Consider the following 288,358-nt stretch of genomic DNA (forward strand, 5'->3'; position numbering starts at 1 on the left):
CTATCAAACTGCCAAGTGATCTCCTGCGTCAAAGTTTCTTGTATAACTTTATTGTTCTTGCATCGGTGATTATGGGAAGCAATGGAGAATGTTGACCTTTCCACACCAGAGGGACGGTGTTGGAGACTGCTCATGGAAGAGATGCAGAACCACTTCGTAATTTATTTACCAAAGCCGGTATGGATTTGTGGTTGAATAAATCAAAGGGAGATTGTGTTTAATAAATTCAATGAAAAAAAATTTCACAAGCTGGTTAAACACTTGGAATATGTCCTTCAACCCTGACAAATCTTTCTCTCTCACCCCCCCCCCCCCCTCTCTCTCTCTCTGAAAGTACCATCTGGCAGCCTCTTCCCCCTCACATTTTGAATTCTGGGACTCGGCGATTATTCTTGCTCTTTCATGTGAAAATACGGTCATTGAATTTCCAAAGAAACTTCACTTTCCTCCGGTGTTCAAACTATCTCATGTGTTACGTGTTCCTCCCCGACCTCCTGGTCTCGGTATACCTCCGAACCCCGGGAGGAATCACGGCAGAAAAATATATATTTCCGTGTCGAAATCAATAAGGAAACAACACCAATGATTACGAACAAATCAATAATATATTATAAATCACACAGGAATAACATTAACACAAATGACAATTAAGAGTGCACTCTCTATTCCATCAGCTAGCATGCATAAAGTAGCTCACAGTGTACCAAGTGAGTGGAAAGAACCTTCCCCAATGTCTCTATATTCCCATCTCCGAGCTAAGAGTTGGTCCCCTCCAGTGATCAACGGAATGATGTCGACTCTAAACCAGAATCTCGTTCTGAGGGCAGGCACAGACACGCCGCCCAAAACGGCACCAAGGCGCACGCGACCCAAAGTGGAGAAAAGGGTCACGTGGTTAAAGTGGCACAAAGGTGCACTGACGGCGACTGGGAAATCCAAAGGCCCCCTCCAGGTATGGACTTTCACTGTTCATGGTCGGCGAGCCGCAAAGTAATCGTCAGAAGCCTCGGTGCACACACACACCACAGATACGTCTGAACGCGGTGGAAACGGTTGACGAAGCAAGGAAGGTTTGCTCGACGCACGAAGCGCATGAGTCAAAATGGCGGACGGCTCATACTTGAGACATAATCACATGACGATGGTTCCTCCGAATCCAACGCCAACCTGACATGCAGGTTTGATCAGTCACAGCGATAACAACTCTATCGCGGAATCCCTTTCCAGGAAACCCCTAAAGTTCACTCGTGTCTCTTGCTCGACAACGGTCGATCCAGAACGCAAAGCAACCAGCTTCTTCTCCGACTTTTCTCACAGCCTCCTCCTCTTCACCTTATTGGCTTCTCCTTCGGTTTCCTGTTTCACTTACAGTTATCCTTTTTCACTTTTGATAACCGTTCGTGAATAATAAACCTTTGGAAAATAATAATAATACATCATATCAGAAACATGTCCAGTGGGGGAAAACCACAATAACGGAAGTTACGAATCCGTAACACATGATACAAATGGTTTTCCTTTAAATCTTTAATACAGGTGACTGAGTGCTACTTGCCAGTGTGATGAACTGAATTCCCACCAACAAGTTCCAGAGAAATGTTGTTGTTCAATCCGATTTCTTAAAACTGGTTTCTTATTTATTACCAGAAAGTTATTGATTTGGGGAAACTGTCTGCATATCAGCATATCTGTGGCATGGATTACATCTGAGCACAAATACTGCTTCATACACATCACCTGTGCTTGTTTGTATGGCCTTCTCACCATTGAGAAGAAGTTCAGCAATTTTAGGTCTTCATCCTAAAATTGCTGAACAGGCCCAGATTTTACATAAATTTCGAAACTTTTGAATGTATTACATGTGGCCAGATCAACATTCACATCAACATGTAATACAATTACAGTATTGCCTTCAGACATGCAATTTTGTTTTTTGGGAGGACACAGTGTGTGCGTTAGTGTGTGGTGAAAGTTTGAAGTACTGCAACTGATTTAAACAGAAGATAATGCCTCAAGTACAGAGGTACTTCATGCATTGGCACTTTGTGAGATCAAGGTACTCAGAGTGGAGCAAACATCATAGTGGGGCAACTTAGCATAACAAACTTGCAAAGCAACTTAGCATAAGTGGGGCAACTTGCAAAAATGAAATCTTTGAATCTGATATGGCCCAATATCCAGATCTTTTCATAATATGATCGTCTACTAGGGTGCCAAATTTGGTGCTTTCCTCACAAAATGCACAATTGTTATACTATATTTAGCTTAGCTGCCGGACTATCAGGAAGAGTGGGATGTTTTTTGCCTCTCAAGGTTCACGAACCATGTATGCTCAAGATCGCTGTGAGAAGGATTCCTGTGATGTGCAGCCGGAATCGGAACAGCTGACTGTGCTCGTGTGTGGAATGAAGGTTGAGGAGCCGGAAGGATTTCCCGAGATTCTGCAGATAAAAATAGAGGATGTGAACTCTTTTGATCTGGCGGAGGAGCAAAGCGACAGGCCGAATGGTGAGTTGTGTGATTGACATCACTTCTGATGATATCTGCGTTTGTTCAGTGCGCTTCTTTTGGATGCTGAATAGAGGCTCCTGTAAGATCGAGAGCAGAATGGAAGGGAATAAAATAGAAAGAGGAAACAACATTAGAAGAGTATAAGTGAGATGAAGGGGAGGGGACATGCACACTTTGTTTTTTTGCATACAAGATCGAGGCTCATGTAAGAGGGAACATTAATCACGAAAACACAAACTGACACATAAAACATGTGATAAAGGGAGCGGGAGACAAGATGGGGAGAGAGAGGAAGCAAACAAGTACAACAGTAGAGAACAGGGAATCAGGAGAAAACAGGGACATCGGGAGATCTGTGTGAGGGAGAGGGCTTGGGGGGAGGAGGCATGAAAGGGGCATGGGGGGTGGAAGAGGAACAAAACACATGGACACTGCGAGGACTTCCAGGAAGGAAGTCGGCATTTCAAAAAAGTGGATCTTGGGTGAATTAAGGGGTGTAGAAAAGATCAATATTTTGGATGGGGAAAGATACATGGTGATGAGCAGCTGTTTTAAAGACCTGGAGGGACGAGTGGGATTGAAGAGAGTGAGGGAGTTTGTTCTCGATGCGGGAGAAAAGAGGAATTAAAGAGGGAAGGTGAGCAGAGAGTGTTGATTTTCGCAGTTTCACCAGAAGAGGGTTGCTGGCAGATCTCGTGGGACCTGTCGGAATATTTGGGTGACAGAGCACAGACAGAGCTGGGGGAGCTAGGCCAGAGAGGAGTCGGTGGAAGACAAATACCAACAACCTACCTGCGGTGAATGAGTGAAAGGCTCTCAGAGTTAGCGTCATCACGGGAGATACCAATGATCCTGAAAACTTTGGTTTCAACAGCGTGAAGACGAGCTAGGTGTGAGGCAGGAGCACCAGCCCAGAGGGGAGAGCAGTATTCCATTGAGCTGCGGATGAAAGCCTTGTATGTGGTGAGGAGCTCAGGTGTGCCGAGGAAGGACTTCGCACGACGGAGGATGCCCAGTCGGCGACTGGGTTTGGAGGCCAGCTTGGAAATGTGGTTTTCCCAGGAAAGATCATGGCAGATAGTGAGACCCATAAGCTTGAGTGACAGAACTTCTTGGAGAGGATTGTTGAGAAAGTATATGGGAGGGTTGTCCAGTCGGTCATTTTGGAGAGACATGGTGAGTGTGTGAAATTTGTCATGATTGAAAGACATGTTGCACTTTTTTGACCAGTCTGTGATTTTGTCCTGGTCTGTCGAGAGTGAGGAGGCAATGGGTGTTCATGTTCAATTATTGATGGGGGTGAACAAGCTGCACAGAAGTTGAAGAAAAGAAAAGGAAGAAGAGGAAGAAAGTATGGATGACGAAACAAATCAACAAACAAACGAACGAGGTGAGGTGTGACAGAGTGAGGTGAAATGATGTGAAAAAGGAAGAGAAAAGATGTGAAAGAGAAAGAGGAAGAGAAAAGATGTGAGAGAGGAAGAGGTGAGGTGAGATGGGGGGGGGGGGGGGGAAAAATCACAATGACCTGGAAAAAAGGAATGCTTTGGAATGGGGTCACTTGGGGTGGAAAAGACCATAGATGGATGGAGGATGATCTGAGATTGTGATGAACATCTGTCTTGAAGACTTGGGGGGAAGAATGACATTTAAGAGATTGTGGAAGTTGTTTCCACAGGTGGTTAAAAAAGGAGAATGAAAGAGTGAGAGTGAATAGTTTTCCTGTATTTTGGGAGTTACACCAGAAGGGGGTTGCTGGTGGACGTGCACCCTGCAGAACTGCAGAAACCTCGGGGCCACAGGCAGAAGTGGGGGCGGTGAGGGGAGGGTGTGGGAGGGGGGGGGGTGAAGCATCGCATGGAAAGAGTAGACCAAAAAGGAGACGGGATAAGAAAGAGACACCAACAACCTGGTTGAGGATGTGGTTGATATTGAGTTTTTACAACAAAAATGGCTGCCGGTCTACCAGTCCGCCATATTTGATTCCAACTATCTTGAGGCCTTGGTTCCACAGCATCCAGCTGAGCAATGTGTGAGGCAGGGGTGCCAGCCCATATGGGCTTCTGTGTATATGAACGAGTTGCTGTGTATTTTCAGCTGTGATTCTATCCTCCAATGTGAGAGCTCGTGGGTCCAATTCCCTCGTGAGGCCAACTTTGCACACTGAAACGGCTGTGTGGTGAAACTAGTAAAACAATAGCATTGTGATGGATTATTCATGCATTATTCGCATTCGTCTCTGCTCGGCGTCTTGGAGAGAATTATTCTCCAACAGTATTGTTGCCCGTTTGGGAGTCCGGCTGCGTCCAGCACCATTCACGTTTTAAAAGCCAATTCATATTTTCACCTGTCACTGCAGGAAACAACGAATCGGATCCAACCTCATCAATCATCCCCAGTTGTGACTATCACTGGATAGTCAATGCGAGGCCTTTCTCATCAAAGAAGGCTGTATAAAGCAACCAAGAAAAGCTATGCAACAAAAGGCCTTTGCCGTTTCAAGCTCCACCTGAATTCTTGCATTGCGGCTGGCAATTCCAAATTGCACAAGTATGAAAACCTCAACACGACAAGCTCACATCTGCCACTGTTCATCATCTGTTGGCGAATCGTCAACGATAGCTAAGAGCTCAGAGGATAGTTCTGTGGAGTAACTCAGGCCATTCAATGCTCATTTAGTGTGCAACACTTGGACCATGGTGGTGCTGCATTGTTAACATTCATCAGTGGGATGGTGCACACATTGATGAAATCAATGCATGCGATAAACCAGGATGGCAGTTTATACGTGTGTCGATATTTGAACTCAGACAATGCAGCTCAAAGACGTGTATGCACAACTCCAAGGTATTGTGGAAGTGTAAATCTATCGAGTAATTTTTATAAGCTAGCGCGGCATTGCTGGGGCGCCTCCGGTGCCCGGCAATACCGCAGTGCAGCTCATTGAGGCTGCATTGGAAGGGAGAGGTGTACGCTCATTGATTGATTAATTGTATAATTAAAATCAATAAAATATTATCACAAAATATTTTCATAATCAATTGGCTTATAGCATAACTAAACCACTAGTGCTTCATCCGAAGATGTATCTTTTAGAAATTTAATTAAATAAGTCATTAATAAAAAATTAAATAATTAATTGATGAATAAATAAAAAATTAATCGATTAATCAATAAATAATTAATCGATTAAATGATTAATCAATAAATCAAAAATATCCTTGATAGCCACATCACTTGGTCACTCATGTCCAAATATTAGCTTCCCAGCTCAAAAGGTGCCTGAGATATTGGCCAAATGAGAAAGAAAATAAATAAATGATTAATAATGAAAATAAATAAATAAGAATCATAAAAAATTAAATTATTAATCGATTTGGTCAGAGAACACATAAACTACCACTATTTCATCAGAATCTGTAACTTAAAAAAAAAAAATTTTTTTGTCATTAATCAAATAATTAAATAATTAATCGATTAATTGATAAATTATAAATCAAAAATATCCTTTGCAGCCAAATCACCTGGTCATTGGCATGTCCAAATATCAGCTTCCTAACTCAAAAGGTGCCTGAGTTAATGGTCAGAAGAGAAAGGAAATTTGATTAATTAAATAAGTACTTAATTAATCGCTAATAATTAAATAACTCCTCAATTTATTGATTAATCAAAAAAAAAAATATCGTTTTTGACAAAGGACTTGCTCACTATTGTGCCGAAATTTCAGCTTCCTAGCTCAAAGGATGGCTGAGATATCGCCCGGACAAACAAGAAAGAAAACAAACAAGAAAGAAAACAAGAAAGAAAACAAACAAGAAAGAAAGAAACCAGAGTGAAAACTGAGTACTCTCTTTCAGCGTGCGTCACTGCCGAGCCCCCTTTGTTGCCCGGCAATGACGATTTGCAATGCCTGGAGATGGCATATGAAAGGAGCGGTGTACAATAGCCACATCACTTGGTCACTGTCATGACCAAATATTAGCTTCCCAGCTCAAAAGGTGCCTGAGATATTGGCCAAATGAGAAAGAAGATAAATAAATGATTAATAATGAAAATAAATAAATAATAATCATAAACAAATTAAATTATTAATCAATTCCGTCAGAGAACACATAAACCATCTCCATTTCATCAGAATCTGTAACTTTAAAAAAAAAAAAAAAATTGTCGTTAATCAAAGAATTAATTAATTAATCGACTCATTGATTCATTGATTAATTAATAAATCAAAAATAACGTTAGCAGCCAAATCACCTGGTCATTGGCATGTCCAAATATCAGCTTCCTAACTCAAAAGGTGCCTGAGTTAATGGTCAGAAGAGAAAGGAAATTTGATTAAATAAATCAGTGCTTAATGAATCGCTAATAATTAAATAACTCCTCAATTAATTGATTAATTAAAAAATAAAAAATAAAAAATATATACAAAAAAAAAAAATATATATATATATATATGTATGTATGTTTATATATTGTACACCGCTCCTTTCCTATGCCATCTCCAGTCATTGCAAATCGTCATTGCCGGGCACCAAAGGGGGCTCGGCAGTGACGCACGCTGAAAGAGAGTACTCAGTTTTCACTCTGGTTTCTTTCTTTCTTGTTTGTTGTACACCGCTCCTTTCCTATGCCATCTCCAGGCATTGCAAATCGTCATTGCCGGGCACCAAAGGGGGCTCGGCAGTGACGCACGCTGAAAGAGAGTACTCAGTTTTCACTCTGGTTTCTTTCTTGTTTGTTTTCTTGTTTTCTTTCTTGTTTGTTTGTTTGGTTGTCCGGGCGATATCTCAGCCATCCTTTGAGCTCGGAAGCTGAAATTTCGGCACAATAGTGAGCAAGTCCTTTGTCAAAAACGGTAATTTTTTTTTGATTAATCAATCAATTGAGGAGTTATTTAATTATTAGCGATTAATTAAGTACTTCTTTAATTAATCAAATTTCCTTTCTCTTCTGACCATTAACTCAGGCACCTTTTGAGTTAGGTAGCTGATATTTGGACATGCCAATGACCAGGTGATTTGGCTGCAAATGATATTTTTGATTTATTAATTAATCAATTAATCGATTAATTATTTAATTATTCGATTAATGACAAAAAAAATTTATTTTTTTTAAGTTACAGATTCTGATGAAATAGTGGTACTTTATGTGTTCTCTGACCAAATTGATTAATAATTTAATTTTTTTATGATTATTATTTATTTATTTTCATTATTAATCATTTATTTATTTTCTTTCTCATTTGGCCAATATCTCAGGCACCTTTTGAGCTGGGAAGCTAATATTTGGACATGAGTGACCAAGTGATGTGGCTATCAAGGATATTTTTGATTTATTGATTAATCATTTCATCTATTAATTATTTATTGATTAATCGATTAATTAATTAATCGATTAATATCTCTGATACTCGCGAGATACTCGCAAAATACTCGCGAGATCTCGGAGACGGTGGGAGGGATTTTCGAAGCTCCACACGGTCTCCACGTTTTTCGAAGTTAAGTCTGTTCACAATTGTATTTTGTCGAAACTGTATTTATCTTTCGGTGTGTGAAGTTATTGTGTGCAACTTTGGTTGTTTCTCGGTGTTTATCTTTCATAAATTGATCGTCTGTTTGCCGTGTCGTGTCTTGAGGCCTTGTACAGTGTGCACTGTACAACCTTGAGGCTTTGTTTTTCTCTCAGCGGTCCGTCGTTTGTGATCTAATAACTTTCGTTCTCTGTATTCCCAGGCTTTTCACCCATAGCCTACTTCCTTGTGTAAATCTCAACTCAAAAAAAAAAAAAAAAAAAAAAAAAAAACATTTCCTTCTCTGTTCTCATTCGTTTATTCATTCTTATTCGTTCATTCGTTCTTCGACCACGTGTTTCTCCCCCATTTCCCCAGATAGTTTTCACTCATTAACCTTCAATGTTTACACTTTCCCCTCAAGTTATGTATTCCGTCATATTTTATAACACCTTTTTCTTCTTCTTCTTTAAAAGGCTGCTTTCGACTTGCTCACCAAATCAATTCATCCCAAAAAAAATATCCATCTCCTATAGTGCCTTTTTTCTACATTCCCTAAACTCTCCTGCACTCCATCCTCCATCCAGCGTCCTTAAACGTATTTTTAACTCGAAGGTCACAAGAAACTCATTTTGCAATAAATGTTCGTTTCCCATAAATCGTACACTTTCAAAAATCCAATCTCACCCCTCCCCTCCAAATCTTCCCCATAACCCCTCCCCTCCAAATCTTCCCCATCACCCCTCCCCTCCAAATCTTCCCCATCACCCATCCCTTTCAAATCTCCCCCCTTGCCCCCTCCCTCCTAAACTACCCCCTCACCCCTCCCTGCCAAGACGCCCCGTCGCCCCTCCCCTCCTAGACTCCTGCCTCACCCCTCCCCTCCAAATCTCCCCCATATCCCATCCCTTTCAAATCCCTCCCCTTGTCCCTTCCCTCCCAAACTCCCCCCTCACCCCTCCCCTTCAAATCTCCTCACCCTCATTGCTTCTCAATTTACACCCTCTAACTCCCCCTCCTCAAAGCATCCTCCCCGCTTCTTCCCCCTTCAAACTCTCACCTCCATCTCCCCCAACCTTCTGCCTCGCTCTTCCCCCTCCTCAAATAACACCTCATTGTGGCTCACCCAATCACCATCAAACCTTTTGTCCGCCCCATCCTTCCCTTTCTCCGAGCTATTCTGAAATCTCTGACACACCTTCAACAGCTCTCCCTATCTCTTCCACCTCTTCCACATCTTACCCTACCCCTCCTCCCCCCTGTCCTGTATCTGATGCTCCACCTCCCTCTTCATTAACGGTATGGACCTCAAACATCCGGGGCCTTCGTTCAAACTTAACTGATCTCTCCATACAGGTTGCTTCTGTCAAACCAGACGTGATCTGCTTAACAGAAACTTTCCTCCTTTATGATGTCTCTGATTCCATAGTATCTCTCCCGGGCTACTCCCTCCTCCGGTATGATAGACCTGAGCCTCGTCCTGGAGGCGGGGTTGCTATCTTTATCAAAAACTCTCTTCCTCACTCGCCCTGCACTGCACTCTCTCCACCTCACCCCCAGGAATACCTCTGGCTACGGCTTCCCCTTCGCTCCCACCTCTTGTTCATATGTGTGTTGTACCGTCCACCAAACAGTGATGACTCCATCTACATCTCGCTGTCTGATGATATGGACCAACTTCTATCTACTCATCCCAACTCTCTCTTCCTCATATGTGGTGATTTCAATTGTCACCATGCCAGTTGGCTGGGTGTGGGTACCTCTCTCACCAGCCATGGCTCTTCAGCAAAGGACTTCTGCGACTCACTGGGACTGACACAATCTGTCAATTTCCCGACCCGGATCTCAGTCAACGGAACATCGTCTCTTCTGGACTTGGTTATGACTAACTTCCCTGAAAATGTCTGCTGCTCTTCTTCTGCTCCGATCGGATCATCTGATCATGTCCTTGTTAAAGCGGACATCTCTCTGACCATCCTCAGGGAGCCTGCTCAGCATCGACGAGTCTGGCATTTCACTCAGGCCAACTGGCACGGTCTTCAAGCAGCCATCAGTCATCTGGACTGGTCTCCCATCTCTACCACCTCTGACATCAACTCATCCTGGGAATTCTTCCAAAGTAAATTGCTCTCTCTCATGCACAGATTTATCCCATCTCGTCTTCAGTTGTCATACCCTTCCTCCCGTCCATGGTACACGGAATCTTGTGGTGAGGCTGTTGCCCAGAAACAACTTGCCTTCGTCTCCTGGAAAGCAAATCCAACGGAAGGAAATCTCATTTCCTTTCACAAAGCCCGAAACAAGTGTGTGTCCACCCTCAGGAGAGCCAGGAAACAATATCTCTCCGTTCTCAAGACCGAACTCTCTTATCTGTCTCCCTCTTCCAAATCCTGGTGGCGTCTGGTCAAATCCGTTTCTGGTGTTTGTTCCCCCTCCATCCCCTCCCTTACCTCAAACGGCTACACAGCTGACTCCGCACGTGAAAAAGCTGAATGCCTCAACTCTGTGTTTGCCTCTAAATCTTGTGTCCCAAACCCATCCCTCTCTGTACCCACCATACCCAGTTGTACCCTGCTGCTCCTGGACTCCGTGTCCTTTCCTCCTGACAAGGTGGAAAAGTTTCTGTCAACCCTCGACTCTGATTCTGCAACTGGACCCGACGGCATCAGCCCACGGGTCCTAAAATCCTGCTCTGCCGCTCTATCTCACCCTCTCTCTGTTCTCTTCACCCTCTCTTTTGCTCAAGGTCAACTGCCATCTGCTTGAAAATCAGCCAACATCACCGCTTTGCACAAAAAAGGTGCAAAAACAGATCCTAGCAACTACAGACCAATCAGCCTTCTCCCAATTATGAGCAAAGTCATGGAATCCATCATTGCTTCGGATATGAAATCTTTCCTCTTCTCCAATGGCTTGATCTCTGATCATCAATTTGGTTTCAGACCAGGTCACTCTACTCTGGACATGCTGCTTCTGCTGTCTCAACAATGGATGGAGGTCCTCAATGCCAAACAGGAAATTAGAGCTGTCTCCCTCGACATATCACGTGCCTTCGACACGGTCTGGCACCCCGCTCTGCTCACCAAACTCTCCTCCTTTGGTATCCATGGAAATCTCCACGCATGGCTGGCGGACTTCCTCTCTAGTCGTCGTCAACGTGTGGCCCTGAATGGGTTTCTCTCATCTCCTCTTCCTGTTCAGGCTGGAGTTCCCCAAGGCAGTGTTCTGGGCCCCGTGCTTTTTCTGGTCTTCATCAATGATCTCTCTGACTCTCTCGAAAATCCTCTCTATCTCTTTGCTGATGACTCCACTCTCTGCCGCTCCATTCCTCTTCCCTCATATCGGCAGTCTGCTGCCTCCTCACTCTCTGAAGACCTGGACAAAATCACAGACTGGTCAAACAAGTGGAACATGTATTTCAATCCTGACAAATCTCACACTCTTACTATGTCTCTCCGAAAAGATCGACTGGACAACCCTCCCATCTACTTTCTCAACAATCCTCTCCAAGAAGTTCTGTCGCTCAAGATTTTGGGTCTCACTATCTGCCATGATCTTTCTTGGGAAAACCACATTTCCAAGCTGGCCTCCAAAGCCAGTCGCCGACTCGGCATCCTCCGTCGTGCGAAGTCCTTCCTCGGCACACCTGAGCTCCTCACCACATACAAGGCTTTCATCCGCAGCTCAATGGAATACTGTTCTCCCCTATGGGCCGGTGCTCCTGCCTCACACCTAGCTCGGCTTCACGCTGTTGAAACCAAAGCTTTCAGAATTATTGGAATCTCCCGCGATGAAGCTATCTCTGAGAGCCTTTCACTCACTCACCGCAGGCAGGTAGGTGGTCTTTCTGTCTTCTACCGACTCCTCTCCGGCCTTGCACCCCCAGCTCTCTCTGTGCTCTGTCCCCCAAATATTCCTACAGGTCGCACAAGATCTGCCAGCAACCCTCTGATGGTTAAAGTGCCGAAATCTCGGCTCTCTGCTCACCTTCACTCTTTCATTCCTCTTTTCTCCCGCCTCTGGAACAAACTCCCTCACTCCCTTCAATCCCACTCCTCCCTCCAGGTCTTTAAAACAGCTGTTCACCACCATCTCTTATCTTCCCCCATCCAAAACCTTGATCTTTTCTACCCCCGCTAATTCACCCCAGATCCACCTTGTTTGAAATTCCAACTTCTTTCCTGGAAGTCCTGGCAGTGTCCATATGTTTTATACCTCTCCCACCGCCCCCTTCCCATGCCCCTCCCCCAAAGCCCTCGCCCTCTCTCAGATCTCTCGATGTCTCCATGTCTCTCGGTCCCTGCTCTCAAATGTTGTGTTTGTGTCCTTCCCCCTCTCTCCCCATCTTGTCTACCGCTCCCGATGTTATATGTTTTATGTGTCGGTTTGTCTTTCTGTGTGATTAATGTTCGCTCTTTCACGAGCCTCGATCTTGTATACAAAAAAAAAAAAAAAAAAAAAAAAAAAATTTATTTATTGAGTAATCAATTAATTATTTAATTTTTTATAAATGACTTATTTATTTAAATTTCTAAAAGATACATCTTCGGATGAAGCACTAGTGGTTTAGTTATGCGATTAGCCAATTGATTATGAAAATATTTTGTGATAATCTTTTATTGATTTTAATTATACAATTAATCAATCAATTAGTGTACACCTCTCCCTCCCAATGCAGCCTCAATGAGCTGCAATGCGGTATTGCCGGGCGCCGGAGGTGCCCCGGCAATGCCTTGCTGCAGCATATTTAATTATTTGGCATGGGGCGGTGTACTTTGAATGTATGTGTACTTGTTTATTTTCTTTCTTGGTTGTCCAGGCGATATGTCAGCCATCCTTTGAGCTAGGAAGCTGAAATTTCGGCACAGTAGTGAGCAAGTCCTTTCTCAAAAACGTTATTTTTTGTTTTTTGAATAATCAATAAATTGAGGAGTTATTTAATTATTAGCGATTAATTAAGTACTTATATAATTAATCAAATTTCCTTTCTCTTCTGACAATTAACTCAGGCACCTTTTGAGTTAGGAAGCTGATATTTGGACATGCCAATGAGCAGGTGATTTGGCTGCAAAGGATATTTTTGATTTATTAATTAATCAATTAATCGAAAAATTATTTAATTATTCGATTAATGACAAAAAAAATTTTTTTTTTAAAGTTACAGATTCTGATGAAATAGTGGTAGTTTATGTGTTCTCTGACCAAATTGATTAATAATTTAATTTTTTTATGATTATTATTTATTTATTTTCATTATTAATCATTTATTTATTTTCTTTCTCATTTGGCCAATATCTCAGGCACCTTTTGAGCTGGGAAGCTAATATTTGGACATGAGTGACCAAGTGATGTGGCTATCAAGGATATTTTTGATTTATTGATTAATTATATCATCTATTAATTATTTATTGATTAATCGATTAATTATTTATTGAGTAATCAATTAATTATTTAATTTTTTATAAATGACCTATTTAATTACATTTCTAAAAGATACATCTTCGGATGAAGCACTAGTGGTTTAGTTATGCGATTAGCCAATTGATTATGAAAATATTTTGTGATAATCTTTTATTTATTTTAATTATACAATTAATCAATCAATTAGTGTACACCTCTCCCTCCCAATGCAGCCTCAATGAGCTGCACTGCGGTATTGCCGGGCGCCGGAGGCACCCCGGCAATGCCGCACTGCAGCATATTTAATTATTTGGCATGGGGCGGTGTACTTTGAATGTATTTGTACTTGTATATATATATGTTTACTTTTCTTACACTGCAAAGTATATACAGTATATATATATATGTATAAGTTTACTTTTCTTACACTGCAAAATACATATTGTACACCGCTCCTTTCCTATGCCATCTCCAGGCATTGCAAATCGTCATTGCTGGGCACCGAAGGGGGCTCGCCAGTGACGCACGCTGAAAGAGAGTACTCAGTTTTCACTCTGGTTGTTGTACACCGCTCCTTTCCTATGCCATCTCCAGGCATTGCAAATCGTCATTGCCGGGCACCAAAGGGGGCTCGGCAGTGACGCACGCTGAAAGAGAGTACTCAGTTTTCACTCTGGTTTCTTTCTTTCTTTATTGTTTGTTTTCTTTCTTGCTTGTTTTCTTTCTTAGTTGTCCGGACGATATCTCAGCCATCCTTTGAGCTAGGAAGCTGAAATTTCGGCACAATAGTGAGCAAGTCCTTTGTCAAAAATGCTATTTTTTTTTTTGATTAATCAATAAATTGAGGAGTTATTTAATTATTAGCGATTAATTAAGTACTTATTTAATTAATCAAATTTCCTTTCTCTTCTAACCATTAACTCAGGCACCTTTTGAGTTAGGAAGCTGATATTTGGACATGCCAATGACCAGGTGATTTGGCTGCAAAGGATATTTTTGATTTATTAATTAATCAATTAATCGATTAGTTATTTAATTATTCCATTAATGACAAAAAAAATTTTTTTTTTTAAGTTACAGATTCTGATGAAATAGTGGTAGTTTATGTGTTTTCTGACCAAATTGATTAATAATTTAATTTTTTTATGATTATTATTTATTTATTTTCATTATTAATCATTTATTTATTTTCTTTCTCATTTGGCCAATATCTCAGGCACCTTTTGAGCTGGGAAGCTAATATTTGGACATGAGTGACCAAGTGATGTGGCTATCAAGGATATTTTTGATTTATTGATTAATCATTTCATCTATTAATTATTTATTGATTAATCGATTAATTATTTATTGAGTAATCAATTAATTATTTAATTTTTTATAAATGACTTATTTATTTAAATTTCTAAAAGATACATCTTCGGATGAAGCACTAGTGGTTTAGTTATGCGATTAGCCAATTGATTATGAAAATATTTTGTGATAATCTTTTATTGATTTTATTTATACAATTAATCAATCAATTAGTGTACACCTCTCCCTCCCAATGCAGCCTCAATGAGCTGCACTGCGGTATTGCCGGGCGCCAGAGGCACCCCGGCAATGCCACGCTGCAGCATATTTAATAATTATTTGGCATGGGGGCGGTGTACTTTGAATGTAAGTGTACTTGTTTGTTGTTTGTTTGTTTCCTTGTTTTCTTAATTGTTTGTTTGTCCGGACGATATCTCAGCCATCCTTTGAGCTAGGAAGCTGAAATTTCGGCACCATAGTGAGCAAGTCCTTTGTCAAAAACGGTATTTTTTTTTTTGATTAATCAATCAATTGAGGAGTTATTTAATTATTAGCGATTAATTAAGTACTTCTTTAATTAATCAAATTTCCTTTCTCTTCTGACCATTAACTCAGGCACCTTTTGAGTTAGGAAGCTGATATTTGGACATGCCAATGACCAGGTGATTTGGCTGCAAAGGATATTTTTGATTTATTAATTAATCAATTAATCGATTAATTATTTAATTATTCCACTAATGACAAAAAAATTTTTTTTTTTAAAGTTACAGATTCTGATGAAATAGTGGTAGTTTATGTGTTCTCTGACCAAATTGATTAATAATTTAATTTTTTTATGATTATTATTTATTTATTTTCATTATTAATCATTTATTTATTTTCTTTCTCATTTGGCCAATATCTCAGGCACCTTTTGAGCTGGGAAGCTAATATTTGGACATGAGAGACCAAGTGATGTGGCTATCAAGGATATTTTTGATTTATTGATTAATCATTTCATCTATTAATTATTTATTGATTAATCGATTAATTATTTATTGAGTAATCAATTCATTATTTAATTTTTTATAAATGACTTATTTATTTAAATTTCTAAAAGATACATCTTCGGATGAAGCACTATTGGTTTAGTTATGCGATTAGCCAATTGATTATGAAAATATTTTGTGATAATCTTTTATTGATTTTATTTATACAATTAATCAATCAATTAGTGTACACCTCTCCCTCCCAATGCAGCCTCAATGAGCTGCAATGCGGTATTGCCGGGCGCCGGAGGTGCCCCGGCAATGCCTTGCTGCAGCATATTTAATTATTTGGCATGGGGCGGTGTACTTTGAATGTATGTGTACTTGTTTATTTTCTTTCTTGGTTGTCCAGGCGATATGTCAGCCATCCTTTGAGCTAGGAAGCTGAAATTTCGGCACAGTAGTGAGCAAGTCCTTTCTCAAAAACGTTATTTTTTGTTTTTTGAATAATCAATAAATTGAGGAGTTATTTAATTATTAGCGATTAATTAAGTACTTATATAATTAATCAAATTTCCTTTCTCTTCTGACAATTAACTCAGGCACCTTTTGAGTTAGGAAGCTGATATTTGGACATGCCAATGAGCAGGTGATTTGGCTGCAAAGGATATTTTTGATTTATTAATTAATCAATTAATCGAAAAATTATTTAATTATTCGATTAATGACAAAAAAAATTTTTTTTTTAAAGTTACAGATTCTGATGAAATAGTGGTAGTTTATGTGTTCTCTGACCAAATTGATTAATAATTTAATTTTTTTATGATTATTATTTATTTATTTTCATTATTAATCATTTATTTATTTTCTTTCTCATTTGGCCAATATCTCAGGCACCTTTTGAGCTGGGAAGCTAATATTTGGACATGAGTGACCAAGTGATGTGGCTATCAAGGATATTTTTGATTTATTGATTAATTATATCATCTATTAATTATTTATTGATTAATCGATTAATTATTTATTGAGTAATCAATTAATTATTTATTTTTTTATAAATGACCTATTTAATTACATTTCTAAAAGATACATCTTCGGATGAAGCACTAGTGGTTTAGTTATGCGATTAGCCAATTGATTATGAAAATATTTTGTGATAATCTTTTATTTATTTTAATTATACAATTAATCAATCAATTAGTGTACACCTCTCCCTCCCAATGCAGCCTCAATGAGCTGCACTGCGGTATTGCCGGGCGCCGGAGGCACCCCGGCAATGCCGCACTGCAGCATATTTAATTATTTGGCATGGGGCGGTGTACTTTGAATGTATTTGTACTTGTATATATATATGTTTACTTTTCTTACACTGCAAAGTATATACAGTATATATATATATGTATAAGTTTACTTTTCTTACACTGCAAAATACATATTGTACACCGCTCCTTTCCTATGCCATCTCCAGGCATTGCAAATCGTCATTGCTGGGCACCGAAGGGGGCTCGCCAGTGACGCACGCTGAAAGAGAGTACTCAGTTTTCACTCTGGTTGTTGTACACCGCTCCTTTCCTATGCCATCTCCAGGCATTGCAAATCGTCATTGCCGGGCACCAAAGGGGGCTCGGCAGTGACGCACGCTGAAAGAGAGTACTCAGTTTTCACTCTGGTTTCTTTCTTTCTTTCTTGTTTGTTTTCTTTCTTGCTTGTTTTCTTTCTTAGTTGTCCGGACGATATCTCAGCCATCCTTTGAGCTAGGAAGCTGAAATTTCGGCACAATAGTGAGCAAGTCCTTTGTCAAAAATGTTATTTTTTTTTTTGATTAATCAATAAATTGAGGAGTTATTTAATTATTAGCGATTAATTAAGTACTTATTTAATTAATCAAATTTCCTTTCTCTTCTAACCATTAACTCAGGCACCTTTTGAGTTAGGAAGCTGATATTTGGACATGCCAATGACCAGGTGATTTGGCTGCAAAGGATATTTTTGATTTATTAATTAATCAATTAATCGATTAGTTATTTAATTATTCCATTAATGACAAAAATTTTTTTTTTTTTTAAGTTACAGATTCTGATGAAATAGTGGTAGTTTATGTGTTTTCTGACCAAATTGATTAATAATTTAATTTTTTTATGATTATTATTTATTTATTTTCATTATTAATCATTTATTTATTTTCTTTCTCATTTGGCCAATATCTCAGGCACCTTTTGAGCTGGGAAGCTAATATTTGGACATGAGTGACCAAGTGATGTGGCTATCAAGGATATTTTTGATTTATTGATTAATCATTTCATCTATTAATTATTTATTGATTAATCGATTAATTATTTATTGAGTAATCAATTAATTATTTAATTTTTTATAAATGACTTATTTATTTAAATTTCTAAAAGATACATCTTCGGATGAAGCACTAGTGGTTTAGTTATGCGATTAGCCAATTGATTATGAAAATATTTTGTGATAATCTTTTATTGATTTTATTTATACAATTAATCAATCAATTAGTGTACACCTCTCCCTCCCAATGCAGCCTCAATGAGCTGCACTGCGGTATTGCCGGGCGCCAGAGGCACCCCGGCAATGCCACGCTGCAGCATATTTAATAATTATTTGGCATGGGGGCGGTGTACTTTGAATGTAAGTGTACTTGTTTGTTGTTTGTTTGTTTCCTTGTTTTCTTAATTGTTTGTTTGTCCGGACGATATCTCAGCCATCCTTTGAGCTAGGAAGCTGAAATTTCGGCACCATAGTGAGCAAGTCCTTTGTCAAAAACGGTATTTTTTTTTTTGATTAATCAATCAATTGAGGAGTTATTTAATTATTAGCGATTAATTAAGTACTTCTTTAATTAATCAAATTTCCTTTCTCTTCTGACCATTAACTCAGGCACCTTTTGAGTTAGGAAGCTGATATTTGGACATGCCAATGACCAGGTGATTTGGCTGCAAAGGATATTTTTGATTTATTAATTAATCAATTAATCGATTAATTATTTAATTATTCCACTAATGACAAAAAAATTTTTTTTTTTAAAGTTACAGATTCTGATGAAATAGTGGTAGTTTATGTGTTCTCTGACCAAATTGATTAATAATTTAATTTTTTTATGATTATTATTTATTTATTTTCATTATTAATCATTTATTTATTTTCTTTCTCATTTGGCCAATATCTCAGGCACCTTTTGAGCTGGGAAGCTAATATTTGGACATGAGAGACCAAGTGATGTGGCTATCAAGGATATTTTTGATTTATTGATTAATCATTTCATCTATTAATTATTTATTGATTAATCGATTAATTATTTATTGAGTAATCAATTCATTATTTAATTTTTTATAAATGACTTATTTATTTAAATTTCTAAAAGATACATCTTCGGATGAAGCACTATTGGTTTAGTTATGCGATTAGCCAATTGATTATGAAAATATTTTGTGATAATCTTTTATTGATTTTATTTATACAATTAATCAATCAATTAGTGTACACCTCTCCCTCCCAATGCAGCCTCAATGAGCTGCACTGCAGTATTGCCGGGCGCCGGAGGCACCCCGGCAATGCCTTGCTGCAGCATATTTAATTATTTGGCATGGGGCGGTGTACTTTGAATGTATGTGTACTTGTTTATTTTCTTTCTTGGTTGTCCAGGCGATATCTCAGCCATCCTTTGAGCTAGGAAGCTGAAATTTCGGCACAGTAGTGAGCAAGTCCTTTCTCAAAAACGTTATTTTTTGTTTTTTGAATAATCAATAAATTGAGGAGTTATTTAATTATTGGCGATTAATTAAGTACTTATTTAATTAATCAAATTTCCTTTCTCTGCTGACCATTAACTCAGGCACCTTTTGAGTTAGGAAGCTGATATTTGGACATGCCAATGACCAGGTGATTTGGCTGCAAAGGATATTTTTGATTTATTAATTAATCTATTAATCGATTAATTATTTAATTATTCGATTAATGACAAAAAAATTTTTTTTTTTAAAGTTACAGATTCTGATGAAATAGTGGTAGTTTATGTGTTCTCTAACCAAATTGATTAATAATTTAATTTTTTTATGATTATTATTTATTTATTTTCATTATTAATCATTTATTTATTTTCTTTCTCATTTGGCCAATATCTCAGGCACCTTTTGAGCTGGGAAGCTAATATTTGGACATGAGTGACCAAGTGATGTGGCTATCAAGGATATTTTTGATTTATTGATTAATCATTTCATCTATTAATTATTTATTGATTAATCGATTAATTATTTATTGAGTAATCAATTAATTATTTCATTTTTTATAAATGACTTATTTATTTAAATTTCTAAAAGATACATCTTCGGATGAAGCACTAGTGGTTTAGTTATGCGATTAGCCAATTGATTTTGAAAATATTTTGTGATAATCTTTTATTGATTTTAATTATACAATTAATCAATCAATTAGTGTACACCTCTGCCTCCCTATGCAGCCTCAATGAGCTCCACTGCGGTATTGCCGGGCGCCAGAGGCGCCCCGGCAATGCCGCGCTGCAGCATATTTAATTATTTGGCATGGGGCGGTGTACTTTGAATGTATGTGTACTTGTTTGTTTTCTTTCTTGTTTTCTTGTTTTCTTTCTTGTTTTCTTGTTTCTTGGTTGTCCGGACGATATCTCAGCCATCCTTTGAGCTAGGAAGCTGAAATTTCGGCACAATAGTGAGCAAGTCCTTTGGCAAAAACGGCATTTTTTGTTTTTTGATTAATCAATAAATTGAGGAGTTATTTAATTATTAGCGATTAATTAAGTACTTATTTAATTAATCAAATTTCCTTTCTCTTCTGACCATTAACTCAGGCACCTTTTGAGTTAGGAAGCTGATATTTGGACATGCCAATGACCAGGTGATTTGGCTGCAAAGGATATTTTTGGTTTATTAATTAATCTATTAATCGATTAATTATTTAATTATTCGATTAATGACAAAAAAATTTTTTTTTTTTAAGTTACAGATTCTGATGAAATAGTGGTAGTTTATGTGTTCTCTAACCAAATTGATTAATAATTTAATTTTTTTATGATTATTATTTATTTATTTTCATTATTAATCATTTATTTATTTTCTTTCTCATTTGGCCAATATCTCAGGCACCTTTTGAGCTGGGAAGCTAATATTTGGACATGAGTGACCAAGTGATGTGGCTATCAAGGATATTTTTGATTTATTGATTAATCATTTCATCTATTAATTATTTATTGATTAATCGATTAATTATTTATTGAGTAATCAATTAATTATTTCATTTTTTATAAATGACTTATTTATTTAAATTTCTAAAAGATACATCTTCGGATGAAGCACTAGTGGTTTAGTTATGCGATTAGCCAATTGATTTTGAAAATATTTTGTGATAATCTTTTATTGATTTTAATTATACAATTAATCAATCAATTAGTGTACACCTCTGCCTCCCTATGCAGCCTCAATGAGCTCCACTGCGGTATTGCCGGGCGCCAGAGGCGCCCCGGCAATGCCGCGCTGCAGCATATTTAATTATTTGGCATGGGGCGGTGTACTTTGAATGTATGTGTACTTGTTTGTTTTCTTTCTTGTTTTCTTGTTTTCTTTCTTGTTTTCTTGTTTCTTGGTTGTCCGGACGATATCTCAGCCATCCTTTGAGCTAGGAAGCTGAAATTTCGGCACAATAGTGAGCAAGTCCTTTGGCAAAAACGGCATTTTTTGTTTTTTGAATAATCAATAAATTGAGGAGTTATTTAATTATTAGCGATTAATTAAGTACTTATATAATTAATCAAATTTCCTTTCTCTTCTGACAATTAACTCAGGCACCTTTTGAGTTAGGAAGCTGATATTTGGACATGCCAATGAGCAGGTGATTTGGCTGCAAAGGATATTTTTGATTTATTAATTAATCAATTAATCGAAAAATTATTTAATTATTCGATTAATGACAAAAAAATTTTTTTTTTTAAAGTTACAGATTCTGATGAAATAGTGGTAGTTTATGTGTTCTCTGACCAAATTGATTAATAATTTAATTTTTTTATGATTATTATTTATTTATTTTCATTATTAATCATTTATTTATTTTCTTTCTCATTTGGCCAATATCTCAGGCACCTTTTGAGCTGGGAAGCTAATATTTGGACATGAGTGACCAAGTGATGTGGCTATCAAGGATATTTTTGATTTATTGATTAATTATATCATCTATTAATTATTTATTGATTAATCGATTAATTATTTATTGAGTAATCAATTAATTATTTATTTTTTTATAAATGACCTATTTAATTACATTTCTAAAAGATACATCTTCGGATGAAGCACTAGTGGTTTAGTTATGCGATTAGCCAATTGATTATGAAAATATTTTGTGATAATCTTTTATTTATTTTAATTATACAATTAATCAATCAATTAGTGTACACCTCTCCCTCCCAATGCAGCCTCAATGAGCTGCACTGCGGTATTGCCGGGCGCCGGAGGCACCCCGGCAATGCCGCACTGCAGCATATTTAATTATTTGGCATGGGGCGGTGTACTTTGAATGTATTTGTACTTGTATATATATATGTTTACTTTTCTTACACTGCAAAGTATATACAGTATATATATATATGTATAAGTTTACTTTTCTTACACTGCAAAATACATATTGTACACCGCTCCTTTCCTATGCCATCTCCAGGCATTGCAAATCGTCATTGCTGGGCACCGAAGGGGGCTCGCCAGTGACGCACGCTGAAAGAGAGTACTCAGTTTTCACTCTGGTTGTTGTACACCGCACCTTTCCTATGCCATCTCCAGGCATTGCAAATCGTCATTGCCGGGCACCAAAGGGGGCTCGGCAGTGACGCACGCTGAAAGAGAGTACTCAGTTTTCACTCTGGTTTCTTTCTTTCTTTCTTGTTTGTTTTCTTTCTTGCTTGTTTTCTTTCTTAGTTGTCCGGACGATATCTCAGCCATCCTTTGAGCTAGGAAGCTGAAATTTCGGCACAATAGTGAGCAAGTCCTTTGTCAAAAATGTTATTTTTTTTTTTGATTAATCAATAAATTGAGGAGTTATTTAATTATTAGCGATTAATTAAGTACTTATTTAATTAATCAAATTTCCTTTCTCTTCTAACCATTAACTCAGGCACCTTTTGAGTTAGGAAGCTGATATTTGGACATGCCAATGACCAGGTGATTTGGCTGCAAAGGATATTTTTGATTTATTAATTAATCAATTAATCGATTAGTTATTTAATTATTCCATTAATGACAAAAATTTTTTTTTTTTTTAAGTTACAGATTCTGATGAAATAGTGGTAGTTTATGTGTTTTCTGACCAAATTGATTAATAATTTAATTTTTTTATGATTATTATTTATTTATTTTCATTATTAATCATTTATTTATTTTCTTTCTCATTTGGCCAATATCTCAGGCACCTTTTGAGCTGGGAAGCTAATATTTGGACATGAGTGACCAAGTGATGTGGCTATCAAGGATATTTTTGATTTATTGATTAATCATTTCATCTATTAATTATTTATTGATTAATCGATTAATTATTTATTGAGTAATCAATTAATTATTTAATTTTTTATAAATGACTTATTTATTTAAATTTCTAAAAGATACATCTTCGGATGAAGCACTAGTGGTTTAGTTATGCGATTAGCCAATTGATTATGAAAATATTTTGTGATAATCTTTTATTGATTTTATTTATACAATTAATCAATCAATTAGTGTACACCTCTCCCTCCCAATGCAGCCTCAATGAGCTGCACTGCGGTATTGCCGGGCGCCAGAGGCACCCCGGCAATGCCACGCTGCAGCATATTTAATAATTATTTGGCATGGGGGCGGTGTACTTTGAATGTAAGTGTACTTGTTTGTTGTTTGTTTGTTTCCTTGTTTTCTTAATTGTTTGTTTGTCCGGACGATATCTCAGCCATCCTTTGAGCTAGGAAGCTGAAATTTCGGCACCATAGTGAGCAAGTCCTTTGTCAAAAACGGTATTTTTTTTTTTGATTAATCAATCAATTGAGGAGTTATTTAATTATTAGCGATTAATTAAGTACTTCTTTAATTAATCAAATTTCCTTTCTCTTCTGACCATTAACTCAGGCACCTTTTGAGTTAGGAAGCTGATATTTGGACATGCCAATGACCAGGTGATTTGGCTGCAAAGGATATTTTTGATTTATTAATTAATCAATTAATCGATTAATTATTTAATTATTCCACTAATGACAAAAAAATTTTTTTTTTTAAAGTTACAGATTCTGATGAAATAGTGGTAGTTTATGTGTTCTCTGACCAAATTGATTAATAATTTAATTTTTTTATGATTATTATTTATTTATTTTCATTATTAATCATTTATTTATTTTCTTTCTCATTTGGCCAATATCTCAGGCACCTTTTGAGCTGGGAAGCTAATATTTGGACATGAGAGACCAAGTGATGTGGCTATCAAGGATATTTTTGATTTATTGATTAATCATTTCATCTATTAATTATTTATTGATTAATCGATTAATTATTTATTGAGTAATCAATTCATTATTTAATTTTTTATAAATGACTTATTTATTTAAATTTCTAAAAGATACATCTTCGGATGAAGCACTATTGGTTTAGTTATGCGATTAGCCAATTGATTATGAAAATATTTTGTGATAATCTTTTATTGATTTTATTTATACAATTAATCAATCAATTAGTGTACACCTCTCCCTCCCAATGCAGCCTCAATGAGCTGCACTGCAGTATTGCCGGGCGCCGGAGGCACCCCGGCAATGCCTTGCTGCAGCATATTTAATTATTTGGCATGGGGCGGTGTACTTTGAATGTATGTGTACTTGTTTATTTTCTTTCTTGGTTGTCCAGGCGATATCTCAGCCATCCTTTGAGCTAGGAAGCTGAAATTTCGGCACAGTAGTGAGCAAGTCCTTTCTCAAAAACGTTATTTTTTGTTTTTTGAATAATCAATAAATTGAGGAGTTATTTAATTATTGGCGATTAATTAAGTACTTATTTAATTAATCAAATTTCCTTTCTCTGCTGACCATTAACTCAGGCACCTTTTGAGTTAGGAAGCTGATATTTGGACATGCCAATGACCAGGTGATTTGGCTGCAAAGGATATTTTTGATTTATTAATTAATCTATTAATCGATTAATTATTTAATTATTCGATTAATGACAAAAAAATTTTTTTTTTTAAAGTTACAGATTCTGATGAAATAGTGGTAGTTTATGTGTTCTCTAACCAAATTGATTAATAATTTAATTTTTTTATGATTATTATTTATTTATTTTCATTATTAATCATTTATTTATTTTCTTTCTCATTTGGCCAATATCTCAGGCACCTTTTGAGCTGGGAAGCTAATATTTGGACATGAGTGACCAAGTGATGTGGCTATCAAGGATATTTTTGATTTATTGATTAATCATTTCATCTATTAATTATTTATTGATTAATCGATTAATTATTTATTGAGTAATCAATTAATTATTTCATTTTTTATAAATGACTTATTTATTTAAATTTCTAAAAGATACATCTTCGGATGAAGCACTAGTGGTTTAGTTATGCGATTAGCCAATTGATTTTGAAAATATTTTGTGATAATCTTTTATTGATTTTAATTATACAATTAATCAATCAATTAGTGTACACCTCTGCCTCCCTATGCAGCCTCAATGAGCTCCACTGCGGTATTGCCGGGCGCCAGAGGCGCCCCGGCAATGCCGCGCTGCAGCATATTTAATTATTTGGCATGGGGCGGTGTACTTTGAATGTATGTGTACTTGTTTGTTTTCTTTCTTGTTTTCTTGTTTTCTTTCTTGTTTTCTTGTTTCTTGGTTGTCCGGACGATATCTCAGCCATCCTTTGAGCTAGGAAGCTGAAATTTCGGCACAATAGTGAGCAAGTCCTTTGGCAAAAACGGCATTTTTTGTTTTTTGATTAATCAATAAATTGAGGAGTTATTTAATTATTAGCGATTAATTAAGTACTTATTTAATTAATCAAATTTCCTTTCTCTTCTGACCATTAACTCAGGCACCTTTTGAGTTAGGAAGCTGATATTTGGACATGCCAATGACCAGGTGATTTGGCTGCAAAGGATATTTTTGATTTATTAATTAATCTATTAATCGATTAATTATTTAATTATTCGATTAATGACAAAAAATTTTTTTTTTTTTAAGTTACAGATTCTGATGAAATAGTGGTAGTTTATGTGTTCTCTAACCAAATTGATTAATAATTTAATTTTTTTATGATTATTATTTATTTATTTTCATTATTAATCATTTATTTATTTTCTTTCTCATTTGGCCAATATCTCAGGCACCTTTTGAGCTGGGAAGCTAATATTTGGACATGAGTGACCAAGTGATGTGGCTATCAAGGATATTTTTGATTTATTGATTAATCATTTCATCTATTAATTATTTATTGATTAATCGATTAATTATTTATTGAGTAATCAATTAATTATTTCATTTTTTATAAATGACTTATTTATTTAAATTTCTAAAAGATACATCTTCGGATGAAGCACTAGTGGTTTAGTTATGCGATTAGCCAATTGATTTTGAAAATATTTTGTGATAATCTTTTATTGATTTTAATTATACAATTAATCAATCAATTAGTGTACACCTCTGCCTCCCTATGCAGCCTCAATGAGCTCCACTGCGGTATTGCCGGGCGCCAGAGGCGCCCCGGCAATGCCGCGCTGCAGCATATTTAATTATTTGGCATGGGGCGGTGTACTTTGAATGTATGTGTACTTGTTTGTTTTCTTTCTTGTTTTCTTGTTTTCTTTCTTGTTTTCTTGTTTCTTGGTTGTCCGGACGATATCTCAGCCATCCTTTGAGCTAGGAAGCTGAAATTTCGGCACAATAGTGAGCAAGTCCTTGGGCAAAAACGGCATTTTTTGTTTTTTGATTAATCAATAAATTGAGGAGTTATTTAATTATTAGCGATTAATTAAGTACTTATTTAATTAATCAAATTTCCTTTCTCTTCTGACCATTAACTCAGGCACCTTTTGAGTTAGGAAGCTGATATTTGGACATGCCAATGACCAGGTGATTTGGCTGCAAAGGATATTTTTGATTTATTAATTAATCTATTAATCGATTAATTATTTAATTATTCGATTAATGACAAAAAATTTTTTTTTTTTAAAGTTACAGATTCTGATGAAATAGTGGTAGTTTATGTGTTCTCTAACCAAATTGATTAATAATTTAATTTTTTTATGATTATTATTTATTTATTTTCATTATTAATCATTTATTTATTTTCTTTCTCATTTGGCCAATATCTCAGGCACCTTTTGAGCTGGGAAGCTAATATTTGGACATGAGTGACCAAGTGATGTGGCTATCAAGGATATTTTTGATTTATTGATTAATCATTTCATCGATTAATTATTTATTGATTAATCGATTAATTATTTATTGAGGAATCAATTAATTATTTAATTTTTTATAAATGACTTATTTATTTAAATTTCTAAAAGATACATCTTCGGATGAAGCACTAGTGGTTTAGTTATGCGATTAGCCAATTGATTTTGAAAATATTTTGTGATAACCTTTAATTGATTTTAATTATACAATTAATCAATCAATTAGTGTACACCTCTGCCTCCCTATGCAGCCTCAATGAGCTCCACTGCGGTATTGCCAGGCGCCAGAGGCGCCCCGGCAATGCCGCGCTGCAGCATATTTAATTATTTGGCATGGGGCGGTGTACTTTGAATGTATGTGTACTTGTATAAGTTTACTCTTCTTACACTGCAAAATATATATAGGTTTTGTAATGTAATGTTATATGATATTCGACTTAATAATGTTAAACTGAGTTTTGTGGTTGACAAAGATGAATTAGATATGCTTGTTTCTAAGATAATATTTAAAGTTTAATTTGTAAATATATGTAAAGATTTTTTGTTGTTACATTCACTTGAACGACTTTACATGCCCTTGAAAATCTCCAAGCAGAATTGGGAGAATCTTTGCGCCGTGGATGCATTCCTCATTCTTTCCTCACTCAGCAGGATATCCCTCTCACTCGAACATTTCACTCGACCAATCACATTGTATCGCTCGATCCTTGCTCCCTCCCACTCCAATATTTCATTCGAACAATCCCCAATGCCCTCATCCCTCCCACCTACACTTTGCCTAACCAATCCCACTGCACTCCTCCCCTTTCTTTGCTCCTCCCTCTCCACTTTCTCCTCCCACTTTCAACTTGTATAAAGGTCAGGACTGATGTCCAAATAGTAGGATTTTCACTGGGTTTGTAAAATGTTGGTTTGTTGTACTTAGGATTCTCACTTGGTTTGTAAAATGTTGGTTTGTTGTGCTATGGATTTTCACTGGGTTTGTAAATGTTGTAAATGTTGTACTTATGATTTTACTTGGTTTGTCTACACTGTATGTTGACTGTATACTGTGCATGCTGCTGTTATTTGGTGTATCCTCATGATGTTTCCTTTGTTGTACATCTCTACTGTACCAGGATTTTTCACTTGGGACTTTTTGTGAATCTTGCAATGTGCTTTCGTGAATTGTAGTATGCTCTTCTTGGTTTGACAAAGGTTATTGTTCCTTGCTGTGTATTCCCTTGTAAACAAAAGTGTTGTCCTCCTCGGGAATTAAAATTTGTGATTCGACTTCTGACAAAAGTTTATGGACATTGAATTTCTTGATTCATCTATGACATACTGTAGAAAAATATATTCATCAGTATCTTGCCAGTCCATTCCTTCAATACCATTAATTAACACATGATTACCTCACCTGGAACGTGGTTCCGGGGATCTTATGCGATGGCGCGTTGTCAGTCCGGCAACACTTGCAACTTCTTCTCCGAAACTGCTTTTGGAATTGTGACGAAACTTGGCACAATGATATTTGGTACGTTGTGAGTCAGATTTGTTCGCGGCATTAAAAAATATCGTGGTTTTAGGGGGTCTACTGGGGGTCAAATTGGATCCAGGTTTGACCCTCAAAATAGGTATTTGCTTTCTTCCCTGAAGCTACACACACGATTTTGATGAAATTTGATCACAACCTTAATCACCCGTGATGTGCGAGTGTTTGTTCAAGCCATTATAAAAACTGTGGTCTGAGGAGGTATACAGGGTGGGGAGGGGGAGGGGTTGCCCCAAAAATAGGTATTTTTTGTTTGTTTAAAGTCTTATGATTATGTTAGTGTGAATCTACATGCTACCCTGTCTTATAGACCTTATAGCGACGCTTCGACGCTTATAGCATCCGTTGAAATTGGTTTAAAATACCCTTAGTCAGTGCAGTATACTGCTTTATTCGAACAGGTGAGCGCCCAGGGGTATTGCCCCTATTTTTCCAAACCACGACTGAGCTTTTCTCCTCTTTCTGACTCTTTTGATCCTTTCCACTCCCCTTATCAAATGTTCACATGTCATGAATGAATGAATGAATGAATGATCGTTTTAAGGCCATTTTTCCCTGCTAGAGCAGGGGTTAGCCTTGCGGGCCCCATGACTTTTCATGGTTCCCTGTTCGAGGCAATGTTTTTATGGCCGGATGCCCTTCCTGATGCCAACCCTTGGTCACGGTCTTACGATGTGCAGGGATACAGTGTGCCCATTCTAAATCGGGGTACACACCGTGGTCATTCATCCCAGCAAGCTGGTACTCAAATTTGCCGACCTCGGAAGGATGACAGGCTGAGTCAACCCCCCTGACGATAATTCAGCGATCGACCAGGACTCGAACCCAGGATCCTAGGATCCCAAGCCGGCACCCAAACCGCGAAGCCAACACCAGGCTGTTTTCATGGTCATGGCTTTTGCCAATTCCACGAGCGTGACTCGGTGCGCTCCGTGCGCCTCACCACCCATAGTTTCAGAGGGATAGGCATCTTTGACCATTTCATTGTCTTTTCAGTCTTCATCGTGTTTTTGTGTCTTCAGGGCCATTTGGGTCTTCAGGGTCTTTTGGATACTTTGGGCCTTTTGGGTATTTGGGGTGTTTTGTGTCTTCGGGGTCTTTTGGGTCTTCGGTGTATTTTGGGTATTTGGGGTCTTTTGGGCTTTGAGGGTCTTCAGTGTGTTTTGGGTGTTCGGGGTGTTTTGGGTCTTCGGGTTTTTTATGTGCTTTACATGTCTTTTGGGGCTTTGGCGTGTTTTGGGTCTTCGAGGTGTTCGGGACTTTAATGTCGTGTTTATTTTAGGTGTGGAGTGCTCTAGGTGTGGTGGGTGTGCTTTAGTTGTGGCGGGTGTGGTGTGTGTCATAAGTGCACATCGGATTTTTATGTGAAAAATAAATAAATATTTTTTCACATAAAACGGGTTTTTTGCACACAAAAAAATTATTTTGCTATTTTCGGAGAAAAAAACAATTTCGCCCTTTTCGGGAAAAATAAAATAAAATGCCCTTTTTGGTCGAAAATGTCTGGCAATGCTAAAAAAAATTAGGGAATTTTTCGAAATTTTAAACTGCGATCGAAATTTTTAACTGTGATCGATCTCAAAAACAAAATGTTGCGTCCACTTGCGTGCGTTGCGTCCCCAGCGTGTACAGCAGTGAGGCGGTGTACTACAGTGAGAGAGTGTACACAAAGTGTGAACAAGTCTCCTATCAAGATGAGCGCTGCTCTTCGTGACAAGTGGCTGAAGGAATTCAACGCTGGCGGCGATGGGGCCACCTTCAAGTACGTGTCGAGTGACACGGCTTTCTGTCGAGCTTGTGAAAAGACTTTCCGGGCGAAGCAGAAGTCTGAGCTGGCCCAACATGTCCGAGGAGACCGCCACAAGAGCAACTTGGCCTTGAAGAAGAAGAGGACGGTCACGCAAGCCACCATGGAGGACTTTGGTGGCAGAAAGAGGCACAAGTGCGACGTCGTGGCTCAGGAGCTGTGCCAGGCCATGCTGGCCGCTAGCATCCCATGGTCGAAATTGGAAAACCCTGCCCTCCGGTCATTCCTGGAGAAGCACTTCACTCTCCAGATCCCCGATGAAAGCTGGATTCGAAAGCACCACCTCGACAAGTGCTACGACGAGGCCTTGGCAGGCATCCATGCCGACCTTGGACAGCAGCCCATCTGGCTGTCCGTCGACGAGATGACCGATTCGGCAGGTCGATATGTGGCCAACATCATTGTGGGACGCTTGTCCAAGGAGGGGTACTTTCGTCCCCACCTCGTCCAGTGCATGTTTCTGGAGAAGACCAACTCCGGGGAGATCGGGCACGCAGTCAATGACACGCTGCGCTACCTTTGGCCTGATTTCAAGCCTGAGTTCCTCAAGGTCCTCGTCAGCGACGCCGCGGCCTATATGATCAAGGCCGGCCATGCCCTGAAGGAACTCTTCCCGGATTTGCTGCATGTGACTTGCGTTGCCCACGCGCTCCACCGTGTCTGCGAGACAGTCCGAGAAATGTTCAAGGACGTCAACGACCTGATTGCCACGACGAAGAAGGTGTTCGTCAAAGCCCCGTCGCGTGTTGTCCTTTGGAAGGAGCAGCAGCCCAATCTTTCTCTCCCCCCGGAGCCCATTCTGACTCGGTGGGGGACGTGGATCGACGCCGCGGTGTTTTACGCCGAGCACTTCGAGGCCGTCAAGGACATTGTGGACCAGCTGAACGATGACGACGCGATGGCAATCCGGAGTGCCAAGGACCTGTTCGGAAAGGCGGACATCAAGCTCAGTTTGGTCTTCTTAAATGCCCACGTGTCGTTCATCCCGAAGATCCTTAAGCAGCTGGAGGAGGCCGGCATGGAGCTGGCCAAGGCCTTCCAGCTCCTTGATCAGGCCAAGGAGGAGCTCGAAAAGATCCGAGGCTGCCGTAAGGAGATCCTGCTCACCAAGTTCAAGGCGGTGCTGCAGCGCAATCCCGACATTGGTGTGCTGAGGACAGTGGCTTTGATCCTGGATGGAGATCAGCACGGATCTGAGGTTGGTGTGCCGGCTGGAGTCAAGCTTGCCGACATCCCCCTCTTGAGGTACTGCCCCATCGTCAGCGTCGACGTGGAAAGGTCCTTCTCCGTCTACAGAAACGTCCTCACCGATCGCCGACACCGCCTCACCAAGGAGAACATTACCAAGATAATGATTTCAAACACCTACTTTAACCGTTCCTAAAAGGGTCTTATCAATTTCTTCTAGTCCTCTACTTATCAAACAATGCGGTTGCAATAAAGGTACCTGAACATCACTTTTTACCTGTTTACTAGCCCAGAGTGCTTAATGTTGTGCAGGAAAAAGCTTACCATTTTTTGTTCTTTTTTTGACTGATTTCTGAAAAACTTGGTAATAATAAAAAATGAATAAAACGGGGGAAAAAAATATTTCGGGATTTTTTCACATAAAAAAAAAAATTCCGCTTTTCAAAACATAAAAGACCTATTTTCTTAACATAAAAATCCGTAGTCTAGTCATAAGGAATAGAGGAAAAAGGTCACAGAGGCAATTTACATTCAGGGGATTTACCATTAACCCTTACCTAATTAGCATAACCCCACCCCTCGTCATGGGACAATTATACACCTTACACGACATCCGGTCGAACAGATCCCCACTTAAGTACATGGAGGCTCTTCTTCATCGCGACACACGGAGCACACTATCCGACACAATACTTCCTGGCCCTAAGGTTTTCCATTGCCTACCCCCCTATAAACGTAACAATATTATGGAGAAACAATCAAATCCCCCCCCCCCCCCTCTATATCCTCATCAATCCTCTCCCCATTCACTCTCACACACCTCCTCCCTCCTCCCTCCTCTCTCCTCTCCTGATCCCCCCACTCCTGTGCTTCCCTTCCCCTCCCTCCTTCTTTCCCTCATTTCCACTCTCCCCCTCCCACCACCCCTCCCCCCTCCCGGAGTGTACAGGATAGCTACATATGGTGAGGCTTCACTCTCTTGCCCCCATCTTTTCTCCCAATCCTCTCTCTCCCGCCTCCCCTCCATCAATGCCTCTGCGCTCCCTCCTCCTGTCATTCGCCTCCCCTGCTTTCCCTCCTCACCTCCCCCCCAAACCCCTCCTCTCTTCATATTCCTGTGAGGAAGCGTTTTTGTGTTACACTGGGTACCTTTGCTCGTTAATAAATAATTCAAAGGACTGTCATGGAGATGGAAAAGTGTGTATAAATAAATAAGAATAATAAAGTTGTTGATCGTGTATATAAACAAATAAATAAATAATGCAAGTTGTTGGTGGTGATGTGAACAAATAAAAACAATTGTTCTAATAAGGTCTTATGATAAATGTGATTCCCAATTTTTTTTTGAACAGATTAATGTGTTTGTCTTTTTATCGTTTTGTCTAACAATGTCCGCGACCTCGTGTCATGTCCGCAGGTGGACAGACACCGAGTCTGGACCCAAACTCTGCACATCGATGGATCATGATCTCCCAGGATCTCAGGACAGCGACTCTAGCCACGACCTACAATCCGTACCCGGAACATCGTCATGGGTTTTGATTGTTATCCACAAGTTGTTTCCTCCTGAGAGTTTCTCCTCGGGTTGTCATTATTGGGTTTGTTTGTTTCAAGTTGATGTATTTCTGGGACTCGTGGGTCTTGCACGTGTTAGGGGGAACTTCATGTACCCGTTAAACCCACTATTGCGGTTTTTGATGATGGTTCCGTCCGGTTTTCCTCATTTTGATGATTTCAATCTGCATTTTGTATATTTTGTGTTTTCATAATGAACTGAAGGTTATTTTTGGTTCAAATCAATAAAATCATTCACTTGTTCATGACGATGTGATTACTGATTAATGTTTATATACTTTAATAAGTTCATTGTTTGTCTCATTTGATGTGAAATGAACTTTAACCCAAACTCTTCACTCTACTCACCATACAATATGGATTCTTCCTCTGCACACCTGCGTTTCATTCAAATACAGCAACAACAACAACAACAGGCATTTAAGGCCATTTTCCCTGCGAGAGCGGGGGTTAGCCTTGCGGTCCCCATGACAATCTACTCCATTTTGCCCTATCTTCTACATCTCTCCTTGTTAACCCCCATGCCCACATTTCTTATTCCACCACCTTTAGCCAGGTCTTTCTTGGTCTTCCCCGTCCTCTACTTCCTTCCACATTTATTTCCATCATTCTTCTCAACCAGTCACTTTCATCCTTCCTCAACACATGACCAAACCATCTCAACCTGTTTTTCTTCACAGCATCCATCACAGGCTCTATTCCCATCATCTTTCGCAATTCATCATTTGTCTTCCTCCCTCTCAACGATACTCCGCACATCCATCAAACCATTCACATTTCCACCCTTTTCAGCCTTCGATGCTGCGCTATGTTCATTACCCATGTCTCTCCCCCATAAATCATAACATTTCTCACACATGCAGCATACACCTTTCCCTTGAGCTTCAACGACACTCCCCTCCTAGTCAGCACGCCACTCAGTTCCCGAAACTTCTTCCATGCACATCTCACTCTAGCAACTGTTGACGAGTCTGATGCACCTTCTCCATTCAGCATGTCTTCGAGGCAGCAAAATGTTTTCACACCTTCCAGCTTCACGCCATCTCCAAGATCCAATGCAACATTTCCTCCATCTGCAGCTCCTTCTGTGCACACCTTCCACTTGAATGTAGCTGCCACACTGGTTAATGACCCTCTCAAACCACTACATTTTTGATGAACCCACTCAGCGCACATTGTACATTGAATGAAGTTCACTCCGACACCCTTCCTGCACACAGCACACGACCAATTTCCAGTTCTTTCCACCTCACCACATGCTTTACCACTTGCCATCACCTTCGTCTTTCCGATATTCACCTTCAGACCTTTTGCCTCCACACATTCCTTCCACTTGCTCATCTTCTCCTTCAGTCCATCCATACTTTCCGCAATCAACACCAGATCATCTGCACACAATAACTCCCACAGTAAACCCTCCTTTACATGGTAAACTCTGACGTAAATTCCTCCTTTACTCCCACGGTAAACCCTTTTTATGGGGCCAGCACCTCCATCACAGCTACAAACAGTAGTGGACTTATTACCGACCCCTGATGCACTCCCACCTTCACATCAAACTCAACACTGTTCCCGTCCTTCGTCCTTACAGCTGTGCATGCTCTCTCGTACATTGCCATCACTACTCTGATCAACCATTCCTCCACTCCTAACTTCCTCAATGCCCATGTCACTACTTTGTGTGGAGTATTTTTCAAATATAACGTTTTCGGAGGAGCTGCGTTTCATTCAAATATAACGTTTTAATTCGTGTTTTGAAGTAGAAATACTCATAGTAGTGGTCGTTTAATTTTTTATTTTGAGAACATCTATGCCGCTCACAGGTGGAAGATTAAAAAAGAATTTTTTTTGCAATGATGCCCTTCTCCCCTTCCAGGGGTCTTCTCCTCGGGTTGTCATTATTGGGTCCTTCTCGCTTCCCCCTCCCCCCCCCCCCAATATTCCTCCCCCTCACCTCCCGTCCAATGATGGTAGACCCGACTACCCTAGGACATGACATTCATGACTACCTCGTGAAGTACATGATATTCCCATTGCTCTCCCTTCCATCAATCTTTTTTTCTTTCCTGTGCAGGTGCTTCCAGGTGTTCAAATCGAACGGTTGTTCTTTATAAACGAGTGAATACCATATCGAGGTTCACGTAAATTGTAATAAGGTAAATATTGCTCCTGTCACACAACTTTGTTTATGACCTCTTTAGACACTCATTGAACACATGGAAACTCGCTCAGTTTAAATATAGTTTATTAAACTCTTGCAACGAAATAGTTACACGAAGATAGAATTATACTTTACAAATAAAACACATCACCACATGACGAGACGTTCAGCTCTCTCTCCTGCTGTTTCCTCCGAATGATCCCCAGTCCAGTTCTTCTTTGTTTCTCGATCAGTTCTTGGTTAAATAGAACCCTGTCCTCCTATCTCACTCCAGTGGAATGCAAAGGTCACCCCAACGCCAGCCTTCCCGGCGCCATTTCGGACATCTGGAACAATGATCTCTGAGCCAAGTCAACATTCCACCTCCTCCCGCATTGTCCAAGGTCACAAGGCCATTCCCCAGATGGCCGATCGCTTGCTCCAAGCTCCTGGCACCCCCTCTTTGCATGACTTTAAGGTCCTTTACATTGCAGTACAATCCAACCACCCTAACAATTATGACTTATATATTTATCTATTCTTCCTCAATCCCTCATTTTTTTATTTTTGTTTATATTAACCATTAATCTAAACATCAACTTATTAAATATTCAAACCACAAACTTGGTAATCCAATTTCCTAAGGCATACATCGTCATCCTGGAAGAATCTAGTCACAAAACATTTCTTTATTCATTGACTCTTTCCATATTGATAATGCAATAATGCCTTTACCACAACGATTTCAGTTCACCATTTAAAAATAAGAAAGCATCTGCAACATTTGGCAATATGTTTTGCTTCAAAACAAATATTGACTTTTTTGTTTGAAAAGAAGAGAAGAGGCTGATCACTCATGTTTGAAATTCAAGTATGAAACATTTTCTTCTGATGTCTTCATAGCACCTACACTATTTCGCATAGGATTTCCCGCTGTTGTGATAGCAGGGCGGAGTCATTAACTGACCCTGCTCTGCATCCTTGCCACTCTTGCTGTGAACCATAGCATATTTGAACAAAGCCTTCATCCAGTTGCTGTCGACTTGCCTCCTCACTCATCATGAGTACGGAGCAAGTGTTGATGTGATGTTGATTGGCCAGCAAGATGTGGAACAGGGATGCCGGATGCATCCACAATGATGTTGGGACCATGGTACTCAAGTTGTCCATGGTCCATACCAGGAGCAACCAGCAGAATCGTGCACAGCTGTTATTTATTATTTTTATTATTTTTATTTTTTTTCTTTGTATACTGAATCGAGGCTCGTGAAAGAGCGAACATTTATTCACAAACAAATCAACCAGACAAACAAAATATATAAAAAGAGGGAGCGGAAAACAAGATGGGGAGAGAAGGGGAAGCACACAAACACAACATTTGAGAGCAGGGAGATGTGTGGAAGGGAGAGGGCTTGGGGGGAGGAGGCATGGGAAGGGGGGGGGGGGGAGGGGTGGAGGGAGAAGTATAAAACACAAGGACACCAAGGACTTCCAGGACAGAAGCTGGTATTTCAAAAAAGTGGAATTGGGGTGAAATTAGCGGGGGTAGAAAAGATCAAGGTTTTGGATGGGGGAAGATAAAAGATGGTGGTGAACAGCTGTTTTAAAGACCTGGAGGGTGGAGTGGGATTGAAGAGAGTGAGGGAGTTTGTTCCAGAGGCAGGAGAAAAGAGGAATGAAGGAGTGAAGGTGAGCAGAGCGTCTTGATTTTGGCAGTTTGACCATAAGAGGGTTGCAGGCAGATCTTGTGCGACCTGAAGGAATATTGGGGGGACAGAGCACAGAGAGAGCTGGGGGGGCAAGGTCAGAGAGGAGTTGGTAGAAGATGGAAAGACCACCAACCTGCCTGCGGTGAGTGAGTGAGAGGCCCTTGGAGTTAGCTTCATCGCGGGAGATTCCAATGATTCTGAATGCTTTGGTTTCAACAGCATGAAGACGAGCTAGGTGTGAGGCAGGAGCACCAGCCCAGAGGGGAGAGCAGTATTCCATTGAGCTGCGGATGAAAGCCTTGTATGTGGTGAGGAGCTCGGGTGTGCCAAGGAAGGACTTCGCACGACGGAGGATGCCCAGTCGGCGACTGGCTTTGGAGGCCAGATTTGAAATGTGGTTTTCCCAGGAAAGATCATGGCAGATAGTGAGACCCAAAAGCTTGAGTGACAGAACTTCTTGGAGAGGATTATTCAGAAAGTGGATGGGAGGGTTGTCCAGTCGGTCTTTTCGGAGAGACATCGTAAGAGTGTGAGATTTTTCAGGATTGAAAGACATGTTCCACTTGTTTGCCCAGTCTGTGATTTTGTCCAGGTCTGCAGAGAGTGAGGAGGCAGCAGACTGCCGATCTGAGGGATGAAGAATGGAGCGACAGAGAGTAGAGTCATCAGCAAAGAGATACAGAGGATTTTCAAGAGAGTCAGAGAGATCATTGATGAAGACCAGAAAAAGCACAGGGCCCAGAACACTGCCTTGTGGAACTCCAGCCTGAACAGGAAGAGGAGATGAGAGAAACCCATTCAGGGCCACACGTTGGCTACGACTAGAGAGGAAGTCCGCCAGCCATGCGTGGAGATTTCCATGGATACCAAAAGAGGAGAGTTTGGTGAGCAGAGCGGGGTGCCAGACCATATCGAAGGCACGTGATATGTCAAGGGAGACTGCTCTAATTTCCTGTTTGGCATTGAGGACCTCCATCCATTGTTGAGAAAGCAGAAGCAGCATGTCCAGAGTAGAGTGTCCAGGTCTGAAACCAAATTGATGATCAGAGATCAAGCCATTGGAGAAGAGGAAAGATTTCATATCTGAAGCAATGATGGATTCCATGACTTTGCTGATAAATGGGAGAAGGCTGATTGGTCTGTAGTTGCTGGGATCTGTTTTTGCACCTTTTTTGTGCAAAGCAGTGATGTTGGCAGATTTCCAAGCAGATGGAAGATGACCTTGAGCAAAAGAGAAGGTGAAGAGAACAGAGAGAGGGCGTGAAAGAGTGGAAGAACAGGATTTTAGGACCCGTGGGCTGATGCCGTCAGGTCCAGTTGCAGAATCCGAGTCGAGGGTTGACAGAAACTTTTACACCTTGTCAGGAGGAAAGGACACAGAGTCCAGGAGCAGCTGGGTACGACTGGGTACAGTGGGTACAGAGAGGGATGGGTTTGGGACACAAGATTTAGAGGCAAACACAGAGTTGAGGCATTCAGCTTTTTCACGTGCGGAGTCAGCCGTGTGGCCATTTGAGGTGAGGGAGGGGATGGATGGGGAACAAACACCAGAAACAGATTTGACCAGACGCCACCAGGATTTGGAAGAGGGAGACAGATAAGAGAGTTCGGTCCTGAGAACGGAGAGATATTTTTTCCTGGCTCTCCTGAGGGTGGACACACACTTGTTTTGGGCTTTGTGAAAGGAAATGAGATTTCCTTCCGTTGGATTTGCTTTCCCGGAGACGAAAGCAAGTTGTTTCTGGGCAATAGCCTCACCACAAGATTCCATGTACCATGGACGGGAGGAAGGGTATGACAACAGAAGACGAGATCGGATAAATCTGTGCATGAGAGAGAGCAGTTTGCTTTGGAAGAATTCCCAGGAAGAATTTATGTCAGAGGCAGTGGAGATGGGAGACCAGTCCAGATGATTGATGGCTGCTTGAAGACCGTGCCAGTTGGCCTGAGTGAAATGCCAGACTCGTCGATGTTGAGGCGGCTCTCTGAGAATGGTCAGAGAGATGTCCACTTTAACAAGCACATGATCAGCAGAGCCGATTGGAGCAGAAGAAGAGCAGCAGACATTTTCAGAGAAGTTAGTCATAACCAAGTCCAGAAGAGAAGATGCTCCATTGACTGAAACCCGGGTCGGGAAATTGACAGATTGTGTCAGTCCCAGTGAGTCACAGAAGTCCTTTGCTGAAGAGCCATGGCTGGTGAGAGAGGTACCCACACCCAGCCAACTGGCATGGTGACAGTTGAAATCACCACATATTAGGAAGAGAGAGTTGGGATGGGTAGATAGAAGTTGATCCATATTCTCAGACAGCGAGATGGAGATGGAGTCATCACTGTTTGGTGGGCGGTACAACACACATATGAACAAAAGGTGGGAGCGAAGGGGAAGCCATAGCCAAAGGTATTCCTGGGGATGAGGTGGAGAGAGGGCAGTGCAGGGCGAGTGAGGAAGAGAGTTTTTTTTATAAAGATAGCAACCCCACTTCCAGGACGAGGCTCAGGTCTATTATACCGGAGGAGGGAGTAACCTGGGAGAGATACCAAGGAATCAGAGACTTCATGAAGGAGGAAAGTTTCTGTTGAGCAGATCACGTCTGGTTTGTCAGAAGCAACCTGTATGGAGAGATCAGACAAGTTTGAGCAAAGGCCCAGGATGTTTGAGGTCCATACTGTTAAGGAAGAGGAAGGGGGAGCATCGGATACAGAACAGGTGTGGGGAGCGGTAGGGTAAGATGTGGAAGAGGAGGAAGAGGTAGGGAGAGCTGTTGAAGGTGTGTCAGAGATTACAGAATAGCTTGGAGAAAGGGAAGAATGGGGCAGACAAAAGGTTTGATGGTGATTGGGAGAGGAACAGTGAGGTGTTATTTGACGAGGGGGAAGAGCGAGGCAGAAGGTTGAGGGAGATGAAGGTGAAAGTTGGAAGGGGGAAGAAGCGGGGAGGACGCTTTGAGGGGGAGGGGTGAGAGGGGAGTCTAGGAGGGGGGGAGCGAGGGAGAGTCTCGGAGGGGAGGGGTGTGGGGGGAGATTTGAAAGGAATGGGTGATTGGGAAGATTTGGAGGGGAGGGGCAAGGGGGAAGATTTGAAAGAGATGGGTGATGGGGATGATTTGGAGGGGAGGGGTGATGGGAAATGGGATTTTGGGGTGATGGGATTTTGAAAAATGTACGATTAATGGGAAACGAACATTTATTGCAAAATGAGTTTCTTGAGACATTCGAGTCAAAAATACGTTTGAGGACGTTTGAGGATGTTTCAGAACGCTGGAGGGAGGATGGAGTGCTGGAGAGTTTAGGGAATGAATGAAAGATGCACTATAAGAGATGGAATTTTTTTTTGGAATGAATGGATTTGGTGAGCAAGTCGAAAGCATCCTTTTATAGAAGAAGAAGAAAAAGGTGTCATAGAATATGACAGAAAACAGGTCTTCAGGGTTCAGATGAGACATTTTTTAACAACGTGATCACAAACAACATGGTCGAAGAACGAACGAACAAATAAGAATGAATAAACGAATAAGAACAGAAGGAAATGTTTTTTTTTTGTTTGTTTTTTTTGAGATTTTAAAACAAGGAATTATGGGATGAAAAGACCGTGAAAAACAGAGACCGGAAAATAATTGCAGCGCGATCGGAGAACCGCTGAGACAAAAACAAAGCCTCAAGCCAAGGTCGGACACGGTAGCCTAGTACTACACTTAGGCCTCAGAATACGCGATAAGAAAGACCGACGATTCTGTACACAGGTATGAAAAACCAACGCCAAGAATACTATTAAAGACACCCCAATAGGTACATTCAAGACCAGTTTCGACAAAAACACAATTGTGAAAAGTTACTTTACTTCGAAAGCGAGCGCGCATGGACAGCTTTGAAGAGACGAGACCTCCAAGCTTGCGCATGCGCATTCCCAAAAGGCACAGCAAAAGGCACAGCACAGCAAAAGGCACAGCACAAATGGAGGAAAAGGCACAGCCGTTCGCTTGCAGCTCCATGCTGGCTCCCCGGAAGTTGGTGAAGGAATGACACACGTCACCGCCTCCTGTAGAAGTTGCAGGTAAAATGTCATCGTCCTGCAATTGCTGACGTGATGAATGTTCGAGGCATTCAAACAAAAGTAAGTGATCGCCTTTTCTTCCATATGTTGCAGTGTGATCCAGACAAATGGTCACAAAAATTTCCCTTGGTGAAGGTAAGCATCCATCTCCAAGTTACAAAGGAGAATGTCTTCATCATTCTTTGAGAAGGAGGGTGTATGCCACGATTAACTTCATTTTAGCCACAAATTTTCTTTCTCGAACTTCTTCCCAATTCCGTTAGCACCCCCTTCAAATATGATCTCGGGTGACACCTAAACTAAGAATACTAAACTAAGAATTTAATTTCAAAAGCGCGTTTTGAAAACGGAAATTTAACACGGTGTTTTCCTATGTAACTCCTAGAGGCGAAGTCTTAGAGAATTTCGCAATAAGAAATAGAGTCCTTCGGCGACGGAAATTTAACACGGTGTTTTCCTATGTAACTTTACCCTGAGGTAATTTTACCAAAAATCCCCGAAATTTGACGGGTCCAGCCCTATTGAGTGCATGCGGCCTCTCAAGTCCCTTCACAGAGTCGGGCTAGAGTCAAGCTCAAAAGGGTTTTCTTTCCCCACTGATTCCGCCAAGCCCGTTCCCTTGGCTGTGGGTTCGCTGGATAGTAGATAGGGACAGTGAGGATCTCGTTCATCCATTCATGCACATCACTGTTTAGATGACGAAATGAATGAGTTCATTCATTTTCGCTGCATGATTTTTCGGGTGACACCGTCACAATTTCGGTCTTCGAGGCCGGCCGATAGGCACAGTGTGACCGGAAGGGACGAGGTTCTCCTGACCACGTGGCCCTTGACTTGGTTTGTCCACACAATGTGGGCGGTTTCAGGATGAACTTTAGCCGGGGAGCGTTTGGGCGCCCCAGTCTCATACTGCCGCCCACGCGCAGAACAACTTGTGAGTGCACGTGGGTCCCGGCGGTCCCACTGGCCTAGCGCTACCATGTTTAGACAGCGAACTCCGTCCCCGGGCACCGGCACCTACTCCTGGAAGTTTGAGAGATCAGCAGTGCCGGGCACGGTAGGACACCCGCGGAGCCCTGGCGGACCGGGGACGCGCGAGCCTACGCGTTAGCGTGCTACGGCGGAATCAACGGCTTCGGCCACGGCCGAGCCGATACTCGGCCCGGTCGCCCGGAAATGAACTGGTTCGACGCCCGCGCTAGAGAGGTCGTGGGCGACTGAGATGCATTAACAAATAATTAATTAATTTGAGACGTCCGATTTCTAGTGTTTGGAAATTTGGAAGAGCTTGACCCGAGCCTTTCCCTTGCGAGGGCAAGGAGGAACTTAACACTTGACACTTAAGCTTAGTTTGAAGTACACCCTGCCAGCGCTCCCGGTGGGACGGCAGGGCAACCAGAAGGGACGAGGCTCTCCTGACCACGTGGCCCTCGATCTGGGAAGCGAGAGGCGTTCCATTAGTGGACGCGCCCCTCACGCCCGACTTTTGGGCGGCCCCGGCAGGCCGTTTGTTTTGACGTTCCGTGGCAGGCCCCGTACCCCCACCTCCGGGCCGACCGGGCGACCGGAATGAATCCCGGTGTCCTGATCCGAACCTTCAGAGCGGGCTGGCTGGGGAGTGCCAAGCACCCCTTACCTGCACTTTCCGTCACTGCGGTCCCAAATACCGGAACCACCCGAATACCACTTTATTCGACAAAATGAGGTGCGGCCTACAGCCTTAGAAAACTAACCCTATATAAGTCAATACCTCCAATGACACAGGCGCGCATTCGTGCCGCGTGACGTGGTGACGTCCTCGCGCTTTCACCTTAAAATATTTTTTTGATATAAATTGATATTTTGATATAAGCCTTCGAAAACCAACCCTAAAGAAGTCAAATGGTCCAACAAAGGGTGATGGGAGGGTGATGGCAGGGTGATGGCAGGGTGATGGGAGGGTGATGGCAGGGTGATGGGAGGGTGATGGCAGGGTGATGGGAGGGTGATGGCAGGGTGATGGGAGGGTGATGGCAGGGTGATGGCATTTTATTTTCACCACTTCAAATCGACCGAATTTCACCAAATAAGATACCACACTCGCTGCACTGATGTCATTTTTACGGCAAAAGTGAAAACAGATTTTAATTTGGAAATAAAACGAAAGCGTGCACAATGGAATCATTAGTGCCGCGTGACACGGTGACGTCATCGCGTTTCCACCTTAAAAGACTTATTTGATATAAGTTAATCTTTTGATATAAGCCTTAGAAAACCAACCCTATAGAAGTCAATACCTCCAACGATACAGGTGCGCATTCATGCCGCGTGACGTGGTGATGTCATCGCGCTTTCACCTCAAAAGACCCATTTGATATAAGTTAATATTCTGATATAAGCCTTAGAAAACCAACCCTATATAAGTCAATACCTCCAACGATACAGGTGCGCATTCATGCCGCGTGACGTGGTGATGTCATCGCGCTTTCACCTCAAAAGATTTATTTGATATAAGTTAATATTTTGAATAACTCGGTCAATATCAGTCCAAATTTCGCCAAATAAAGGTTCCCATTATCCACAGATACCCCTGTATCCTCCTAGAGGCGAAGTCAGGATGAATTTCGCAAAAATTAAAGTCCTTCGGCAACGAAAATTTAGCATGGGGTTTTCCTATGTAAATTTACCCTGAAGTAATTTTACCGAAAATCCTGGAGATTTCGCGGGGCTAGTTTCTGTCGAGTGTTAAGACGTACTAGCGACTGCGAAATCCGGAATCAGAATTTAAATCCGAGCCTTCGTTAGCTCTAAGGGCCCCCCAAAACAAATCGCATATATTCCTAAAGAAAAAACTTCGAAGCTCCTAAATCCCGAATCTCAGACCATCCGATGTCAATCCATATATCCACACCTCGCTACGAACGTTATTCATCTAATGATAAGCATGAGAACCATCAAAAAATATTTTAAAACCACTTTATTGGACAAAATGAGGTGCGGCATAGCATCTAGTCGAGACCAAGTCACCCAGACCGACCACCCATTCCGACCACAAATTCCTCATCGACGATAACTAAACAATATATTATATGAATCGCACCGTACATACCTCCTTCTAGATCTTGTTCTTGTCTTGATATACTCACTCAGGCTCACCCTATCATGACTGAGTCCTCTCAGCTCTTCCAAATGGCATCCGCTCCGCCTCGTGTCCAGTCCAACTCCGAGCTCTTCTTCTTCGAAAGACCTTCGACACTCATGGCAGGGGCGTGATGACGTCACTGCGCTTCAGTCTTAGAAAACTAAGGGCGTGATGACGTCACTGCGCTTCAGTCTTAGAAAACTAATTTTTATATAAGTTAATATTTTCAATAACTCCTAGAGGCGAAGTCTTAGAGAATTTCACAATAAGAAATAGAGTCCTTCGGCGACGGAAATTTAACACGGTGTTTTCCTATGTAACTTTACCCTGAGGTAATTTTACCAAAAATCCCCAAAATTTCACGGGTCCAGCCCTATTGAGTGCCTGCGGCCTCTCAAGTCCCTTCACAGAGTCGGGCTAGAGTCAAGCTCAAAAGGGTTTTCTTTCCCCACTGATTCCGCCAAGCCCGCTCCCTTGGCTGTGGGTTCGCTGGATAGTAGATAGGGACAGTGAGGATCTCGTTCATCCATTCATGCGCGTCACTGTTTAGATGACGAAATGAATGAGTTCATTCATTTTCGCTGCATGATTTTTTGGGTGACACCATCACAATTTCGGTCTTCAAAGCCGGCCGATAGGCACAGTGTGACCGGAAGGGACGAGGTTCTCCTGACCACGTGGCCCTTGACTTGGTTTGTCTGCACAATGTGGGCGCTTTCAGTATGAACTTTAGCCGGGGAGCGTTTGGGCGCCCCAGTCTGATACTGCCGCCCACACGCAGAACAACTTGTGAGTGCACGTGGGTCCCGGCGGTCCCACTGGCCTAGCGCTACCATTTTTAGACAGCGAACTCCGTCCCCGGGCACCGGCACCTACTCCCGGAAGTTTGAGAGATCAGCAGTGCCGGGCACGGTAGGACACCCGCGGAGCCCCGGCGGACCGGGGACGCGTGAGCCTACGCGTTAGCGTGCTACGGTGGAATCAACGGCTTCGGCCACGGCCTAGCCGATACTCAGCCCGGTCGCCCGGAAATGAACTGGTTCGACGCCCGCGCTAGAGAGGTCGCGGGCGACTGAGATGCATTAACAAATAATTAATTAATTTGAGACGTCCGATTTCTAGTGTTTGGAAATTTGGAAGAGCTTGACCCTAGCCTTTCCCTTGCGAGGGCAAGGAGGAACTTAACAATTGACACTTAAGCTTAGTTTGAAGTACACCCTGCCAGCGCTCCCGGTGGGATGGCAGGGCAACCAGAAGGGACGAGGCTCTCCTGACCACGTGGCCGTCGATCTGGGAAGCGAGAGGCGTTCCATTAGTGGACGCGCCCCTCACGCCCGACTTCTGGGCGGCCCCAGCAGGCCGTTTGTTTTGACGTTCCGTGACAGGCCCCGCACCCCAACCTCCGGGCCGACCGGGCGACTGGAATGAATCCCGGTGTCCCGATCCGAACCTTCAGAGCGGGCCGGCTGGGGAGTGCCAAGCACCCTGTACCTGCACTTTCCGTCCCTGCGGTCCCAAAAACCGGAACCACCCGAATACCACTTTATTCGACAAAATGAGGTGCGGCCTTCAGCCTTAGAAAACTAACCCTATATAAGTCAATACCTCCAATGACACAGGCGCGCATTCGTGCCGCGTGATGTGGTGACGTCATCACGCTTTCACCTTAAAAGATTTATTTGATATAAATTGATATTTTGATATAAGCCTTAGAAAACCAACCCTATAGAAGTCAAATGGTCCAATAAAGGGTGATGGGAGGGTGATGGCAGGGTGATGGCAGGGTGATGGGAGGGAGATGGCAGGGTGATGGGAGGGTGATGGCAGGGTGATGGGAGGGTGATGGCAGGGTGATGGGAGGGTGATGGCAGGGTGATGGCATTTTATTTTCACCACTTCAAATCGACCGAATTTCACCAAATAAGATACCACACTCGCTGCAATGATGTCATTTTTATGGCAAAAGTGAAAACAGATTTTAATTTGGAAATAAAACGAAAGCGTGCACAATGGAATCATTCATGCCGCGTGACACGGTGACGTCATCGCGTTTCCCCCTTAAAAGACTTATTTGATATAAGTTAATCTTTTGATATAAGCCTTAGAAAACCAACCCTAAAGAAGTCAAATGGTCCAATAAAGGGTGATGGGAGGGTGATGGGAGGGTGATGGGAGGGTGATGGCAGGGTGATGGGAGGGTGATGGCAGGGTGATGGGGGAGGGTGATGGGGGAGGGTGATGGGGCCTCCCTATAGAAGTCAGTACCTCCAACGACACAGGCGCGCATTCGTGCCGCGTGACGTGGTGACGTCATCACACTTTCACCTCAAAAGACCCATTTGATATAAGTTAATATTCTGATATAAGCTTTAGAAAACCAACCCTATATAAGTCAATACCTCCAACGATACCGGTGCGCATTCGTGCCGCGTGACGTGGTGACGTCATCGCGCTTTCACCTCAAAAGATTTATTTGATATAAGTTAATATTTTGAATAACTCGGTCAATATCAGTCCGAATTTCGCCAAATAAAGGTTCCCATTATCCACAGATACCCCTGTATCCTCCCAGAGGCGAAGTCAGGATGAATTTCGCAAAAAATAACGTCCTTCGGCAACGAAAATTTAACATGGGGCTTTCCTATGTAACTTTACCCCGAGGTAATTCCACCAAAAATCCCCGTAATTTCGCGGGTCCCGTCCTATTGAGTGTTAAGCTAATCTAGCGACTGCAAAATCTGAAAACAGAATTAAAATCCGAGCCTTTGTTAGCTCTAAGGGCCCCCCAAAACAAATCGCATATATTCCTAATGAAAAAACCCCGGAGTTCCTAAATCCCGAATCTCAGACCATCCGATGTCAATCCATATATCCACACCTCGCTACGAACGTTATGCATCTAAGGATAAGCATGAGAACCATCAAAAAATGTTTTAAAACCACTTTATTGGACAAAATGAGGTGCGGCCTAGCATCTAGTCGAGACCAAGTCACCCAGGCTGACCACCCATTCCGACCCCAAATTCCTCATCGACGATAACTAAACAATATATTATATGAATCGCACTGTACATACCTCCTTCTAGATCTTGTTCTTGTCTTGATATACTCACTCAAGCTCACACTATCATGACTGAGTCCTCTCAGCTCTTCCAAATGGCATCCGCTCCGCCTCGTGTCCAGTCCAACTCCGAGCTCTTCTTCTTCGAAAGACTTTCGACACTCATGGCAGGGGCGTGATGACGTCACTGCGCTTCAGTCTTAGAAAACTAAGGGCGTGATGACGTCACTGCGCTTCAGTCTTAGAAAACTAATTTTTATATAAGTTAATATTTTCAATAACTCCTAGAGGCGAAGTCTTAGAGAATTTCGCAATAAGAAATAGAGTCCTTCGGCGACGGAAATTTAACACGGTGTTTTCCTATGTAACTTTACCCTGAGGTAATTTTACCAAAAATCCCCAAAATTTCACGGGTCCAGCCCTATTGAGTGCCTGCGGCCTCTCAAGTCCTTTCACAGAGTCGGGCTAGAGTCAAGCTCAAAAGGGTTTTCTTTCCCCACTGATTCCGCCAAGCCCGTTCCCTTGGCTGTGGGTTCGCTGGATAGTAGATAGGGACAGTGAGGATCTCGTTCATCCATTCATGCGCGTCACTGTTTAGATGACGAAATGAATGAGTTCATTCATTTTCGCTGCATGATTTTTCGGGTGACACCATCACAATTTCGGTCTTCAAGGCCGGCCGATAGGCACAGTGTGACCGGAAGGGACGAGGTTCTCCTGACCACGTGGCCCTTGACTTGGTTTGTCCGCACAATGTGGGCGCTTTCAGGATGAACTTTAGCCGGGGAGCGTTTGGGTGCCCCAGTCTGATACTGCCGCCCACGCGCAGAACAATTTGTGAGTGCACGTGGGTCCCGGTGGTCCCACTGGCCTAGCGCTACATGTTTAGACAGCGAACTCCGTCCCCGGGCACCGGCACCTACTCCCGGAAGTTTGAGAGATCAGCAGTGCCGGGCACGGTAGGACACCCACGGAGCCCCGGCGGACCGGGGACGCGCGAGCCTACGCGTTAGCGTGCTACGGTGGAATCAACGGCTTCGGCCACAGCCGAGCCGATACTCGGCCCGGTCGCCCGGAAATGAACTGGTTCGATGCCCGCGCTAGAGAGGTCGCGGGCGACTGAGATGCAGTAACAAATAATTAATTAATTTGAGACTTCAGATTTCTAGTGTTTGGAAATTTGGAAGAGGCTTCCCCTTCGCTTCCCCTTCGCTCCCACCTCTTGTTCATATGTGTGTTGTACCGCCCACCAAACAGTGATGACTCCATCTCCATCTCGCTGTCTGAGAATATGGATCAACTTCTATATACTCATCCCAACTCTCTCTTCCTCATATGTGGTGATTTCAATTGTCACCATGCCAGTTGGCTGGGTGTGGGTACCTCTCTCACCAGCCATGGCTCTTCAGCAAAGGACTTCTGCGACTCACTGGGACTGACACAATCTGTCAATTTCCCGACCCGGATCTCAGTCAACGGAACATCTTCTCTTCTGGACTTGGTTATGACTAACTTCCCTGAAAATGTCTGCTGCTCTTCTTCTGCTCCGATCGGATCATCTGATCATGTCCTTGTTAAAGTGGACATCTCTCTGACCATCCTCAGGGAGCCTGCTCAGCGTCGACGAGTCTGGCATTTCACTCAGGCCAACTGGCACGGTCTTCAAGCAGCCATCAATCATCTGGACTGGTCTCCCATCTCTACCACCTCTGACATCAACTCATCCTGGGAATTCTTCCAAAGTAAATTGCTCTCTCTCATGCACAGATTTATCCCATCTCGTCTTCAGTTGTCATACCCTTCCTCCCGTCCATGGTACACGGAATCTTGTGGTGAGGCTGTTGCCCAGAAACAACTTGCCTTCGTCTCCTGGAAAGCAAATCCAACGGAAGGAAATCTCATTTCCTTTCACAAAGCCCGAAACAAGTGTGTGTCCACCCTCAGGAGAGCCAGGAAACAATATCTCTCCATTCTCAAGACCGAACTCTCTTATCTGTCTCCCTCTTCCAAATCCTGGTGGCGTCTGGTCAAATCCGTTTCTGGTGTTTGTTCCCCCTCCATCCCCTCCCTTACCTCAAACGGCTACACAGCTGACTCCGCACGTGAAAAAGCTGAATGCCTCAACTCTGTGTTTGCCTCTAAATCTTGTGTCCCAAACCCATCCCTCTCTGTACCCACCATACCCAGTCGTACCCTGCTGCTCCTGGACTCCGTGTCCTTTCCTCCTGACAAGGTGGAAAAGTTTCTGTCAACCCTCGACTCTGATTCTGCAACTGGACCCGACGGCATCAGCCCACGGGTCCTAAAATCCTGCTCTGCTCCTCTATCTCACCCTCTCTCTGTTCTCTTCACCCTCTCTTTTGCTCAAGGTCAACTGCCATCTGCTTGGAAATCAGCCAACATCACCGCTTTGCACAAAAAAGGTGCAAAAACAGATCCTAGCAACTACAGACCAATCAGCCTTCTCCCAATTATCAGCAAAGTCATGGAATCCATCATTGCTTCGGATATGAAATCTTTCCTCTTCTCCAATGGCTTGATCTCTGATCATCAATTTGGTTTCAGACCAGGTCACTCTACTCTGGACATGCTGCTTCTGCTGTCTCAACAATGGATGGAGGTCCTCAATGCCAAACAGGAAATTAGAGCTGTCTCCCTCGACATATCACGTGCCTTCGACACGGTCTGGCACCCCGCTCTGCTCACCAAACTCTCCTCCTTTGGTATCCATGGAAATCTCCACGCATGGCTGGCGGACTTCCTCTCTAGTCGTCGTCAACGTGTGGCCCTGAATGGGTTTCTCTCATCTCCTCTTCTTGTTCAGGCTGGAGTTCCCCAAGGCAGTGTTCTGGGCCCCGTGCTTTTTCTGGTCTTCATCAATGATCTCTCTGACTCTCTCGAAAATCCTCTCTATCTCTTTGCTGATGACTCCACTCTCTGCCGCTCCATTCCTCTTCCCTCAGATCGGCAGTCTGCTGCCTCCTCACTCTCTGAAGACCTGGACAAAATCACAGACTGGTCAAAGAAGTGGAACATGTCTTTCAATTCTGACAAATCTCACACTCTTACTATGTCTCTCCGAAAAGATGGACTGGACAACCCTCCCATCTACTTTCTCAACAATCCTCTCCAAGAAGTTCTGTCGCTCAAGATTTTGGGTCTCACTATCTGCCATGATCTTTCTTGGGAAAACCACATTTCCAAGCTGGCCTCCAAAGCCAGTCGCCGACTGAGCATCCTCCGTCGTGCGAAGTCCTTCCTCGGCACACCTGAGCTCCTCACCACATACAAGGCTTTCATCCGCAGCTAAATGGAATACTGTTCTCCCCTATGGGCCGGTGCTCCTGCCTCACACCTAGCTCGGCTTCATGCTGTTGAAACCAAAGCTTTCAGAATTATTGGAATCTCCCGCGATGAAGCTATCTCTGAGGGCCTTTCACTCACTCACCGCAGGCAGGTAGGTGGTCTTTCTGTCTTTTACCGACTCCTCTCCGGCCTTGCACCCCCAGCTCTCTCTGTGCTCTGTCCCCCAAATATTCCTACAGGTCGCACAAGATCTGCCAGCAACCCTCTGATGGTTAAAGTGCCGAAATCTCGGCTCTCTGCTCACCTTCACTCTTTCATTCCTCTTTTCTCCCGCCTCTGGAACAAACTCCCTCACTCCCTTCAATCCCACTCCTCCCTCCAGGTCTTTAAAACAGCTGTTCACCACCATCTCTTATCTTCCCCCATCCAAAACCTTGATCTTTTCTACCCCCGCTAATTCACCCCAGATCCACCTTGTTTGAAATTCCAACTTCTTTCCTGGAAGTCCTGGCAGTGTCCATATGTTTTATACCTCTCCCACCGCCCCCTTCCCATGCCCCCCCCCAAAGCCCTCGCCCTCTCTCAGATCTCTCGATGTCTCCATGTCTCTCGGTCCCTGCTCTCAAATGTTGTGTTTGTGTCCTTCCCCCTCTCTCCCCATCTTGTCTACCGCTCCCGATGTTATATGTTTTATGTGTCGGTTTGTCTTTCTGTGTGATTAATGTTCGCTCTTTCACGAGCCTCGATCTTGTATACAAAAAAAAAAAAAAAAAAAAAAAAAAAAAAGAGCTTGACCCTAGCCTTTCCCTTGCGAGGGCAAGGAGGAACTCAACACTTGACACTTAAGCTTAGTTTGAAGTACACCCTGCCAGCGCTCCCGGTGGGACGGCAGGGCAACCAGAAGGGACGAGGTTCTCCTGACCACGTGGCCCTCGATCTGGGAAGCGAGAGGCGTTCCATTAGTGGACGCGCCCCTCACGCCCGACTTTTGGGCGGCCCCGGCAGGCCGTTTGTTTGGACGTTCCGTGACAGGCCCAGCACCCCCACCTCCGGGCCGACCGGGCGACCGGAATGAATCCCGGTGTCCCGATCCGAACCTTCAGAGCGGGCCGGCTGGGGAGTGCCAAGCACCCCATACCTGCACTTTCCGTCCCTGCGGTCCCAAATACCGGAACCACCCGAATACCACTTTATTCGACAAAATGAGGTGCGGCCTACAGCCTTAGAAAACTAACCCTATATAAGTCAATACCTCCAACGACACAGGCGCGCATTCGTGCCGCGTGATGTGGTGACGTCCTCGCACTTTCACCTTAAAAGATTTATTTGATATAAATTGATATTTTGATATAAGCCTTAGAAAACCAACCCTATATAAGTCAAATGGTCCAATAAAGGGTGATGGGAGGGTGATGGCAGGGTGATGGCAGGGTGATGGGAGGGTGATGGCAGGGTGATGGGAGGGTGATGGCAGGGTGATGGGAGGGTGATGGCAGGGTGATGGGAGGGTGATGGCAGGGTGATGGCATTTTATTTTCACCACTTCAAATCGACCGAATTTCACCAAATAAGATACCACACTCGCTGCACTGATGTCATTTTTATGGCAAAAGTGAAAACTGATTTTAATTTGGAAATAAAATGAAAGCGTGCACAATGGAATCATTTGTGCCGCGTGACACGGTGACGTCATCAACGTTTCCCCCTTAAAAGACTTATTTGATATAAGTTAATCTTTTGATATAAGCCTTAGAAAACCAACCCTATAGAAGTCAGTACCTCCAACGACACAGGCGCGCATTCGTGCCGGGTGACGTGGTGACGTCATCACACTTTCACCTCAAAAGACCCATTTGATATAAGTTAATATTCTGATATAAGCCTTAGAAAACCAACCCTATATAAGTCAATACCTCCAACGATACAGGTGCGCATTCGTGCCGCGTGGCGTGGTGACGTCATCGTGCTTTCACCTCAAAAGATTTATTTGATATAAGTTAATATTTTGAATAACTCGGTCAATATCAGTCCGAATTTCGCCAAATAAAGGTTCCCGTTATCCACAGATACCCCTGTATCCTCCTAGAGGCGAAGTCAGGATGAATTTCGCAAAAATTAAAGTCCTTCGGCAACGAAAATTTAGTATGGGGTTTTCCTATGTAAATTTACCCTGAAGTAATTTTACCGAAAATCCTGGAGATTTCGCGGGGCCAGTTTCTGTCGAGTGTTAAGACGTACTAGCGACTGCGAAATCCGGAATCAGAATTAAAATCCGAGCCTCCGTTAGCTCTAAGGGCCCCCCAAAACAAATCGCATATATTCCTAATGAAAAAACTTCGAAGCTCCTAAATCCCGAATCTCAGACCATCCGATGTCAATCCATATATCCACACCTCGCTACGAACGTTATGCATCTAATGATAAGCATGAGAACCATCAAAAAATATTTTAAAACCACTTTATTGGACAAAATGAAGTGCGGCATAGCATCTAGTCGAGACCAAGTCACCCAGGCCGACCACCCATTCCGACCACAAATTCCTCATCGACGATAACTAAACAATATATTATATGAATCGCCCCGTACATACCTCCTTCTAGATCTTGTTCTTGTCTTGATATACTCACTCAGGCTCACCCTATCACGCCTGAGTCCTCTCAGCTCTTCCAAATGGCATCCGCTCCGTTTCGTGTCCAGTCCAACTCCGAGCTCTTCTTCTTCGAAAGACCTTCGACACTCATGGCAGGGGCATGATGACGTCACTGCGCTTCAGTCTTAGAAAACTAAGGGCGTGATGACGTCACTGCGCTTCAGTCTTAGAAAACTAATTTTTATATAAGTTAATATTTTCAATAACTCCTAGAGGCGAAGTCTTAGAGAATTTCGCAATAAGAAATAGAGTCCTTCAGCGACGGAAATTTAACACGGTGTTTTCCTATGTAACTTTACCCTGAGGTAATTTTACCAAAAATCCCCAAAATTTCACTAGTTCATATTTTGAATAACTCGGTCAATCTTTGCCCATTCTTCTCCAAATAAAGGTTCCCGTTATCCACAGATACCCCTGTATCCTCCTAGACGCGACGTCAGGATGAATTTCGCAAAAAATAAAGTCCTTCGGCGACGAAAATTTTACATGGGGGTTTCCTATGTAAATTTACCCTGAAGTAATTTTACCAAAAATCATCGACATTTCGTGGGGCCAGTTCTATCGAGTGTTAAGCTAATCTAGCGACTGCGAAATCTGGAAACAGAATTAAAATCCGACCTATCGTTGGCCCTGGAAGGATTCAAAAAGAACTAGGATTGTTTTTCCTCTGCAAAAATGTACGGAGCTCTTAAATCTCCATCCCTTGACATCCATCGACAATCCATCATGTTCCCCATAGCTATTGACGTCATGCATCTAATGATGAGCATAAAAACCATCAAAAAATATTTTAAGACCACTTTATTAGCCAAAATGAGGTGCGGCCTAACGTCTAGTCAAGACCACGGCCCGAATACGATAACTACAAGAGGAGAACTCGCACACCCGGTGCAATAATCGAAAAACCGATTCCAAAATGGCCCTTCGCTACGATTTGCCACGATCACATTTTATTTTCACGTACTTCAAATCGACGGATTTGTTACCAAATAAAATATCCCCTTCGATGCACTAATTTCATTTTTGCGGCAAAAGTGGAAACAGATTCTAATTTGGAAATAAAACAAAGGCGTGCACAATGAAACAAAATCTCCTCGGAACCGAAATTCGTGCCGCGGAACGTGGTGACGTCATCGCGCTTTACACTTAAACGACCTATTTTATATAAGTTCATATTTTGAATAACTCGGTCAATCTTTGTCCATTCTTCTCCAAATAAAGGTTCCCGTTATCCACAGATACCCCTGTATCCTCCTAGAGGCGAAGTCAGGATGAATTTCGCAAAAAATAAAGTCCTTCGGCGACGAAAATTTTACATGGGGTTTTCCTATGTAAATTTACCCTGAAGTAATTTTACCAAAAATCATCGACATTTCGCGGGGCCAGTTCTATCGAGTGTTAAGCTGATCTAGCGACTGCGAAATCTGGAAACAGAATTAAAATCCGATCTATCGTTGGCCCTGGAAGGATTCAAAAAGAACTAGGAATGTTTTTCCTCTGCAAAAATGTACGGAGCTCTTAAATCTCCATCCCTTGACATCCATCGACAATCCATAATGTTCCCCATAGCTATTGACGTCATGCATCTAATGTTGAGCATAAAAACCATCAAAAAATATTTTAAGACCACTTTATTGGACAAAATGAGGTGCGGGCTAACGTCTAGTCAGGACCATGGCCCGAACACGATAACTACGAGAGAAGAACTCGCACACCCGGTGCAATAATCGAAAAACCGATTCCAAAATGGCCCCTCGCTACGATTTGCCACGATCACATTTTATTTTCACGTACTTCAAATCAACGGATTTTTACCAAATAAAATATCCCCTTCGATGCACTAATGTCATTTTTGCGGCAAAAGTGGAAACAGATTCTAATTTGGAAATAAAACGAAGGCGTGCACAATGAAACAAAATCTCCTCGGAACCGAAAATTCGTGCCGTGGAACGTGGTGACGTCATCGCGCTTTACACTTAAACGACCTATTTTATATAAGTTCATATTTTGAATAACTCGGTCAATCTTTGCCCATTCTTCTCCAAATAAAGGTTCCCGTTATCCACAGATACCCCTGTATCCTCCTAGAGGCGAAGTCAGGATGAATTTCGCAAAAAAAAAGTGCTTCGGCAACGAAAATTTTACATGGGGCTTTCCTATGTAACTTTACCCCGAGGTAATTCCACCAAAAATCCCCGAAATTTCGCGGGTCCTGTTCTATTGAGTGTTAAGCTAATCCAGCGACTGCAAAATCTGAAAACAGAATTAAGATCCGAGTCCCCGTTCACTCTCGAGGGCCTCCAAGAGCAAATCGCATATATTCCTAATGAAAAAACCCCGGAGTTCCTAAATCCCAAATCCCATGCCATCCGATGTCAATCCATATATCTATACCTCACTACGAAAGTTATGCATCTAATGATAAGCATTAAAACCATCAAAAAATATTTTGTGACCACTTTATTTAACAAAATGAGGTGCGGCCTAGCATCGAGTCGAGACCAAGTCACCCAGTCCGACCACCCATTCCGACCCCAAATTCCTCATCGACGATAACTAAACAATATATTATATGAATCGCACCGTACATACCTCCTTCTAGATCTTGTTCTTGTCTTGATATACTCACTCAGGCTCACCCTATCACGCCTGAGTCCTCTCAGCTCTTCCAAATGGCGTCCGCTCCGCCTCATGTCCAGTCCAACTCCGAGCTCTTCTTCTTCGAAAGACCTTCAACACTCATGGTGGGGGCGTGATGACGTCACTGCGCTTCAGTCTTAGAAAACTAAGGGCGTGATGACTTCACTGCGCTTCAGTCTTAGAAAACTAATTTTTATGTAAGTTAATATTTTCAATAACTCCTTGAGGCGAAGTCCTAGGGGATTTCACAATAAGAAATAGAGTCCTTCGGCGACGGAAATTTAACACGGTGTTTTCCTATGTAACTTTACCCTGAGGTAATTTTACCAAAAATCCCCGAAATTTCACGGGTCCAGCCCTATTGAGTGCCTGCGGCCTCTCAAGTCCCTTCACAGAGTCGGGCTAGAGTCAAGCTCAAAAGGGTTTTCTTTCCCCACTGATTCCGCCAAGCCCGTTCCCTTGGCTGTGGGTTCGCTTGATAGTAGATAGGGACAGTAGGGATCTCGTTCATCCATTCATGCGCGTCACTGTTTAGATGACGAAATGAATGAGTTCATTCATTTTCGCTGCATGATTTTTCGGGTGACACCGTCACAATTTCGGTCTTCGAGGCCGGCCAATAGGCACAGTGTGACCGGAAGGGACAATGGTTCTCCTGACCACGTGGCCCTTGACTTGGTTTGTCCGCACAATGTGGGCGCTTTCAGGATGAACTTTAGCCGGGGAGCGTTTGGGCGCCCCAGTCTGATACTGCCGCCCACGCGCAGAACAACTTGTGAGTGCACGTGGGTCCCGACGGCCCCACTGGCCTAGCGCTACCATGTTTAGACAGCGAACTCCGTCCCCGGGCACCGGCACCTACTCCCGGAAGTTTGAGAGATCAGCAGTGCCGGGCACGGTAGGACACCCGCGGAGCCCCGGCGGACCGGGGATGCGCGAGCCTACGCGTTAGTGTGCTACGGCGGAATCAACGGCTTCGGCCACGGCCGAGCCGATACTCGGCCCGGTCGCCCGGAAATGAACTGGTTCGACACCCGCGCTAGAGAGGTCGCGGGCGACTGAGATGTATTAACAAATAATTAATTAATTTGACACGTCCGATTTCTAGTGTTTGGAAATTTGGAAGAGCTTGACCCTAGCCTTTCCCTTGCGAGGGCAAGGAGGAACTTAACACTTGACACTTAAGCTTAGTTTGAAGTACACCCTGCCAGTGCTCCCGGTGGGACGGCAGGGCAGCCAGAAGGGACGAGGCTCTCCTGACCACGTGGCCCTCGATCTGGGAAGCGAGAGGCGTTCCATTAGTGGACGCGCCCCTCACGCCCGACCTTTGGGCGGCCCCGGCAGGCTGTTTGTTTTGACGTTCCGTGACAGGCCCCACACCCCCACCTCCGGGCCGACCGGGCGACCGGAATGAATCCCGGTGTCCCGATCCGAACCTTCAGAGCGGGCCGGCTGGGGAGTGCCAAGCACCCCGTACCTGCACTTTCCGTCCCTGCGGTCCCAAATACCGGAACCACCCGAATACCACTTTATTCGACAAAATGAGGTGCGGCCTACAGCCTTAGAAAACTAACCCTATATAAGTCAATACCTCCAATGACACAGGCGCGCATTCATGCCGCATGACATGGTGATGTCATCGCGCTTTCACCTTAAAAGATTTATTTGATATAAATTGATAATTTGATATAAGCCTTAGAAAACCAACCCTATAGAAGTCAAATGGTCCAATAAAGGGTGATGGGAGGGTGATGGGAGGGTGATGGCAGGGTGATGGGAGGGTGATGGCAGGGTGATGGGAGGGTGATGGCAGGGTGATGGCAGGGTGATGGGAGGGTGATGGCAGGGTGATGGGAGGGTGATGGCAGGGTGATGGGAGGGTGATGGCAGGGTGATGGGGGACGGTGATGGGGGAGGGTGATGGGGCCTCCCTATAGAAGTCAGTACCTCCAACGACACAAGCGCGCATTCGTGCCGCGTGACGTGGTGACGTCATCACACTTTCACCTCAAAAGACCCATTTGATATTAGTTAATATTCTGATATAAGCCTTAGAAAACCAACCCTATATAAGTCAACACCTCCAACGATACAGGTGTGCATTCGTGCCACGTGACGTGGTGACGTCATCACACTTTCACCTCAAAAGACCCATTTGATATAAGTTAATATTCTGATATAAGCTTTTGAAAACCAACCCTATATAAGTCAATACCTCCAACGATACCGGTGCGCATTCGTGCCGCGTGACGTGGTGACGTCATCGCGCTTTCACCTCAAAAGATTTATTTGATATAAGTTAATATTTTGAATAACTCGGTCAATATCAGTCCGAATTTCGCCAAATAAAGGTTCCCATTATCCACAGATACCCCTGTATCCTCCCAGAGGCGAAGTCAGGATGAATTTCGCAAAAAATAACGTCCTTCGGCAACGAAAATTTAACATGGGGCTTTCCTATGTAACTTTACCCCGAGGTAATTCCACCAAAAATCCCCGTAATTTCGCGGGTCCCGTCCTATTGAGTGTTAAGCTAATCTAGCGACTGCAAAATCTGAAAACAGAATTAAAATCCGAGCCTTTGTTAGCTCTAAGGGCCCCCCAAAACAAATCGCATATATTCCTAATGAAAAAACCCCGGAGTTCCTAAATCCCGAATCTCAGACCATCCGATGTCAATCCATATATCCACACCTCGCTACGAACGTTATGCATCTAAGGATAAGCATGAGAACCATCAAAAAATGTTTTAAAACCACTTTATTGGACAAAATGAGGTGCGGCCTAGCATCTAGTCGAGACCAAGTCACCCAGGCTGACCACCCATTCCGACCCCAAATTCCTCATCGACGATAACTAAACAATATATTATATGAATCGCACTGTACATACCTCCTTCTAGATCTTGTTCTTGTCTTGATATACTCACTCAAGCTCACACTATCATGACTGAGTCCTCTCAGCTCTTCCAAATGGCATCCGCTCCGCCTCGTGTCCAGTCCAACTCCGAGCTCTTCTTCTTCGAAAGACTTTCGACACTCATGGCAGGGGCGTGATGACGTCACTGCGCTTCAGTCTTAGAAAACTAAGGGCGTGATGACGTCACTGCGCTTCAGTCTTAGAAAACTAATTTTTATATAAGTTAATATTTTCAATAACTCCTAGAGGCGAAGTCTTAGAGAATTTCGCAATAAGAAATAGAGTCCTTCGGCGACGGAAATTTAACACGGTGTTTTCCTATGTAACTTTACCCTGAGGTAATTTTACCAAAAATCCCCAAAATTTCACGGGTCCAGCCCTATTGAGTGCCTGCGGCCTCTCAAGTCCTTTCACAGAGTCGGGCTAGAGTCAAGCTCAAAAGGGTTTTCTTTCCCCACTGATTCCGCCAAGCCCGTTCCCTTGGCTGTGGGTTCGCTGGATAGTAGATAGGGACAGTGAGGATCTCGTTCATCCATTCATGCGCGTCACTGTTTAGATGACGAAATGAATGAGTTCATTCATTTTCGCTGCATGATTTTTCGGGTGACACCATCACAATTTCGGTCTTCAAGGCCGGCCGATAGGCACAGTGTGACCGGAAGGGACGAGGTTCTCCTGACCACGTGGCCCTTGACTTGGTTTGTCCGCACAATGTGGGCGCTTTCAGGATGAACTTTAGCCGGGGAGCGTTTGGGTGCCCCAGTCTGATACTGCCGCCCACGCGCAGAACAATTTGTGAGTGCACGTGGGTCCCGGTGGTCCCACTGGCCTAGCGCTACATGTTTAGACAGCGAACTCCGTCCCCGGGCACCGGCACCTACTCCCGGAAGTTTGAGAGATCAGCAGTGCCGGGCACGGTAGGACACCCACGGAGCCCCGGCGGACCGGGGACGCGCGAGCCTACGCGTTAGCGTGCTACGGTGGAATCAACGGCTTCGGCCACAGCCGAGCCGATACTCGGCCCGGTCGCCCGGAAATGAACTGGTTCGATGCCCGCGCTAGAGAGGTCGCGGGCGACTGAGATGCATTAACAAATAATTAATTAATTTGAGACTTCAGATTTCTAGTGTTTGGAAATTTGGAAGAGGCTTCCCCTTCGCTTCCCCTTCGCTCCCACCTCTTGTTCATATGTGTGTTGTACCGCCCACCAAACAGTGATGACTCCATCTCCATCTCGCTGTCTGAGAATATGGATCAACTTCTATATACTCATCCCAACTCTCTCTTCCTCATATGTGGTGATTTCAATTGTCACCATGCCAGTTGGCTGGGTGTGGGTACCTCTCTCACCAGCCATGGCTCTTCAGCAAAGGACTTCTGCGACTCACTGGGACTGACACAATCTGTCAATTTCCCGACCCGGATCTCAGTCAACGGAACATCTTCTCTTCTGGACTTGGTTATGACTAACTTCCCTGAAAATGTCTGCTGCTCTTCTTCTGCTCCGATCGGATCATCTGATCATGTCCTTGTTAAAGTGGACATCTCTCTGACCATCCTCAGGGAGCCTGCTCAGCGTCGACGAGTCTGGCATTTCACTCAGGCCAACTGGCACGGTCTTCAAGCAGCCATCAATCATCTGGACTGGTCTCCCATCTCTACCACCTCTGACATCAACTCATCCTGGGAATTCTTCCAAAGTAAATTGCTCTCTCTCATGCACAGATTTATCCCATCTCGTCTTCAGTTGTCATACCCTTCCTCCCGTCCATGGTACACGGAATCTTGTGGTGAGGCTGTTGCCCAGAAACAACTTGCCTTCGTCTCCTGGAAAGCAAATCCAACGGAAGGAAATCTCATTTCCTTTCACAAAGCCCGAAACAAGTGTGTGTCCACCCTCAGGAGAGCCAGGAAACAATATCTCTCCATTCTCAAGACCGAACTCTCTTATCTGTCTCCCTCTTCCAAATCCTGGTGGCGTCTGGTCAAATCCGTTTCTGGTGTTTGTTCCCCCTCCATCCCCTCCCTTACCTCAAACGGCTACACAGCTGACTCCGCACGTGAAAAAGCTGAATGCCTCAACTCTGTGTTTGCCTCTAAATCTTGTGTCCCAAACCCATCCCTCTCTGTACCCACCATACCCAGTCGTACCCTGCTGCTCCTGGACTCCGTGTCCTTTCCTCCTGACAAGGTGGAAAAGTTTCTGTCAACCCTCGACTCTGATTCTGCAACTGGACCCGACGGCATCAGCCCACGGGTCCTAAAATCCTGCTCTGCTCCTCTATCTCACCCTCTCTCTGTTCTCTTCACCCTCTCTTTTGCTCAAGGTCAACTGCCATCTGCTTGGAAATCAGCCAACATCACCGCTTTGCACAAAAAAGGTGCAAAAACAGATCCTAGCAACTACAGACCAATCAGCCTTCTCCCAATTATCAGCAAAGTCATGGAATCCATCATTGCTTCGGATATGAAATCTTTCCTCTTCTCCAATGGCTTGATCTCTGATCATCAATTTGGTTTCAGACCAGGTCACTCTACTCTGGACATGCTGCTTCTGCTGTCTCAACAATGGATGGAGGTCCTCAATGCCAAACAGGAAATTAGAGCTGTCTCCCTCGACATATCACGTGCCTTCGACACGGTCTGGCACCCCGCTCTGCTCACCAAACTCTCCTCCTTTGGTATCCATGGAAATCTCCACGCATGGCTGGCGGACTTCCTCTCTAGTCGTCGTCAACGTGTGGCCCTGAATGGGTTTCTCTCATCTCCTCTTCTTGTTCAGGCTGGAGTTCCCCAAGGCAGTGTTCTGGGCCCCGTGCTTTTTCTGGTCTTCATCAATGATCTCTCTGACTCTCTCGAAAATCCTCTCTATCTCTTTGCTGATGACTCCACTCTCTGCCGCTCCATTCCTCTTCCCTCAGATCGGCAGTCTGCTGCCTCCTCACTCTCTGAAGACCTGGACAAAATCACAGACTGGTCAAAGAAGTGGAACATGTCTTTCAATTCTGACAAATCTCACACTCTTACTATGTCTCTCCGAAAAGATGGACTGGACAACCCTCCCATCTACTTTCTCAACAATCCTCTCCAAGAAGTTCTGTCGCTCAAGATTTTGGGTCTCACTATCTGCCATGATCTTTCTTGGGAAAACCACATTTCCAAGCTGGCCTCCAAAGCCAGTCGCCGACTGGGCATCCTCCGTCGTGCGAAGTCCTTCCTCGGCACACCTGAGCTCCTCACCACATACAAGGCTTTCATCCGCAGCTCAATGGAATACTGTTCTCCCCTATGGGCCGGTGCTCCTGCCTCACACCTAGCTCGGCTTCATGCTGTTGAAACCAAAGCTTTCAGAATTATTGGAATCTCCCGCGATGAAGCTATCTCTGAGGGCCTTTCACTCACTCACCGCAGGCAGGTAGGTGGTCTTTCTGTCTTTTACCGACTCCTCTCCGGCCTTGCACCCCCAGCTCTCTCTGTGCTCTGTCCCCCAAATATTCCTACAGGTCGCACAAGATCTGCCAGCAACCCTCTGATGGTTAAAGTGCCGAAATCTCGGCTCTCTGCTCACCTTCACTCTTTCATTCCTCTTTTCTCCCGCCTCTGGAACAAACTCCCTCACTCCCTTCAATCCCACTCCTCCCTCCAGGTCTTTAAAACAGCTGTTCACCACCATCTCTTATCTTCCCCCATCCAAAACCTTGATCTTTTCTACCCCCGCTAATTCACCCCAGATCCACCTTGTTTGAAATTCCAACTTCTTTCCTGGAAGTCCTGGCAATGTCCATATGTTTTATACCTCTCCCACCGCCCCCTTCCCATGCCCCCCCCCCAAAGCCCTCGCCCTCTCTCAGATCTCTCGATGTCTCCATGTCTCTCGGTCCCTGCTCTCAAATGTTGTGTTTGTGTCCTTCCCCCTCTCTCCCCATCTTGTCTACCGCTCCCGATGTTATATGTTTTATGTGTCGGTTTGTCTTTCTGTGTGATTAATGTTCGCTCTTTCACGAGCCTCGATCTTGTATACAAAAAAAAAAAAAAAAAAAAACAAAAAAAAAGAGCTTGACCCTAGCCTTTCCCTTGCGAGGGCAAGGAGGAACTCAACACTTGACACTTAAGCTTAGTTTGAAGTACACCCTGCCAGCGCTCCCGGTGGGACGGCAGGGCAACCAGAAGGGACGAGGTTCTCCTGACCACGTGGCCCTCGATCTGGGAAGCGAGAGGCGTTCCATTAGTGGACGCGCCCCTCACGCCCGACTTTTGGGCGGCCCCGGCAGGCCGTTTGTTTTGACGTTCCGTGACAGGCCCAGCACCCCCACCTCCGGGCCGACCGGGCGACCGGAATGAATCCCGGTGTCCCGATCCGAACCTTCAGAGCGGGCCGGCTGGGGAGTGCCAAGCACCCCATACCTGCACTTTCCGTCCCTGCGGTCCCAAATACCGGAACCACCCGAATACCACTTTATTCGACAAAATGAGGTGCGGCCTACAGCCTTAGAAAACTAACCCTATATAAGTCAATACCTCCAACGACACAGGCGCGCATTCGTGCCGCGTGATGTGGTGACGTCCTCGCACTTTCACCTTAAAAGATTTATTTGATATAAATTGATATTTTGATATAAGCCTTAGAAAACCAACCCTATATAAGTCAAATGGTCCAATAAAGGGTGATGGGAGGGTGATGGCAGGGTGATGGCAGGGTGATGGGAGGGTGATGGCAGGGTGATGGGAGGGTGATGGCAGGGTGATGGGAGGGTGATGGCAGGGTGATGGGAGGGTGATGGCAGGGTGATGGCATTTTATTTTCACCACTTCAAATCGACCGAATTTCACCAAATAAGATACCACACTCGCTGCACTGATGTCATTTTTATGGCAAAAGTGAAAACTGATTTTAATTTGGAAATAAAATGAAAGCGTGCACAATGGAATCATTTGTGCCGCGTGACACGGTGACGTCATCAACGTTTCCCCCTTAAAAGACTTATTTGATATAAGTTAATCTTTTGATATAAGCCTTAGAAAACCAACCCTATAGAAGTCAGTACCTCCAACGACACAGGCGCGCATTCGTGCCGGGTGACGTGGTGACGTCATCACACTTTCACCTCAAAAGACCCATTTGATATAAGTTAATATTCTGATATAAGCCTTAGAAAACCAACCCTATATAAGTCAATACCTCCAACGATACAGGTGCGCATTCGTGCCGCGTGGCGTGGTGACGTCATCGTGCTTTCACCTCAAAAGATTTATTTGATATAAGTTAATATTTTGAATAACTCGGTCAATATCAGTCCGAATTTCGCCAAATAAAGGTTCCCGTTATCCACAGATACCCCTGTATCCTCCTAGAGGCGAAGTCAGGATGAATTTCGCAAAAATTAAAGTCCTTCGGCAACGAAAATTTAGCATGGGGTTTTCCTATGTTAATTTACCCTGAAGTAATTTTACCGAAAATCCTGGAGATTTCGCGGGGCCAGTTTCTGTCGAGTGTTAAGACGTACTAGCGACTGCGAAATCCGGAATCAGAATTAAAATCCGAGCCTCCGTTAGCTCTAAGGGCCCCCCAAAACAAATCGCATATATTCCTAATGAAAAAACTTCGAAGCTCCTAAATCCCGAATCTCAGACCATCCGATGTCAATCCATATATCCACACCTCGCTACGAACGTTATGCATCTAATGATAAGCATGAGAACCATCAAAAAATATTTTAAAACCACTTTATTGGACAAAATGAAGTGCGGCATAGCATCTAGTCGAGACCAAGTCACCCAGGCCGACCACCCATTCCGACCACAAATTCCTCATCGACGATAACTAAACAATATATTATATGAATCGCCCCGTACATACCTCCTTCTAGATCTTGTTCTTGTCTTGTATACTCACTCAGGCTCACCCTATCACGCCTGAGTCCTCTCAGCTCTTCCAAATGGCATCCGCTCCGTTTCGTGTCCAGTCCAACTCCGAGCTCTTCTTCTTCGAAAGACCTTCGACACTCATGGCAGGGGCATGATGACGTCACTGCGCTTCAGTCTTAGAAAACTAAGGGCGTGATGACGTCACTGCGCTTCAGTCTTAGAAAACTAATTTTTATATAAGTTAATATTTTCAATAACTCCTAGAGGCGAAGTCTTAGAGAATTTCGCAATAAGAAATAGAGTCCTTCAGCGACGGAAATTTAACACGGTGTTTTCCTATGTAACTTTACCCTGAGGTAATTTTACCAAAAATCCCCAAAATTTCACTAGTTCATATTTTGAATAACTCGGTCAATCTTTGCCCATTCTTCTCCAAATAAAGGTTCCCGTTATCCACAGATACCCCTGTATCCTCCTAGACGCGACGTCAGGATGAATTTCGCAAAAAATAAAGTCCTTCGGCGACGAAAATTTTACATGGGGGTTTCCTATGTAAATTTACCCTGAAGTAATTTTACCAAAAATCATCGACATTTCGTGGGGCCAGTTCTATCGAGTGTTAAGCTAATCTAGCGACTGCGAAATCTGGAAACAGAATTAAAATCCGACCTATCGTTGGCCCTGGAAGGATTCAAAAAGAACTAGGATTGTTTTTCCTCTGCAAAAATGTACGGAGCTCTTAAATCTCCATCCCTTGACATCCATCGACAATCCATCATGTTCCCCATAGCTATTGACGTCATGCATCTAATGATGAGCATAAAAACCATCAAAAAATATTTTAAGACCACTTTATTAGCCAAAATGAGGTGCGGCCTAACGTCTAGTCAAGACCACGGCCCGAATACGATAACTACAAGAGGAGAACTCGCACACCCGGTGCAATAATCGAAAAACCGATTCCAAAATGGCCCTTCGCTACGATTTGCCACGATCACATTTTATTTTCACGTACTTCAAATCGACGGATTTGTTACCAAATAAAATATCCCCTTCGATGCACTAATTTCATTTTTGCGGCAAAAGTGGAAACAGATTCTAATTTGGAAATAAAACAAAGGCGTGCACAATGAAACAAAATCTCCTCGGAACCGAAATTCGTGCCGCGGAACGTGGTGACGTCATCGCGCTTTACACTTAAACGACCTATTTTATATAAGTTCATATTTTGAATAACTCGGTCAATCTTTGTCCATTCTTCTCCAAATAAAGGTTCCCGTTATCCACAGATACCCCTGTATCCTCCTAGAGGCGAAGTCAGGATGAATTTCGCAAAAAATAAAGTCCTTCGGCGACGAAAATTTTACATGGGGTTTTCCTATGTAAATTTACCCTGAAGTAATTTTACCAAAAATCATCGACATTTCGCGGGGCCAGTTCTATCGAGTGTTAAGCTGATCTAGCGACTGCGAAATCTGGAAACAGAATTAAAATCCGATCTATCGTTGGCCCTGGAAGGATTCAAAAAGAACTAGGAATGTTTTTCCTCTGCAAAAATGTACGGAGCTCTTAAATCTCCATCCCTTGACATCCATCGACAATCCATAATGTTCCCCATAGCTATTGACGTCATGCATCTAATGTTGAGCATAAAAACCATCAAAAAATATTTTAAGACCACTTTATTGGACAAAATGAGGTGCGGGCTAACGTCTAGTCAGGACCATGGCCCGAACACGATAACTACGAGAGAAGAACTCGCACACCCGGTGCAATAATCGAAAAACCGATTCCAAAATGGCCCCTCGCTACGATTTGCCACGATCACATTTTATTTTCACGTACTTCAAATCAACGGATTTTTACCAAATAAAATATCCCCTTCGATGCACTAATGTCATTTTTGCGGCAAAAGTGGAAACAGATTCTAATTTGGAAATAAAACGAAGGCGTGCACAATGAAACAAAATCTCCTCGGAACCGAAAATTCGTGCCGTGGAACGTGGTGACGTCATCGCGCTTTACACTTAAACGACCTATTTTATATAAGTTCATATTTTGAATAACTCGGTCAATCTTTGCCCATTCTTCTCCAAATAAAGGTTCCCGTTATCCACAGATACCCCTGTATCCTCCTAGAGGCGAAGTCAGGATGAATTTCGCAAAAAAAAAGTGCTTCGGCAACGAAAATTTTACATGGGGCTTTCCTATGTAACTTTACCCCGAGGTAATTCCACCAAAAATCCCCGAAATTTCGCGGGTCCCGTTCTATTGAGTGTTAAGCTAATCCAGCGACTGCAAAATCTGAAAACAGAATTAAGATCCGAGTCCCCGTTCACTCTCGAGGGCCTCCAAGAGCAAATCGCATATATTCCTAATGAAAAAACCCCGGAGTTCCTAAATCCCAAATCCCATGCCATCCGATGTCAATCCATATATCTATACCTCACTACGAAAGTTATGCATCTAATGATAAGCATTAAAACCATCAAAAAATATTTTGTGACCACTTTATTTAACAAAATGAGGTGCGGCCTAGCATCGAGTCGAGACCAAGTCACCCAGTCCGACCACCCATTCCGACCCCAAATTCCTCATCGACGATAACTAAACAATATATTATATGAATCGCACCGTACATACCTCCTTCTAGATCTTGTTCTTGTCTTGATATACTCACTCAGGCTCACCCTATCACGCCTGAGTCCTCTCAGCTCTTCCAAATGGCGTCCGCTCCGCCTCATGTCCAGTCCAACTCCGAGCTCTTCTTCTTCGAAAGACCTTCAACACTCATGGTGGGGGCGTGATGACGTCACTGCACTTCAGTCTTAGAAAACTAAGGGCGTGATGACTTCACTGCGCTTCAGTCTTAGAAAACTAATTTTTATGTAAGTTAATATTTTCAATAACTCCTTGAGGCGAAGTCCTAGGGGATTTCACAATAAGAAATAGAGTCCTTCGGCGACGGAAATTTAACACGGTGTTTTCCTATGTAACTTTACCCTGAGGTAATTTTACCAAAAATCCCCGAAATTTCACGGGTCCAGCCCTATTGAGTGCCTGCGGCCTCTCAAGTCCCTTCACAGAGTCGGGCTAGAGTCAAGCTCAAAAGGGTTTTCTTTCCCCACTGATTCCGCCAAGCCCGTTCCCTTGGCTGTGGGTTCGCTTGATAGTAGATAGGGACAGTAGGGATCTCGTTCATCCATTCATGCGCGTCACTGTTTAGATGACGAAATGAATGAGTTCATTCATTTTCGCTGCATGATTTTTCGGGTGACACCGTCACAATTTCGGTCTTCGAGGCCGGCCAATAGGCACAGTGTGACCGGAAGGGACAATGGTTCTCCTGACCACGTGGCCCTTGACTTGGTTTGTCCGCACAATGTGGGCGCTTTCAGGATGAACTTTAGCCGGGGAGCGTTTGGGCGCCCCAGTCTGATACTGCCGCCCACGCGCAGAACAACTTGTGAGTGCACGTGGGTCCCGACGGCCCCACTGGCCTAGCGCTACCATGTTTAGACAGCGAACTCCGTCCCCGGGCACCGGCACCTACTCCCGGAAGTTTGAGAGATCAGCAGTGCCGGGCACGGTAGGACACCCGCGGAGCCCCGGCGGACCGGGGATGCGCAAGCCTACGCGTTAGTGTGCTACGGCGGAATCAACGGCTTCGGCCACGGCCGAGCCGATACTCGGCCCGGTCGCCCGGAAATGAACTGGTTCGACACCCGCGCTAGAGAGGTCGCGGGCGACTGAGATGTATTAACAAATAATTAATTAATTTGACACGTCCGATTTCTAGTGTTTGGAAATTTGGAAGAGCTTGACCCTAGCCTTTCCCTTGCGAGGGCAAGGAGGAACTTAACACTTGACACTTAAGCTTAGTTTGAAGTACACCCTGCCAGTGCTCCCGGTGGGACGGCAGGGCAGCCAGAAGGGACGAGGCTCTCCTGACCACGTGGCCCTCGATCTGGGAAGCGAGAGGCGTTCCATTAGTGGACGCGCCCCTCACGCCCGACCTTTGGGCGGCCCCGGCAGGCTGTTTGTTTTGACGTTCCGTGACAGGCCCCACACCCCCACCTCCGGGCCGACCGGGCGACCGGAATGAATCCCGGTGTCCCGATCCGAACCTTCAGAGCGGGCCGGCTGGGGAGTGCCAAGCACCCCGTACCTGCACTTTCCGTCCCTGCGGTCCCAAATACCGGAACCACCCGAATACCACTTTATTCGACAAAATGAGGTGCGGCCTACAGCCTTAGAAAACTAACCCTATATAAGTCAATACCTCCAATGACACAGGCGCGCATTCATGCCGCATGACATGGTGATGTCATCGCGCTTTCACCTTAAAAGATTTATTTGATATAAATTGATAAATTTGATATAAGCCTTAGAAAACCAACCCTATAGAAGTCAAATGGTCCAATAAAGGGTGATGGGAGGGTGATGGCAGGGTATGGCAGGGTGATGGGAGGGTGATGGCAGGGTGATGGGAGGGTGATGGCAGGGTGATGGGAGGGTGATGGCAGGGTGATGGGAGGGTGATGGCAGGGTGATGGCATTTTATTTTCACCACTTCAAATCGACCGAATTTCACCAAATAAGATACCACACTCGCTGCACTGATGTCATTTTTACGGCAAAAGTGAAAACAGATTTTAATTTGGAAATAAAACGAAAGCGTGCACAATGGAATCATTCGTGCCGCGTGACACGGTGACGTCATCGCGTTTCCCCCTTAAAAGACTTATTTGATATAAGTTAATCTTTTGATATAAGCCTTAGAAAACCAACCCTATAGAAGTCAAATGGTCCAATAAAGGGTGATGGGAGGGTGATGGGAGGGTGATGGCAGGGTGATGGGAGGGTGATGGCAGGGTGATGGGGGACGGTGATGGGGGAGGGTGATGGGGCCTCCCTATAGAAGTCAGTACCTCCAACGACACAAGCGCGCATTCGTGCCGCGTGACGTGGTGACGTCATCACACTTTCACCTCAAAAGACCCATTTGATATTAGTTAATATTCTGATATAAGCCTTAGAAAACCAACCCTATATAAGTCAACACCTCCAACGATACAGGTGTGCATTCGTGCCACGTGACGTGCTGACGTCATCGCGCTTTCACCTTAAAAGATTTATTTGATATAAATTGATATTTTGATATAAGCCTTAGAAAACCAACCCTATATAAGTCAAATGGTCCAATAAAGGGTGATGGGAGGGTGATGGGAGGGTGATGGGAGGGTGATGGGAGGTTGATGGCAAGGTGATAGGAGGGTGATGGCAGGGTGATGGCATTTTATTTTCACCACTTCAAATCGACCGAATTTCACCAAATAAGATACCACACTCGCTGCACTGATGTCATTTTTACGGCAAAAGTGAAAACAGATTTTAATTTGGAAATAAAACGAAAGCGTGCACAATGGAATCATTCGTGCCGCGTGACACGGTGACGTCATCACGTTTCCACCTTAAAAGACTTATTTGATATAAGTTAATCTTTTGATATAAGCCTTAGAAAACCAACCCTATAGAAGTCAAATGGTCCAATAAAGGGTGATGGGAGGGTGATGGGAGGGTGATGGGAGGGTGATGGCAGGGTGATGGGAGGGTGATGGCAGGGTGATGGGGGAGGGTGATGGGGGAGGGTGATGGGGCCTCCCTATAGAAGTCAGTACCTCCAACGACACAGGCGCGCATTCGTGCCGCGTGACGTGGTGACGTCATCACACTTTCACCTCAAAAGACCCATTTGATATAAGTTAATATTCTGATATAAGCCTTAGAAAACCAACCCTATATAAGCAATACCTCCAACGATATAGGTGCGCATTCGTGCCGCGTGACGTGGTGACGTCATCGCACTTTCACCTCAAAAGATTTATTTGATATAAGTTAATATTTTGAATAACTCGGTCAATATCAGTCCAAATTTCGCCAAATAAAGGTTCCCGTTATCCACAGATACCGCTGTATCCTCCTAGAGGTGAAGTCAGGATGAATTTCGCAAAAAATAAAGTCCTTTGGCAACGAAAATTTAACATGTGGCTTTCCTATGTAACTTTACCCCGAGGTAATTCCACCAAAAATCCCCGAAATTTCGCGGGTCCCGTTCTATTGAGTGTTAAGCTAATCTAGCGACTGCAAAATCTGAAAACAGAATTAAGATCCGAGTCTCCGTTCAGTCTCGAGGGCCTCCAAGAGCAAATCGCATATATTCCTAATGAAAAAACCCCGGAGTTCCTAAATCCCAAATCCCATGCCATCCGATGTCAATCCATATATCTATACCTCACTACGAACGTTATGCATCTAATGATAAGCATTAAAACCATCAAAAAATATTTTGTGACCACTTTATTTAACAAAATGAGGTGCGACATAGCATCTAGTCGAGACCAAGTCACCCAGGCCTACCACCCATTCCGACCCCAAATTCCTCATCGACGATAACTAAACAATATATTATATGAATCGCACCGTACATACCTCCTTCTAGATCTTGTTCTTGTCTTGATATACTCACTCAGGCCCACCCTATCAAGACTGAGTCCTCTCAGCTCTTCCAAATGGCGTCCGCTCCGCCTCATGTCCAGTCCAACTCCGAGCTCTTCTTCTTCGAAAGACCTTCGACACTCATGGCGGGGGCGTGTTGACATCACTGCGCTTCAGTCTTAGAAAACTAAGGGCGTGATGACGTCACTGCGCTTCAGTCTTAGAAAACTAATTTTTTATATAAGTTAATATTTTCAATAACTCCTAGAGGCGAAGTCTTAAAGAATTTCGCAATAAGAAATAGAGTCCTTCGGCGACGGAAATTTAACACGGTGTTTTCCTATGTAACTTTACCCTGAGGTAATTTTACCAAAAATCCCCGAAATTTCACGGGTCCAGCCCTATTGAGTGCCTGCGGCCTCTCAAGTCCCTTCACAGAGTCGGGCTAGAGTCAAGCTCAAAAGGGTTTTCTTTCCCCACTGATTCCGCCAAGCCCGTTCCCTTGGCTGTGGGTTCGCTTGATAGTAGATAGGGACAGTAGGGATCTCGTTCATCCATTCATGTGCGTCACTGTTTAGATGACGAAATGAATGAGTTCATTCATTTTCGCTGCATGATTTTTCGGGTGACACCGTCACAATTTCGGTCTTCGAGGCCAGCCAATAGGCACAGTGTGACCGGAAGGGACAATGGTTCTCCTGACCACGTGGCCCTTGACTTGGTTTGTCCGCACAATGTGGGCGCTTTCAGGATGAACTTTAGCCGGGGAGCGTTTGGGCGCCCCAGTCTGATACTGCCGCCCACGTGCAGAACAACTTGTGAGTGCACGTGGGTCCCGGCGGTCCCACTGGCCTAGCGCTACCATGTTTAGACAGCGAACTCCGTCCCCGGGCACCGGCACCTACTCCCGGAAGTTTGAGAGATCAGCAGTGCCGGGCACGGTAGGACATCCGCGGAGCCCCGGCGGACCGGGGATGCGCGAGCCTACGCGTTAGCGTGCTACGGCGGAATCAACGGCTTCGGCCACGGCCGAGCCAATACTCGGCCCGGTCGCCCGGAAATGAACTGGTTCGACGCCCGCGCTAGAGAGGTCGCGGGCGACTGAGATGTATTAACAAATAATTAATTAATTTGACACGTCCGATTTCTAGTGTTTGGAAATTTGGAAGAGCTTGACCCTAGCCTTTCCCGTGCGAGGGCAAGGAGAAACTTAACACTTGACACTTAAGCTTAGTTTGAAGTACACCCTGCCAGCGCTCCCGGTGGGATGGCAGGGCAGCCAGAAGGGACGAGGCTCTCCTGACCACGTGGCCCTCGATCTGGGAAGCGAGAGGTGTTCCATTAGTGGACGCGCCCCTCACGCCCGACCTTTGGGCGGCCCCGGCAGGCCGTTTGTTTTGACGTTCCGTGGCAGGCCCCACACCCCCACCTCCAGGCCGACCGGGCGACCGGAATGAATCCCGGTGTCCCGATCCGAACCTTCAGAGCGGGCCGGCTGGGGAGTGCCAAGCACCCCGTACCTGCACTTTCCGTCCCTGCGGTCCCAAATACCGGAACCACCCGAATACCACTTTATTCGACAAAATGAGGTGCGGCCTACAGCCTTAGAAAACTAACCCTATATAAGTCAATACCTCCAATGACACAGGCGCGCATTCATGCCGCATGACATGGTGACGTCATCGCGCTTTCACCTTAAAAGATTTATTTGATATAAATTGATAATTTGATATAAGCCTTAGAAAACCAACCCTATAGAAGTCAAATGGTCCAATAAAGGGTGATGGGAGGGTGATGGCAATGTATGGCAGGGTGATGGGAGGGTGATGGCAGGGTGATGGGAGGGTGATGGCAGGGTGATGGGAGGGTGATGGCAGGGTGATGGGAGGGTGATGGCAGGGTGATGGCATTTTATTTTCACCACTTCAAATCGACCGAATTTCACCAAATAAGATACCACACTCGCTGCACTGATGTCATTTTTAGGCAAAAGTGAAAACAGATTTGAATTTGGAAATAAAACGAAAGCGTGCACAATGGAATCATTCGTGCCGCGTGACACGGTGACGTCATCGCGTTTCCCCCTTAAAAGACTTATTTGATATAAGTTAATCTTTTGATATAAGCCTTAGAAAACCAACCCTATAGAAGTCAAATGGTCCAATAAAGGGTGATGGGAGGGTGATGGGAGAGTGATGGCAGGGTGATGGGAGGGTGATGGCAGGGTGATGGGGGACGGTGATGGGGGAGGGTGATGGGGCCTCCCTATAGAAGTCAGTACCTCCAACGACACAAGCGCGCATTCGTGCCGCGTGACGTGGTGACGTCATCACACTTTCACCTCAAAAGACCCATTTGATATTAGTTAATATTCTGATATAAGCCTTAGAAAACCAACCCTATATAAGTCAACACCTCCAACGATACAGGTGTGCATTCGTGCCACGTGACGTGCTGACGTCATCGCGCTTTCACCTTAAAAGATTTATTTGATATAAATTGATATTTTGATATAAGCCTTAGAAAACCAACCCTATAGAAGTCAAATGGTCCAATAAAGGGTGATGGGAGGGTGATGGGAGGGTGATGGCAGGGTGATGGGAGGGTGATGGCAAGGTGATGGGAGGGTGATGGCAGGGTGATGGCATTTTATTTTCAACACTTCAAATCGACCGAATTTCACCAAATAAGATACCACACTCGCTGCACTGATGTCATTTTTACGGCAAAAGTGAAAACAGATTTTAATTTGGAAATAAAACGAAAGCGTGCACAATGGAATCATTCATGCCGCGTGACACGGTGACGTCATCACGTTTCCACCTTAAAAGACTTATTTGATATAAGTTAATCTTTTGATATAGGCCTTAGAAAACCAACCCTATAGAAGTCAAATGGTCCAATAAAGGGTGATGGGAGGGTGATGGGAGGGTGATGGGAGGGTGATGGCAGGGTGATGGGAGGGTGATGGCAGGGTGATGGGGGAGGGTGATGGGGGAGGGTGATGGGGCCTCCCTATAGAAGTCAGTACCTCCAACGACACAGGCGCGCATTCGTGCCGTGTGACGTGGTGACGTCATCACACTTTCACCTCAAAAGACCCATTTGATATAAGTTAATATTCTGATATAAGCCTTAGAAAACCAACCCTATATAAGCAATACCTCCAACGATATAGGTGCGCATTCGTGCCGCGTGACGTGGTGACGTCATCGCACTTTCACCTCAAAAGATTTATTTTATATAAGTTAATATTTTGAATAACTCGGTCAATATCAGTCCGAATTTCGCCAAATAAAGGTTCCCGTTATCCACAGATACCACTGTATCCTCCTAGAGGCGAAGTCAGGATGAATTTCGCAAAAAATAAAGTCCTTTGGCAACGAAAATTTAACATGGGGCTTTCCTATGTAACTTTACCCCGAGGTAATTCCACCAAAAATCCCCGAAATTTCGCGGGTCCCGTTCTATTGAGTGTTAAGCTAATCTAGCGACTGCAAAATCTGAAAACAGAATTAAGATCCGAGTCTCCGTTCAGTCTCGAGGGCCTCCAAGAGCAAATCGCATATATTCCTAATGAAAAAACCCCGGAGTTCCTAAATCCCAAATCCCATGCCATCCGATGTCAATCCATATATCTATACCTCACTACGAACGTTATGCATCTAATGATAAGCATTAAAACCATCAAAAAATATTTTGTGACCACTTTATTTAACAAAATGAGGTGCGACCTAGCATCTAGTCGAGACCAAGTCACCCAGGCCTACCACCCATTCCGACCCCAAATTCCTCATCGACGATAACTAAACAATATATTATATGAATCGCACCATACATACCTCCTTCTAGATCTTGTTCTTGTCTTGATATACTCACGCTGGCTCACCCTATCATGCCTGAGTCCTCTCAGCTCTTCCAAATGGCGTCCGCTCCGCCTCATGTCCAGTCCAACTCCGAGCTCTTCTTCTTCGAAAGACCTTCGACACTCATGGCGGGGGCGTGATGACATCACTGCGCTTCAGTCTTAGAAAACTAAGGGCGTGATGACGTCACTGCGCTTCAGTCTTAGAAAACGAATTTTTTATATAAGTTAATATTTTCAATAACTCCTAGAGGCGAAGTCTTAGAGAATTTCGCAATAAGAAATAGAGTCCTTCGGCGACGGAAATTTAACACGGTGTTTTCCTATGTAACTTTACCCTGAGGTAATTTTACCAAAAATCCCCGAAATTTCACGGGTCCAGCCCTATTGAGTGCCTGCGGCCTCTCAAGTCCCTTCACAGAGTCGGGCTAGAGTCAAGCTCAAAAGGGTTTTCTTTCCCCACTGATTCCGCCAAGCCCGTTCCCTTGGCTGTGGGTTCGCTTGATAGTAGATAGGGACAGTAGGGATCTCGTTCATCCATTCATGCGCGTCACTGTTTAGATGACGAAATGAATGAGTTCATTCATTTTCGCTGCATGATTTTTCGGGTGACACCGTCACAATTTCGGTCTTTGAGGCCAGCCAATAGGCACAGTGTGACCGGAAGGGACAATGGTTCTCCTGACCACGTGGCCCTTGACTTGGTTTGTCCGCACAATGTGGGCGCTTTCAGGATGAACTTTAGCCGGGGAGCGTTTGGGCGCCCCAGTCTGATACTGCCGCCCACGCGCAGAACAACTTGTGAGTGCACGTGGGTCCCGGGGGTCCCACTGGCCTAGCGCTACCATGTTTAGACAGCGAACTCCGTCCCCGGGCACCGGCACCTACTCCCGGAAGTTTGAGAGATCAGCAGTGCCGGGCACGGTAGGACACCCGCGGAGCCCCGGCGGACCGGGGATGCGCGAGCCTACGCGTTAGCGTGCTACGGTGGAATCAACGGCTTCGGCCACGGCCGAGCCGATACTCGGCCCGGTCGCCCGGAAATGAACTGGTTCGACGCCCGCGCTAGAGAGGTCGCGGGCGACTGAGATGTATTAACAAATAATTAATTAATTTGACACGTCCGATTTCTAGTGTTTGGAAATTTGGAAGAGCTTGACCCTAGCCTTTCCCTTGCGAGGGCAAGGAGGAACTTAACACTTGACACTTAAGCTTAGTTTGAAGTACACCCTGCCAGCGCTCCCGGTGGGACGGCAGGGCAACCAGAAGGGACGAGGCTCTCCTGACCACGTGGCCCTCGATCTGGGAAGCGAGAGGCGTTCCATTAGTGGACGCGCCCCTCACGCCCGACCTCTGCGCGGCCCCGGCAGGCCGTTTGTTTTGACGTTCCGTGACAGGCCCCACACCCCCACCTCCGGGCCGACCGGGCGACCGGAATGAATCCCGGTGTCCCGATCCAAACCTTCAGAGCGGGCCGGCTGGGGAGTGCCAAGCACCCCGTACCTGCACTTTCCGTCCCTGCGGTCCCAAATACCGGAACCACCCGAATACCACTTTATTCGACAAAATGAGGTGCGGCCTACAGCCTTAGAAAACTAACCCTATATAAGTCAATACCTCCAATGACACAGGCACGCATTCATGCCGCATGACATGGTGACGTCATCGCGCTTTCACCTTAAAAGATTTATTTGATATAAATTGATAATTTGATATAAGCCTTAGAAAACCAACCCTATAGAAGTCAAATGGTCCAATAAAGGGTGATGGGAGGGTGATGGCAGGGTATGGCAGGGTGATGGGAGTGTGATGGCAGGGTGATGGGAGGGTGATGGCAGGGTGATGGGAGGGTGATGGCAGGGTGATGGGAGGGTGATGGCAGGGTGATGGCATTTTATTTTCACCACTTCAAATCGACCGAATTTCACCAAATAAGATACCACACTCGCTGCACAGATGTCATTTTTACGGCAAAAGTGAAAACAGATTTTAATTTGGAAATAAAACGAAAGCGTGCACAATGGAATCATTCGTGCCGCGTGACACAGTGACGTCATCGCGTTTCCCCCTTAAAAGACTTATTTGATATAAGTTAATCTTTTGATATAAGCCTTAGAAAACCAACCCTATAGAAGTCAAATGGTCCAATAAAGGGTGATGGGAGGGTGATGGGAGGGTGATGGCAGGGTGATGGGAGGGTGATGGCCGGGTGATGGGGGAGGGTGATGGGGGAGGGTGATGGGGCCTCCCTATAGAAGTCAGTACCTCCAACGACACAAGCGCGCATTCGTGCCGCGTGACGTGGTGACTTCATCACACTTTCACCTCAAAAGACCCATTTGATATAAGTTAATATTCTGATATAAGCCTTAGAAAACCAACCCTATATAAGTCAACACCTCCAATGATACAGGTGTGCATTCGTGCCGCGTGACGTGGTGACGTCATCGCGCTTTCACCTTAAAAGATTTATTTGATATAAATTGATATTTTGATATAAGCCTTAGAAAACCAACCCTATAGAAGTCAAATGGTCCAATAAAGGGTGATGGGAGGGTGATGGGAGGGTGATGGCAGGGTGATGGGAGGGTAATGGCAAGGTGATGGGAGAGTGATGGCAGGGTGATGGCATTTTATTTTCACCACTTCAAATCGACCGAATTTCACCAAATAAGATACCACACTCGCTGCACTGATGTCATTTTTACGGCAAAAGTGAAAACAGATTTTAATTTGGAAATAAAACGAAAGCGTGCACAATGGAATCATTCATGCCGCGTGACACGGTGACGTCATCGCGTTTCCACCTTAGAAGACTTATTTGATATAAGTTAATCTTTTGATATAAGCCTTAGAAAACCAACCCTATAGAAGTCAAATGGTCCAATAAAGGGTGATGGGAGGGTGATGGGAGGGTGATGGGAGGGTGATGGCAGGGTGATGGGAGGGTGATGGCAGGGTGATGGGGGAGGGTGATGGGGGAGGGTGATGGGGCCTCCCTATAGAAGTCAGTACCTCCAACGACACAGGCACGCATTCGTGCCGCGTGACGTGGTGACGTCATCACACTTTCACCTCAAAAGACCCATTTGATATAAGTTAATATTCTGATATAAGCCTTAGAAAACCAACCCTATATAAGCAATACCTCCAACGATATAGGTGCGCATTCGTGCCGCGTGACGTGGTGACGTCATCGCACTTTCACCTCAAAAGATTTATTTGATATAAGTTAATATTTTGAATAACTCGGTCAATATCAGTCCGAATTTCGCCAAATAAAGGTTCCCGTTATCCACAGATACCACTGTATCCTCCTAGAGGCGAAGTCAGGATGAATTTCGCAAAAAATAAAGTCCTTCGGCAACGAAAATTTAACATGGGGCTTTCCTATGTAACTTTACCCCGAGGTAATTCCACCAAAAATCCCCGAAATTTCGCGGGTCCCGTTCTATTGAGTGTTAAGCTAATCTAGCGACTGCAAAATCTGAAAACAGAATTAAGATCCGAGTCTCCGTTCAGTCTCGAGGGCCTCCAAGAGCAAATCGCATATATTCCTAATGAAAAATCCCCGGAGTTCCTAAATCCCAAATCCCATGCCATCCGATGTCAATCCATATATCTATACCTCATTACGAACGTTATGCATCTAATGATAAGCATTAAAACCATCAAAAAATATTTTGTGACCACTTTATTTAACAAAATGAGGTGCAACCTATCATCTAGTCGAGACAAAGTCACCCAGGCCTACCACCCATTCCGACCCCAAATTCCTCATCGACGATAACTAAACAATATATTATATGAATCGCACCGTACATACCTCCTTCTAGATCTTGTTCTTGTCTTGATATACTCACTCAGCCTCACCCTATCACGACTGAGTCCTCTCAGCTCTTCCAAATGGCGTCCGCTCCGCCTCATGTCCAGTCCAACTCTGAGCTCTTCTTCTTCGAAAGACCTTCGACACTCATGGCGGGGGCGTGATGACATCACTGCGCTTCAGTCTTAGAAAACTAAGGGCGTGATGACGTCACTGCGCTTCAGTCTTAGAAAACTAATTTTTTATATAAGTTAATATTTTCAATAACTCCTAGAGGTGAAGTCTTAGAGAATTTCGCAATAAGAAATAGAGTCCTTCGGCGACGGAAATTTAACACGGTGTTTTCCTATGTAACTTTACCCTGAGGTAATTTTACCAAAAATCCCCGAAATTTCACGGGTCCAGCCCTATTGAGTGCCTGCGGCCTCTCAAGTCCCTTCACAGAGTCGGGCTAGAGTCAAGCTCAAAAGGGTTTTCTTTCCCCACTGATTCCGCCAAGCCCATTCCCTTGGCTGTGGGTTCGCTTGATAGTAGATAGGGACAGTAGGGATCTCGTTCATCCATTCATGCGCGTCACTGTTTAGATGACGAAATGAATGAGTTCATTCATTTTCGCTGCATGATTTTTCGGGTGACACCGTCACAATTTCGGTCTTCGAGGCCAGCCAATAGGCACAGTGTGACCGGAAGGGACAATGGTTCTCCTGACCACGTGGCCCTTGACTTGGTTTGTCCGCACAATGTGGGCGCTTTCAGGATGAACTTTAGCCGGGGAGCGTTTGGGCGCCCCAGTCTGATACTGCCGCCCACGCGCAGAACAACTTGTGAGTGCACGTGGGTCCCGGCGGTCCCACTGGCCTAGCGCTACCATGTTTAGACAGCGAACTCCGTCCCCGGGCACCGGCACCTACTCCCGGAAGTTTGAGAGATCAGCAGTGCCGGGCACGGTAGGACACCCGCGGAGCCCCGGCGGACCGGGGATGCGCGAGCCTACGCGTTAGCGTGCTACGGCGGAATCAACGGCTTCGGCCACGGCCGAGCTGATACTCGGCCCGGTCGCCCGGAAATGAACTGGTTCGACGCCCGCGCTAGAGAGGTCGCGGGCGACTGAGATGTATTAACAAATAATTAATTAATTTGACACGTCCGATTTCTAGTGTTTGGAAATTTGGAAGAGCTTGACCCTAGCCTTTCCCTTGCGAGGGCAAGGAGGAACTTAACACTTGACACTTAAGCTTAGTTTGAAGTACACCCTGCCAGCGCTCCCGGTGGGACGGCAGGGCAACCAGAAGGGACGAGGCTCTCCTGACCACGTGGCCCTCGATCTGGGAAGCGAGAGGCGTTCCATTAGTGGACGCGCCCCTCATGCCCGACCTCTGGGCGGCCCCGGCAGGCCGTTTGTTTTGACGTTCCGTGACAGGCCCCACACCCCCACCTCCGGGCCGACCGGGCGACCGGAATGAATCCCGGTGTCCCGATCCAAACCTTCAGAGCGGGCCGGCTGGGGAGTGCCAAGCACCCCGTACCTGCACTTTCCGTCCCTGCGGTCCCAAATACCGGAACCACCCGAATACCACTTTATTCGACAAAATGAGGTGCGGCCTACAGCCTTAGAAAACTAACCCTATATAAGTCAATACCTCCAATGACACAGGCGCGCATTCATGCCGCATGACATGGTGACGTCATCGCGCTTTCACCTTAAAAGATTTATTTGATATAAATTGATAATTTGATATAAGCCTTAGAAAACCAACCCTATAGAAGTCAAATGGTCCAATAAAGGGTGATGGGAGGGTGATGGCAGGGTATGGCAGGGTGATGGGAGGGTGATGGCAGGGTGATGGGAGGGTGATGGCAGGGTGATGGGAGGGTGATGGCAGGGTGATGGGAGGGTGATGGCAGGGTGATGGCATTTTATTTTCACCACTTGAAATCGACCGAATTTCACCAAATAAGATACCACACTCGCTGCACTGATGTCATTTTTACGGCAAAAGTGAAAACAGATTTTAATTTGGAAATAAAACGAAAGCGTGCACAATGGAATCATTCATGCCGCATGACACGGTGACGTCATCGCGTTTCCCCCTTAAAAGACTTATTTGATATAAGTTAATCTTTTGATATAAGCCTTAGAAAACCAACCCTATAGAAGTCAAATGGTCCAATAAAGGGTGATGGGAGGGTGATGGGAGGGTGATGGCAGGGTGATGGGAGGGTGATGGCAGGGTGATGGGGGAGGGTGATGGGGGAGGGTGATGGGGCCTCCCTATAGAAGTCAGTACCTCCAACGACACAAGCGCGCATTCGTGCCGCGTGACGTGGTGACGTCATCACACTTTCACCTCAAAAGACCCATTTGATATAAGTTAATATTCTGATATAAGCCTTAGAAAACCAACCCTATATAAGTCAACACCTCCAACGATACAGGTGTGCATTCGTGCCGCGTGACGTGGTGACGTCATCACGCTTTCACCTTAAAAGATTTATTTGATATAAATTGATATTTTGATATAAGCCTTAGAAAACCAACCCTATAGAAGTCAAATGGTCCAATAAAGGGTGATGGGAGGGTGATGGGAGGGTGATGGCAGGGTGATGGGAGGGTGATGGCAAGGTGATGGGAGGGTGATGGCAGGGTGATGGCATTTTATTTTCACCACTTCAAATCGACCGAATTTCACCAAATAAGATACCACACTCGCTGCACTGATGTCATTTTTACGGCAAAAGTGAAAACAGATTTTAATTTGGTAATAAAACGAAAGCGTGCACAATGGAATCATTCATGCCGCGTGACACGGTGACGTCATCGCGTTTCCCCCTTAAAAGACTTATTTGATATAAGTTAATCTTTTGATATAAGCCTTAGAAAACCAACCCTATAGAAGTCAAATGGTCCAATAAAGGGTGATGGGAGGGTGATGGGAGGGTGATGGGAGGGTGATGGGAGGGTGATGGCAGGGTGATGGGAGGGTGATGGCAGGGTGATGGGGGAGGGTGATGGGGGAGGGTGATGGGGCCTCCCTATAGAAGTCAGTACCTCCAACGACACAAGCGCGCATTCGTGCCGCGTGACGTGGTGACGTCATCACACTTTCACCTCAAAAGACCCATTTGATATAAGTTAATATTCTGATATAAGCCTTAGAAAACCAACCCTATATAAGTCAACACCTCCAATGATACAGGTGTGCATTCGTGCCGCGTGACGTGGTGACGTCATCGCGCTTTCACCTTAAAAGATTTATTTGATATAAATTGATATTTTGATATAAGCCTTAGAAAACCAACCCTATAGAAGTCAAATGGTCCAATAAAGGGTGATGGGAGGGTGATGGGAGGGTGATGGCAGGGTGATGGGAGGGTGATGGCAAGGTGATGGGAGGGTGATGGCAGGGTGATGGCATTTTATTTTCACCACTTCAAATCGACCGAATTTCACCAAATAAGATACCACACTCGCTGCACTGATGTCATTTTTACGGCAAAAGTGAAAACAGATTTTAATTTGGAAATAAAACGAAAGCGTGCACAATGGAATCATTCATGCCGCGTGACACGGTGACGTCATCGCGTTTCCACCTTAAAAGACTTATTTGATATAAGTTAATATTTTGATATAAGCCTTAGAAAACCAACCCTATAGAAGTCAAATGGTCCAATAAAGGGTGATGGGAGGGTGATGGGAGGGTGATGGGAGGGTGATGGCAGGGTGATGGGAGGGTGATGGCAGGGTGATGGGGGAGGGTGATGGGGGAGGGTGATGGGGGAGGGTGATGGGGCCTCCCTATAGAAGTCAGTACCTCCAACGACACAGGCATGCATTCGTGCCGCGTGACGTGGTGACGTCATCACACTTTCACCTCAAAAGACCCATTTGATATAAGTTAATATTCTGATATAAGCCTTAGAAAACCAACCCTATATAAGCAATACCTCCAATGATATAGGTGCGCATTCGTGCCGCGTGATGTGGTGACGTCATCGCACTTTCACCTCAAAAGATTTATTTGATATAAGTTAATATTTTGAATAACTCGGTCAATATCAGTCCGAATTTCGCCAAATAAAGGTTCCCGTTATCCACAGATACCGCTGTATCCTCCTAGAGGCGAAGTCAGGATGAATTTCGCAAAAAATAAAGTCCTTCGGCAACGAAAATTTAACATGGGGCTTTCCTATGTAACTTTACCCCGAGGTAATTCCACCAAAAATCCCCGAAATTTCGCGGGTCCCGTTCTATTGAGTGTTAAGCTAATCTAGCGACTGCAAAATCTGAAAACAGAATTAAGATCCGAGTCTCCGTTCAGTCTCGAGGGCCTCCAAGAGCAAATCGCATATATTCCTAATGAAAAAACCCCGGAGTTCCTAAATCCCAAATCCCATGCCATCCGATGTCAATCCATATATCTATACCTCACTACGAACGTTATGCATCTAATGATAAGCATTAAAACCATCAAAAAATATTTTGTGACCACTTTATTTAACAAAATGAGGTGCGACCTAGCATCTAGTCGAGACCAAGTCACCCAGGCCTACCACCCATTCCGACCCCAAATTCCTCATCGACGATAACTAAACAATATATTATATGAATCGCACCGTACATACCTCCTTCTAGATCTTGTTCTTGTCTTGATATACTCACTCAGGCTCACCCTATCACGCCTGAGTCCTCTCAGCTCTTCCAAATGGCGTCCGCTCCGCCTCATGTCCAGTCCAACTCCGAGCTCTTCTTCTTCGAAAGACCTTCGACACTCATGGCGGGGGCGTGATGACATCACTGCGCTTCAGTCTTAGAAAACTAAGGGCGTGATGACGTCACTGCGCTTCAGTCTTAGAAAACTAATTTTTTATATAAGTTAATATTTTCAATAACTCCTAGAGGTGAAGTCTTAGAGAATTTCGCAATAAGAAATAGAGTCCTTCGGCGACGGAAATTTAACACGGTGTTTTCCTATGTAACTTTACCCTGAGGTAATTTTACCAAAAATCCCCGAAATTTCACGGGTCCAGCCCTATTGAGTGCCTGCGGCCTCTCAAGTCCCTTCACAGAGTCGGGCTAGAGTCAAGCTCAAAAGGGTTTTCTTTCCCCACTGATTCCGCCGAGCCCGTTCCCTTGGCTGTGGGTTCGCTTGATAGTAGATAGGGACAGTAGGGATCTCGTTCATCCATTCATGCGCGTCACTGTTTAGATGACGAAATGAATGAGTTCATTCATTTTCGCTGCATGATTTTTCGGGTGACACCGTCACAATTTCGGTCTTCGAGGCCAGCCAATAGGCACAGTGTGACCGGAAGGGACAATGGTTCTCCTGACCACGTGGCCCTTGACTTGGTTTGTCCGCACAATGTGGGCGCTTTCAGGATGAACTTTAGCCGGGGAGCGTTTGGGCGCCCCAGTCTGATACTGCCGCCCACGCGCAGAACAACTTGTGAGTGCACGTGGGTCCCGGCGGTCCCACTGGCCTAGCGCTACCATGTTTAGACAGCGAACTCCGTCCCCGGGCACCGGCACCTACTCCCGGAAGTTTGAGAGATCAGCAGTGCCGGGCACGGTAGGACACCCGCGGAGCCCCGGCGGACCGGGGATGCGCGAGCCTACGCGTTAGCGTGCTACGGCGGAATCAACGGCTTCGGCCACGGCCGAGCTGATACTCGGCCCGGTCGCCCGGAAATGAACTGGTTCGACGCCCGCGCTAGAGAGGTCGCGGGCGACTGAGATGTATTAACAAATAATTAATTAATTTGACACGTCCGATTTCTAGTGTTTGGAAATTTGGAAGAGCTTGACCCTAGCCTTTCCCTTGCGAGGGCAAGGAGGAACTTAACACTTGACACTTAAGCTTAGTTTGAAGTACACCCTGCCAGCGCTCCCGGTGGGACGGCAGGGCAACCAGAAGGGACGAGGCTCTCCTGACCACGTGGCCCTCGATCTGGGAAGCGAGAGGCGTTCCATTAGTGGACGCGCCCCTCATGCCCGACCTCTGGGCGGCCCCGGCAGGCCGTTTGTTTTGACGTTCCGTGACAGGCCCCACACCCCCACCTCCGGGCCGACCGGGCGACCGGAATGAATCCCGGTGTCCCGATCCAAACCTTCAGAGCGGGCCGGCTGGGGAGTGCCAAGCACCCCGTACCTGCACTTTCCGTCCCTGCGGTCCCAAATACCGGAACCACCCGAATACCACTTTATTCGACAAAATGAGGTGCGGCCTACAGCCTTAGAAAACTAACCCTATATAAGTCAATACCTCCAATGACACAGGCGCGCATTCATGCCGCATGACATGGTGACGTCATCGCGCTTTCACCTTAAAAGATTTATTTGATATAAATTGATAATTTGATATAAGCCTTAGGAAACCAACCCTATAGAAGTCAAATGGTCCAATAAAGGGTGATGGGAGGGTGATGGCAGGGTATGGCAGGGTGATGGGAGGGTGATGGCAGGGTGATGGGAGGGTGATGGCAGGGTGATGGGAGGGTGATGGCAGGGTGATGGGAGGGTGATGGCAGGGTGATGGCATTTTATTTTCACCACTTGAAATCGACCGAATTTCACCAAATAAGATACCACACTCGCTGCACTGATGTCATTTTTACGGCAAAAGTGAAAACAGATTTTAATTTGGAAATAAAACGAAAGCGTGCACAATGGAATCATTCATGCCGCATGACACGGTGACGTCATCGCGTTTCCCCCTTAAAAGACTTATTTGATATAAGTTAATCTTTTGATATAAGCCTTAGAAAACCAACCCTATAGAAGTCAAATGGTCCAATAAAGGGTGATGGGAGGGTGATGGGAGGGTGATGGCAGGGTGATGGGAGGGTGATGGCAGGGTGATGGGGGAGGGTGATGGGGGAGGGTGATGGGGCCTCCCTATAGAAGTCAGTACCTCCAACGACACAAGCGCGCATTCGTGCCGCGTGACGTGGTGACGTCATCACACTTTCACCTCAAAAGACCCATTTGATATAAGTTAATATTCTGATATAAGCCTTAGAAAACCAACCCTATATAAGTCAACACCTCCAACGATACAGGTGTGCATTCGTGCCGCGTGACGTGGTGACGTCATCGCGCTTTCACCTTAAAAGATTTATTTGATATAAATTGATATTTTGATATAAGCCTTAGAAAACCAACCCTATAGAAGTCAAATGGTCCAATAAAGGGTGATGGGAGGGTGATGGGAGGGTGATGGCAGGGTGATGGGAGGGTGATGGCAAGGTGATGGGAGGGTGATGGCAGGGTGATGGCATTTTATTTTCACCACTTCAAATCGACCGAATTTCACCAAATAAGATACCACACTCGCTGCACTGATGTCATTTTTACGGCAAAAGTGAAAACAGATTTTAATTTGGAAATAAAACCAAAGCGTGCACAATGGAATCATTCGTGCCGCGTGACACGGTGACGTCATCGCGTTTCCACCTTAAAAGACTTATTTGATATAAGTTAATCTTTTGATATAAGCCTTAGAAAACCAACCCTATAGAAGTCAAATGGTCCAATAAAGGGTGATGGGAGGGTGATGGGAGGGTGATGGGAGGGTGATGGCAGGGTGATGGGAGGGTGATGGCAGGGTGATGGGGGAGGGTGATGGGGGAGGGTGATGGGGCCTCCCTATAGAAGTCAGTACCTCCAACGACACAGGCGCGCATTCGTGCCGCGTGACGTGGTGACGTCATCACACTTTCACCTCAAAAGACCCATTTGATATGAGTTAATATTCTGATATAAGCCTTAGAAAACCAACCCTATATAAGCAATACCTCCAACGATATAGGTGCGCATTCGTGCCGCGTGACGTGGTGACGTCATTGCACTTTCACCTCAAAAGATTTATTTGATATAAGTTAATATTTTGAATAACTCGGTCAATATCAGTCCGAATTTCGCCAAATAAAGGTTCCCGTTATCCACAGATACCACTGTATCCTCCTAGAGGCGAAGTCAGGATGAATTTCGCAAAAAATAAAGTCCTTCGGCAACGAAAATTTAACATGGGGCTTTCCTATGTAACTTTACCCCGAGGTAATTCCACCAAAAATCCCCGAAATTTCGCGGATCCCGTTCTATTGAGTGTTAAGCTAATCTAGCGACTGCAAAATCTGAAAACAGAATTAAGATCCGAGTCTCCGTTCAGTCTCGAGGGCCTCCAAGAGCAAATCGCATATATTCCTAATGAAAAATCCCCGGAGTTCCTAAATCCCAAATCCCATGCCATCCAATGTCAATCCCTATATCTATACCTCATTACGAACGTTATGCATCTAATGATAAGCATTAAAACCATCAAAAAATATTTTGTGACCACTTTATTTAACAAAATGAGGTGCGACCTAGCATCTAGTCGAGACCAAGTCACCCAGGCCTACCACCCATTCCGACCCCAAATTCCTCATCGTCGATAACTAAACAATATATTATATGAATCGCACCGTACATACCTCCTTCTAGATCTTGTTCTTGTCTTGATATACTCACTCAGCCTCACCCTATCACGACTGAGTCCTCTCAGCTCTTCCAAATGGCGTCCGCTCCGCCTCATGTCCAGTCCAACTCCGAGCTCTTCTTCTTCGAAAGACCTTCGACACTCATGGCGGGGGCATGATGACATCACTGCGCTTCAGTCTTAGAAAACTAAGGGCGTGATGACGTCACTGCGCTTCAGTCTTAGAAAACTAATTTTTTATATAAGTTAATATTTTCAATAACTCCTAGAGGTGAAGTCTTAGAGAATTTCGCAATAAGAAATAGAGTCCTTCGGCGACGGAAATTTAACACGGTGTTTTCCTATGTAACTTTACCCTGAGGTAATTTTACCAAAAATCCCCGAAATTTCACGGGTCCAGCCCTATTGAGTGCCTGCGGCCTCTCAAGTCCCTTCACAGAGTCGGGCTAGAGTCAAGCTCAAAAGGGTTTTCTTTCCCCACTGATTCCGCCAAGCCCGTTCCCTTGGCTGTGGGTTCGCTTGATAGTAGATAGGGACAGTAGGGATCTCGTTCATCCATTCATGCGCGTCACTGTTTAGATGACGAAATGAATGAGTTCATTCATTTTCGCTGCATGATTTTTCGGGTGACACCGTCACAATTTCGGTCTTCGAGGCCAGCCAATAGGCACAGTGTGACCGGAAGGGACAATGGTTCTCCTGACCACGTGGCCCTTGACTTGGTTTGTCCGCACAATGTGGGCGCTTTCAGATGAACTTTAGCCGGGGAGCGTTTGGGCGCCCCAGTCTGATACTGCCGCCCACGCGCAGAACAACTTGTGAGTGCACGTGGGTCCCGGCGGTCCCACTGGCCTAGCGCTACCATGTTTAGACAGCGAACTCCGTCCCCGGGCACCGGCACCTACTCCCGGAAGTTTGAGAGATCAGCAGTGCCGGGCACGGTAGGACACCCGCGGAGCCCCGGCGGACCGGGGATGCGCGAGCCTACGCGTTAGCGTGCTACGGCGGAATCAACGGCTTCGGCCACGGCCGAGCTGATACTCGGCCCGGTCGCCCGGAAATGAACTGGTTCGACGCCCACGCTAGAGAGGTCGCGGGCGACTGAGATGTATTAACAAATAATTAATTAATTTGACACGTCCGATTTCTAGTGTTTGGAAATTTGGAAGAGCTTGACCCTAGCCTTTCCCTTGCGAGGGCAAGGAGGAACTTAACACTTGACACTTAAGCTTAGTTTGAAGTACACCCTGCCAGCGCTCCCGGTGGGACGGCAGGGCAACCAGAAGGGACGAGGCTCTCCTGACCACGTGGCCCTCGATCTGGGAAGCGAGAGGCGTTCCATTAGTGGACGCGCCCCTCATGCCCGACCTCTGGGCGGCCCCGGCAGGCCGTTTGTTTTGACGTTCCGTGACAGGCCCCACACCCCCACCTCCGGGCCGACCGGGCGACCGGAATGAATCCCGGTGTCCCGATCCAAACCTTCAGAGCGGGCCGGCTGGGGAGTGCCAAGCACCCCGTACCTGCACTTTCCGTCCCTGCGGTCCCAAATACCGGAACCACCCGAATACCACTTTATTCGACAAAATGAGGTGCGGCCTACAGCCTTAGAAAACTAACCCTATATAAGTCAATACCTCCAATGACACAGGTGCGCATTCATGCCGCATGACATGGTGACGTCATCGCGCTTTCACCTTAAAAGATTTATTTGATATAAATTGATAATTTGATATAAGCCTTAGAAAACCAACCCTATAGAAGCCAAATGGTCCAATAAAGGGTGATGGGAGGGTGATGGCAGGGTGATGGCAGGGTGATGGGAGGGTGATGGCAGGGTGATGGGAGGGTGATGGCAGGGTGATGGGAGGGTGATGGCAGGGTGATGGGAGGGTGATGGCAGGGTGATGGCATTTTATTTTCACCACTTGCAATCGACCGAATTTCACCAAATAAGATACCACACTCGCTGCACTGATGTCATTTTTACGGCAAAAGTGAAAACAGATTTTAATTTGGAAATAAAACGAAAGCGTGCACAATGGAATCATTCGTGCCGCATGACACAGTGACGTCATCGCGTTTCCCCCTTAAAATACTTATTTGATATAAGTTAATCTTTTGATATAAGCCTTAGAAAACCAACCCTATAGAAGTCAAATGGTCCAATAAAGGGTGATGGGAGGGTGATGGGAGGGTGATGGCAGGGTGATGGGAGGGTGATGGCAGGGTGATGGGGGAGGGTGATGGGGGAGGGTGATGGGGCCTCCCTATAGAAGTCAGTACCTCCAACGACACAAGCGCGCATTCATGCCGCGTGACGTGGTGACGTCATCACACTTTCACCTCAAAAGACCCATTTGATATAAGTTAATATTCTGATATAAGCCTTAGAAAACCAACCCTATATAAGTCAACACCTCCAACGATACAGGTGTGCATTCGTGCCGCGTAACGTGGTGACGTCATCGCGCTTTCACCTTAAAAGATTTATTTGATATAAATTGATATTTTGATATAAGCCTTAGAAAACCAACCCTATAGAAGTCAAATGGTCCAATAAAGGGTGATGGGAGGGTGATGGGAGGGTGATGGCAGGGTGATGGGAGGGTGATGGCAAGGTGATGGGAGGGTGATGGCAGGGTGATGGCATTTTATTTTCACCACTTCAAATCGACCGAATTTCACCAAATAAGATACCACACTCGCTGCACTGATGTCATTTTTACGGCAAAAGTGAAAACAGATTTTAATTTGGAAATAAAACCAAAGCGTGCACAATGGAATCATTCGTGCCGCGTGACACGGTGACGTCATCGCGTTTCCACCTTAAAAGACTTATTTGATATAAGTTAATCTTTTGATATAAGCCTTAGAAAACCAACCCTATAGAAGTCAAATGGTCCAATAAAGGGTGATGGGAGGGTGATGGGAGGGTGATGGGAGGGTGATGGCAGGGTGATGGGAGGGTGATGGCAGGGTGATGGGGGAGGGTGATGGGGGAGGGTGATGGGGCCTCCCTATAGAAGTCAGTACCTCCAACGACACAGGCGCGCATTCGTGCCGCGTGACGTGGTGACGTCATCACACTTTCACCTCAAAAGACCCATTTGATATGAGTTAATATTCTGATATAAGCCTTAGAAAACCAACCCTATATAAGCAATACCTCCAACGATATAGGTGCGCATTCGTGCCGCGTGACGTGGTGACGTCATTGCACTTTCACCTCAAAAGATTTATTTGATATAAGTTAATATTTTGAATAACTCGGTCAATATCAGTCCGAATTTCGCCAAATAAAGGTTCCCGTTATCCACAGATACCACTGTATCCTCCTAGAGGCGAAGTCAGGATGAATTTCGCAAAAAATAAAGTCCTTCGGCAACGAAAATTTAACATGGGGCTTTCCTATGTAACTTTACCCCGAGGTAATTCCACCAAAAATCCCCGAAATTTCGCGGATCCCGTTCTATTGAGTGTTAAGCTAATCTAGCGACTGCAAAATCTGAAAACAGAATTAAGATCCGAGTCTCCGTTCAGTCTCGAGGGCCTCCAAGAGCAAATCGCATATATTCCTAATGAAAAATCCCCGGAGTTCCTAAATCCCAAATCCCATGCCATCCAATGTCAATCCATATATCTATACCTCATTACGAACGTTATGCATCTAATGATAAGCATTAAAACCATCAAAAAATATTTTGTGACCACTTTATTTAACAAAATGAGGTGCGACCTAGCATCTAGTCGAGACCAAGTCACCCAGGCCTACCACCCATTCCGACCCCAAATTCCTCATCGACGATAACTAAACAATATATTATATGAATCGCACCGTACATACCTCCTTCTAGATCTTGTTCTTGTCTTGATATACTCACTCAGCCTCACCCTATCACGACTGAGTCCTCTCAGCTCTTCCAAATGGCGTCCGCTCCGCCTCATGTCCAGTCCAACTCCGAGCTCTTCTTCTTCGAAAGACCTTCGACACTCATGGCGGGGGCGTGATGACATCACTGCGCTTCAGTCTTAGAAAACTAAGGGGGTGATGACGTCACTGCGCTTCAGTCTTAGAAAACTAATTTTTTATATAAGTTAATATTTTCAATAACTCCTAGAGGTGAAGTCTTAGAGAATTTCGCAATAAGAAATAGAGTCCTTCGGCGACGGAAATTTAACACGGTGTTTTCCTATGTAACTTTACCCTGAGGTAATTTTACCAAAAATCCCGGAAATTTCACGGGTCCAGCCCTATTGAGTGCCTGCGGCCTCTCAAGTCCCTTCACAGAGTCGGGCTAGAGTCAAGCTCAAAAGGGTTTTCTTTCCCCACTGATTCCGCCAAGCCCGTTCCCTTGGCTGTGGGTTCGCTTGATAGTAGATAGGGACAGTAGGGATCTCGTTCATCCATTCATGCGCGTCACTGTTTAGATGACGAAATGAATGAGTTCATTCATTTTCGCTGCATGATTTTTCGGGTGACACCGTCACAATTTCGGTCTTCGAGGCCAGCCAATAGGCACAGTGTGACCGGAAGGGACAATGGTTCTCCTGACCACGTGGCCCTTGACTTGGTTTGTCCGCACAATGTGGGCGCTTTCAGATGAACTTTAGCCGGGGAGCGTTTGGGCGCCCCAGTCTGATACTGCCGCCCACGCGCAGAACAACTTGTGAGTGCACGTGGGTCCCGGCGGTCCCACTGGCCTAGCGCTACCATGTTTAGACAGCGAACTCCGTCCCCGGGCACCGGCACCTACTCCCGGAAGTTTGAGAGATCAGCAGTGCCGGGCACGGTAGGACACCCGCGGAGCCCCGGCGGACCGGGGATGCGCGAGCCTACGCGTTAGCGTGCTACGGCGGAATCAACGGCTTCGGCCACGGCCGAGCTGATACTCGGCCCGGTCGCCCGGAAATGAACTGGTTCGACGCCCGCGCTAGAGAGGTCGCGGGCGACTGAGATGTATTAACAAATAATTAATTAATTTGACACGTCCGATTTCTAGTGTTTGGAAATTTGGAAGAGCTTGACCCTAGCCTTTCCCTTGCGAGGGCAAGGAGGAACTTAACACTTGACACTTAAGCTTAGTTTGAAGTACACCCTGCCAGCGCTCCCGGTGGGACGGCAGGGCAACCAGAAGGGACGAGGCTCTCCTGACCACGTGGCCCTCGATCTGGGAAGCGAGAGGCGTTCCATTAGTGGACGCGCCCCTCATGCCCGACCACTGGGCGGCCCCGGCAGGCCGTTTGTTTTGACGTTCCGTGACAGGCCCCACACCCCCACCTCCGGGCCGACCGGGCGACCAGAATGAATCCCGGTGTCCCGATCCAAACCTTCAGAGCGGGCCGGCTGGGGAGTGCCAAGCACCCCGTACCTGCACTTTCCGTCCCTGCGGTCCCAAATACCGGAACCACCCGAATACCACTTTATTCGACAAAATGAGGTGCGGCCTACAGCCTTAGAAAACTAACCCTATATAAGTCAATACCTCCAATGACACAGGCGCGCATTCATGCCGCATGACATGGTGACGTCATCGCGCTTTCACCTTAAAATATTTATTTGATATAAATTGATAATTTGATATAAGCCTTAGAAAACCAACCCTATAGAAGTCAAATGGTCCAATAAAGGGTGATGGGAGGGTGATGGCAGGGTATGGCAGGGTGATGGGAGGGTGATGGCAGGGTGATGGGAGGGTGATGGCAGGGTGATGGGAGGGTGATGGCAGGGTGATGGGAGGGTGATGGCAGGGTGATGGCATTTTATTTTCACCACTTCAAATCGACCGAATTTCACCAAATAAGATACCACACTCGCTGCACTGATGTCATTTTTACGGCAAAAGTGAAAACAGATTTTAATTTGGTAATAAAACGAAAGCGTGCACAATGGAATCATTCGTGCCACATGACACGGTGACGTCATCGCGTTTCCCCCTTAAAAGACTTATTTGATATAAGTTAATCTTTTGATATAAGCCTTAGAAAACCAACCCTATAGAAGTCAAATGGTCCAATAAAGGGTGATGGGAGGGTGATGGGAGAGTGATGGCAGGGTGATGGGAGGGTGATGGCAGGGTGATGGGAGGGTGATGGCAGGGTGATGGGGGAGGGTGATGGGGGAGGGTGATGGGGCCTCCCTATAGAAGTCAGTACCTCCAACGACACAAGCGCGCATTCGTGCCGCGTGACGTGGTGACGTCATCACACTTTCACCTCAAAAGACCCATTTGATATAAGTTAATATTCTGATATAAGCCTTTGAAAACCAACCCTATATAAGTCAACACCTCCAATGATACAGGTGTGCATTCGTGCCGCGTGACGTGGTGACGTCATCGCGCTTTCACCTTAAAAGATTTATTTGATATAAATTGATATTTTGATATAAGCCTTAGAAAACCAACCCTATAGAAGTCAAATGGTCCAATAAAGGGTGATGGGAGGGTGATGGGAGGGTGATGGCAGGGTGATGGGAGGGTGATGGCAAGGTGATGGGAGGGTGATGGCAGGGTGATGGCATTTTATTTTCACCACTTCAAATCGACCGAATTTCACCAAATAAGATACCACACTCGCTGCACTGATGTCATTTTTACGGCAAAAGTGAAAACAGATTTTAATTTGGAAATAAAACGAAAGCGTGCACAATGGAATCATTCATGCCGCGTGACACGGTGACGTCATCGCATTTCCACCTTAAAAGACTTATTTGATATAAGTTAATCTTTTGATATAAGCCTTAGAAAACCAACCCTATAGAAGTCAAATGGTCCAATAAAGGGTGATGGGAGGGTGATGGGAGGGTGATGGGAGGGTGATGGCAGGGTGATGGGAGGGTGATGGCAGGGTGATGGGGGAGGGTGATGGGGGAGGGTGATGGGGCCTCCCTATAGAAGTCAGTACCTCCAACGACACAGGCACGCATTCGTGCCGCGTGACGTGGTGACGTCATCACACTTTCACCTCAAAAGACCCATTTGATATAAGTTAATATTCTGATATAAGCCTTAGAAAACCAACCCTATATAAGCAATACCTCCAACGATATAGGTGCGCATTCGTGCCGCGTGACGTGGTGACGTCATCGCACTTTCACCTCAAAAGATTTATTTGATATAAGTTAATATTTTGAATAACTCGGTCAATATCAGTCCGAATTTCGCCAAATAAAGGTTCCCGTTATCCACAGATACCGCTGTATCCTCCTAGAGGCGAAGTCAGGATGAATTTCGCAAAAAATAAAGTCCTTCGGCAACGAAAATTTAACATGGGGCTTTCCTATGTAACTTTACCCCGAGGTAATTCCACCAAAAATCCCCGAAATTTCGCGGGTCCCGTTCTATTGAGTGTTAAGCTAATCTAGCGACTGCAAAATCTGAAAACAGAATTAAGATCCGAGTCTCCGTTCAGTCTCGAGGGCCTCCAAGAGCAAATCGCATATATTCCTAATGAAAAAACCCCGGAGTTCCTAAATCCCAAATCCCATGCCATCCGATGTCAATCCATATATCTATACCTCACTACGAACGTTATGCATCTAATGATAAGCATTAAAACCATCAAAAAATATTTTGTGACCACTTTATTTAACAAAATGAGGTGCGACCTAGCATCTAGTCGAGACCAAGTCACCCAGGCCTACCACCCATTCCGACCCCAAATTCCTCATCGACGATATCTAAACAATATATTATATGAATCGCACCGTACATACCTCCTTCTAGATCTTGTTCTTGTCTTGATATACTCACTCCGCTTCACCCTATCACGCCTGAGTCCTCTCAGCTCTTCCAAATGGCGTCCGCTCCGCCTCATGTCCAGTCCAACTCCGAGCTCTTCTTCTTCGAAAGACCTTCGACACTCATGGCGGGGGCGTGATGACATCACTGCGCTTCAGTCTTAGAAAACTAAGGGCGTGATGACGTCACTGCGCTTCAGTCTTAGAAAACTAATTTTTTATATAAGTTAATATTTTCAATAACTCCTAGAGGTGAAGTCTTAGAGAATTTCGCAATAAGAAATAGAGTCCTTCGGCGACGGAAATTTAACACGGTGTTTTCCTATGTAACTTTACCCTGAGGTAATTTTACCAAAAATCCCCGAAATTTCACGGGTCCAGCCCTATTGAGTGCCTGCGGCCTCTCAAGTCCCTTCACAGAGTCGGGCTAGAGTCAAGCTCAAAAGGGTTTTCTTTCCCCACTGATTCCGCCAAGCCCGTTCCCTTGGCTGTGGGTTCGCTTGATAGTAGATAGGGACAGTAGGGATCTCGTTCATCCATTCATGCGCGTCACTGTTTAGATGACGAAATGAATGAGTTCATTCATTTTCGCTGCATGATTTTTCGGGTGACACCGTCACAATTTCGGTCTTCGAGGCCAGCCAATAGGCACAGTGTGACCGGAAGGGACAATGGTTCTCCTGACCACGTGGCCCTTGACTTGGTTTGTCCGCACAATGTGGGCGCTTTCAGGATGAACTTTAGCAGGGGAGCGTTTGGGCGCCCCAGTCTGATACTGCCGCCCACGCGCAGAACAACTTGTGAGTGCACGTGGGTCCCGGCAGTCCCACTGGCCTAGCGCTACCATGTTTAGACAGCGAACTCCGTCCCCGGGCACCGGCACCTACTCCCGGAAGTTTGAGAGATCAGCAGTGCCGGGCACGGTAGGACACCCGCGGAGCCCCGGCGGACCGGGGATGCGCGAGCCTACGCGTTAGCGTGCTACGGCGGAATCAACGGCTTCGGCCACGGCCGAGCTGATACTCGGCCCGGTCGCCCGGAAATGAACTGGTTCGACGCCCGCGCTAGAGAGGTCGCGGGCTACTGAGATGTATTAACAAATAATTAATTAATTTGACATGTCCGATTTCTAGTGTTTGGAAATTTGGAAGAGCTTGACCCTAGCCTTTCCCTTGCGAGGGCAAGGAGGAACTTAACACTTGACACTTAAGCTTAGTTTGAAGTACACCCTGCCAGCGCTCCCGGTGGGACGGCAGGGCAACCAGAAGGGACGAGGCTCTCCTGACCACGTGGCCCTCAATCTGGGAAGCGAGAGGCGTTCCATTAGTGGACGCGCCCCTCACGCCCGACCTCTGGGCGGCCCCGGCAGGCCGTTTGTTTTGACGTTCCGTGACAGGCCCCACACCCCCACCTCCGGGCCGACCGGGCGACCGGAATGAATCCCGGTGTCCCGATCCGAACCTTCAGAGCGGGCCGGCTGGGGAGTGCCAAGCACCCCGTACCTGCACTTTCCGTCCCTGCGGTCCCAAATACCGGAACCACCCGAATACCACTTTATTCGACAAAATGAGGTGCGGCCTACAGCCTTAGAAAACTAACCCTATATAAGTCAATACCTCCAATGACACAGGCGCGCATTCATGCCGCATGACATGGTGACGTCATCGCGCTTTCACCTTAAAAGATTTATTTGATATAAATTGATAATTTGATATAAGCCTTAGAAAACCAACCCTATAGAAGTCAAATGGTCCAATAAAGGGTGATGGGAGGGTGATGGCAGGGTATGGCAGGGTGATGGGAGGGTGATGGCAGGGTGATGGGAGGGTGATGGCAGGGTGATGGGAGGGTGATGGCAGGGTGATGGGAGGGTGATGGCAGGGTGATGGCATTTTATTTTCACCACTTCAAATCGACCGAATTTCACCAAATAAGATACCACACTCGCTGCACTGATATCATTTTTACGGCAAAAGTGAAAACAGATTTTAATTTGGTAATAAAACGAAAGCGTGCACAATGGAATCATTCGTGCCACATGACACGGTGACGTCATCGCGTTTCCCCCTTAAAAGACTTATTTGATATAAGTTAATCTTTTGATATAAGCCTTAGAAAACCAACCCTATAGAAGTCAAATGGTCCAATAAAGGGTGATGGGAGGGTGATGGGAGGGTGATGGCAGGGTGATGGGAGGGTGATGGCAGGGTGATGGGGGAGGGTGATGGGGGAGGGTGATGGGGCCTCCCTATAGAAGTCAGTACCTCCAACGACACAAGCGCGCATTCGTGCCGCGTGACGTGGTGACGTCATCACACTTTCACCTCAAAAGACCCATTTGATATAAGTTAATATTCTGATATAAGCCTTAGAAAACCAACCCTATATAAGTCAACACCTCCAATGATACAGGTGTGCATTCGTGCCGCGTGACGTGGTGACGTCATCGCGCTTTCACCTTAAAATATTTATTTGATATAAATTGATATTTTGATATAAGCCTTAGAAAACCAACCCTATAGAAGTCAAATGGTCCAATAAAGGGTGATGGGAGGGTGGTGGGAGGGTGATGGCAGGGTGATGGGAGGGTGATGGCAGGGTGATGGCATTTTATTTTCACCACTTCAAATCGACCGAATTTCACCAAATAAGATACCACACTCGCTGCACTGATGTCATTTTTACGGCAAAAGTGAAAACAGATTTTAATTTGGAAATAAAACCAAAGCGTGCACAATGGAATCATTCGTGCCGCGTGACACGGTGACGTCATCGCGTTTCCACCTTAAAAGACTTATTTGATATAAGTTAATCTTTTGATATAAGCCTTAGAAAACCAACCCTATAGAAGTCAAATGGTCCAATAAAGGGTGATGGGAGGGTGATGGGAGGGTGATGGGAGGGTGATGGCAGGGTGATGGGAGGGTGATGGCAGGGTGATGGGGGAGGGTGATGGGGGAGGGTGATGGGGCCTCCCTATAGAAGTCAGTACCTCCAACGACACAGGCGCGCATTCGTGCCGCGTGACGTGGTGACGTCATCACACTTTCACCTCAAAAGACCCATTTGATATGAGTTAATATTCTGATATAAGCCTTAGAAAACCAACCCTATATAAGCAATACCTCCAACGATATAGGTGCGCATTCGTGCCGCGTGACGTGGTGACGTCATTGCACTTTCACCTCAAAAGATTTATTTGATATAAGTTAATATTTTGAATAACTCGGTCAATATCAGTCCGAATTTCGCCAAATAAAGGTTCCCGTTATCCACAGATACCACTGTATCCTCCTAGAGGCGAAGTCAGGATGAATTTCGCAAAAAATAAAGTCCTTCGGCAACGAAAATTTAACATGGGGCTTTCCTATGTAACTTTACCCCGAGGTAATTCCACCAAAAATCCCCGAAATTTCGCGGGTCCCGTTCTATTGAGTGTTAAGCTAATCTAGCGACTGCAAAATCTGAAAACAGAATTAAGATCCGAGTCTCCGTTCAGTCTCGAGGGCCTCCAAGAGCAAATCGCATATATTCCTAATGAAAAAACCCCGGAGTTCCTAAATCCCAAATCCCATGCCATCCGATGTCAATCCATATATCTATACCTCACTAAGAACGTTATGCATCTAATGATAAGCATTAAAACCATCAAAAAATATTTTGTGACCACTTTATTTAACAAAATGAGGTGCGACCTAGCATCTAGTCGAGACCAAGTCACCCAGGCCTACCACCCATTCCGACCCCAAATTCCTCATCGACGATAACTAAACAATATATTATATGAATCGCACCATACATACCTCCTTCTAGATCTTGTTCTTGTCTTGATATACTCACTCAGTCTCACCCTATCACGACTGAGTCCTCTCAGCTCTTCCAAATGGCGTCCGCTCCGCCTCGTGTCCAGTCCAACTCCGAGCTCTTCTTCTTCGAAAGACCTTCGACACTCATGGCGGGGGCATGATGACGTCACTGCGCTTCAGTCTTAGAAAACTAAGGGCGTGATGACGTCACTGCGCTTCAGTCTTAGAAAACTAATTTTTATATAAGTTAATATTTTCAATAACTCCTAGAGGCGAAGTCTTAGAGAATTTCGCAATAAGAAATAGAGTCCTTCAGCGACGGAAATTTAACACGGTGTTTTCCTATGTAACTTTACCCTGAGGTAATTTTACCAAAAATCCCCGAAATTTAACGGGTCCAGCCCTATTGAGTGCCTGCGACCTCTCAAGTCCCTTCACAGAGTCGGGCTAGAGTCAAGCTCAAAAGGGTTTTCTTTCCCCACTGATTCTGCCAAGCCCGTTCCCTTGGCTGTGGGTTCGCTGGATAGTAGATAGGGACAGTGAGGATCTCGTTCATCCATTCATGCGCGTCACTGTTTAGATGACGAAATGAATGAGTTCATTCATTTTCGCTGCATGATTTTTCGGGTGACACCGTCACAATTTCGGTCTTCGAGGCAGGCCGATAGGCACAGTGTGACCGGAAGGGACGAGGTTCTCCTGACCACGTGGCCCTTGACTTGGTTTGTCCGCACAATGTGGGCGCTTTCAGGATGAACTTTAGCCGGGGAGCGTTTGGGCGCCCCAGTCTGATACTGCCGCCCACGCACAGAACAACTTGTGAGTGCACGTGGGTCCCGGCGGTCCCACTGGACTAGCGCTACCATGTTTAGACAGCGAACTCCGTCCCCGGGCACCGGCACCTACTCCCGGAAGTTTGAGAGATCAGCAGTGCCGGGCACGGTAGGACACCCACGGAGCCCCGGCGGACCGGGGACGCGTGAGCCTATGCGTTAGCGTGCTACGGCGGAATCAACGGCTTCGGCCACGGCCGGGCTGATACTCGGCCCGGTCGCTCGGAAATGAACTGGTTCGACGCCCGCGCTAGAGAGGTCGCGGGAGACTGAGATGTATTAACAAATGATTAATTAATTTGAGACGTCCGATTTCTAGTGTTTGGAAATTTGGAAGAGCTTGACCCTAGCCTTTCCCTTGCGAGGGCAAGGAGGAACTTAACACTTGACACTTAAGCTTAGTTTGAAGTACACCCTGCCAGCGCTCCCGGTGGGACGGCAGGGCAACCAGAAGGGACGAGGTTCTCCTGACCACGTGGCCCTCGATCTGGGAAGCGAGAGGCATTCCATTAGTGGACGCGCCCCTCACGCCCGACTTCTGGGCGGCCCCGGCAGGCCGTTTGTTTTGACGTTCCGTGACAGGCCCCGCACCCCCACCTCCGGGCCGACCGGGCGACCGGAATGAATCCCGGTGTCCCGATCCGAACCTTCAGAGCGGGCCGGCTGGGGAGTGCCAAGCACCCCGTACCTGCACTTTTCGTCCCTACGGTCCCAAATACCAGAACCACCGTCATACAGCCTTAGCCTTAGCCTTAGAAAACCAAAGCTATATAACTCAATACCTCCAACGATAGAGGCGCGCATTCGTGCCACGTGACATGGTGACGTCATCGCGCTTTTACCTTAAAAGACTTATTTGATATAAGTTAATATCCTGATATAAGCCTTAGAAAACCAACCCTATAGAAGTCAAATGGTCCAATAAAGGGTGATGGGAGGGTGATGGGAGGGTGTTGGGAGGGTGATGGCAGGGTGATGGCATTTTATTTTCACCACTTCAAATCGACCGAATTTCACCAAATTTCGTGCCACGTGACACGGTGACATCATCGCGTTTCCACCTTAAAAGACTTATTTGATATAAGTTAATCTTTTGATATAAGCCTTAGAAAACCAACCCTATAGAAGTCAAATGGTCCAATAAAGGGTGATGGGAGGGTGATGGGAGGGTGATGGGAGGGTGATGGCAGGGTGATGGGAGGGTGATGGCAGGGTGATGGCAGGGTGATGGGGGAGGGTGATGGGGCCTCCCTATAGAAGTCAGTACCTCCAACGACACAGGCGCGCATTCGTGCTGCGTGACGTGGTGACGTCATCACACTTTCACCTCAAAAGACCCATTTGATATAAATTGATATTTTGATATAAGCCTTAGAAAACCAACCCTATAGAAGTCAAATGGTCCAATAAAGGGTGATGGGAGGGCGATGGGAGGGTGATGGCAGGGTGATGGGAGGGTGATGGCAGGGTGATGGGAGGGTGATGGCAGGGTGATGGGAGGGTGATGGCAGGGTGATGGGGGAGGGTGATGGGGCCTCCCTATAGAAGTCAGTACCTCCAACGACACAAGCGCGCATTCGTGCCGCGTGACGTGGTGACGTCATCACACTTTCACCTCAAAAGACCCATTTGATATAAGTTAATATTCTGATATAAGCCTTAGAAAACCAACCCTATATAAGTCAACACCTCCAACGATACAGGTGTGCATTCGTGCCGCGTGACGTGGTGACGTCATAGCGCTTTCACCTTAAAAGATTTATTTGATATAAATTGATATTTTGATATAAGCCTTAGAAAACCAACCCTATAGAAGTCAAATGGTCCAATAAAGGGTGATGGGAGGGTGATGGGAGGGTGATGGCAGGGTGATGGGAGGGTGATGGCAAGGTGATGGGAGGGTGATGGCAGGGTGATGGCATTTTATTTTCACCACTTCAAATCGACCGAATTTCACCAAATAAGATACCACACTCGCTGCACTGATGTCATTTTTACGGCAAAAGTGAAAACAGATTTTAATTTGGAAATAAAACCAAAGCGTGCACAATGGAATCATTCGTGCCGCGTGACACGGTGACGTCATCGCGTTTCCACCTTAAAAGACTTATTTGATATAAGTTAATCTTTTGATATAAGCCTTAGAAAACCAACCCTATAGAAGTCAAATGGTCCAATAAAGGGTGATGGGAGGGTGATGGGAGGGTGATGGGAGGGTGATGGCAGGGTGATGGGAGGGTGATGGCAGGGTGATGGGGGAGGGTGATGGGGGAGGGTGATGGGGCCTCCCTATAGAAGTCAGTACCTCCAACGACACAGGCGCGCATTCGTGCCGCGTGACGTGGTGACGTCATCACACTTTCACCTCAAAAGACCCATTTGATATGAGTTAATATTCTGATATAAGCCTTAGAAAACCAACCCTATATAAGCAATACCTCCAACGATATAGGTGCGCATTCGTGCCGCGTGACGTGGTGACGTCATCGCACTTTCACCTCAAAAGATTTATTTGATATAAGTTAATATTTTGAATAACTCGGTCAATATCAGTCCGAATTTCGCCAAATAAAGGTTCCCGTTATCCACAGATACCGCTGTATCCTCCTAGAGGCGAAGTCAGGATGAATTTCGCAAAAAATAAAGTCCTTCGGCAACGAAAATTTAACATGGGGCTTTCCTATGTAACTTTACCCCGAGGTAATTCCACCAAAAATCCCCGAAATTTCGCGGGTCCCGTTCTATTGAGTGTTAAGCTAATCTAGCGACTGCAAAATCTGAAAACAGAATTAAGATCCGAGTCTCCGTTCAGTCTCGAGGGCCTCCAAGAGCAAATCGCATATATTCCTAATGAAAAAACCCCGGAGTTCCTAAATCCCAAATCCCATGCCATCCGATGTCAATCCATATATCTATACCTCACTACGAACGTTATGCATCTAATGATAAGCATTAAAACCATCAAAAAATATTTTGTGACCACTTTATTTAACAAAATGAGGTGCGACCTAGCATCTAGTCGAGACCAAGTCACCCAGGCCTACCACCCATTCCGACCCCAAATTCCTCATCGACGATACCTAAACAATATATTATATGAATCGCACCATACATACCTCCTTCTAGATCTTGTTCTTGTCTTGATATACTCACTCAGCCTCACCCTATCACGCCTGAGTCCTCTCAGCTCTTCCAAATGGCGTCCGCTCCGCCTCATGTCCAGTCCAACTCCGAGCTCTTCTTCTTCGAAAGACCTTCGACACTCATGGCGGGGGCGTGATGACATCACTGCGCTTCAGTCTTAGAAAACTAAGGGCGTGATGACGTCACTGCGCTTCAGTCTTAGAAAACTAATTTTTTATATAAGTTAATATTTTCAATAACTCCTAGAGGTGAAGTCTTAGAGAATTTCGCAATAAGAAATAGAGTCCTTCGGCGACGGAAATTTAACACGGTGTTTTCCTATGTAACTTTACCCTGAGGTAATTTTACCAAAAATCCCCGAAATTTCACGGGTCCAGCCCTATTGAGTGCCTGCGGCCTCTCAAGTCCCTTCACAGAGTCGGGCTAGAGTCAAGCTCAAAAGGGTTTTCTTTCCCCACTGATTCCGCCAAGCCCGTTCCCTTGGCTGTGGGTTCGCTTGATAGTAGATAGGGACAGTAGGGATCTCGTTCATCCATTCATGCGCGTCACTGTTTAGATGACGAAATGAATGAGTTCATTCATTTTCGCTGCATGATTTTTCGGGTGACACCGTCACAATTTCGGTCTTCGAGGCCAGCCAATAGGCACAGTGTGACCGGAAGGGACAATGGTTCTCCTGACCACGTGGCCCTTGACTTGGTTTGTCCGCACAATGTGGGCGCTTTCAGGATGAACTTTAGCAGGAGAGCGTTTGGGCGCCCCAGTCTGATACTGCCGCCCATGCGCAGAACAACTTGTGAGTGCACGTGGGTCCCGGCGGTCCCACTGGCCTAGCGCTACCATGTTTAGACAGCGAACTCCGTCCCCGGGCACCGGCACCTACTCCCGGAAGTTTGAGAGATCAGCAGTGCCGGGCACGGTAGGACACCCGCGGAGCCCCGGCGGACCGGGGATGCGCGAGCCTACGCGTTAGCGTGCTACGGTGGAATCAACGGCTTCGGCCACGGCCGAGCTGATACTCGGCCCGGTCGCCCGGAAATGAACTGGTTCGACGCCCGCGCTAGAGAGGTCGCGGGCTACTGAGATGTATTAACAAATAATTAATTAATTTGACATGTCCGATTTCTAGTGTTTGGAAATTTGGAAGAGCTTGACCCTAGCCTTTCCCTTGCGAGGGCAAGGAGGAACTTAACACTTGACACTTAAGCTTAGTTTGAAGTACACCCTGCCAGCGCTCCCGGTGGGACGGCAGGGCAACCAGAAGGGACGAGGCTCTCCTGACCACGTGGCCCTCGATCTGGGAAGCGAGAGGCGTTCCATTAGTGGACGCGCCCCTCACGCCCGACCTCTGGGCGGCCCCGGCAGGCCGTTTGTTTTGACGTTCCGTGACAGGCCCCACACCCCCACCTCCGGGCCGACCGGGCGACCGGAATGAATCCCGGTGTCCCGATCCGAACCTTCAGAGCGGGCCGGCTGGGGAGTGCCAAGCACCCCGTACCTGCACTTTCCGTCCCTGCGGTCCCAAATACCGGAACCTACCGAATACCACTTTATTCGACAAAATGAGGTGCGGCCTACAGCCTTAGAAAACTAACCCTATATAAGTCAATACCTCCAATGACACAGGCGCGCATTCATGCCTCATGACATGGTGACGTCATCGCGCTTTCACCTTAAAAGATTTATTTGATATAAATTGATAATTTGATATAAGCCTTAGAAAACCAACCCTATAGAAGTCAAATGGTCCAATAAAGGGTGATGGGAGGGTGATGGCAGGGTATGGCAGGGTGATGGGAGGGTGATGGCAGGGTGATGGGAGGGTGATGGCAGGGTGATGGGAGGGTGATGGCAGGGTGATGGGAGGGTGATGGCAGGGTGATGGCATTTTATTTTCACCACTTCAAATCGACCGAATTTCACCAAATAAGATACCACACTCGCTGCACTGATGTCATTTTTACGGCAAAAGTGAAAACAGATTTTAATTTGGTAATAAAACGAAAGCGTGCACAATGGAATCATTCGTGCCACATGACACGGTGACGTCATCGCGTTTCCCCCTTAAAAGACTTATTTGATATAAGTTAATCTTTTGATATAAGCCTTAGAAAACCAACCCTATAGAAGTCAAATGGTCCAATAAAGGGTGATGGGAGGGTGATGGGAGGGTGATGGCAGGGTGATGGGAGGGTGATGGCAGGGTGATGGGGGAGGGTGATGGGGGAGGGTGATGGGGCCTCCCTATAGAAGTCAGTACCTCCAACGACACAAGCGCGCATTCGTGCCGCGTGACGTGGTGACGTCATCACACTTTCACCTCAAAAGACCCATTTGATATAAGTTAATATTCTGATATAAGCCTTAGAAAACCAACCCTATATAAGTCAACACCTCCAATGATACAGGTGTGCATTCGTGCCGCGTGACGTGGTGACGTCATCGCGCTTTCACCTTAAAATATTTATTTGATATAAATTGATATTTTGATATAAGCCTTAGAAAACCAACCCTATAGAAGTCAAATGGTCCAATAAAGGGTGATGGGAGGGTGATGGGAGGGTGATGGCAGGGTGATGGGAGGGTGATGGCAAGGTGATGGGAGGGTGATGGCAGGGTGATGGCATTTTATTTTCACCACTTCAAATCGACCGAATTTCACCAAATAAGATACCACACTCGCTTCACTGATGTCATTTTTACGGCAAAAGTGAAAACAGATTTTAATTTGGAAATAAAACGAAAGCGTGCACAATGGAATCATTCATGCCGCGTGACACGGTGACGTCATCGCGTTTCCACCTTAAAAGACTTATTTGATATAAGTTAATCTTTTGATATAAGCCTTAGAAAACCAACCCTATAGAAGTCAAATGGTCCAATAAAGGGTGATGGGAGGGTGATGGGAGGGTGATGGGAGGGTGATGGCAGGGTGATGGGAGGGTGATGGCAGGGTGATGGGGGAGGGTGATGGGGGAGGGTGATGGGGCCTCCCTATAGAAGTCAGTACCTCCAACGACACAGGCACGCATTCGTGCCGCGTGACGTGGTGACGTCATCACACTTTCACCTCAAAAGACCCATTTGATATAAGTTAATATTCTGATATAAGCCTTAGAAAACCAACCCTATATAAGCAATACCTCCAACGATATAGGTGCGCATTCGTGCCGCGTGACGTGGTGACGTCATCGCACTTTCACCTCAAAAGATTTATTTGATATAAGTTAATATTTTGAATAACTCGGTCAATATCAGTCCGAATTTCGCCAAATAAAGGTTCCCGTTATCCACAGATACCGCTGTATCCTCCTAGAGGCGAAGTCAGGATGAATTTCGCAAAAAATAAAGTCCTTCGGCAACGAAAATTTAACATGGGGCTTTCCTATGTAACTTTACCCCGAGGTAATTCCACCAAAAATCCCCGAAATTTCGCGGGTCCCGTTCTATTGAGTGTTAAGCTAATCTAGCGACTGCAAAATCTGAAAACAGAATTAAGATCCGAGTCTCCGTTCAGTCTCGAGGGCCTCCAAGAGCAAATCGCATATATTCCTAATGAAAAAACCCCGGAGTTCCTAAATCCCAAATCCCATGCCATCCGATGTCAATCCATATATCTATACCTCACTACGAACGTTATGCATCTAATGATAAGCATTAAAACCATCAAAAAATATTTTGTGACCACTTTATTTAACAAAATGAGGTGCGACCTAGCATCTAGTCGAGACCAAGTCACCCAGGCCTACCACCCATTCCGACCCCAAATTCCTCATCGACGATAACTAAACAATATATTATATGAATCGCACCGTACATACCTCCTTCTAGATCTTGTTCTTGTCTTGATATACTCACTCCGCTTCACCCTATCACGCCTGAGTCCTCTCAGCTCTTCCAAATGGCGTCCGCTCCGCCTCATGTCCAGTCCAACTCCGAGCTCTTCTTCTTCGAAAGACCTTCGACACTCATGGCGGGGGCGTGATGACATCACTGCGCTTCAGTCTTAGAAAACTAAGGGCGTGATGACGTCACTGCGCTTCAGTCTTAGAAAACTAATTTTTTATATAAGTTAATATTTTCAATAACTCCTAGAGGTGAAGTCTTAGAGAATTTCGCAATAAGAAATAGAGTCCTTCGGCGACGGAAATTTAACACGGTGTTTTCCTATGTAACTTTACCCTGAGGTAATTTTACCAAAAATCCCCGAAATTTCACGGGTCCAGCCCTATTGAGTGCCTGCGGCCTCTCAAGTCCCTTCACAGAGTCGGGCTAGAGTCAAGCTCAAAAGGGTTTTCTTTCCCCACTGATTCCGCCAAGCCCGTTCCCTTGGCTGTGGGTTCGCTTGATAGTAGATAGGGACAGTAGGGATCTCGTTCATCCATTCATGCGCGTCACTGTTTAGATGACGAAATGAATGAGTTCATTCATTTTCGCTGCATGATTTTTCGGGTGACACCGTCACAATTTCGGTCTTCGAGGCCAGCCAATAGGCACAGTGTGACCGGAAGGGACAATGGTTCTCCTGACCACGTGGCCCTTGACTTGGTTTGTCCGCACAATGTGGGCGCTTTCAGGATGAACTTTAGCAGGAGAGCGTTTGGGCGCCCCAGTCTGATACTGCCGCCCATGCGCAGAACAACTTGTGAGTGCACGTGGGTCCCGGCGGTCCCACTGGCCTAGCGCTACCATGTTTAGACAGCGAACTCCGTCCCCGGGCACCGGCACCTACTCCCGGAAGTTTGAGAGATCAGCAGTGCCGGGCACGGTAGGACACCCGCGGAGCCCCGGCGGACCGGGGATGCGCGAGCCTACGCGTTAGCGTGCTACGGCGGAATCAACGGCTTCGGCCACGGCCGAGCTGATACTCGGCCCGGTCGCCCGGAAATGAACTGGTTCGACGCCCGCGCTAGAGAGGTCGCGGGCTACTGAGATGTATTAACAAATAATTAATTAATTTGACATGTCCGATTTCTAGTGTTTGGAAATTTGGAAGAGCTTGACCCTAGCCTTTCCCTTGCGAGGGCAAGGAGGAACTTAACACTTGACACTTAAGCTTAGTTTGAAGTACACCCTGCCAGCGCTCCCGGTGGGACGGCAGGGCAACCAGAAGGGACGAGGCTCTCCTGACCACGTGGCCCTCGATCTGGGAAGCGAGAGGCGTTCCATTAGTGGACGCGCCCCTCACGCCCGACCTCTGGGCGGCCCCGGCAGGCCGTTTGTTTTGACGTTCCGTGACAGGCCCCACACCCCCACCTCCGGGCCGACCGGGCGACCGGAATGAATCCCGGTGTCCCGATCCGAACCTTCAGAGCGGGCCGGCTGGGGAGTGCCAAGCACCCCGTACCTGCACTTTCCGTCCCTGCGGTCCCAAATACCGGAACCTACCGAATACCACTTTATTCGACAAAATGAGGTGCGGCCTACAGCCTTAGAAAACTAACCCTATATAAGTCAATACCTCCAATGACACAGGCGCGCATTCATGCCTCATGACATGGTGACGTCATCGCGCTTTCACCTTAAAAGATTTATTTGATATAAATTGATAATTTGATATAAGCCTTAGAAAACCAACCCTATAGAAGTCAAATGGTCCAATAAAGGGTGATGGGAGGGTGATGGCAGGGTATGGCAGGGTGATGGGAGGGTGATGGCAGGGTGATGGGAGGGTGATGGCAGGGTGATGGGAGGGTGATGGCAGGGTGATGGGAGGGTGATGGCAGGGTGATGGCATTTTATTTTCACCACTTCAAATCGACCGAATTTCACCAAATAAGATACCACACTCGCTGCACTGATGTCATTTTTACGGCAAAAGTGAAAACAGATTTTAATTTGGTAATAAAACGAAAGCGTGCACAATGGAATCATTCGTGCCACATGACACGGTGACGTCATCGCGTTTCCCCCTTAAAAGACTTATTTGATATAAGTTAATCTTTTGATATAAGCCTTAGAAAACCAACCCTATAGAAGTCAAATGGTCCAATAAAGGGTGATGGGAGGGTGATGGGAGGGTGATGGCAGGGTGATGGGAGGGTGATGGCAGGGTGATGGGGGAGGGTGATGGGGGAGGGTGATGGGGCCTCCCTATAGAAGTCAGTACCTCCAACGACACAAGCGCGCATTCGTGCCGCGTGACGTGGTGACGTCATCACACTTTCACCTCAAAAGACCCATTTGATATAAGTTAATATTCTGATATAAGCCTTAGAAAACCAACCCTATATAAGTCAACACCTCCAATGATACAGGTGTGCATTCGTGCCGCGTGACGTGGTGACGTCATCGCGCTTTCACCTTAAAATATTTATTTGATATAAATTGATATTTTGATATAAGCCTTAGAAAACCAACCCTATAGAAGTCAAATGGTCCAATAAAGGGTGATGGGAGGGTGATGGGAGGGTGATGGCAGGGTGATGGGAGGGTGATGGCAAGGTGATGGGAGGGTGATGGCAGGGTGATGGCATTTTATTTTCACCACTTCAAATCGACCGAATTTCACCAAATAAGATACCACACTCGCTGCACTGATGTCATTTTTACGGCAAAAGTGAAAACAGATTTTAATTTGGAAATAAAACGAAAGCGTGCACAATGGAATCATTCATGCCGCGTGACACGGTGACGTCATCGCGTTTCCACCTTAAAAGACTTATTTGATATAAGTTAATCTTTTGATATAAGCCTTAGAAAACCAACCCTATAGAAGTCAAATGGTCCAATAAAGGGTGATGGGAGGGTGATGGGAGGGTGATGGGAGGGTGATGGCAGGGTGATGGGAGGGTGATGGCAGGGTGATGGGGGAGGGTGATGGGGGAGGGTGATGGGGCCTCCCTATAGAAGTCAGTACCTCCAACGACACAGGCACGCATTCGTGCCGCGTGACGTGGTGACGTCATCACACTTTCACCTCAAAAGACCCATTTGATATAAGTTAATATTCTGATATAAGCCTTAGAAAACCAACCCTATATAAGCAATACCTCCAACGATATAGGTGCGCATTCGTGCCGCGTGACGTGGTGACGTCATCGCACTTTCACCTCAAAAGATTTATTTGATATAAGTTAATATTTTGAATAACTCGGTCAATATCAGTCCGAATTTCGCCAAATAAAGGTTCCCGTTATCCACAGATACCGCTGTATCCTCCTAGAGGCGAAGTCAGGATGAATTTCGCAAAAAATAAAGTCCTTCGGCAACGAAAATTTAACATGGGGCTTTCCTATGTAACTTTACCCCGAGGTAATTCCACCAAAAATCCCCGAAATTTCGCGGGTCCCGTTCTATTGAGTGTTAAGCTAATCTAGCGACTGCAAAATCTGAAAACAGAATTAAGATCCGAGTCTCCGTTCAGTCTCGAGGGCCTCCAAGAGCAAATCGCATATATTCCTAATGAAAAAACCCCGGAGTTCCTAAATCCCAAATCCCATGCCATCCGATGTCAATCCATATATCTATACCTCACTACGAACGTTATGCATCTAATGATAAGCATTAAAACCATCAAAAAATATTTTGTGACCACTTTATTTAACAAAATGAGGTGCGACCTAGCATCTAGTCGAGACCAAGTCACCCAGGCCTACCACCCATTCCGACCCCAAATTCCTCATCGACGATAACTAAACAATATATTATATGAATCGCACCGTACATACCTCCTTCTAGATCTTGTTCTTGTCTTGGTATACTCACTCAGCCTCACCCTATTACGCATGAGTCCTCTCAGCTCTTCCAAATGGCGTCCGCTCCGCCTCATGTCCAGTCCAACTCCGAGCTCTTCTTCTTCGAAAGACCTTCGACACTCATGGCGGGGGCGTGATGACATCACTGCGCTTCAGTCTTAGAAAACTAAGGGCGTGATGACGTCACTGCGCTTCAGTCTTAGAAAACTAATTTTTTATATAAGTTAATATTTTCAATAACTCCTAGAGGTGAAGTCTTAGAGAATTTCGCAATAAGAAATAGAGTCCTTCGGCGACGGAAATTTAACACGGTGTTTTCCTATGTAACTTTACCCTGAGGTAATTTTACCAAAAATCCCCGAAATTTCACGGGTCCAGCCCTATTGAGTGCCTGCGGCCTCTCAAGTCCCTTCACAGAGTCGGGCTAGAGTCAAGCTCAAAAGGGTTTTCTTTCCCCACTGATTCCGCCAAGCCCGTTCCCTTGGCTGTGGGTTCGCTTGATAGTAGATAGGGACAGTAGGGATCTCGTTCATCCATTCATGCGCGTCACTGTTTAGATGACGAAATGAATGAGTTCATTCATTTTCGCTGCATGATTTTTCGGGTGACACCGTCACAATTTCGGTCTTCGAGGCCAGCCAATAGGCACAGTGTGACCGGAAGGGACAATGGTTCTCCTGACCACGTGGCCCTTGACTTGGTTTGTCCGCACAATGTGGGCGCTTTCAGGATGAACTTTAGCCGGGGAGCGTTTGGGCGCCCCAGTCTGATACTGCCGCCCACGCGCAGAACAACTTGTGAGTGCACGTGGATCCCGGCGGTCCCACTGGCCTAGTGCTACCATGTTTAGACAGCGACCTCTGTCCCCGGGCACCATGTCTGACTCTCTTATTCAGGGAGCATGGCGACGTGGGCACGGTAGGACACCCGCGGAGCCCCGGCGGACCGGGGACGCGCGAGCCTACTCGTTAGCGTGCTACGGCAGAATCAACGGATTCAGCCACGGCCGAGCCGATACTCGGCCCGGTCGCCCGGAAATGAACTGGTTCGACGCCCGCGGTAGAGAGGTCGTGGGCGACTGAGATGTATTAACAAATTAGTTAATTAATTTGAGACGTCCGATTTCTAGTGTTTGGAAATTTGGAAGAGCTTGACCCTAGCCTTTCCCTTGCGAGGGCAAGGAGGAACTTAACACTTGACACTTAAGCTTAGTTTGAAGTACACCCTGCCAGCGCTCCCGGTGGGACGGCAGGGCAACCAGAAGGGACGAGGTTCTCCTGACCACGTGGCCCTCGATCTGGGAAGCGAGAGGCGTTCCATTAGTGGACGCGCCCCTCACGCCCGACGTTTGGGCGGCCACGGCAGGCCGTTTGTTTTGACGTCCCGTGACAGGCCCCGCACCCCCACCTCCGGGCCGACCGGGCGACCAGAATGAATCCCGGTGTCCCGATCCGAACCTTCAGAGCGGGCCGGCTGGGGAGTGCCAAGCACCCCGTACCTGCACTTTCCGTCCCTGCGGTCCCAAATACCGGAACCACCCAAATACCACTTTATTTTGACAAAATGAGGTGCGGCCTACAGCCTTAGAAAACCAGCCCTATATAAGTCAATACCTCCAACGATACAGGCACGCATTCGTGCCGCGTGACGTGGTGACGTCATCGTGCTTTCACCTTAAAAGACTTATTTGATATAAGTTAATATCTTGATATAAGCCTTAGAAAACCAACCCTATAGAAGTCAAATGGTCCAATAAAGGGTGATGGGAGGGTGATGGGAGGGTGATGGGAGGGTGATGGGAGGGTGATGGCAGGGTGATGGCAGGGTGATGGCAGGGTGATGGGAGGGTGATGGCAGGGTGATGGGAGGCTGATGGCAGGGTGATGGGAGGGTGATGGCAGGGTGATGGCATTTTATTTTCACCACTTCAAATCGACCGAATTTCACCAAATAAGATACCACACTCGCTGCACTGATGTCATTTTTACGGCAAAAGTGAAAACAGATTTTAATTTGGAAATAAAACGAAAGCGTGCACAATGGAATCATTAGTGCCGCGTGACACGGTGACGTCATCGCGTTTCCACCTTAAAAGACTTATTTGATATAAGTTAATCTTTTGATATAAGCCTTAGAAAACCAACCCTATAGAAGTCAATACCTCCAACGATACAGGTGTGCATTCATGCCGCGTGACGTGGTGATGTCATCGCGCTTTCACCTCAAAAGACCCATTTGATATAAGTTAATATTCTGATATAAGCCTTAGAAAACCAACCCTATATAAGTCAATACCTCCAACGATACAGGTGCGCATTCATGCCACGTGACGTGGTGATGTCATCGCGCTTTCACCTCAAAAGATTTATTTGATATAAGTTAATATTTTGAATAACTCGGTCAATATCAGTCCGAATTTCGCCAAATAAAGGTTCCCGTTATCCACAGATACCGCTGTATCCTCCTAGAGGCGAAGTCAGGATGAATTTCGCAAAAATTAAAGTCCTTCGGCAACGAAAATTTAGCATGGGGTTTTCCTATGTAAATTTACCCTGAAGTAATTTTACCGAAAATCCTGGAGATTTCGCGGGGCCTGTTTCTGTCGAGTGTTAAGACGTACTAGCGACTGCGAAATCCGGAATCAGAATTAAAATCCGAGCCTTCGTTAGCTCTAAGGGCCCCCCAAAACAAATCGCATATATTCCTAATGAAAAAACTTCGAAGCTCCTAAATCCCGAATCTCAGACCATCCGATGTCAATCCATATATCCACACCTCGCTACGAACGTTATTCATCTAATGATAAGCATGAGAACCATCAAAAAATATTTTAAAACCACTTTATTGGACAAAATGAGGTGCGGCATAGCATCTAGTCGAGACCAAGTCACCCAGGCCGACCACCCATTCCGACCACAAATTCCTCATCGACGATAACTAAACAATATATTATATGAATCGCACCGTACATACCTCCTTCTAGATCTTGTTCTTGTCTTGATATACTCAATCAGGCTCACCCTATCATGACTGAGTCCTCTCAGCTCTTCCAAATGGCATCCGCTCCGCCTCGTGTCCAGTCCAACTCCGAGCTCTTCTTCTTCGAAAGACCTTCGACACTCATGGCAGGGGCGTGATGACGTCACTGCGCTTCAGTCTTAGAAAACTAAGGGCGTGATGACGTCACTGCGCTTCAGTCTTAGAAAACTAATTTTTATATAAGTTAATATTTTCAATAACTCTTAGAGGCGAAGTCTTAGAGAATTTCGCAATAAGAAATAGAGTCCTTCGGCGACGGAAATTTAACACGGTGTTTTCCTATGTAACTTTACCCTGAGGTAATTTTACCAAAAATCCCCAAAATTTCACGGGTCCAGCCCTATTGAGTGCCTGCGGCCTCTCAAGTCCCTTCACAGAGTCGGGCTAGAGTCAAGCTCAAAAGGGTTATCTTTCCCCACTGATTCCGCCAAGCCCGTTCCCTTGGCTGTGGGTTCGCTGGATAGTAGATAGGGACAGTGAGGATCTCGTTCATCCATTCATGCGCGTCACTGTTTAGATGACGAAATGAATGAGTTCATTCATTTTCGCTGCATGATTTTTCGGGTGACACCATCACAATTTCGGTCTTCAAAGCCGGCCGATAGGCACAGTGTGACCGGAAGGGACGAGGTTCTCCTGACCACGTGGCCCTTGACTTGGTTTGTCTGCACAATGTGGGCGCTTTCAGTATGAACTTTAGCCGGGGAGCGTTTGGGCGCCCCAGTCTGATACTGCCGCCCACACGCAGAACAACTTGTGAGTGCACGTGGGTCCCGGCGGTCCCACTGGCCTAGCGCTACCATTTTTAGACAGCGAACTCCGTCCCCGGGCACCGGCACCTACTCCCGGAAGTTTGAGAGATCAGCAGTGCCGGGCACGGTAGGACACCCGCGGAGCCCCGGCGAACCGGGGATGCGTGAGCCTACGCGTTAGCGTGCTACGGTGGAATCAACGGCTTCGGCCACGGCCGAGCCGATACTCAGCCCGGTCGCCCGGAAATGAACTGGTTCGACGCCCGCGCTAGAGAGGTCGCGGGCGACTGAGATGCATTAACAAATAATTAATTAATTTGAGACGTCCGATTTCTAGTGTTTGGAAATTTGGAAGAGCTTGACCCTAGCCTTTCCCTTGCGAGGGCAAGGAGGAACTTAACAATTGACACTTAAGCTTAGTTTGAAGTACACCCTGCCAGCGCTCCCGGTGGGATGGCAGGGCAACCAGAAGGGACGAGGCTCTCCTGACCACGTGGCCGTCGATCTGGGAAGCGAGAGGCGTTCCATTAGTGGACGCGCCCCTCACGCCCGACTTCTGGGCGGCCCCGGCAGGCCATTTGTTTTGACGTTCCGTGACAGGCCCCACACCCCCACCTCCGGGCCGACCGGGCGACTGGAATGAATCCCGGTGTCCCGATCCGAACCTTCAGAGCGGGCCGGCTGGGGAGTGCCAAGCACCCTGTACCTGCACTTTCCGTCCCTGCGGTCCCAAAAACCGGAACCACCCGAATACCACTTTATTCGACAAAATGAGGTGCGGCCTTCAGCCTTAGAAAACTAACCCTATATAAGTCAATACCTCCAATGACACAGGCGTGCATTCGTGCCGCGTGATGTGGTGACGTCATCGCGCTTTCACCTTAAAAGATTTATTTGATATAAATTGATATTTTGATATAAGCCTTAGAAAACCAACCCTATAGAAGTCAAATGGTCCAATAAAGGGTGATGGGAGGGTGATGGCAGGGTGATGGCAGGGTGATGGGAGGGAGATGGCAGGGTGATGGGAGGGTGATGGCAGGGTGATGGGAGGGTGATGGCAGGGTGATGGGAGGGTGATGGCAGGGTGATGGCATTTTATTTTCACCACTTCAAATCGACCGAATTTCACCAAATAAGATACCACACTCGCTGCACTGATGTCATTTTTATGGCAAAAGTGAAAACAGATTTTAATTTGGAAATAAAACGAAAGCGTGCACAATGGAATCATTCATGCCGCGTGACACGGTGACGTCATCGCGTTTCCCCCTTAAAAGACTTATTTGATATAAGTTAATCTTTTGATATAAGCCTTAGAAAACCAACCCTAAAGAAGTCAAATGGTCCAATAAAGGGTGATGGGAGGGTGATGGGAGGGTGATGGGAGGGTGATGGCAGGGTGATGGGAGGGTGTTGGCAGGGTGATGGGGGAGGGTGATGGGGGAGGGTGATGGGGCCTCCCTATAGAAGTCAGTACCTCCAACGACACAGGCGCGCATTCGTGCCACGTGACGTGGTGACGTCATCACACTTTCACCTCAAAAGACCCATTTGATATAAGTTAATATTCTGATATAAGCTTTAGAAAACCAACCCTATATAAGTCAATACCTCCAACGATACCGGTGCGCATTCGTGCCGCGTGACGTGGTCACGTCATTGCGCTTTCACCTCAAAAGATTTATTTGATATAAGTTAATATTTTGAATAACTCGATCAATATCAGTCCGAATTTCGCCAAATAAAGGTTCCCATTATCCACAGATACCCCTGTATCCTCCTAGAGACGAAGTCAGGATGAATTTCGCAAAAAATAACGTCCTTCGGCAACGAAAATTTAACATGGGGCTTTCCTATGTAACTTTACCCCGAGGTAATTCCACCAAAAATCCCCGTAATTTCGCGGGTCCCGTCCTATTGAGTGTTAAGCTAATCTAGCGACTGCAAAATCTGAAAACAGAATTAAAATCCGAGCCTTTGTTAGCTCTAAGGGCCCCCCAAAACAAATCGCATATATTCCTAATGAAAAAACCCCGGAGTTCCTAAATCCCGAATCTCAGACCATCCGATGTCAATCCATATATCTATACCTCACTACGAACGTTATGCATCTAATGATAAGCATTAAAACCATCAAAAAATATTTTGTGACCACTTTATTTAACAAAATGAGGTGCGACCTAGCATCTAGTCGAGACCAAGTCACCCAGGCCTACCACCCATTCCGACCCCAAATTCCTCATCGACGATAACTAAACAATATATTATATGAATCGCACCGTACATACCTCCTTCTAGATCTTGTTCTTGTCTTGGTATACTCACTCAGCCTCACCCTATTACGCATGAGTCCTCTCAGCTCTTCCAAATGGCGTCCGCTCCGCCTCATGTCCAGTCCAACTCCGAGCTCTTCTTCTTCGAAAGACCTTCGACACTCATGGCGGGGGCGTGATGACATCACTGCGCTTCAGTCTTAGAAAACTAAGGGCGTGATGACGTCACTGCGCTTCAGCCTTAGAAAACTAATTTTTTATATAAGTTAATATTTTCAATAACTCCGAGAGGTGAAGTCTTAGAGAATTTCGCAATAAGAAATAGAGTCCTTCGGCGACGGAAATTTAACACGGTGTTTTCCTATGTAACTTTACCCTGAGGTAATTTTACCAAAAATCCCCGAAATTTCACGGGTCCAGCCCTATTGAGTGCCTGCGGCCTCTCAAGTCCCTTCACAGAGTCGGGCTAGAGTCAAGCTCAAAAGGGTTTTCTTTCCCCACTGATTCCGCCAAGCCCGTTCCCTTGGCTGTGGGTTCGCTTGATAGTAGATAGGGACAGTAGGGATCTCGTTCATCCATTCATGCGCCTCACTGTTTAGATGACGAAATGAATGAGTTCATTCATTTTCGCTGCATGATTTTTCGGGTGACACCGTCACAATTTCGGTCTTCGAGGCCAGCCAATAGGCACAGTGTGACCGGAAGGGACAATGGTTCTCCTGACCACGTGGCCCTTGACTTGGTTTGTCCGCACAATGTGGGCGCTTTCAGGATGAACTTTAGCCGGGGAGCGTTTGGGCGCCCCAGTCTGATACTGCCGCCCACGCGCAGAACAACTTGTGAGTGCACGTGGGTCCCGGCGGTCCCACTGGCCTAGCGCTACCATGTTTAGACAGCGAACTCCGTCCCCGGGCACCGGCACCTACTCCCGGAAGTTTGAGAGATCAGCAGTGCCGGGCACGGTAGGACACCCGCGGAGCCCCGGCGGACCGGGGATGCGCGAGCCTACGCGTTAGCGTGCTACGGCGGAATCAACGGCTTCGGCCACGGCCGAGCTGATACTCGTCCCGGTCGCCCGGAAATGAACTGGTTCGACGCCCGCGCTAGAGAGGTCGCGGGCGACTGAGATGTATTAACAAATAATTAATTAATTTGACACGTCCGATTTCTAGTGTTTGGAAATTTGGAAGAGCTTGACCCTAGCCTTTCCCTTGCGAGGGCAAGGAGGAACTTAACACTTGACACTTAAGCTTAGTTTGAAGTACACCCTGCCAGTGCTCCCGGTGGGACGGCAGGGCAACCAGAAGGGACGAGGCTCTCCTGACCACGTGGCCCTCGATCTGGGAAGCGAGAGGCGTTCCATTAGTGGACGCGCCCCTCACGCCCGACCTTTGGGCGGCCCTGGCAGGCCGTTTGTTTTGACGTTCCGTGACAGGCCCCACACCCCCACCTCCGGGCCGACCGGGCGACCGGAATGAATCCCGGTGTCCCGATCCGAACCTTCATAGCGGGCCGGCTGGGGAGTGCCAAGCACCCCGTACCTGCACTTTCCGTCCCTGCGGTCCCAAATACCGGAACCACCCGAATACCACTTTATTCGACAAAATGAGGTGCGGCCTACAGCCTTAGAAAACCAAACCTATATAACTCAATACCTCCAATGATACAGGCACGCATTTGTGCCACGTGACATGGTGACGTCATCGCGCTTTTACCTTAAAAGACTTATTTGATATAAGTTAATATCCTGATATAAGCCTTAGAAAACCAACCCTATAGAAGTCAAATGGTCCAATAAAGGGTGATGGGAGGGTGATGGGAGGGTGTTGGGAGGGTGATGGCAGGGTGATGGCATTTTATTTTCACCACTTCAAATCGACCGAATTTCACCAAATTTCGTGCCACGTGACACGGTGACATCATCGCGTTTCCACCTTAAAAGACTTATTTGATATAAGTTAATCTTTTGATATAAGCCTTAGAAAACCAACCCTATAGAAGTCAAATGGTCCAATAAAGGGTGATGTGAGGGTGATGGGAGGGTGATGGGAGGGTGATGGCAGGGTGATGGGAGGGTGATGGCAGGGTGATGGCAGGGTGATGGGGGAGGGTGATGGGGCCTCCCTATAGAAGTCAGTACCTCCAACAACACAGGCGCGCATTCGTGCCGCGTGACGTGGTGACGTCATCACACTTTCACCTCAAAAGACCCATTTGATATAAGTTAATATTCTGATATAAGCCTTAGAAAACCAACCCTATATAAGCAATACCTCCAACGATATAGGTGCGCATTCGTGCCGCGTGACGTGGTGACGTCATCGCGCTTTCACCTCAAAAGATTTATTTGATATAAGTTAATATTTTGAATAACTCGGTCAATATCAGTCCGAATTTCGCCAAATAAAGGTTCGCGTTATCCACAGATGCCACTGTATCCTCCTAGAGGTGAAGTCAGGATGAATTTCGCAAAAAATAAAGTCCTTCGGCAACGAAAATTTAACATGGGGCTTTCCTATGTAACTTTACCCCGAGGTAATTCCACCAAAAATCCCCGAAATATCGCGGGTCCCGTTCTATTGAGTGTTAAGCTAATCTAGCGACTGCAAAATCTGAAAACAGAATTATGATCCGAGTCTCCGTTCACTCTCGAGGGCCTCCAAGAGCAAATCGCATATATTCCTAATGAAAAAACCCCGGAGTTCCTAAATCCCAAATCCCATGCCATCCGATGTCAATCCATATATCTATACCTCACTACGAACGTTATGCATCTAATGATAAGCATTAAAACCATCAAAAAATATTTTGTGACCACTTTATTTAACAAAATGAGGTGCGACCTAGCATCTAGTCGAGACCAAGTCACCCAGGCCTACCACCCATTCCGACCCCAAATTCCTCATCGACGATAACTAAACAATATATTATATGAATCGCACCATACATACCTCCTTCTAGATCTTGTTCTTGTCTTGATATACTCACTCAGCTCACCCTATCACGCCTGAGTCCTCTCAGCTCTTCCAAATGGCGTCCGCTCCGCCTCATGTCCAGTCCAACTCCGAGCTCTTCTTCTTCGAAAGACCTTCGACACTCATGGCGGGGGCGTGATGACATCACTGCGCTTCAGTCTTAGAAAACTAAGGGCGTGATGACGTCACTGCGCTTCAGTCTTAGAAAACTAATTTTTTATATAAGTTAATATTTTCAATAACTCCTAGAGGTGAAGTCTTAGAGAATTTCGCAATAAGAAATAGAGTCCTTCGGCGCCGGAAATTTAACATGGTGTTTTCCTATGTAACTTTACCCTGAGGTAATTTTACCAAAAATCCCCGAAATTTCACGGGTCCAGCCCTATTGAGTGCCTGCAGCCTCTCAAGTCCCTTCACAGAGTCGGGCTAGAGTCAAGCTCAAAAGGGTTTTCTTTCCCCACTGATTCCGCCAAGCCCGTTCCCTTGGCTGTGGGTTCGCTTGATAGTAGATAGGGACAGTAGGGATCTCGTTCATCCATTCATGCGCGTCACTGTTTAGATGACGAAATGAATGAGTTCATTCATTTTCGCTGCATGATTTTTTGGGTGACACCGTCACAATTTCGGTCTTCGAGGCCAGCCAATAGGCACAGTGTGACCGGAAGGGACAATGGTTCTCCTGACCACGTGGCCCTTGACTTGGTTTGTCCGCACAATGTGGGCGCTTTCAGGATGAACTTTAGCCGGGGAGCGTTTGGGCGCCCCAGTCTGATACTGCCGCCCACGCGCAGAACAACTTGTGAGTGCACGTGGATCCCGGCGGTCCCACTGGCCTAGTGCTACCATGTTTAGACAGCGACCTCTGTCCCCGGGCACCATGTCTGACTCTCTTATTCAGGGAGCATGGCGACGTGGGCACGGTAGGACACCCGCGGAGCCCCGGCGGACCGGGGACGCGCGAGCCTACTCGTTAGCGTGCTACGGCAGAATCAACGGATTCAGCCACGGCCGAGCCGATACTCGGCCCGGTCGCCCGGAAATGAACTGGTTCGACGCCCGCGGTAGAGAGGTCGTGGGCGACTGAGATGTATTAACAAATTAGTTAATTAATTTGAGACGTCCGATTTCTAGTGTTTGGAAATTTGGAAGAGCTTGACCCTAGCCTTTCCCTTGCGAGGGCAAGGAGGAACTTAACACTTGACACTTAAGCTTAGTTTGAAGTACACCCTGCCAGCGCTCCCGGTGGGACGGCAGGGCAACCAGAAGGGACGAGGTTCTCCTGACCACGTGGCCCTCGATCTGGGAAGCGAGAGGCGTTCCATTAGTGGACGCGCCCCTCACGCCCGACGTTTGGGCGGCCACGGCAGGCCGTTTGTTTTGACGTCCCGTGACAGGCCCCGCACCCCCACCTCCGGGCCGACCGGGCGACCGGAATGAATCCCGTTGTCCCGATCCGAACCTTCAGAGCGGGCCGGCTGGGGAGTGCCAAGCACCCCGTACCTGCACTTTCCGTCCCTGCGGTCCCAAATACCGGAACCACCCGAATACCACTTTATTTTGACAAAATGGGGTGCGGCCTACAGCCTTAGAAAACCAGCCCTATATAAGTCAATACCTCCAACGATACAGGCACGCATTCGTGCCGCGTGACGTGGTGACGTCATCGCGCTTTCACCTTAAAAGACTTATTTGATATAAGTTAATATCTTGATATAAGCCTTAGAAAACCAACCCTATAGAAGTCAAATGGTCCAATAAAGGGTGATGGGAGGGTGATGGGAGGGTGATGGGAGGGTGATGGGAGGGTGATGGCAGGGTGATGGCAGGGTGATGGGAGGGTGATGGGAGGGTGATGGCAGGGTGATGGGACGGTGATGGGACGGTGATGGGAGGGTGATGGGAGGGTGATGGGAGGGTGATGGCAGGGTGATGGGAGGGTGATGGGAGGGTGATGTGGGAGGGTGATGGGGGAGGGTGATGGGGGAGGGTGATGGCAGAGGGTGATGGGAGGGGGATGGGAGGGGGATGGGAGGGGGGTGGGAGGGTGATGGCAGGGTGATGGGAGGGTGATGGGAGGGTGATGGGAGGGTGATGGGAGGGTGCAATAATCCGGTGCAATAATCGAAAACCGATTCAAAATGGCCCCTCGCTACGATTTTCCACGATCACATTTTATTTTCACCACTTCAAATCGACCGAATTTCACCAAATAAGATACCACACTCGATGCACTGATGTCCTTTTTACAGCAAAAGTGAAAACAGATTTTAATTTGGAAATAAAACGAAAGCGTGCACAATGGAACCATTCGTGCCGCGTGACGCGGTGACGTCATCGCGCTTCCACCTTAAAAGACTTATTTGATATAAGTTAATATTTTGATATAAGCCTTAGAAAACCAACCCTATAGAAGTTTTTCGGGTGATACCGTCACAATTTCGGTCTTCGAGGCCGGCCGATAGGCACAGTGTGACCGGAAGGGACGAGGTTCTCCTGACCACGTGGCCCTTGACTTGGTTTGTCTGCACAATGTGGGCGCTTTCAGGATGAACTTTAGCCGGGGAGCGTTTGGGCGCCCCAGTCTGATACTGCCGCCCACGCGCAGAACAACTTGTGAGTGCACGTGGGTCCCGGCGGTCCCACTGGCCTAGCGCTACCATGTTTAGACAGCGACCTCCGTCCCCGGGCACCATGTCTGACTCTCTTATTCAGGGAGCATGGCGACGTGGGCACGGTAGGACTCCCGCGGAGCCCCGGCGGACCGGGGACGCGCGAGCCTACGCGTTAGCGTGCTACGGCGGAATCAACGGCTTCAGCCACGGCCGAGCCGATACTCGGCCCGGTCTCCCGGAAATGAACTGGTTCGACGCCCGCGGTAGAGAGGTCGCGGGCGACTGAGATGTATTAACAAATTAGTTAATTAATTTGAGACGTCCGATTTCTAGTGTTTGGAAATTAGGAAGAGCTTGACCCGAGCCTTTCCCTTGCGAGGGCAAGGAGGAACTTAACACTTGACACTTAAGCTTAGTTTGAAGTACACCCTGCCAGCGCTCCCGGTGGGACGGCAGGGCAACCAGAAGGGACGAGGTTCTCCTGACCACGTGGCCCTCGATCTGGGAAGCGAGAGGCGTTCCATTAGTGGACGCTCCCCTCACACCTGACGTTTGGGCGGCCACGGCAGGCCGTTTGTTTTGACGTCCCGTGACAGGCCCTGCACCCCCACCTCCGGGCCGACCGGGCGACCGGAATGAATCCCGGTGTCCCGATCCGAACCTTCAGAGCGGGCCGGCTGGGGAGTGCCAAGCACCCCGTACCTGCACTTTCCGTCCCTGCGGTCCCAAATACCGGAACCACCCGAATACCACTTTATTTTGACAAAATGAGGTGCGGCCTACAGCCTTAGAAAACCAGCCCTATATAAGTCAATACCTCCAACGATACAGGCACGCATTCGTGCCGCGTGACGTGGTGACGTCATCGTGCTTTCACCTTAAAAGACTTATTTGATATAAGTTAATATCTTGATATAAGCCTTAGAAAACCAACCCTATATAAGTCAAATGGTCCAATAAAGGGTGATGGGAGGGTGATGGGAGGGTGATGGGAGGGTGATGGGAGGGTGATGGCAGGGTGATGGCAGGGTGATGGCAGGGTGATGGGAGGGTGATGGCAGGGTGATGGGAGGGTGATGGCAGGGTGATGGGAGGGTGATGGCAGGGTGATGGCATTTTATTTTCACCACTTCAAATCGACCGAATTTCACCAAATAAGATACCACACTCGCTGCACTGATGTCATTTTTACGGCAAAAATGAAAACAGATTTTAATTTGGAAATAAAACGAAAGCGTGCACAATGGAATCATTAGTGCCGCGTGACACGGTGACGTCATCGCGTTTCCACCTTAAAAGACTTATTTGATATAAGTTAATCTTTTGATATAAGCCTTAGAAAACCAACCCTATAGAAGTCAATACCTCCAACGATACAGGTGCGCATTCATGCCGCGTGACGTGGTGATGTCATCGCGCTTTCACCTCAAAAGACCCATTTGATATAAGTTAATATTCTGATATAAGCCTTAGAAAACCAACCCTATATAAGTCAATACCTCCAACGATACAGGTGCGCATTCATGCCGCGTGACGTGGTGATGTCATCGCGCTTTCACCTCAAAAGATTTATTTGATATAAGTTAATATTTTGAATAACTCGGTCAATATCAGTCCAAATTTCGCCAAATAAAGGTTCCCATTATCCACAGATACCCCTGTATCCTCCTAGAGGCGAAGTCAGGATGAATTTCGCAAAAATTAAAGTCCTTCGGCAACGAAAATTTAGCATGGGGTTTTCCTATGTAAATTTACCCTGAAGTAATTTTACCGAAAATCCTGGAGATTTCGCGGGGCCTGTTTCTGTCGAGTGTTAAGACGTACTAGCGACTGCGAAATCCGGAATCAGAATTAAAATCCGACCCTTCGTTAGCTCTAAGGGCCCCCCAAAACAAATCGCATATATTCCTAATGAAAAAACTTCGAAGCTCCTAAATCCCGAATCTCAGACCATCCGATGTCAATCCATATATCCACACCTCGCTACGAACGTTATTCATCTAATGATAAGCATGAGAACCATCAAAAAATATTTTAAAACCACTTTATTGGACAAAATGAGGTGCGGCATAGCATCTAGTCGAGACCAAGTCACCCAGGCCGACCACCCATTCCGACCACAAATTCCTCATCGACGATAACTAAACAATATATTATATGAATCGCACCGTACATACCTCCTTCTAGATCTTGTTCTTGTCTTGATATACTCAATCAGGCTCACCCTATCATGACTGAGTCCTCTCAGCTCTTCCAAATGGCATCCGCTCCGCCTCGTGTCCAGTCCAACTCCGAGCTCTTCTTCTTCGAAAGACCTTCGACACTCATGGCAGGGGCGTGATGACGTCACTGCGCTTCAGTCTTAGAAAACTAAGGGCGTGATGACATCACTGCGCTTCAGTCTTAGAAAACTAATTTTTATATAAGTTAATATTTTCAATAACTCCTAGAGGCGAAGTCTTAGAGAATTTCGCAATAAGAAATAGAGTCCTTCGGCGACGGAAATTTAACACGGTGTTTTCCTATGTAACTTTACCCTGAGGTAATTTTACCAAAAATCCCCAAAATTTCACGGGTCCAGCCCTATTGAGTGCCTGCGGCCTCTCAAGTCCCTTCACAGAGTCGGGCTAGAGTCAAGCTCAAAAGGGTTTTCTTTCCCCACTGATTCCGCCAAGCCCGTTCCCTTGGCTGTGGGTTCGCTGGATAGTAGATAGGGACAGTGAGGATCTCGTTCATCCATTCATGCGCGTCACTGTTTAGATGACGAAATGAATGAGTTCATTCATTTTCGCTGCATGATTTTTCGGGTGACACCATCACAATTTCGGTCTTCAAAGCCGGCCGATAGGCACAGTGTGACCGGAAGGGACGAGGTTCTCCTGACCACGTGGCCCTTGACTTGGTTTGTCTGCACAATGTGGGCGCTTTCAGTATGAACTTTAGCCGGGGAGCGTTTGGGCGCCCCAGTCTGATACTGCCGCCCACACGCAGAACAACTTGTGAGTGCACGTGGGTCCCGGCGGTCCCACTGGCCTAGCGCTACCATTTTTAGACAGCGAACTCCGTCCCCGGGCACCGGCACCTACTCCCGGAAGTTTGAGAGATCAGCAGTGCCGGGCACGGTAGGACACCCGCGGAGCCCCGGCGGACCGGGGACGCGTGAGCCTACGCGTTAGCGTGCTACGGTGGAATCAACGGCTTCGGCCACGGCCGAGCCGATACTCAGCCCGGTCGCCCGGAAATGAACTGGTTCGACGCCCGCGCTAGAGAGGTCGCGGGCGACTGAGATGCATTAACAAATAATTAATTAATTTGAGACGTCCGATTTCTAGTGTTTGGAAATTTGGAAGAGCTTGACCCTAGCCTTTCCCTTGCGAGGGCAAGGAGGAACTTAACAATTGACACTTAAGCTTAGTTTGAAGTACACCCTGCCAGCGCTCCCGGTGGGATGGCAGGGCAACCAGAAGGGACGAGGCTCTCCTGACCACGTGGCCGTCGATCTGGGAAGCGAGAGGCGTTCCATTAGTGGACGCGCCCCTCACGCCCGACTTCTGGGCGGCCCCGGCAGGCCATTTGTTTTGACGTTCCGTGACAGGCCCCACACCCCCACCTCCGGGCCGACCGGGCGACTGGAATGAATCCCGGTGTCCCGATCCGAACCATCAGAGCGGGCCGGCTGGGGAGTGCCATGCACCCTGTACCTGCACTTTCCGTCCCTGCGGTCCCAAAAACCGGAACCACCCGAATACCACTTTATTCGACAAAATGAGGTGCGGCCTTCAGCCTTAGAAAACTAACCCTATATAAGTCAATACCTCCAATGACACAGGCGCGCATTCGTGCCGCGTGATGTGGTGACGTCATCGCGCTTTCACCTTAAAAGATTTATTTGATATAAATTGATATTTTGATATAAGCCTTAGAAAACCAACCCTATAGAAGTCAAATGGTCCAATAAAGGGTGATGGGAGGGTGATGGCAGGGTGATGGCAGGGTGATGGGAGGGAGATGGCAGGGTGATGGGAGGGTGATGGCAGGGTGATGGGAGGGTGATGGCAGGGTGATGGGAGGGTGATGGCAGGGTGATGGCATTTTATTTTCACCACTTCAAATCGACCGAATTTCACCAAATAAGATACCACACTCGCTGCACTGATGTCATTTTTATGGCAAAAGTGAAAACAGATTTTAATTTGGAAATAAAACGAAAGCGTGCACAATGGAATCATTCATGCCGCGTGACACGGTGACGTCATCGCGTTTCCCCCTTAAAAGACTTATTTGATATAAGTTAATCTTTTGATATAAGCCTTAGAAAACCAACCCTAAAGAAGTCAAATGGTCCAATAAAGGGTGATGGGAGGGTGATGGGAGGGTGATGGGAGGGTGATGGCAGGGTGATGGGAGGGTGATGGCAGGGTGATGGGGGAGGGTGATGGGGGAGGGTGATGGGGCCTCCCTATAGAAGTCAGTACCTCCAACGACACAGGCGCGCATTCGTGCCGCGTGACGTGGTGACGTCATCACACTTTCACCTCAAAAGACCCATTTGATATAAGTTAATATTCTGATATAAGCTTTAGAAAACCAACCCTATATAAGTCAATACCTCCAACGATACCGGTGCGCATTCGTGCCGCGTGACGTGGTGACGTCATCGCGCTTTCACCTCAAAAGATTTATTTGATATAAGTTAATATTTTGAATAACTCGATCAATATCAGTCCGAATTTCGCCAAATAAAGGTTCCCATTATCCACAGATACCCCTGTATCCTCCTAGAGGCGAAGTCAGGATGAATTTCGCAAAAAATAACGTCCTTCGGCAACGAAAATTTAACATGGGGCTTTCCTATGTAACTTTACCCCGAGGTAATTCCACCAAAAATCCCCGTAATTTCGCGGGTCCCGTCCTATTGAGTGTTAAGCTAATCTAGCGACTGCAAAATCTGAAAACAGAATTAAAATCCGAGCCTTTGTTAGCTCTAAGGGCCCCCCAAAACAAATCGCATATATTCCTAATGAAAAAACCCCGGAGTTCCTAAATCCCGAATCTCAGACCATCCGATGTCAATCCATATATCCACACCTCGCTACGAACGTTATGCATCTAAGGATAAGCATGAGAACCATCAAAAAATGTTTTAAAACCACTTTATTGGACAAAATGAGGTGCGGCCTAGCATCTAGTTGAGACCAAGTCACCCAGGCTGACCACCCATTCCGACCCCAAATTCCTCATCGACGATAACTAAACAATATATTATATGAATCGCACCGTACATACCTCCTTCTAGATCTTGTTCTTGTCTTGATATACTCACTCAGGCTCACCCTATCATGACTGAGTCCTCTCAGCTCTTCCAAATGGCATCCGCTCCGCCTCGTGTCCAGTCCAACTCCGAGCTCTTCTTCTTCGAAAGACCTTCGACACTCATGGCAGGGGCGTGATGACGTCACTGCACTTCAGTCTTAGAAAACTAAGGGCGTGATGACGTCACTGCGCTTCAGTCTTAGAAAACTAATTTTTATATAAGTTAATATTTTCAATAACTCCTAGAGGCGAAGTCTTAGAGAATTTCGCAATAAGAAATAGAGTCCTTCGGCGACGGAAATTTAACACGGTGTTTTCCTATGTAACTTTACCCTGAGGTAATTTTACCAAAAATCCCCAAAATTTCACGGGTCCAGCCCTATTGAGTGCCTGCGGCCTCTCAAGTCCCTTCACAGAGTCGGGCTAGAGTCAAGCTCAAAAGGGTTTTCTTTCCCCACTGATTCCGCCAAGCCCGTTCCCTTGGCTGTGGGTTCGCTGGATAGTAGATAGGGACAGTGAGGATCTCGTTCATCCATTCATGCGCGTCACTGTTTAGATGACGAAATGAATGAGTTCATTCATTTTCGCTGCATGATTTTTCGGGTGACACCATCACAATTTCGGTCTTCAAGGCCGGCCGATAGGCACAGTGTGACCGGAAGGGACGAGGTTCTCCTGACCACGTGGCCCTTGACTTGGTTTGTCCGCACAATGTGGGCGCTTTCAGGATGAACTTTAGCCGGGGAGCGTTTGGGTGCCCCAGTCTGATACTGCCGCCCACGCGCAGAACAACTTGTGAGTGCACGTGGGTCCCGGTGGTCCCACTGGCCTAGCGCTACATGTTTAGACAGCGAACTCCGTCCCCGGGCACCGGCACCTACTCCCGGAAGTTTGAGAGATCAGCAGTGCCGGGCACGGTAGGACACCCACGGAGCCCCGGCGGACCGGGGACGCGCGAGCCTACGCGTTAGCGTGCTACGGTGGAATCAACGGCTTCGGCCACAGCCGAGCCGATACTCGGCCCGGTCGCCCGGAAATGAACTGGTTCGATGCCCGCGCTAGAGAGGTCGCGGGCGACTGAGATGCATTAACAAATAATTAATTAATTTGAGACTTCAGATTTCTAGTGTTTGGAAATTTGGAAGAGGCTTCCCCTTCGCTTCCCCTTCGCTCCCACCTCTTGTTCATATGTGTGTTGTACCGCCCACCAAACAGTGATGACTCCATCTCCATCTCGCTGTCTGAGAATATGGATCAACTTCTATATACTCATCCCAACTCTCTCTTCCTCATATGTGGTGATTTCAATTGTCACCATGCCAGTTGGCTGGGTGTGGGTACCTCTCTCACCAGCCATGGCTCTTCAGCAAAGGACTTCTGCGACTCACTGGGACTGACACAATCTGTCAATTTCCCGACCCGGATCTCAGTCAACGGAACATCTTCTCTTCTGGACTTGGTTATGACTAACTTCCCTGAAAATGTCTGCTGCTCTTCTTCTGCTCCGATCGGATCATCTGATCATGTCCTTGTTAAAGTGGACATCTCTCTGACCATCCTCAGGGAGCCTGCTCAGCGTCGACGAGTCTGGCATTTCACTCAGGCCAACTGGCACGGTCTTCAAGCAGCCATCAATCATCTGGACTGGTCTCCCATCTCTACCACCTCTGACATCAACTCATCCTGGGAATTCTTCCAAAGTAAATTGCTCTCTCTCATGCACAGATTTATCCCATCTCGTCTTCAGTTGTCATACCCTTCCTCCCGTCCATGGTACACGGAATCTTGTGGTGAGGCTGTTGCCCAGAAACAACTTGCCTTCGTCTCCTGGAAAGCAAATCCAACGGAAGGAAATCTCATTTCCTTTCACAAAGCCCGAAACAAGTGTGTGTCCACCCTCAGGAGAGCCAGGAAACAATATCTCTCCATTCTCAAGACCGAACTCTCTTATCTGTCTCCCTCTTCCAAATCCTGGTGGCGTCTGGTCAAATCCGTTTCTGGTGTTTGTTCCCCCTCCATCCCCTCCCTTACCTCAAACGGCTACACAGCTGACTCCGCACGTGAAAAAGCTGAATGCCTCAACTCTGTGTTTGCCTCTAAATCTTGTGTCCCAAACCCATCCCTCTCTGTACCCACCATACCCAGTCGTACCCTGCTGCTCCTGGACTCCGTGTCCTTTCCTCCTGACAAGGTGGAAAAGTTTCTGTCAACCCTCGACTCTGATTCTGCAACTGGACCCGACGGCATCAGCCCACGGGTCCTAAAATCCTGCTCTGCTCCTCTATCTCACCCTCTCTCTGTTCTCTTCACCCTCTCTTTTGCTCAAGGTCAACTGCCATCTGCTTGGAAATCAGCCAACATCACCGCTTTGCACAAAAAAGGTGCAAAAACAGATCCTAGCAACTACAGACCAATCAGCCTTCTCCCAATTATCAGCAAAGTCATGGAATCCATCATTGCTTCGGATATGAAATCTTTCCTCTTCTCCAATGGCTTGATCTCTGATCATCAATTTGGTTTCAGACCAGGTCACTCTACTCTGGACATGCTGCTTCTGCTGTCTCAACAATGGATGGAGGTCCTCAATGCCAAACAGGAAATTAGAGCTGTCTCCCTCGACATATCACGTGCCTTCGACACGGTCTGGCACCCCGCTCTGCTCACCAAACTCTCCTCCTTTGGTATCCATGGAAATCTCCACGCATGGCTGGCGGACTTCCTCTCTAGTCATCGTCAACGTGTGGCCCTGAATGGGTTTCTCTCATCTCCTCTTCTTGTTCAGGCTGGAGTTCCCCAAGGCAGTGTTCTGGGCCCCGTGCTTTTTCTGGTCTTCATCAATGATCTCTCTGACTCTCTCGAAAATCCTCTCTATCTCTTTGCTGATGACTCCACTCTCTGCCGCTCCATTCCTCTTCCCTCAGATCGGCAGTCTGCTGCCTCCTCACTCTCTGAAGACCTGGACAAAATCACAGACTGGTCAAACAAGTGGAACATGTCTTTCAATCCTGACAAATCTCACACTCTTACTATGTCTCTCCGAAAAGATCGACTGGACAACCCTCCCATCTACTTTCTCAACAATCCTCTCCAAGAAGTTCTGTCGCTCAAGATTTTGGGTCTCACTATCTGCCATGATCTTTCTTGGGAAAACCACATTTCCAAGCTGGCCTCCAAAGCCAGTCGCCGACTGGGCATCCTCCGTCGTGCGAAGTCCTTCCTCGGCACACCTGAGCTCCTCACCACATACAAGGCTTTCATCCACAGCTCAATGGAATACTGTTCTCCCCTATGGGCCGGTGCTCCTGCCTCACACCTAGCTCGGCTTCATGCTGTTGAAACCAAAGCTTTCAGAATTATTGGAATCTCCCGCGATGAAGCTATCTCTGAGGGCCTTTCACTCACTCACCGCAGGCAGGTAGGTGGTCTTTCTGTCTTTTACCGACTCCTCTCCGGCCTTGCACCCCCAGCTCTCTCTGTGCTCTGTCCCCCAAATATTCCTACAGGTCGCACAAGATCTGCCAGCAACCCTCTGATGGTTAAAGTGCCGAAATCTCGGCTCTCTGCTCACCTTCACTCTTTCATTCCTCTTTTCTCCCGCCTCTGGAACAAACTCCCTCACTCCCTTCAATCCCACTCCTCCCTCCAGGTCTTTAAAACAGCTGTTCACCACCATCTCTTATCTTCCCCCATCCAAAACCTTGATCTTTTCTACCCCCGCTAATTCACCCCAGATCCACCTTGTTTGAAATTCCAACTTCTTTCCTGGAAGTCCTGGCAGTGTCCATATGTTTTATACCTCTCCCACCGCCCCCTTCCCATGCCCCCCCCCCCAAATCCCTCGCCCTCTCTCAGATCTCTCGATGTCTCCATGTCTCTCGGTCCCTGCTCTCAAATGTTGTGTTTGTGTCCTTCCCCCTCTCTCCCCATCTTGTCTACCGCTCCCGATGTTATATGTTTTATGTGTCGGTTTGTCTTTCTGTGTGATTAATGTTCGCTCTTTCACGAGCCTCGATCTTGTATACAAAAAAAAAAAAAAAAAAAAAAAAAAAAAAGAGCTTGACCCTAGCCTTTCCCTTGCGAGGGCAAGGAGGAACTCAACACTTGACACTTAAGCTTAGTTTGAAGTACACCCTGCCAGCGCTCCCGGTGGGATGGCAGGGCAACCAGAAGGGACGAGGTTCTCCTGACCACATGGCCCTCGATCTGGGAAGCGAGAGGCGTTCCATTAGTGGACGCGCCCCTCACGCCCGACTTTTGGGCGGCCCCGGCAGGCCGTTTGTTTTGACGTTCCGTGACAGGCCCAGCACCCCCACCTCCGGGCCGACCGGGCGACCGGAATGAATCCCGGTGTCCCGATCCGAACCTTCAGAGCGGGCCGGCTGGGGAGTGCCAAGCACCCCATACCTGCACTTTCCGTCCCTGCGGTCCCAAATACCGGAACCACCCGAATACCACTTTATTCGACAAAATGAGGTGCGGCCTACAGCCTTAGAAAACTAACCCTATATAAGTCAATACCTCCAACGACACAGGCGCGCATTCGTGCCGCGTGACGTGGTGACGTCCTCGCACTTTCACCTTAAAAGATTTATTTGATATAAATTGATATTTTGATATAAGCCTTAGAAAACCAACCCTATATAAGTAAAATGGTCCAATAAAGGGTGATGGGAGGGTGATGGCAGGGTGATGGCAGGGTGATGGGAGGGTGATGGCAGGGTGATGGGAGGGTGATGGCAGGGTGATGGGAGGGTGATGGCAGGGTGATGGGAGGGTGATGGCGGGGTGATGGCATTTTATTTTCACCACTTCAAATCGACCGAATTTCACCAAATAAGATACCACACTCGCTGCACTGATGTCATTTTTATGGCAAAAGTGAAAACAGATTTTAATTTGGAAATAAAACGAAAGCGTGCACAATGGAATCATTCGTGCCGCGTGACACGGTGACGTCATCACGTTTCCCCCTTAAAAGACTTATTTGATATAAGTTAATCTTTTGATATAAGCCTTAGAAAACCAACCCTATAGAAGTCAGTACCTCCAACGACACAGGCGCGCATTCGTGCCGGGTGACGTGGTGACGTCATCACACTTTCACCTCAAAAGACCCATTTGATATAAGTTAATATTCTGATATAAGCCTTAGAAAACCAACCCTATATAAGTCAATACCTCCAACGATACAGGTGCGCATTCGTGCCGCGTGGCGTGGTGACGTCATCGCGCTTTCACCTCAAAAGATTTATTTGATATAAGTTAATATTTTGAATAACTCGGTCAATATCAGTCCGAATTTCGCCAAATAAAGGTTCCCGTTATCCACAGATACCCCTGTATCCTCCTAGAGGCGAAGTCAGGATGAATTTCGCAAAAATTAAAGTCCTTCGGCAACGAAAATTTAGCATGGGGTTTTCCTATGTAAATTTACCCTGAAGTAATTTTACCGAAAATCCTGGAGATTTCGCGGGGCCAGTTTCTGTCGAGTGTTAAGACGTACTAGCGACTGTGAAATCCGGAATCAGAATTAAAATCCGAGCCTCCGTTAGCTCTAAGGGCCCCCCAAAACAAATCGCATATATTCCTAATGAAAAAACTTCGAAGCTCCTAAATCCCGAATCTCAGACCATCCGATGTCAATCCATATATCCACACCTCGCTACGAACGTTATGCATCTAATGATAAGCATGAGAACCATCAAAAAATATTTTAAAACCACTTTATTGGACAAAATGAAGTGCGGCATAGCATCTAGTCGAGACCAAGTCACCCAGGCCGACCACCCATTCCGACCACAAATTCCTCATCGACGATAACTAAACAATATATTATATGAATCGCCCCGTACATACCTCCTTCTAGATCTTGTTCTTGTCTTGATATACTCACTCAGGCTCACCCTATCACGCCTGAGTCCTCTCAGCTCTTCCAAATGGCATCCGCTCCGTTTCGTGTCCAGTTCAACTCCGAGCTCTTCTTCTTCGAAAGACCTTCGACACTCATGGCAGGGGCATGATGACGTCACTGCACTTCAGTCTTATAAAACTAAGGGCGTGATGACGTCACTGCGCTTCAGTCTTAAAAAACTAATTTTTATATAAGTTAATATTTTCAATAACTCCTAGAGGCGAAGTCTTAGAGAATTTCGCAATAAGAAATAGAGTCCTTCAGCGACGGAAATTTAACACGGTGTTTTCCTATGTAACTTTACCCTGAGGTAATTTTACCAAAAATCCCCAAAATTTCACTAGTTCATATTTTGAATAACTCGGTCAATCTTTGCCCATTCTTCTCCAAATAAAGGTTCCCGTTATCCACAGATACCCCTGTATCCTCCTAGAGGCGACGTCAGGATGAATTTCGCAAAAAATAAAGTCCTTCGGCGACGAAAATTTTACATGGGGGTTTCCTATGTAAATTTACCCTGAAGTAATTTTACCAAAAATCATCGACATTTCGTGGGGCCAGTTCTATCGAGTGTTAAGCTAATCTAGCGACTGCGAAATCTGGAAACAGAATTAAAATCCGACCTATCGTTGGCCCTGGAAGGATTAAAAAAGAACTAGGATTGTTTTTCCTCTGCAAAAATGTACGGAGCTCTTAAATCTCCATCCCTTGACATCCATCGACAATCCATCATGTTCCCCATAGCTATTGACGTCATGCATCTAATGATGAGCATAAAAACCATCAAAAAATATTTTAAGACCACTTTATTAGACAAAATGAGGTGAGTAGGGGAAAAAGGTTGATACTGGGACACCCGCACCAAACCCACTGGGACACCCAAAATGGGGCTTTTTGACTGGAAAAGGGGGGTGAAAAGGCACAAAATCGCTGAAAATTGGCCCAAAAGTCCTAAAATAGTTGTTATTTTGCCCCAAATCGTGTGTTTTTTAAAGTGGGTTTTTGGGAAATCATGAACGTTTTTCCGCCATACACTCTGCTAGTTTCGAGTGGTGATGCCGATAGGCATCACCCTCGAAACGCGCCGTGTTTCGACGGGCAGCTTGTATAATCCTGTGGATGATGATATAACTTTTTTTAAAGACAAAGCGAAGGCGGAGCCGAGCGGCGTCATATAAAAAAAGTTATCAAGTTAGTAATTCTCTAGCCTCGCCAACGGTGAGGCAATACAGGGTTCACTGATTGTTTGCGGTCCTTTGGTCCTTCTGTTTATTACCCCCTCTGCCAGGGATCCCCCGTTTATTATCCTCCTATATCGAGGTTCACTGTTTGTCTATGATCCCACTGCTCATGTATCGAGGCTCTAAAATCCACCTACCTGTGATCCCCCGTTTATTATCCTTCTGTTTATTACCCATTGACTCATGTATCGAGGTGATTTAGTAGATTATCTATACTTCCATTGTACATCCCCCCTTTAGCAAGAGGCATGATATCCAAAAGGAACCGATGTGTTCCCATCATTATTTAAATATCGTTTATCATCATATGCACCAAGTGCCTTCTTAAGAACTTTCTCGGAATATATTTTATGTTTATAACTTCTTATTCCTTTAATATTTCTGTACACAACCTCCTTTGTATCCATCGTGTTTTTATAATCATCAAATCCGAGAGTTTGTTTTATAACCCCCTTCTTTATTCCCTTTAGCTTTTTACCAGTTTTGTTTTTTGTAATTCTTGTGAGTAAAATGAACCCAATATTTCTTCCCCATTCATATCATATAATTTGTAAGTCCAAGGGACTGTATCCATTACATCAATGATTTTAAATAATTCACGAGTCCATTTTTGTGTATAACCTTTCTCAAAATGGCTTTTCCATCTATATATTCTTACAATATCACCAACTTTAAACTTGGGCTTTCTCAAATTAATCTCCTTTTCATATTCTAATTTTGTAAATGTTTCTGATGGTTTTGATTTTGTTGATGAATGAACTGTATTATTGTAATTATCTACAATATCCTGAATTAAATAGACCCATTTTTGAGAACCGAGTTGTGTGAATTTTTTATATAATTTCTCTTTTAAAGTACGATTAAAACGCTCAATAACAACTGCTTTTCCTTCATTAAAGGTGCTGTATAATTTAATACCCTTCCCCTTAAGAAATTTCATGAATATTTTGTTATAGAACTCTGTTCCCTCATCGGTCCACAGTTTCTTTGGTTTTCTTTTACTTTTATTAAATATCTGTTGGAAGGCTAACATCAGAGTATAACCTCTCTTGTTTTTTAAAGGGACAACCCAGGCAAATCTACTCCTCAAATCAATAACGGTTAAAGCATACCTGTATCCCCTGTCATTATTCAATTCAATTAAATCAGCGGACCATATGTGGTCGGTGTATTTAGAATAAACCTTCCTTCTTTTAAACTTTGTGATTATAGGTTTGTGTAATTCTTCAGCCAAAAGCTCCTCAGTCTTGATTACATCATTAGAGCCTAATAGTTTTTTGAGGGTGAATAACCAAGACCAAGTTTCAATTTAACACATCATTTTTTTCACAATAAACCTATCAACTTTCTCTCTCAATGTCGGATTTCGTATCAAAGACAAATTATACAACATTTCTCTGTCTGATTCATGTTTTTCATCCAATGTGGTGGTATCCCCATAAGCAATATCATGCTTCATACACACTTCATCAACCCTATTTTTTGGTCTGGACCAAGGTTTAGGATTGTCAGTCTCATCTAATCTTTTATCCAGGTTTGTTCCAGGACCACAGAAAGAATATCCAGGTAGATGTAGTTCCCCTGGAATTCCAGTTGTTGTAAATTTACTTCCTGACAGAAACTTTTGTATGTCTCCTCCACTTTTAGGAGAGATGAATTGACACTTTTTAGAGCCACATACTTGACATATTCCTTTTTGATAAACTCTATTATTTTTAGCTTTAACATATAATACACTTTTAGATTTAGTTTTCTTTTTACATTTGAGACAATAACTCATATTTATTTATCAGAAAAATTCCGACAGAGTATCAAAACCTTTTTAGTTTTCAACATATACATTTCTATCTTAATTTTTAAAACATAAAGAATCCTTAGAAATGTCTTCACTTTCTCCTCCATTTATTTACAAATAAAACTAACTAAAGTCAATACCACTTTCTCGTTTAGATCTCCTCCCTGAAATTGAACTCATCTCATCCGTTTTTAAAACCAATTTCTTCACAAGAGTCATTCTTTCTTTATTTTCCTCTTCGGTGCGTTGAGATTGATTTATTTGTTGTAATACATTTAATCTTTTACGAATCTCACTGATTTCCATCTCCCTCTCCTCCCTCTCCTCCTCCTCCTTCTCTTCTTCAATTCCTTCCTTAGCCCTTACAACCCTTGAGCTTGAGTCCCAAATAATATTATACATATACTCATCTGGATTTTGAGATATTCTTGTATCTATAATTATTTTTCTCATAATAGGATACCAATAAGATTTGTTGACGATTTCTAAAAGAGTTTTATATTTCATAACTTTGAGAAGTTCATTTTTTTTATTTAATACTTTAAACAAGTCTCTATTTGTGGGTTTAACAATATCAGTATAAGGCCAGTTTTTAATGACAAAATTTCCATGTGTATGTTCCAATTCGTACGGTATGTAAAACCGAGCACCCTTTTCTTGTAGGTATCCTTGAATACAAAAATTATAATTCTCTTGTAGTCTTCTTCCTGCCATTTATATATCAGAAATATATGTGAGATTAATATTATGACAGGTAATACCACCCCATCTTCCCACTACCAAATCGGTTTGTATTCCTCGGCTTTCTATCCTTATCTCATTACCTTCCTTCTTTGTCATGCGAATCATCGCTATACTATGATATATTTTTATTTTCTTAAAATCACGTATTTGTTGTTTACTAATTGTACTTCCACATAAATCCTTATCTTCACCAAGTGGATAATATTCTTCTTTACGAGACTGATTTAAATCATGTAGGTCTTCTAAGTTTATTGAAAAAGACCAATTATACCCTAAATCAGGCATATCATACCCCCATTTATTAATTCGCATATTAACTAAATGTCCTTCTTTATAAAATTCAATTGTAAGCAGGTAGTTAAATTCAATGAGGAAAGGTGTATGGTCAGTATAACCAGGTGTTGTGGTTGTAAATTTTACTTGTTTCACAAAACGTGCTGTTTTATTTAACAAGTGTGATAAATCACTGAATCTAATTAAGTCATTCACATCTGTAGGGTTTGGATAATTGATTAATTTATAAGTATTCTTCATATTAATATTTTTACTTATACTATATTTTTGTCGTTCAGCCTGTGCCTTTGTATAATAATTTGATAAATCAATATCCTGGGAGGATTTTCCAAAGATAGAACCATCTTTTCCAACATAAGTCATTTATATTAGATTAAAAATGATATCATAAAAATTTTCATTATTGTTGAGTTGAAATAATACATATAAACATAATTGACCACAACATTTAGAATTAATTTCTTGAACTTGAAATGTTTGATAAACACCATTCTGTAAGAATTGTATTACTTCAACAGGTGGTGGTATACCATAACTATCAAAATAATATTTATCCTGACTATTATGAATACAAACCCAATGAGAACCATTCTGTGTGTCTAAATTCATAATAATATTCTTTGTATTCTTATTTATATGTATTAATTCATCTCTCATACAGATTACCACATTATCAATTTTTAGTGTTTTACAATACTTGGCTAGTTCTATATTTGACGTTGTATTCTTTCCAAATTGTTTAAACCATTTATCCATTTATTTATGAGAAAGATACAATCCATTACCCCGTTTAGTTAGTTTAACACCCGCTTGAGCGATAGAGGAAAGCATATCACCAACCAACAATCTAGCTTTATCAGGCAGTGGGTGAGCAAAATCTACAATTACACCACTTCCACTAATTTGTTTCTCCAACTCCTTGTTATGTCTTTCCAATTCTTTTTGAGCTTTTAGTTGTGCCTTCCTTTCGTTAGCAGTTTTTACCGCTGCTGAAATACCACCAGTCAATGCTCCCGCCGCACTTAAACCAGCAAATAAAGGAATTAGAAACGGGAGAAATCCTCCTCTTGACTCGTCTATTGAATATTTCTTTAACATAGGTTTCGTCATTTTAATTTTAAGTGATCCAACATCATTTAGTGTTTTTACTTGTGTGTGTGTGAGTAAAACATCAATTCTTACAGCTCCTTTTCTTTGAATTGTATTAACATTAATAATACAAGGCTTTTGATTTTGAATACAAGATGTTAATTTATTAAGATTGATTTGATTAACATATACCCCTACCATTTATTTATGAGAAAAAACCTATGTGATATTAATCATAACACCATTATCTGTATTAATCTGTAATTCTGTTTCCTCCAAAAGCAAACAATAAGCATCAACTTCTTCATTCTCCCCTCTTTCAATGTATAGAGAAGTATCCACTCGATTAGACTTTATAGTTTCCTTTTGAGAACTCAGGTCAATTGCGTAGATTGTATATAAACCTTTAAATGCAACCATATCCAAAATAGGATCATTATTACCATTACTTTCACACACCTTTTGGTAGGACTTGTAGGCTTCCGCATAATCATTTTTTTCCCAATCAATTTCCAATCTATCTCGCGGATAAAATGTGCCATCAAGAGAAACCCGAAGTTGTTTCACCTTAGCATTATCACTCAGCGCATTATTCTTATTAGTACCCTCCTCTCCATCTGGTTTTTTAAAAATGAACCATAGGTATCGTGGCTTTCCTTCAAGAACACCCAAATTCCAAGTGTAGGTAGTGTGTTCCAGCTTAACGTGTTGACATCTTCTTTTAAGGTATGATACATTTAGCGGTTTCTTTGAGTTAAGTCTTCTATTTAACATCTCTTCCGTTTTAAGATTAGGAGTATATTCACTGATATACCAACACAAATCATTAATAACAAATTTATTATTGTCGCCAAAAGCATTTTCAGCCCCAAAAAGCAATCTATTTACATTATCATTCCTTTGTAGTTGAAATCTAATTTTAAGACCATACAAAACTTTATCATAATCACAAAATCCAAATATACCTTTAAGAGGTACTGCTACGGTAAAACTATTCTCAGCTTTTGCATCATCATTATACATTGACTTCCTTTGACTATAACCAGGGTCTGTGTTTGTTCCCGTTGACATATCAGGAATAAAGCCTTCAACAGCTCCCTTACCCATTCTATCACCAAACGAATATAGTGTAAATTTCATCATTTCAGATGTAGCAGAGACATAATCAACCGCTTCAACCTCTTGTGTTCCAATATACAGGCGAACACTGTCAAACATTTTCCAGAAGAAATCATTTACGAGTGTAGCATTAGTATTATTCGCAGCCTTAGTGAATTTAAATTTACACAGCAAGAAACTATCAGCTATATTCAAGTAAGTTTGTTGATTATTTATTTCAAAACTTTTTGTTCCGTTTGAATTCCAGTCGGTTCCTGTAATAGCATTTACCTTAAAATAGTCTTCCTTTTTAGTAGAGTTTGAAATGATAATCGTATCATCCAAATCATAGATACTATCAATCGCTTCCATACTTGTATTTATATAGTATTAAAATCGTTGAAACCCTGACCCAAGTATTTTAATGATTTTTTGTCGTTCTTGTGAAGATAGTTGAGTTTTACCTTTTTTTATTTCTTTGATTGCTTGTAATTTATGGGACTCCTTTTGAGCATCTTTTATACTCTTTACAACACCCGCTACATTTCCCATGAGAGAAGCAGTTGAACCAATTAGGTCTTTATGTTTAAGGATGTTTGAACCAATACCCATTAGAGTATCAATTATCCCATCTCCTTTATTTCGAAATTGATGACCTACACCTCGTTGTCTCTTAGGTTTATAGTATCCTCTACCCACATACCTTGTATAGTCTGGTGAAAGGAACATGCCCTCCCCTGTAATTATTTTATATTTTCCCAACTCGTGTTTTCTCACAATAACCATTATTTATTTATTGAAAAACTTCACGTAGGTGAATTCTGATGGATATAATTTCATCATTAAAGGATATCATACAATTATCTTGGTCGGTTATCCTAAAATTTACTCTGTATATGGTTTTTCCTGACACAGGTAAATAGACAAGATTTTTTGGTTCCATATTAAATTTATAACCAATCGGGGTTGAGTATGCACTGAATGAAAATATTGTATTTGTTCTTATTCCATCGTTATAAGCACCATCAATCAAATCACAATGAATTAATACTGAATTTATACCGGAGGATATTTGGATAACATTATCACTGTAAAACGTCCCGTTATTTTCAATCTTTTTTGAAGAGAAACCCAATAGCTCTCTAAACGAATTTTCAATCGTGAAATCAACTTTATAATTATTTTTAAGTTTAATAGTTGATTTTGAAGTGTGTTTTTGAATATCTATTACAATATTTTTTGGTTCATCACCTTTTTCTTTCATAAGGCGAGAGAGTTCTGAAGATATTTGAGAAATCTCGTAAGCTCCAGGTGAAACGGTTATAGTTTTGTAGGCAGTGCCTGGATTATAACTAAACTTGTTGTTTTTCTCTGTGATATTAAAAAGGGTATTGTAAGTTTCCATCGACAATAAAGATGCCTCATATGAGGTAAGGGGGTCAAGTTGTAGTGGGTAAGGGAATGAAGCTGTGTAATCGCTCGTTGTGAAATTAAAACTAAGAATTGTGCTTCTCATCTTATTTAATATCTAATAAAATATCTTTGTATTGACATTTATTAATTATTTTCATGTTCATCAACTGATCTAAAATGGCTGAGGATTCATTAAAACAATTGTTGTTTCCAGCCTTCTTACTACCTAACAACAATAATAGCCTATTAACTAATTGTGATGGGTCATTTGGAAGAAAACTAACACCCGAACCAAGCTTACTTAAAGCATCAATAATATGTTTCTCCTTCTCATTCTTCTTACTTTTACCAGCAACAGAAACTCCATAATCAAGTGTATTTAACAACTCAATATATACCCTATCTTCCTCTCTTTCCATATCAAGTGGTTCCTCAAAATATTTTGAACCGCTGAATCCGGGGTTTGTTAGAAGAAACATTAATCTTGGAGTTAATTTAACATTTGGTTGAGTAGAACTCAAGAACATCAATTCATCATTAAATATCAATACCTTTTCTTCCACAAGATGAAACACTGCTGGTTCTTCTGTTGGAATGAGACCTGCTCTGGTTTTTGAACCCGCCAAATATTCATTGTTTTGAAGAGCTTCCACAACATAATTAGGGGGTTGATTTACCTGCTCAAGTTTCCGAAATAATCCCTCGTCATCATATTCTAATTCACCAAGTTCTTGTTTTGTTATCTGACTAAAATCTTTGAGCATTTGAAGTTTTTTCGGAGTAAATTCTACCGTGGGAACTGTAGGGTGTTGAGTTTTCAAAAGTGGTTTAAAGAATTTCTCTTGTTTTCTTTCAAAGGCTTCTTCACCAGTTAGTTTCTGTTTCCGTTTCTTCTTTATCTCTTCCTGTTGTTTAACAACTTTTGAAACTAATTGTTGATGTTCCTTAAACTTTCTTTCTCTTTCTTCGGTATTCATTTAGTATTGAAAAATATCATTTAGTATCTCATCTTGTTTCACAACAATATATTTATATTTTCCAATCGTGTGTTTCATATAATTTTCAAATTCTTTTTTACTACATAACGTAGAGCAATTATCTCTCCAAAAATTATTTACATCTATTGAATTTAACTTAAATAAAATAAAAGTATTGGCATTGTTTCTTATTGAGCGTCGAGGGAGTTGAAAATATGATTGACTAAGATATATACAATTACAAGAAGAATGTCTCCCTCTTGTATAGTAGCTATCCATTACTGTTTGGTTTCTCTCATTAACACAATCATCAAAGATGACGAGGTTCTTTTTTGATTTATCTAAATCTTGAGGTGAAGGTATATCATCCGTATTATCACTGAGAATACAAGTTATGGGTTTCGATTTTGATTTCTGTGTATCACAAAATAATTGTATTATATCATCAATATTATAATCATTTAGTTTGTTTTGAAGTTTAAATAAACCGATAATGTCTTCCTTTTTAAGACCCGCATTAAAACCCTGTGAGAGTAGTTGATACTCGGGTTGAAAACTTGACTTTGTAAAAATTATTAAATTATCATAATCTAAAAAATTAGGACCAAGGAGCATCTTTAAAAGTAAACAGGTTTTTCCACATCCGCTTGAACCAACTATTAGACATCTCAATGAATTTGGAATGTTTTTATGGTTATTAAATTTTATCTTATTTTCCCAAACGGGTAAAAAATCATTCATTTATATATTTGGAAAACAAGTTATCCAACTTTTTTTGAGCTATTTGAGAAACTCTATATTTTATCCTGAGTTCAGGTTTAATTTCAAAATAATTCATTATTTTATTTATGTAGTATCTTGTATTAACATTTCCATTAAAATTATTTTGAATAATAAATATCATTAAACCCTTATACATTTCCTCAATACAAATAGTCTCTTCCCTTGAAAGAAATGGTGTATTATCATCACAATACTTAACATTCATCTCTCTTATTAATCTTGTAAAGTAATTCATTTTTGGTTCTAATTTAAAAGAGTTATATATTTTTTTATATTTTTTATTATCATTAATTAAAATTAAATCACAGAAAATACATTGTTTATATAAACCCTCATTATTAAGCCCTATTCTATCACAAGCCGGACAATTCTCTAATTTATCATATGGAGAGTCTGGAAATTCTAAATATCCTTCAGAACTTATCATATTTATGTGGTAAATTTTTACTTAAACTAAACGCAAGTTTATTCATTAATAAATACAATGTTTCACAACACAAAAGATCAATTTCAATCTATTACCGAAGGTTCTATTGATTGTGTCAAAGATGTAAAGTTGAACAAAGATAAATATGGTAATTTTTGGGTTTATCCCGAATTAAATGATAATATTAGTCCATCAATTATGTTTAAAGGCCGCGGATTTTCTATTCCAGCTAAAAAATCGATAAAAGTCTATTTGGATCATGTCTCCCCCCTTCTAATGGCTATTTATGAAAAGATTGGTGAAAAATTGGACGCCACTTCTTTGGAACTTAATGATAAGACCATCAACTCAAGTAAAGGAGATGTATGTATATTTTTTAATAAAACAGATATTGATGTTAATAATAAAATCATAACCGGGGAGATGACATTTAGGTCAATTATAATTAAAGATTATTTGAAGATAACTTTTAATGTAAAAAATATTATTATCCAAAAGGATATTGAAAGAAAAATTATTGGGCTCGATGGAAATGTAATTTAGTTTAAGTAAAGTTTTCATATATAAATGGGGCACACAATTCAAAACACAATTGATTTCTTCAGCGGAATTCTCAGAGATCCTCTTGAAAAAACTGATACGTTATTGAGCCACTCTCCTCCAAGATATTTGGAAAGAAGCTCAATTAAAAATATATCTGATTTAAAATGGTCTGTTGGAGAGATTCATTTTCAGATGTGTAATAAAAAATTTATTAGTGTTGATACAATAATTATTGATCAAATTAAAAAAGCTTTCAATTTGCTAACCCTTAAACAAAAAACATTTTATGATAAAACTATGGGAGGGTCTTTTGGATTCACATTTATGAATAAAGTTAAAGATACTTGCGGCGGTTATTATTTAAAAGATTATGTTGACCATCTTATTGGTGAGATGGTTTATTGTAATTTTGAAGGCATCATGCATCTATCAAAAATTGAAATAGATCATAAGGAAAGAAATTTTACTTTAATGTTTAATTTAGACAAATTTATACGCTTGTATTCAGATCAACCAGTTCAACCATATCCCAAAGAAGAAAAAAGACAAACGGCTTATGATGATTATCAAGATTATTTGGAAGAAGAAAACTCTAAAAGAATTTTAAAAAAATATATAATTAAAAGTGGTTCGCTAGAAACATATACACGTCTTCATCCAAATTCACCTCTACCATCTGACTCTGAAGAATCAGACTATGAATTATAGCCCTATAAATATGAGTAATTACGATTTAGAAGATTTTTTAGATTAATGGTCTGAAGATCTCACAAGTCATGATAGTGATGAAGATTCCTACGATTCTGATAGCTTATGCTCAAATGATGAATATGAGTCAAGCTTTATTGATGATGACACAACGAGTGATTTCTCGAGCTTCCTTGAATCTCAAAGTTCTGAGTCAGATTAAAAGTTGGCTTGGTGCCAAATGTGCGTGGCTTTAAGGAAAGATTCATAGTTAAATGAGTGCCAAAATCTCACGAGATTGTTCACCTATAAATATGACTTTTTGTGAAAAATGCAACGTGTCAGTTAAGTTTATTTATCAACATAATAAAACTAAAAAACATCTTGGGGTAAATAAGAATGATTTAGTTGGACAGGAAAAAATAAAGTGTGAGCCTTGTAAAAAATTTATAAATAAATCTAGTTTTAAAAGACATTTAACCACTGCTGGTCATGCAAAAAAATTAGCTCCCCCCTCATTAACCATGAGATGCAACAAGTGCCAAAAAGATATTCTAAAAGCTGGATATAAGATACACCTAAAAACTGCTTCTCATCGGAAAAAATTGTTTAGTGTTTCTAGACAAGACAACGCATTTAAGAACCACGTTAAAATTATAAGATTTTCTTTTGATGAATCAGATACAGATAATTTTAATGAAAACTTTGGGAATATTAGACCTGAACTTAGGAAATTCTTTGAAAAAACTTTTAAGGAAATGGGTCCATTTAAATATTATTTTGGGATAAACTATAAATCAACAAAAGATGGGGAGACTCATGATATTTATAAGAGGTGTGATAATAAATATATTGTAAATGCTAATGAAAATTTTGAAGATTTTGGAGAAGATTTACACCCCGGGTTAGAAAGCCATGATTATAGTGGTTGGGATGCAATGCTTGGTGTACAAAGTGGAGGGGTTATTGGTGGAACAAACTCTGTTGATGGTCATGTTGTTAGCTCTGGGCCTCTTAGTGGATCATCTTACATTGATCTTCCACAAAAAATTAGGGGGAAACAGGCTATAATCAATATAAAAAATAATGATAATAAATGTTTTATCTGGTCTATTCTTGCACATCTTCACCCAGTTGACCATGGGAAAAATCCACATAGAGCTTCAAAATATTATAAGTATGAGAATGAGTTAAAATTGGGAAATATTCAGATGCCGATGAAAGTTAAAGATGTAAAGAGATTTGAAAAGTTAAATAACATGTCTGTTAATGTTTATGGGTTAACTGATAATTTGAATGTTCAACCAATTTATTTCTCAAGAGATCTGAAGACAATAAATATTAATCTTCTTTTGATAAAGGATGGAGATAATTCACATTATGTACTTATTAAAGATTTTGCAAAGTTAGTAAGAACACAGTTAACAAAGAGAACAAACAAAATTCATGTGTGCCCAAGATGTCTAAATTGGTTTAAGACAAAGGAGCGGTTAGGAAGACATTCTAAATATTGTAGTGAACATAAATCAACGGTTGTTAAGATGCCAGACAAGGGTTCTTCAATTTATTTTAAAGACACAGAGAAAACAATTAAACACCCATTTGTTATATATGCTGATTTTGAGAGCATCCTACAAAAATGTAATGATGGTGGAAAATATCAAGAGCACATTCCTTGTGGTTTCTGTTATTATATTAAATCTGGAATTGGTGATGAATTAAATAAAGTAGTTGGATACCGGGGGCCAAAGGCTCCTGAAAAATTTGTAGAAAATCTTGAAAATGATTGTATTCGATTAACAAAAATTATCATGGAGAATAAAAAAATTAAAGAAAAACCAAAGTTTATACCTGTGTTTCTACATAATAATTCTCATTATGACACATCTTTTTATAAGAGAGTTGGCAAAAACGACTGGAAAAATAACAGCAATTCCAAGTACAGATCAAAATTATATTTCTTACACAAAGATAATCCCATCAAGTCCATTAACCAAAATAAGATTTCTTGACTCCTTTAAATTTATGGCAAGTGGTTTGGGAAATCTTGTAAACAATCTAAAGTCATTTCCTAATCTTGAAGGAGCTTTTGAAAACACAAATTTATTAACTCAAAAGGGAATTTATCCATATGACTACATGGATTCGTTTGAAAGGTTCAACGATACACAGTTGCCAAGCAAAGATGATTTTTGGAATGAACTCAACAATATTGGGATAACGGATAAAGAATATGAACACGCTCAAAATGTTTGGAAAGAACATGGGATTAAAAACATGGGGGGTTATCATGATTTGTATTTGAAAACGGATGTCCTTCTTTTGGCTGACGTTTTTGAATCATTCCGTGATATTTGTTTAAAGGGATATGAACTAGACCCAGCACATTATTTTACATCTCCAGGATTAGCATGGAGCGCAATGTTAAAGATGACGAAACAAGAAATTGATTTAATTACAGATGTTGATATGCTCCTAATGATTGAGAAGGCAAAACGTGGAGGAATTTCCCAGGTTTGTAAAAAGAGATATGCGAAAGCAAACAACAAGTATCTTCAAGATTATGATTCCAAGAAAAAGAGCTCTTTCTTGATGTATTATGATGCGAATAACTTGTATGGTTGGGCAATGTCCCAAGCTGTTCCATATGGTGGGTTAGAATGGGTTCCAAAGAAAGATGAACAAGAAGTTTTTAATGAGCTATTAAATAACACGCAAGAGGATCTTGATGATTGGAAGGTTGGGTATTATTTTGAAGTCGACTTAAAATACCCAAAAGAACTCCATTCAAAACATCAGGATCTTCCATTTGCTTGTTCAAAGGGTACGCCTCAAAAAGAATGGTTGAGTGATTATCAAAAGTCATTTAATGTTAAGACAACAACAGAGAAACTTTTAACAACATTATTTGATAAAAAGAATTATGTTCTCCACCAGAGAAATCTTCTTCAGTGTATCAATAACGGATTAGTTGTGGAAAAAATTCATAGAATAATAAAATTTAAGCAGAGTCATTGGTTGGCAAAATATATTGACTACAACACTCAGATGAGAACAAAGGGAACAACTCCATTTGAGAAAGATTTTTATAAGTTAATGAATAATTCAGTGTTTGGTAAGACGATGGAAAATGTTAGAAATAGGAGGGATATCAGATTAACAACAACATGGAAACAGGCCTCTAGGTTAATCAACAAGCCAAACTTTGCTAGTATAACAATTTTTGATGAAAACTTTTGTGGGATCAATATGCTAAGGGAAGAAATTAAAATGGATAAGCCGATCTACATTGGGACTACAGTTCTTGATTTATCAAAGTCCTTGATGTATGATTTTTATTATAAGAATCTGAAACCAAAATATAATGAAAAAGTTGAGCTGATGTATATGGACACAGACAGCTTTATATTGGATATCAAAACTGATGATGTTTTTAAAGACATGATAAATAATTCTGAAGTATATGACACGAGTAATTACCTTGGGTTTAAAGATGGGAGGAAAGAGGCCTTCTCAAAAGCCAATGAAAAAGTTATTGGAAAATTAAAAGATGAACTTGGAGGAAAAATTATGAGTGAATTTATTGGCCTTAGAGCAAAGTCATATGCGTATAGATATTTTGATGGGGATAAACTTGAAACTGGTAAAAAGCTAAAGGGAATAAAGAAGGGGGTTATAAAACAAACTCTCGGATTTGATGATTATAAAAACACGATGGATACAAAGGAGGTTGTGTACAGAAATATTAAAGGAATAAGAAGTTATAAACATAAAATATATTCCGAGAAAGTTCTTAAGAAGGCACTTGGTGCATATGATGATAAACGATATTTAAATAATGATGGGAACACATCGGTTCCTTTTGGATATCATGCCTCTTGCTAAAGGGGGGATGTACAATGGAAGTATAGATAATCTACTAAATCACCTCGATACATGAGTCAATGGGTAATAAACAGAAGGATAATAAACGGGGGATCACAGGTAGGTGGATTTTAGAGCCTCGATACATGAGCAGTGGGATCATAGACAAACAGTGAACCTCGATATAGGAGGATAATAAACGGGGGATCCCTGGCAGAGGGGGTAATAAACAGAAGGACCAAAGGACCGCAAACAATCAGTGAACCCTGTATTGCCTCACCGTTGGCGAGGCTAGAGAATTACTAACTTGATAACTTTTTTTATATGACGCCGCTCGGCTCCACCTTCGCTTTGTCTTAAAAAAAAGTTATATCATCATCCACAGGATTATACAAGCTGCCCGTCGAAACACGGCGCGTTTCGAGGGTGATGCCTATCGGCATCACCACTCGAAACTAGCAGAGTGTATTGCGGAAAAACGTTCATGATTTCCCAAAAACCCACTTTAAAAAACACACGATTTGGGGCAAAATAACAACTATTTTAGGACTTTTGGGCCAATTTTCAGCGATTTTGTGCCTTTTCACCCCCTTTTCCAGTCAAAAAGCCCCATTTTGGGTGTCCCAGTGGGTTTGGTGCGGGTGTCCCAGTATCAACCTTTTTCCCCTACTGAGGTGCGGCCTAACGTCTAGTCAAGACCATGGCCCGAATACGATAACTACAAGTGGAGAACTCGCACACCCGGTGCAATAATCGAAAAACCGATTCCAAAATGGCCCCTCGCTACGATTTGCCACGATCACATTTTATTTTCACGTACTTCAAATCGACGGATTTTTACCAAATAAAATATCCCCTTCGATGCACTAATGTCATTTTTGCGGCAAAAGTGGAAACAGATTCTAATTTGGAAATAAAACAAAGGCGTGCACAATGAAACAAAATCTCCTCGGAACCGAAATTCGTGCCGCGGAACGTGGTGACGTCATCGCGCTTTACACTTAAACGACCTATTTTATATAAGTTCATATTTTGAATAACTCGGTCAATCTTTGTCCATTCTTCTCCAAATAAAGGTTCCCGTTATCCACAGATACCCCTGTATCCTCCTAGAGGCGAAGTCAGGATGAATTTCGCAAAAAATAAAGTCCTTCGGCGACGAAAATTTTACATGGGGTTTTCCTATGTAAATTTACCCTGAAGTAATTTTACCAAAAACCATCGACATTTCGCGGGGCCAGTTCTATCGAGTGTTAAGCTGATCTAGCGACTGCGAAATCTGGAAACAGAATTAAAATCCGATCTATCGTTGGCCCTGGAAGGATTCAAAAAGAACTAGGAATGTTTTTCCTCTGCAAAAATGTACGGAGCTCTTAAATCTCCATCCCTTGACATCCATCGACAATCCATAATGTTCCCCATAGCTATTGACGTCATGCATCTAATGTTGAGCATAAAAACCATCAAAAAATATTTTAAGACCACTTTATTGGACAAAATGAGGTGCGGGCTAACGTCCAGTCAGGACCATGGCCCGAACACGATAACTACGAGAGAAGAACTCGCACACCCGGTGCAATAATCGAAAAACCGATTCCAAAATGGCCCCTCGCTACGATTTGCCACGATCACATTTTATTTTCACGTACTTCAAATCAACGGATTTTTACCAAATAAAATATCCCCTTCGATGCACTAATGTCATTTTTGCGGCAAAAGTGGAAACAGATTCTAATTTGGAAATAAAACGAAGGCGTGCACAATGAAACAAAATCTCCTCGGAACCGAAAATTTGTGCCGTGGAACGTGGTGACGTCATCGCGCTTTACACTTAAACGACCTATTTTATATAAGTTCATATTTTGAATAACTCGGTCAATCTTTGCCCATTCTTCTCCAAATAAAGGTTCCCGTTATCCACAGATACCCCTGTATCCTCCTAGAGGCGAAGTCAGGATGAATTTCGCAAAAAATAAAGTGCTTCGGCAACGAAAATTTTACATGGGGCTTTCCTATGTAACTTTACCCCGAGGTAATTCCACCAAAAATCCCCGAAATTTCGCGGGTCCCGTTCTATTGAGTGTTAAGCTAATCCAGCGACTGCAAAATCTGAAAACAGAATTAAGATCCGAGTCCCCGTTCACTCTCGAGGGCCTCCAAGAGCAAATCGCATATATTCCTAATGAAAAAACCCCGGAGTTCCTAAATCCCAAATCCCATGCCATCCGATGTCAATCCATATATCTATACCTCACTACGAAAGTTATGCATCTAATGATAAGCATTAAAACCATCAAAAAATATTTTGTGACCACTTTATTTAACAAAATGAGGTGCGGCCTAGCATCGAGTCGAGACCAAGTCACCCAGGCCGACCACCCATTCCGACCCCAAATTCCTCATCGACGATAACTAAACAATATATTATATGAATCGCACCGTACATACCTCCTTCTAGATCTTGTTCTTGTCTTGATATACTCACTCAAGCTCACCCTATCACGCCTGAGTCCTCTCAGCTCTTCCAAATGGCGTCCGCTCCGCCTCATGTCCAGTCCAACTCCGAGCTCTTCTTCTTCGAAAGACCTTCAACACTCATGGTGGGGGCATGATGACGTCACTGCGCTTCAGTCTTAGAAAACTAAGGGCGTGATGACTTCACTGCGCTTCAGTCTTAGAAAACTAATTTTTATATAAGTTAATATTTTCAATAACTCCTAGAGGCGAAGTCCTAGGGGATTTCACAATAAGAAATAGAGTCCTTCGGCGACGGAAATTTAACACGGTGTTTTCCTATGTAACTTTACCCTGAGGTAATTTTACCAAAAATCCCCGAAATTTCACGGGTCCAGGCCTATTGAGTGCCTGCGGCCTCTCAAGTCCCTTCACAGAGTCGGGCTAGAGTCAAGCTCAAAAGGGTTTTCTTTCCCCACTGATTCCGCCAAGCCCGTTCCCTTGGCTGTGGGTTCGCTTGATAGTAGATAGGGACAGTAGGGATCTCGTTCATCCATTCATGCGCGTCACTGTTTAGATGACGAAATGAATGAGTTCATTCATTTTCGCTGCATGATTTTTCGGGTGACACCGTCACAATTTCGGTCTTCGAGGCCGGCCAATAGGCACAGTGTGACCGGAAGGGACAATGGTTCTCCTGACCACGTGGCCCTTGACTTGGTTTGTCCGCACAATGTGGGCGCTTTCAGGATGAACTTTAGCCGGGGAGCGTTTGGGCGCCCCAGTCTGATACTGCCGCCCACGCGCAGAACAACTTGTGAGTGCACGTGGGTCCCGACGGCCCCACTGGCCTAGCGCTACCATGTTTAGACAGCGAACTCCGTCCCCGGGCACCGGCACCTACTCCCGGAAGTTTGAGAGATCAGCAGTGCCGGGCACGGTAGGACACCCGCGGAGCCCCGGCGGACCGGGGATGCGCGAGCCTACGCGTTAGTGTGCTACGGCGGAATCAACGGCTTCGGCAACGGCCGAGCCGATACTCGGCCCGGTCGCCCGGAAATGAACTGGTTCGACACCCGCGCTAGAGAGGTCGCGGGCGACTGAGATGTATTAACAAATAATTAATTAATTTGACACGTCCGATTTCTAGTGTTTGGAAATTTGGAAGAGCTTGACCCTAGCCTTTCCCTTGCGAGGGCAAGGAGGAACTTAACACTTGACACTTAAGCTTAGTTTGAAGTACACCCTGCCAGTGCTCCCGGTGGGACGGCAGGGCAGCCAGAAGGGACGAGGCTCTCCTGACCACGTGGCCCTCGATCTGGGAAGCGAGAGGCGTTCCATTAGTGGACGCGCCCCTCACGCCCGACCTTTGGGCGGCCCCGGCAGGCTGTTTGTTTTGACGTTCCGTGACAGGCCCCACACCCCCACCTCCGGGCCGACCGGGCGACCGGAATGAATCCCGGTGTCCCGATCCGAACCTTCAGAGCGGTCCGGCTGGGGAGTGCCAAGCACCCCGTACCTGCACTTTCCGTCCCTGCGGTCCCAAATACCGGAACCACCCGAATACCACTTTATTCGACAAAATGAGGTGCGGCCTACAGCCTTAGAAAACTAACCCTATATAAGTCAATACCTCCAATGACACAGGCGCGCATTCATGCCGCATGACATGGTGATGTCATCGCGCTTTCACCTTAAAAGATGTATTTGATATAAATTGATAATTTGATATAAGCCTTAGAAAACCAACCCTATAGAAGTCAAATGGTCCAATAAAGGGTGATGGGAGGGTGATGGCAGGGTATGGCAGGGTGATGGGAGGGTGATGGCAGGGTGATGGGAGGGTGATGGCAGGGTTATGGGAGGGTGATGGCAGGGCTATGGGAGGGTGATGGCAGGGTGATGGGAGGGTGATGGCAGGGTGATGGGGGACGGTGATGGGGGAGGGTGATGGGGCCTCCCTATAGAAGTCAGTACCTCCAACGACACAAGCGCGCATTCGTGCCGCGTGACGTGGTGACGTCATCACACTTTCACCTCAAAAGACCCATTTGATATTAGTTAATATTCTGATATAAGCCTTAGAAAACCAACCCTATAAAAGTCAACACCTCCAACGATACAGGTGTGCATTCGTGCCACGTGACGTGCTGACGTCATCGCGCTTTCACCTTAAAATATTTATTTGATATAATTTGATATTTTGATATAAGCCTTAGAAAACCAACCCTATATAAGTCAAATGGTCCAATAAAGGGTGATGGGAGGGTGATGGGAGGGTGATGGCAGGGTGATGGGAGGGTGATGGCAAGGTGATGGGAGGGTGATGGCAGGGTGATGGCATTTTATTTTCACCACTTCAAATCGACCGAATTTCACCAAATAAGATACCACACTCGCTGCACTGATGTCATTTTTACGGCAAAAGTGAAAACAGATTTTAATTTGGAAATAAAACGAAAGCGTGCACAATGGAATCATTCGTGCCGCGTGACACGGTGACGTCATCACGTTTCCACCTTAAAAGACTTATTTGATATAAGTTAATCTTTTGATATAAGCCTTAGAAAACCAACCCTATAGAAGTCAAATGGTCCAATAAAGGGTGATGGGAGGGTGATGGGAGGGTGATGGGAGGGTGATGGCAGGGTGATGGGAGGGTGATGGCAGGGTGATGGGGGAGGGTGATGGGGGAGGGTGATGGGGCCTCCCTATAGAAGTCAGTACCTCCAACGACACAGGCGCGCATTCGTGCCGCGTGACGTGGTGACGTCATCACACTTTCACCTCAAAAGACCCATTTGATATAAGTTAATATTCTGATATAAGCCTTAGAAAACCAACCCTATATAAGCAATACCTCCAACGATATAGGTGCGCATTCGTGCCGCGTGACGTGGTGACGTCATCGCACTTTCACCTCAAAAGATTTATTTGATATAAGTTAATATTTTGAATAACTCGGTCAATATCAGTCCGAATTTCGCCAAATAAAGGTTCCCGTTATCCACAGATACCACTGTATCCTCCTAGAGGTGAAGTCAGGATGAATTTCGCAAAAAATAAAGTCCTTTGGCAACGAAAATTTAACATGGGGCTTTCCTATGTAACTTTACCCCGAGGTAATTCCACCAAAAATCCCCGAAATTTCGCGGGTCCCGTTCTATTGAGTGTTAAGCTAATCTAGCGACTGCAAAATCTGAAAACAGAATTAAGATCCGAGTCTCCGTTCAGTCTCGAGGGCCTCCAAGAGCAAATCGCATATATTCCTAATGAAAAAACCCCGGAGTTCCTAAATCCCAAATCCCATGCCATCCGATGTCAATCCATATATCTATACCTCACTACGAACGTTATGCATCTAATGATAAGCATTAAAACCATCAAAAAATATTTTGTGACCACTTTATTTCACAAAATGAGGTGCGACCTAGCATCTAGTCGAGACCAAGTCACCCAGGCCTACCACCCATTCCGACCCCAAATTCCTCATCGACGATAACTAAACAATATATTATATGAATCGCACCATACATACCCCCTTCTAGATCTTGTTCTTGTCTTGATATACTCACTCAGGCTCACCCTATCACGACTGAGTCCTCTCAGCTCTTCCAAATGGCGTCCGCTCCGCCTCATGTCCAGTCCAACTCCGAGCTCTTCTTCTTCGAAAGACCTTCGACACTCATGGCGGGGGCGTGTTGACATCACTGCGCTTCAGTCTTAGAAAACTAAGGGCGTGATGACGTCACTGCGCTTCAGTCTTAGAAAACTAATTTTTTATATAAGTTAATATTTTCAATAACTCCTAGAGGCGAAGTCGGGATGAATTTCGTAATAAAAATAAAGTCCTTCGGCGACGGAAATTTAACCCGGCGTTTTCCTATGTAACTTTACCCTGAGGTAATTTTACCAAAAATCCCCGAAATTTCACGGGTCCAGCCCTATTGAGTGCCTGCGGCCACTCAAGTCCCCCCACAGAGTCGGGCTAGAGTCAAGCTCAAAAGGGTTTTCTTTCCCCACTGATTCCGCCAAGCCCGTTCCCTTGGCTGTGGGTTCGCTGGATAGTAGATAGGGACAGTGAGGATCTCGTTCATCCATTCATGCGCGTCACTGTTTAGATGACGAAATTAATGAGTTCATTCATTTTCGCTGCATGATTTTTCGGGTGACACCGTCACAATTTCGGTCTTCGAGGCCGGCCGATAGGCACAGTGTGACCGGAAGGGACGAGGTTCTCCTGACCACATGGCCCTTGACTTGGTTTGTCCGCACAATGTGGGTGCTTTCAGGATGAACTTTATCCGGGGAGCGTTTGGGCGCCCCGGTCTGATACTGCCGCCCACGCGCAGAACAACTTGTGAGTGCATGTGGGTCCCGGCGGTCCCACTGGCCTAGCGCTACCATGTTTAGACAGCGACCTCCGTCCCCGGGCACCACGTCTGACTCTCTTATTCAGGGAGCATGGCGACGTGGGCACGGTAGGACACCCGCGGAGCCCCGGCGGACCGGGGACGCGCGAGCCTACGCGTTAACGGGCTACGGCGGAATCAATGGCTTCGGCCACGGCCGAGCCGATACTCGGCCTGGTCGCCCGGAAATGAACTGGTTCGACGCCCGCACTAGAGAGGTCGCGGGCGACTGAGATGTGTTAACAAATTAGTTAATTAATTTGAGACGTCCGATTTCTAGTGTTTGGAAATTTGGAAGAGCTTGACCCTAGCCTTTCCCTTGCGAGGGCAAGGAGGAACTTAACACTTGACACTTAAGCTTAGTTTGAAGTACACCCTGCCAGCGCTCCCGGTGGGACGGCAGGGCAACCAGAAGGGACGAGGTTCTCCTGACCACGTGGCCCTCGATCTGGGAAGCGAGAGGCGTTCCATTAGTGGACGCGCTCCTCACGCCCGACTTTTGTGCGGCCCCAGCAGGCCGTTTGTTTTGACGTTCCGTGACAAGCCCCGCTCCCCCACCTCCGGGCCGACCGGGCGAATGGAATCAATCCCGGTGTCCCGATCCGAACCTTCAGAGCGGGCCGGCTGGGGAGTGCCAAGCACCCCGTACCTGCACTTTCCGTCCCTGGGGTCCCAAATACCGGAACCACCCGAATACCACTTTATTTTGATAAAATGAGGTGCGGCCTACAGCCTTAGAAAACCAGCCCTATATAAGTCAATATCTCCAACGATAGAGGCGCGCATTCGTGCCGCGTGACGTGGTGACGTCATTGCGCTTTCACCTTAAAAGACTTATTTGATATAAGTTAATATCTTGATATAAGCCTTAGAAAACCAACCGTATAGAAGTCAAATGGTCCAATAAAGGGTGATGGGAGGGTGATGGGAGGGTGATGGGAGGGTGATGGGAGGGTGATGGGAGGGTGATGGCAGGGTGATGGGAGGGTGATGGCAGGGTGATGGGGGAGGGTGATGGGGGAGGGTGATGGGGCCTCCCTATAGAAGTCAGTACCTCCAACGACACAGGCGCGCATTCGTGCCGCGTGACGTGTTGACGTCATCACACTTTCACCTCAAAAGACCCATTTGATATAAGTTAATATTCTGATATAAGCTTTAGAAAACCAAACCTATATAAGTCAATACCTCCAACGATACAGGTGCCCATTCATGCCGCGTGACGTGGTGACGTCATCGCGCTTTCACCTCAAAAGATTTATTTGATATAAGTTAATATTTTGAATTACTCGGTCAATATCAGTCCGAATTTCGCCAAATTAAGGTTCCCGTTATCCACAGATACCCCTGTATCCTCCTAGAGGCGAAGTCAGGATGAATTTCGCAAAAAATAAAGTCCTTCGGCAACGAAAATTTAACATGGGGCTTTCCTATGTAACTTTACCCCGAGGTAATTCCACCAAAAAACCCCGAAATTTCGCGGGTCCCGTTCTATTGAGTGTTAAGCTAATCTAGCGACTGCAAAATCTGAAAACAGAATGAAGATCCGAGTCCCCGTTCACTCTCGAGGGCCTCCAAGAGCAAATCGCATATATTCCTAATGAAAAAACCCCGGAGTTCCTAAATCCCAAATCCCATGCCATCCGATGTCAATCCATATATCTATACCTCACTACGAACGTTATGCATCTAATGATAAGCATTAAAACCATCAAAAAATATTTTGTGACCACTTTATTTAACAAAATGAGGTGCGGCCTAGCATCTAGTCGAGACCAAGTCACCCAGGCCGACCACCCATTCCGACCCCAATTAACAAAATGAGGTGCGGCCTAGCATCTAGTCGAGACCAAGTCACCCATGCCGACCACCCATTCCGACCCCAAATTCCTCATCGACGATAACTAAACAATATATTATATGAATCGCACCGTACATACCTCCTTCTAGATCTTGTTCTTGTCTTGATATACTCACTCAGGCTCACCCTATCACGACTGAGTCCTCTCAGCTCTTCCAAATGGCGTCCGCTCCGCCTCGTGTCCAGTCCAACTCCGAGCTCTTCTTCTTCGAAAGACCTTCGACACTCATGGTGGGGGTGTGATGACGTCACTGCGCTTCAGTCTTAGAAAACTAAGGGCGTGATGACGTCACTGCGCTTCAGTCTTAGAAAACTAATTTTTATATAAGTTAATATTGGCGGGGGCGTGATGACGTCACTGCGCTTCAGTCTTAGAAAACTAAGGGCGTGATGACGTCACTGCGCTTCAGTCTTAGAAAACTAATTTTTATATAAGTTAATATTTTCAATAACTCCTAGAGGCGAAGTCTTAGAGAATTTCGCAATAAGAAATAGAGTCCTTCGGCGACGGAAATTTAACACGGTGTTTTCCTATGTAACTTTACCCTGAGGTAATTTTACCCAAAATCCCCGAAATTTCATGGGTCCAGCCCTATTGAGTGCCTGTGGCCTCTCAAGTCCCTTCACAGAGTCGGGCTAGAGTCAAGCTCAAAAGGGTTTTCTTTCCCCACTGATTCCACCAAGCCCGTTCCCTTGGCTGTGGTTTCGCTGGATAGTAGATAGGGACAGTGGGAATCTCGCTCATCCTGTTCATGCGCGTCACTTGTTAGATGACGAAATGAATGAGTACATTCATTTTCGCTGCATGATTTTTAGGGTGACATAGTCACTTTTTCGGTCTTCGAGGCTGGCCGATAGGCACAGTGTGACTAGAAGGGACGAGGTTCTCCTGACCGCGTGGCCCTCGACTCGGTGGGGTTTGTCCGCACAACGTACGCGCATCAGGATGAACTTTAGCCGGGGAGCGTTTGGGCGCGTGGTGCATTTGGGTGCCCCGGTCTGATACTGCCGCCCACGCGCAGAACAACTTGTGAGTGCACGTGGGTCCCGTCGGTCCCACTGGCCTAGCGCTACCATGTTTAGACAGCGAGATCCATCCCCGGGCACCGGCACCTACTCCCGGAAGTCGAGAGAATAGCGGCGCCATGCACGGTAGGACACCCATGGAGCCCAGGCGGACCGGGGACACGCGAGCCTACGCGTTAACGGGCTACGGCGGAATCAACGGCTTCAGCCACGTCCGGGCCGATATTCGGCCCAGCCGCACCGGGAATGAACTGGTTCGACACCCGCACTAGAGAGGTCGCGGGCGACTGAGATGTATTAACAAATTAGTTAATTAATTTGAGACGTCCGATTTCTAGTGTTTGGAAATTTGGAAGAGCTTGACCCTAGCCTTTCCCTTGCAAGGGCAAGGAGGAACTTAACACTTGACACTTAAGCTTAGTTTGAAGTACACCCTGCCAGCGCTCCCGGTGGGATGGCAGGGCATCCAGAAGGGACGAGGTTCTCCTGACCACGTGGCCCTCGATCTGGGAAGCACGAGGCATTCCATTAGTGGACGCGCCCCTCACGCCCGACTTTTGGGCGGCCCCGGCAGGCCGTTTGTTTTGACGTTCCGTGACAGGCCCCGCACCCCCACCTCCGGGCCGACCGGGCGACCGGAATGAATCCCAGTGTCCCGATCCGAACCTTCAGAGCGCGCCGGCTGGTGAGTGCCAAGCACCCCGTACCTGCACTTTCCGTCCCTGCGGTCCCAAATACCGGAACCACCCGAATACCACTTTATTTTGACAAAATGAGGTGCGGCCTACAGCCTTAGAAAACCAGCCCTATATAAGTCAATACCTCCAATGATACAGGCGCGCATTCGTGCCGCGTGACGTGGTGACGTCATCGCGCTTTCACCTTAAAAGACTTATTTGATATAAGTTAATATCTTGATATAAGCCTTAGAAAACCAACCCTATAGAAGTCAAATGGTCCAATAAAGGGTGATGGGAGGGTGATGGGAGGGTGATGGCAGGGTGATGGGAGGGTGATGGCAGGGTGATGGGGGAGGGTGATGGGGGAGGGTGATGGGGCCTCCCTATAGAAGTCAGTACCTCCAACGACACAGGCGCGCATTCGTGCCGCGTGACGTGGTGACGTCATCACACTTTCACCCCAAAAGACCCATTTGATATAAGTTAATATTCTGATATAAGCCTTAGAAAACCAACCCTATATAAGTCAATACCTCCAACGATACAGGTGCGCATTCGTGCCGCGTGACGTGGTGACGTCATCGCGCTTTCACCTCAAAATATTTATTTGATATAAGTTAATATTTTGAATAACTCGGTCAATATCAGTCCGAATTTTGCCAAATAAAGGTTCCCGTTATCCACAGATACCCCTGTATCCTCCTAGAGGCGAAGTCAGGATGAATTTCGCAAAAAATAAAGTCCTTCGGCAACGAAAATTTAACATGGGGCTTTCCTATGTAACTTTACCCCGAGGTAATTCCACCAAAAATCCCCGAAATTTCGCGGGTCCCGTTCTATTGAGTGTTAAGCTAATCTAGCGACTGCAAAATCTGAAAACAGAATTAAGATCCGAGTCTCCGTTCACTCTCGAGGGCCTCCAAGAGCAAATCGCATATATTCCTAATGAAAAAAAAAGAAAAGAAAAAAAAAACCCCGGAGTTCCTAAATCCCAAATCCCATGCCATCCGATGTCAATCCATATATCTATACCTCACTATGAACGTTATGCATCTAATGATAAGCATTAAAACCATCAAAAAATATTTTGTGACCACTTTATTTAACAAAATGAGGTGCGGCCTAGCATCTAGTCGAGACCAAGTCACCCAGGCCGACCACCCATTCCGACCCCAAATTCCTCATCGACGATAACTAAACAATATATTATATGAATCGCACCGTACATACCTCCTTCTAGATCTTGTTCTTGTCTTGATATACTCACTCAGGCTCACCCTATCACGCATGACTGAGTCCTCTCAGCTCTTCCAAATGGCGTCCGCTCCGCCTCGTGTCCAGTCCAACTCCGAGCTCTTCTTCTTCGAAAGACCTTCGACACTCATGGCGGGGGCGTGATGACGTCACTGCGCTTCAGTCTTAGAAAACTAAGGGCGTGATGACGTTACTGCGCTTCAGTCTTAGAAAACTAATTTTTATATAAGTTAATATTTTCAATAACTCCTAGAGGCGAAGTCTTAGAGAATTTTGCAATAAGAAATGGAGTCCTTCGGCGACGGAAATTTAACCCGGTGTTTTCCTATGTAACTTTACCCTGAGGTAATTTTACCAAAAATCCCCGAAATTTCACGGGTCCAGCCCTATTGAGTGCCTGCGGCCTCTCAAGTCCCTTCACAGAGTCGGGCTAGAGTCAAGCTCAAAAGGGTTTTCTTTCCCCACTGATTCCGCCAAGCCCGTTCCCTTGGCTGTGGGTTCGCTGGATAGTAGATAGGGACAGTGAGGATCTCGTTCATCCATTCATTCGCGTCACTGTTTAGATGACGAAATGAATGAGTTCATTCATTTTCGCTGCATGATTTTTCGGGTGACACCGTCACAATTTCGGTCTTCGAGGCCGGCCGATAGGCACAGTGTGACCGGAAGGGACGAGGTTCTCCTGACCACGTGGCCCTTGACTTGGTTTGTCCGCACAATGTGGGCGCTTTCAGGATGAACTTTAGCCGGCGAGCGTTTGGGCGCCCCGGTCTGATACTGCCGCCCACGCGCAGAACAACTTGTGAGTGCACGTGGGTCCCGGCGGTCCCACTGGCCTAGCGCTACCATGTTTAGACAGCGACCTCCGTCCCCGGGCACCACGTCTGACTCTCTTATTCAGGGAGCATGGCGACGTGGGCATGGTAGGACACCCGCGGAGCCCCGGCGGACCGGGGACGCGCGAGCCTACGCGTTAGCGTGCTACGGCGGAATCAACGGCTTCGGCCACGGCCGAGCCGATACTCGGCCCGGTCGCCCGGAAAATGAACTGGTTCGACGCCCGCGCTAGAGAGGTCGCGGGCGACTGAGATGTATTAACCAATAATTAATTAATTTGAGACGTCCGATTTCTAGTGTTTGGAAATTTGGAAGAGCTTGACCCTAGCCTTTCCCTTGCGAGGGCAAGGAGGAACTTAACACTTGACACTTAAGCTTAGTTTGAAGTACACCCTGCCAGCGCTCCCGGTGGGACGGCAGGGCAACCAGAAGGGACGAGGTTCTCCTGACCACGTGGCCCTCGATCTGGGAAGCGAGAGGCATTCCATTAGTGGACGCGCCCCTCACGCCCGACTTTTGGGCGGCCCCGGCAGGCCGTTTGTTTTGACGTTCCGTGACAGGCCCCGCACCCCCACCTCCGGGCCGACCGGGCGACCAGAATGAATCCCGGTGTCCCGATCCGAACCTTCAGAGCGGGCCGGCTGGGGAGTGCCAAGCACCCCGTACCTGCACTTTCCGTCCCTGCGGTCCCAAATACCGGAACCACCCGAATACCACTTTATTCGACAAAATGAGGTGCGGCCTACAGCCTTAGAAAACTAACCCTATATAAGTCAATACCTCCAACGACATAGGCGCGCTTTCGTGCCGCGTGACGTGGTGACGTCATCGCGCTTTCACCTTAAAAGATTTATTTGATATAAATTGATATTTTGATATAAGCCTTAGAAAACCAACCCTATAGAAGTCAAATGGTCCAATAAAGGGTGATGGGAGGGTGATGGAAGGGTGATGGCAGGGTGATGGGAGGGTGATGGCAGGGTGATGGGAGGGTGATGGCAGGGTGATGCGAGGGTGATGGCAGGGTGATGGCATTTTATTTTCACCACTTCAAATCGACCGAATTTCACCAAATAAGATACCACACTCGCTGCACTGATGTCATTTTTATGGCAAAAGTGAAAACAGATTTTAATTTGGAAATAAAACGAAAGTGTGCACAATGGAATCATTCATGCCGCGTGACATGGTGACGTCATCGCGTTTCCACCTTAAAAGACTTATTTGATATAAGTTAATCTTTTGATATAAGCCTTAGAAAACCAACCCTATAGAAGTCAAATGGTCCAATAAAGGGTGATGGGAGGGTGATGGGAGGGTGATGGGAGGGTGATGGCAGGGTGATGGGAGGGTGATGGCAGGGTAATGGGGAAGGGTGATGGGGGAGGGTGATGGGGCCTCCCTATAGAAGTCAGTACCTCCAACGACACAGGCGCGCATTCGTGCCGCGTGACGTGGTGACGTCATCACACTTTCACCTCAAAAGACCCATTTGATATAAGTTAATATTCTGATATAAGCCTTAGAAAACCAACCCTATATAAGTCAATACCTCCAACGATACAGGTGCGCATTCGTGCCGCGTGACGTGGTGACGTCATCGTGCTTTCACCTCAAAAGATTTATTTGATATAAGTTAATATTTTGAATAACTCGGTCAATATCAGTCCGAATTTCGCCAAATAAAGGTTCCCGTTATCCACAGATACCCCTGTATCCTCCTAGAGGCGAAGTCAGGCTGACTTTCGCAAAAATTAAAGTCCTTCGGCAACGAAAATTTAGCATGGGGTTTTCCTATGTAAATTTACCCTGAAGTAATTTTACCGAAAATCCTGGAGATTTCGCGGGGCCAGTTTCTGTCGAGTGTTAAGATATACTAGCGACTGCGAAATCCGGAATCAGAATTAAAATCCGAGCCTCCGTTAGCTCTAAGGGCCCCCCAAAACAAATTGCATATATTCCTAATGAAAAAACTTCGAAGCTCCTAAATCCCGAATCTCAGACCATCCGATGTCAATCCATATATCCACACCTCGCTACGAACGTTATGCATCTAATGATAAGCATGAGAACCATCAAAAAATATTTTAAAACCACTTTATTGGCCAAAATGAGGTGCGGCTTAGCATCTAGTCGAGACCAAGTCACCCAGGCCGACCACCCATTCCGACCCCAAATTCCTCATCGACGATAACTAAACAATATATTATATGAATCGCACCGTACATACCTCCTTCTTGATCTTGTTCTTGTCTTGATATACTCACTCAGGCTCACCCTATCACGACTGAGTCATCTCAGCTCTTCCAAATGGCGTCCGCTCCACCTCGTGTCCAGTCCAACTCCGAGCTCTTCTTCTTCGAAAGACCTTCGACACTCATGGCGGGGGCGTGATGACGTCACTGCGCTTCAGTCTTAGAAAACTAAGGGCGTGATGACGTTACTGCGCTTCAGTCTTAGAAAACTAATTTTTATATAAGTTAATATTTTCAATAACTCCTAGAGGCGAAGTCTTAGAGAATTTCGCAATAAGAAATAGAGTCCTTCGGCGACGGAAATTTAACCCGGTGTTTTCCTATGTAACTTTACCCTGAGGTAATTTTACCAAAAATCCCCGAAATTTCACGGGTCCAGCCCTATTGAGTGCCTGCGGCCTCTCAAGTCCCTTCACAGAGTCGGGCTAGAGTCAAGCTCAAAAGGGTTTTCTTTCCCCACTGATTCCACCAAGCCCGTTCCCTTGGCTGTGGGTTCGCTGGATAGTAGATAGGGACAGTGAGGATCTCGTTCATCCATTCATGCGCATCACTGTTTAGATGACGAAATGAATGAGTTCATTCATTTTCGCTGCATGATTTTTCGGGTGACACCGTCACAATTTCGGTCTTCGAGGCCGGCCGATAGGCACAGTGTGACCGGAAGGGACGAGGTTCTCCTGACCACGTGGCCCTTGACTTGTTTGTCCGCACAATGTGGGCGCTTTCAGGATGAACTTTAGCCGGGGAGCGTTTGGGCGCTCCGGTCTGATACTGCCGCCCACACGCAGAACAACTTGTGAGTGCACGTGGGTCCCGGCGGTCCCACTGGCCTAGCGCTACCATGTTTAGAGAGCGACCTCCGTCCCCGGGCACCACGTCTGACTCTCTTATTCAGGGAGCATGGCGACGTGGGCATGGTAGGACACCCGCGGAGCCCCGGCGGACCGGGGATGCGCGAGCCTACGCGTTAGCGTGCTACGGCGGAATCAACGGCTTCGGCCACGGCCGAGCCGATACTCGGCCCGGTCGCCCGGAAAATGAACTGGTTCGACGCCCGCGCTAGAGAGGTCGCGGGCGACTGAGATGTATTAACCAATAATTAATTAATTTGAGACGTCCGATTTCTAGTGTTTGGAAATTTGGAAGAGCTTGACCCTAGCCTTTCCCTTGCGAGGGCAAGGAGGAACTTAACACTTGACACTTAAGCTTAGTTTGAAGTACACCCTGCCAGCGCTCCCGGTGGGACGGCAGGGCAACCAGAAGGGACGAGGTTCTCCTGACCACGTGGCCCTCGATCTGGGAAGCGAGAGGCGTTCCATTAGTGGACGCGCCCCTCACGCCCGACTTTTGGGCGGCCCCGGCAGGCCATTTGTTTTGACGTTCCGTGACAGGCCCCGCACCCCCACCTCCGGGCCGACCGGGCGACCGGAATGAATCCCGGTGTCCCGATCCGAACCTTCAGAGCGGGCCGGCTGGGGAGTGCCAAGCACCCCGTACCTGCACTTTCCGTCCCTGCGGTCCCAAATACCGGAACCACCCGAATACCACTTTATTCGACAAAATGAGGTGCGGCCTACAGCCTTAGAAAACTAACCCTATATAAGTCAATACCTCCAACGACATAGGCGCGCATTCGTGCCGCGTGATGTGGTGACGTCATCGCGCTTTCACCTTAAAAGATTTATTTGATATAAATTGATATTTTGATATAAGCCTTAGAAAACCAACCCTATAGAAGTCAAATGGTCCAATAAAGGGTGATGGGAGGGTGATGGGAGGGTGATGGCAGGGTGATGGGAGGGTGATGGCAGGGTGATGGGAGGGTGATGGCAGGGTGATGGCATTTTATTTTCACCACTTCAAATCGACCGAATTTCACCAAATAAGATACCACACTCGCTGCACTGATGTCATTTTTATGGCAAAAGTGAAAACAGATTTTAATTTGGAAATAAAACGAAAGCGTGCACAATGGAATCATTCGTGCCGCGTGACACGGTGACGTCATCGCGTTTCCACCTTAAAAGACTTATTTGATATAAGTTAATCTTTTGATATAAGCCTTAGAAAACCAACCCTATAGAAGTCAAATGGTCCAATAAAGGGTGATGGCAGGGTGATGGGAGGGTGATGGCAGGGTGATGGGGAAGGGTGGTGGGGGAGGGTGATGGGGCCTCCCTATAGAAGTCAGTACCTCCAACGACACAGGCGCGCATTCGTGCCGCGTGGCGTGGTGACGTCATCACACTTTCACCTCAAAAGACCCATTTGATATAAGTTAATATTCTGATATAAGCCTTAGAAAACCAACCCTATATAAGTCAATACCTCCAACGATATAGGTACGCATTCATGCCGCGTGACGTGGTGACGTCATCGTGCTTTCACCTCAAAAGATTTATTTGATATAAGTTAATATTTTGAATAACTCGGTCAATATCAGTCCGAATTTCGCCAAATAAAGGTTCCCGTTATCCACAGATACCCCTGTATCCTCCTAGAGGCGAAGTCAGGCTGACTTTCGCAAAAATTAAAGTCCTTCGGCAACGAAAATTTAGCATGGGGTTTTCCTATGTAAATTTACTCTGAAGTAATTTTACCGAAAATCCTGGAGATTTCGCGGGGCCAGTTTCTGTCGAGTGTTAAGACGTACTAGCGACTGCGAAATCCGGAATCAGAATTAAAATCCGAGCCTCCGTTAGCTCTAAGGGCCCCCCAAAACAAATTGCATATATTCCTAATGAAAAAACTTCGAAGCTCCTAAATCCCGAATCTCAGACCATCCGATGTCAATCCATATATCCACACCTCGCTACGAACGTTATGCATCTAATGATAAGCATGAGAACCATCAAAAAATATTTTAAAACCACTTTATTGGCCAAAATGAGGTGCGGCTTAGCATCTAGTCGAGACCAACTCACCCAGGCCGACCACCCATTCCGACCCCAAATTCCTCATCGACGATAACTAAACAATATATTATATGAATCGCACCGTACATACCTCCTTCTAGATCTTGTTCTTGTCTTGGTATACTCACTCAGGCTCACCCTATCACGACTGAGTCCTCTCAGCTCTTCCAAATGGCGTCCGCTCCACCTCGTGTCCAGTCCAACTCCGAGCTCTTCTTCTTCGAAAGACCTTCGACACTCATGGCGGGGGCGTGATGACGTCACTGCGCTTCAGTCTTAGAAAACTAAGGGCGTGATGACGTTACTGCGCTTCAGTCTTAGAAAACTAATTTTTATATAAGTTAATATTTTCAATAACTCCTAGAGGCGAAGTCTTAGAGAATTTCGCAATAAGAAATAGAGTCCTTCGGCGACGGAAATTTAACCCGGTGTTTTCCTATGTAACTTTACCCTGAGGTAATTTTACCAAAAATCCCCGAAATTTCACGGGTCCAGCCCTATTGAGTGCCTGCGGCCTCTCAAGTCCCTTCACAGAGTCGGGCTAGAGTCAAGCTCAAAAGGGTTTTCTTTCCCCACTGATTCCACCAAGCCCGTTCCCTTGGCTGTGGGTTCGCTGGATAGTAGATAGGGACAGTGAGGATCTCGTTCATCCATTCATGCGCATCACTGTTTAGATGACGAAATGAATGAGTTCATTCATTTTCGCTGCATGATTTTTCGGGTGACACCGTCACAATTTCGGTCTTCGAGGCTGGCCGATAGGCACAGTGTGACCGGAAGGGACGAGGTTCTCCTGACCACGTGGCCCTTGACTTGTTTGTCCGCACAATGTGGGCGCTTTCAGGATGAACTTTAGCCGGGGAGCGTTTGGGCGCTCCGGTCTGATACTGCCGCCCACACGCAGAACAACTTGTGAGTGCACGTGGGTCCCGGCGGTCCCACTGGCCTAGCGCTACCATGTTTAGAGAGCGACCTCCGTCCCCGGGCACCACGTCTGACTCTCTTATTCAGGGAGCATGGCGACGTGGGCATGGTAGGACACCCGCGGAGCCCCGGCGGACCGGGGACGCGCGAGCCTACGCGTTAGCGTGCTACGGCGGAATCAACGGCTTCGGCCACGGCCGAGCCGATACTCGGCCCGGTCGCCCGGAAAATGAACTGGTTCGACGCCCGCGCTAGAGAGGTCGCGGGCGACTGAGATGTATTAACCAATAATTAATTAATTTGAGACGTCCGATTTCTAGTGTTTGGAAATTTGGAAGAGCTTGACCCTAGCCTTTCCCTTGCGAGGGCAAGGAGGAACTTAACACTTGACACTTAAGCTTAGTTTGAAGTACACCCTGCCAGCGCTCCCGGTGGGACGGCAGGGCAACCAGAAGGGACGAGGTTCTCCTGACCACGTGGCCCTCGATCTGGGAAGCGAGAGGCATTCCATTAGTGGACGCGCCCCTCACGCCCGACTTTTGGGCGGCCCCGGCAGGCCGTTTGTTTTGACGTTCCGTGACAGGCCCCGCACCCCCACCTCCGGGCCGACCGGGCGACCAGAATGAATCCCGGTGTCCCGATCCGAACCTTCAGAGCGGGCCGGCTGGGGAGTGCCAAGCACCCCGTACCTGCACTTTCCGTCCCTGCGGTCCCAAATACCGGAACCACCCGAATACCACTTTATTCGACAAAATGAGGTGCGGCCTACAGCCTTAGAAAACTAACCCTATATAAGTCAATACCTCCAACGACATAGGCGCGCTTTCGTGCCGCGTGACGTGGTGACGTCATCGCGCTTTCACCTTAAAAGATTTATTTGATATAAATTGATATTTTGATATAAGCCTTAGAAAACCAACCCTATAGAAGTCAAATGGTCCAATAAAGGGTGATGGGAGGGTGATGGAAGGGTGATGGCAGGGTGATGGGAGGGTGATGGCAGGGTGATGGGAGGGTGATGGCAGGGTGATGCGAGGGTGATGGCAGGGTGATGGCATTTTATTTTCACCACTTCAAATCGACCGAATTTCACCAAATAAGATACCACACTCGCTGCACTGATGTCATTTTTATGGCAAAAGTGAAAACAGATTTTAATTTGGAAATAAAACGAAAGTGTGCACAATGGAATCATTCATGCCGCGTGACATGGTGACGTCATCGCGTTTCCACCTTAAAAGACTTATTTGATATAAGTTAATCTTTTGATATAAGCCTTAGAAAACCAACCCTATAGAAGTCAAATGGTCCAATAAAGGGTGATGGGAGGGTGATGGGAGGGTGATGGGAGGGTGATGGCAGGGTGATGGGAGGGTGATGGCAGGGTAATGGGGAAGGGTGATGGGGGAGGGTGATGGGGCCTCCCTATAGAAGTCAGTACCTCCAACGACACAGGCGCGCATTCGTGCCGCGTGACGTGGTGACGTCATCACACTTTCACCTCAAAAGACCCATTTGATATAAGTTAATATTCTGATATAAGCCTTAGAAAACCAACCCTATATAAGTCAATACCTCCAACGATACAGGTGCGCATTCGTGCCGCGTGACGTGGTGACGTCATCGTGCTTTCACCTCAAAAGATTTATTTGATATAAGTTAATATTTTGAATAACTCGGTCAATATCAGTCCGAATTTCGCCAAATAAAGGTTCCCGTTATCCACAGATACCCCTGTATCCTCCTAGAGGCAAAGTCAGGCTGACTTTCGCAAAAATTAAAGTCCTTCGGCAACGAAAATTTAGCATGGGGTTTTCCTATGTAAATTTACCCTGAAGTAATTTTACCGAAAATCCTGGAGATTTCGCGGGGCCAGTTTCTGTCGAGTGTTAAGATATACTAGCGACTGCGAAATCCGGAATCAGAATTAAAATCCGAGCCTCCGTTAGCTCTAAGGGCCCCCCAAAACAAATTGCATATATTCCTAATGAAAAAACTTCGAAGCTCCTAAATCCCGAATCTCAGACCATCCGATGTCAATCCATATATCCACACCTCGCTACGAACGTTATGCATCTAATGATAAGCATGAGAACCATCAAAAAATATTTTAAAACCACTTTATTGGCCAAAATGAGGTGCGGCTTAGCATCTAGTCGAGACCAAGTCACCCAGGCCGACCACCCATTCCGACCCCAAATTCCTCATCGACGATAACTAAACAATATATTATATGAATCGCACCGTACATACCTCCTTCTTGATCTTGTTCTTGTCTTGATATACTCACTCAGGCTCACCCTATCACGACTGAGTCATCTCAGCTCTTCCAAATGGCGTCCGCTCCACCTCGTGTCCAGTCCAACTCCGAGCTCTTCTTCTTCGAAAGACCTTCGACACTCATGGCGGGGGCGTGATGACGTCACTGCGCTTCAGTCTTAGAAAACTAAGGGCGTGATGACGTTACTGCGCTTCAGTCTTAGAAAACTAATTTTTATATAAGTTAATATTTTCAATAACTCCTAGAGGCGAAGTCTTAGAGAATTTCGCAATAAGAAATAGAGTCCTTCGGCGACGGAAATTTAACCCGGTGTTTTCCTATGTAACTTTACCCTGAGGTAATTTTACCAAAAATCCCCGAAATTTCACGGGTCCAGCCCTATTGAGTGCCTGCGGCCTCTCAAGTCCCTTCACAGAGTCGGGCTAGAGTCAAGCTCAAAAGGGTTTTCTTTCCCCACTGATTCCACCAAGCCCGTTCCCTTGGCTGTGGGTTCGCTGGATAGTAGATAGGGACAGTGAGGATCTCGTTCATCCATTCATGCGCATCACTGTTTAGATGACGAAATGAATGAGTTCATTCATTTTCGCTGCATGATTTTTCGGGTGACACCGTCACAATTTCGGTCTTCGAGGCCGGCCGATAGGCACAGTGTGACCGGAAGGGACGAGGTTCTCCTGACCACGTGGCCCTTGACTTGTTTGTCCGCACAATGTGGGCGCTTTCAGGATGAACTTTAGCCGGGGAGCGTTTGGGCGCTCCGGTCTGATACTGCCGCCCACACGCAGAACAACTTGTGAGTGCACGTGGGTCCCGGCGGTCCCACTGGCCTAGCGCTACCATGTTTAGAGAGCGACCTCCGTCCCCGGGCACCACGTCTGACTCTCTTATTCAGGGAGCATGGCGACGTGGGCATGGTAGGACACCCGCGGAGCCCCGGCGGACCGGGGATGCGCGAGCCTACGCGTTAGCGTGCTACGGCGGAATCAACGGCTTCGGCCACGGCCGAGCCGATACTCGGCCCGGTCGCCCGGAAAATGAACTGGTTCGACGCCCGCGCTAGAGAGGTCGCGGGCGACTGAGATGTATTAACCAATAATTAATTAATTTGAGACGTCCGATTTCTAGTGTTTGGAAATTTGGAAGAGCTTGACCCTAGCCTTTCCCTTGCGAGGGCAAGGAGGAACTTAACACTTGACACTTAAGCTTAGTTTGAAGTACACCCTGCCAGCGCTCCCGGTGGGACGGCAGGGCAACCAGAAGGGACGAGGTTCTCCTGACCACGTGGCCCTCGATCTGGGAAGCGAGAGGCGTTCCATTAGTGGACGCGCCCCTCACGCCCGACTTTTGGGCGGCCCCGGCAGGCCATTTGTTTTGACGTTCCGTGACAGGCCCCGCACCCCCACCTCCGGGCCGACCGGGCGACCGGAATGAATCCCGGTGTCCCGATCCGAACCTTCAGAGCGGGCCGGCTGGGGAGTGCCAAGCACCCCGTACCTGCACTTTCCGTCCCTGCGGTCCCAAATACCGGAACCACCCGAATACCACTTTATTCGACAAAATGAGGTGCGGCCTACAGCCTTAGAAAACTAACCCTATATAAGTCAATACCTCCAACGACATAGGCGCGCATTCGTGCCGCGTGATGTGGTGACGTCATCGCGCTTTCACCTTAAAAGATTTATTTGATATAAATTGATATTTTGATATAAGCCTTAGAAAACCAACCCTATAGAAGTCAAATGGTCCAATAAAGGGTGATGGGAGGGTGATGGGAGGGTGATGGCAGGGTGATGGGAGGGTGATGGCAGGGTGATGGGAGGGTGATGGCAGGGTGATGGCATTTTATTTTCACCACTTCAAATCGACCGAATTTCACCAAATAAGATACCACACTCGCTGCACTGATGTCATTTTTATGGCAAAAGTGAAAACAGATTTAAATTTGGAAATAAAACGAAAGCGTGCACAATGGAATCATTCGTGCCGCGTGACACGGTGACGTCATCGCGTTTCCACCTTAAAAGACTTATTTGATATAAGTTAATCTTTTGATATAAGCCTTAGAAAACCAACCCTATAGAAGTCAAATGGTCCAATAAAGGGTGATGGCAGGGTGATGGGAGGGTGATGGCAGGGTGATGGGGAAGGGTGGTGGGGGAGGGTGATGGGGCCTCCCTATAGAAGTCAGTACCTCCAACGACACAGGCGCGCATTCGTGCCGCGTGGCGTGGTGACGTCATCACACCTTCACCTCAAAAGACCCATTTGATATAAGTTAATATTCTGATATAAGCCTTAGAAAACCAACCCTATATAAGTCAATACCTCCAACGATACAGGTACGCATTCATGCCGCGTGACGTGGTGACGTCATCGTGCTTTCACCTCAAAAGATTTATTTGATATAAGTTAATATTTTGAATAACTCGGTCAATATCAGTCCGAATTTCGCCAAATAAAGGTTCCCGTTATCCACAGATACCCCTGTATCCTCCTAGAGGCGAAGTCAGGCTGACTTTCGCAAAAATTAAAGTCCTTCGGCAACGAAAATTTAGCATGGGGTTTTCCTATGTAAATTTACTCTGAAGTAATTTTACCGAAAATCCTGGAGATTTCGCGGGGCCAGTTTCTGTCGAGTGTTAAGACGTACTAGCGACTGCGAAATCCGGAATCAGAATTAAAATCCGAGCCTCCGTTAGCTCTAAGGGCCCCCCAAAACAAATTGCATATATTCCTAATGAAAAAACTTCGAAGCTCCTAAATCCCGAATCTCAGACCATCCGATGTCAATCCATATATCCACACCTCGCTACGAACGTTATGCATCTAATGATAAGCATGAGAACCATCAAAAAATATTTTAAAACCACTTTATTGGCCAAAATGAGGTGCGGCTTAGCATCTAGTCGAGACCAACTCACCCAGGCCGACCACCCATTCCGACCCCAAATTCCTCATCGACGATAACTAAACAATATATTATATGAATCGCACCGTACATACCTCCTTCTAGATCTTGTTCTTGTCTTGGTATACTCACTCAGGCTCACCCTATCACGGCTGAGTCCTCTCAGCTCTTCCAAATGGCGTCCGCTCCACCTCGTGTCCAGTCCAACTCCGAGCTCTTCTTCTTCGAAAGACCTTCGACACTCATGGCGGGGGCGTGATGACGTCACTGCGCTTCAGTCTTAGAAAACTAAGGGCGTGATGACGTTACTGCGCTTCAGTCTTAGAAAACTAATTTTTATATAAGTTAATATTTTCAATAACTCCTAGAGGCGAAGTCTTAGAGAATTTCGCAATAAGAAATAGAGTCCTTCGGCGACGGAAATTTAACCCGGTGTTTTCCTATGTAACTTTACCCTGAGGTAATTTTACCAAAAATCCCCGAAATTTCACGGGTCCAGCCCTATTGAGTGCCTGCGGCCTCTCAAGTCCCTTCACAGAGTCGGGCTAGAGTCAAGCTCAAAAGGGTTTTCTTTCCCCACTGATTCCACCAAGCCCGTTCCCTTGGCTGTGGGTTCGCTGGATAGTAGATAGGGACAGTGAGGATCTCGTTCATCCATTCATGCGCATCACTGTTTAGATGACGAAATGAATGAGTTCATTCATTTTCGCTGCATGATTTTTCGGGTGACACCGTCACAATTTCGGTCTTCGAGGCTGGCCGATAGGCACAGTGTGACCGGAAGGGACGAGGTTCTCCTGACCACGTGGCCCTTGACTTGTTTGTCCGCACAATGTGGGCGCTTTCAGGATGAACTTTAGCCGGGGAGCGTTTGGGCGCTCCGGTCTGATACTGCCGCCCACACGCAGAACAACTTGTGAGTGCACGTGGGTCCCGGCGGTCCCACTGGCCTAGCGCTACCATGTTTAGAGAGCGACCTCCGTCCCCGGGCACCACGTCTGACTCTCTTATTCAGGGAGCATGGCGACGTGGGCATGGTAGGACACCCGCGGAGCCCCGGCGGACCGGGGATGCGCGAGCCTACGCGTTAGCATGCTACGGCGGAATCAACGGCTTCGGCCACGGCCGAGCCGATACTCGGCCCGGTCGCCCGGAAAATGAACTGGTTCGACGCCCGCGCTAGAGAGGTCGCGGGCGACTGAGATGTATTAACCAATAATTAATTAATTTGAGACGTCCGATTTCTAGTGTTTGGAAATTTGGAAGAGCTTGACCCTAGCCTTTCCCTTGCGAGGGCAAGGAGGAACTTAACACTTGACACTTAAGCTTAGTTTGAAGTACACCCTGCCAGCGCTCCCGGTGGGACGGCAGGGCAACCAGAAGGGACGAGGTTCTCCTGACCACGTGGCCCTCGATCTGGGAAGCGAGAGGCGTTCCATTAGTGGACGCGCCCCTCACGCCCGACTTTTGGGCGGCCCCGGCAGGCCATTTGTTTTGACGTTCCGTGACAGGCCCCGCACCCCCACCTCCGGGCCGACCGGGCGACCGGAATGAATCCCGGTGTCCCGATCCGAACCTTCAGAGCGGGCCGGCTGGGGAGTGCCAAGCACCCCGTACCTGCACTTTCCGTCCCTGCGGTCCCAAATACCGGAACCACCCGAATACCACTTTATTCGACAAAATGAGGTGCGGCCTACAGCCTTAGAAAACTAACCCTATATAAGTCAATACCTCCAACGACATAGGCGCGCATTCGTGCCGCGTGACGTCATCGTGCTTTCACCTTAAAAGATTTATTTGATATAAATTGATATTTTGATATAAGCCTTAGAAAACCAACCCTATAGAAGTCAAATGGTCCAATAAAGGGTGATGGGAGGGTGATGGGAGGGTGATGGCAGGGTGATGGGAGGGTGATGGCAGGGTGATGGGAGGGTGATGGCAGGGTGATGGGAGGGTGATGGCAGGGTGATGGCATTTTATTTTCACCACTTCAAATCGACCGAATTTCACCAAATAAGATACCACACTCGCTGCACTGATGTCATTTTTATGGCAAAAGTGAAAACAGATTTTAATTTGGAAATAAAACGAAAGCGTGCACAATGGAATCATTCGTGCCGCGTGACATGGTGACGTCATCGCGTTTCCACCTTAAAAGACTTATTTGATATAAGTTAATCTTTTGATATAAGCCTTAGAAAACCAACCCTATAGAAGTCAAATGGTCCAATAAAGGGTGATGGGAGGGTGATGGGAGGGTGATGGGAGGGTGATGGCAGGGTGATGGGAGGGTGATGGCAGGGTAATGGGGAAGGGTGATGGGGGAGGGTGATGGGGCCTCCCTATAGAAGTCAGTACCTCCAACGACACAGGCACGCATTCGTGCCGCGTGACGTGGTGACGTCATCACACTTTCACCTCAAAAGACCCTTTTGATATAAGTTAATATTCTGATATAAGCCTTAGAAAACCAACCCTATATAAGTCAATACCTCCAACGATACAGGTGCGCATTCGTGCCGCGTGACGTGGTGACGTCATCGTGCTTTCACCTCAAAAGATTTATTTGATATAAGTTAATATTTTGAATAACTCGGTCAATATCAGTCCGAATTTCGCCAAATAAAGGTTCCCGTTATCCACAGATACCCCTGTATCCACCTGGAGGCGAAGTCAGGCTGACTTTCGCAAAAATTAAAGTCCTTCGGCAACGAAAATTTAGCATGGGGTTTTCCTATGTAAATTTACCCTGAAGTAATTTTACCGAAAATCCTGGAGATTTCGCGGGGCCAGTTTCTGTCGAGTGTTAAGACGTACTAGCGACTGCGAAATCCGGAATCAGAATTAAAATCCGAGCCTCCGTTAGCTCTAAGGGCCCCCCAAAACAAATTGCATATATTCCTAATGAAAAAACTTCGAAGCTCCTAAATCCCAAATCCCATGCCATCCGATGTCAATCCATATATCTATACCTCACTATGAACGTTATGCATCTAATGATAAGCATTAAAACCATCAAAAAATATTTTGTGACCACTTTATTTCACAAAATGAGGTGCGGCCTAGCATCTAGTCGAGACCAAGTCACCCAGGCCGACCACCCATTCCGACCCCAAATTCCTCATCGACGATAACTAAACAATATATTATATGAATCGCACCGTACATACCTACTTCTAGATCTTGTTCTTGTCTTGATATACTCACACAGGCTCACCCTATCACGCACGACTGAGTCCTCTCAGCTCTTCCAAATGGCGTCCGCTCCGCCTCGTGTCCAGTCCAACTCCGAGCTCTTCTTCTTCGAAAGACCTTCGACACTCATGGCGGGGGCGTGATGACGTCACTGCGCTTCAGTCTTAGAAAACTAAGGGCGTGATGACGTTACTGCGCTTCAGTCTTAGAAAACTAATTTTTATATAAGTTAATATTTTCAATAACTCCTAGAGGCGAAGTCTTAGAGAATTTTGCAATAAGAAATAGAGTCCTTCGGCGACGGAAATTTAACCCGGTGTTTTCCTATGTAACTTTACCCTGAGGTAATTTTACCAAAAATCCCCGAAATTTCACGGGTCCAGCCCTATTGAGTGCCTGCGGCCTCTCAAGTCCCTTCACAGAGTCGGGCTAGAGTCAAGCTCAAAAGGGTTTTCTTTCCCCACTGATTCCGCCAAGCCCGTTCCCTTGGCTGTGGGTTCGCTGGATAGTAGATAGGGACAGTGAGGATCTCGTTCATCCATTCATTCGCGTCACTGTTTAGATGACGAAATGAATGAGTTCATTCATTTTCGCTGCATGATTTTTCGGGTGACACCGTCACAATTTCGGTCTTCGAGGCCGGCCGATAGGCACAGTGTGACCGGAAGGGACGAGGTTCTCCTGACCACGTGGCCCTTGACTTGGTTTGTCCGCACAATGTGGGCGCTTTCAGGATGAACTTTAGCCGGCGAGCGTTTGGGCGCCCCGGTCTGATACTGCCGCCCACGTGCAGAACAACTTGTGAGTGCACGTGGGTCCCGGCGGTCCCACTGGCCTAGCGCTACCATGTTTAGACAGCGACCTCCGTCCCCGGGCACCACGTCTGACTCTCTTATTCAGGGAGCATGGCGACGTGGGCATGGTAGGACACCCGCGGAGCCCCGGCGGACCGGGGACGCGCGAGCCTACGCGTTAGCGTGCTACGGCGGAATCAACGGCTTCGGCCACGGCCGAGCCGATACTCGGCCCGGTCGCCCGGAAAATGAACTGGTTCGACGCCCGCGCTAGAGACGTCGCGGGCGACTGAGATGTATTAACCAATAATTAATTAATTTGAGACGTCCGATTTCTAGTGTTTGGAAATTTGGAAGAGCTTGACCCTAGCCTTTCCCTTGCGAGGGCAAGGAGGAACTTAACACTTGACACTTAAGCTTAGTTTGAAGTACACCCTGCCAGCGCTCCCGGTGGGACGGCAGGGCAACCAGAAGGGACGAGGTTCTCCTGACCATGTGGCCCTCGATCTGGGAAGCGAGAGGCATTCCATTAGTGGACGCGCCCCTCACGCCCGACTTTTGGGCGGCCCCGGCAGGCCGTTTGTTTTGACGTTCCGTGACAGGCCCCGCACCCCCACCTCCGGGCCGACCGGGTGACCAGAATGAATCCCGGTGTCCCGATCCGAACCTTCAGAGCGGGCCGGCTGGGGAGTGCCAAGCACCCCGTACCTGCACTTTCCGTCCCTGCGGTCCCAAATACCGGAACCACCCGAATACCACTTTATTCGACAAAATGAGGTGCGGCCTACAGCCTTAGAAAACTAACCCTATATAAGTCAATACCTCCAACGACATAGGCGCGCTTTCGTGCCGCGTGACGTGGTGACGTCATCGCGCTTTCACCTTAAAAGATTTATTTGATATAAATTGATATTTTGATATAAGCCTTAGAAAACCAACCCTATAGAAGTCAAATGGTCCAATAAAGGGTGATGGGAGGGTGATGGAAGGGTGATGGCAGGGTGATGGGAGGGTGATGGCAGGGTGATGGGAGGGTGATGGCAGGGTGATGGGAGGGTGATGGCAGGGTGATGGCATTTTATTTTCACCACTTCAAATCGACCGAATTTCACCAAATAAGATACCACACTCGCTGCACTGATGTCATTTTTATGGCAAAAGTGAAAACAGATTTTAATTTGGAAATAAAACGAAAGCGTGCACAATGGAATCATTCTTGCCGCGTGACACGGTGACGTCATCGCGTTTCCACCTTAAAAGACTTATTTGATATAAGTTAATCTTTTGATATAAGCCTTAGAAAACCAACCCTATAGAAGTCAAATGGTCCAATAAAGGGTGATGGGAGGGTGATGGGAGGGTAATGGTAGGGTGATGGCAGGGTGATGGGAGGGTGATGGCAGGGTAATGGGGAAGGGTGATGGGGGAGGGTGATGGGGCCTCCCTATAGAAGTCAGTACCTCCAACGACACAGGCGTGCATTCGTGCCGCGTGACGTGGTGACGTCATCACACTTTCACCTCAAAAGACCCATTTGATATAAGTTAATATTCTGATATAAGCCTTAGAAAACCAACCCTATATAAGTCAATACCTCCAACGATACAGGTGCGCATTCGTGCCGCGTGACGTGGTGACGTCATCGTGCTTTCACCTCAAAAGATTTATTTGATATAAGTTAATATTTTGAATAACTCGGTCAATATCAGTCCGAATTTCGCCAAATAAAGGTTCCCGTTATCCACAGATACCCCTGTATCCTCCTAGAGGCGAAGTCAGGCTGACTTTCGCAAAAATTAAAGTCCTTCGGCAACGAAAATTTAGCATGGGGTTTTCCTATGTAAATTTACCCTGAAGTAATTTTACCGAAAATCCTGGAGATTTCGCGGGGCCAGTTTCTGTCGAGTGTTAAGACATACTAGCGACTGCGAAATCCGGAATCAGCATTAAAATCCGAGCCTCCGTTAGCTCTAAGGGCCCCCCAAAACAAATTGCATATATTCCTAATGAAAAAACTTCGAAGCTCCTAAATCCCGAATCTCAGACCATCCGATGTCAATCCATATATCCACACCTCGCTACGAACGTTATGCATCTAATGATAAGCATGAGAACCATCAAAAAATATTTTAAAACCACTTTATTGGCCAAAATGAGGTGCGGCTTAGCATCTAGTCGAGACCAAGTCACCCAGGCCGACCACCCATTCCGACCCCAAATTCCTCATCGACGATAACTAAACAATATATTATATGAATCGCACCGTACATACCTCCTTCTTGATCTTGTTCTTGTCTTGATATACCCACTCAGGCTCACCCTATCACGACTGAGTCCTCTCAGCTCTTCCAAATGGCGTCCGCTCCACCTCGTGTCCAGTCCAACTCCGAGCTCTTCTTCTTCGAAAGACCTTCGACACTCATGGCGGGGGCGTGATGACGTCACTGCGCTTCAGTCTTAGAAAACCAAGGGCGTGATGACGTTACTGCGCTTCAGTCTTAGAAAACTAATTTTTATATAAGTTAATATTTTCAATAACTCCTAGAGGCGAAGTCTTAGAGAATTTCGCAATAAGAAATAGAGTCCTTCGGCGACGGAAATTTAACCCGGTGTTTTCCTATGTAACTTTACCCTGAGGTAATTTTACCAAAAATCCCCGAAATTTCACGGGTCCAGCCCTATTGAGTGCCTGCGGCCTCTCAAGTCCCTTCACAGAGTCGGGCTAGAGTCAAGCTCAAAAGGGTTTTCTTTCCCCACTGATTCCACCAAGCCCGTTCCCTTGGCTGTGGGTTCGCTGGATAGTAGATAGGGACAGTGAGGATCTCGTTCATCCATTCATGCGCATCACTGTTTAGATGACGAAATGAATGAGTTCATTCATTTTCGCTGCATGATTTTTCGGGTGACACCGTCACAATTTCGGTCTTCGAGGCCGGCCGATAGGCACAGTGTGACCGGAAGGGACGAGGTTCTCCTGACCACGTGGCCCTTGACTTGTTTGTCCGCACAATGTGGGCGCTTTCAGGATGAACTTTAGCCGGGGAGCGTTTGGGCGCTCCGGTCTGATACTGCCGCCCACACGCAGAACAACTTGTGAGTGCACGTGGGTCCCGGCGGTCCCACTGGCCTAGCGCTACCATGTTTAGAGAGCGACCTCCGTCCCCGGGCACCACGTCTGACTCTCTTATTCAGGGAGCATGGCGACGTGGGCATGGTAGGACACCCGCGGAGCCCCGGCGGACCGGGGATGCGCGAGCCTACGCGTTAGCGTGCTACGGCGGAATCAACGGCTTCGGCCACGGCCGAGCCGATACTCGGCCCGGTCGCCCGGAAAATGAACTGGTTCGACGCCCGCGCTAGAGAGGTCGCGGGCGACTGAGATGTATTAACCAATAATTAATTAATTTGAGACGTCCGATTTCTAGTGTTTGGAAATTTGGAAGAGCTTGACCCTAGCCTTTCCCTTGCGAGGGCAAGGAGGAACTTAACACTTGACACTTAAGCTTAGTTTGAAGTACACCCTGCCAGCGCTCCCGGTGGGACGGCAGGGCAACCAGAAGGGACGAGGTTCTCCTGACCACGTGGCCCTCGATCTGGGAAGCGAGAGGCGTTCCATTAGTGGACGCGCCCCTCACGCCCTACTTTTGGGCAGCCCCGGCAGGCCATTTGTTTTGACGTTCCGTGACAGGCCCCGCACCCCCACCTCCGGGCCGACCGGGCGACCGGAATGAATCCCGGTGTCCCGATCCGAACCTTCAGAGCGGGCCGGCTGGGGAGTGCCAAGCACCCCGTACCTGCACTTTCCGTCCCTGCGGTCCCAAATACCAGAACCACCCGAATACCACTTTATTCGACAAAATGAGGTGCGGCCTACAGCCTTAGAAAACTAACCCTATATAAGTCAATACCTCCAACGACATAGGCGCGCATTCGTGCCGCGTGACGTGGTGACGTCATCGCGCTTTCACCTTAAAAGATTTATTTGATATAAATTTATATTTTGATATAAACCTTAGAAAACCAACCCTATAGAAGTCAAATGGTCCAATAAAGGGTGATGGGAGGGTGATGGGAGGGTGATGGCAGGGTGATGGGAGGGTGATGGCAGGGTGATGGGAGGGTGATGGCAGGGTGATGGGAGGGTGATGGCAGGGTGATGGCATTTTATTTTCACCACTTCAAATCGACCGAATTTCACCAAATAAGACACCACACTCGCTGCACTGATGTCATTTTTATGGCAAAAGTGAAAACAGATTTTAATTTGGAAATAAAACGAAAGCGTGCACAATGGAATCATTCGTGCCGCGTGACACGGTGACGTCATCGCGTTTCCACCTTAAAAGACTTATTTGATATAAGTTAATCTTTTGATATAAGCCTTAGAAAACCAACCCTATAGAAGTCAAATGGTCCAATAAAGGGTGATGGGAGGGTGATGGGAGGGTGATGGCAGGGTGATGGGGAAGGGAGGTGGGGGAGGGTGATGGGGCCTCCCTATAGAAGTCAGTACCTCCAACGACACAGGCGCGCATTCGTGCCGCGTGACGTGGTGACGTCATCACACTTTCACCTCAAAAGACCCATTTGATATAAGTTAATATTCTGATATAAGCCTTAGAAAACCAACCCTATATAAGTCAATACCTCCAACGATACAGGTGCGCATTCATGCCGCGTGACGTGGTGACATCATCGTGCTTTCACCTCAAAAGATTTATTTGATATAAGTTAATATTTTGAATAACTCGGTCAATATCAGTCCGAATTTCGCCAAATAAAGGTTCCCGTTATCCACAGATACCCCTGTATCCTCCTAGAGGCGAAGTCAGGCTGACTTTCGCAAAAATTAAAGTCCTTCGGCAACGAAAATTTAGCATGGGGTTTTCCTATGTAAATTTACCCTGAAGTAATTTTACCGAAAATCCTGGAGATTTCGCGGGGCCAGTTTCTGTCGAGTGTTAAGACGTACTAGCGACTGCGAAATCCGGAATCAGAATTAAAATCCGAGCCTCCGTTAGCTCTAAGGGCCCCCAAAACAAATTGCATATATTCCTAATGAAAAAACTTCGAAGCTCCTAAATCCCGAATCTCAGACCATCCGATGTCAATCCATATATCCACACCTCGCTACGAACGTTATGCATCTAATGATAAGCATGAGAACCATCAAAAAATATTTTAAAACCACTTTATTGGCCAAAATGAGGTGCGGCTTAGCATCTAGTCGAGACCAACTCACCCAGGCCGACCACCCATTCCGACCCCAAATTCCTCATCGACGATAACTAAACAATATATTATATGAATCGCACCGTACATACCTCCTTCTAGATCTTGTTCTTGTCTTGGTATACTCACTCAGGCTCACCCTATCACGACTGAGTCCTCTCAGCTCTTCCAAATGGCGTCCGCTCCACCTCGTGTCCAGTCCAACTCCGAGCTCTTCTTCTTCGAAAGACCTTCGACACTCATGGCGGGGGCGTGATGAAGTCACTGCGCTTCAGTCTTAGAAAACTAAGGGCGTGATGACGTTACTGCGCTTCAGTCTTAGAAAACTAATTTTTATATAAGTTAATATTTTCAATAACTCCTAGAGGCGAAGTCTTAGAGAATTTTGCAATAAGAAATAGAGTCCTTCGGCGACGGAAATTTAACCCGGTGTTTTCCTATGTAACTTTACCCTGAGGTAATTTTACCAAAAATCCCCGAAATTTCACGGGTCCAGCCCTATTGAGTGCCTGCAGCTTCTCAAGTCCCTTCACAGAGTCGGGCTAGAGTCAAGCTCAAAAGGGTTTTCTTTCCCCACTGATTCCACCAAGCCCGTTCCCTTGGCTGTGGGTTCGCTGGATAGTAGATAGGGACAGTGAGGATCTCGTTCATCCATTCATGCGCGTCACTGTTTAGATGACGAAATGAATGAGTTCATTCATTTTCGCTGCATGATTTTTCGGGTGACACCGTCACAATTTCGGTCTTCGAGGCCGGCCGATAGGCACAGTGTGACCGGAAGGGACGAGGTTCTCCTGACCACGTGGCCCTTGACTTGGTTTGTCCGCACAATGTGGGCGCTTTCAGGATGAACTTTAGCCGGGGAGCGTTTGGGCGCTCCGGTCTGATACTGCCGCCCACACGCAGAACAACTTGTGAGTGCACGTGGGTCCCGGCGGTCCCACTGGCCTAGCGCTACCATGTTTAGAGAGCGACCTCCGTCTCCGGGCACCACGTCTGACTCTCTTATTCAGGGAGCATGGCGACGTGGGCATGGTAGGACACCCGCGGAGCCCCGGCAGACCGGGGATGCGCGAGCCTACGCGTTAGCGTGCTACGGTGGAATCAACGGCTTCGGCCACGGCCGAGCCGATACTCGGCCCGGTCGCCCGGAAAATGAACTGGTTCGACGCCCGCGCTAGAGAGGTCGCGGGCGACTGAGATGTATTAACCAATAATTAATTAATTTGAGACGTCCGATTTCTATTGTTTGGAAATTTGGAAGAGCTTGACCCTAGCCTTTCCCTTGCGAGGGCAAGGAGGAACTTAACACTTGACACTTAAGCTTAGTTTGTAGTACACCCTGCCAGCGCTCCCGGTGGGACGGCAGGGCAACCAGAAGGGACGAGGTTCTCCTGACCACGTGGCCCTCGATCTGGGAAGCGAGAGGCGTTCCATTAGTGGACGCGCCCCTCACGCCCGACTTTTGGGCGGCCCCGGCAGGCCATTTGTTTTGACGTTCCGTGACAGGCCCTGCACCCCCACCTCCGGGCCGACCGGGCGACCGGAATGAATCCCGGTGTCCCGATCCGAACCTTCAGAGCGGGCCGGCTGGGGAGTACCAAGCACCCCGTACCTGCACTTTCCATCCCTGCGGTCCCAAATACCGGAACCACCCGAATACCACTTTATTCGACAAAATGAGGTGCGGCCTACAGCCTTAGAAAACTAACCCTATATAAGTCAATACCTCCAACGACATAGGCGCGCATTCGTGCCGCGTGACGTGGTGACGTCATCGCGCTTTCAGCTTAAAAGATTTATTTGATATAAATTGATATTTTGATATAAGCCTTAGAAAACCAACCCTATAGAAGTCAAATGGTCCAATAAAGGGTGATGGGAGGGTGATGGGAGGGTGATGGCAGGGTGATGGGAGGGTGATGGCAGGGTGATGGGAGGGTGATGGCAGGGTGATGGCATTTTATTTTCACCACTTCAAATCGACCGAATTTCACCAAATAAGATACCACACTCGCTGCACTGATGTCATTTTTATGGCAAAAGTGAAAACAGATTTTAATTTGGAAATAAAACGAAAGCGTGCACAATGGAATCATTCGTGCCGCGTGACACGGTGACGTCATCGCGTTTCCACCTTAAAAGACTTATTTGATATAAGTTAATCTTTTGATATAAGCCTTAGAAAACCAACCCTATAGAAGTCAAATGGTCCAATAAAGGGTGATGGGAGGGTGATGGGAGGGTGATGGGAGGGTGATGGCAGGGTGATGGGAGGGTGATGGCAGGGTGATGGGGAAGGGTGGTGGGGGAGGGTGATGGGGCCTCCCTATAGAAGTCAGTACCTCCAACGACACAGGCGCGCATTCGTGCCGCGTGGCGTGGTGACGTCATCACACTTTCACCTCAAAAGACCCATTTGATATAAGTTAATATTCTGATATAAGCCTTAGAAAACCAACCCTATATAAGTCAATACCTCCAACGATACAGGTGCGCATTCATGCCGCGTGACGTGGTGACGTCATCGTGCTTTCACCTCAAAAGATTTATTTGATATAAGTTAATATTTTGAATAACTCGGTCAATATCAGTCCGAATTTCGCCAAATAAAGGTTCCCGTTATCCACAGATACCCCTGTATCCTCCTAGAGGCGAAGTCAGGCTGAATTTCGCAAAAATTAAAGTCCTTCGGCAACGAAAATTTAGCATGGGGTTTTCCTATGTAAATTTACCCTGAAGTAATTTTACCGAAAATCCTGGAGATTTCGCGGGGCCAGTTTCTGTCGAGTGTTAAGACGTACTAGCGACTGCGAAATCCGGAATCAGAATTAAAATCCGAGCCTCCGTTAGCTCTAAGGGCCCCCCAAAACAAATTGCATATATTCCTAATGAAAAAACTTCGAAGCTCCTAAATCCCGAATCTCAGACCATCCGATGTCAATCCATATATCCACACCTCGCTACGAACGTTATGCATCTAATGATAAGCATGAGAACCATCAAAAAATATTTTAAAACCACTTTATTGGCCAAAATGAGGTGCGGCTTAGCATCTAGTCGAGACCAACTCACCCAGGCCGACCACCCATTCCGACCCCAAATTCCTCATCGACGATAACTAAACAATATATTATATGAATCGCACCGTACATACCTCCTTCTAGATCTTGTTCTTGTCTTGGTATACTCACTCAGGCTCACCCTATCACGACTGAGTCCTCTCAGCTCTTCCAAATGGCGTCCGCTCCACCTCGTGTCCAGTCCAACTCCGAGCTCTTCTTCTTCGAAAGACCTTCGACACTCATGGCGGGGGCGTGATGAAGTCACTGCGCTTCAGTCTTAGAAAACTAAGGGCGTGATGACGTTACTGCGCTTCAGTCTTAGAAAACTAATTTTTATATAAGTTAATATTTTCAATAACTCCTAGAGGCGAAGTCTTAGAGAATTTCGCAATAAGAAATAGAGTCCTTCGGCGACGGAAATTTAACCCGGTGTTTTCCTATGTAACTTTACCCTGAGGTAATTTTACCAAAAATCCCCGAAATTTCACGGGTCCAGCCCTATTGAGTGCCTGCAGCCTCTCAAGTCCCTTCACAGAGTTGGGCTAGAGTCAAGCTCAAAAGGGTTTTCTTTCCCCACTGATTCCACCAAGCCCGTTCCCTTGGCTGTGGGTTCGCTGGATAGTAGATAGGGACAGTGAGGATCTCATTCATCCATTCATGCGCATCACTGTTTAGATGACGAAATGAATGAGTTCATTCATTTTCGCTGCATGATTTTTCGGGTGACACCGTCACAATTTCGGTCTTCGAGGCCGGCCGATAGGCACAGTGTGACCGGAAGGGACGAGGTTCTCCTGACCACGTGGCCCTTGACTTGTTTGTCCGCACAATGTGGGCGCTTTCAGGATGAACTTTAGCCGGGGAGCGTTTGGGCGCTCCGGTCTGATACTGCCGCCCACACGCAGAACAACTTGTGAGTGCACGTGGGTCCCGGCGGTCCCACTGGCCTAGCGCTACCATGTTTAGAGAGCGACCTCCGTCTCCGGGCACCACGTCTGACTCTCTTATTCAGGGAGCATGGCGACGTGGGCATGGTAGGACACCCGCGGAGCCCCGGCAGACCGGGGATGCGCGAGCCTACGCGTTAGCGTGCTACGGCGGAATCAACGGCTTCGGCCACGGCCGAGCCGATACTCGGCCCGGTCGCCCGGAAAATGAACTGGTTCGACGCCCGCGCTAGAGAGGTCGCGGGCGACTGAGATGTATTAACCAATAATTAATTAATTTGAGACGTCCGATTTCTATTGTTTGGAAATTTGGAAGAGCTTGACCCTAGCCTTTCCCTTGCGAGGGCAAGGAGGAACTTAACACTTGACACTTAAGCTTAGTTTGTAGTACACCCTGCCAGCGCTCCCGGTGGGACGGCAGGGCAACCAGAAGGGACGAGGTTCTCCTGACCACGTGGCCCTCGATCTGGGAAGCGAGAGGCGTTCCATTAGTGGACGCGCCCCTCACGCCCGACTTTTGGGCGGCCCCGGCAGGCCATTTGTTTTGACGTTCCGTGACAGGCCCCGCACCCCCACCTCCGGGCCGACCGGGCGACCGGAATGAATCCCGGTGTCCCGATCCGAAACTTCAGAGCGGGCCGGCTGGGGAGTGCCAAGCACCCCGTACCTGCACTTTCCGTCCCTGCGGTCCCAAATACCGGAACCACCCGAATACCACTTTATTCGACAAAATGAGGTGCGGCCTACAGCCTTAGAAAACTAACCCTATATAAGTCAATACCTCCAACGACATAGGTGCGCATTCGTGCCGCGTGACGTGGTGACGTCATCGCGCTTTCACCTTAAAAGATTTATTTGATATAAATTGATATTTTGATATAAGCCTTAGAAAACCAACCCTATAGAAGTCAAATGGTCCAATAAAGGGTGATGGCAGGGTGATGGGAGGGTGATGGCAGGGTGATGGCATTTTATTTTCACCACTTCAAATCGACCGAATTTCACCAAATAAGATACCACACTCGCTGCACTGATGTCATTTTTATGGCAAAAGTGAAAACAGATTTTAATTTGGAAATAAAACGAAAGCGTGCACAATGGAATCATTCTTGCCGCGTGACACGGTGACGTCATCGCGTTTCCACCTTAAAAGACTTATTTGATATAAGTTAATCTTTTGATATAAGCCTTAGAAAACCAACCCTATAGAAGTCAAATGGTCCAATAAAGGGTGATGGGAGGGTGATGGGAGGGTAATGGTAGGGTGATGGCAGGGTGATGGGAGGGTGATGGCAGGGTAATGGGGAAGGGTGATGGGGGAGGGTGATGGGGCCTCCCTATAGAAGTCAGTACCTCCAACGACACAGGCGTGCATTCGTGCCGCGTGACGTGGTGACGTCATCACACTTTCACCTCAAAAGACCCATTTGATATAAGTTAATATTCTGATATAAGCCTTAGAAAACCAACCCTATATAAGTCAATACCTCCAACGATACAGGTGCGCATTCGTGCCGCGTGACGTGGTGACGTCATCGTGCTTTCACCTCAAAAGATTTATTTGATATAAGTTAATATTTTGAATAACTCGGTCAATATCAGTCCGAATTTCGCCAAATAAAGGTTCCCGTTATCCACAGATACCCCTGTATCCTCCTAGAGGCGAAGTCAGGCTGACTTTCGCAAAAATTAAAGTCCTTCGGCAACGAAAATTTAGCATGGGGTTTTCCTATGTAAATTTACCCTGAAGTAATTTTACCGAAAATCCTGGAGATTTCGCGGGGCCAGTTTCTGTCGAGTGTTAAGACATACTAGCGACTGCGAAATCCGGAATCAGCATTAAAATCCGAGCCTCCGTTAGCTCTAAGGGCCCCCCAAAACAAATTGCATATATTCCTAATGAAAAAACTTCGAAGCTCCTAAATCCCGAATCTCAGACCATCCGATGTCAATCCATATATCCACACCTCGCTACGAACGTTATGCATCTAATGATAAGCATGAGAACCATCAAAAAATATTTTAAAACCACTTTATTGGCCAAAATGAGGTGCGGCTTAGCATCTAGTCGAGACCAAGTCACCCAGGCCGACCACCCATTCCGACCCCAAATTCCTCATCGACGATAACTAAACAATATATTATATGAATCGCACCGTACATACCTCCTTCTTGATCTTGTTCTTGTCTTGATATACCCACTCAGGCTCACCCTATCACGACTGAGTCCTCTCAGCTCTTCCAAATGGCGTCCGCTCCACCTCGTGTCCAGTCCAACTCCGAGCTCTTCTTCTTCGAAAGACCTTCGACACTCATGGCGGGGGCGTGATGACGTCACTGCGCTTCAGTCTTAGAAAACCAAGGGCGTGATGACGTTACTGCGCTTCAGTCTTAGAAAACTAATTTTTATATAAGTTAATATTTTCAATAACTCCTAGAGGCGAAGTCTTAGAGAATTTCGCAATAAGAAATAGAGTCCTTCGGCGACGGAAATTTAACCCGGTGTTTTCCTATGTAACTTTACCCTGAGGTAATTTTACCAAAAATCCCCGAAATTTCACGGGTCCAGCCCTATTGAGTGCCTGCGGCCTCTCAAGTCCCTTCACAGAGTCGGGCTAGAGTCAAGCTCAAAAGGGTTTTCTTTCCCCACTGATTCCACCAAGCCCGTTCCCTTGGCTGTGGGTTCGCTGGATAGTAGATAGGGACAGTGAGGATCTCGTTCATCCATTCATGCGCATCACTGTTTAGATGACGAAATGAATGAGTTCATTCATTTTCGCTGCATGATTTTTCGGGTGACACCGTCACAATTTCGGTCTTCGAGGCCGGCCGATAGGCACAGTGTGACCGGAAGGGACGAGGTTCTCCTGACCACGTGGCCCTTGACTTGTTTGTCCGCACAATGTGGGCGCTTTCAGGATGAACTTTAGCCGGGGAGCGTTTGGGCGCTCCGGTCTGATACTGCCGCCCACACGCAGAACAACTTGTGAGTGCACGTGGGTCCCGGCGGTCCCACTGGCCTAGCGCTACCATGTTTAGAGAGCGACCTCCGTCCCCGGGCACCACGTCTGACTCTCTTATTCAGGGAGCATGGCGACGTGGGCATGGTAGGACACCCGCGGAGCCCCGGCGGACCGGGGATGCGCGAGCCTACGCGTTAGCGTGCTACGGCGGAATCAACGGCTTCGGCCACGGCCGAGCCGATACTCGGCCCGGTCGCCCGGAAAATGAACTGGTTCGACGCCCGCGCTAGAGAGGTCGCGGGCGACTGAGATGTATTAACCAATAATTAATTAATTTGAGACGTCCGATTTCTAGTGTTTGGAAATTTGGAAGAGCTTGACCCTAGCCTTTCCCTTGCGAGGGCAAGGAGGAACTTAACACTTGACACTTAAGCTTAGTTTGAAGTACACCCTGCCAGCGCTCCCGGTGGGACGGCAGGGCAACCAGAAGGGACGAGGTTCTCCTGACCACGTGGCCCTCGATCTGGGAAGCGAGAGGCGTTCCATTAGTGGACGCGCCCCTCACGCCCTACTTTTGGGCAGCCCCGGCAGGCCATTTGTTTTGACGTTCCGTGACAGGCCCCGCACCCCCACCTCCGGGCCGACCGGGCGACCGGAATGAATCCCGGTGTCCCGATCCGAACCTTCAGAGCGGGCCGGCTGGGGAGTGCCAAGCACCCCGTACCTGCACTTTCCGTCCCTGCGGTCCCAAATACCAGAACCACCCGAATACCACTTTATTCGACAAAATGAGGTGCGGCCTACAGCCTTAGAAAACTAACCCTATATAAGTCAATACCTCCAACGACATAGGCGCGCATTCGTGCCGCGTGACGTGGTGACGTCATCGCGCTTTCACCTTAAAAGATTTATTTGATATAAATTTATATTTTGATATAAACCTTAGAAAACCAACCCTATAGAAGTCAAATGGTCCAATAAAGGGTGATGGGAGGGTGATGGGAGGGTGATGGCAGGGTGATGGGAGGGTGATGGCAGGGTGATGGGAGGGTGATGGCAGGGTGATGGGAGGGTGATGGCAGGGTGATGGCATTTTATTTTCACCACTTCAAATCGACCGAATTTCACCAAATAAGACACCACACTCGCTGCACTGATGTCATTTTTATGGCAAAAGTGAAAACAGATTTTAATTTGGAAATAAAACGAAAGCGTGCACAATGGAATCATTCGTGCCGCGTGACACGGTGACGTCATCGCGTTTCCACCTTAAAAGACTTATTTGATATAAGTTAATCTTTTGATATAAGCCTTAGAAAACCAACCCTATAGAAGTCAAATGGTCCAATAAAGGGTGATGGGAGGGTGATGGGAGGGTGATGGCAGGGTGATGGGGAAGGGTGGTGGGGGAGGGTGATGGGGCCTCCCTATAGAAGTCAGTACCTCCAACGACACAGGCGCGCATTCGTGCCGCGTGACGTGGTGACGTCATCACACTTTCACCTCAAAAGACCCATTTGATATAAGTTAATATTCTGATATAAGCCTTAGAAAACCAACCCTATATAAGTCAATACCTCCAACGATACAGGTGCGCATTCATGCCGCGTGACGTGGTGACGTCATCGTGCTTTCACCTCAAAAGATTTATTTGATATAAGTTAATATTTTGAATAACTCGGTCAATATCAGTCCGAATTTCGCCAAATAAAGGTTGCCGTTATCCATGGATACCCCTGTATCCTCCTAGAGGCGAAGTCAGGCTGACTTTCGCAAAAATTAAAGTCCTTCGGCAACGAAAATTTAGCATGGGGTTTTCCTATGTAAATTTACCCTGAAGTAATTTTACCGAAAATCCTGGAGATTTCGTGGGGCCAGTTTCTGACGAGTGTTAAGACGTACTAGCGACTGCGAAATCCGGAATCAGAATTAAAATCCGAGCCTCCGTTAGCTCTAAGGGCCCCCCAAAACAAATTGCATATATTCCTAATGAAAAAACTTCGAAGCTCCTAAATCCCGAATCTCAGACCATCCGATGTCAATCCATATATCCACACCTCGCTACGAACGTTATGCATCTAATGATAAGCATGAGAACCATCAAAAAATACTTTAAAACCACTTTATTGGCCAAAATGAGGTGCGGCTTAGCATCTAGTCGAGACCAAGTCACCCAGGCCGACCACCCATTCCGACCCCAAATTCCTCATCGACGATAACTAAACAATATATTATATGAATCGCACCATACATACCTCCTTCTAGATCTTGTTCTTGTCTTGATATACTCACTCAGGCGCACCCTATCACGACTGAGTCCTCTCAGCTCTTCCAAATGGCGTCCGCTCCACCTCGTGTCCAGTCCAACTCCGAGCTCTTCTTCTTCGAAAGACCTTCGACACTCATGGCGGGGGCGTGATGACGTCACTGCGCCTCAGTCTTAGAAAACTAAGGGCGTGATGACGTTACTGCGCTTCAGTCTTAGAAAACTAATTTTTATATAAGTTAATATTTTCAATAACTCCTAGAGGCGAAGTCTTAGAGAATTTCGCAATAAGAAATAGAGTCCTTCGGCGATGGAAATTTAACACGGTGTTTTCCTATATAACTTTACCTTGAGGTAATTTTACCAAAAATCCCCGAAATTTCACGGGTCCAGCCCTATTGAGTGCCTGCGGCCTCTCAAGTCCCTTCACAGAGTTGGGCTAGAGTCAAGCTCAAAAGGGTTTTCTTTCCCCACTGATTCCACCAAGACCGTTCCCTTGGCTGTGGGTTCGCTGGATAGTAGATAGGGACAGTGAGGATCTCGTTCATCCATTCATGCGCATCACTGTTTAGATGACGAAATGAATGAGTTCATTCATTTTCGCTGCATGATTTTTCGGGTGACACCGTCACAATTTCGGTCTTCGAGGCCAGCCGATAGGCACAGTGTGACCGGAAGGGACGAGGTTCTCCTGACCACGTGGCCCTTGACTTGTTTGTCCGCACAATGTGGGCGCTTTCAGGATGAACTTTAGCCGGGGAGCGTTTGGGCGCTCCGGTCTGATACTGCCGCCCACACGCAGAACAACTTGTGAGTGCACGTGGGTCCCGGCGGTCCCACTGGCCTAGCGCTACCATGTTTAGAGAGCGACCTCCGTCCCCGGGCACCACGTCTGACTCTCTTATTCAGGGAGCATGGCGACGTGGGCATGGTAGGACACCCGCGGAGCCCCGGCGGACCGGGGATGCGCGAGCCTACGCGTTAGCATGCTATGGCGGAATCAACGGCTTCGGCCACGGCCGAGCCGATACTCGGCCCGGTCGCCCGGAAAATGAACTGGTTCGCCGCCCGCGCTAGAGAGGTCGCGGGCGACTGAGATGTATTAACCAATAATTAATTAATTTGAGACGTCCGATTTCTAGTGTTTGGAAATTTGGAAGAGCTTGACCCTAGCCTTTCCCTTGCGAGGGCAAGGAGGAACTTAACACTTGACACTTAAGCTTAGTTTGAAGTACACCCTGCCAGTGCTCCCGGTGGGACGGCAGGGCAACCAGAAGGGACGAGGTTCTCCTGACCATGTGGCCCTCGATCTGGGAAGCGAGAGGCGTTCCATTAGTGGACGCGCCCCTCACGCCCGACTTTTGGGCGGCCCCGGCAGGCCATTTGTTTTGACGTTCCGTGACAGGCCCTGCACCCCCACCTCCGGGCCGACCGGGCGACCGGAATGAATCCCGGTGTCCCGATCCGAACCTTCAGAGCGGGCCGGCTGGGGAGTGCCAAGCACCCCGTACCTGCACTTTCCATCCCTGCGGTCCCAAATACCGGAACCACCCGAATACCACTTTATTCGACAAAATGAGGTGCGGCCTACAGCCTTAGAAAACTAACCCTATATAAGTCAATACCTCCAACGACATAGGCGCGCATTCGTGCCGCGTGACGTGGTGACGTCATCGCGCTTTCAGCTTAAAAGATTTATTTGATATAAATTGATATTTTGATATAAGCCTTAGAAAACCAACCCTATAGAAGTCAAATGGTCCAATAAAGGGTGATGGGAGGGTGATGGGAGGGTGATGGCAGGGTGATGGGAGGGTGATGGCAGGGTGATGGGAGGGTGATGGCAGGGTGATGGCATTTTATTTTCACCACTTCAAATCGACCGAATTTCACCAAATAAGATACCACACTCGCTGCACTGATGTCATTTTTATGGCAAAAGTGAAAACAGATTTTAATTTGGAAATAAAACGAAAGCGTGCACAATGGAATCATTCGTGCCGCGTGACATGGTGACGTCATCGCGTTTCCACCTTAAAAGACTTATTTGATATAAGTTAATCTTTTGATATAAGCCTTAGAAAACCAACCCTATATAAGTCAAATGGTCCAATAAAGGGTGATGGGAGGGTGATGGGAGGGTGATGGGAGGGTGATGGGAGGGTGATGGCAGGGTGATGGGAGGGTGATGGCAGGGTGATGGGGAAGGGTGATGGGGGAGGGTGATGGGGCCTCCCTATATAAGTCAATACCTCCAACGATACAGGTGCGCATTCGTGCCGCGTGACGTGGTGACGTCATCGTGCTTTCACCTCAAAAGATTTATTTGATATAAGTTAATATTTTGAATAACTCGGTCAATATCAGTCCGAATTTCGCCAAATAAAGGTTGCCGTTATCCACGGATACCCCTGTATCCTCCTAGAGGCGAAGTCAGGCTGACTTTCGCAAAAATTAAAGTCCTTCGGCAACGAAAATTTAGCATGGGGTTTTCCTATGTAAATTTACCCTGAAGTAATTTTACCGAAAATCCTGGAGATTTCGTGGGGCCAGTTTCTGACGAGTGTTAAGACGTACTAGCGACTGCGAAATCCGGAATCAGAATTAAAATCCGAGCCTCCGTTAGCTCTAAGGGCCCCCCAAAACAAATTGCATATATTCCTAATGAAAAAACTTCGAAGCTCCTAAATCCCGAATCTCAGACCATCCGATGTCAATCCATATATCCACACCTCGCTACGAACGTTATGCATCTAATGATAAGCATGAGAACCATCAAAAAATACTTTAAAACCACTTTATTGGCCAAAATGAGGTGCGGCTTAGCATCTAGTCGAGACCAAGTCACCCAGGCCGACCACCCATTCCGACCCCAAATTCCTCATCGACGATAACTAAACAATATATTATATGAATCGCACCGTACATACCTCCTTCTAGATCTTGTTCTTGTCTTGATATACTCACTCAGGCTCACCCTATCACGACTGAGTCCTCTCAGCTCTTCCAAATGGCGTCCGCTCCACCTCGTGTCCAGTCCAACTCCGAGCTCTTCTTCTTCGAAAGACCTTCGACACTCATGGCGGGGGCGTGATGACGTCACTGCGCCTCAGTCTTAGAAAACTAAGGGCGTGATGACGTTACTGCGCTTCAGTCTTAGAAAACTAATTTTTATATAAGTTAATATTTTCAATAACTCCTAGAGGCGAAGTCTTAGAGAATTTCGCAATAAGAAATAGAGTCCTTCGGCGATGGAAATTTAACACGGTGTTTTCCTATATAACTTTACCTTGAGGTAATTTTACCAAAAATCCCCGAAATTTCACGGGTCCAGCCCTATTGAGTGCCTGCGGCCTCTCAAGTCCCTTCACAGAGTTGGGCTAGAGTCAAGCTCAAAAGGGTTTTCTTTCCCCACTGATTCCACCAAGACCGTTCCCTTGGCTGTGGGTTCGCTGGATAGTAGATAGGGACAGTGAGGATCTCGTTCATCCATTCATGCGCATCACTGTTTAGATGACGAAATGAATGAGTTCATTCATTTTCGCTGCATGATTTTTCGGGTGACACCGTCACAATTTCGGTCTTCGAGGCCAGCCGATAGGCACAGTGTGACCGGAAGGGACGAGGTTCTCCTGACCACGTGGCCCTTGACTTGTTTGTCCGCACAATGTGGGCGCTTTCAGGATGAACTTTAGCCGGGGAGCGTTTGGGCGCTCCGGTCTGATACTGCCGCCCACACGCAGAACAACTTGTGAGTGCACGTGGGTCCCGGCGGTCCCACTGGCCTAGCGCTACCATGTTTAGAGAGCGACCTCCGTCCCCGGGCACCACGTCTGACTCTCTTATTCAGGGAGCATGGCGACGTGGGCATGGTAGGACACCCGCGGAGCCCCGGCGGACCGGGGATGCGCGAGCCTACGCGTTAGCATGCTATGGCGGAATCAACGGCTTCGGCCACGGCCGAGCCGATACTCGGCCCGGTCGCCCGGAAAATGAACTGGTTCGCCGCCCGCGCTAGAGAGGTCGCGGGCGACTGAGATGTATTAACCAATAATTAATTAATTTGAGACGTCCGATTTCTAGTGTTTGGAAATTTGGAAGAGCTTGACCCTAGCCTTTCCCTTGCGAGGGCAAGGAGGAACTTAACACTTGACACTTAAGCTTAGTTTGAAGTACACCCTGCCAGCGCTCCCGGTGGGACGGCAGGGCAACCAGAAGGGACGAGGTTCTCCTGACCATGTGGCCCTCGATCTGGGAAGCGAGAGGCGTTCCATTAGTGGACGCGCCCCTCACGCCCGACTTTTGGGCGGCCCCGGCAGGCCATTTGTTTTGACGTTCCGTGACAGGCCCCACACCCCCACCTCCGGGCCGACCGGGCGACCGGAATGAATCCCGGTGTCCCGATCCGAACCTTCAGAGCGGGCCGGCTGGGGAGTGCCAAGCACCCCGTACCTGCACTTTCCGTCCCTGCGGTCCCAAATACCGGAACCACCCGAATACCACTTTTTCGACAAAATGAGGTGCGGCCTACAGCCTTAGAAAACTAACCCTATATAAGTCAATACCTCCAACGACATAGGCGCGCATTCGTGCCGCGTCACGTGGTGACGTCATCGCGCTTTCAGCTTAAAAGATTTATTTGATATAAATTGATATTTTGATATAAGCCTTAGAAAACCAACCCTATAGAAGTCAAATGGTCCAATAAAGGGTGATGGGAGGGTGATGGGAGGGTGATGGCAGGGTGATGGGAGGGTGATGGCAGGGTGATGGGAGGGTGATGGCAGGGTGATGGGAGGGTGATGGCAGGGTGATGGCATTTTATTTTCACCACTTCAAATCGACCGAATTTCACCAAATAAGATACCACACTCGCTGCACTGATGTCATTTTTATGGCAAAAGTGAAAACAGATTTTAATTTGGAAATAAAACGAAAGCGTGCACAATGGAATCATTCGTGCCGCGTGACATGGTGACGTCATCGCGTTTCCACCTTAAAAGACTTATTTGATATAAGTTAATCTTTTGATATAAGCCTTAGAAAACCAACCCTATATAAGTCAAATGGTCCAATAAAGGGTGATGGGAGGGTGATGGGAGGGTGATGGGAGGGTGATGGCAGGGTGATGGGAGGGTGATGGCAGGGTGATGGGGAAGGGTGATGGGGGAGGGTGATGGGGCCTCCCTATATAAGTCAATACCTCCAACGATACAGGTGCGCATTCGTGCCGCGTGACGTGGTGACGTCATCGTGCTTTCACCTCAAAAGATTTATTTGATATAAGTTAATATTTTGAATAACTCGGTCAATATCAGTCCGAATTTCGCCAAATAAAGGTTGCCGTTATCCACGGATACCCCTGTATCCTCCTAGAGGCGAAGTCAGGCTGACTTTCGCAAAAATTAAAGTCCTTCGGCAACGAAAATTTAGCATGGGGTTTTCCTATGTAAATTTACCCTGAAGTAATTTTACCGAAAATCCTGGAGATTTCGTGGGGCCAGTTTCTGACGAGTGTTAAGACGTACTAGCGACTGCGAAATCCGGAATCAGAATTAAAATCCGAGCCTCCGTTAGCTCTAAGGGCCCCCCAAAACAAATTGCATATATTCCTAATGAAAAAACTTCGAAGCTCCTAAATCCCGAATCTCAGACCATCCGATGTCAATCCATATATCCACACCTCGCTACGAACGTTATGCATCTAATGATAAGCATGAGAACCATCAAAAAATACTTTAAAACCACTTTATTGGCCAAAATGAGGTGCGGCTTAGCATCTAGTCGAGACCAAGTCACCCAGGCCGACCACCCATTCCGACCCCAAATTCCTCATCGACGATAACTAAACAATATATTATATGAATCGCACCGTACATACCTCCTTCTAGATCTTGTTCTTGTCTTGATATACTCACTCATGCGCACCCTATCACGACTGAGTCCTCTCAGCTCTTCCAAATGGCGTCCGCTCCACCTCGTGTCCAGTCCAACTCCGAGCTCTTCTTCTTCGAAAGACCTTCGACACTCATGGCGGGGGCGTGATGACGTCACTGCGCCTCAGTCTTAGAAAACTAAGGGCGTGATGACGTTACTGCGCTTCAGTCTTAGAAAACTAATTTTTATATAAGTTAATATTTTCAATAACTCCTAGAGGCGAAGTCTTAGAGAATTTCGCAATAAGAAATAGAGTCCTTCGGCGATGGAAATTTAACACGGTGTTTTCCTATATAACTTTACCTTGAGGTAATTTTACCAAAAATCCCCGAAATTTCACGGGTCCAGCCCTATTGAGTGCCTGCGGCCTCTCAAGTCCCTTCACAGAGTTGGGCTAGAGTCAAGCTCAAAAGGGTTTTCTTTCCCCACTGATTCCACCAAGACCGTTCCCTTGGCTGTGGGTTCGCTGGATAGTAGATAGGGACAGTGAGGATCTCGTTCATCCATTCATGCGCATCACTGTTTAGATGACGAAATGAATGAGTTCATTCATTTTCGCTGCATGATTTTTCGGGTGACACCGTCACAATTTCGGTCTTCGAGGCCAGCCGATAGGCACAGTGTGACCGGAAGGGACGAGGTTCTCCTGACCACGTGGCCCTTGACTTGTTTGTCCGCACAATGTGGGCGCTTTCAGGATGAACTTTAGCCGGGGAGCGTTTGGGCGCTCCGGTCTGATACTGCCGCCCACACGCAGAACAACTTGTGAGTGCACGTGGGTCCCGGCGGTCCCACTGGCCTAGCGCTACCATGTTTAGAGAGCGACCTCCGTCCCCGGGCACCACGTCTGACTCTCTTATTCAGGGAGCATGGCGACGTGGGCATGGTAGGACACCCGCGGAGCCCCGGCGGACCGGGGATGCGCGAGCCTACGCGTTAGCATGCTATGGCGGAATCAACGGCTTCGGCCACGGCCGAGCCGATACTCGGCCCGGTCGCCCGGAAAATGAACTGGTTCGCCGCCCGCGCTAGAGAGGTCGCGGGCGACTGAGATGTATTAACCAATAATTAATTAATTTGAGACGTCCGATTTCTAGTGTTTGGAAGTTTGGAAGAGCTTGACCCTAGCCTTTCCCTTGCGAGGGCAAGGAGGAACTTAACACTTGACACTTAAGCTTAGTTTGAAGTACACCCTGCCAGCGCTCCCGGTGGGACGGCAGGGCAACCAGAAGGGACGAGGTTCTCCTGACCATGTGGCCCTCGATCTGGGAAGCGAGAGGCGTTCCATTAGTGGACGCGCCCCTCACGCCCGACTTTTGGGCGGCCCCGGCAGGCCATTTGTTTTGACGTTCCGTGACAGGCCCCACACCCCCACCTCCGGGCCGACCGGGCGACCGGAATGAATCCCGGTGTCCCGATCCGAACCTTCAGAGCGGGCCGGCTGGGGAGTGCCAAGCACCCCGTACCTGCACTTTCCGTCCCTGCGGTCCCAAATACCGGAACCACCCGAATACCACTTTTTCGACAAAATGAGGTGCGGCCTACAGCCTTAGAAAACTAACCCTATATAAGTCAATACCTCCAACGACATAGGCGCGCATTCGTGCCGCGTGACGTGGTGACGTCATCGCGCTTTCAGCTTAAAAGATTTATTTGATATAAATTGATATTTTGATATAAGCCTTAGAAAACCAACCCTATAGAAGTCAAATGGTCCAATAAAGGGTGATGGGAGGGTGATGGGAGGGTGATGGCAGGGTGATGGGAGGGTGATGGCAGGGTGATGGGAGGGTGATGGCAGGGTGATGGGAGGGTGATGGCAGGGTGATGGCATTTTATTTTCACCACTTCAAATCGACCGAATTTCACCAAATAAGATACCACACTCGCTGCACTGATGTCATTTTTATGGCAAAAGTGAAAACAGATTTTAATTTGGAAATAAAACGAAAGCGTGCACAATGGAATCATTCGTGCCTCGTGACATGGTGACGTCATCGCGTTTCCACCTTAAAAGACTTATTTGATATAAGTTAATCTTTTGATATAAGCCTTAGAAAACCAACCCTATAGAAGTCAAATGGTCCAATAAAGGGTGATGGGAGGGTGATGGGAGGGTGATGGGAGGGTGATGGCAGGGTGATGGGAGGGTGATGGCAGGGTGATGGGGAAGGGTGATGGGGGAGGGTGATGGGGCCTCCCTATATAAGTCAATACCTCCAACGATACAGGTGCGCATTCTTGCCGCGTGACGTGGTGACATCATCGTGCTTTCACCTCAAAAGATTTATTTGATATAAGTTAATATTTTGAATAACTCGGTCAATATCAGTCCGAATTTCGCCAAATAAAGGTTGCCGTTATCCACAGATACCCCTGTATCCTCCTAGAGGCGAAGTCAGGCTGACTTTCGCAAAAATTAAAGTCCTTCGGCAACGAAAATTTAGCATGGGGTTTTCCTATGTAAATTTACCCTGAAGTAATTTTACCGAAAATCCTGGAGATTTCGTGGGGCCAGTTTCTGTCGAGTGTTAAGACGTACTAGCGACTGCGAAATCCGGAATCAGAATTAAAATCCGAGCCTCCGTTAGCTCTAAGGGCCCCCCAAAACAAATTGCATATATTCCTAATGAAAAAACTTCGAAGCTCCTAAATCCCGAATCTCAGACCATCCGATGTCAATCCATATATCCACACCTCGCTACGAACGTTATGCATCTAATGATAAGCATGAGAACCATCAAAAAATTTTAAAACCACTTTATTGGCCAAAATGAGGTGCGGCTTAGCATCTAGTCGAGACCAAGTCACCCAGGCCGACCACCCATTCCGACCCCAAATTCCTCATCGACGATAACTAAACAATATATTATATGAATCGCACCGTACATACCTCCTTCTAGATCTTGTTCTTGTCTTGATATACTCACTCAGGCTCACCCTATCACGACTGAGTCCTCTCAGCTCTTCCAAATGGCGTCCGCTCCACCTCGTGTCCAGTCCAACTCCGAGCTCTTCTTCTTCGAAAGACCTTCGACACTCATGGCGGGGGCGTGATGACGTCACTGCGCTTCAGTCTTAGAAAACTAAGGGCGTGATGACGTTACTGCGCTTCAGTCTTAGAAAACTAATTTTTATATAAGTTAATATTTTCAATAACTCCTAGAGGCGAAGTCTTAGAGAATTTCGCAATAAGAAATAGAGTCCTTCGGCGACGGAAATTTAACACGGTGTTTTCCTATGTAACTTTACCCTGAGGTAATTTTACCAAAAATCCCCGAAATTTCACGGGTCCAGCCCTATTGAGTGCCTGCGGCCTCTCAAGTCCCTTCACAGAGTTGGGCTAGAGTCAAGCTCAAAAGGGTTTTCTTTCCCCACTGATTCCACCAAGCCCGTTCCCTTGGCTGTGGGTTCGCTGGATAGTAGATAGGGACAGTGAGGATCTCGTTCATCCATTCATGCGCATCACTGTTTAGATGACGAAATGAATGAGTTCATTCATTTTCGCTGCATGATTTTTCGGGTGACACCGTCACAATTTCGGTCTTCGAGGCCGGCCGATAGGCACAGTGTGACCGGAAGGGACGAGGTTCTCCTGACCACGTGGCCTTTGACTTGTTTGTCCGCACAATGTGGGCGCTTTCAGGATGAACTTTAGCCGGGGAGCGTTTGGGCGCTCCGGTCTGATACTGCCGCCCACACGCAGAACAACTTGTGAGTGCACGTGGGTCCCGGCGGTCCCACTGGCCTAGCGCTACCATGTTTAGAGAGCGACCTCCGTCTCCGGGCACTACGTCTGACTCTCTTATTCAGGGAGCATGGCGACGTGGGCATGGTAGGACACCCGCGGAGCCCCGGCGGACCGGGGATGCGCGAGCCTACGCGTTAGTGTGCTACGGCGGAATCAACGGCTTCGGCCACGGCCGAGCCAATACTCGGCCCGGTCGCCCGGAAAATGAACTGGTTCGACGCCCGCGCTAGAGAGGTCGCGGGCGACTGAGATGTATTAACCAATAATTAATTAATTTGAGACGTCCGATTTCTAGTGTTTGGAAATTTGGAAGAGCTTGACCCTAGCCTTTCCCTTGCGAGGGCAAGGAGGAACTTAACACTTGACACTTAAGCTTAGTTTGAAGTACACCCTGCCAGCGCTCCCGGTGGGACGGCAGGGCAACCAGAAGGGACGAGGTTCTCCTGACCACGTGGCCCTCGATCTGGGAAGCGAGAGGCGTTCCATTAGTGGACGCGCCCCTCACGCCCGACTTTTGGGCGGCCCCGGCAGGCCATTTGTTTTGACGTTCCGTGACAGGCCCCGCACCCCCACCTCCGGGCCGACCGGGCGACTGGAATGAATCCCGGTGTCCCGATCTGAACCTTCAGAGCGGGCCGGCTGGGGAGTGCCAAGCACCCCGTACCTGCACTTTCCGTCCCTGCGGTCCCAAATACCGGAACCACCCGAATACCACTTTATTCGACAAAATGAGGTGCGGCCTACAGCCTTAGAAAACTAACCCTATATAAGTCAATACCTCCAACGACATAGGCGCGCATTCGTGCCGCGTGACGTGGTGACGTCATCGCGCTTTCACCTTAAAAGATTTATTTGATATAAATTGATATTTTGATATAAGCCTTAGAAAACCAACCCTATAGAAGTCAAATGGTCCAATAAAGGGTGATGGGAGGGTGATGGGAGGGTGATGGCAGGGTGATGGGATGGTGATGGCAGGGTGATGGGAGGGTGATGGCAGGGTGATGGCATTTTATTTTCACCACTTCAAATCGACCGAATTTCACCAAATAAGATACCACACTCGCTGCACTGATGTCATTTTTATGGCAAAAGTGAAAACAGATTTTAATTTGGAAATAAAACGAAAGTGTGCACAATGGAATCATTCGTGCCGCGTGACACGGTGACGTCATCGCGTTTCCACCTTAAAAGACTTATTTGATATAAGTTAATCTTTTGATATAAGCCTTAGAAAACCAACCCTATAGAAGTCAAATGGTCCAATAAAGGGTGATGGGAGGGTGATGGGAGGGTGATGGGAGGGTGATGGCAGGGTGATGGGAGGGTGATGGCAGGGTGATGGGGAAGGGTGGTGGGGGAGGGTGATGGGGCCTCCCTATAGAAGTCAGTACCTCCAACGACACAGGCGCGCATTCGTGCCGCGTGACGTGGTGACCTCATCACACTTTCACCTCAAAAGACCCATTTGATATAAGTTAATATTCTGATATAAGCCTTAGAAAACCAACCCTATATAAGTCAATACCTCCAACGATACAGGTGCGCATTCATGCCGCGTGACGTGGTGACGTCATCGTGCTTTCACCTCAAAAGATTTATTTGATATAAGTTAATATTTTGAATAACTCGGTCAATATCAGTCCGAATTTCGCCAAATAAAGGTTCCCGTTATCCACGGATACCCCTGTATCCTCCTAGAGGCGAAGTCAGGCTGACTTTCGCAAAAATTAAAGTCCTTTGGCAACGAAAATTTAGCATGGGGTTTTCCTATGTAAATTTACCCTGAAGTAATTTTACCGAAAATCCTGGAGATTTCGCGGGGCCAGTTTCTGTCGAGTGTTAAGACGTACTAGCGACTGCGAAACCCGGAATCAGAATTAAAATCCGAGCCTCCGTTAGCTCTAAGGGCCCCCCAAAACAAATTGCATATATTCCTAATGAAAAAACTTCGAAGCTCCTAAATCCCGAATCTCAGACCATCCGATGTCAATCCATATATCCACACCTCGCTACGAACGTTATGCATCTAATGATAAGCATGAGAACCATCAAAAAATACTTTAAAACCACTTTATTGGCCAAAATGAGGTGCGGCTTAGCATCTAGTCGAGACCAAGTCACCCAGGCCGACCACCCATTCCGACCCCAAATTCCTCATCGACGATAACTAAACAATATATTATATGAATCGCACCGTACATACCTCCTTCTAGATCTTGTTCTTGTCTTGATATACTCACTCATGCGCACCCTATCACGACTGAGTCCTCTCAGCTCTTCCAAATGGCGTCCGCTCCACCTCGTGTCCAGTCCAACTCCGAGCTCTTCTTCTTCGAAAGACCTTCGACACTCATGGCGGGGGCGTGATGACGTCACTGCGCCTCAGTCTTAGAAAACTAAGGGCGTGATGACGTTACTGCGCTTCAGTCTTAGAAAACTAATTTTTATATAAGTTAATATTTTCAATAACTCCTAGAGGCGAAGTCTTAGAGAATTTCGCAATAAGAAATAGAGTCCTTCGGCGACGGAAATTTAACCCGGTGTTTTCCTATATAACTTTACCTTGAGGTAATTTTACCAAAAATCCCCGAAATTTCACGGGTCCAGCCCTATTGAGTGCCTGCGGCCTCTCAAGTCCCTTCACAGAGTTGGGCTAGAGTCAAGCTCAAAAGGGTTTTCTTTCCCCACTGATTCCACCAAGACCGTTCCCTTGGCTGTGGGTTCGCTGGATAGTAGATAGGGACAGTGAGGATCTCGTTCATCCATTCATGCGCATCACTGTTTAGATGACGAAATGAATGAGTTCATTCATTTTCGCTGCATGATTTTTCGGGTGACACCGTCACAATTTCGGTCTTCGAGGCCAGCCGATAGGCACAGTGTGACCGGAAGGGACAAGGTTCTCCTGACCACGTGGCCCTTGACTTGTTTGTCCGCACAATGTGGGCGCTTTCAGGATGAACTTTAGCCGGGGAGCGTTTGGGCGCTCCGGTCTGATACTGCCGCCCACACGCAGAACAACTTGTGAGTGCACGTGGGTCCCGGCGGTCCCACTGGCCTAGCGCTACCATGTTTAGAGAGCGACCTCCGTCCCCGGGCACCACGTCTGACTCTCTTATTCAGGGAGCATGGCGACGTGGGCATGGTAGGACACCCGCGGAGCCCCGGCGGACCGGGGATGCGCGAGCCTACGCGTTAGCATGCTATGGCGGAATCAACGGCTTCGGCCACGGCCGAGCCGATACTCGGCCCGGTCGCCCGGAAAATGAACTGGTTCGCCGCCCGCGCTAGAGAGGTCGCGGGCGACTGAGATGTATTAACCAATAATTAATTAATTTGAGACGTCCGATTTCTAGTGTTTGGAAATTTGGAAGAGCTTGACCCTAGCCTTTCCCTTGCGAGGGCAAGGAGGAACTTAACACTTGACACTTAAGCTTAGTTTGAAGTACACCCTGCCAGCGCTCCCGGTGGGACGGCAGGGCAACCAGAAGGGACGAGGTTCTCCTGACCATGTGGCCCTCGATCTGGGAAGCGAGAGGCGTTCCATTAGTGGACGCGCCCCTCACGCCCGACTTTTGGGCGGCCCCGGCAGGCCATTTGTTTTGACGTTCCGTGACAGGCCCCACACCCCCACCTCCGGGCCGACCGGGCGACCGGAATGAATCCCGGTGTCCCGATCCGAACCTTCAGAGCGGGCCGGCTGGGGAGTGCCAAGCACCCCGTACCTGCACTTTCCGTCCCTGCGGTCCCAAATACCGGAACCACCCGAATACCACTTTTTCGACAAAATGAGGTGCGGCCTACAGCCTTAGAAAACTAACCCTATATAAGTCAATACCTCCAACGACATAGGCGCGCATTCGTGCCGCGTGACGTGGTGACGTCATCGCGCTTTCAGCTTAAAAGATTTATTTGATATAAATTGATATTTTGATATAAGCCTTAGAAAACCAACCCTATAGAAGTCAAATGGTCCAATAAAGGGTGATGGGAGGGTGATGGGAGGGTGATGGCAGGGTGATGGGAGGGTGATGGCAGGGTGATGGGAGGGTGATGGCAGGGTGATGGGAGGGTGATGGCAGGGTGATGGCATTTTATTTTCACCACTTCAAATCGACCGAATTTCACCAAATAAGATACCACACTCGCTGCACTGATGTCATTTTTATGGCAAAAGTGAAAACAGATTTTAATTTGGAAATAAAACGAAAGTGTGCACAATGGAATCATTCGTGCCGCGTGACACGGTGACGTCATCGCGTTTCCACCTTAAAAGACTTATTTGATATAAGTTAATCTTTTGATATAAGCCTTAGAAAACCAACCCTATAGAAGTCAAATGGTCCAATAAAGGGTGATGGGAGGGTGATGGGAGGGTGATGGGAGGGTGATGGCAGGGTGATGGGAGGGTGATGGCAGGGTGATGGGGAAGGGTGGTGGGGGAGGGTGATGGGGCCTCCCTATAGAAGTCAGTACCTCCAACGACACAGGCGCGCATTCGTGCCGCGTGACGTGGTGACCTCATCACACTTTCACCTCAAAAGACCCATTTGATATAAGTTAATATTCTGATATAAGCCTTAGAAAACCAACCCTATATAAGTCAATACCTCCAACGATACAGGTGCGCATTCATGCCGCGTGACGTGGTGACGTCATCGTGCTTTCACCTCAAAAGATTTATTTGATATAAGTTAATATTTTGAATAACTCGGTCAATATCAGTCCGAATTTCGCCAAATAAAGGTTCCCGTTATCCACGGATACCCCTGTATCCTCCTAGAGGCGAAGTCAGGCTGACTTTCGCAAAAATTAAAGTCCTTTGGCAACGAAAATTTAGCATGGGGTTTTCCTATGTAAATTTACCCTGAAGTAATTTTACCGAAAATCCTGGAGATTTCGCGGGGCCAGTTTCTGTCGAGTGTTAAGACGTACTAGCGACTGCGAAACCCGGAATCAGAATTAAAATCCGAGCCTCCGTTAGCTCTAAGGGCCCCCCAAAACAAATTGCATATATTCCTAATGAAAAAACTTCGAAGCTCCTAAATCCCGAATCTCAGACCATCCGATGTCAATCCATATATCCACACCTCGCTACGAACGTTATGCATCTAATGATAAGCATGAGAACCATCAAAAAATACTTTAAAACCACTTTATTGGCCAAAATGAGGTGCGGCTTAGCATCTAGTCGAGACCAAGTCACCCAGGCCGACCACCCATTCCGACCCCAAATTCCTCATCGACGATAACTAAACAATATATTATATGAATCGCACCGTACATACCTCCTTCTAGATCTTGTTCTTGTCTTGATATACTCACTCATGCGAACCCTATCACGACTGAGTCCTCTCAGCTCTTCCAAATGGCGTCCGCTCCACCTCGTGTCCAGTCCAACTCCGAGCTCTTCTTCTTCGAAAGACCTTCGACACTCATGGCGGGGGCGTGATGACGTCACTGCGCCTCAGTCTTAGAAAACTAAGGGCGTGATGACGTTACTGCGCTTCAGTCTTAGAAAACTAATTTTTATATAAGTTAATATTTTCAATAACTCCTAGAGGCGAAGTCTTAGAGAATTTCGCAATAAGAAATAGAGTCCTTCGGCGACGGAAATTTAACCCGGTGTTTTCCTATATAACTTTACCTTGAGGTAATTTTACCAAAAATCCCCGAAATTTCACGGGTCCAGCCCTATTGAGTGCCTGCGGCCTCTCAAGTCCCTTCACAGAGTTGGGCTAGAGTCAAGCTCAAAAGGGTTTTCTTTCCCCACTGATTCCACCAAGACCGTTCCCTTGGCTGTGGGTTCGCTGGATAGTAGATAGGGACAGTGAGGATCTCGTTCATCCATTCATGCGCATCACTGTTTAGATGACGAAATGAATGAGTTCATTCATTTTCGCTGCATGATTTTTCGGGTGACACCGTCACAATTTCGGTCTTCGAGGCCAGCCGATAGGCACAGTGTGACCGGAAGGGACAAGGTTCTCCTGACCACGTGGCCCTTGACTTGTTTGTCCGCACAATGTGGGCGCTTTCAGGATGAACTTTAGCCGGGGAGCGTTTGGGCGCTCCGGTCTGATACTGCCGCCCACACGCAGAACAACTTGTGAGTGCACGTGGGTCCCGGCGGTCCCACTGGCCTAGCGCTACCATGTTTAGAGAGCGACCTCCGTCCCCGGGCACCACGTCTGACTCTCTTATTCAGGGAGCATGGCGACGTGGGCATGGTAGGACACCCGCGGAGCCCCGGCGGACCGGGGATGCGCGAGCCTACGCGTTAGCATGCTATGGCGGAATCAACGGCTTCGGCCATGGCCGAGCCGATACTCGGCCCGGTCGCCCGGAAAATGAACTGGTTCGCCGCCCGCGCTAGAGAGGTCGCGGGCGACTGAGATGTATTAACCAATAATTAATTAATTTGAGACGTCCGATTTCTAGTGTTTGGAAATTTGGAAGAGCTTGACCCTAGCCTTTCCCTTGCGAGGGCAAGGAGGAACTTAACACTTGACACTTAAGCTTAGTTTGAAGTACACCCTGCCAGCGCTCCCGGTGGGACGGCAGGGCAACCAGAAGGGACGAGGTTCTCCTGACCATGTGGCCCTCGATCTGGGAAGCGAGCGGCGTTCCATTAGTGGACGCGCCCCTCACGCCCGACTTTTGGGCGGCCCCGGCAGGCCATTTGTTTTGACGTTCCGTGACAGGCCCCACACCCCCACCTCCGGGCCGACCGGGCGACCGGAATGAATCCCGGTGTCCCGATCCGAACCTTCAGAGCGGGCCGGCTGGGGAGTGCCAAGCACCCCGTACCTGCACTTTCCGTCCCTGCGGTCCCAAATACCGGAACCACCCGAATACCACTTTTTCGACAAAATGAGGTGCGGCCTACAGCCTTAGAAAACTAACCCTATATAACTCAATACCTCCAACGACATAGGCGCGCATTCGTGCCGCGTGACGTGGTGACGTCATCGCGCTTTCAGCTTAAAAGATTTATTTGATATAAATTGATATTTTGATATAAGCCTTAGAAAACCAACCCTATAGAAGTCAAATGGTCCAATAAAGGGTGATGGGAGGGTGATGGGAGGGTGATGGCAGGGTGATGGGAGGGTGATGGCAGGGTGATGGGAGGGTGATGGCAGGGTGATGGGAGGGTGATGGCAGGGTGATGGCATTTTATTTTCACCACTTCAAATCGACCGAATTTCACCAAATAAGATACCACACTCGCTGCACTGATGTCATTTTTATGGCAAAAGTGAAAACAGATTTTAATTTGGAAATAAAACGAAAGCGTGCACAATGGAATCATTCGTGCCTCGTGACATGGTGACGTCATCGCGTTTCCACCTTAAAAGACCTATTTGATATAAGTTAATCTTTTGATATAAGCCTTAGAAAACCAACCCTATAGAAGTCAAATGGTCCAATAAAGGGTGATGGGAGGGTGATGGGAGGGTGATGGGAGGGTGATGGCAGGGTGATGGCAGGGTGATGGCAGGGTGATGGGGAAGGGTGATGGGGGAGGGTGATGGGGCCTCCCTATATAAGTCAATACCTCCAACGATACAGGTGCGCATTCTTGCCGCGTGACGTGGTGACATCATCGTGCTTTCACCTCAAAAGATTTATTTGATATAAGTTAATATTTTGAATAACTCGGTCAATATCAGTCCGAATTTCGCCAAATAAAGGTTGCCGTTATCCACAGATACCCCTGTATCCTCCTAGAGGCGAAGTCAGGCTGACTTTCGCAAAAATTAAAGTCCTTCGGCAACGAAAATTTAGCATGGGGTTTTCCTATGTAAATTTACCCTGAAGTAATTTTACCGAAAATCCTGGAGATTTCGTGGGGCCAGTTTCTGTCGAGTGTTAAGACGTACTAGCGACTGCGAAATCCGGAATCAGCATTAAAATCCGAGCCTCCGTTAGCTCTAAGGGCCCCCCAAAACAAATTGCATATATTCCTAATGAAAAAACTTCGAAGCTCCTAAATCCCGAATCTCAGACCATCCGATGTCAATCCATATATCCACACCTCGCTACGAACGTTATGCATCTAATGATAAGCATGAGAACCATCAAAAAATTTTAAAACCACTTTATTGGCCAAAATGAGGTGCGGCTTAGCATCTAGTCGAGACCAAGTCACCCAGGCCGACCACCCATTCCGACCCCAAATTCCTCATCGACGATAACTAAACAATATATTATATGAATCGCACCGTACATACCTCCTTCTAGATCTTGTTCTTGTCTTGATATACTCACTCAGGCTCACCCTATCACGACTGAGTCCTCTCAGCTCTTCCAAATGGCGTCCGCTCCACCTCGTGTCCAGTCCAACTCCGAGCTCTTCTTCTTCGAAAGACCTTCGACACTCATGGCGGGGGCGTGATGACGTCACTGCGCTTCAGTCTTAGAAAACTAAGGGCGTGATGACGTTACTGCGCTTCAGTCTTAGAAAACTAATTTTTATATAAGTTAATATTTTCAATAACTCCTAGAGGCGAAGTCTTAGAGAATTTCGCAATAAGAAATAGAGTCCTTCGGCGACGGAAATTTAACACGGTGTTTTCCTATGTAACTTTACCCTGAGGTAATTTTACCAAAAATCCCCGAAATTTCACGGGTCCAGCCCTATTGAGTGCCTGCGGCCTCTCAAGTCCCTTCACAGAGTTGGGCTAGAGTCAAGCTCAAAAGGGTTTTCTTTCCCCACTGATTCCACCAAGCCCGTTCCCTTGGCTGTGGGTTCGCTGGATAGTAGATAGGGACAGTGAGGATCTCGTTCATCCATTCATGCGCATCACTGTTTAGATGACGAAATGAATGAGTTCATTCATTTTCGCTGCATGATTTTTCGGGTGACACCGTCACAATTTCGGTCTTCGAGGCCGGCCGATAGGCACAGTGTGACCGGAAGGGACGAGGTTCTCCTGACCACGTGGCCTTTGACTTGTTTGTCCGCACAATGTGGGCGCTTTCAGGATGAACTTTAGCCGGGGAGCGTTTGGGCGCTCCGGTCTGATACTGCCGCCCACACGCAGAACAACTTGTGAGTGCACGTGGGTCCCGGCGGTCCCACTGGCCTAGCGCTACCATGTTTAGAGAGCGACCTCCATCTCCGGGCACCACGTCTGACTCTCTTATTCAGGGAGCATGGCGACGTGGGCATGGTAGGACACCCGCGGAGCCCCGGCGGACCGGGGATGCGCGAGCCTACGCGTTAGTGTGCTACGGCGGAATCAACGGCTTCGGCCACGGCCGAGCCAATACTCGGCCCGGTCGCCCGGAAAATGAACTGGTTCGCCGCCCGCGCTAGAGAGGTCGCGGGCGACTGAGATGTATTAACCAATAATTAATTAATTTGAGACGTCCGATTTCTAGTGTTTGGAAATTTGGAAGAGCTTGACCCTAGCCTTTCCCTTGCGAGGGCAAGGAGGAACTTAACACTTGACACTTAAGCTTAGTTTGAAGTACACCCTGCCAGCGCTCCCGGTGGGACGGCAGGGCAACCAGAAGGGACGAGGTTCTCCTGACCATGTGGCCCTCGATCTGGGAAGCGAGAGGCGTTCCATTAGTGGACGCGCCCCTCACGCCCGACTTTTGGGCGGCCCCGGCAGGCCATTTGTTTTGACGTTCCGTGACAGGCCCCACACCCCCACCTCCGGGCCGACCGGGCGACCGGAATGAATCCCGGTGTCCCGATCCGAACCTTCAGAGCGGGCCGGCTGGGGAGTGCCAAGCACCCCGTACCTGCACTTTCCGTCCCTGCGGTCCCAAATACCGGAACCACCCGAATACCACTTTTTCGACAAAATGAGGTGCGGCCTACAGCCTTAGAAAACTAACCCTATATAAGTCAATACCTCCAACGACATAGGCGCGCATTCGTGCCGCGTGACGTGGTGACGTCATCGCGCTTTCAGCTTAAAAGATTTATTTGATATAAATTGATATTTTGATATAAGCCTTAGAAAACCAACCCTATAGAAGTCAAATGGTCCAATAAAGGGTGATGGGAGGGTGATGGGAGGGTGATGGCAGGGTGATGGGAGGGTGATGGCAGGGTGATGGGAGGGTGATGGCAGGGTGATGGGAGGGTGATGGCAGGGTGATGGCATTTTATTTTCACCACTTCAAATCGACCGAATTTCACCAAATAAGATACCACACTCGCTGCACTGATGTCATTTTTATGGCAAAAGTGAAAACAGATTTTAATTTGGAAATAAAACGAAAGCGTGCACAATGGAATCATTCGTGCCTCGTGACATGGTGACGTCATCGCGTTTCCACCTTAAAAGACTTATTTGATATAAGTTAATCTTTTGATATAAGCCTTAGAAAACCAACCCTATAGAAGTCAAATGGTCCAATAAAGGGTGATGGGAGGGTGATGGGAGGGTGATGGGAGGGTGATGGCAGGGTGATGGGAGGGTGATGGCAGGGTGATGGGGAAGGGTGATGGGGGAGGGTGATGGGGCCTCCCTATATAAGTCAATACCTCCAACGATACAGGTGCGCATTCTTGCCGCGTGACGTGGTGACATCATCGTGCTTTCACCTCAAAAGATTTATTTGATATAAGTTAATATTTTGAATAACTCGGTCAATATCAGTCCGAATTTCGCCAAATAAAGGTTGCCGTTATCCACAGATACCCCTGTATCCTCCTAGAGGCGAAGTCAGGCTGACTTTCGCAAAAATTAAAGTCCTTCGGCAACGAAAATTTAGCATGGGGTTTTCCTATGTAAATTTACCCTGAAGTAATTTTACCGAAAATCCTGGAGATTTCGTGGGGCCAGTTTCTGTCGAGTGTTAAGACGTACTAGCGACTGCGAAATCCGGAATCAGATTTAAAATCCGAGCCTCCGTTAGCTCTAAGGGCCCCCCAAAACAAATTGCATATATTCCTAATGAAAAAACTTCAAAGCTCCTAAATCCCGAATCTCAGACCATCCGATGTCAATCCATATATCCACACCTCGCTACGAACGTTATGCATCTAATGATAAGCATGAGAACCATCAAAAAATATTTTAAAACCACTTTATTGGCCAAAATGAGGTGCGGCTTAGCATCTAGTCGAGACCAAGTCACCCAGGCCGACCACCCATTCCGACCCCAAATTCCTCATCGACGATAACTAAACAATATATTATATGAATCGCACCGTACATACCTCCTTCTAGATCTTGTTCTTGTCTTGATATACTCACTCAGGCTCACCCTATCACGACTGAGTCCTCTCAGCTCTTCCAAATGGCGTCCGCTCCACCTCGTGTCCAGTCCAACTCCGAGCTCTTCTTCTTCGAAAGACCTTCGACACTCATGGCGGGGGCGTGATGACGTCACTGCGCTTCAGTCTTAGAAAACTAAGGGCGTGATGACGTTACTGCGCTTCAGTCTTAGAAAACTAATTTTTATATAAGTTAATATTTTCAATAACTCCTAGAGGCGAAGTCTTAGAGAATTTCGCAATAAGAAATAGAGTCCTTCGGCGACGGAAATTTAACACGGTGTTTTCCTATGTAACTTTACCCTGAGGTAATTTTACCAAAAATCCCCGAAATTTCACGGGTCCAGCCCTATTGAGTGCCTGCGGCCTCTCAAGTCCCTTCACAGAGTTGGGCTAGAGTCAAGCTCAAAAGGGTTTTCTTTCCCCACTGATTCCACCAAGCCCGTTCCCTTGGCTGTGGGTTCGCTGGATAGTAGATAGGGACAGTGAGGATCTCGTTCATCCATTCATGCGCATCACTGTTTAGATGACGAAATGAATGAGTTCATTCATTTTCGCTGCATGATTTTTCGGGTGACACCGTCACAATTTCGGTCTTCGAGGCCGGCCGATAGGCACAGTGTGACCGGAAGGGACGAGGTTCTCCTGACCACGTGGCCTTTGACTTGTTTGTCCGCACAATGTGGGCGCTTTCAGGATGAACTTTAGCCGGGGAGCGTTTGGGCGCTCCGGTCTGATACTGCCGCCCACACGCAGAACAACTTGTGAGTGCACGTGGGTCCCGGTGGTCCCACTGGCCTAGCGCTACCATGTTTAGACAGCGACCTCCGTCCCCGGGCACCACGTCTGACTCTCTTATTCAGGGAGCATGGCGACGTGGGCACGGTAGGACACCCGCGGAGCCCCGGCGGACCGGGGATGCGCGAGCCTACGCGTTAGCGTGCTACGGCGGAATCAACGGCTTCGGCCACGGCCGAGCCGATACTCGGCCCGGTCGCCCGGAAAATGAACTGGTTCGACGCCCGCGCTAGAGAGGTCACGGGCGACTGAGATGTATTAACCAATAATTAATTAATTTGAGACGTCCGATTTCTAGTGTTTGGAAATTTGGAAGAGCTTGACCCTAGCCTTTCCCTTGCGAGGGCAAGGAGGAACTTAACACTTGACACTTAAGCTTAGTTTGAAGTACACCCTGCCAGCGCTCCCGGTGGGACGGCAGGGCAACCAGAAGGGACGAGGTTCTCCTGACCATGTGGCCCTCGATCTGGGAAGCGAGAGGCGTTCCATTAGTGGACGCGCCCCTCACGCCTGACTTTTGGGCGGCCCCGGCAGGCCATTTGTTTTGACGTTCCGTGACAGGCCCCGCACCCCCACCTCCGGGCCGACCGGGCGACCGGAATGAATCCCGGTGTCCCGATCCGAACCTTCAGAGCGGGCCGGCTGGGGAGTGCCAAGCACCCCATACCTGCACTTTCCGTCCCTGCGGTCCCAAATACCGGAACCACCCGAATACCACTTTATTCGACAAAATGAGGTGCGGCCTACAGCCTTAGAAAACTAACCCTATATAAGTCAATACCTCCAACGACATAGGCGCGCATTCGTGCCGCGTGACGTGGTGACGTCATCGCGCTTTCACCTTAAAAGATTTATTTGATATAAATTGAAATTTTGATAAAAGCCTTGGAAAACCAACCCTATAGAAGTCAAATGGTCCAATAAAGGGTGATGGGAGGGTGATGGGAGGGTGATGGCAGGGTGATGGGAGGGTGATGGCAGGGTGATGGGAGGGTGATGGCAGGGTGATGGCATTTTATTTTCACCACTTCAAATCGACCGAATTTCACCAAATAAGATACCACACTTGCTGCACTGATGTCATTTTTATGGCAAAAGTGAAAACAGATTTTAATTTGGAAATAAAACGAAAGCGTGCACAATGGAATCATTCGTGCCTCGTGACATGGTGACGTCATCGCGTTTCCACCTTAAAAGACTTATTTGATATAAGTTAATCTTTTGATATAAGCCTTAGAAAACCAACCCTATAGAAGTCAAATGGTCCAATAAAGGGTGATGGGAGGGTGATGGGAGGGTGATGGGAGGGTGATGGCAGGGTGATGGGAGGGTGATGGCAGGGTGATGGGGAAGGGTGATGGGGGAGGGTGATGGGGCCTCCCTATATAAGTCAATACCTCCAACGATACAGGTGCGCATTCGTGCCGCGTGACGTGGTGACGTCATCGTGCTTTCACCTCAAAAGATTTATTTGATATAAGTTAATATTTTGAATAACTCGGTCATATCAGTCCGAATTTCGCCAAATAAAGGTTGCCGTTATCCACAGATACCCCTGTATCCTCCTAGAGGCGAAGTCAGGCTGACTTTCGCAAAAATTAAAGTCCTTCGGCAACGAAAATTTAGCATGGGGTTTTCCTATGTAAATTTACCCTGAAGTAATTTTACCGAAAATCCTGGAGATTTCGCGGGGCCAGTTTCTGTCGAGTGTTAAGACGTACTAGCGACTGCGAAATCCGGAATCAGAATTAAAATCCGAGCCTCCGTTAGCTCTAAGGGCCCCCCAAAACAAATTGCATATATTCCTAATGAAAAAAATTCGAAGCTCCTAAATCCCGAATCTCAGACCATCCGATGTCAATCCATATATCCACACCTCGCTACGAACGTTATGCATCTAATGATAAGCATGAGAACCATCAAAAAATATTTTAAAACCACTTTATTGGCCAAAATGAGGTGCGGCTTAGCATCTAGTCGAGACCAAGTCACCCAGGCCGACCACCCATTCCGACCCCAAATTCCTCATCGACGATAACTAAACAATATATTATATGAATCGCACCGTACATACCTCCTTCTTGATCTTGTTCTTGTCTTGATATACTCACCCAGGCTCACCCTATCACGACTGAGTCCTCTCAGCTCTTCCAAATGGCGTCCGCTCCACCTCGTGTCCAGTCGAACTCCGAGCTCTTCTTCTTCGAAAGACCTTCGACACTCATGGCGGGGGCGTGATGACGTCACTGCGCTTCAGTCTTAGAAAACTAAGGGCGTGATGACGTTACTGCGTTTCAGTCTTAGAAAACTAATTTTTATATAAGTTAATATTTTCAATAACTCCTAGAGGCGAAGTCTTAGAGAATTTCGCAATAAGAAATAGAGTCCTTCGGCGACGGAAATTTAACCCGGTGTTTTCCTATGTAACTTTACCCTGAGGTAATTTTACAAAAAATCCCCGAAATTTCATGGGTCCAGCCCTATTGAGTGCCTGCGGCCTCTCAAGTCCCTTCACAGAGTCGGGCTAGAGTCAAGCTCAAAAGGGTTTTCTTTCCCCACTGATTCCACCAAGCCCGTTCCCTTGGCTGTGGGTTCGCTGGATAGTAGATAGGGACAGTGAGGATCTCGTTCATCCATTCATGCGCATCACTGTTTAGATGACGAAATGAATGAGTTCATTCATTTTCGCTGCATGATTTTTCGGGTGACACCGTCACAATTTCGGTCTTCGAGGCCGGCCGATAGGCACAGTGTGACCGGAAGGGACGAGGTTCTCTTGACCACGTGGCCCTTGACTTGGTTTGTCCGCACAATGTGGGCGCTTTCAGGATGAACTTTAGCCGGGGAGCGTTTGGGCGCTCCGGTCTGATACTGCCGCCCACACGCAGAACAACTTGTGAGTGCACGTGGGTCCCGGCGGTCCCACTGGCCTAGCGCTACCATGTTTAGACAGCGACCTCCGTCCCTGGGCACCACGTCTGACTCTCTTATTCAGGGAGCATGGCGACGTGGGCATGGTAGGACACCCGCGGAGCCCCGGCGGACCGGGGATGCGCGAGCCTACGCGTTGGCGTGCTACGGCGGAATCAACGGCTTCGGCCACTGCCGAGCCGATACTCGGCCCGGTCGCCCGGACAATGAACTGGTTCGACGCCCGCGCTAGAGAGGTCGCGGGCGACTGAGATGTATTAACCAATAATTAATTAATTTGAGACGTCCGATTTCTAGTGTTTGGAAATTTGGAAGAGCTTGACCCTAGCCTTTCCCTTGTGAGGGCAAGGAGGAACTTAACACTTGACACTTAAGCTTAGTTTGAAGTACACCCTGCCAGCGCTCCCGGTGGGACGGCAGGGCAACCAGAAGGGACGAGGTTCTCCTGACCACGTGGCCCTCGATCTGGGAAGCGAGAGGCGTTCCATTAGTGGACGCGCCCCTCACGCCCGACTTTTGGGCGGCCCCGGCAGGCCATTTGTTTTGACGTTCCGTGACAGGCCCCGCACCCCCACATCCGGGCCAACCGGGCGACCGGAATGAATCCCGGTGTCCCAATCCGAACCTTCAGAGCGGGCCGGCTGGGGAGTGCCAAGCACCCCGTACCTGCACTTTCCGTCCCTGCGGTCCCAAATACCGGAACCACCCGAATACCACTTTATTCGACAAAATGAGGTGCGGCCTACAGCCTTAGAAAACTAACCCTATATAAGTCAATACCTCCAACGACATAGGCACGCATTCGTGCCGCGTGACGTGGTGACGTCATCGCGCTTTCACCTTAAAAGATTTATTTGATATAAATTGATATTTTGATATAAGCCTTAGAAAACCAACCCTATAGAAGTCAAATGGTCCAATAAAGGGTGATGGGAGGGTGATGGGAGGGTGATGGCAGGGTGATGGGAGGGTGATGGCAGGGTGATGGGAGGGTGATGGCAGGGTGATGGCATTTTATTTTCACCACTTCAAATCGACCGAATTTCACCAAATAAGATACCACACTCGCTGCACTGATGTCATTTTTATGGCAAAAGTGAAAACAGATTTTAATTTGGAAATAAAACGAAAGCGTGCACAATGGAATCATTCGTGCCGCGTGACACGGTGACGTCATCGCGTTTCCACCTTAAAAGACTTATTTGATATAAGTTAATCTTTTGATATAAGCCTTAGAAAACCAACCCTATAGAAGTCAAATGGTCCAATAAAGGGTGATGGGAGGGTGATGGGAGGGTGATGGGAGGGTGATGGCAGGGTGATGGGAGGGTGATGGCAGGGTGATGGGGAAGGGTGGTGGGGGAGGGTGATGGGGCCTCCCTATAGAAGTCAGTACCTCCAACGACACAGGCGCGCATTCGTGCCGCGTGACGTGGTGACGTCATCACACTTTCACCTCAAAAGACCCATTTGATATAAGTTAATATTCTGATATAAGCCTTAGAAAACCAACCCTATATAAGTCAATACCTCCAACGATACAGGTGCGCATTCATGCCGCGTGACGTGGTGACGTCATCGTGCTTTCACCTCAAAAGATTTATTTGATATAAGTTAATATTTTGAATAACTCGGTCAATATCAGTCCGAATTTCGCCAAATAAAGGTTCCCGTTATCCACAGATACCCCTGTATCCTCCTAGAGGCGAAGTCAGGCTGACTTTCGCAAAAATTAAAGTCCTTCGGCAACGAAAATTTAGCATGGGGTTTTCCTATGTAAATTTACCCTGAAGTAATTTTACCGAAAATCCTGGAGATTTCGCGGCGCCAGTTTCTGTCGAGTGTTAAGACGTACTAGCGACTGCGAAATCCGGAATCAGAATTAAAATCCGAGCCTCCGTTAGCTCTAAGGGCCCCCCAAAACAAATTGCATATATTCCTAATGAAAAAACTTCGAAGCTCCTAAATCCCGAATCTCAGACCATCCGATGTCAATCCATATATCCACACCTCGCTACGAACGTTATGCATCTAATGATAAGCATGAGAACCATCAAAAAATATTTTAAAACCACTTTATTGGCCAAAATGAGGTGCGGCTTAGCATCTAGTCGAGACCAAGTCACCCAGGCCGACCACCCATTCCGACCCCAAATTCCTCATCGACGATAACTAAACAATATATTATATGAATCGCACCGTACATACCTCCTTCTAGATCTTGTTCTTGTCTTGGTATACTCACTCAGGCTCACCCTATCCCAAATGGCGTCCGCTCCACCTCGTGTCCAGTCCAACTCCGAGCTCTTCTTCTTCGAAAGACCTTCGACACTCATGGCGGGGGCGTGATGAAGTCACTGCGCTTCAGTCTTAGAAAACTAAGGGCGTGATGACGTTACTGCGCTTCAGTCTTAGAAAACTAATTTTTATATAAGTTAATATTTTCAATAACTCCTAGAGGCGAAGTCTTAGAGAATTTCGCAATAAGAAATAGAGTCCTTCGGCGACGGAAATTTAACCCGGTGTTTTCCTATGTAACTTTACCCTGAGGTAATTTTACCAAAAATCCCCGAAATTTCACGGGTCCAGCCCTATTGAGTGCCTGCGGCCTCTCAAGTCCCTTCACAGAGTCGGGCTAGAGTCAAGCTCAAAAGGGTTTTCTTTCCCCACTGATTCCACCAAGCCCGTTCCCTTGGCTGTGGGTTCGCTGGATAGTAGATAGGGACAGTGAGGATCTCGTTCATCCATTCATGCGCATCACTGTTTAGATGACGAAATGAATGAGTTCATTCATTTTTGCTGCATGATTTTTCGGGTGACACCGTCACAATTTCGGTCTTCGAGGCCGGCCGATAGGCACAGTGTGACCGGAAGGGACGAGGTTCTCCTGACCACGTGGCCCTTGACTTGTTTGTCCGCACAATGTGGGCGCTTTCAGGATGAACTTTAGCCGGGGAGCGTTTGGGCGCTCCGGTCTGATACTGCCGCCCACACGCAGAACAACTTGTGAGTGCACGTGGGTCCCGGCGGTCCCACTGGCCTAGCGCTACCATGTTTAGAGAGCGACCTCCGTCCCCGGGCACCACGTCTGACTCTCTTATTCAGGGAGCATGGCGACGTGGGCATGGTAGGACACTCGCGGAGCCCCGGCGGACCGGGGATGCGCGAGCCTACGCGTTAGCGTGCTATGGCGGAATCAACGGCTTCGGCCACGGCCGAGCCGATACTCGGCCCGGTCGCCCGGAAAATGAACTGGTTCGCCGCCCGCGCTAGAGAGGTCGCGGGCGACTGAGATGTATTAACCAATAATTAATTAATTTGAGACGTCCGATTTCTAGTGTTTGGAAATTTGGAAGAGCTTGACCCTAGCCTTTCCCTTGCGAGGGCAAGGAGGAACTTAACACTTGACACTTAAGCTTAGTTTGAAGTACACCCTGCCAGCGCTCCCGGTGGGACGGCAGGGCAACCAGAAGGGACGAGGTTCTCCTGACCATGTGGCCCTCGATCTGGGAAGCGAGAGGCGTTCCATTAGTGGACGCGCCCCTCACGCCCGACTTTTGGGCGGCCCCGGCAGGCCATTTGTTTTGACGTTCCGTGACAGGCCCCGCACCCCCACCTCCGGGCCGACCGGGCGACCGGAATGAATCCCGGTGTCCCGATCCGAACCTTCAGAGCGGGCCGGCTGGGGAGTGCCAAGCACCCCGTACCTGCACTTTCCGTCCCTGCGGTCCCAAATACCGGAACCACCCGAATACCACTTTATTCGACAAAATGAGGTGCGGCCTACAGCCTTAGAAAACTAACCCTATATAAGTCAATACCTCCAACGACATAGGCACGCATTCGTGCCGCGTGACGTGGTGACGTCATCGCGCTTTCACCTTAAAAGATTTATTTGATATAAATTGATATTTTGATATAAGCCTTAGAAAACCAACCCTATAGAAGTCAAATGGTCCAATAAAGGGTGATGGGAGGGTGATGGGAGGGTGATGGCAGGGTGATGGGAGGGTGATGGCAGGGTGATGGGAGGGTGATGGCAGGGTGATGGCATTTTATTTTCACCACTTCAAATCGACCGAATTTCACCAAATAAGATACCACACTCGCTGCACTGATGTCATTTTTATGGCAAAAGTGAAAACAGATTTTAATTTGGAAATAAAACGAAAGCGTGCACAATGGAATCATTCGTGCCGCGTGACACGGTGACGTCATCGCGTTTCCACCTTAAAAGACTTATTTGATATAAGTTAATCTTTTGATATAAGCCTTAGAAAACCAACCCTATAGAAGTCAAATGGTCCAATAAAGGGTGATGGGAGGGTGATGGGAGGGTGATGGGAGGGTGATGGCAGGGTGATGGGAGGGTGATGGCAGGGTGATGGGGAAGGGTGGTGGGGGAGGGTGATGGGGCCTCCCTATAGAAGTCAGTACCTCCAACGACACAGGCGCGCATTCGTGCCGCGTGACGTGGTGACGTCATCACACTTTCACCTCAAAAGACCCATTTGATATAAGTTAATATTCTGATATAAGCCTTAGAAAACCAACCCTATATAAGTCAATACCTCCAACGATACAGGTGCGCATTCATGCCGCGTGACGTGGTGATGTCATCGTGCTTTCACCTCAAAAGATTTATTTGATATAAGTTAATATTTTGAATAACTCGGTCAATATCAGTCCGAATTTCGCCAAATAAAGGTTCCCGTTATCCACAGATACCCCTGTATCCTCCTAGAGGCGAAGTCAGGCTGACTTTCGCAAAAATTAAAGTCCTTCGGCAACGAAAATTTAGCATGGGGTTTTCCTATGTAAATTTACCCTGAAGTAATTTTACCGAAAATCCTGGAGATTTCGCGGCGCCAGTTTCTGTCGAGTGTTAAGACGTACTAGCGACTGCGAAATCCGGAATCAGAATTAAAATCCGAGCCTCCGTTAGCTCTAAGGGCCCCCCAAAACAAATTGCATATATTCCTAATGAAAAAACTTCGAAGCTCCTAAATCCCGAATCTCAGACCATCCGATGTCAATCCATATATCCATACCTCGCTACGAACGTTATGCATCTAATGATAAGCATGAGAACCATCAAAAAATATTTTAAAACCACTTTATTGGCCAAAATGAGGTGCGGCTTAGCATCTAGTCGAGACCAAGTCACCCAGGCCGACCACCCATTCCGACCCCAAATTCCTCATCGACGATAACTAAACAATATATTATATGAATCGCACCGTACATACCTCCTTCTAGATCTTGTTCTTGTCTTGGTATACTCACTCAGGCTCACCCTATCGCGCCTGAGTCCTCTCAGCTCTTCCAAATGGCGTCCGCTCCACCTCGTGTCCAGTCCAACTCCGAGCTCTTCTTCTTCGAAAGACCTTCGACACTCATGGCGGGGGCGTGATGAAGTCACTGCGCTTCAGTCTTAGAAAACTAAGGGCGTGATGACGTTACTGCGCTTCAGTCTTAGAAAACTAATTTTTATATAAGTTAATATTTTCAATAACTCCTAGAGGCGAAGTCTTAGAGAATTTCGCAATAAGAAATAGAGTCCTTCGGTGACGGAAATTTAACCCGGTGTTTTCCTATGTAACTTTACCCTGAGGTAATTTTACCAAAAATCCCCGAAATTTCACGGGTCCAGCCCTATTGAGTGCCTGCGGCCTCTCAAGTCCCTTCACATAGTCGGGCTAGAGTCAAGCTCAAAAGGGTTTTCTTTCCCCACTGATTCCACCAAGCCCGTTCCCTTGGCTGTGGGTTCGCTGGATAGTAGATAGGGACAGTGAGGATCTCGTTCATCCATTCATGCGCATCACTGTTTAGATGACGAAATGAATGAGTTCATTCATTTTTGCTGCATGATTTTTCGGGTGACACCGTCACAATTTCGGTCTTCGAGGCCGGCCGATAGGCACAGTGTGACCGGAAGGGACGAGGTTCTCCTGACCACGTGGCCCTTGACTTGGTTTGTCCACACAATGTGGGCGCTTTCAGGATGAACTTTAGCTGGGGAGCGTTTGGGCGCTCCGCTCTGATACTGCCGCCCACACGCAGAACAACTTGTGAGTGCACGTGGGTCCCGGTGGTCCCACTGGCCTAGCGCTACCATGTTTAGACAGCGACCTCCGTCCCCGGGCACCACGTCTGACTCTCTTATTCAGGGAGCATGGCGACGTGGGCACGGTAGGACACCCGCGGAGCCCCGGCGGACCGGGGATGCGCGAGCCTACGCGTTAGCGTGCTACGGCGGAATCAACGGCTTCGGCCACGGCCGAGCCGATACTCGGCCCGGTCGCCCGGAAAATGAACTGGTTCGACGCCCGCGCTAGAGAGGTCGCGGGCGACTGAGATGTATTAACCAATAATTAATTAATTTGAGACGTCCGATTTCTAGTGTTTGGAAATTTGGAAGAGCTTGACCCTAGCCTTTCCCTTGCGAGGGCAAGGAGGAACTTAACACTTGACACTTAAGCTTAGTTTGAAGTACACCCTGCCAGCGCTCCCGGTGGGACGGCAGGGCAACCAGAAGGGACGAGGTTCTCCTGACCATGTGGCCCTCGATCTGGGAAGCGAGAGGCGTTCCATTAGTGGATGCGCCCCTCACGCCCGACTTTTGGGCGGCCCCGGCAGGCCATTTGTTTTGACGTTCCGTGACAGGCCCCGCACCCCCACCTCCGGGCCGACCGGGCGACCGGAATGAATCCCGGTGTCCCGATCCGAACCTTCAGAGCGGGCCGGCTGGGGAGTGCCAAGCACCCCGTACCTGCACTTTCCGTCCCTGCGGTCCCAAATACCGGAACCACCCGAATACCACTTTATTCGACAAAATGAGGTGCGGCCTACAGCCTTAGAAAACTAACCCTATATAAGTCAATACCTCCAACGACATAGGCGCGCATTCGTGCCGCGTGACGTGGTGACGTCATCGCGCTTTCACCTTAAAATATTTATTTGATATAAATTGATATTTTGATATAAGCCTAAGAAAACCAACCCTATAGAAGTCAAATGGTCCAATAAAGGGTGATGGGAGGGTGATGGGAGGGTGATGGCAGGGTGATGGGAGGGTGATGGCAGGGTGATGGGAGGGTGATGGCAGGGTGATGGGAGGGTGATGGCAGGGTGATGGCATTTTATTTTCACCACTTCAAATCGACCGAATTTCACCAAATAAGGTACCACACTCGCTGCACTGATGTCATTTTTATGGCAAAAGTGAAAACAGATTTTAATTTGGAAATAAAACGAAAGCGTGCACAATGGAATCATTCGTGCTGCGTGACATGGTGACGTCATCGCGTTTCCACCTTAAAAGACTTATTTGATATAAGTTAATCTTTTGATATAAGCCTTAGAAAACCAACCCTATAGAAGTCAAATGGTCCAATAAAGGGTGATGGGAGGGTGATGGGAGGGTGATGGGAGGGTGATGGCAGGGTGATGGGAGGGTGATGGCAGGGTGATGGGGAAGGGTGATGGGGGAGGGTGATGGGGCCTCCCTATATAAGTCAATACCTCCAACGATACAGGTGCGCATTCGTGCCGCGTGACGTGGTGAAGTCATCGTGCTTTCACCTCAAAAGATTTATTTGATATAAGTTAATATTTTGAATAACTCGGTCAATATCAGTCCGAATTTCGCCAAATAAAGGTTCCCGTTATCCACAGATACCCCTGTATCCTCCTAGAGGCGAAGTCAGGCTGACTTTCGCAAAAATTAAAGTCCTTCGGCAACGAAAATTTAGCATGGGGTTTTCCTATGTAAATTTACCCTGAAGTAATTTTACCGAAAATCCTGGAGATTTCGCGGGGCCAGTTTCTGTTGAGTGTTAAGACGTACTAGCGACTGCGAAATCCGGAATCAGAATTAAAATCTGAGCCTCCGTTAGCTCTAAGGGCCCCCCAAAACAAATTGCATATATTCCTAATGAAAAAACTTCGAAGCTCCTAAATCCCGAATCTCAGACCATCCGATGTCAATCCATATATCCACACCTCGCTACGAACGTTATGCATCTAATGATAAGCATGAGAACCATCAAAAAATATTTTAAAACCACTTTATTGGCCAAAATGAGGTGCGGCTTAGCATCTAGTCGAGACCAAGTCACCCAGGCCGACCACCCATTCCGACCCCAAATTCCTCATCGACGATAACTAAACAATATATTATATGAATCGCACCGTACATACCTCCTTCTTGATCTTGTTCTTGTCTTGATATACTCACCCAGGCTCACCCTATCACGACTGAGTCCTCTCAGCTCTTCCAAATGGCGTCCGCGCCACCTCGTGTCCAGTCGAACTCCGAGCTCTTCTTCTTCGAAAGACCTTCGACACTCATGGCGGGGGCGTGATGACGTCACTGCGCTTCAGTCTTAGAAAACTAAGGGCGTGATGACGTTACTGCGTTTCAGTCTTAGAAAACTCATTTTTATATAAGTTAATATTTTCAATAACTCCTAGAGGCGAAGTCTTAGAGAATTTCGCAATAAGAAATAGAGTCCTTCGGCGACGGAAATTTAACCCGGTGTTTTCCTATGTAACTTTACCCTGAGGTAATTTTACAAAAAATCCCCGAAATTTCATGGGTCCAGCCCTATTGAGTGCCTGCGGCCTCTCAAGTCCCTTCACAGAGTCGGGCTAGAGTCAAGCTCAAAAGGGTTTTCTTTCCCCACTGATTCCACCAAGCCCGTTCCCTTGGCTGTGGGTTCGCTGGATAGTAGATAGGGACAGTGAGGATCTCGTTCATCCATTCATGCGCATCACTGTTTAGATGACGAAATGAATGAGTTCATTCATTTTCGCTGCATGATTTTTCGGGTGACACCGTCACAATTTCGGTCTTCGAGGCCGGCCGATAGGCACAGTGTGACCGGAAGGGACGAGGTTCTCCTGACCACGTGGCCCTTGACTTGGTTTGTCCGCACAATGTGGGCGCTTTCAGGATGAACTTTAGCCAGCGAGCATTTGGGCGCCCCGGTCTGATACTGCCGCCCACGCGCAGAACAACTTGTGAGTGCACGTGGGTCTCGGCGGTCCCACTGGCCTAGCGCTACCATGTTTAGACAGCGACCTCCGTCCCCGGGCACCACGTCTGACTCTCTTACTCAGGGAGCATGGCGACGTGGGCACGGTAGGACACCCGCGGAGCCCCGGCGGACCAGGGACGCGCGAGCCTACGCTTTAGCGTGCTACGGCGGAATCAACGGCTTCGGCCACGGCCGAGCCGATACTCGGCCCGGTCGCCCAGAAAATGAACTGGTTCGACGCCCGCGCTAGAGAGGTCGCGGGCGACTGAGATGTATTAACCAATAATTAATTAATTTGAGACGTCCGATTTCTAGTGTTTGGAAATTTGGAAGAGCTTGACCCTAGCCTTTCCCTTGCGAGGGCAAGGAGGAACTTAACACTTGACACTTAAGCTTAGTTTGAAGTACACCCTGCCAGCGCTCCCGGTGGGACGGCAGGGCAACCAGAAGGGACGAGGTTCTCCTGACCACGTGGCCCTCGATCTGGGAAGCGAGAGGCGTTCCATTAGTGGACGCGCCCCTCACGCCCGACTTTTGGGCGGCCCCGGCAGGCCATTTGTTTTGACGTTCCGTGACAGGCCCTGCACCCCCACCTCCGGGCCGACCGGGCGACCGGAATGAATCCCGGTGTCCCGATCCGAACCTTCAGAGCGGGCCGGCTGTGGAGTGCCAAGCACCCCGTACCTGCACTTTCCATCCCTGCGGTCCCAAATACCGGAACCACCCGAATACCACTTTATTCGACAAAATGAGGTGCGGCCTACAGCCTTAGAAAACTAACCCTATATAAGTCAATACCTCCAACGACATAGGCGCGCATTCGTGCCGCGTGACGTGGTGACGTCATCGCGCTTTCAGCTTAAAAGATTTATTTGATATAAATTGATATTTTGATATAAGCCTTAGAAAACCAACCCTATAGAAGTCAAATGGTCCAATAAAGGGTGATGGGAGGGTGATGGGAGGGTGATGGCAGGGTGATGGGAGGGTGATGGCAGGGTGATGGGAGGGTGATGGCAGGGTGATGGCATTTTATTTTCACCACTTCAAATCGACCGAATTTCACCAAATAAGATACCACACTCGCTGCACTGATGTCATTTTTATGGCAAAAGTGAAAACAGATTTTAATTTGGAAATAAAACGAAAGCGTGCACAATGGAATCATTCGTGCCGCGTGACATGGTGACGTCATCGCGTTTCCACCTTAAAAGACTTATTTGATATAAGTTAATCTTTTGATATAAGCCTTAGAAAACCAACCCTATATAAGTCAAATGGTCCAATAAAGGGTGATGGGAGGGTGATGGGAGGGTGATGGCAGGGTGATGGGAGGGTGATGGCAGGGTGATGGGGAAGGGTGATGGGGGAGGGTGATGGGGCCTCCCTATATAAGTCAATACCTCCAACGATACAGGTGCGCATTCGTGCCGCGTGACGTGGTGACGTCATCGTGCTTTCACCTCAAAAGATTTATTTGATATAAGTTAATATTTTGAATAACTCGGTCAATATCAGTCCGAAATTTCGCCAAATAAAGGTTGCCGTTATCCACGGATACCCCTGTATCCTCCTAGAGGCGAAGTCAGGCTGACTTTCGCAAAAATTAAAGTCCTTCGGCAACGAAAATTTAGCATGGGGTTTTCCTATGTAAATTTACCCTGAAGTAATTTTACCGAAAATCCTGGAGATTTCGTGGGGCCAGTTTCTGTCGAGTGTTAAGACGTACTAGCGACTGCGAAATCCGGAATCAGAATTTAAAATCCGAGCCTCCGTTAGCTCTAAGGGCCCCCCAAAACAAATTGCATATATTCCTAATGAAAAAACTTCGAAGCTCCTAAATCCCGAATCTCAGACCATCCGATGTCAATCCATATATCCACACCTCGCTACGAACGTTATGCATCTAATGATAAGCATGAGAACCATCAAAAAATACTTTAAAACCACTTTATTGGCCAAAATGAGGTGCGGCTTAGCATCTAGTCGAGACCAAGTCACCCAGGCCGACCACCCATTCCGACCCCAAATTCCTCATCGACGATAACTAAACAATATATTATATGAATCGCACCGTACATACCTCCTTCTAGATCTTGTTCTTGTCTTGATATACTCACTCAGCGCACCCTATCACGACTGAGTCCTCTCAGCTCTTCCAAATGGCGTCCGCTCCACCTCGTGTCCAGTCCAACTCCGAGCTCTTCTTCTTCGAAAGACCTTCGACACTCATGGCGGGGGCGTGATGATGTCACTGCGCCTCAGTCTTAGAAAACTAAGGGCGTGATGACGTTACTGCGCTTCAGTCTTAGAAAACTAATTTTTATATAAGTTAATATTTTCAATAACTCCTAGAGGCGAAGTCTTAGAGAATTTCGCAATAAGAAATAGAGTCCTTCGGCGACGGAAATTTAACACGGTGTTTTCCTATATAACTTTACCTTGAGGTAATTTTACCAAAAATCCCCGAAATTTCACGGGTCCAGCCCTATTGAGTGCCTGCGGCCTCTCAAGTCCCTTCACAGAGTTGGGCTAGAGTCAAGCTCAAAAGGGTTTTCTTTCCCCACTGATTCCACCAAGACCGTTCCCTTGGCTGTGGGTTCGCTGGATAGTAGATAGGGACAGTGAGGATCTCGTTCATCCATTCATGCGCATCACTGTTTAGATGACGAAATGAATGAGTTCATTCATTTTCACTGCATGATTTTTCGGGTGACACCGTCACAATTTCGGTCTTCGAGGCCAGCCGATAGGCACAGTGTGACCGGAAGGGACGAGGTTCTCCTGACCACGTGGCCCTTGACTTGTTTGTCCGCACAATGTGGGCGCTTTCAGGATGAACTTTAGCCGGGGAGCGTTTGGGCGCTCCGGTCTGATACTGCCGCCCACACGCAGAACAACTTGTGAGTGCACGTGGGTCCCGGCGGTCCCACTGGCCTAGCGCTACCATGTTTAGAGAGCGACCTCCGTCCCCGGGCACCACGTCTGACTCTCTTATTCAGGGAGCATGGCGACGTGGGCATGGTAGGACACCCGCGGAGCCCCGGCGGACCGGGGATGCGCGAGCCTACACGTTAGCGTGCTATGGCGGAATCAACGGCTTCGGCCACGGCCGAGCCGATACTCGGCCCGGTCGCCCGGAAAATGAACTGGTTCGCCGCCCGCGCTAGAGAGGTCGCGGGCGACTGAGATGTATTAACCAATAATTAATTAATTTGAGACGTCCGATTTATAGTGTTTGGAAATTTGGAAGAGCTTGACCCTAGCCTTTCCCTTGCGAGGGCAAGGAGGAACTTAACACTTGACACTTAAGCTTAGTTTGAAGTACACCCTGCCAGCGCTCCCGGTGGGACGGCAGGGCAACCAGAAGGGACGAGGTTCTCCTGACCATGTGGCCCTCGATCTGGGAAGCGAGAGGCGTTCCATTAGTGGACGCGCCCCTCACGCCCGACTTTTGGGCGGCCCCGGCAGGCCATTTGTTTTGACGTTCCGTGACAGGCCCCGCACCCCCATCTCCGGGCCGACCGGGCGACCGGAATGAATCCCGGTGTCCCGATCCGAACCTTCAGAGCGGGCCGGCTGGGGAGTGCCAAGCACCCCGTACCTGCACTTTCCGTCCCTGCGGTCCCAAATACCGGAACCACCCGAATACCACTTTATTCGACAAAATGAGGTGCGGCCTACAGCCTTAGAAAACTAACCCTATATAAGTCAATACCTCCAACGACATAGGCGCGCATTCGTGCCGCGTGACGTGGTGACGTCATCGCGCTTTCACCTTAAAAGATTTATTTGATATAAATTGATATTTTGATATAAGCCTTAGAAAACCAACCCTATAGAAGTCAAATGGTCCAATAAAGGGTGATGGGAGGGTGATGGGAGGGTGATGGCAGGGTGATGGGAGGGTGATGGCAGGGTGATGGGAGGGTGATGGCAGGGTGATGGCATTTTATTTTCACCACTTCAAATCGACCGAATTTCACCAAATAAGATACCACACTCGCTGCACTGATGTCATTTTTATGGCAAAAGTGAAAACAGATTTTAATTTGGAAATAAAACGAAAGCGTGCACAATGGAATCATTCGTGCCGCGTGACACGGTGACGTCATCGCGTTTCCACCTTAAAAGACTTATTTGATATAAGTTAATCTTTTGATATAAGCCTTAGAAAACCAACCCTATAGAAGTAAAATGGTCCAATAAAGGGTGATGGGAGGGTGATGGGAGGGTGATGGGAGGGTGATGGCAGGGTGATGGGAGGGTGATGGCAGGGTGATGGGGAAGGGTGGTGGGGGAGGGTGATGGGGCCTCCCTATAGAAGTCAGTACCTCCAACGACACAGGCGCGCATTCGTGCCGCGTGACGTGGTGACGTCATCACACTTTCACCTCAAAAGACCCATTTGATATAAGTTAATATTCTGATATAAGCCTTAGAAAACCAACCCTATATAAGTCAATACCTCCAACGATACAGGTGCGCATTCGTGCCGCGTGACGTGGTGACGTCATCGTGCTTTCACCTCAAAAGATTTATTTGATATAAGTTAATATTTTGAATAACTCGGTCAATATCAGTCCGAATTTCGCCAAATAAAGGTTCCCGTTATCCACAGATACCCCTGTATCCTCCTAGAGGCGAAGTCAGGCTGACTTTCGCAAAAATTAAAGTCCTTCGGCAACGAAAATTTAGCATGGGGTTTTCCTATGTAAATTTACCCTGAAGTAATTTTACCGAAAATCCTGGAGATTTCGCGGGGCCAGTTTCTGTCGAGTGTTAAGACGTACTAGCGACTGCGAAATCCGGAATCAGAATTAAAATCTGAGCCTCCGTTAGCTCTAAGGGCCCCCCAAAACAAATTGCATATATTCCTAATGAAAAAACTTCGAAGCTCCTAAATCCCGAATCTCAGACCATCCGATGTCAATCCATATATCCACACCTCGCTACGAACGTTATGCATCTAATGATAAGCATGAGAACCATCAAAAAATATTTTAAAACCACTTTATTGGCCAAAATGAGGTGCGGCTTAGCATCTAGTCGAGACCAAGTCACCCAGGCCGACCACCCATTCCGACCCCAAATTCCTCATCGACGATAACTAAACAATATATTATATGAATCGCACCGTACATACCTCCTTCTTGATCTTGTTCTTGTCTTGATATACTCACCCAGGCTCACCCTATCACGACTGAGTCCTCTCAGCTCTTCCAAATGGCGTCCGCGCCACCTCGTGTCCAGTCGAACTCCGAGCTCTTCTTCTTCGAAAGACCTTCGACACTCATGGCGGGGGCGTGATGACGTCACTGCGCTTCAGTCTTAGAAAACTAAGGGCGTGATGACGTTACTGCGTTTCAGTCTTAGAAAACTAATTTTTATATAAGTTAATATTTTCAATAACTCCTAGAGGCGAAGTCTTAGAGAATTTCGCAATAAGAAATAGAGTCCTTCGGCGACGGAAATTTAACCCGGTGTTTTCCTATGTAACTTTACCCTGAGGTAATTTTACAAAAAATCCCCGAAATTTCATGGGTCCAGCCCTATTGAGTGCCTGCGGCCTCTCAAGTCCCTTCACAGAGTCGGGCTAGAGTCAAGCTCAAAAGGGTTTTCTTTCCCCACTGATTCCACCAAGCCCGTTCCCTTGGCTGTGGGTTCGCTGGATAGTAGATAGGGACAGTGAGGATCTCGTTCATCCATTCATGCGCATCACTGTTTAGATGACGAAATGAATGAGTTCATTCATTTTCGCTGCATGATTTTTCGGGTGACACCGTCACAATTTCGGTCTTCGAGGCCGGCCGATAGGCACAGTGTGACCGGAAGGGACGAGGTTCTCTTGACCACGTGGCCCTTGACTTGGTTTGTCCGCACAATGTGGGCGCTTTCAGGATGAACTTTAGCCGGGGAGCGTTTGGGCGCTCCGGTCTGATACTGCCGCCCACACGCAGAACAACTTGTGAGTGCACGTGGGTCCCGGCGGTCCCACTGGCCTAGCGCTACCATGTTTAGACAGCGACCTCCGTCCCTGGGCACCACGTCTGACTCTCTTATTCAGGGAGCATGGCGACGTGGGCATGGTAGGACACCCGCGGAGCCCCGGCGGACCGGGGATGCGCGAGCCTACGCGTTGGCGTGCTACGGCGGAATCAACGGCTTCGGCCACTGCCGAGCCGATACTCGGCCCGGTCGCCCGGACAATGAACTGGTTCGACGCCCGCGCTAGAGAGGTCGCGGGCGACTGAGATGTATTAACCAATAATTAATTAATTTGAGACGTCCGATTTCTAGTGTTTGGAAATTTGGAAGAGCTTGACCCTAGCCTTTCCCTTGTGAGGGCAAGGAGGAACTTAACACTTGACACTTAAGCTTAGTTTGAAGTACACCCTGCCAGCGCTCCCGGTGGGACGGCAGGGCAACCAGAAGGGACGAGGTTCTCCTGACCACATGGCCCTCGATCTGGGAAGCGAGAGGCGTTCCATTAGTGGACGCGCCCCTCACGCCCGACTTTTGGGCGGCCCCGGCAGGCCATTTGTTTTGACGTTCCGTGACAGGCCCCGCACCCCCACATCCGGGCCAACCGGGCGACCGGAATGAATCCCGGTGTCCCGATCCGAACCTTCAGAGCGGGCCGGCTGGGGAGTGCCAAGCACCCCGTACCTGCACTTTCCGTCCCTGCGGTCCCAAATACCGGAACCACCCGAATACCACTTTATTCGACAAAATGAGGTGCGGCCTACAGCCTTAGAAAACTAACCCTATATAAGTCAATACCTCCAATGACATAGGCGCGCATTCGTGCCGCGTGACGTGGTGACGTCATCGCGCTTTCACCTTAAAATATTTATTTGATATAAATTGATATTTTGATATAAGCCTTAGAAAACCAACCCTATAGAAGTCAAATGGTCCAATAAAGGGTGATGGGAGGGTGATGGGAGGGTGATGGCAGGGTGATGGGAGGGTGATGGCAGGGTGATGGGAGGGTGATGGCAGGGTGATGGCATTTTATTTTCACCACTTCAAATCGACCGAATTTCACCAAATAAGATACCACACTCGCTGCACTGATGTCATTTTTATGGCAAAAGTGAAAACAGATTTTAATTTGGAAATAAAACGAAAGCGTGCACAATGGAATCATTCGTGCCGTGTGACACGGTGACGTCATCGCGTTTCCACCTTAAAAGACTTATTTGATATAAGTTAATCTTTTGATATAAGCCTTAGAAAACCAACCCTATAGAAGTCAAATGGTCCAATAAAGGGTGATGGGAGGGTGATGGCAGGGTGATGGGAGGGTGATGGCAGGGTGATGGGAGGGTGATGGCAGGGTGATGGGAGGGTGATGGCAGGGTGATGGGGAAGGGTGATGGGGGAGGGTGATGGGGCCTCCCTATAGAAGTCAGTACCTCCAACGACACAGGCGCGCATTCGTGCCGCGTGACATGGTGACGTCATCACACTTTCACCTCAAAAGACCCATTTGATATAAGTTAATATTCTGATATAAGCCTTAGAAAACCAACCCTATATAAGTCAATACCTCCAACGATACAGGTGCGCATTTGTGCCGCGTGACGTGGTGACGTCATCGTGCTTTCACCTCAAAAGATTTATTTGATATAAGTTAATATTTTGAATAACTCGGTCAATATCAGTCCGAATTTCGCCAAATAAAGGTTCCCGTTATCCACAGATACCCCTGTATCCTCCTAGAGGCGAAGTCAGGCTGACTTTCGCAAAAATTAAAGTCCTTCGGCAACGAAAATTTAGCATGGGGTTTTCCTATGTAAATTTACCCTGAAGTAATTTTACCGAAAATCCTGGAGATTTTGCGGGGCCAGTTTCTGTAGAGTGTTAAGACGTACTAGCGACTGCGAAATCCGGAATCAGAATTAAAATCCGAGCCTCCGTTAGTTCTAAGGGCCCCCCAAAACAAATTGCATATATTCCTAATGAAAAAACTTCGAAGCTCCTAAATCCCGAATCTCAGACCATCCGATGTCAATCCATATATCCACACCTCGCTACGAACGTTATGCATCTAATGATAAGCATGAGAACCATCAAAAATATTTTAAAACCACTTTATTGGCCAAAATGAGGTGCGGCTTAGCATCTAGTCGAGACCAAGTCACCCAGGCCGACCACCCATTCCGACCCCAAATTCCTCATCGACGATAACTAAACAATATATTATATGAATCGCACCGTACATACCTCCTTCTAGATCTTGTTCTTGTCTTGATATACTCACTCAGGCGCACCCTATCACGACTGAGTCCTCTCAGCTCTTCCAAATGGCGTCCGCTCCACCTCGTGTCCAGTCCAACTCCGAGCTCTTCTTCTTTGAAAGACCTTCGACACTCATGGCGGGGGCGTGATGACGTCACTGCGCCTCAGTCTTAGAAAACTAAGGGCGTGATGACGTTACTGCGCTTCAGTCTTAGAAAACTAATTTTTATATAAGTTAATATTTTCAATAACTCCTAGAGGCGAAGTCTTAGAGAATTTCGCAATAAGAAATAGAGTCCTTCGGCGACGGAAATTTAACACGGTGTTTTCCTATATAACTTTACCTTGAGGTAATTTTACCAAAAATCCCCGAAATTTCACGGGTCCAGCCCTATTGAGTGCCTGCGGCCTCTCAAGTCCCTTCACAGAGTTGGGCTAGAGTCAAGCTCAAAAGGGTTTTCTTTCCCCACTGATTCCACCAAGACCGTTCCCTTGGCTGTGGGTTCGCTGGATAGTAGATAGGGACAGTGAGGATCTCGTTCATCCATTCATGCGCATCACTGTTTAGATGACGAAATGAATGAGTTCATTCATTTTCGCTGCATGATTTTTCGGGTGACACCGTCACAATTTCGGTCTTCGAGGCCAGCCGATAGGCACAGTGTGACCGGAAGGGACGAGGTTCTCCTGACCACGTGGCCCTTGACTTGTTTGTCCGCACAATGTGGGCGCTTTCAGGATGAACTTTAGCCGGGGAGCGTTTGGGCGCTCCGGTCTGATACTGCCGCCCACACGCAGAACAACTTGTGAGTGCACGTGGGTCCCGGCGGTCCCACTGGCCTAGCGCTACCATGTTTAGAGAGCGACCTCCGTCCCCGGGCACCACGTCTGACTCTCTTATTCAGGGAGCATGGCGACGTGGGCATGGTAGGACACCCACGGAGCCCCGGCGGACCGGGGATGCGCGAGCCTACGCGTTAGCGTGCTATGGCGGAATCAACGGCTTCGGCCACGGCCGAGCCGATACTCGGCCCGGTCGCCCGGAAAATGAACTGGTTCGCCGCCCGCGCTAGAGAGGTCGCGGGCGACTGAGATGTATTAACCAATAATTAATTAATTTGAGACGTCCGATTTCTAGTGTTTGGAAATTTGGAAGAGCTTGACCCTAGCCTTTCCCTTGCGAGGGCAAGGAGGAACTTAACACTTGACACTTAAGCTTAGTTTGAAGTACACCCTGCCAGCGCTCCCGGTGGGACGGCAGGGCAACCAGAAGGGACGAGGTTCTCCTGACCATGTGGCCCTCGATCTGGGAAGCGAGAGGCGTTCCATTAGTGGACGCGCCCCTCACGCCCGACTTTTGGGCGGCCCCGGCAGGCCATTTGTTTTGACGTTCCGTGACAGGCCCCGCACCCCCACCTCCGGGCCGACCGGGCGACCGGAATGAATCCCGGTGTCCCGATCCGAACCTTCAGAGCGGGCCGGCTGGGGAGTGCCAAGCACCCCGTACCTGCACTTTCCGTCCCTGCGGTCCCAAATACCGGAACCACCCGAATACCACTTTATTCGACAAAATGAGGTGCGGCCTACAGCCTTAGAAAACTAACCCTATATAAGTCAATACCTCCAACGACATAGGCGCGCATTCGTGCCGCGTGACGTGGTGACGTCATCGCGCTTTCACCTTAAAAGATTTATTTGATATAAATTGATATTTTGATATAAGCCTTAGAAAACCAACCCTATAGAAGTCAAATGGTCCAATAAAGGGTGATGGGAGGGTGATGGGAGGGTGATGGCAGGGTGATGGGAGGGTGATGGCAGGGTGATGGGAGGGTGATGGCAGGGTGATGGCATTTTATTTTCACCACTTCAAATCGACCGAATTTCACCAAATAAGATACCACACTCGCTGCACTGATGTCATTTTTATGGCAAAAGTGAAAACAGATTTTAATTTGGAAATAAAACGAAAGCGTGCACAATGGAATCATTCGTGCCGTGTGACACGGTGACGTCATCGCGTTTCCACCTTAAAAGACTTATTTGATATAAGTTAATCTTTTGATATAAGCCTTAGAAAACCAACCCTATAGAAGTCAAATGGTCCAATAAAGGGTGATGGGAGGGTGATGGCAGGGTGATGGGAGGGTGATGGCAGGGTGATGGGAGGGTGATGGCAGGGTGATGGGGAAGGGTGATGGGGGAGGGTGATGGGGCCTCCCTATAGAAGTCAGTACCTCCAACGACACAGGCGCGCATTCGTGCCGCGTGACATGGTGACGTCATCACACTTTCACCTCAAAAGACCCATTTGATATAAGTTAATATTCTGATATAAGCCTTAGAAAACCAACCCTATATAAGTCAATACCTCCAACGATACAGGTGCGCATTTGTGCCGCGTGACGTGGTGACGTCATCGTGCTTTCACCTCAAAAGATTTATTTGATATAAGTTAATATTTTGAATAACTCGGTCAATATCAGTCCGAATTTCGCCAAATAAAGGTTCCCGTTATCCACAGATACCCCTGTATCCTCCTAGAGGCGAAGTCAGGCTGACTTTCGCAAAAATTAAAGTCCTTCGGCAACGAAAATTTAGCATGGGGTTTTCCTATGTAAATTTACCCTGAAGTAATTTTACCGAAAATCCTGGAGATTTTGCGGGGCCAGTTTCTGTAGAGTGTTAAGACGTACTAGCGACTGCGAAATCCGGAATCAGTTTTAAAATCCGAGCCTCCGTTAGTTCTAAGGGCCCCCCAAAACAAATTGCATATATTCCTAATGAAAAAACTTCGAAGCTCCTAAATCCCGAATCTCAGACCATCCGATGTCAATCCATATATCCACACCTCGCTACGAACGTTATGCATCTAATGATAAGCATGAGAACCATCAAAAATATTTTAAAACCACTTTATTGGCCAAAATGAGGTGCGGCTTAGCATCTAGTCGAGACCAAGTCACCCAGGCCGACCACCCATTCCAACCCCAAATTCCTCATCGACGATAACTAAACAATATATTATATGAATCGCACCGTACATACCTCCTTCTAGATCTTGTTCTTGTCTTGATATACTCACTCAGGCGCACCCTATCACGACTGAGTCCTCTCAGCTCTTCCAAATGGCGTCCGCTCCACCTCGTGTCCAGTCCAACTCCGAGCTCTTCTTCTTTGAAAGACCTTCGACACTCATGGCGGGGGCGTGATGACGTCACTGCGCCTCAGTCTTAGAAAACTAAGGGCGTGATGACGTTACTGCGCTTCAGTCTTAGAAAACTAATTTTTATATAAGTTAATATTTTCAATAACTCCTAGAGGCGAAGTCTTAGAGAATTTCGCAATAAGAAATAGAGTCCTTCGGCGATGGAAATTTAACACGGTGTTTTCCTATATAACTTTACCTTGAGGTAATTTTACCAAAAATCCCCGAAATTTCACGGGTCCAGCCCTATTGAGTGCCTGCGGCCTCTCAAGTCCCTTCACAGAGTTGGGCTAGAGTCAAGCTCAAAAGGGTTTTCTTTCCCCACTGATTCCACCAAGACCGTTCCCTTGGCTGTGGGTTCGCTGGATAGTAGATAGGGACAGTGAGGATCTCGTTCATCCATTCATGCGCATCACTGTTTAGATGACGAAATGAATGAGTTCATTCATTTTCGCTGCATGATTTTTCGGGTGACACCGTCACAATTTCGGTCTTCGAGGCCAGCCGATAGGCACAGTGTGACCGGAAGGGACGAGGTTCTCCTGACCACGTGGCCCTTGACTTGTTTGTCCGCACAATGTGGGCGCTTTCAGGATGAACTTTAGCCGGGGAGCATTTGGGCGCTCCGGTCTGATACTGCCGCCCACACGCAGAACAACTTGTGAGTGCACGTGGGTCCCGGCAGTCCCACTGGCCTAGCGCTACCATGTTTAGAGAGCGACCTCCGTCCCCGGGCACCACGTCTGACTCTCTTATTCAGGGAGCATGGCGACGTGGGCATGGTAGGACACCCGCGGAGCCCCGGCGGACCGGGGATGCGCGAGCCTACGCGTTGGCGTGCTACGGCGGAATCAACGGCTTCGGCCACTGCCGAGCCGATACTCGGCCCGGTCGCCCGGACAATGAACTGGTTCGACGCCCGCGCTAGAGAGGTCGCGGGCGACTGAGATGTATTAACCAATAATTAATTAATTTGAGACGTCCGATTTCTAGTGTTTGGAAATTTGGAAGAGCTTGACCCTAGCCTTTCCCTTGTGAGGGCAAGGAGGAACTTAACACTTGACACTTAAGCTTAGTTTGAAGTACACCCTGCCAGCGCTCCCGGTGGGACGGCAGGGCAACCAGAAGGGACGAGGTTCTCCTGACCACATGGCCCTCGATCTGGGAAGCGAGAGGCGTTCCATTAGTGGACGCGCCCCTCACGCCCGACTTTTGGGCGGCCCCGGCAGGCCATTTGTTTTGACGTTCCGTGACAGGCCCCGCACCCCCACATCCGGGCCAACCGGGCGACCGGAATGAATCCCGGTGTCCCGATCCGAACCTTCAGAGCGGGCCGGCTGGGGAGTGCCAAGCACCCCGTACCTGCACTTTCCGTCCCTGCGGTCCCAAATACCGGAACCACCCGAATACCACTTTATTCGACAAAATGAGGTGCGGCCTACAGCCTTAGAAAACTAACCCTATATAAGTCAATACCTCCAATGACATAGGCGCGCATTCGTGCCGCGTGACGTGGTGACGTCATCGCGCTTTCACCTTAAAATATTTATTTGATATAAATTGATATTTTGATATAAGCCTTAGAAAACCAACCCTATAGAAGTCAAATGGTCCAATAAAGGGTGATGGGAGGGTGATGGGAGGGTGATGGCAGGGTGATGGGAGGGTGATGGCAGGGTGATGGGAGGGTGATGGCAGGGTGATGGCATTTTATTTTCACCACTTCAAATCGACCGAATTTCACCAAATAAGATACCACACTCGCTGCACTGATGTCATTTTTATGGCAAAAGTGAAAACAGATTTTAATTTGGAAATAAAACGAAAGCGTGCACAATGGAATCATTCGTGCCGTGTGACACGGTGACGTCATCGCGTTTCCACCTTAAAAGACTTATTTGATATAAGTTAATCTTTTGATATAAGCCTTAGAAAACCAACCCTATAGAAGTCAAATGGTCCAATAAAGGGTGATGGGAGGGTGATGGCAGGGTGATGGGAGGGTGATGGCAGGGTGATGGGAGGGTGATGGCAGGGTGATGGGGAAGGGTGATGGGGGAGGGTGATGGGGCCTCCCTATAGAAGTCAGTACCTCCAACGACACAGGCGCGCATTCGTGCCGCGTGACATGGTGACGTCATCACACTTTCACCTCAAAAGACCCATTTGATATAAGTTAATATTCTGATATAAGCCTTAGAAAACCAACCCTATATAAGTCAATACCTCCAACGATACAGGTGCGCATTTGTGCCGCGTGACGTGGTGACGTCATCGTGCTTTCACCTCAAAAGATTTATTTGATATAAGTTAATATTTTGAATAACTCGGTCAATATCAGTCCGAATTTCGCCAAATAAAGGTTCCCGTTATCCACAGATACCCCTGTATCCTCCTAGAGGCGAAGTCAGGCTGACTTTCGCAAAAATTAAAGTCCTTCGGCAACGAAAATTTAGCATGGGGTTTTCCTATGTAAATTTACCCTGAAGTAATTTTACCGAAAATCCTGGAGATTTTGCGGGGCCAGTTTCTGTAGAGTGTTAAGACGTACTAGCGACTGCGAAATCCGGAATCAGGATTTAAAATCCGAGCCTCCGTTAGTTCTAAGGGCCCCCCAAAACAAATTGCATATATTCCTAATGAAAAAACTTCGAAGCTCCTAAATCCCGAATCTCAGACCATCCGATGTCAATCCATATATCCACACCTCGCTACAAACGTTATGCATCTAATGATAAGCATGAGAACCATCAAAAATATTTTAAAACCACTTTATTGGCCAAAATGAGGTGCGGCTTAGCATCTAGTCGAGACCAAGTCACCCAGGCCGACCACCCATTCCGACCCCAAATTCCTCATCGACGATAACTAAACAATATATTATATGAATCGCACCGTACATACCTCCTTCTAGATCTTGTTCTTGTCTTGATATACTCACTCAGGCGCACCCTATCACGACTGAGTCCTCTCAGCTCTTCCAAATGGCGTCCGCTCCACCTCGTGTCCAGTCCAACTCCGAGCTCTTCTTCTTTGAAAGACCTTCGACACTCATGGCGGGGGCGTGATGACGTCACTGCGCCTCAGTCTTAGAAAACTAAGGGCGTGATGACGTTACTGCGCTTCAGTCTTAGAAAACTAATTTTTATATAAGTTAATATTTTCAATAACTCCTAGAGGCGAAGTCTTAGAGAATTTCGCAATAAGAAATAGAGTCCTTCGGCGACGGAAATTTAACACGGTGTTTTCCTATATAACTTTACCTTGAGGTAATTTTACCAAAAATCCCCGAAATTTCACGGGTCCAGCCCTATTGAGTGCCTGCGGCCTCTCAAGTCCCTTCACAGAGTTGGGCTAGAGTCAAGCTCAAAAGGGTTTTCTTTCCCCACTGATTCCACCAAGACCGTTCCCTTGGCTGTGGGTTCGCTGGATAGTAGATAGGGACAGTGAGGATCTCGTTCATCCATTCATGCGCATCACTGTTTAGATGACGAAATGAATGAGTTCATTCATTTTCGCTGCATGATTTTTCGGGTGACACCGTCACAATTTCGGTCTTCGAGGCCAGCCGATAGGCACAGTGTGACCGGAAGGGACGAGGTTCTCCTGACCACGTGGCCCTTGACTTGTTTGTCCGCACAATGTGGGCGCTTTCAGGATGAACTTTAGCCGGGGAGCGTTTGGGCGCTCCGGTCTGATACTGCCGCCCACACGCAGAACAACTTGTGAGTGCACGTGGGTCCCGGCGGTCCCACTGGCCTAGCGCTACCATGTTTAGAGAGCGACCTCCGTCCCCGGGCACCACGTCTGACTCTCTTATTCAGGGAGCATGGCGACGTGGGCATGGTAGGACACCCACGGAGCCCCGGCGGACCGGGGATGCGCGAGCCTACGCGTTAGCGTGCTATGGCGGAATCAACGGCTTCGGCCACGGCCGAGCCGATACTCGGCCCGGTCGCCCGGAAAATGAACTGGTTCGCCGCCCGCGCTAGAGAGGTCGCGGGCGACTGAGATGTATTAACCAATAATTAATTAATTTGAGACGTCCGATTTCTAGTGTTTGGAAATTTGGAAGAGCTTGACCCTAGCCTTTCCCTTGCGAGGGCAAGGAGGAACTTAACACTTGACACTTAAGCTTAGTTTGAAGTACACCCTGCCAGCGCTCCCGGTGGGACGGCAGGGCAACCAGAAGGGACGAGGTTCTCCTGACCATGTGGCCCTCGATCTGGGAAGCGAGAGGCGTTCCATTAGTGGACGCGCCCCTCACGCCCGACTTTTGGGCGGCCCCGGCAGGCCATTTGTTTTGACGTTCCGTGACAGGCCCCGCACCCCCACCTCCGGGCCGACCGGGCGACCGGAATGAATCCCGGTGTCCCGATCCGAACCTTCAGAGCGGGCCGGCTGGGGAGTGCCAAGCACCCCGTACCTGCACTTTCCGTCCCTGCGGTCCCAAATACCGGAACCACCCGAATACCACTTTATTCGACAAAATGAGGTGCGGCCTACAGCCTTAGAAAACTAACCCTATATAAGTCAATACCTCCAACGACATAGGCGCGCATTCGTGCCGCGTGACGTGGTGACGTCATCGCGCTTTCACCTTAAAAGATTTATTTGATATAAATTGATATTTTGATATAAGCCTTAGAAAACCAACCCTATAGAAGTCAAATGGTCCAATAAAGGGTGATGGGAGGGTGATGGGAGGGTGATGGCAGGGTGATGGGAGGGTGATGGCAGGGTGATGGGAGGGTGATGGCAGGGTGATGGCATTTTATTTTCACCACTTCAAATCGACCGAATTTCACCAAATAAGATACCACACTCGCTGCACTGATGTCATTTTTATGGCAAAAGTGAAAACAGATTTTAATTTGGAAATAAAACGAAAGCGTGCACAATGGAATCATTCGTGCCGTGTGACACGGTGACGTCATCGCGTTTCCACCTTAAAAGACTTATTTGATATAAGTTAATCTTTTGATATAAGCCTTAGAAAACCAACCCTATAGAAGTCAAATGGTCCAATAAAGGGTGATGGGAGGGTGATGGCAGGGTGATGGGAGGGTGATGGCAGGGTGATGGGAGGGTGATGGCAGGGTGATGGGGAAGGGTGATGGGGGAGGGTGATGGGGCCTCCCTATAGAAGTCAGTACCTCCAACGACACAGGCGCGCATTCGTGCCGCGTGACATGGTGACGTCATCACACTTTCACCTCAAAAGACCCATTTGATATAAGTTAATATTCTGATATAAGCCTTAGAAAACCAACCCTATATAAGTCAATACCTCCAACGATACAGGTGCGCATTTGTGCCGCGTGACGTGGTGACGTCATCGTGCTTTCACCTCAAAAGATTTATTTGATATAAGTTAATATTTTGAATAACTCGGTCAATATCAGTCCGAATTTCGCCAAATAAAGGTTCCCGTTATCCACAGATACCCCTGTATCCTCCTAGAGGCGAAGTCAGGCTGACTTTCGCAAAAATTAAAGTCCTTCGGCAACGAAAATTTAGCATGGGGTTTTCCTATGTAAATTTACCCTGAAGTAATTTTACCGAAAATCCTGGAGATTTTGCGGGGCCAGTTTCTGTAGAGTGTTAAGACGTACTAGCGACTGCGAAATCCGGAATCAGAATTAAAATCCGAGCCTCCGTTAGTTCTAAGGGCCCCCCAAAACAAATTGCATATATTCCTAATGAAAAAACTTCGAAGCTCCTAAATCCCGAATCTCAGACCATCCGATGTCAATCCATATATCCACACCTCGCTACGAACGTTATGCATCTAATGATAAGCATGAGAACCATCAAAAATATTTTAAAACCACTTTATTGGCCAAAATGAGGTGCGGCTTAGCATCTAGTCGAGACCAAGTCACCCAGGCCGACCACCCATTCCGACCCCAAATTCCTCATCGACGATAACTAAACAATATATTATATGAATCGCACCGTACATACCTCCTTCTAGATCTTGTTCTTGTCTTGATATACTCACTCAGGCGCACCCTATCACGACTGAGTCCTCTCAGCTCTTCCAAATGGCGTCCGCTCCACCTCGTGTCCAGTCCAACTCCGAGCTCTTCTTCTTTGAAAGACCTTCGACACTCATGGCGGGGGCGTGATGACGTCACTGCGCCTCAGTCTTAGAAAACTAAGGGCGTGATGACGTTACTGCGCTTCAGTCTTAGAAAACTAATTTTTATATAAGTTAATATTTTCAATAACTCCTAGAGGCGAAGTCTTAGAGAATTTCGCAATAAGAAATAGAGTCCTTCGGCGATGGAAATTTAACACGGTGTTTTCCTATATAACTTTACCTTGAGGTAATTTTACCAAAAATCCCCGAAATTTCACGGGTCCAGCCCTATTGAGTGCCTGCGGCCTCTCAAGTCCCTTCACAGAGTTGGGCTAGAGTCAAGCTCAAAAGGGTTTTCTTTCCCCACTGATTCCACCAAGACCGTTCCCTTGGCTGTGGGTTCGCTGGATAGTAGATAGGGACAGTGAGGATCTCGTTCATCCATTCATGCGCATCACTGTTTAGATGACGAAATGAATGAGTTCATTCATTTTCGCTGCATGATTTTTCGGGTGACACCGTCACAATTTCGGTCTTCGAGGCCAGCCGATAGGCACAGTGTGACCGGAAGGGACGAGGTTCTCCTGACCACGTGGCCCTTGACTTGTTTGTCCGCACAATGTGGGCGCTTTCAGGATGAACTTTAGCCGGGGAGCATTTGGGCGCTCCGGTCTGATACTGCCGCCCACACGCAGAACAACTTGTGAGTGCACGTGGGTCCCGGCAGTCCCACTGGCCTAGCGCTACCATGTTTAGAGAGCGACCTCCGTCCCCGGGCACCACGTCTGACTCTCTTATTCAGGGAGCATGGCGACGTGGGCATGGTAGGACACCCACGGAGCCCCGGCGGACCGGGGATGCGCGAGCCTACGCGTTAGCGTGCTATGGCGGAATCAACGGCTTCGGCCACGGCCGAGCCGATACTCGGCCCGGTCGCCCGGAAAATGAACTGGTTCGCCGCCCGCGCTAGAGAGGTCGTGGGCGACTGAGATGTATTAACCAATAATTAATTAATTTGAGACGTCCGATTTCTAGTGTTTGGAAATTTGGAAGAGCTTGACCCTAGCCTTTCCCTTGCGAGGGCAAGGAGGAACTTAACACTTGACACTTAAGCTTAGTTTGAAGTACACCCTGCCAGCGCTCCCGGTGGGACGGCAGGGCAACCAGAAGGGACGAGGTTCTCCTGACCATGTGGCCCTCGATCTGGGAAGCGAGAGGCGTTCCATTAGTGGACGCGCCCCTCACGCCCGACTTTTGGGCGGCCCCGGCAGGCCATTTGTTTTGACGTTCCGTGACAGGCCCCGCACCCCCACCTCCGGGCCGACCGGGCGACCGGAATGAATCCCGGTGTCCCGATCCGAACCTTCAGAGCGGGCCGGCTGGGGAGTGCCAAGCACCCCGTACCTGCACTTTCCGTCCCTGCGGTCCCAAATACCGGAACCACCCGAATACCACTTTATTCGACAAAATGAGGTGCGGCCTACAGCCTTAGAAAACTAACCCTATATAAGTCAATACCTCCAACGACATAGGCGCGCATTCGTGCCGCGTGACGTGGTGACGTCATCGCGCTTTCACCTTAAAAGATTTATTTGATATAAATTGATATTTTGATATAAGCCTAAGAAAACCAACCCTATAGAAGTCAAATGGTCCAATAAAGGGTGATGGGAGGGTGATGGGAGGGTGATGGCAGGGTGATGGGAGGGTGATGGCAGGGTGATGGGAGGGTGATGGCAGGGTGATGGCATTTTATTTTCACCACTTCAAATCGACCGAATTTCACCAAATAAGATACCACACTCGCTGCACTGATGTCATTTTTATGGCAAAAGTGAAAACAGATTTTAATTTGGAAATAAAACGAAAGCGTGCACAATGGAATCATTCGTGCCGCGTGACACGGTGACGTCATCGCGTTTCCACCTTAAAAGACTTATTTGATATAAGTTAATCTTTTGATATAAGCCTTAGAAAACCAACCCTATAGAAGTCAAATGGTCCAATAAAGGGTGATGGGAGGGTGATGGGAGGGTGATGGGAGGGTGATGGCAGGGTGATGGGAGGGTGATGGCAGGGTGATGGGGAAGGGTGGTGGGGGAGGGTGATGGGGCCTCCCTATAGAAGTCAGTACCTCCAACGACACAGGCGCGCATTCGTGCCGCGTGACGTGGTGACGTCATCACACTTTCACCTCAAAAGACCCATTTGATATAAGTTAATATTCTGATATAAGCCTTAGAAAACCAACCCTATATAAGTCAATACCTCCAACGATACAGGTGCGCATTCATGCCGCGTGACGTGGTGACGTCATCGTGCTTTCACCTCAAAAGATTTATTTGATATAAGTTTATATTTTGAATAACTCGGTCAATATCAGTCCGAATTTCGCCAAATAAAGGTTGCCGTTATCCACGGATACCCCTGTATCCTCCTAGAGGCGAAGTCAGGCTGACTTTCGCAAAAATTAAAGTCCTTCGGCAACGAAAATTTAGCATGGGGTTTTCCTATGTAAATTTACCCTGAAGTAATTTTACCGAAAATCCTGGAGATTTCGTGGGGCCAGTTTCTGTCGAGTGTTAAGACGTACTAGCGACTGCGAAATCCGGAATCAGAATTAAAATCCGAGCCTCCGTTAGCTCTAAGGGCCCCCCAAAACAAATTGCATATATTCCTAATGAAAAAACTTCGAAGCTCCTAAATCCCGAATCTCAGACCATCCGATGTCAATCCATATATCCACACCTCGCTACGAACGTTATGCATCTAATGATAAGCATGAGAACCATCAAAAAATACTTTAAAACCACTTTATTGGCCAAAATGAGGTGCGGCTTAGCATCTAGTCGAGACCAAGTCACCCAGGCCGACCACCCATTCCGACCCCAAATTCCTCATCGACGATAACTAAACAATATATTATATGAATCGCACCGTACATACCTCCTTCTAGATCTTGTTCTTGTCTTGATATACTCACTCAGGCGCACCCTATCACGACTGAGTCCTCTCAGCTCTTCCAAATGGCGTCCGCTCCACCTCGTGTCCAGTCCAACTCCGAGCTCTTCTTCTTCGAAAGACCTTCGACACTCATGGCGGGGGCGTGATGATGTCACTGCGCCTCAGTCTTAGAAAACTAAGGGCGTGATGACGTTACTGCGCTTCAGTCTTAGAAAACTAATTTTTATATAAGTTAATATTTTCAATAACTCCTAGAGGCGAAGTCTTAGAGAATTTCGCAATAAGAAATAGAGTCCTTCGGCGACGGAAATTTAACACGGTGTTTTCCTATATAACTTTACCTTGAGGTAATTTTACCAAAAATCCCCGAAATTTCACGGGTCCAGCCCTATTGAGTGCCTGCGGCCTCTCAAGTCCCTTCACAGAGTTGGGCTAGAGTCAAGCTCAAAAGGGTTTTCTTTCCCCACTGATTCCACCAAGACCGTTCCCTTGGCTGTGGGTTCGCTGGATAGTAGATAGGGACAGTGAGGATCTCGTTCATCCATTCATGCGCATCACTGTTTAGATGACGAAATGAATGAGTTCATTCATTTTCGCTGCATGATTTTTCGGGTGACACCGTCACAATTTCGGTCTTCGAGGCCAGCCGATAGGCACAGTGTGACCGGAAGGGACGAGGTTCTCCTGACCACGTGGCCCTTGACTTGTTTGTCCGCACAATGTGGGCGCTTTCAGGATGAACTTTAGCCGGGGAGCGTTTGGGCGCTCCGGTCTGATACTGCCGCCCACACGCAGAACAACTTGTGAGTGCACGTGGGTCCCGGCGGTCCCACTGGCCTAGCGCTACCATGTTTAGAGAGCGACCTCCGTCCCCGGGCACCACGTCTGACTCTCTTATTCAGGGAGCATGGCGACGTGGGCATGGTAGGACACCCGCGGAGCCCCGGCGGACCGGGGATGCGTGAGCCTACGCGTTAGCGTGCTATGGCGGAATCAACGGCTTCGGCCACGGCCGAGCCGATACTCGGCCCGGTCGCCCGGAAAATGAACTGGTTCGCCGCCCGCGCTAGAGAGGTCGCGGGCGACTGAGATGTATTAACCAATAATTAATTAATTTGAGACGTCCGATTTCTAGTGTTTGGAAATTTGGAAGAGCTTGACCCTAGCCTTTCCCTTGCGAGGGCAAGGAGGAACTTAACACTTGACACTTAAGCTTAGTTTGAAGTACACCCTGCCAGCGCTCCCGGTGGGACGGCAGGGCAACCAGAAGGGACGAGGTTCTCCTGACCATGTGGCCCTCGATCTGGGAAGCGAGAGGCGTTCCATTAGTGGACGCGCCCCTCACGCCCGACTTTTGGGCGGCCCCGGCAGGCCATTTGTTTTGACGTTCCGTGACAGGCCCCGCACCCCCACCTCCGGGCCGACCGGGCGACCGGAATGAATCCCGGTGTCCCGATCCGAACCTTCAGAGCGGGCCGGCTGGGGAGTGCCAAGCACCCCGTACCTGCACTTTCCGTCCCTGCGGTCCCAAATACCGGAACCACCCGAATACCACTTTATTCGACAAAATGAGGTGCGGCCTACAGCCTTAGAAAACTAACCCTATATAAGTCAATACCTCCAACGACATAGGCGCGCATTCGTGCCGCGTGACGTGGTGACGTCATCGCGCTTTCACCTTAAAAGATTTATTTGATATAAATTGATATTTTGATATAAGCCTGAGAAAACCAACCCTATAGAAGTCAAATGGTCCAATAAAGGGTGATGGGAGGGTGATGGGAGGGTGATGGCAGGGTGATGGGAGGGTGATGGCAGGGTGATGGGAGGGTGATGGCAGGGTGATGGCATTTTATTTTCACCACTTCAAATCGACCGAATTTCACCAAATAAGATACCACACTCGCTGCACTGATGTCATTTTTATGGCAAAAGTGAAAACAGATTTTAATTTGGAAATAAAACGAAAGCGTGCACAATGGAATCATTCGTGCCGCGTGACACGGTGACGTCATCGCGTTTCCACCTTAAAAGACTTATTTGATATAAGTTAATCTTTTGATATAAGCCTTAGAAAACCAACCCTATAGAAGTCAAATGGTCCAATAAAGGGTGATGGGAGGGTGATGGGAGGGTGATGGGAGGGTGATGGCAGGGTGATGGGAGGGTGATGGCAGGGTGATGGGGAAGGGTGGTGGGGGAGGGTGATGGGGCCTCCCTATAGAAGTCAGTACCTCCAACGACACAGGCGCGCATTCGTGCCGCGTGACGTGGTGACGTCATCACACTTTCACCTCAAAAGACCCATTTGATATAAGTTAATATTCTGATATAAGCCTTAGAAAACCAACCCTATATAAGTCAATACCTCCAACGATACAGGTGCGCATTCATGCCGCGTGACGTGGTGACGTCATCGTGCTTTCACCTCAAAAGATTTATTTGATATAAGTTAATATTTTGAATAACTCGGTCAATATCAGTCCGAATTTCGCCAAATAAAGGTTGCCGTTATCCACGGATACCCCTGTATCCTCCTAGAGGCGAAGTCAGGCTGACTTTCGCAAAAATTAAAGTCCTTCGGCAACGAAAATTTAGCATGGGGTTTTCCTATGTAAATTTACCCTGAAGTAATTTTACCGAAAATCCTGGAGATTTCGTGGGGCCAGTTTCTGTCGAGTGTTAAGACGTACTAGCGACTGCGAAATCCGGAATCAGAATTAAAATCCGAGCCTCCGTTAGCTCTAAGGGCCCCCCAAAACAAATTGCATATATTCCTAATGAAAAAACTTCGAAGCTCCTAAATCCCGAATCTCAGACCATCCGATGTCAATCCATATATCCACACCTCGCTACGAACGTTATGCATCTAATGATAAGCATGAGAACCATCAAAAAATACTTTAAAACCACTTTATTGGCCAAAATGAGGTGCGGCTTAGCATCTAGTCGAGACCAAGTCACCCAGGCCGACCACCCATTCCGACCCCAAATTCCTCATCGACGATAACTAAACAATATATTATATGAATCGCACCGTACATACCTCCTTCTAGATCTTGTTCTTGTCTTGATATACTCACTCAGGCGCACCCTATCACGACTGAGTCCTCTCAGCTCTTCCAAATGGCGTCCGCTCCACCTCGTGTCCAGTCCAACTCCGAGCTCTTCTTCTTCGAAAGACCTTCGACACTCATGGCGGGGGCGTGATGATGTCACTGCGCCTCAGTCTTAGAAAACTAAGGGCGTGATGACGTTACTGCGCTTCAGTCTTAGAAAACTAATTTTTATATAAGTTAATATTTTCAATAACTCCTAGAGGCGAAGTCTTAGAGAATTTCGCAATAAGAAATAGAGTCCTTCGGCGACGGAAATTTAACACGGTGTTTTCCTATATAACTTTACCTTGAGGTAATTTTACCAAAAATCCCCGAAATTTCACGGGTCCAGCCCTATTGAGTGCCTGCGGCCTCTCAAGTCCCTTCACAGAGTTGGGCTAGAGTCAAGCTCAAAAGGGTTTTCTTTCCCCACTGATTCCACCAAGACCGTTCCCTTGGCTGTGGGTTCGCTGGATAGTAGATAGGGACAGTGAGGATCTCGTTCATCCATTCATGCGCATCACTGTTTAGATGACGAAATGAATGAGTTCATTCATTTTCGCTGCATGATTTTTCGGGTGACACCGTCACAATTTCGGTCTTCGAGGCCAGCCGATAGGCACAGTGTGACCGGAAGGGACGAGGTTCTCCTGACCACGTGGCCCTTGACTTGTTTGTCCGCACAATGTGGGCGCTTTCAGGATGAACTTTAGCCGGGGAGCGTTTGGGCGCTCCGGTCTGATACTGCCGCCCACACGCAGAACAACTTGTGAGTGCACGTGGGTCCCGGCGGTCCCACTGGCCTAGCGCTACCATGTTTAGAGAGCGACCTCCGTCCCCGGGCACCACGTCTGACTCTCTTATTCAGGGAGCATGGCGACGTGGGCATGGTAGGACACCCGCGGAGCCCCGGCGGACCGGGGATGCGTGAGCCTACGCGTTAGCGTGCTATGGCGGAATCAACGGCTTCGGCCACGGCCGAGCCGATACTCGGCCCGGTCGCCCGGAAAATGAACTGGTTCGCCGCCCGCGCTAGAGAGGTCGCGGGCGACTGAGATGTATTAACCAATAATTAATTAATTTGAGACGTCCGATTTCTAGTGTTTGGAAATTTGGAAGAGCTTGACCCTAGCCTTTCCCTTGCGAGGGCAAGGAGGAACTTAACACTTGACACTTAAGCTTAGTTTGAAGTACACCCTGCCAGCGCTCCCGGTGGGACGGCAGGGCAACCAGAAGGGACGAGGTTCTCCTGACCATGTGGCCCTCGATCTGGGAAGCGAGAGGCGTTCCATTAGTGGACGCGCCCCTCACGCCCGACTTTTGGGCGGCCCCGGCAGGCCATTTGTTTTGACGTTCCGTGACAGGCCCCGCACCCCCACCTCCGGGCCGACCGGGCGACCGGAATGAATCCCGGTGTCCCGATCCGAACCTTCAGAGCGGGCCGGCTGGGGAGTGCCAAGCACCCCGTACCTGCACTTTCCGTCCCTGCGGTCCCAAATACCGGAACCACCCGAATACCACTTTATTCGACAAAATGAGGTGCGGCCTACAGCCTTAGAAAACTAACCCTATATAAGTCAATACCTCCAACGACATAGGCGCGCATTCGTGCCACGTGACGTGGTGACGTCATCGCGCTTTCACCTTAAAAGATTTATTTGATATAAATTGATATTTTGATATAAGCCTGAGAAAACCAACCCTATAGAAGTCAAATGGTCCAATAAAGGGTGATGGGAGGGTGATGGGAGGGTGATGGCAGGGTGATGGGAGGGTGATGGCAGGGTGATGGGAGGGTGATGGCAGGGTGATGGCATTTTATTTTCACCACTTCAAATCGACCGAATTTCACCAAATAAGATACCACACTCGCTGCACTGATGTCATTTTTATGGCAAAAGTGAAAACAGATTTTAATTTGGAAATAAAACGAAAGCGTGCACAATGGAATCATTCGTGCCGCGTGACACGGTGACGTCATCGCGGTTCCACCTTAAAAGACTTATTTGATATAAGTTAATCTTTTGATATAAGCCTTAGAAAACCAACCCTATAGAAGTCAAATGGTCCAATAAAGGGTGATGGGAGGGTGATGGGAGGGTGATGGGAGGGTGATGGCAGGGTGATGGGAGGGTGATGGCAGGGTGATGGGGAAGGGTGGTGGGGGAGGGTGATGGGGCCTCCCTATAGAAGTCAGTACCTCCAACGACACAGGCGCGCATTCGTGCCGCGTGACGTGGTGACGTCATCACACTTTCACCTCAAAAGACCCATTTGATATAAGTTAATATTCTGATATAAGCCTTAGAAAACCAACCCTATATAAGTCAATACCTCCAACGATACAGGTGCGCATTCATGCCGCGTGACGTGGTGACGTCATCGTGCTTTCACCTCAAAAGATTTATTTGATATAAGTTAATATTTTGAATAACTCGGTCAATATCAGTCCGAATTTCGCCAAATAAAGGTTCCCGTTATCCACAGATACCCCTGTATCCTCCTAGAGGCGAAGTCAGGCTGACTTTCGCAAAAATTAAAGTCCTTCGGCAACGAAAATTTAGCATGGGGTTTTCCTATGTAAATTTACCCTGAAGTAATTTTACCGAAAATCCTGGAGATTTCGCGGCGCCAGTTTCTGTCGAGTGTTAAGACGTACTAGCGACTGCGAAATCCGGAATCAGAATTAAAATCCGAGCCTCCGTTAGCTCTAAGGGCCCCCCAAAACAAATTGCATATATTCCTAATGAAAAAACTTCGAAGCTCCTAAATCCCGAATCTCAGACCATCCGATGTCAATCCATATATCCACACCTCGCTACGAACGTTATGCATCTAATGATAAGCATGAGAACCATCAAAAAATATTTTAAAACCACTTTATTGGCCAAAATGAGGTGCGGCTTAGCATCTAGTCGAGACCAACTCACCCAGGCCAACCACCCATTCCGACCCCAAATTCCTCATCGACGATAACTAAACAATATATTATATGAATCGCACCGTACATACCTCCTTCTAGATCTTGTTCTTGTCTTGGTATACTCACTCAGGCTCACCCTATCACGACTGAGTCCTCTCAGCTCTTCCAAATGGCGTCCGCTCCACCTCGTGTCCAGTCCAACTCCGAGCTCTTCTTCTTCGAAAGACCTTCGACACTCATGGCGGGGGCGTGATGAAGTCACTGCACTTCAGTCTTAGAAAACTAAGGGCGTGATGACGTTACTGCGCTTCAGTCTTAGAAAACTAATTTTTATATAAGTTAATATTTTCAATAACTCCTAGAGGCGAAGTCTTAGAGAATTTCGCAATAAGAAATAGAGTCCTTCGGCGACGGAAATTTAACCCGGTGTTTTCCTATGTAACTTTACCCTGAGGTAATTTTACCAAAAATCCCCGAAATTTCACGGGTCCAGCCCTATTGAGTGCCTGCGGCCTCTCAAGTCCCTTCACAGAGTCGGGCTAGAGTCAAGCTCAAAAGGGTTTTCTTTCCCCCACTGATTCCACCAAGCCCGTTCCCTTGGCTGTGGGTTCGCTGGATAGTAGATAGGGACAGTGAGGATCTCGTTCATCCATTCATGCGCGTCACTGTTTAGATGACGAAATGAATGAGTTCATTCATTTTCGCTGCATGATTTTTCGGGTGACACCGTCACAATTTCGGTCTTCGAGGCCGGCCGATAGGCACAGTGTGACCGGAAGGGACGAGGTTCTCCTGACCACGTGGCCCTTGACTTGGTTTGTCCGCACAATGTGGGCGCTTTCAGGATGAACTTTAGCCAGCGAGCATTTGGGCGCCCCGGTCTGATACTGCCGCCCACGCGCAGAACAACTTGTGAGTGCACGTGGGTCTCGGCGGTCCCACTGGCCTAGCGCTACCATGTTTAGACAGCGACCTCCGTCCCCGTGCACCACGTCTGACTCTCTTACTCAGGGAGCATGGCGACGTGGGCACGGTAGGACACCCGCGGAGCCCCGGCGGACCAGGGACGCGCGAGCCTACGCTTTAGCGTGCTACGGCGGAATCAACGGCTTCGGCCACGGCCGAGCCGATACTCGGCCCGGTCGCCCAGAAAATGAACTGGTTCGACGCCCGCGCTAGAGAGGTCGCGGGCGACTGAGATGTATTAACCAATAATTAATTAATTTGAGACGTCCGATTTCTAGTGTTTGGAAATTTGGAAGAGCTTGACCCTAGCCTTTCCCTTGCGAGGGCAAGGAGGAACTTAACACTTGACACTTAAGCTTAGTTTGAAGTACACCCTGCCAGCGCTCCCGGTGGGACGGCAGGGCAACCAGAAGGGACGAGGTTCTCCTGACCACGTGGCCCTCGATCTGGGAAGCGAGAGGCGTTCCATTAGTGGACGCGCCCCTCACGCCCGACTTTTGGGCGGCCCCGGCAGGCCATTTGTTTTGACGTTCCGTGACAGGCCCTGCACCCCCACCTCCGGGCCGACCGGGCGACCGGAATGAATCCCGGTGTCCCGATCCGAACCTTCAGAGCGGGCCAGCTGGGGAGTGCCAAGCACCCCGTACCTGCACTTTCCATCCCTGCGGTCCCAAATACCGGAACCACCCGAATACCACTTTATTCGACAAAATGAGGTGCGGCCTACAGCCTCAGAAAACTAACCCTATATAAGTCAATACCTCCAACGACATAGGCGCGCATTCGTGCCGCGTGACGTGGTGACGTCATCGCGCTTTCAGCTTAAAAGATTTATTTGATATAAATTGATATTTTGATATAAGCCTTAGAAAACCAACCCTATAGAAGTCAAATGGTCCAATAAAGGGTGATGGGAGGGTGATGGGAGGGTGATGGCAGGGTGATGGGAGGGTGATGGCAGGGTGATGGGAGGGTGATGGCAGGGTGATGGCATTTTATTTTCACCACTTCAAATCGACCGAATTTCACCAAATAAGATACCACACTCGCTGCACTGATGTCATTTTTATGGCAAAAGTGAAAACAGATTTTAATTTGGAAATAAAACGAAAGCGTGCACAATGGAATCATTCGTGCCTCGTGACATGGTGACGTCATCGCGTTTCCACCTTAAAAGACTTATTTGATATAAGTTAATCTTTTGATATAAGCCTTAGAAAACCAACCCTATAGAAGTCAAATGGTCCAATAAAGGGTGATGGGAGGGTGATGGGAGGGTGATGGGAGGGTGATGGCAGGGTGATGGGAGGGTGATGGCAGGGTGATGGGGAAGGGTGGTGGGGGAGGGTGATGGGGCCTCCCTATAGAAGTCAGTACCTCCAACGACACAGGCGCGCATTCGTGCCGCGTGACGTGGTGACGTCATCACACTTTCACCTCAAAAGACCCATTTGATATAAGTTAATATTCTGATATAAGCCTTAGAAAACCAACCCTATATAAGTCAATACCTCCAACGATACAGGTGCGCATTCATGCCGCGTGACGTGGTGACGTCATCGTGCTTTCACCTCAAAAGATTTATTTGATATAAGTTAATATTTTGAATAACTCGGTCAATATCAGTCCGAATTTCGCCAAATAAAGGTTGCCGTTATCCACGGATACCCCTGTATCCTCCTAGAGGCGAAGTCAGGCTGACTTTCGCAAAAATTAAAGTCCTTCGGCAACGAAAATTTAGCATGGGGTTTTCCTATGTAAATTTACCCTGAAGTAATTTTACCGAAAATCCTGGAGATTTCGTGGGGCCAGTTTCTGTCGAGTGTTAAGACGTACTAGCGACTGCGAAATCCGGAATCAGATTTAAAATCCGAGCCTCCGTTAGCTCTAAGGGCCCCCCAAAACAAATTGCATATATTCCTAATGAAAAAACTTCGAAGCTCCTAAATCCCGAATCTCAGACCATCCGATGTCAATCCATATATCCACACCTCGCTACGAACGTTATGCATCTAATGATAAGCATGAGAACCATCAAAAAATACTTTAAAACCACTTTATTGGCCAAAATGAGGTGCGGCTTAGCATCTAGTCGAGACCAAGTCACCCAGGCCGACCACCCATTCCGACCCCAAATTCCTCATCGACGATAACTAAACAATATATTATATGAATCGCACCGTACATACCTCCTTCTAGATCTTGTTCTTGTCTTGATATACTCACTCAGGCGCACCCTATCACGACTGAGTCCTCTCAGCTCTTCCAAATGGCGTCCGCTCCACCTCGTGTCCAGTCCAACTCCGAGCTCTTCTTCTTCGAAAGACCTTCGACACTCATGGCGGGGGCGTGATGATGTCACTGCGCCTCAGTCTTAGAAAACTAAGGGCGTGATGACGTTACTGCGCTTCAGTCTTAGAAAACTAATTTTTATATAAGTTAATATTTTCAATAACTCCTAGAGGCGAAGTCTTAGAGAATTTCGCAATAAGAAATAGAGTCCTTCGGCGACGGAAATTTAACACGGTGTTTTCCTATATAACTTTACCTTGAGGTAATTTTACCAAAAATCCCCGAAATTTCACGGGTCCAGCCCTATTGAGTGCCTGCGGCCTCTCAAGTCCCTTCACAGAGTTGGGCTAGAGTCAAGCTCAAAAGGGTTTTCTTTCCCCACTGATTCCACCAAGACCGTTCCCTTGGCTGTGGGTTCGCTGGATAGTAGATAGGGACAGTGAGGATCTCGTTCATCCATTCATGCGCATCACTGTTTAGATGACGAAATGAATGAGTTCATTCATTTTCGCTGCATGATTTTTCGGGTGACACCGTCACAATTTCGGTCTTCGAGGCCAGCCGATAGGCACAGTGTGACCGGAAGGGACGAGGTTCTCCTGACCACGTGGCCCTTGACTTGTTTGTCCGCACAATGTGGGCGCTTTCAGGATGAACTTTAGCCGGGGAGCGTTTGGGCGCTCCGGTCTGATACTGCCGCCCACACGCAGAACAACTTGTGAGTGCACGTGGGTCCCGGCGGTCCCACTGGCCTAGCGCTACCATGTTTAGAGAGCGACCTCCGTCCCCGGGCACCACGTCTGACTCTCTTATTCAGGGAGCATGGCGACGTGGGCATGGTAGGACACCCGCGGAGCCCCGGCGGACCGGGGATGCGCGAGCCTACGCGTTAGCGTGCTATGGCGGAATCAACGGCTTCGGCCACGGCCGAGCCGATACTCGGCCCGGTCGCCCGGAAAATGAACTGGTTCGCCGCCCGCGCTAGAGAGGTCGCGGGCGACTGAGATGTATTAACCAATAATTAATTAATTTGAGACGTCCGATTTCTAGTGTTTGGAAATTTGGAAGAGCTTGACCCTAGCCTTTCCCTTGCGAGGGCAAGGAGGAACTTAACACTTGACACTTAAGCTTAGTTTGAAGTACACCCTGCCAGCGCTCCCGGTGGGACGGCAGGGCAACCAGAAGGGACGAGGTTCTCCTGACCATGTGGCCCTCGATCTGGGAAGCGAGAGGCGTTCCATTAGTGGACGCGCCCCTCACGCCCGACTTTTGGGCGGCCCCGGCAGGCCATTTGTTTTGACGTTCCGTGACAGGCCCCGCACCCCCACCTCCGGGCCGACCGGGCGACCGGAATGAATCCCGGTGTCCCGATCCGAACCTTCAGAGCGGGCCGGCTGGGGAGTGCCAAGCACCCCGTACCTGCACTTTCCGTCCCTGCGGTCCCAAATACCGGAACCACCCGAATACCACTTTATTCGACAAAATGAGGTGCGGCCTACAGCCTTAGAAAACTAACCCTATATAAGTCAATACCTCCAACGACATAGGCGCGCATTCGTGCCGCGTGACGTGGTGACGTCATCGCGCTTTCACCTTAAAAGATTTATTTGATATAAATTGATATTTTGATATAAGCCTGAGAAAACCAACCCTATAGAAGTCAAATGGTCCAATAAAGGGTGATGGGAGGGTGATGGGAGGGTGATGGCAGGGTGATGGGAGGGTGATGGCAGGGTGATGGGAGGGTGATGGCAGGGTGATGGCATTTTATTTTCACCACTTCAAATCGACCGAATTTCACCAAATAAGATACCACACTCGCTGCACTGATGTCATTTTTATGGCAAAAGTGAAAACAGATTTTAATTTGGAAATAAAACGAAAGCGTGCACAATGGAATCATTCGTGCCGCGTGACACGGTGACGTCATCGCGTTTCCACCTTAAAAGACTTATTTGATATAAGTTAATCTTTTGATATAAGCCTTAGAAAACCAACCCTATAGAAGTCAAATGGTCCAATAAAGGGTGATGGGAGGGTGATGGGAGGGTGATGGGAGGGTGATGGCAGGGTGATGGGAGGGTGATGGCAGGGTGATGGGGAAGGGTGGTGGGGGAGGGTGATGGGGCCTCCCTATAGAAGTCAGTACCTCCAACGACACAGGCGCGCATTCGTGCCGCGTGACGTGGTGACGTCATCACACTTTCACCTCAAAAGACCCATTTGATATAAGTTAATATTCTGATATAAGCCTTAGAAAACCAACCCTATATAAGTCAATACCTCCAACGATACAGGTGCGCATTCATGCCGCGTGACGTGGTGACGTCATCGTGCTTTCACCTCAAAAGATTTATTTGATATAAGTTAATATTTTGAATAACTCGGTCAATATCAGTCCGAATTTCGCCAAATAAAGGTTCCCGTTATCCACAGATACCCCTGTATCCTCCTAGAGGCGAAGTCAGGCTGACTTTCGCAAAAATTAAAGTCCTTCGGCAACGAAAATTTAGCATGGGGTTTTCCTATGTAAATTTACCCTGAAGTAATTTTACCGAAAATCCTGGAGATTTCGCGGCGCCAGTTTCTGTCGAGTGTTAAGACGTACTAGCGACTGCGAAATCCGGAATCAGAATTAAAATCCGAGCCTCCGTTAGCTCTAAGGGCCCCCCAAAACAAATTGCATATATTCCTAATGAAAAAACTTCGAAGCTCCTAAATCCCGAATCTCAGACCATCCGATGTCAATCCATATATCCACACCTCGCTACGAACGTTATGCATCTAATGATAAGCATGAGAACCATCAAAAAATATTTTAAAACCACTTTATTGGCCAAAATGAGGTGCGGCTTAGCATCTAGTCGAGACCAACTCACCCAGGCCGACCACCCATTCCGACCCCAAATTCCTCATCGACGATAACTAAACAATATATTATATGAATCGCACCGTACATACCTCCTTCTAGATCTTGTTCTTGTCTTGGTATACTCACTCAGGCTCACCCTATCACGACTGAGTCCTCTCAGCTCTTCCAAATGGCGTCCGCTCCACCTCGTGTCCAGTCCAACTCCGAGCTCTTCTTCTTCGAAAGACCTTCGACACTCATGGCGGGGGCGTGATGAAGTCACTGCACTTCAGTCTTAGAAAACTAAGGGCGTGATGACGTTACTGCGCTTCAGTCTTAGAAAACTAATTTTTATATAAGTTAATATTTTCAATAACTCCTAGAGGCGAAGTCTTAGAGAATTTCGCAATAAGAAATAGAGTCCTTCGGCGACGGAAATTTAACCCGGTGTTTTCCTATGTAACTTTACCCTGAGGTAATTTTACCAAAAATCCCCGAAATTTCACGGGTCCAGCCCTATTGAGTGCCTGCGGCCTCTCAAGTCCCTTCACAGAGTCGGGCTAGAGTCAAGCTCAAAAGGGTTTTCTTTCCCCCACTGATTCCACCAAGCCCGTTCCCTTGGCTGTGGGTTCGCTGGATAGTAGATAGGGACAGTGAGGATCTCGTTCATCCATTCATGCGCGTCACTGTTTAGATGACGAAATGAATGAGTTCATTCATTTTCGCTGCATGATTTTTCGGGTGACACCGTCACAATTTCGGTCTTCGAGGCCGGCCGATAGGCACAGTGTGACCGGAAGGGACGAGGTTCTCCTGACCACGTGGCCCTTGACTTGGTTTGTCCGCACAATGTGGGCGCTTTGAGGATGAACTTTAGCCAGCGAGCATTTGGGCGCCCCGGTCTGATACTGCCGCCCACGCGCAGAACAACTTGTGAGTGCACGTGGGTCTCGGCGGTCCCACTGGCCTAGCGCTACCATGTTTAGACAGCGACCTCCGTCCCCGTGCACCACGTCTGACTCTCTTACTCAGGGAGCATGGCGACGTGGGCACGGTAGGACACCCGCGGAGCCCCGGCGGACCAGGGACGCGCGAGCCTACGCTTTAGCGTGCTACGGCGGAATCAACGGCTTCGGCCACGGCCGAGCCGATACTCGGCCCGGTCGCCCAGAAAATGAACTGGTTCGACGCCCGCGCTAGAGAGGTCGCGGGCGACTGAGATGTATTAACCAATAATTAATTAATTTGAGACGTCCGATTTCTAGTGTTTGGAAATTTGGAAGAGCTTGACCCTAGCCTTTCCCTTGCGAGGGCAAGGAGGAACTTAACACTTGACACTTAAGCTTAGTTTGAAGTACACCCTGCCAGCGCTCCCGGTGGGACGGCAGGGCAACCAGAAGGGACGAGGTTCTCCTGACCACGTGGCCCTCGATCTGGGAAGCGAGAGGCGTTCCATTAGTGGACGCGCCCCTCACGCCCGACTTTTGGGCGGCCCCGGCAGGCCATTTGTTTTGACGTTCCGTGACAGGCCCTGCACCCCCACCTCCGGGCCGACCGGGCGACCGGAATGAATCCCGGTGTCCCGATCCGAACCTTCAGAGCGGGCCGGCTGGGGAGTGCCAAGCACCCCGTACCTGCACTTTCCATCCCTGCGGTCCCAAATACCGGAACCACCCGAATACCACTTTATTCGACAAAATGAGGTGCGGCCTACAGCCTTAGAAAACTAACCCTATATAAGTCAATACCTCCAACGACATAGGCGCGCATTCGTGCCGCGTGACGTGGTGACGTCATCGCGCTTTCAGCTTAAAAGATTTATTTGATATAAATTGATATTTTGATATAAGCCTTAGAAAACCAACCCTATAGAAGTCAAATGGTCCAATAAAGGGTGATGGGAGGGTGATGGGAGGGTGATGGCAGGGTGATGGGAGGGTGATGGCAGGGTGATGGGAGGGTGATGGCAGGGTGATGGGAGGGTGATGGCAGGGTGATGGCATTTTATTTTCACCACTTCAAATCGACCGAATTTCACCAAATAAGATACCACACTCGCTGCACTGATGTCATTTTTATGGCAAAAGTGAAAACAGATTTTAATTTGGAAATAAAACGAAAGCGTGCACAATGGAATCATTCGTGCCTCGTGACATGGTGACGTCATCGCGTTTCCACCTTAAAAGACTTATTTGATATAAGTTAATCTTTTGATATAAGCCTTAGAAAACCAACCCTATAGAAGTCAAATGGTCCAATAAAGGGTGATGGGAGGGTGATGGGAGGGTGATGGGAGGGTGATGGCATGGTGATGGGAGGGTGATGGCAGGGTGATGGGGAAGGGTGATGGGGGAGGGTGATGGGGCCTCCCTATATAAGTCAATACCTCCAACGATACAGGTGCGCATTCTTGCCGCGTGACGTGGTGACGTCATCGTGCTTTCACCTCAAAAGATTTATTTGATATAAGTTAATATTTTGAATAACTCGGTCAATATCAGTCCGAATTTCGCCAAATAAAGGTTGCCGCTATCCACAGATACCCCTGTATCCTCCTAGAGGCGAAGTCAGGCTGACTTTCGCAAAAATTAAAGTCCTTCGGCAACGAAAATTTAGCATGGGGTTTTCCTATGTAAATTTACCCTGAAGTAATTTTACCGAAAATCCTGGAGATTTCGTGGGGCCAGTTTCTGTCGAGTGTTAAGACGTACTAGCGACTGCGAAATCCGGAATCAGAATTAAAATCCGAGCCTCCGTTAGCTCTAAGGGCCCCCCAAAACAAATTGCATATATTCCTAATGAAAAAACTTCGAAGCTCCTAAATCCCGAATCTCAGACCATCCGATGTCAATCCATATATCCACACCTCGCTACGAACGTTATGCATCTAATGATAAGCATGAGAACCATCAAAAAAATTTAAAACCACTTTATTGGCCAAAATGAGGTGCGGCTTAGCATCTAGTCGAGACCAAGTCACCCAGGCCGACCACCCATTCCGACCCCAAATTCCTCATCGACGATAACTAAACAATATATTATATGAATCGCACCGTACATACCTCCTTCTAGATCTTGTTCTTGTCTTGATATACTCACTCAGGCTCACCCTATCACGACTGAGTCCTCTCAGCTCTTCCAAATGGCGTCCGCTCCACCTCGTGTCCAGTCCAACTCCGAGCTCTTCTTCTTCGAAAGACCTTCGACACTCATGGCGGGGGCGTGATGACGTCACTGCGCTTCAGTCTTAGAAAACTAAGGGCGTGATGACGTTACTGCGCTTCAGTCTTAGAAAACTAATTTTTATATAAGTTAATATTTTCAATAACTCCTAGAGGCGAAGTCTTAGAGAATTTCGCAATAAGAAATAGAGTCCTTCGGCGACGGAAATTTAACACGGTGTTTTCCTATGTAACTTTACCCTGAGGTAATTTTACCAAAAATCCCCGAAATTTCACGGGTCCAGCCCTATTGAGCGCCTGCGGCCTCTCAAGTCCCTTCACAGAGTTGGGCTAGAGTCAAGCTCAAAAGGGTTTTCTTTCCCCACTGATTCCACCAAGCCCGTTCCCTTGGCTGTGGGTTCGCTGGATAGTAGATAGGGACAGTGAGGATCTCGTTCATCCATTCATGCACATCACTGTTTAGATGACGAAATGAATGAGTTCATTCATTTTCGCTGCATGATTTTTCGGGTGACACCGTCACAATTTCGGTCTTCGAGGCCGGCCGATAGGCACAGTGTGACCGGAAGGGACGAGGTTCTCCTGACCACGTGGCCTTTGACTTGTTTGTCCGCACAATGTGGGCGCTTTCAGGATGAACTTTAGCCGGGGAGCGTTTGGGCGCTCCGGTCTGATACTGCCGCCCACACGCAGAACAACTTGTGAGTGCACGTGGGTCCCGGCGGTCCCACTGGCCTAGCGCTACCATGTTTAGAGAGCGACCTCCGTCTCCGGGCACCACGTCTGACTCTCTTATTCAGGGAGCATGGCGACGTGGGCATGGTAGGACACCCGCGGAGCCCCGGCGGACCGGGGATGCGCGAGCCTACGCGTTAGTGTGCTACGGCGGAATCAACGGCTTCGGCCACGGCCGAGCCAATACTCGGCCCGGTCGCCCGGAAAATGAACTGGTTCGACGCCCGCGCTAGAGAGGTCGCGGGCGACTGAGATGTATTAACCAATAATTAATTAATTTGAGACGTCCGATTTCTAGTGTTTGGAAATTTGGAAGAGCTTGACCCTAGCCTTTCCCTTGCGAGGGCAAGGAGGAACTTAACACTTGACACTTAAGCTTAGTTTGAAGTACACCCTGCCAGCGCTCCCGGTGGGACGGCAGGGCAACCAGAAGGGACGAGGTTCTCCTGACCACGTGGCCCTCGATCTGGGAAGCGAGAGGCGTTCCATTAGTGGACGCGCCCCTCACGCCCGACTTTTGGGCGGCCCCGGCAGGCCATTTGTTTTGACGTTCCGTGACAGGCCCCGCACCCCCACCTCCGGGCCGACCGGGCGACTGGAATGAATCCCGGTGTCCCGATCTGAACCTTCAGAGCGGGCCGGCTGGGGAGTGCCAAGCACCCCGTACCTGCACTTTCCGTCCCTGCGGTCCCAAATACCGGAACCACCCGAATACCACTTTATTCGACAAAATGAGGTGCGGCCTACAGCCTTAGAAAACTAACCCTATATAAGTCAATACCTCCAACGACATAGGCGCGCATTCGTGCCACGTGACGTGGCGACGTCATCGCGCTTTCACCTTAAAAGATTTATTTGATATAAATTGATATTTTGATATAAGCCTTAGAAAACCAACCCTATAGAAGTCAAATGGTCCAATAAAGGGTGATGGGAGGGTGATGGGAGGGTGATGGCAGGGTGATGGGATGGTGATGGCAGGGTGATGGGAGGGTGATGGCAGGGTGATGGCATTTTATTTTCACCACTTCAAATCGACCGAATTTCACCAAATAAGATACCACACTCGCTGCACTGATGTCATTTTTATGGCAAAAGTGAAAACAGATTTTAATTTGGAAATAAAACGAAAGCGTGCACAATGGAATCATTCGTGCCGCGTGACACGGTGACGTCATCGCGTTTCCACCTTAAAAGACTTATTTGATATAAGTTAATCTTTTGATATAAGCCTTAGAAAACCAACCCTATAGAAGTCAAATGGTCCAATAAAGGGTGATGGGAGGGTGATGGGAGGGTGATGGGAGGGTGATGGCAGGGTGATGGGAGGGTGATGGCAGGGTGATGGGGAAGGGTGGTGGGGGAGGGTGATGGGGCCTCCCTATAGAAGTCAGTACCTCCAACGACACAGGCGCGCATTCGTGCCGCGTGACGTGGTGACCTCATCACACTTTCACCTCAAAAGACCCATTTGATATAAGTTAATATTCTGATATAAGCCTTAGAAAACCAACCCTATATAAGTCAATACCTCCAACGATACAGGTGCGCATTCATGCCGCGTGACGTGGTGACGTCATCGTGCTTTCACCTCAAAAGATTTATTTGATATAAGTTAATATTTTGAATAACTCGGTCAATATCAGTCCGAATTTCGCCAAATAAAGGTTCCCGTTATCCACAGATACCCCTGTATCCTCCTAGAGGCGAAGTCAGGCTGACTTTCGCAAAAATTAAAGTCCTTTGGCAACGAAAATTTAGCATGGGGTTTTCCTATGTAAATTTACCCTGAAGTAATTTTACCGAAAATCCTGGAGATTTCGCGGGGCCAGTTTCTGTCGAGTGTTAAGACGTACTAGCGACTGCGAAACCCGGAATCAGAATTAAAATCCGAGCCTCCGTTAGCTCTAAGGGCCCCCCAAAACAAATTGCATATATTCCTAATGAAAAACTTCGAAGCTCCTAAATCCCGAATCTCAGACCATCCGATGTCAATCCATATATCAACACCTCGCTACGAACGTTATGCATCTAATGATAAGCATGAGAACCATCAAAAAATATTTTAAAACCACTTTATTGGCCAAAATGAGGTGCGGCTTAGCATCTAGTCGAGACCAACTCACCCAGGCCGACCACCCATTCCGACCCCAAATTCCTCATCGACGATAACTAAACAATATATTATATGAATCGCACCGTACATACCTCCTTCTAGATCTTGTTCTTGTCTTGGTATACTTACTCAGGCTCACCCTATGACGACTGAGTCCTCTCAGCTCTTCCAAATGGCGTCCGCTCCACCTCGTGTCCAGTCCAACTCCGAGCTCTTCTTCTTCGAAAGACCTTCGACACTCATGGCGGGGGCGTGATGAAGTCACTGCGCTTCAGTCTTAGAAAACTAAGGGCGTGATGACGTTACTGCGCTTCAGTCTTAGACAACTAATTTTTATATAAGTTAATATTTTCAATAACTCCTAGAGGCGAAGTCTTAGAGAATTTCGCAATAAGAAATAGAGTCCTTCGGCGACGGAAATTTAACCCGGTGTTTTCCTATGTAACTTTACCCTGAGGTAATTTTACCAAAAATCCCCGAAATTTCACGGGTCCAGCCCTATTGAGTGCCTGCGGCCTCTCAAGTCCCTTCACAGAGTCGGGCTAGAGTCAAGCTCAAAAGGGTTTTCTTTCCCCACTGATTCCAACAAGCCCGTTCCCTTGGCTGTGGGTTCGCTGGATAGTAGATAGGGACAGTGAGGATCTCGTTCATCCATTCATGCGCGTCACTGTTTAGATGACGAAATGAATGAGTTCATTCATTTTTGCTGCATGATTTTTCGGGTGACACCGTCACAATTTCGGTCTTCGAGGCCGGCCGATAGGCACAGTGTGACCGGAAGGGACGAGGTTCTCCTGACAACGTGGCCCTTGACTTGGTTTGTCCGCACAATGTGGGCGCTTTCAGGATGAACTTTAGCTGGGGAGCGTTTGGGCGCTCCGCTCTGATACTGCCGCCCACACGCAGAACAACTTGTGAGTGCACGTGGGTCCCGGTGGTCCCACTGGCCTAGCGCTACCATGTTTAGACAGCGACCTCCGTCCCCGGGCACCACGTCTGACTCTCTTATTCAGGGAGCATGGCGACGTGGGCACGGTAGGACACCCGCGGAGCCCCGGCGGACCGGGGATGCGCGAGCCTACGCGTTAGCGTGCTACGGCGGAATCAACGGCTTCGGCCACGGCCGAGCCGATACTCGGCCCGGTCGCCCGGAAAATGAACTGGTTCGACGCCCGCGCTAGAGAGGTCACGGGCGACTGAGATGTATTAACCAATAATTAATTAATTTGAGATGTCCGATTTCTAGTGTTTGGAAATTTGGAAGAGCTTGACCCTAGCCTTTCCCTTGCGAGGGCAAGGAGGAACTTAACACTTGACACTTAAGCTTAGTTTGAAGTACACCCTGCCAGCGCTCCCGGTGGGACGGCAGGGCAACCAGAAGGGACGAGGTTCTCCTGACCATGTGGCCCTCGATCTGGGAAGCGAGAGGCGTTCCATTAGTGGACGCGCCCCTCACGCCCGACTTTTGGGCGGCCCCGGCAGGCCATTTGTTTTGACGTTCCGTGACAGGCCCCGCACCCCCACCTCCGGGCCGACCGGGCGACCGGAATGAATCCCGGTGTCCCGATCCGAACCTTCAGAGCGGGCCGGCTGGGGAGTGCCAAGCACCCCGTACCTGCACTTTCCGTCCCTGCGGTCCCAAATACCGGAACCACCCGAATACCACTTTATTCGACAAAATGAGGTGCGGCCTACAGCCTTAGAAAACTAACCCTATATAAGTCAATACCTCCAACGACATAGGCGCGCATTCGTGCCGCGTGACGTGGTGACGTCATCGCGCTTTCACCTTAAAATATTTATTTGATATAAATTGATATTTTGATATAAGCCTAAGAAAACCAACCCTATAGAAGTCAAATGGTCCAATAAAGGGTGATGGGAGGGTGATGGGAGGGTGATGGGAGGGTGATGGCAGGGTGATGGGAGGGTGATGGCAGGGTGATGGGAGGGTGATGGCAGGGTGATGGGAGGGTGATGGCAGGGTGATGGCATTTTATTTTCACCACTTCAAATCGACCGAATTTCACCAAATAAGATACCACACTCGCTGCACTGATGTCATTTTTATGGCAAAAGTGAAAACAGATTTTAATTTGGAAATAAAACGAAAGCGTGCACAATGGAATCATTCGTGCCGCGTGACATGGTGACGTCATCGCGTTTCCACCTTAAAAGACTTATTTGATATAAGTTAATCTTTTGATATAAGCCTTAGAAAACCAACCCTATAGAAGTCAAATGGTCCAAAAAAGGGTGATGGGAGGGTGATGGGAGGGTGATGGGAGGGTGATGGCAGGGTGATGGGAGGGTGATGGCAGGGTGATGGGGAAGGGTGATGGGGGAGGGTGATGGGGCCTCCCTATATAAGTCAATACCTCCAACGATACAGGTGCGCATTCGTGCCGCGTGACGTGGTGACGTCATCGTGCTTTCACCTCAAAAGATTTATTTGATATAAGTTAATATTTTGAATAACTCGGTCAATATCAGTCCGAATTTCGCCAAATAAAGGTTGCCGTTATCCACAGATACCCCTGTATCCTCCTAGAGGCGAAGTCAGGCTGACTTTCGCAAAAATTAAAGTCCTTCGGCAACGAAAATTTAGCATGGGGTTTTCCTATGTAAATTTACCCTGAAGTAATTTTACCGAAAATCCTGGAGATTTCGTGGGGCCAGTTTCTGTCGAGTGTTAAGACGTACTAGCGACTGCGAAATCCGGAATCAGAATTAAAATCCGAGCCTCCGTTAGCTCTAAGGGCCCCCCAAAACAAATTGCATATATTCCTAATGAAAAAACTTCGAAGCTCCTAAATCCCGAATCTCAGACCATCCGATGTCAATCCATATATCCACACCTCGCTACGAACGTTATGCATCTAATGATAAGCATGAGAACCATCAAAAAATATTTTAAAACCACTTTATTGGCCAAAATGAGGTGCGGCTTAGCATCTAGTCGAGACCAAGTCACCCAGGCCGACCACCCATTCCGACCCCAAATTCCTCATCGACGATAACTAAACAATATATTATATGAATCGCACCGTACATACCTCCTTCTAGATCTTGTTCTTGTCTTGATATACTCACTCAGGCTCACCCTATCACGACTGAGTCCTCTCAGCTCTTCCAAATGGCGTCCGCTCCACCTCGTGTCCAGTCCAACTCCGAGCTCTTCTTCTTCGAAAGACCTTCGACACTCATGGCGGGGGCGTGATGACGTCACTGCGCTTCAGTCTTAGAAAACTAAGGGCGTGATGACGTTACTGCGCTTCAGTCTTAGAAAACTAATTTTTATATAAGTTAATATTTTCAATAACTCCTAGAGGCGAAGTCTTAGAGAATTTCGCAATAAGAAATAGAGTCCTTCGGCGACGGAAATTTAACACGGTGTTTTCCTATGTAACTTTACCCTGAGGTAATTTTACCAAAAATCCCCGAAATTTCACGGGTCCAGCCCTATTGAGTGCCTGCGGCCTCTCAAGTCCCTTCACAGAGTTGGGCTAGAGTCAAGCTCAAAAGGGTTTTCTTTCCCCACTGATTCCACCAAGCCCGTTCCCTTGGCTGTGGGTTCGCTGGATAGTAGATAGGGACAGTGAGGATCTCGTTCATCCATTCATGCGCATCACTGTTTAGATGACGAAATGAATGAGTTCATTCATTTTCGCTGCATGATTTTTCGGGTGACACCGTCACAATTTCGGTCTTCGAGGCCGGCCGATAGGCACAGTGTGACCGGAAGGGACGAGGTTCTCCTGACCACGTGGCCTTTGACTTGTTTGTCCGCACAATGTGGGCGCTTTCAGGATGAACTTTAGCCGGGGAGCGTTTGGGCGCTCCGGTCTGATACTGCCGCCCACACGCAGAACAACTTGTGAGTGCACGTGGGTCCCGGCGGTCCCACTGGCCTAGCGCTACCATGTTTAGAGAGCGACCTCCGTCTCCGGGCACCACGTCTGACTCTCTTATTCAGGGAGCATGGCGACGTGGGCATGGTAGGACACCCGCGGAGCCCCGGCGGACCGGGGATGCGCGAGCCTACGTGTTAGTGTGCTACGGCGGAATCAACGGCTTCGGCCACGGCCGAGCCGATACTCGGCCCGGTCGCCCGGAAAATGAACTGGTTCGACGCCCGCGCTAGAGAGGTCACGGGCGACTGAGATGTATTAACCAATAATTATTTAATTTGAGACGTCCGATTTCTAGTGTTTGGAAATTTGGAAGAGCTTGACCCTAGCCTTTCCCTTGCGAGGGCAAGGAGGAACTTAACACTTGACACTTAAGCTTAGTTTGAAGTACACCCTGCCAGCGCTCCCGGTGGGACGGCAGGGCAACCAGAAGGGACGAGGTTCTCCTGACCACGTGGCCCTCGATATGGGAAGCGAGAGGCGTTCCATTAGTGGACGCGCCCCTCACGCCCGACTTTTGGGCGGCCCCGGCAGGCCATTTGTTTTGACGTTCCGTGACAGGCCCCGCACCCCCACCTCCGGGCCGACCGGGCGACCGGAATGAATCCCGGTGTCCCGATCCGAACCTTCAGAGCGGGCCGGCTGGGGAGTGCCAAGCACCCCGTACCTGCACTTTCCGTCCCTGCGGTCCCAAATACCGGAACCACCCGAATACCACTTTATTCGACAAAATGAGGTGCGGCCTACAGCCTTAGAAAACTAACCCTATATAAGTCAATACCTCCAACGACATAGGCGCGCATTCGTGCCGCGTGACGTGGTGACGTCATCGCGCTTTCACCTTAAAATATTTATTTGATATAAATTGATATTTTGATATAAGCCTAAGAAAACCAACCCTATAGAAGTCAAATGGTCCAATAAAGGGTGATGGGAGGGTGATGGGAGGGTGATGGGAGGGTGATGGCAGGGTGATGGGAGGGTGATGGCAGGGTGATGGGAGGGTGATGGCAGGGTGATGGGAGGGTGATGGCAGGGTGATGGCATTTTATTTTCACCACTTCAAATCGACCGAATTTCACCAAATAAGATACCACACTCGCTGCACTGATGTCATTTTTATGGCAAAAGTGAAAACAGATTTTAATTTGGAAATAAAACGAAAGCGTGCACAATGGAATCATTCGTGCCGCGTGACATGGTGACGTCATCGCGTTTCCACCTTAAAAGACTTATTTGATATAAGTTAATCTTTTGATATAAGCCTTAGAAAACCAACCCTATAGAAGTCAAATGGTCCAAAAAAGGGTGATGGGAGGGTGATGGGAGGGTGATGGGAGGGTGATGGCAGGGTGATGGGAGGGTGATGGCAGGGTGATGGGGAAGGGTGATGGGGGAGGGTGATGGGGCCTCCCTATATAAGTCAATACCTCCAACGATACAGGTGCGCATTCGTGCCGCGTGACGTGGTGACGTCATCGTGCTTTCACCTCAAAAGATTTATTTGATATAAGTTAATATTTTGAATAACTCGGTCAATATCAGTCCGAATTTCGCCAAATAAAGGTTGCCGTTATCCACAGATACCCCTGTATCCTCCTAGAGGCGAAGTCAGGCTGACTTTCGCAAAAATTAAAGTCCTTCGGCAACGAAAATTTAGCATGGGGTTTTCCTATGTAAATTTACCCTGAAGTAATTTTACCGAAAATCCTGGAGATTTCGTGGGGCCAGTTTCTGTCGAGTGTTAAGACGTACTAGCGACTGCGAAATCCGGAATCAGAATTAAAATCCGAGCCTCCGTTAGCTCTAAGGGCCCCCCAAAACAAATTGCATATATTCCTAATGAAAAAACTTCGAAGCTCCTAAATCCCGAATCTCAGACCATCCGATGTCAATCCATATATCCACACCTCGCTACGAACGTTATGCATCTAATGATAAGCATGAGAACCATCAAAAAATATTTTAAAACCACTTTATTGGCCAAAATGAGGTGCGGCTTAGCATCTAGTCGAGACCAAGTCACCCAGGCCGACCACCCATTCCGACCCCAAATTCCTCATCGACGATAACTAAACAATATATTATATGAATCGCACCGTACATACCTCCTTCTAGATCTTGTTCTTGTCTTGATATACTCACTCAGGCTCACCCTATCACGACTGAGTCCTCTCAGCTCTTCCAAATGGCGTCCGCTCCACCTCGTGTCCAGTCCAACTCCGAGCTCTTCTTCTTCGAAAGACCTTCGACACTCATGGCGGGGGCGTGATGACGTCACTGCGCTTCAGTCTTAGAAAACTAAGGGCGTGATGACGTTACTGCGCTTCAGTCTTAGAAAACTAATTTTTATATAAGTTAATATTTTCAATAACTCCTAGAGGCGAAGTCTTAGAGAATTTCGCAATAAGAAATAGAGTCCTTCGGCGACGGAAATTTAACACGGTGTTTTCCTATGTAACTTTACCCTGAGGTAATTTTACCAAAAATCCCCGAAATTTCACGGGTCCAGCCCTATTGAGTGCCTGCGGCCTCTCAAGTCCCTTCACAGAGTTGGGCTAGAGTCAAGCTCAAAAGGGTTTTCTTTCCCCACTGATTCCACCAAGCCCGTTCCCTTGGCTGTGGGTTCGCTGGATAGTAGATAGGGACAGTGAGGATCTCGTTCATCCATTCATGCGCATCACTGTTTAGATGACGAAATGAATGAGTTCATTCATTTTCGCTGCATGATTTTTCGGGTGACACCGTCACAATTTCGGTCTTCGAGGCCGGCCGATAGGCACAGTGTGACCGGAAGGGACGAGGTTCTCCTGACCACGTGGCCTTTGACTTGTTTGTCCGCACAATGTGGGCGCTTTCAGGATGAACTTTAGCCGGGGAGCGTTTGGGCGCTCCGGTCTGATACTGCCGCCCACACGCAGAACAACTTGTGAGTGCACGTGGGTCCCGGCGGTCCCACTGGCCTAGCGCTACCATGTTTAGAGAGCGACCTCCGTCTCCGGGCACCACGTCTGACTCTCTTATTCAGGGAGCATGGCGACGTGGGCATGGTAGGACACCCGCGGAGCCCCGGCGGACCGGGGATGCGCGAGCCTACGTGTTAGTGTGCTACGGCGGAATCAACGGCTTCGGCCACGGCCGAGCCGATACTCGGCCCGGTCGCCCGGAAAATGAACTGGTTCGACGCCCGCGCTAGAGAGGTCACGGGCGACTGAGATGTATTAACCAATAATTATTTAATTTGAGACGTCCGATTTCTAGTGTTTGGAAATTTGGAAGAGCTTGACCCTAGCCTTTCCCTTGCGAGGGCAAGGAGGAACTTAACACTTGACACTTAAGCTTAGTTTGAAGTACACCCTGCCAGCGCTCCCGGTGGGACGGCAGGGCAACCAGAAGGGACGAGGTTCTCCTGACCACGTGGCCCTCGATATGGGAAGCGAGAGGCGTTCCATTAGTGGACGCGCCCCTCACGCCCGACTTTTGGGCGGCCCCGGCAGGCCATTTGTTTTGACGTTCCGTGACAGGCCCCGCACCCCCACCTCCGGGCCGACCGGGCAACTGGAATGAATCCCGGTGTCCCGATCTGAACCTTCAGAGCGGGCCGGCTGGGGAGTGCCAAGCACCCCGTACCTGCACTTTCCGTCCCTGCGGTCCCAAATACCGGAACCACCCGAATACCACTTTATTCGACAAAATGAGGTGCGGCCTACAGCCTTAGAAAACTAACCCTATATAAGTCAATACCTCCAACGACATAGGCGCGCATTCGTGCCGCGTGACGTGCTGACGTCATCGCGCTTTCACCTTAAAAGATTTATTTGATATAAATTGATATTTTGATATAAGCCTAAGAAAACCAACCCTATAGAAGTCAAATGGTCCAATAAAGGGTGATGGGAGGGTGATGGGAGGGTGATGGGAGGGTGATGGCAGGGTGATGGGAGGGTGATGGCAGGGTGATGGGAGGGTGATGGCAGGGTGATGGGAGGGTGATGGCAGGGTGATGGCATTTTATTTTCACCACTTCAAATCGACCGAATTTCACCAAATAAGATACCACACTCGCTGCACTGATGTCATTTTTATGGCAAAAGTGAAAACAGATTTTAATTTGGAAATAAAACGAAAGCGTGCACAATGGAATCATTCGTGCCGCGTGACATGGTGACGTCATCGCGTTTCCACCTTAAAAGACTTATTTGATATAAGTTAATCTTTTGATATAAGCCTTAGAAAACCAACCCTATAGAAGTCAAATGGTCCAAAAAAGGGTGATGGGAGGGTGATGGGAGGGTGATGGGAGGGTGATGGCAGGGTGATGGGAGGGTGATGGCAGGGTGATGGGGAAGGGTGATGGGGGAGGGTGATGGGGCCTCCCTATATAAGTCAATACCTCCAACGACATAGGCGCGCATTCGCGCCGCGTGACGTGCTGACGTCATCGCGCTTTCACCTTAAAAGATTTATTTGATATAAATTGATATTTTGATATAAGCCTTAGAAAACCAACCCTATAGAAGTCAAATGGTCCAATAAAGGGTGATGGGAGGGTGATGGGAGGGTGATGGCAGGGTGATGGGATGGTGATGGCAGGGTGATGGGAGGGTGATGGCAGGGTGATGGCATTTTATTTTCACCACTTCAAATCGACCGAATTTCACCAAATAAGATACCACACTCGCTGCACTGATGTCATTTTTATGGCAAAAGTGAAAACAGATTTTAATTTGGAAATAAAACGAAAGCGTGCACAATGGAATCATTCGTGCCGCGTGACACGGTGACGTCATCGCGTTTCCACCTTAAAAGACTTATTTGATATAAGTTAATCTTTTGATATAAGCCTTAGAAAACCAACCCTATAGAAGTCAAATGGTCCAATAAAGGGTGATGGGAGGGTGATGGGAGGGTGATGGCAGGGTGATGGGAGGGTGATGGCAGGGTGATGGGGAAGGGTGGTGGGGGAGGGTGATGGGGCCTCCCTATAGAAGTCAGTACCTCCAACGACACAGGCGCGCATTCGTGCCGCGTGACGTGGTGACGTCATCACACTTTCACCTCAAAAGACCCATTTGATATAAGTTAATATTCTGATATAAGCCTTAGAAAACCAACCCTATATAAGTCAATACCTCCAACGATACAGGTGCGCATTCATGCCGCGTGACGTGGTGATGTCATCGTGCTTTCACCTCAAAAGATTTATTTGATATAAGTTAATATTTTGAATAACTCGGTCAATATCAGTCCGAATTTCGCCAAATAAAGGTTCCCGTTATCCACAGATACCCCTGTATCCTCCTAGAGGCGAAGTCAGGCTGACTTTCGCAAAAATTAAAGTCCTTCGGCAACGAAAATTTAGCATGGGGTTTTCCTATGTAAATTTACCCTGAAGTAATTTTACCGAAAATCCTGGAGATTTCGCGGGGCCAGTTTCTGTCGAGTGTTAAGACGTACTAGCGACTGCGAAACCCGGAATCAGAATTAAAATCCGAGCCTCCGTTAGCTCTAAGGGCCCCCCAAAACAAATTGCATATATTCCTAATGAAAAAACTTCGAAGCTCCTAAATCCCGAATCTCAGACCATCCGATGTCAATCCATATATCCACACCTCGCTACGAACGTTATGCATCTAAAGATAAGCATGAGAACCATCAAAAAATATTTTAAAACCACTTTATTGGCCAAAATGAGGTGCGGCTTAGCAACTAGTCGAGACCAACTCACCCAGGCCGACCACCCATTCCGACCCCAAATTCCTCATCGACGATAACTAAACAATATATTATATGAATCGCACCGTACATACCTCCTTCTAGATCTTGTTCTTGTCTTGGTATACTTACTCAGGCTCACCCTATGACGACTGAGTCCTCTCAGCTCTTCCAAATGGCGTCCGCTCCACCTCGTGTCCAGTCCAACTCCGAGCTCTTCTTCTTCGAAAGACCTTCGACACTCATGGCGGGGGCGTGATGAAGTCACTGCGCTTCAGTCTTAGAAAACTAAGGGCGTGATGACGTTACTGCGCTTCAGTCTTAGAAAACTAATTTTTATATAAGTTAATATTTTCAATAACTCCTAGAGGCGAAGTCTTAGAGAATTTCGCAATAAGAAATAGAGTCCTTCGGCGACGGAAATTTAACCCGGTGTTTTCCTATGTAACTTTACCCTGAGGTAATTTTACCAAAAATCCCCGAAATTTCACGGGTCCAGCCCTATTGAGTGCCTGCGGCCTCTCAAGTCCCTTCACAGAGTCGGGCTAGAGTCAAGCTCAAAAGGGTTTTCTTTCCCCACTGATTCCAACAAGCCCGTTCCCTTGGCTGTGGGTTCGCTGGATAGTAGATAGGGACAGTGAGGATCTCGTTCATCCATTCATGCGCGTCACTGTTTAGATGACGAAATGAATGAGTTCATTCATTTTTGCTGCATGATATTTCGGGTGACACCGTCACAATTTCGGTCTTCGAGGCCGGCCGATAGGCACAGTGTGACCGGAAGGGACGAGGTTCTCCTGACCACGTGGCCCTTGACTTGGTTTGTCCGCACAATGTGGGCGCTTTCAGGATGAACTTTAGCCAGCGAGCGTTTGGGCGCCCCGGTCTGATACTGCCGCCCACGCGCAGAACAACTTGTGAGTGCACGTGGGTCTCGGCGGTCCCACTGGCCTAGCGCTACCATGTTTAGACAGCGACCTCCGTCCCCGGGCACCACGTCTGACTCTCTTATTCAGGGAGCATGGCGACGTGGGCACGGTAGGACACCCGCGGAGCCCCGGCGGACCAGGGACGCGTGAGCCTACGCTTTAGCGTGCTACGGCGGAATCAACGGCTTCGGCCACGGCCGAGCCGATACTCGGCCCGGTCGCCCGGAAAATGAACTGGTTCGACGCCCGCGCTAGAGAGGTCGCGGGCGACTGAGATGTATTAACCAATAATTAATTAATTTGAGACGTCCGATTTCTAGTGTTTGGAAATTTGGAAGAGCTTGACCCTAGCCTTTCCCTTGCGAGGGCAAGGAGGAACTTAACACTTGACACTTAAGCTTAGTTTGAAGTACACCCTGCCAGCGCTCCCGGTGGGACGGCAGGGCAACCAGAAGGGACGAGGTTCTCCTGACCACGTGGCCCTCGATCTGGGAAGCGAGAGGCGTTCCATTAGTGGACGCGCCCCTCACGCCCGACTTTTGGGCGGCCCCGGCAGGCCATTTGTTTTGACGTTCCGTGACAGGCCCCGCACCCCCACCTCCGGGCCGACCGGGCGACCGGAATGAATCCCGGTGTCCCGATCCGAACCTTCAGAGCGGGCCGGCTGGGGAGTGCCAAGCACCCCATACCTGCACTTTCCGTCCCTGCGGTCCCAAATACCGGAACCACCCGAATACCACTTTATTCGACAAAATGAGGTGCGGCCTACAGCCTTAGAAAACTAACCCTATATAAGTCAATACCTCCAACGACATAGGCGCGCATTCGTGCCGCGTGACGTGGTGACGTCATCGCGCTTTCACCTTAAAATATTTATTTGATATAAATTGATATTTTGATATAAGCCTAAGAAAACCAACCCTATAGAAGTCAAATGGTCCAATAAAGGGTGATGGGAGGGTGATGGGAGGGTGATGGCAGGGTGATGGGAGGGTGATGGCAGGGTGATGGGAGGGTGATGGCAGGGTGATGGGAGGGTGATGGCAGGGTGATGGCATTTTATTTTCACCACTTCAAATCGACCGAATTTCACCAAATAAGATACCACACTCGCTGCACTGATGTCATTTTTATGGCAAAAGTGAAAACAGATTTTAATTTGGAAATAAAACGAAAGCGTGCACAATGGAATCATTCGTGCCGCGTGACATGGTGACGTCATCGCGTTTCCACCTTAAAAGACTTATTTGATATAAGTTAATCTTTTGATATAAGCCTTAGAAAACCAACCCTATAGAAGTCAAATGGTCCAATAAAGGGTGATGGGAGGGTGATGGGAAGGTGATGGGAGGGTGATGGCAGGGTGATGGGAGGGTGATGGCAGGGTGATGGGGAAGGGTGATGGGGGAGGGTGATGGGGCCTCCCTATATAAGTCAATACCTCCAACGATACAGGTGCGCATTCGTGCCGCGTGACGTGGTGACGTCATCGTGCTTTCACCTCAAAAGATTTATTTGATATAAGTTAATATTTTGAATAACTCGGTCAATATCAGTCCGAATTTCGCCAAATAAAGGTTCCCGTTATCCACAGATACCCCTGTATCCTCCTAGAGGCGAAGTCACGCTGACTTTCGCAAAAATTAAAGTCCTTCGGCAACGAAAATTTAGCATGGGGTTTTCCTATGTAAATTTACCCTGAAGTAATTTTACCGAAAATCCTGGAGATTTCGCGGGGCCAGTTTCTGTCGAGTGTTAAGACGTACTAGCGACTGCGAAATCCGGAATCAGAATTAAAATCTGAGCCTCCGTTAGCTCTAAGGGCCCCCCAAAACAAATTGCATATATTCCTAATGACAAAACTTCGAAGCTCCTAAATCCCGAATCTCAGACCATCCGATGTCAATCCATATATCCACACCTCGCTACGAACGTTATGCATCTAATGATAAGCATGAGAACCATCAAAAAATATTTTAAAACCACTTTATTGGCCAAAATGAGGTGCGGCTTAGCATCTAGTCGAGACCAAGTCACCCAGGCCGACCACCCATTCCGACCCCAAATTCCTCATCGACGATAACTAAACAATATATTATATGAATCGCACCGTACATACCTCCTTCTTGATCTTGTTCTTGTCTTGATATACTCACCCAGGCTCACCCTATCACGCCTGAGTCCTCTCAGCTCTTCCAAATGGCGTCCGCTCCACCTCGTGTCCAGTCGAACTCCGAGCTCTTCTTCTTCGAAAGACCTTCGACACTCATGGTGGGGGCGTGATGACGTCACTGCGCTTCAGTCTTAGAAAACTAAGGGCGTGATGACGTTACTGCGTTTCAGTCTTAGAAAACTAATTTTTATATAAGTTAATATTTTCAATAACTCCTAGAGGCGAAGTCTTAGAGAATTTCGCAATAAGAAATAGAGTCCTTCGGCGACGGAAATTTAACCCGGTGTTTTCCTATGTAACTTTACCCTGAGGTAATTTTACAAAAAATCCCCGAAATTTCATGGGTCCAGCCCTATTGAGTGCCTGAGGCCTCTCAAGTCCCTTCACAGAGTCGGGCTAGAGTCAAGCTCAAAAGGGTTTTCTTTCCCCACTGATTCCACCAAGCCCGTTCCCTTGGCTGTGGGTTCGCTGGATAGTAGATAGGGACAGTGAGGATCTCGTTCATCCATTCATGCGCATCACTGTTTAGATGACGAAATGAATGAGTTCATTCATTTTCGCTGCATGATTTTTCGGGTGACACCGTCACAATTTCGGTCTTCGAGGCCGGCCGATAGGCACAGTGTGACCGGAAGGGACGAGGTTCTCTTGACCACGTGGCCCTTGACTTGGTTTGTCCGCACAATGTGGGCGCTTTCAGGATGAACTTTAGCCGGGGAGCGTTTGGGCGCTCCGGTCTGATACTGCCGCCCACACGCAGAACAACTTGTGAGTGCACGTGGGTCCCGGCGGTCTCACTGGCCTAGCGCTACCATGTTTAGACAGCGACCTCCGTCCCTGGGCACCACGTCTGACTCTCTTATTCAGGGAGCATGGCGACGTGGGCATGGTAGGACACCCGCGGAGCCCCGGCGGACCGGGGATGCGCGAGCCTACGCGTTGGCGTGCTACGGCGGAATCAACGGCTTCGGCCACTGCCGAGCCGATACTCGGCCCGGTCGCCCGGACAATGAACTGGTTCGACGCCCGCGCTAGAGAGGTCGCGGGCGACTGAGATGTATTAACCAATAATTAATTAATTTGAGACGTCCGATTTCTAGTGTTTGGAAATTTGGAAGAGCTTGACCCTAGCCTTTCCCTTGCGAGGGCAAGGAGAAACTTAACACTTGACACTTAAGCTTAGTTTGAAGTACACCCTGCCAGCGCTCCCGGTGGGACGGCAGTGCAACCAGAAGGGACGAGGTTCTCCTGACCACGTGGCCCTCGATCTGGGAAGCGAGAGGCGTTCCATTAGTGGACGCGCCCCTCACGCCCGACTTTTGGGCAGCCCCGGCAGGCCATTTGTTTTGACGTTCCGTGACAGGCCCCGCACCCCCACCTCCGGGCCGACCGGGCGACTGGAATGAATCCCGGTGTCCCGATCTGAACCTTCAGAGCGGGTCGGCTGGGGAGTGCCAAGCACCCCGTACCTGCACTTTCCGTCCCTGCGGTCCCAAATACCGGAACCACCCGAATACCACTTTATTCGACAAAATGAGGTGCGGCCTACAGCCTTAGAAAACTAACCCTATATAAGTCAATACCTCCAACGACATAGGCGCGCATTCGTGCCGCGTGACGTGGTGACGTCATCGCGCTTTCAGCTTAAAAGATTTATTTGATATAAATTGATATTTTGATAAAAGCCTTGGAAAACCAACCCTATAGAAGTCAAATGGTCCAATAAAGGGTGATGGGAGGGTGATGGGAGGGTGATGGCAGGGTGATGGGAGGGTGATGGCAGGGTGATGGGAGGGTGATGGCAGGGTGATGGCATTTTATTTTCACCACTTCAAATCGACCGAATTTCACCAAATAAGATACCACACTCGCTGCACTGATGTCATTTTTATGGCAAAAGTGAAAACAGATTTTAATTTGGAAATAAAACGAAAGCGTGCACAATGGAATCATTCGTGCCTCGTGACATGGTGACGTCATCGCGTTTCCACCTTAAAAGACTTATTTGATATAAGTTAATCTTTTGATATAAGCCTTAGAAAACCAACCCTATAGAAGTCAAATGGTCCAATAAAGGGTGATGGGAGGGTGATGGGAGGGTGATGGGAGGGTGATGGCAGGGTGATGGGAGGGTGATGGCAGGGTGATGGGGAAGGGTGATGGGGGAGGGTGATGGGGCCTCCCTATATAAGTCAATACCTCCAACGATACAGGTGTGCATTCGTGCCGTGTGACGTGGTGACGTCATCGTGCTTTCACCTCAAAAGATTTATTTGATATAAGTTAATATTTTGAATAACTCGGTCATATCAGTCCGAATTTCGCCAAATAAAGGTTGCCGTTATCCACAGATACCCCTGTATCCTCCTAGAGGCGAAGTCAGGCTGACTTTCGCAAAAATTAAAGTCCTTCGGCAACGAAAATTTAGCATGGGGTTTTCCTATGTAAATTTACCCTGAAGTAATTTTACCGAAAATCCTGGAGATTTCGCGGGGCCAGTTTCTGTCGAGTGTTAAGACGTACTAGCGACTGCGAAATCCGGAATCAGAATTAAAATCCGCGCCTCCGTTAGCTCTAAGGGCCCCCCAAAACAAATTGCATATATTCCTAATGAAAAAAATTCGAAGCTCCTAAATCCCGAATCTCAGACCATCCGATGTCAATCCATATATCCACACCTCGCTACGAACGTTATGCATCTAATGATAAGCATGAGAACCATCAAAAAATATTTCAAAACCACTTTATTGGCCAAAATGAGGTGCGGCTTAGCATCTAGTCGAGACCAAGTCACCCAGGCCGACCACCCATTCCGACCCCAAATTCCTCATCGACGATAACTAAACAATATATTATATGAATCGCACCGTACATACCTCCTTCTTGATCTTGTTCTTGTCTTGATATACTCACTCATGCTCACCCATCACGACTGAGTCCTCTCAGCTCTTCAAAATGGCGTCCGCTCCACCTCGTGTCCAGTCCAACTCCGAGCTCTTCTTCTTCGAAAGACCTTCGACACTCATGGCGGGGGCGTGATGACGTCACTGCGCTTCAGTCTTAGAAAACTAAGGGCGTGATGACGTTACTGCGCTTCAGTCTAAGAAAACTAATTTTTATATAAGTTAATATTTTCAATAACTCCTAGAGGCGAAGTCTTAGAGAATTTCGCAATAAGAAATAGAGTCCTTCGGCGACGGAAATTTAACCCGGTGTTTTCCTATGTAACTTTACCCTGAGGTAATTTTACCAAAAATCCCCGAAATTTCACGGGTCCAGCCCTATTGAGTGCCTGCGGCCTCTCAAGTCCCTTCACAGAGTCGGGCTAGAGTCAAGCTCAAAAGGGTTTTCTTTCCCCACTGATTCCACCAAGCCCGTTCCCTTGGCTGTGGGTTCGCTGGATAGTAGATAGGGACAGTGAGGATCTCGTTCATCCATTCATGCGCATCACTGTTTAGATGACGAAATGAATGAGTTCATTCATTTTTGCTGCATGATTTTTCGGGTGACACCGTCACAATTTCGGTCTTCGAGGCCGGCCGATAGGCACAGTGTGACCGGAAGGGACGAGGTTCTCCTGACCACGTGGCCCTTGACTTGGTTTGTCCACACAATGTGGGCGCTTTCAGGATGAACTTTAGCTGGGGAGCGTTTGGGCGCTCCGCTCTGATACTGCCGCCCACACGCAGAACAACTTGTGAGTGCACGTGGGTCCCGGTGGTCCCACTGGCCTAGCGCTACCATGTTTAGACAGCGACCTCCGTCCCCGGGCACCACGTCTGACTCTCTTATTCAGGGAGCATGGCGACGTGGGCACGGTAGGACACCCGCGGAGCCCCGGCGGACCGGGGATGCGCGAGCCTACGCGTTAGCGTGCTACGGCGGAATCAACGGCTTCGGCCACGGCCGAGCCGATACTCGGCCCGGTCGCCCGGAAAATGAACTGGTTCGACGCCCGCGCTAGAGAGGTCACGGGCGACTGAGATGTATTAACCAATAATTAATTAATTTGAGACGTCCGATTTCTAGTGTTTGGAAATTTGGAAGAGCTTGACCCTAGCCTTTCCCTTGCGAGGGCAAGGAGGAACTTAACACTTGACACTTAAGCTTAGTTTGAAGTACACCCTGCCAGCGCTCCCGGTGGGACGGCAGGGCAACCAGAAGGGACGAGGTTCTCCTGACCATGTGGCCCTCGATCTGGGAAGCGAGAGGCGTTCCATTAGTGGACGCGCCCCTCACGCCCGACTTTTGGGCGGCCCCGGCAGGCCATTTGTTTTGACGTTCCGTGACAGGCCCCGCACCCCCACCTCCGGGCCGACCGGGCGACAGGAATGAATCCCGGTGTCCCGATCCGAACCTTCAGAGCGGGCCGGCTGGGGAGTGCCAAGCACCCCGTACCTGCACTTTCCGTCCCTGCGGTCCCAAATACCGGAACCACCCGAATACCACTTTATTCGACAAAATGAGGTGCGGCCTACAGCCTTAGAAAACTAACCCTATATAAGTCAATACCTCCAACGACATAGGCGCGCATTCGTGCCGCGTGACGTGGTGACGTCATCGCGCTTTCACCTTAAAATATTTATTTGATATAAATTGATATTTTGATATAAGCCTAAGAAAACCAACCCTATAGAAGTCAAATGGTCCAATAAAGGGTGATGGGAGGGTGATGGGAGGGTGATGGCAGGGTGATGGGAGGGTGATGGCAGGGTGATGGGAGGGTGATGGCAGGGTGATGGGAGGGTGATGGCAGGGTGATGGCATTTTATTTTCACCACTTCAAATCGACCGAATTTCACCAAATAAGATACCACACTCGCTGCACTGATGTCATTTTTATGGCAAAAGTGAAAACAGATTTTAATTTGGAAATAAAACGAAAGCGTGCACAATGGAATCATTCGTGCCGCGTGACATGGTGACGTCATCGCGTTTCCACCTTAAAAGACTTATTTGATATAAGTTAATCTTTTGATATAAGCCTTAGAAAACCAACCCTATAGAAGTCAAATGGTCCAATAAAGGGTGATGGGAGGGTGATGGGAAGGTGATGGGAGGGTGATGGCAGGGTGATGGGAGGGTGATGGCAGGGTGATGGGGAAGGGTGATGGGGGAGGGTGATGGGGCCTCCCTATATAAGTCAATACCTCCAACGATACAGGTGCGCATTCGTGCCGCGTGACGTGGTGACGTCATCGTGCTTTCACCTCAAAAGATTTATTTGATATAAGTTAATATTTTGAATAACTCGGTCAATATCAGTCCGAATTTCGCCAAATAAAGGTTCCCGTTATCCACAGATACCCCTGTATCCTCCTAGAGGCGAAGTCAGGCTGACTTTCGCAAAAATTAAAGTCCTTCGGCAACGAAAATTTAGCATGGGGTTTTCCTATGTAAATTTACCCTGAAGTAATTTTACCGAAAATCCTGGAGATTTCGCGGGGCCAGTTTCTGTCGAGTGTTAAGACGTACTAGCGACTGCGAAATCCGGAATCAGAATTAAAATCTGAGCCTCCGTTAGCTCTAAGGGCCCCCCAAAACAAATTGCATATATTCCTAATGAAAAAACTTCGAAGCTCCTAAATCCCGAATCTCAGACCATCCGATGTCAATCCATATATCCACACCTCGCTACGAACGTTATGCATCTAATGATAAGCATGAGAACCATCAAAAAATATTTTAAAACCACTTTATTGGCCAAAATGAGGTGCGGCTTAGCATCTAGTCGAGACCAAGTCACCCAGGCCGACCACCCATTCCGACCCCAAATTCCTCATCGACGATAACTAAACAATATATTATATGAATCGCACTGTACATACCTCCTTCTTGATCTTGTTCTTGTCTTGATATACTCACCCAGGCTCACCCTATCATGACTGAGTCCTCTCAGCTCTTCCAAATGGCGTCCGCTCCACCTCGTGTCCAGTCGAACTCCGAGCTCTTCTTCTTCGAAAGACCTTCGACACTCATGGCGGGGGCGTGATGACGTCACTGCGCTTCAGTCTTAGAAAACTAAGGGCGTGATGACGTTACTGCGTTTCAGTCTTAGAAAACTAATTTTTATATAAGTTAATATTTTCAATAACTCCTAGAGGCGAAGTCTTAGAGAATTTCGCAATAAGAAATAGAGTCCTTCGGCGACGGAAATTTAACCCGGTGTTTTCCTATGTAACTTTACCCTGAGGTAATTTTACAAAAAATCCCCGAAATTTCATGGGTCCAGCCCTATTGAGTGCCTGCGGCCTCTCAAGTCCCTTCACAGAGTCGGGCTAGAGTCAAGCTCAAAAGGGTTTTCTTTCCCCACTGATTCCACCAAGCCCGTTCGCTTGGCTGTGGGTTCGCTGGATAGTAGATAGGGACAGTGAGGATCTCGTTCATCCATTCATGCGCATCACTGTTTAGATGACGAAATGAATGAGTTCATTCATTTTCGCTGCATGATTTTTCGGGTGACACCGTCACAATTTCGGTCTTCGAGGCCGGCCGATAGGCACAGTGTGACCGGAAGGGACGAGGTTCTCTTGACCACGTGGCCCTTGACTTGGTTTGTCCGCACAATGTGGGCGCTTTCAGGATGAACTTTAGCCGGGGAGCGTTTGGGCGCTCCGGTCTGATACTGCCGCCCACACGCAGAACAACTTGTGAGTGCACGTGGGTCCCGGCGGTCCCACTGGCCTAGCGCTACCATGTTTAGACAGCGACCTCCGTCCCTGGGCACCACGTCTGACTCTCTTATTCAGGGAGCATGGCGACGTGGGCATGGTAGGACACCCGCGGAGCCCCGGCGGACCGGGGATGCGCGAGCCTACGCGTTGGCGTGCTACGGCGGAATCAACGGCTTCGGCCACTGCCGAGCCGATACTCGGCCCGGTCACCCGGACAATGAACTGGTTCGACGCCCGCGCTAGAGAGGTCGCGGGCGACTGAGATGTATTAACCAATAATTAATTAATTTGAGACGTCCGATTTCTAGTGTTTGGAAATTTGGAAGAGCTTGACCCTAGCCTTTCCCTTGCGAGGGCAAGGAGGAACTTAACACTTGACACTTAAGCTTAGTTTGAAGTACACCCTGCCAGCGCTCCCGGTGGGACGGCAGGGCAACCAGAAGGGACGAGGTTCTCCTGACCACATGGCCCTCGATCTGGGATGCGAGAGGCGTTCCATTAGTGGACGCGCCCCTCATGCCCGACTTTTGGGCGGCCCCGGCAGGCCATTTGTTTTGACGTTCCGTGACAGGCCCCGCACCCCCACATCCGGGCCAACCGGGCGACCGGAATGAATCCCGGTGTCCCGATCCGAACCTTCAGAGCGGGCCGGCTGGGGAGTGCCAAGCACCCCGTACCTGCACTTTCCGTCCCTGCGGTCCCAAATACTGGAACCACCCGAATACCACTTTATTCGACAAAATGAGGTGCGGCCTACAGCCTTAGAAAACTAACCCTATATAAGTCAATACCTCCAATGACATAGGCGCGCATTCGTGCCGCGTGACGTGGTGACGTCATCGCGCTTTCACCTTAAAATATTTATTTGATATAAATTGATATTTTGATATAAGCCTTAGAAAACCAACCCTATAGAAGTCAAATGGTCCAATAAAGGGTGATGGGAGGGTGATGGGAGGGTGATGGCAGGGTGATGGGAGGGTGATGGCAGGGTGATGGCAGGGTGATGGCAGGGTGATGGCATTTTATTTTCACCACTTCAAATCGACCGAATTTCACCAAATAAGATACCACACTCGCTGCACTGATGTCATTTTTATGGCAAAAGTGAAAACAGATTTTAATTTGGAAATAAAACGAAAGCGTGCACAATGGAATCATTCGTGCCGTGTGACACGGTGACGTCATCGTGTTTCCACCTTAAAAGACTTATTTGATATAAGTTAATCTTTTGATATAAGCCTTAGAAAACCAACCCTATAGAAGTCAAATGGTCCAATAAAGGGTGATGGGAGGGTGATGGCAGGGTGATGGGAGGGTGATGGCAGGGTGATGGGAGGGTGATGGCAGGGTGATGGGGAAGGGTGATGGGGGAGGGTGATGGGGCCTCCCTATAGAAGTCAGTACCTCCAACGACACAGGCGCGCATTCGTGCCGCGTGACATGGTGACGTCATCACACTTTCACCTCAAAAGACCCATTTGATATAAGTTAATATTCTGATATAAGCCTTAGAAAACCAACCCTATATAAGTCAATACCTCCAACGATACAGGTGCGCATTTGTGCCGCGTGACGTGGTGACGTCATCGTGCTTTCACCTCAAAAGATTTATTTGATATAAGTTAATATTTTGAATAACTCGGTCAATATCAGTCCGAATTTCGCCAAATAAAGGTTCCCGTTATCCACAGATACCCCTGTATCCTCCTAGAGGCGAAGTCAGGCTGACTTTCGCAAAAATTAAAGTCCTTCGGCAACGAAAATTTAGCATGGGGTTTTCCTATGTAAATTTACCCTGAAGTAATTTTACCGAAAATCCTGGAGATTTTGCGGGGCCAGTTTCTGTAGAGTGTTAAGACGTACTAGCGACTGCGAAATCCGGAATCAGAATTAAAATCCGAGCCTCCGTTAGTTCTAAGGGCCCCCCAAAACAAATTGCATATATTCCTAATGAAAAAACTTCGAAGCTCCTAAATCCCGAATCTCAGACCATCCGATGTCAATCCATATATCCACACCTCGCTACGAACGTTATGCATCTAATGATAAGCATGAGAACCATCAAAAATATTTTAAAACCACTTTATTGGCCAAAATGAGGTGCGGCTTAGCATCTAGTCGAGACCAAGTCACCCAGGCTGACCACCCATTCCGACCCCAAATTCCTCATCGACGATAACTAAACAATATATTATATGAATCGCACCGTACATACCTCCTTCTAGATCTTGTTCTTGTCTTGATATACTCACTCAGCTCACCCTATCACGACTGAGTCCTCTCAGCTCTTCCAAATGGCATCCGCTCCACCTCGTGTCCAGTCCAACTCCGAGCTCTTCTTCTTCGAAAGACCTTCGACACTCATGGCGGGGGCGTGATGACGTCACTGCGCTTCAGTCTTAGAAAACTAATTTTTATATAAGTTAATATTTTCAATAACTCCTAGAGGCGAAGTCTTAGAGAATTTCGCAATAAGAAATAGAGTCCTTCGGCGACGGAAATTTAACCCGGTGTTTTCCTATGTAACTTTACCCTGAGGTAATTTTACCAAAAATCCCCGAAATTTCACGGGTCCAGCCCTATTGAGTGCCTGTGGCCTCTCAAGTCCCTTCACAGAGTCGGGCTAGAGTCAAGCTCAAAAGGGTTTTCTTTCCCCACTGATTCCACCAAGCCCGTTCCCTTGGCTGTGGGTTCGCTGGATAGTAGATAGGGACAGTGAGGATCTCGTTCATCCATTCATGCGCGTCACTGTTTAGATGACGAAATGAATGAGTTCATTCATTTTCGCTGCATGATTTTTCGGGTGACACCGTCACAATTTCGGTCTTCGAGGCCGGCCGATAGGCACAGTGTGACCGGAAGGGACGAGGTTCTCCTGACCACGTGGCCCTTGACTTGGTTTGTCCGCACAATGTGGGCGCTTTCAGGATGAACTTTAGCCGGGGAGCGTTTGGGCGCTCCGGTCTGATACTGCCGCCCACGCGCAGAACAACTTGTGAGTGCATGTGGGTCCCGGCGGTCCCACTGGCCTAGCGCTACCATGTTTAGACAGCGACCTCCGTCCGCGGGCACCACGTCTGACTCTCTTATTCAGGGAGCATGGCGACGTGGGCACGGTAGGACACCCGCGGAGCCCCGGCGGACCGGGGACGTGCGAGCCTACGCGTTAGCGTGCTACGGCGGAATCAACGGCTTCGGCCACGGCCGAGCCGATACTTGGCCCGGTCGCCCGGAAAATGAACTGGTTCAACGCCCGCGCTAGAGAGGTCGCGGGCGACTGAGATGTATTAACCAATAATTAATTAATTTGAGACGTCCGATTTCTAGTGTTTGGAAATTTGGAAGAGCTTGACCCTAGCCTTTCCCTTGCGAGGGCAAGGAGGAACTTAACACTTGACACTTAAGCTTAGTTTGAAGTACACCCTGCCAGCGCTCCCGGTGGGACGGCAGGGCAACCAGAAGGGACGAGGTTCTCCTGACCACGTGGCCCTCGATCTGGGAAGCGAGAGGCGTTCCATTAGTGGACGCGCCCCTCACGCCCGACTTTTGGGCAGCCCCGGCAGGCCATTTGTTTTGACGTTCCGTGACAGGCCCCGCACCCCCACCTCCGGGCCGACCGGGCGACCGGAATGAATCCCGGTGTCCCGATCCGAACCTTCAGAGCGGGCCGGCTGGGGAGTGCCAAGCACCCCGTACCTGCACTTTCCGTCCCTGCGGTCCCAAATACCGGAACCACCCGAATACCACTTTATTCGACAAAATGAGGTGCGGCCTACAGCCTTAGAAAACTAACCCTATATAAGTCAATACCTCCAACGACATAGGCGCGCATTCGTGCCGCGTGACGTGGTGACGTCATTGCGCTTTCACCTTAAAAGATTTATTTGATATAAATTGATATTTTGATATAAGCCTTAGAAAACCAACCCTATAGAAGTCAAATGGTCCAATAAAGGGTGATGGGAGGGTGATGGGAGGGTGATGGCAGGGTGATGGGAGGGTGATGGCAGGGTGATGGGAGGGTGATGGCAGGGTGATGGGAGGGTGATGGCAGGGTGATGGGAGGGTGATGGCAGGGTGATGGGAGGGTGATGGCAGGGTGATGGGAGGGTGATGGCAGGGTGATGGGAGGGTGATGGCAGGGTGATGGCATTTTATTTTCACCACTTCAAATCGACCGAATTTCACCAAATAAGATACCACACTCGCTGCACTGATGTCATTTTTATGGCAAAAGTGAAAGCAGATTTTAATTTGGAAATAAAACGAAAGCGTGCACAATGGAATCATTCGTGCCTCGTGACATGGTGACGTCATCGCGTTTCCACCTTAAAAGACTTATTTGATATAAGTTAATCTTTTGATATAAGCCTTAGAAAACCAACCCTATAGAAGTCAAATGGTCCAATAAAGGGTGATGGGAGGGTGATGGGAGGGTGATGGGAGGGTGATGGCAGGGTGATGGGAGGGTGATGGGGAAGGGTGATGGGGGAGGGTGATGGGGCCTCCCTATATAAGTCAATACCTCCAACGATACAGGTGCGCATTCGTGCCGCGTGACGTGGTGACGTCATCGCACTTTCACCTTAAAATATTTATTTGATATAAATTGATATTTTGATATAAGCCTTAGAAAACCAACCCTATAGAAGTCAAATGGTCCAATAAAGGGTGATGGGAGGGTGATGGGAGGGTGATGGGAGGGTGATGGGAGGGTGATGGCAGGGTGATGGCATTTTATTTTCACCACTTCAAATCGACCGAATTTCACCAAATAAGATACCACACTCGCTGCACTGATGTCATTTTTATGGCAAAAGTGAAAACAGATTTTAATTTGGAAATAAAACGAAAGCGTGCACAATGGAATCATTCGTGCCGTGTGACACGGTGACGTCATCGCGTTTCCACCTTAAAAGACTTATTTGATATAAGTTAATCTTTTGATATAAGCCTTAGAAAACCAACCCTATAGAAGTCAAATGGTCCAATAAAGGGTGATGGGAGGGTGATGGGAGGGTGATGGGAGGGTGATGGCAGGGTGATGGGAGGGTGATGGCAGGGTGATGGGGAAGGGTGATGGGGGAGGGTGATGGGGTCTCCCTATAGAAGTCAGTACCTCCAACGACACAGGCGCGCATTCATGCCGCGTGACGTGGTGACGTCATCACACTTTCACCTCAAAAGACCCATTTGATATAAGTTAATATTCTGATATAAGCCTTAGAAAACCAACCCTATATAAGTCAATACCTCCAATGATACAGGTGCGCATTTGTGCCGCGTGACATGGTGACGTCATCATGCTTTCACCTCAAAAGATTTATTTGATATAAGTTAATATTTTGAATAACTCGGTCAATATCAGTCCGAATTTCGCCAAATAAAGGTTCCCGTTATCCACAGATACCCCTGTATCCTCCTAGAGGCGAAGTCAGGCTGACTTTCGCAAAAATTAACGTCCTTCGGCAACGAAAATTTAGCATGGGGTTTTCCTATGTAAATTTACCCTGAAGTAATTTTACCGAAAATCCTGGAGATTTCGCGGGGCCAGTTTCTGTCGAGTGTTAAGACGTACTAGCGACTGCGAAATCCGGAATCAGCATTAAAATCCGAGCCTCCGTTAGCTCTAAGGGCCCCCCAAAACAAATTGCATATATTCCTAATGAAAAAACTTCGAAGCTCCTAAATCCCGAATCTCAGACCATCCGATGTCAATCCATATATCCACACCTCGCTACGAACGTTATGCATCTAATGATAAGCATGAGAACCATCAAAAATATTTTAAAACCACTTTATTGGCCAAAATGAGGTGCGGCTTAGCATCTAGTCGAGACCAAGTCACCCAGGCCGACCACCCATTCCGACCCCAAATTCCTCATCGACGATAACTAAACAATATA

The sequence above is a fragment of the Myxine glutinosa genome, chromosome 1 (assembly GCF_964187855.1).
Source record: "Myxine glutinosa chromosome 1, kmMyxGlut1.1, whole genome shotgun sequence".
Classification (NCBI taxonomy): Eukaryota; Metazoa; Chordata; class Myxini; order Myxiniformes; family Myxinidae; genus Myxine; species Myxine glutinosa.